The sequence below is a fragment of the Dasypus novemcinctus genome, chromosome 10 (genome assembly GCF_030445035.2).
Source record: "Dasypus novemcinctus isolate mDasNov1 chromosome 10, mDasNov1.1.hap2, whole genome shotgun sequence".
NCBI classification, from domain to species: Eukaryota; Metazoa; Chordata; class Mammalia; order Cingulata; family Dasypodidae; genus Dasypus; species Dasypus novemcinctus.
Window position 1 is genome coordinate 19122053 of NC_080682.1, and position 283716 is coordinate 19405768.

The window sequence follows — 283716 nt, forward strand, 5'->3', positions numbered from 1 at the left end:
TGCTTTGAAGAGACTGTTGATAGACATATGGATGCTAAAGAGACTTTTTATGACGCCTTAGAAGTAAATGATGAAACTATTATTGGAAACTGGAGAAAAGGTGATCTGTGTTTTAAAGTCACAGAGAATTTAGCAAGATTAAATCCTGGTGTTTTATGGAAGGCAGAATTTGAAAATGATTAGCCTGGGCATTTAGTTGAAGAAATTTCCAAAGTAAACCATAGAATGTGACTTGGCTTCTGCTTGCAGGTTATAACAAAATAGTAGATGAGAGAGATATGCTGAAGACAAAACTTTTGGTCACAATGGAAACAGAAACTGCTTCTGGAAATTCCAAGCCTCTGAAAATCAAGCTCCCAGAAAAAAGTCCCCCATTGGAGGAGTTAACTAAATTTGGAACTGGTAAATTAAGATTGAAGATGCAGTTATCTAGGAAATATTTGGGGAAAGTCTTACTGTCTGATGGTTTGGAACCTTGATTCCTGCATGCTAAAGCAACAAGGTTTTTGAGAGAACTGTATGAAGAAAACCACTGCCAGCCTGGAATAAAGAGGACATGGAAATGAGAGTGTGATGGTAAGGCTATTGTGTCAACTCGGCCAGGTAATTATGCTCAGTTATTTGGTCAACCAAATACTGGGCTAACTGTAATACAAGAGCATTTATGGACATTAGTCACCATTGATTTTCTGCAGTGGTAAATCATAGCTAGCTAGTTTTACAATCAAGGAGATTGCCATCAGCAATGAGAGAGGCTTAACACAATGACTTGAATGCCTTAAAAGGTGAAGTGATTCCAGCATTGAGAGAGAATTTCCCAGCTCATCTTTGGACAGACAACATCTCCCAGAGCTCATCAAGAACCTTCCTCGGACTTTCATTGCAGCCCCTGGTTGCAGCCTGCCTGCAGAACCTGGACTTGTGCATCCCCACACCTGTGTGAGAGACTCTTATAGAGTCACATACTGTTGACAGATATCGCTTCTACATTCTGTTTCCCTAGAGAACCCTGAATAAAACAGCTAGGTTCTGAGAGTGGTTCTTGAGGAATAGAAGCATAACCATGGTGAGTCTGAACAGGTTCTGGGAGTTTTGCAATTGTCTCTAACTGGACTCAAGAGTACTGACAACACACCTTCCAATAATGAAGAGGCTGTGAACAGTCCATGGCATGAGTTGGCATTTGAGATATGCAAAATAGCAACACTGGATTCCCCTACTTCTACGCTTATAAGAAACAAGGATCTGGGTGAGAGTGTTTTCAACACCTTAACAGAGATTGTGGAGTCAAACACTATAATGATATTGGCTGGTTCCTACTAGTTACTGTGGGTACTCTTACAAAAAAAAAAAAAAAAGAGATGAGTTAAAAGTTGTAAATTTGAAACTTAAACACTGAATGGATGATGCAAAAGTTTCTATGTGGGCTCTGAAAGAAAATTTTGTTTCTTGTAGCCACATCCTCAAAATGCTGAGAACCAAACTCAGACTCTCATTGTACAAGTAGCAGAGTTACAAAGCAAACTAAAATCTCAACCCTGCAGAGTTTCTGCAGTTCAATGAAGGCATTGATTGGAAAAGAGTGGAATCAGAGAATTGGGATGGAGACATATGGGATGATGATGATATTGATGGAGTTATTGGAACCCTGAATTTGGCTGATATTTACCATATAAGCCTGTGAAGTCTGGCCCTGGCAAGACCACACCTTGTAAACCTTGCATCATCCAGCCTCAAGCCTGCTGTGGAGAGTCTGAAACAATTTCCAGTACTGAGATGGGGACCAACTTAACTGAAGCCTGGCCTGCTCAGCTTCTGGTCCGCCCCAGAGAGTCTGGACCTCATCCCAGCCCTGAGGCATGTAGCACCCAAACTCCAGCATGCCCTGTCGAGTGCCTCCATTCTGCCTTGAAGAAAATGCCTTCCAATTCTGCCTGAAGAGATTAATCCTGTCTCAGCAGAAGAAACTGCAAGGGAATGCTTTGAGGTTAGTCACTTACAAAGCATTTCTAATCCTTCTCCTTACCCAGCCCTATCACCTCTCTTGTCTTCAAGACCTATTACTAGATTAAGTCACAAGACACCAAAGATGAAATATAAAGTGTGATCCATGAGAAAGTAAGGTATACTTAGAAAGAACTGAGTTTTCCATCTTATAAAGACAAAAATCAGGGGAATATGTTTGAAATGTATACTAAGGGTATGGGATAATGGTGAAAGGAAGCTAAAGTGAGATCAGACTGAATTTATTGACCCACTAAGTAGAAATTCTGGATTCAACACTGTAGCTCAAGAGGTTAGTAAAGGCTCTAACAGTTTGCTTGGTGGGCTGATTGAAACATGGGCCAAAAGATGGCCTAGCATGTCTGAGGTTTAGATGCCCAATTTGCCCTGGTACACAGCAGAAAAAGGAATTCAAAGGCTTAGGGAGATTAAAATGCTAGAATGGATTTACTATTTAAGAGCTGCCCACCCACCCCAATAAGGTCCAGAGGACACACCTTTAACCAAGACTGTGAGGAATCAATTTGTAAGACTAACTCCATCTTTCCTGAATAGCTCTGTGGTTGCTCTTCTTTGTAGCTCAAAGTTTAAGAATTAGAATTCTTAAACTTTATGGGGAAGATTGGATGTTGGTCTAGTAAAAGTGAAGTATTGGCAGTTAATTGCCAAAGTCAAGGTGGTTGTGGCTTCCACAATTAAAGGCAGATTCCAAAAAGCACTCAAAATAGTCTGAGTCCTGTAGAGTTATAGTGTTGGCTAATACATCATGGGATACCTAGCTGTGAAATAGAAGGTCAGACTACTAAATTTCTTCTGGATCTGCATAAATAGAATAGTTCTAGGTCAAGTGAAAAAAAACCTAACTCAAATTACAGATGCAGAGAATCACAGCCCCTTAATCAATTCCCAGACTTGAAATAGTTTATAGACCCAGAGCCACATTAAAGAGGAAGACGCCAAGACTCCTTGGGGAAGGATCCTATTAAACTGCCTAAAACTTATACTGTTAGCCTTCCTCCCACCTTTCCCCAAGGAGATTTATGGCCTTTTACCAGAATAACTGTGCATTGAGGAAAAGGAAATGATCTGACATTTTGGGGATTGTTAGACACTGGCTCAGAAGTGACATTAATTTCAGGAGACCAAAAACATCACTGTGGTCCACCAGTCACAGTAGGGGCTTATGAAGGTCAGGTGATGAATGAAGTTTTAGCTCAGGTCCATCTCACAGTTGTTCCTGTGTGTCCCTGGACCCATTCTGTTGTTGTTTCTCCAGTTCCAGAATGCATCGTTGTAAAAGACATACTCAGTAACTGGCAAATCCTCACATTGGATCCCTGACTTGTGGAGTGAGGGCTGTTATGGCTGGAGAGACCAACTAGAAGTCACTAGTACTTCCTAGGAAAATAGTAAACCAAACACAATACCGGATTACTGGAAGGACTGCAGAAATTAGTGCCACCATCAAGGATTTGAAGGATGCAGGGGTGATGATTCCCACCACATTCCCATTCAACTCTCCTATTTGGCCTGTACAGAAAACAGATGGATCTTGGAGTATGACATTAGATCATTGTAAACTTAATCAGGTGGTGACTCAAATTGCAGCTGCTTCCCAGATGTGGTATCATTGCTTGAGCAAATCCACACATCCCCTGGTACCTGGTATGCAGCTGTTGATTTGGCAAATGTTTTTTTCTCAATTGCTATTAGTAGGGACAACTGCAGTTTGCTTTTAGCTGGCAAGGCCAGCAATATACCTTCAGTGTCTTGCCTCAGGGGTATATCAACTATTCATTCCTATGTCATAATATTGTCTGCAGAGATCTTGATCATCTCTCCCTCCCAAAAGACAACACACTGGTTCATTATATTGATGATATCACATTGATAGGACCTAGTGAGCAAGAAGCAGCAAACACTCTAGACTTATTAGTAAGGCATTTGCATGAGAGAGGATGGGAGATAAATCCAACTAAAATACAAGGTCCTTCCACCTCAGCAAAATTTCTAGGTGTACAGTGGTGAGGGGCATGTTGAAATATCCCTACTAAAGTGAAGGATAAGCTGTTGCATCAGGCTGCTGTGCAAGTTTCATTAACACGTGGGCCATATTACCCAGCATTTCCAATGGTGCTAGAAGTTTCACTGGCAAATAGAGATGCTGTCTGGAGCATTTGGCAGACTCCTATAGTAGAATCACAATGCAGACCCTTAGGATTTTGGAGCAAAACCCTGCCATCCTCTGCAGATAACTAGTCCCCTTTTGAGAAACAGCTTTTGGCTTCCTTCTGGTACTTAGTAGAGATTTAATGCTTAACCATAGGGCTTCAAGTTACCATGAGACCTGAATTACCTTTCATGAGCTGGGTATTGTCTGACCCACCAAACCATAAAGTTGGGCATGCACAGTTGCACTCCATAATAAAGTGGTAGTGGTATATATGATAGGACTTGAGTGGGTTCTGAAGGCACAAGTAAGTTACATGAGAAAGTAGCCCAAATGCCCATGGTCACTACCCCTGCCATGCTACCTTCTCTTTCCCAGCCCACAGCTTTGGCCTCTTGGGGAGTCCCTTACAATCAGTTGACTGAGGAAGAGAAAACTCCAGTCTGGTTTACAAATGATTCTGCATGATGTGCAGGTACTACTCAAAAGCGGACAGCTGCAGCACTGCAGCCCCTTTCTGGGACATCCCTGAAGGATGGTGGTGAGGGTAAATCCTCCCAGTGGGCAGAAGTTCAAGCAGTACACCTGGCTGTTCATTTTGCTTGGAAGAAGAAATGGCCAGAGGTGCATTTGTATATTGATTCATGGGTTGCTGGCAATGGTTGTGCTGGGTTGACAGGGAATTGGAAGTATCATGATTGGAAAATTGGTGACAAAGAGTTCTTCGGAAGAGGAATGAGGATAGACCTTTGAGTGGGCAAAAAACATGAAAATGTTTGTGTCCCACGTGAATGTTCACCAGAGGGTGACTTCAGCAGAGGAAGATTTTAATACTCAAGTGGATAAAATGACCCACTCTGTGGCTAATGCTCAGCCTCTTTCCCTAGCCACTCCTGTTATTGCCCAATGGGGTCATGAATAAAATGGCCATGGAAGTAGGGATGAAGGTTATGCATGGGCTGAGCAACAATGGACTTCCTCTTACCAAGGCTGACTTGGCTACAGTCACTTCCGAGTGTCCAATCTGCCAGAGGCAGAGACCCACACTCAGCCGCGTTATTGCACTTTTCCTTGAGGTGACCTGTGTGCTACCTGGTAGCAAGTACACTACATTGGACCACTTCCACCATGGAAGGGGGAGGGATTTGTTTTAAGTGGAATAGACACATACACTGGATATCAGTTTACATTTCCTGCATATCTTGCTTCTTCCAAAACTACCATCCATGGACTCATCAAATGTCTAATCTACCACCATGGCATTCCACACAGCATTGCTCCTGATCAAGAAACCTATATCACAGCAAGTGATGTGCAGGAATGGGCACATGTCCATTGAATTCACTGGCCTTACCATGTTCCCCATTACTTTAAAGCAGCGGGATTGATACAATGGTGGGAGGCATTTTGAACGTTCAACTAGAGTGTTAATTAAGTGGCAATACGTTGAAGAGCTGGGGCAAGGTTATCCAGGAGGCTGTGTATGCTTTAAATCAGCATGAACTCCATGGTGCTGTTTCTCCAATAACCAGGATCCGTGGGTCCAGGAACCAAAGGGTAAAGACCCACTACTCACTATGGCCAATGAGGAAAATTTTTGCTTCCTGTCTCCACAACCTCAAACTCTGCTGGTCTGCAGGTTTTATTCCCAAAAGGAGGAGTGCTATCATCAGGGAACACAACAATGATTCCATTGAACTGGAAGTTAAAACTGACACCTGGCAACTTTTGGCTCCTCTTAACTCTGAATTAAAAGTCAAAGAAGGGACTTACTATACTGACTGAGGTGATTGATCCTAAATATCAAGGGGAAATAAAACTGCATCTACATAATGGGGTAAAGAAGAATTTGCCTGGAATACAGGCGATCCTCTAGGGCATCTCTTAGTACTGACATGTCCTATGATTAAATTCAATGGAAAATTGCAACAACCTAATCCAAACAGGACTAAAAGTATCCCACAATCTTTGGGAATGAAACTTTGGGTCACACCACCCAGCAAAGAACCACAGACGGCTGAATTGCTTGCTGAGTGTAATGAAAACATGAAATGGGTAGTGGAATAAGGTAGTGATAAATATGAACTTTGTCCATGTGACCAGTTACACAAATGAGGAATATAATGGTCATGAATCTTTCTTCCTTATTTCATTATAGTGATGATTGTATATGTACACAAAATGAATGTCATTGTATTTTCCCCATTATTTCACTTATTATATTAAAAGTTGTATGTTTCATGTCATAATATTTGAGGATGTCAAGTTTGAGAGTCAATATTACCCAATAACTTGCACTCCATTGTATATGGGATTAATGCATTTCCAGTTGTATGAAGGAAAGTTGAGCACTGTTAGGCAGAAATATATATACATGCATGTTTGATATTATTTTCACTTAGTGTCTAAACATGGTTTATGGTACTGTGTATGGTTGCCGAGGTGACAAGGGGTTGATTGTGATGGTTAGGCTATTTTGTCAACTCAATCAGGTAATTTTGCCCAGTTGTTTGGTCAAGCAAACACTGGGCTAAGTGTAACACAAGGGCATATATGGACTTTGGTAACCTTTGACTTTACTGCAGGGGTAAATCATAGATAGCTGGTTATAATTACATAAATCAGGGATATTCTCATCAGCAATGAGTGATGCTTAATGCAATCAGTTGAATGCCTTAAAAGGGGAAGTGATTCCAACATTGAGAGAGAATTTCCCAGCTTGTCTTGGACAGCCAATATCTCCCAGAACTCATCAAGAACCTATATTGGACTTTCATTGCAGCCCCTAGTTGCAGCCTGCCTGTGGAACCTTGACTTGTGCATTCCCACAGCTACATTATAGTCTGGTTTTCTGAATATAATGCAATAAATTTAACTTTCAACAATGAAGAAACAATCCAACTCCATCCACAAATGTTTGTTAACTGGTTCAATAAGGTAGAACTAATGGAATGTTTATTTTCAATTTCCCTGGTAATTCTACAAAAAAGACAGTAAAGGAACAAAAATAGGTATACACCTACAAGGATAAAGAGTAAAGAAAGCAGAGAAGTGATGCCAAGCAGATTTTGGAAAATACCAAGCAGATGATTTGTGACTGACTCAGGAGAAGAATGTTAATTCACATCACCCTGTAGAAGATGAAAACAATAAAAATGAATTCTTATTGGAGAATTCTGGTTGAGCACAATAATTACAGACCCAAGGTACGTCCAGGCATTTTGGGAGAGATTAGAAGCAAGAAAATTTGTTTAAACTCTATATTGTTATTTTAAGACTAGTGTATATATTGAGGGAATGTGGTATTTTCTTTCAAGCAGTCATATGTATATCATGTTCTTTCACTTACTGTCAGGGTAGAGGGTCTGGGAACCAAAGGATGGAAATGGCATCTGTCACTACATATTTAGGGCTAAACAAATGTGCAAACAGCACACAAACATTAGGTTATTCTTCCTAGATGAAGAAAATCTCCTCTTGTGACTCAACTCCCTCCTCCAGCTATCATCCTATTTTGTAGCCTTTTTCAGTCACATTTTTCTAAGTAATTACCTCTAATACTTTCCCTACTATTATCTCTCCAGTAACCTTTCACTCCCATGAGTCCACTAAAAGTAGTTCACGATAGCTAATGGCTTCCATGCTACTTATTACAATACTGCTTTCAGTTTTTGTCTTACTTGACTCTTACCCTACTTCAACTTAGTTGTTAGGTTTTACCCAGACAATGTCTTGGCAGTATTTGACACAACTGATCTTAGAATCCCTGAGGCACTTTTTTCACTTGGCACCCACGCAGCTCACTCTCCTGATTTTCTTCTGACAGTTGTCTGCTCTTTCTCTGTCTGTTTTGTAGGCTCCTCATCTCCCCAACCTCCTTAATGTAGAAGTACCCAGTGTGAGTTCTTGGGATACTTACTTTCTCCACCTACCCTAGCTCCCTACATGCTCTCATACACTTTCATTGCTTTAAATATGATCTATAAGTTGATGACTTCCAAATTTATATCACAGTGGTGATCTTGCCTCTGAAATTCAACCTCGCTGATTAAGTTCCCTACAGGTGTGTTTAATAGAAATCTCTCATCTTCAAGATGGTTTCACTGGTGAAATCAGCAAATATTTAAGGAAAAAATAATACCAATTCTAAACAAACTACTTAAGAAACAGAGTACACTGGACTGTCCATGTGACATCCAGACCCTGAGCCTCAGCAAACCTGCAACTCCTACCTTCTTGTTTATTGGACTTACCATGACCAGCTAACAAGGAGGTGAAGATCAACCACGACACCAGGGAGCCAAGAGTTCCTACAACTGCAGGCAGGAGAATTGCATCCATTATTCATGTGGAATTTAAGCCCTCTCTTGATATAGAAGTGGCATAGACACAACCATCCCAGGGTCCACAGGATGGAGGAATAGAGTATAGATTATAGTGTACTTACTAATATTCTACTGTGGAACTATTGTGATTAGTAATGGAAGAAATTGTAGCATTCATGTGGAGAAAGGTGGCCACAGTAACTGCTGAGGCTAGGGAGAGGGAAGGAGAGATATGAGTGGGGGCATTTCAGGACTTGGAGTTGTCCTGGGTGGTACTGCAGGAACAGATGCTGGACATTGTATGTCCTGCCATGGCCCACTGGGTGGACTGGGAGTGTGTAAATTACAATGTAAACCATTATCCATGTGGTGCATCAGTGCTCCAAAATGTATTCTCCAAGTGCAATGAATGTGCCAAAATGATGAAAGAGGTTGTTGATGTGGGAGGAGTGGGATGAGGGATGTGGGGGTATATGGGGACCTCTTATATTTTTAATGTAACATTTTTAAAAACAGAGAGAAAAAATGATAGGAACACAAAGAAGGAGAAATGGAGAACAAGAAATATGTGTATTATCTATGGAAAACAAAATTACAGAAGTCCTAAAAAACAAAATCGTGTAGGAGGACAACTTTCCCAACTCATTTTATGTAGCTATAATTATTATTATATGAAAACTAGATAAATTCTTTTCTACAAAGAAAACTATTGTTCAATATGCCTCATAAACATAAATGTATAATTCCTTTAAAAATAATAGAAAATTGATCAATCAATATATAAAAAGAATATTATCTCAGGATTTAGTGGGGTTTATCCATGCTCATTTAGCACTTAAAAATCAACAAATATATTTGAGCATATCAACAAAGAAAGAAGAAATGTCATATAATTATCTCAGTAAATGTAGGAAAACAATTTGGCAAATCTCAACACTGATTTATGATTAAAAAACAAAATACTTGGCAAATTAGAAATAGAAAAAAACTTCCTCAGCTTGATAAAGGCCTTCTATGGAAAGTCAACAAATATTATCTTGCTTAGATGACAGAATGCATGTTTTTCCCCAAAGATTAAGAACAAAGCAAGGGTGGTCACCTTTTATATAACATTTTACTGCAGTTTCTAAGAAGTGCAAAAAGGCAAGAAAACAAAAATATAGACCACAGACAGGGAGAAAATATTCACAATACATATATCCAACAAAGGAGTTGTATCCAGAATACATGAAGGATTATTTCAACTCAATAATTAGAAGGCAAACAACCCAATTTAAAATGGGCCAAATTTGTTTGAACAGACAACATGCACACACACAACACACACAAAAGACATAGAAATAGTCAATAAACATATGAAAAGTTGTCTGAAATCTTAAATAATCAAGGAAATGCAAATTAAAACCACAATGAGAATAGCTAAAGTTAAAAGGTCAACAGTGCAAATATGGGAAAAAACTGGAACTCTCATAATTTACCATTGGGAATATAAAGTAGAACAAATTGGGAAAACAGTTTAGCAGTTTTTTTTATATAGTTATCTAGTTCAATCCACTATACAATACGTCCATTCCATTCAGAGGTATTCACCCAAGATAAATAAAAACATATATCTACATAGGGCTTCTACATGAATATCCATAGCAGCTTTACTCACCAAGCTAAAAATAACCAAAATGTCAGTAGATGAATGGAAATACAAATTGTGTTATAGTTATACAATAGTATAATGTTCAGCAATCAAAAGGAGTAAACCACTCAAACATGACACAAAATGTTTGAATCATTATGTAGTGGCAGAAAGAAGTTGGGTGTATGTAGTATCGAAAGCCAGGATGTGAGAATTCTGAGAAGGAAGAAGATTTATTTTGACTGGCCAGACTTGGCAGACTCTTGTCCTGATAAAAACTGAGCCCCAAATAGAATTTTTGGGTGATGTTTATACAGACAAATAAGAGTGAGGAGTCAAATGGTGCTTGTATGCAACAGGACTCTTTGTTAGTTTCTTCAAGTATTATCTGAGTATTAGATAGGTTGTTTCCCCCAGATAAACTTGACTTAACATATATTTCCCACATTCCAGGTAAGCTTGACTTATCATATATCCCCTACATTCCAGGTAAGCTTTCAGCATGCACCCCTCACATTCCAGGTAAGCTTGACTCATTTGGCTTGCATTCTCCATGAATATCCAAAGCCTGTAGAGTTTATACTTCTCAGTTGGCTTTCTAGGCATATTTGGATATAAAATAAGTTTGAATTTATGCACAGGCTATATTATTTTCCCCCTTTGATGCCTGCTTAAGGTTATTAAGCTTCAGCATCACTATTGTCAGAATCTCTCTGGACTGACTGACATGTATATAATAACATGAGATGGGCAGCTGTCTGCATTTTTACTATACCATTTATTAGGGTGCACATTATGTTTATGATGAAAGGGAGGAGGCAAGGAAGTATGGTGTATCCTCCTATGAGGAAGGCAATTATTCCCAGTGGAAGCTTGAAATTGTTTACTATTGAGTGCCAGTTTCCAAAGGGATTGCTTAAATTCCAACCATTCCAGGTCTGCACTGGAACATGAGCAATTTTTACCATTTGCTTGTAATTTCATCAATAAACTTTCAAGTTCTGTCTAGTTTAAGGCAGTAGTTAGAGATTGAATTTTCCACAACTCCCCCTTCAGCTGCCAGGAGATAGTCTAGGGCAAGATAGCTTTGATAGCATTTCTGATTTTAGTTTGCTGTTGGGCTAGTAAGTTTAGAGGATGGGAAGTTTCATTGGTTATTGTTCCTACCATGGCTTGTAAGCTGATGATTCAGTTTAGCATGTAGATAGGGGTTTGATAACCCCACATGCCATCCTCTGCCCAAGTTGCTGGTCCATAGTACTGGATTATACATTCAGGGGGCCATACTTCACCTCCCCAGGTAATGACAGCCCTTTCTTCTCTTATGTTTTAATACACTAGCTGGCTTAGCTCTTTCCCTTCTGTTAAGGGAATGAGGAAGAAGGAGGGTTTTGTTGTACTGAGCATAAAAGTACCACACCAGTTTTGGAGAAGTTCTCAGAATGCAACTTTTCCACAAATCCAGTACAGACCATTTGGGGCAGTAAAGGGGCTTTTTGTGGTGGGGTTCCACACTGTGATTAATTTGGGGAAAATGTGGTTTATGAGAATGAGGACAGATTCATTTCATATTCTGCAAGTCTCTGTTGTTATTGGTGGTATAATTTTGGAATTTTCCCCCTGTACATATTAGGTTTCCAACAAATATAGAGTAGTTTAGGCAGGCCCTTGAAGCATAATATTTTCCTATGACAGAAGTTTGCAAGGGCCACATACTCTCCTGGGGGAGCCAGGAGGCCAGTTTCATTATATGGTTGGCTGTAATTGTATTCTCTAGTTTCCCAGAGCCATTGGTCTCCCATAATAGTACCTCCACATGCATAGCATGAAGAGACATTTAAGGCTGTCCCTACTGCTTCAGCTAGGTTTATGAATAGGTTTTTTGCTGCTTGTGGAATGGAAAAGGTCTTTTCCATTTCTTCATAAAAGGAGTAGAACACAGAGTGGGCTTTACTTGTCAGTGGGTGTTCCCAATACCCAATCCAAATGTAAGCTCCTGGGTCTATTCCTCTACCATCAATATGGAGGCCCATTTGGACTCCCTGAGTGTGTCAGGATTCAGGTTTAAGGATGATGAGGTTTAAGGGGTTGCATTGACCACGTGGACAGTTAGCTGGCACCATACTCTTGGTGAGGATGGTTGTTTTAGTTTTGTCTGTGTTCCAGGTAGCCCCAGTGACACAGGACCAGTAAGGGCAGTAGTAAGCACCTATGTATTTGCACCAGAAGCCCCCCATGGTCTGCACTTTTCATTTCTGAAGCACACATATACTTATTGTTATGAGTATATTTTTGCTCACAATTGATCCCTTCACAATTGGTGTTCATGGTATCCTGGAGTCTATAACTTGACATGTGTCAAATAGGAGGAACACTCATTGGTTCCAGCTAGTGACTGGGGTAGAGCTAAGTAGCTCCCCATTTTGATTAAGCACCTTTATTTCCCACTTATGGGAGACTGTTGGGGGTTTGGAGTCATAGCAAGTTATTTGGTCAGATACATTACAGACACTATAGGAGATTCCTTGAAAATGGGAGGTGGTTATATGGTCCTTACAGGTGTAATGGCTATGATTTATTAATGTGGTTTTGACATGGGCCCCTATTTGCACCTTTTGTATACATAGGTCACACTCTGTGATGCCAACCTGGTACCAGGGGAAGGTAAAGGCTACGAGAAGGGAGAATAACCGAAGGGGCATTGTAACTGGGATTAAACTGAATTCCTATTCTTCAGCTGTGTATAGACCAATCAGCTTCCAGAGTGTGATTGTAGCAGAGCTCGGTGTTCCATACTCAACCTTTGGCCTTGCATGGACCAGTCAGCTTCCAGTGTTTGACTAGAGAGGGGCTTGATGTTTTGTTCTTTTACAAGATGAGTTTGGTTGAGTTGTGGGTATCTGGAATACAGGTCCAGGACTCTGGGGCAGCTCACTTGACCTGGCTATGGTGTATCCATGGGGTAATTTCAGCGACTTTAACTGCATTGGGGGTGGATAAAATGATAAGATAGGGTCCTCATCATCAAGGGGTTAGTGGAGCTGATTTCCAGTCTTTGACCCAGACTGCATCTCCCGGCTTGTACCAGTGTATGGAGCTGTTTAAGCTAATGGGGGCCCTTTCTTGGACTCAGTGATGCAGGTTTTGTAGGATTTTTCCTAAGCTGATCATTTGCTGAAATATTGATACGTTTCCTCTTTCTCTGAGATCCCCTTCTATATTTTGGATTAAGGGGGAGGTCTCCCAAAGAGGATTTCATAAGGGATTAGGTTTAGCTTTCTGCTTAGGCTGACCCGAACTTGGAGGAGAGCACTCGGAAGCACTTGCACCCATGTTAGCTCAGTTTCTTGGCAATCTTGGCAATATAAGTCTTTATTGTATGGTTTGTTCACTCCACTTTCCCTGAGCTTTGAGGACGGTAAGCAAAGTGCAGTTTCCATTGGATGCGCAGTGCTTTGGGAATCTTTTGAATGATTTTGGAGATGTAGGCAGGTCCATTGTCAGAACCATTTGAGAGGGGTAGCCCAATCAAGGAATGATTTCTCTGAGGAGAACTTTGGCTGTTTCTTCAGCTTTTTCTGTTTGAGTGGGAAAGGCTTACACCCATCCAGAAAAGGTACAGATGAGGACTAGGAGATATTTATAGCTTCCAGATCATGGCATTTCAGTGAAATCATATATTAGATCTTCGAGAGTCATACTGCCAATTCTTTGGACTCCTGGGGCTCCTGCGGGCCCCTGACAAAGGTTATTTTTTGCATATGTCACACACAATTTAGCATATGGCATAAGTGCTACATGCTAGATTTGGGATGTAGAAGAATCTTTCTAATACTTCTTTAAAATGAGTTTTTCCCAAGTGTATGTTCTTGTGGTAGTCTTGAACTAAAGTTGTGGCTAATATTTGTGACACAACTATTCTGTGATCAGGCAATGTCCCCCATCTGTTTTCTCCTTGTGCCCCACCCTCAGAGAGTATCCAGTTTCTCTTGGCTTGAGTATATTATGGTTCTTGGTGACTCACAGTCTGTGGGACAAGAACAAGCAATGTATACTGGAGTTTCTAATAATTAAGAGGTTGAGGAATGAGAACAGTGGCCAGGTTTTCAGACAGGGATTCCTCCCATACCACTCTTTGCTTCAGCATCTGCTCTCCAATTTCCCTAGGTGATGGGGCTGTGGCTTTTCTGGTGTCTCTTGCAGTGCATCACAGCCACTTTGATAGGTTTCCAAACTTCTAGTAGTTCCAGAATCTGTGTGCCATATTTAATGCTCTTTCCTCCCAAGTTAATGGGCCCTTTTTGTTTGTATAAATCTCCATGCACATTCAGGGTAAGGAAGGTTTATTTGGAGTCTGTGTAGATGTTAACCTTGGCTCCAGCTGCAAGTTGTAGGTCTCAGGTGAGGGCAATGAGTTCAACTTTCTGTACTGATGTGTTATATGGGATGTGCTGAGCTTCCTCTGTGGACTCAGTTGTTACTACAGTATAACCTACCCACTGATTGCTGCCTTTCACAAAGCTACTCCCATCTGTGAAGAACTGCATGTCAGAATTTGCCAGTGGCTGGTCTTGGAAGTCTGACTGACTGGAATATACTTCTTGCAATGTTTCCAGGCAGTTATGGGCTGGAACCCCCAGCTCCACAGGAAGCAAGGTGGCAGGATTCAGGGTTTTTACAAGTTCCAATTGGATGGATGGACTTTCACATAACAGGGTTTGATATTTACCCAGACAGCTGTTGTTAGCCAGTGTGTTCCTTTGGCATCTAAGATTGTGATTACTGCATGCAGCACCCAGACAATTAGATGCTGCCCAAGATTTAATTTTACGGCTTTTAGTGTTAATGTTGCTGCAGCTGCTACAGTTTGCAGGCATAAGGGCCATCCCTGGGGTACAATGTCCAGTTGTTTGGAGAGATAAACTACAGGTCTTTGCCAGGAACCAAGGTATTGTGTGAGTACTCCTACTGCGATGCTTTGGCAGTTATGAACGTAGTGGTACAATGGTTTACTGAAGTCTGGAAGTTCAAGGCTCAGTGCTTCCATTAGAGCTTGTTTGAGAGCAGTGTAAGCATTTTTCTGTGGGCTTTCCCAGAGCAAGGGATCACAATCTTCCCCCTTTGTGGCTTCATATAAAGGGCACATGAGGGCCCCAAAATTGGAGATCAAATTGTGGCAGAATCTTGGTGCTCCAAGAAACAATCACAGTTTCTGGCAGGTGTTGGGCTCAGGGAGAATACAGATTGCTTTCTTTCTTTCAAGTCACAATTCACAGTGCACCTGTGTTATTTTATAACCTAGATATTTGAATTGAGGTAGGCAGATTTAGGCTTTTTTCTTAGACACCTGATAGCCTTTTTGCTGTAGAAACTTTAAAAGGGCATGGGTTCCATCAGTGCAGTCTTGATAGGTGGGACTTTTGAGAATGAAGCCACCTACATATTGGAGGAGGAAAGAGTTATGACTTTCTGGTTTAAAGGATTTGAAACCACTGGCCAGGGCTTGTCCAAAAATAGTGGGTGCAGTTTTAAATCCCTGAGGCAGTGGCATCCATGTTAGCTGCTGCTTTTCACCTGAGTTCAGATTGTTCCATGTAAAGGTGAAAATTTGGCTGGCTCTGGGGTGCTACCCAAATGCAGAAGAAGGCACCCTTAAGACCTAAGCATGAAAAGTAGATTGTTGATGAGGGAAATAAGTTGAGAAGAATATATGGATTAGAAACTGCTGAATGAAGGGTTATTATTGCCAAATTAACTGCTTATAAGTCCTGGACTGGGCAGTAATCCCCATCAGCTTTTTTAACTGGAAAGAGTGGGGTATTCCATGGAGACTGGCATGGCCTTAATATGCCTTCATTCAGTAATTTCTGAATATGTAGTCAGACTTTATCTTGCACTTCACATGAAACTGGATATTGCTTTATGCTTACTGGACTGGCTGTGGGCTTTATTTCAATAATAGTTGGAGGAATGCCATGTGCCATTCCTGCTGGGCTACCCTCTGCCCATACTTCAGGCACATCTTAAAAGGGGAGCTGCATGGCAATGGATTGGCCAGTTTCACTGAGGCAGAACAGTCTCCATTCCTCCTGCAGAGGAAAGGTTAGTGCTATTTTTGGAGGGTCCTGTGTTCCCAGTGTCAGTGTAGATTGCCCTGTAGTGTTAAATGTAACTTGAGCCTTCAGTTTAGACAGAAGGTCTCAATCCAGGAGGGGGACTGGGCATTCTGGAAGATAAAGGAATTCATGAGTGACCTCCTTACCCCCAATGTTACAGGTCCTGGCTTGGAAGAAGGACCATTTGGTACTTTTGCCAGTTGCCCCTACAATAGTGGCTTGTCTTTTTGATAGAGGCCCAACTGGCTTGGTCATTACAGAATGTTGAGTCCCAGGGTCAAGCATCACATGTATAGTGTGTCCCCCAATTTAGACTTTGACCATAGGCTCTGCAGGACTGAGAGAATAGGAGCCTGGTCTGTCCTAATAATCTATCAGAGTCCTCTATTCCTATCAGTCCAATGATTTGATTTGCTGTTTGTTTGGTTTTTTTTCCTGAATTTTTATGAACACAGGGTTTGGTTTGTGATGCTCCACTAGCTTACCTTGCTAATGTTTGGGCTGCTTGCATTGCAGTGACAGGGACAAGTGACAGGCTGAGACACTCTTGCTTCCAATGCCCCTCTTCTCTGCAGTACATGCACTGATTTCACCCTAGGGGTGGACTTTTCCCTATCCTTGAGGCAGGGACTTCCCAGTTTACTCTCCTTGACACAGGATTGGATTTTTCCACTATTGCCACTGCCAAAAGATCTGACTTCTTTTTATCCTTCTATTTTTTTCCCTCCTTGTTTTTATATCACGGTAGACATACACCTTAGTGGCTATTTCCATGAGCTGAGAGATATTCATACCAACAAACCCATCAAACTTTTGCATCTTTCTTCAGATGTCAGCCTGTTATTGGGCAATGAACCCTACATTGACCATTGTTTGGGTCTCGTAGAGTTTGGGTTAAAGTGCAGGTATACACGAAAAGCTTCACATAGTCTCTGATAGAATTGAGCTGGACTCTCATTGAGAGTCTAGGATTTGGGTGGTTTTTGCCACATTTACTGCTTTCCAGCCCCCAGGCCTGAATCCTTCAACTAAGGCCCTATGAAAGGTTTCTAGTCAGTTGAACCTGATCATGTTATTTGAATACCATTGGGGAGCTTCCTCTGGGAACTGAGAGTGGGCATATTGGTCACTGTTCAAAGTTCCCTCAGGTGGGTGTTCTCTGAGCCAGGTTAGAGCCCCCTGCATGACATGCATTCTTTCTTCAAAGTTTAATAATGTCATTATAAGTTGTTTACAATTAGTCCAGGTGGGTTTGTGGATCTGTATGATGGACTGGAAAAGGCCTGTCATGGATTGAGGCTTCTCCACAAATGGTGGGGTGTGGCTTTTCCAGTTAAAGAGGTCTGTTGTAGTAAAGGGCTGATAGATAAATGTTCAGTTTCCCCCCTGAATCTGACCATCTGCAACATAACAAATTAGGGTTCGGGCTTCACAGAGAGTTAACTGGAAGTCCACCTTTTTCTCTGCTCCCTCTGCCCCCGGGGCTCCCTGAGGTTTGAGTTGCCACTTTGCTTTTCACTGTTTCCCTCCTGACTGACCGATGGCACTGCAGTTGTGTTTCCAGGGCAACTGACTGTAAAAGCAGCTGGTCTGCATTTTCTGTTGTGGAAGGTGCCAAATACCGCTGCAGGGACAATGTAGGTGCCCTCTCTGGTGCAGATAGTGATAAAAGCAACTGCAGGGATAGTATAAGTGTCCCCTCTGATGCAGATGGTGATAAAAGCAGCAGCCAGGATGGTGTGGGTGTTGCACATCCCCAAGTGGATTACAAAAATGAGGCTCTGCTTAGAGAGACTTGCTCATTTTCATTCCTTAGCACTGCTGGAGTAGGAGCAATCGCATAAGATAGTGGGAGGTCATTTTTGTTTTGCCCCTCTAAAATGGGTGGGTTGGCACTGCACTTAGGGTGCACTTTATCTGGACTTTTGGTACAGTGTTTGTTTGGTCTGCTCCTGTGGCAGCAGTCCTTGATTTTAGTATTAGGCAAATCCTGGCTTCCTTAGTCATGCACTTCCCTAACCAGCATGGATTTTGCCTCACAGCATTTTACCAGGCATTGATGTAGGGGAACTGAACTGGATGCCCTGGATTTCCAGTTACTGCATCGTGGACTTTACAGATGATCTGGGGATCTGAAGTGCTCTCCAGGGGCCAGTCCATGCCAAAAGTTGGCCATTCTAATTCACAAAGCATTCTAAACTTTCCTGGCTGGAACCTTATTCTGTATACTTCTCCACAGAATGCATGGTGGAAGTTTTTCAGCATACAACCTAATGGGGTCCTACTTTGTGTTTTTCTCATGTTTCCACCCTGTGCCCATGGTGCACAACACTCACTCAAGCCTCACTCTTTGTCCATCTTTGGCCACATCCCTCATGGGAGCTTTCAGTGCTTTTTGACCTTAGTGGGCCAGTATAAACCCCCAACTCAGAAAAGGATCCCTTTTATAGGGAACCCCCAGACCATCCCTGATTGTATGAGGTCACTACAGAACCATGGATTGGGACTCCACACTTGCCCCACAAAAGTGATTTTCTGCACTTCACTCGATCACCACAATCATATGCACATAACCACCCCCTCTTTCCTTTTCTTGGACCTAGAGAGGAAGCAGCTTCCTCATGTACTTTCAGTACTGGGGCCTCCTCTTTTAGAGAGCTGATTGGGGTCCCCTTCTAATTTTAGAATCAGACTTTTCCTGTGCTATGTCCATGGGGGCTTACCCTTCCAATGTGCGGTGCTCCTTGCTTCATTCTCAGGGTCTCTTAAACCTTCTGATGCCCCCAGTTCTTCCAGGAGGGCTCTGGAGAAGTCCACAACCTCTTTCTCAAGCAAAATGGAGTGTCCAGGGGTGCCAAGGGCTGAGTTTCACCCAGGCCCTTCCACCTCCTCAGAGGCATCCAGGAGGGACAAAGAACCATTGCCACCTCTGACCTTCTCAGCATAATCCTGGATGAGCCCCCAGAAATGCAGTGGCAGAGAGAAGGTGGTTGTACACAGTATCGAAGGCCAGAATGCGACAATTCTGAGAAGGAAGATGGTTTATTACAACCAGCAGGACTCTGTGGATTCTTGTCCTTATAAAAACCGAGCTCTGAATAGAAATTTTGGGTCCCTTTTATACAGAGAAAATAAGAGTAAGGAATCAAACGGTGCTTGCATGCAAAAGGACTTTTTGTTAGTTTCTTCAAGTGTTTTATCTGAGTATTCGGTTATTTCCCTCAGGTAAACTTGACTTAACATATATCCCCCTCATTCCAGGTAAGCTTGAGTTAACATATATCTCCTACATTCCAGGTAAGCTTTTAGCATGAATCCCCCACATTCCAGGTAAGCTTGACACATTTGGCTTGCATTCTCCATGAATATCCAAAGCCTGTAGAGTTTATACTTCTCAATTGGCTTTCTAGGCATATTTGGATATAAAATAAGTTTGAATTTATGCATAGGCTATATTTATTATGCTATGTAAAAGCATATGCAGTGTATAATTACATTGATATAATCCAAAAACTAATCTTTAGTGACAGAAAACCTTTCAATTCTCGAGTGGACCAGCAGCAAAGAACAACTGAATGCAAAGGAAAATGAAACATTGGAGATGATGGTCTGTACCTTAAGTGAGATGTTGGCTTTGTGAGCATATATGGGCAACTCATAGAATTTTATACTTTAAATGTGTTCAATTCTGCTCATTTAATTAGGCATCAATAAAAATGATTTCTAAAAAGATACATTCACAACTTTACTTGTTTTTGGGAGAAAATAAAATACATATGTTTTGTTTTGTTTTTGTCTTTGTTTTGGTGGGATAATAGAATTAAAACAACTGGGGGACAGGTAATGTGGGGCAAGGCACATGTGCATAGAATCATCAAGAATATTCACTTTTCCAAGGAGTCTCAAAACTGTAAATGTTGCAAGTTCCAAAGTATAAATGAGATTCTTGAAACAGAGATGATTTTTTTCCACAGAAAGTAACCAACATTGGTTCCATTTCCTCAAGACAATATTTTAGTTCATCCTCCCAAAGAACATGAATATACTGGCCAGAGAGCTGGGAAGTCAAAGTGAGCAAATAACAAACCAGCAGGAGCTGGTGCCTCAACACCAAGGATCTCAGTTCATGATACCAAAAGTAGACCAGGGAGTTATTCAGACATATTATCAGGATAGTAGGAAACAGCTGAGGAGTAATAAGCTCACACAATAGTGACTTTCTCCTGACATTTGCAGCTTTGGAAACAAACTTGGCACCACTTGAGCTTAACAAGAAGACCTTTCTCCTGTGTTTGATAATACAAAAGTTTATCTGGAGTTTGAAAGACAAATGGAAAGATATTGCTTAAGTTTTCAAACATTTACTTTAAGAAGGTACTGGGTTAAACTTAGATATCCTTTGATGTAGGATGAGAAGAATGACAATTCAGAATGAATGAACTTGTTTCCTTTCCTTTCTGTCATTTATGTCCTAGGCACCATTCCCAGAGGCTACAAAGGGAACAAGATCTTTAACCAGTAATTCAACTCATTCAATTTACTTGTTGGGTGACTATTTATGTTTTGTATTATTTCTTTAATCCATTTTGGTAAATTTTATTTTCCTAGGAATTGGTCCATTGTATCTATATATTCAAATATATTGCCAAATAATTTATCATTAAAAAAAGTTTTTCCAGTGCTGGCTAGAGAGTGGCCCCTGGCATCACCTTCATTTCATTGACCAATTATTTGATATCTCCATCATACTGTCACATTTTTTGTATCCCATTTTCATATAACTGAGACATATTTCCTCAGTAGTGTTGATTCAAATTTAATGCAGTGACTCAAAATGCAAATAGCTGTTTTTATATTATCTACTAATTCATACAGTGCATAGGGGGGTGACATAAGGATTGGGAAAAGGATCAAGAATGGGGGAATTTGGGATAGGGTAAAATTATTGGTTTGGAAGATGATGGTATTTTTTGTAACTTAATGTTTATATTTTAGATCACATTAAAAAAAACACTTCAACATGCCTTGTAGTCTGTGGCATTTTAACTGTACTTCTATAATATGACAGCCCTTTTATCAGGTATCATTGTTAAAAATTTACAAGTTTTATTTCCATTATAAACTATGAGTGCCTAGAGAAATAGGGATTACATCTTTTATATTTTATTCTATGCCCAAAGTTTCTAATATTGAGAGTTGTTTAGCCAAAGAACTCAGTAAATAAGTGTTAAATAAATGAATACATGAATGTGGAGGTGAATAGAGAGATGGATGGATAAATAGATGAGTAGATGAAGGTTTGGAGTAGAGATACTCAGTTACCTAGGCTAATCCATAAATATACTTTATTTATAAAGAAGCTATCCTACTATGATCATACATCTTGAAAGCATTACATTTATTGAACCTCATTTTGGCCTTAGACAACATGCCTACCTTGAGAAGCAGAAATAGGAATATCTCTTACCAATTGAAAAGATATGCCTGCCCTCTGCATTAGTAATAAAAGTTCTTAGAGATTGCTGATAATGTATCTGTATTTTCAAAACTTCCTCAGACAGTTCTAATGCAGAGCTGAATTTGGAAAATATTCCATTACATCATATGTATGTTCCACATGTGAGAATCTATAGTATGTACTTTCCTTTGGCCACAATACAGGGAAAAAGATGTGCTTCCTTTATGGCATTATGATGATAATACATAATATGTATTGGGTGCTCCTCTGTGCCATGCACTCTGCTTAGCATGTACTCTTTCATTAACTTGGTGCCAGTTGCATGGACACCTCATTTATTCCTAGCAACATCACTATAATGTATGTACTGGTATTATTCCCTGTACTGTTATCATAATGCAGGCTTTCACAGTGTGATCTAGGTTAAAATTATATCATATTCCTTCAGTTAAGAACTACTCAGTGTATGGATTTGTATAACAATTTGGTTGACTATCACTGAAGATATTAATTAGTTAAAATAAAAAATAGTGATATAATAGTAATATTTTGAGTTATTATTGTAGATTACACAACTTGTAAGTGGTGCTATTAAGACAGTCATTGACAGCCAACTGAATTCCAACAGATGCCCTTAAATATTTAAAGAATATGCTTATTAAATATGATTCTAATGATTGAGTTTAGGACAGTGGAAGAAAGTAATGTGAAAAATTTCAGAAAGAGAACTCTGTGCTTTCTGCTAGTTTTCTCCTTCTTTGGAGCTAGTATAATATTAGTGAGGGCAGTACCAATAAAACACAGTAAAGACTTAGCATAGAATATATTACTCCTGTTTCTTGTTATCTTCTATGAAGTTGGCCCCATCAGAACTTTCATGGTCCCTCCAAATTCCTGTCCTTCACAGCAAGGTTAGAAACCAAAGTCACTGTATTTTGTTCCTTCTCCTAAGGAAGTTATATTAGAATTGAGATGGGTTATTAGTATATAACATAAATTATTATTTTTTGCGACAATATGTTTCAAAGTCACTGGATATATGAATATGCTCCATTATTTTTCATTCCAATATTCAAGGGCTTGATGAAACTGACTTCTTTGCTAAAGCTCCCTTTCCACCTAAACTTAGATGCTAACTTCACACCTGATAGCCCAGCCATCATTGCCACACAGAAACTCAGGGTCAGTAACAATGGCTGTGTAGACACAATGGTAGCAAAAACAAATATTGATTGGCCTTACCTTTCCCAGACACTGCATACTTATGAGTTCATGTAAACATCAGAACACCACTATGAAGATGATGTCACTATATTCCAAATGGTATTGATGGTGGGATTGAGGTGGAGAGGACTTGAACAACCTGCCCAACTAGTTACTTCTGGGTCGAGGGATATAATGTAAGTAGTCTATCTCTACTCTCCTTAGCCCACCTTCATGTTTTGAGCAAAATATACTCTCAAAACCAGGAAGAAGGGAAGAATAATACCTATTGCTTGGATATGTGGTAAAAAAGACTGAGTAGAAACAGCGCAACCACTCATTCTCATCTATTTCATCTCTGATCCCAGCTTAGATGGTCCTGTTGGTCCATGTCTTCCTGTCAGGACCAATGCAGTTGCCACAGAGAGACAATCATGACTCTCTTGCACTGGTGCTTGACTGCGAGAGGTCTCCATATTCAGGTGAATATGTCCTAAGAAGGAATTCCTGAGGAGTAAAGTTGGCTTTCTATGTCTGGGAAGAGAGCTCAACTATTTGTTGCCCCCTATACTGCAAGAAGAGCTTTTCCTGGCCACTCTCCCAAGGCAGGTATATGAGAACTGGGTAGATTTCATTCTCATGTTTTCTTTTAAGGTTTAAGCAAATACATGTGGGTCTATTTCCTATTGGCTCTGCATCTTTATCTGACTTAGATCAGTTTAATAAGAGTTCAAATCAAGACATTTTTCTAACTTGCTCATGCTAATCAATAAGTATCTTTGATCCATGATATTGATCAGAGATTTATAAATACTGTCTGAATTCTGAACATTAGCATGACATACGATTTTATTTTTCATATGGAGGAAATGAGGACAATATACAACAACAGAAAATTGATGATCTGTCACAGATGGCAATGCCTTTCACTAGTGTATTTTAACCTTTCCTCCATAATCCAGGCTTTCTGTGGAAAATGAACAGATTCCCTGGGAGGGATGTCTGAAACTTCCAAGGCTAAAATAAAACATTCAACAAATTGTGAGGTAATTTCTGACAGTAGCATCTCCTCTTATTAGAAAGAAAGCTCTGTGAAAGCAGGAAATGTTCCTTCTGCTCACCGATGTATCCCAAGCACATACCTCACACTTAACAGGGGCTTAATAAATGTTGAATGTTAAATTAATGATGAATTAATATATTCATGAAGTAGCTTTTGTGGGTTTTTTTCCCACACTTCCTTACAAATAACCTTCCCTTAACCAGTCAGACTATTGTATTAGCTAAAGAAGAGTTTATATTATTATTTCAAGAATGACAAGAAAGAATATTTAACATTTGAACTCTAATAAAGGTTTTTGGTCCTATTTCCAAACTTTGTGGTAAAGTAAAACCTTGTGAGTCACAAGAGCCAGGATTTTTCTGTGATTAAGAATATACATTTTGGCGGTGGACTTGGCCCAATGGTTAGGGCATCCATCTACCACATGAGAGGTCCATGGTTCAAACCCCGGGCCTCCCTGACCCATGTGCAGCTGGCCCATGTGCAGTGTGGTTGTGTGCAAGGAGTGCCGTGCCACGCAGGGGTGTCCCCCACATAGGGGAGCCCCATGTGCAAGGAGTGTGCCCCATAAGGAGAGCTGCCTAGCGTGAAAGAAAGTGCAGCCTGCCCAGGAATGGCTCCACACACACAGAGAGCTGACACAACAAGATGACACAACAAAAAGAAACACAGATTCCTGTGTCGCTAACAACAACAGAAGCAGACAAAGAAGACGCAGCAAGTAGACACAAAGAACAGACAACGGGGAGGGGAGGGGAGAGAAAGAAAGAAAGAAATCTTAAAAAAAAAAGAATATACATTTTAAGGTATAATGCGGGGGCATTTTTGGGACTTGAGAATTGTCCCAAATGACATTGCAATGACAGATACAGGCCTTTATATACCTTGCCATAACCTACAGAATTTTGTGGTATAGAGGGTAAACTATGATGTAAACTATAATCCATACTTAGTGGCAGGGCTCCAAAATGTATTCTTCAATTGCAATGAAAAACCACACTAATGGAGGATGCTGTTAATATGGGTAAAGGTGGGCTGTGTGGGGAGTGGGACTTATGGGAAACTCTTATATTTTGTATGTAATATTTATGTAATCTACAATTTTTTTAAAAATTAATAATGAAAAAAAAGGAATACATGTTTTAAAATGATGGTAAATCCTGTACAATTTCTGGTACTTTGCACTGGCACTCCTTTGGCAGACTAATACAGACTGGTCTGGGAATAGAGAATATAGGGATTGAGGCTCTGTGCCTGGTACTCAGGCATGAGGCATCCAAATGCCACTCTCCATTCTGGTCCTTCAAGGTCCAGGACACAGGAGTGCCCTCAGGGCACAGCAGGCATTAGGTGGGGGAATGTCTGGATACAGTGCTCATTGAATCTCTGGCTCCTCTCTTTCCCATCAAAATACCAAAAACTATCCACCAAGGCAACATGGGTGACATTCAGGGATGTTTACTGTTAGGAACAAGAAAATAGAACAGTCTATAATATCATACATACTATGATGTATTATATTTTTTTTCCCTAAATTGTCTCAATAGAGAATGTAACTAAATTACATACTATTTCCAGCACTGATTTTATGACTAACACTGGCTAGAATGAAAAACATTGTCTATGAGGTGCAGAGGTGCCCAAAGATGTACTTACCAAATCCAATGGATGTGTCATGATGATGGGAACGAGTGTTGTTGGGGGGGGAGGGGGGGAGGGGGGGTTGAACGGGACCTCACATATATATTTTTAATGTAATATTATTACAAAGTCAATAAAAAAAAAAAAAAAAAAAACAAAGTCTGTCTGACAGACCTTTATGCCGGGCATAAAAAAACAAAACAAAAAACAAAAAACAAAAACAAAAAAAAAAAAACAAATGGTGGGGATTTGACCTGGAGAAGCTCTGTCTCATGGCCCTCTGAGTGTTATACTCCCAGTAGAGCTTTATTCACATTGCATACTACATTACAACCCAAAAAGCACTCCACATCTATAACCTTATTATAGATAGGGTAGGAGGAATTATCCTCACTTTTCTGAGAGAAAACAGTCTCAAATGATGAAATGGTTTGTTCAAGGCCAAGTGGATGGTTAATGGCATAATTGGGGCTTGAGGCTTTATCTTCCAGATCCAAATTTGGGCTCTTTCCAGGACACTCCCTGAAGCTTATTTATATCATTGAAGAAATCTTCAGACTTCAATGTACTGTAACTCTGGGGATATCCACACTCATGCTCCATGTCATCACCCATCTCTGGACTTCAGTTTTCTTATGCTTTCAACATGGTTGTCAAAGACCCTTCTGACAGCAACATTCTAAGACTCCATGATTCTAAGATCTGCCTTTTCCACTTACTATTGTATAAGTTTTGCACTTTTTAACCCATTTTCTTATCTGTGCTATCTAGCTTGCAAGTGTTAGAGGCCAAATGAAGTGATTATAGCTAATATCCTTAAGGAGCACTTACCTCCTATGAGACACTAGTTCTAAGTGTCTACATCCAACATCTCATTTAACAAAGGTTCTATATGGAACATATGTTTTTTACCCATATTTTATAGATGAGGCTATGGAGGAAGAAAGAGATTGTGATCAACCAAAGATTACATAAGTAGTCAAGATGTGAGCCCAATTGGTCTGGCTTCCAGATATATAACCATACAGACCGAGCCAACAAAATCATACAGAAGATGCATCACACACTGCAGCATGTCCTCCTGCCCTGTGACTGGAAGCAGTGGAACTGTGTACCTCTGTGAAGCCAGCCATGAAATGAAGGCGGTATTGCATGGATCTGGGTGTATGACTGGAGGAACAGATGGGTGGACAGTGAGGAAGAATAAACTTTCACCAGCAGTAAGGGAGTGGGCTCTGTTTGGGCTCTGTGGAAGCAGTGTGAATGATGAACAGGACCACCACCATCCCTGTCTTTAAATTTCCCATGGACTTCCCTTAGGTTCCTCTGAAAGAAGTAAGCCCAGGCATTCCTATCCTCAAGCTGCTGCACCTCCCACATTTCCAGGATCCTTATGTTGCTTTTTAATCTGCTGTATGCTTTTCTATGTTGTTTTTAATGAAATTCCTACCTCATTGACCTTTACTAATTATTCCAGGGGGTAGTAATATTTGTGGATTCTGACTTTTCCCTATGCTTTCTATGACTTCTCTTTTATCGGCCAGTGAGTAGCTTCTCTCTTTGAATCATCATCCTTTCCTAGGTCACTTTCTTAGCTTTGTATTATTATCATGTGAAATAAATTTACACACACACAAATGATCAAACATGTTATCCATAATGTACATGATACAATATAGAGAATTATTAAGAAAAGGACTATTATTAATATTTTCTTTCCTAACTTTATATCAGGAAAGAGATACTAGCATTACTTCTAAGGGCTATTTCCCTAAACTCTCCACTCCACTCCCTGCATTTCATCCCCCTGTAATAAAGAAAGCCTGTGTTTGGTAGTGGAAGCTTAAACTATGTGGTGAATGTATGGAGAGGGGGAAATGAGAAAAGCCAGATCCAGGGAGGTGGATGTTTATTGGTCAGGAACAAGTGTGGTGGGGAGGCTTTGCACAGGGTGAAGACATGGAGTCCCACTTGGTAGCAGCACTCCGTTTCAAGATAACTGAACTCTATGCAGTATGAACAAGGGTCTCATGGAAGACTGGTTGGTGGAGGTGACCACCACAGAAGTCACTCTTGAATCTCCCCAGGAAGACTGTCCCAAAAGTGCTGGAGATATAGCACAGATTTAAGGAGTAAAGAAAGAAGGGGAAAGTTGCCAGGTTGAGGCCTGGGGCCACCAAAGCCCAATTCTTTAGAATATCAGTAGACTTACTTTTTATATATGAAACAATTAAAATCCCACCCTCAGAACTGCCCTGAGGTCAGCAAGTTCTCACTGAAGTAGTAAAGATTAGCCTAGTAGTTCTTCCAGTCCAAATTATAAATCCTGAAATTATTTGTTCCATGGCTCTGTGCTGTCTGTTAAGAATTCCTGAGGTCCTCACTTTCTCTACTTTGAAAGACAGAGAATGTTTACTTTCTCCACCAGGTTAAAGTTGTCAGGGTGGCAAAAACATAGGGTTCCCTTTTACTCTTTTAAATTCACTTTATAAATTTTATTATTCTATTCACAAGTAGTTTATATGTCTACAATTTTTAATTCCTATAAATTGGTAAGAATACATTTATAAACTTGTTGAGTATTTTAAAATATGCCAAACCACATTTATAAATTTTACTTTATTTTAAAAGACTTCAATTCTCTGGCAACAAATAGAATCATCCTAAAATCCAAATCATTCTAAAATCAACAAGAAAAACTTATAAATACAATAAAATCTAAAGTTTACTAGATGTTCCACACTTTAGTAATTGTCTACCTTGAATCATGATTCCAAATCAATTAGCCAATTACACATTTCAAACTAAATCTAAAAGATTTTCATACTAGTAGGCCAAATTCTCTCACATATTACAAGCCCATAAAATACCAACTATGCAGAGCTTCCTTCTTAATAACATTAGTACTCTAAGTTCAATTTTGAAAAATATCTATTTACTTAATTCTCTATGTTATAATGCCTGAAAGATATATGCTTACTAAAGGAAGGTTTTACCATCTTATCAACCTCACTAATGGAAAGTTCTTACCAACTTGGGTTATTAAAGTTATTACCAAATAAAATAGCACATTGACAAGATTTATGTTTGTCATTATGAAGGAATATAATAAATTTGATATATAGATGTCCCATTAATAGTGTTATAGCTTCAAGAGAGGAGTGGTCACTAAACCCAATTCCCAGGATTGGATTTATAAACATTATACAGTTCTGTCTTTTCATAAAATTCTTCAGCTCCAACCAGGCTGATCAATTAATTGGGTATTAGATTACTCAGCTATAAAAATGTCTTTCTCAAATTAAATGAGAACTTGTTGGGTTATTGAGGTGTGCAAACATAAAGACCTATGTAACTAATGAGACCCTTCATTTTTTCATGTCTTTAAGACCAAACAACTACAAATATATTTAAAATGCAAGAAACTGTATTACTGATGTGGAGATAGTGACCATGGAGTTTCTGAGGGCAGGGAGATTGAAGAAGAAGTGTGATATAGGGGAATTTTCAGGACTTAGAGTTGTCCTGAATGATATTGCAGGGACAGATGCAGGAATAATATATCCTGCCATAACCACTGAATGGACTGGAAGAGAGTGTAAGCTACAATGTAAACCATAATCCATGCTGTGTAGCAGTGCTCCAAAATGTATTCATCAAACGTGATGAATGTACCATACTAATGAAAGAAGTTGTTGATGTGGGAGAATGGGGTGGGGAGTAAGGATATATGGGAAAATTTTGTGTGATCTATGTATCTTTTAGTAAAAGATAATAAAATAAATAAATAAATGAAGGAAAGGTCAAAGCCTTCACAGACAAATAAAAACTGATAGAATGTTACCAAAAGACCAGAATTACAAGAGATATTAAAGGGAGTGCTGCAGCCTAAAGGGAATAAAACAAGAATAAGAGACTTGGAGAAGAGTGTAAAAATGAAGATTATTCAAAAGGGTAAATTAAATGCCAAAAATAGACAATAGTACAATATGACAGCAGAAAGTCACAGGTCAAAATGGTTGAAGTCACAGGAGGCTCAGCTACTTCAGCACTACTTTTTCTGTCTTAGAACAGAGATGAAAAAGTGAGTGGTGAGAGGATAAAGGCTGATATTTTTCTGGAAAATTGAGAATATCCATATGGATAAATTTCTATTAAGTTTAGTCCCTATTTATTGTTACTACCAGTCAATGTTTATGTAAACTGCTTAGAATGGTGGCTGGCACAAAATAAGGATGCTAAAATACTGGCTAGTTTAAAAAATTGACATCAATATCCTGTTCCTAGATGATATGTATTGAGAAAACCGCAAGATCTCTCATGTAGTATATTCTATATAACCTGAATCCTTAATCAGGAAACAACCATTTAAAACCAAATAAGGCATAATCTAAAAATCACTTGCCTATACTTTTCAAAGGTATCAATGCCATGAATGAAAAAGAAATCCAAAGAACAATTTTAGATTAAAGACTAAACATATATGACAAATGTGTGATCATGGATTGGAACTGATAAAAAAATTAATTAAAGGTCATTATTGGGAGAAAGAGCAAACTTTGAATATGAATTGCATATTAGCTAATAGTAGAGTATTAATTTCAAATTTTCTGTGTTAGAGAATTATTTTGTGGATATATGAGAGAATAAAATTTTCCTATATGATATATTATACATGCAATATTTAAGGGTAAAGGGTCATGGTCTACAAATTACTCTAAAGGGTGTAGTAAATATATTCTCTCCTATAGAATTTCACACATTCTGGGTTTGGCTTTGACTAATTATATTCCCTAGGTGATGTTTAATCTGGCTTTCTTCAGCCTGTGTTTTATTTAACCTAATTTTCTATAGTCTATATTTTCTGTAAACTTGTAAATAGATATAGAAGCTAGATCAGATTCAGGTTTAATTTTTTGGTAGGAGTCTTTCATAAGTGTGGTTTTGAAATTCCTATTGCATAATTTCTGGAAGCACATAAAGTCTGATTGGCTCTTGTGATGGTTAGTGAGATAGTTTGAGATTATTTTATGAATTCCAATAAGAAAAATATGATGTTTGTAAATTAATCTATTTCTCTGGGTGTAATACACTTGGATTGCATTAAATTCAGTTGAGGGACTTTTCATTAGATTATCTGTTAAGTTGGCTTAAAGGTTTTTTTGATTTGACTATGTCAGTAAGGGGCAACTCAGGTTGAGTCCCTGCTCCCTTACTGGATCTTATAGAAACAGACACAAAGACAAACAGGAAGAGAGGCCTCTGTCTTTTGTGATCCTGCCGTGTAACAGAAAGGAGAAGGCTCAAACAGCTAGGGTTCCTGAGAGAGATGAGCCATTTTATCTGATAGCTTACAGCTGAGATTGGAAAGAGACCAGATAAGCCAAAAGTGTTGTAAGATACCCAGAAAAAAACAAGCCCTATGGCAGGAGAAAAGGTTTACAAGATTACTTAAGATGAAGCCTCAAGAAGCTGGACCCACAGAGCTCAAGAGGAAGAGGAAGGCTGGAAAGACCAGGCAGAGATGGCCTGCCATCTTGCTTCAAAATGTAGCAGCATCCTCTGGGAGAAAGAACCTCTTACAGTGCCCTGAGCCAGACTTTTTATGGCTTGGAACTGTAAGCTTTTACCACAATTATGCCCTGTTTATAAAAGCCAATATATTTATGGTACTTTGCATCAGGACTCATTTGGCAGACTCATAGTTAGACTGATCAGTGGGTTCAGATATTGTCTGGTTTTTTGGAACTGTGTGTAGTCCCAAAATTCATGTTCTTTACAGCTAATCCATTCCTGTGGGTATACACTGATATATGAGTAGGTTTTTGTGAGTTTTTTTCAGTTAAGGAGTGGCTGAGTATGGGTCTTAATCTTCTTACTGGAGTTCTTAATAAATGGGATGAGTACAGGTAGAGAGAAAGCCATGGAAGCAAGAAGCTGAAAGCAATGAAACCTTGAAGAGAAGTGTGAGATGAGCATATGCCATGATGTACTTTTCCATGTGGCAGAGTACCCAAGTATCCCCAAGAGCCATTCAGAAAAAAAGCACCACCTTGATGATGCCTTAATTTGGACATTCTCAAGACCTCAAAACTCTAAGCCTGTAAGCTAATAAATTCCCTTTGTTAAAGCCAACTCATTTAATTGTATCTGCTTTCTGCAGCCTAGAAGACTAAAACATTCTTTATGAACTTGTGTGCCTAAAATTTCAGGTAGGTCTACAGCTGCAGGGTGCCTAAGAGTTACTTCCTTAGAGACTCAATGTTGCTCAATTGGGGCCATTCTCTAAGCCAAACTCAGCATGTAAATGCATTACTTTGACCCCAGCATGGGACATAACTCCAGGGGTTGAGCATCCCTGGCACTGAGGGATTACTACCAATCATTAACTGGTGATGCAAGTAGAAAAAGATCTTGAATAAATGGGGTAAATGGTAAAGATAAATGAGTATATATGGCTAAGAAACTTCAAAAAGTGATCTAGGAAATAGATATTTGTATAGTATTCTTTTTATCCTGAGGCAAAAAATCATGAGTTCATACTGACATTTCCCATTCAAGTTTCTGATTACATGATTTTCCCTTAATTTATTTTGTTTTTCACTTGTATCTTTTCCCTTTTAGAATGAAAATCTTGGTTTGTAATAGCATTACATAATTATTTAAATTATTAACATGATTTTATAAATTATTTAATTATCTCATATATACATATATAATATTTTAGGAATGACAATATTAACAGTATTACTTTTAAGGCTATTATTAAAATAATTTTATTTTTATTTTTCTTAATTTTCTTTTTATCCTTTGGATATATCACATTAAGGATATGTAATAAAATTTCTGTGCTTTGATGTTACTTGCAGCAGTTTATTTATGTATGGGTAAGCCATCAGCTTAAAATAAAGTTTGTTTTCATTTTATTTTGCTTTTGATTTTAAGGGATTAATTTAATTTAATTTAATTTTATGTTTAAGAAGAACATTTACTGCATTTAAAAATCAAATCTACAAGCAAAGTATATTCAAAAAAAGCCTAGCCTACATCACTGTCTACTTTACCCACTACCTCTTACCCTTTGATAACCATTTTTATTACTTTTTGGCTTAGCCTTCCATTTTTTAATATTATACTAACAGGAGGCAAAAATATACACACTGTTCTGTACTCATATATTTTTTTCTGAAACATATGTCCTGGACATGTGCCTCAAGAGTAAATATATTCCTCATTCATTTTCGTTTTCTACTCAATTGTAAGAATGTGCCATGGTTCTTTCAACCAGTCAGGTATTGATAATATTTTGGTTGTTTCCAGGCCTCCAACTCCACTTCACACATTCTATACTTTTGCATCTCCTGGAATTAATGTCACTTTTGAGCCAGTGTCTAATAATACTCAAAATGTCAGATCATTTCCTTTTCCCAATGCACAATTACTCTGGGAAAAGGCCATAAATCTTCTTGGGAAAAGGTGGGAGGAAGATTATGAGTATAAATTTTGGACAGTTTAACAGGATCCTTCCCCAAGGAAACCTGGCCTCCTCCTCATTCAAGGAGCTCTGGGTCTGTAAATTTTCTCAAGTCTGGGAATTGATTAAGGGGCCATGATCCTCTGCATCTGTAATTTGAGTTAGGGTTCCTTCCCTCAACCTAGAACTCTTCTGTTCATACATATCCAGAAGAAATTTAGTAGACTGCCCATCTATTTCACTTCTAGGTACTCTATGATGTATTTGCCAATGCCATAACTCTACATGACTCAGACTATTTTGAGTGCTTTTTGGAATCTGCCTTTCATTGCAGTAGCCATGCCCACCTTGAATTTGGTGATTAAGTGCAGATACTTGACTTTTACCAGACTGATATCCAATCACTCCCAAAATGTTTAAGGATTCTAATTCCATCACAGCCCTCCATACAGTAGTATCTGAACTATAGAGAAGAGCAACCACAGAGCTGTTCAGAGAAGAGTGAGTTAGTCTTTATTCCTCACAGTCCTGATTAAAGGACTCTGGACATTCCTGGGGGTGGGTAGGCAGCTCTTAAATTGTAAATCCATTCTAGCCCTTCAATCTCTCTAAGCCTTTGAATTCCCTCTTCTACTGTGTACCAGGACAAATCAGGCATCTCAACTTCAGATATCCTAGGCCATCTTTTGTTCCCTGTTCTCAATCAGCCACCCAAATAAATGGTTATAGCCCTTTCTAACCCCTTGAGCATTGAATCCAGAATTTCTGCTTAGTGAGATCATATTAGTAAGTTCAGCCTGATCCAACTTTATATTCCTTCCACGATTATCCCATACCCTTAGTATCCATTCCCCACATATTCCTCTGATTATATATATAATTTGGAAAACTCATGCAGTTCTTTCTGAGTCTACCTTATTTCTCATGGGTCACACTTTGTATTTCACCTTTGGGGACTTGTGATTTTAGTCTCATAATAGGTTTCAAAGACAAGAGAGGTGGAGGGAGTGGGTAAGGATTAAGGATTAGATATGTCTTGCAAACTACTACCTCAGGGCATTTCCTTTCATTTTCTTGTGGTGAAACAGGATTCATCTCTTCAGGCAGGCTTTGGAAGACAGTTTCCTCAGGGAAGACTGGATGCTTAGCAGTGCATGCTGGATTTTAGTTGGTGCTTGCCTCAGGAGGTCCAGACTTCCAGTGGCAAGTCAGAGGTTGGGCAGGGTAGGCTTCAGTTTTATTGGTACCCACCTTAGGGAGGGAAGTTGTTTCAGGCTTCCTGGGCAGGCTGGAGGTGGATGATACAAGGTTGACAGGGTTTTGTCTGGTCAGAGCAGGCCCTGGCACTTATCTGGTAAAGTCTCAGCAGAATTTAGGATTCCAATGTCTCATTCAATATCATCATCCTATCATTTGTCTCCATCACAATTCTCTGGATTCCACTCACTTCCAATCAATGCCTTCACTTGAACAGCAGAAACCCTATGGGCTTGAGATTTTAGGTTCCTTTCTAACTTAGCTACTCCTACAATGAGAGTCTGAGTTTGTTTCTCAGATATTTCTAGCCTGTGGCTACAGGAGACAAGATTTTCTTTCAGAGCACACATAGAAGCTTTTTTATCACCCATTCATTAAGTTTCAAATTTGAAGACTTTAACTCATCTCTTTCTTTTGTAACATTACCCAGAGTATCTAGGAGGAGTCAGCCAATATCATTACACAGTTTGACTCCACAAAACTATATTAAGATATTGAAAACACTCTCACCCAGATCCTCATTTTTATAAGTGTGGAAGTAGGAGAATCCAATGATGCTATTTTGCATATCTGGATTGCCAAGTCAAACCATTTGCTTTTAGCAGCCTCTTTGTTATTGGAAGGGGAGTCCTCTGTACCCTTGAGACAAACTAGAGTAGAAAGACAATTGCAAATCCTCCCAGAACCACCTCAGATATCCTGTTTTTAAGACTCTTCTCAAGAAGCAATCAGAGTACTAAGTCAGGGGTCTCTAGGGAAACAGAATCAACCAGAGATAGCTGTCAATAGTATGTGATTCTGTAAGAGTCTCTCACACAGCCATAGGGATGCATTAGTCCAGCTTCCATGGACAGGCTGCAATGAGGGGCGACAGTGAAAGTCCAATGAAGGTTCTCGATGAGTTCTGGGAGATGTTGGCTGTCCAAAGAAGAGCTGGAAAATTCTCAATGCTGAAATCACTTCCCCTTTTAAGGCATTCAACTGATTGGGTTAAGCATCACTCATTGCTTATGACAATCTCCCTGATTAATGTAATTATTATCAGCTATCTATGATTTACCACTGCAGTAAAGTCAATTGTGACTGTAGTCCATAAATGCCCTTATATTACAGTTAGTCCAATGCTTGCTTGACCAAACAAACAAGGACAATTACCTAACTGAGTTGACACAACAGCCAACCATCACAGTGACCTGTTTCTAATTACCTCCATAAGTTTACACAATATATTTAGTTTATAGTAGTGCAATCATACAGTAATTGTCCTTTTGTGTCTGGCTTGCTTCACTCAGCATAATGTCCTCCAGGTTCATCATGCTCTCATATACTTTAAGACATCAGTTCTCCTTACTATTACAAAACATTTTCTTGTGTGTATACACCACAATTTGTTTATTCAATTATCAGTTGATGGGATGTTTCCAACTTTTGGCTATCATGAATAATGTTCCTATAAACATCAGTGTGCAGAAGTCTTTTTGTGTCACTGCTCTCACTTCTTCTGCATGTATACCTAGTAATGGTATTCCCCAGGGAAGCAGTTTGATATGGTTATGAATCCCAAAATAGATATTGGATTATGATTGTAATCTGGCCTGTACCTGGGTGTGATTGAGTTATGATTACTTTGGCTGGGCCATGTCATTAGGGAATTGAGTCCCCACCCTTTGGTGGGTGGGAACTCACAGATAAAAAGCATGGCAAAGGACAGAGTTGAGGGTGCTTAATGTTGGAGTTGGATGCTGAAGTTTTAACCCAGACCCCCTGGGAAAGAGACAGAGCCATTCACCTGATAGTTACAGCTGACCTTGAGGAGAGAGGCCCAAGTCTAGAGGGGCTCATAGTAGGAGTTCATAGTCTACAGTTGGACTTGTGGGGAAAACAGAGGAGCTAAGCCCAGAGGAACCCAGAAATCCTGAACCTTTGCAGATGTCAGCAGCCATCTTTCTCCAACATGTGAAAATAGACTTTGGTGAGATAAGTAACTTATGCTTATGGTCTGGTATCTTTACGTTCCTACCCCAAATAAATACCCCTTATAAAAACCAACTAATTTCTGATATTATGCACCAGCAACCTTTTGTCTGACTAATACACCTAGGATAGCAGTTTGAAATTATTTATGAATTCCAAAAAGAGATATTGGATTATGTTTGTAAACTGGTCCTCTCTTCTGGGCATATTAGAATGTATTGGATTCAGCAGTTTCACTTTTACTTGATTAAATTATGATTAGGGCTTGATTGGGCCACATCAGAAGGATATTGAATCTCTGCCCCTTTGGTGGGCAGGTACTCATAGAGAAAACCACAAAGCAGAGCAGAGGGTGAAGTTTTGAGTTTTGGTGGAGTTTTAATGCTGGAGCCACAGGAAGTAAACACACAGAGAAGAACACAGAGGAATAGAGACAGCTCCATAGACATGGCAGAGACCCCAGGGAGAAAGAGAACCTGAGAGTCTACAACTGATCATGTGGACAGAACAGATCAGCTGAATCTGGAGAAGAACGAACCCTGAGAAAAAGACAAGTATTATCCCAGCCTACAGCAGATATTGGAAGAAGATGGAACCATGGAGCCTTAAGAGGAAGAGGAAGGCTCTTGGCAGCCATCTTGCTCCTACACATGGCAAAAGACTTCAGTGAGGGAAGTAACTTATGCTTTATGGCCTGGTAAATGTAAGATTCTACCCCAAATAAATACCCTTTATAAAAGCCAACATATTTCTGATACTTTCCATCAGCACCCCTTCAGATGGTTAATATACCCAGTCTTATGCAAGTTTATATTTAACTTCCTTAAGAACTGCCAAACTGCCCTCCACAGTGGCTGTACATTCTACATTCCCATAAACAGTGACTAAGCATTCCTATCTTTCCACATCCTCTTCAACACTTACTGTTTTAAACTTTTTAAAAGAGACGAGTATAATAGGTGTGAAATGATATCTTACTATAGTTTGAATTTCCCTAAACACTAATGATGTTGAACATTTTTTCATGTGTTTCTTTGCCATTTGTATTTCTCCTTTGGACAATAGTCTTTTGCCTATTTTAAATTGAGTTCTTTGACATTTTATTGTTGAGTTGTATGATCTCTTTATATATCCTAGATATTTATTGGAGGGAAAGAGGACTTGGCCCAATGGTTAGGGCATCCATCTACCACATGGGTGGCCTGTGGTTCAAATCCCAGGCCTCCTGGACTCATGTGGAGCTGGCCCACGCACAGTGTTGATGCATGCAAGGAGTGCCGTGCCATGCAGGGGTGTCCCCCGTGTAGGGGAGCCCCACGTGCAAGGAGTGTGCCCCATAAGGAAAGCTACTCAGCATGAAAGGAAGTTCAGCCTGCCCTGGAATGGCACCACACACACGGAGAGCTGACACAACAAGATGACACAACAAAAAGAAGCACAGATTTCTATGCTGCTGACAACAACAGAAGTGGACAAAAAAACACGCAGCAAATAGACACAGAGAACAGACAACTGGGATTGGGGGGAGAAGGGAAGAGATGTAAATAAATAAATAAATCTTTAAAAAAATAAAATAAACATATATTGGATATGTGATTGCCAAATATTTTCTCCAATTGAGTTGATTGTCTTTTCACCCATTTGAGAAAGTCCTTAGATGTGCAAAAATGTTGAATTTTGAGGAGGTTCCATTTATCTGTTTTTGTTGTTCTTACTCATATTTTGGGTGCAAGGCTTAAGAAACTACCACTTACCATATCTTGATGACGTTTTCCTACTTTTTCTTCTAGGAGTTTTATGGATATTATTTTATATATAGGTCCTTGATCCATTTTGAGTTAATTTTTGTGTAAGGCTTGAGTTGGGGTCCTCATCATTTTTGGTTATGGTTATCCATTTCTCCCAGCATCATTTGTTGAATAGATCATTCTGGCCCGGCTGGGAGGACTCGACAGTTTTGTCAAAATTTCATTTGACCAAAAATGGGAGGGACTGTTTTTGAGCTCTTCATTCAGTTCCACTGGTCAAACTGCCTTTCATTATTTAGTACCATGCTTTTTTTTTTTTTTTTTTTAAACCACTGAAGCTAAATAATACACTTTAAACTCAAGAAGCTAGAGTCCTCCAACTTCACTATTCTTATTAAAGATATTTTTGGCTATTTGGTACTCTTCATACTCCTAAATATATTTGATAATCAGCTTTTCCATTTCTACAAAAAAGCTATTAGGATTTTTTATGGGATTGTGTTGAATCTGTAGGTAATTTTGGGGAGAATGGACATCTTAATAACATATAGTCTTCCTATCCATGAGAACAGACAGTTCTTCAATTTATTTAAGTATTCTTTGGTCTCTTTTAGCATCTTTTGTAGTCTTCTGAATACAGGTCTTTATGTTCTTCCTTAAGTTTATTCTTAAATGTTTGATTTTTTAGTTGCTACTATAAGTGGAATTATTTTTCTGATTTCTTCCTCAGATTGCATATCAGTAGTATATAGAAATACTATTGATTTTTGTGTATTAATCTTATATCCTGACACTTTGCTGAATTCATCTATTAGTTCTAGTACTTTTTTTATGGATGTTTCAGGATTTTCTAGCAATAGGATATCATCTGCCAATATTGCATATTTTATTTCTTCCCTCCTTTCCTATTTGGTTGCTTTTCTTTTTCTAATCTAACTGTTCTAGGTAGAACTTCTAGTACAACACTGAATAACAGTGGTGACAGTTGGCATCCTTGTCTTGTCCCTGAACTTAGCAGGAAAGCTTTTTGTCTTTCACTGTTGAGTACAATGCTAGCTGTAGTTCTTCATATATGCACTTTACCATACTGAGAAAGCTGACTTCTATTACTATGTTTTGGAGTGTTGTAGCTTTGTTTTGTTTTGTTTTATCAAGAAAGGGTGCTGTATTTTGTAAGAAGCCTTTTCTGCATCAATAGAGAGGATCATGTGATTTTTTTGTCTCCAATTTATCAATGTGGTTTATTATACTAATTGATTTTCTATAAATTTTTTTCACACTTGCATACTTGGGATAAAACCCAATTGATCATGATGTATGATTCTTTTAATGTTCTTTTGGATTCTGTTTGCAAGTATTTTGTTAAGGATTTTTGCATCAATATTCATTGGAGATATTGGTCTATAATTTTCTTTTTTTCATAGTATCTTTATCTGTTTTTGTTATTAGTAATATTGGCTTCATGGAATGAGTTTAGAAGCATTCTTTCCTCTTCAGATTTTTGGGACAGTTTGAGCAAGATTAGTATTAGATTGTCTTTGAAAGATTGGTAGAATTCACCTGTGATGCCATCTGGTTCTGGGCTTGTCAACTTTGGGGAGTTTTTGATGACTCTTTCGATCTCTTTGCTAGTACTCAGTTTGTGGAGGTCTTGTATTTCTACTAGGGTCAGTGTAGGTGGTGCCTACGTTTTGAGGAATTTGTCCATCTCCTCTACATTGTATTGTTTTTTGGCATACAGTTTTTCATAGTATCTTCTTATGATCTCTGTGATTTCTGTGGGTCAATGCTAATGATCTCCTCTAATTTGTGATTTTATTTGTGCCATCTATATTTTTTTCCTTGTCATTTTAGCTAAGGGTTTGTTGATTCTGTTGAGGTTCTCAAAGAACCAACTTTTGGTTTTGTTGATTCTATATATATTCTGTTCTTGATTTATTTTCACACTGATCTTTACTATTTCTTTTCTTGAGCTTAGTTTGGGATAAGTTTGATGCTCTTTTTTCTAATTTCTTCAAGTGTGCAATAGATCTTCAAGTTTAGCTCTTTTAATGTAACCTATATGGGCTATAAATTTACCTCTCAGCACTGCCTTGGTTGTGCCCCATAGATTTTGATACATTGTGGTCTCATTTTCATTCATCTCAAGATATTTGATGAATTACCTTGCAATTTTTTCTTTGACCTCTTGGTTTTTTAATAGTGTTACTTAATCCCCATATATTTATAAATTTTCCCTTTTCTGTCCATTATTGATTTCCAGCTTCATTCCATTATGATCAGAAAAAGTGTTTTGTATACTTTCAATCTTTTAAAATTTATTGAGAGTTGTCTTGGGACCTCACATATGATCTAGCCTATCCTGATGTTTGGGTGTGCCATGTTCTATAGGTGTCTGTTAGATCTAGTTCATTTATCATATTATTCAAGGTTTATGTTTCTTTATTCTCTGTCCAGATGTTCTATCGAATACTGAGTATGCTCTATTGGAAGTCTCTAACTATTATTGTAGAGACATCTAGTTTTCCTTTCAGTTTTGCCAGTTTGTGCCTCATATATCTTGGGGACTCTCAGGTAAGATGCATAATTATTTTAGAATAGTTAAATTTTCTTCATGAATTTCCCCTTTTATTAGTATATAAAGACCTTCTGCATCCCTTATAAGAGTTTTATATTTAAAATCTATTTTTCCATTATTAGTATTACTATTCCAGCTCTATTTTGGTTACTATTTGCATGGGATATCTTTTTCCAAACTTTCACTCTTAACCTAGTTGTGTCCTTATGTCTGAGGTGAGTCTCTTGTAGACAGCATATAGATGGCTCATAGTTTTTCATCTATTTGATCAGTCCATGTCTTTTGATTGGGGAGTTCAAGCCATTAACAGTCAATGTTATTTCTATGAAAATATCACTAACTTCATCCTTTTTGTCCTTTGCATTTCTGTGGTCCTATCATATCATTTTATGTCCTTTTACCCTTTAATTTATCCTCCTTAATAATCTTCATGTCTACACTTTTTTCCCAAGTCTCTTGCTCTTGTTTTTTCCTTTTAGGCTGCAGTACTCCTCTTAGTATTTCTTGTAATTCTGGACTTTTGATAACATATTCTATCAGTTTTTGTTTGTCTGCGAAGACTTCAAAATCACCTCTGAGATGGTTAGGTTAATGTATCAACTTGGCCATGTAATCATGCCTAGTTGTTTGGTCAAGCAAGCACTAGGCTAATTGTACTATAAGGAAATTTCATGGACTTTAATTATAAGTGAATGGATTGCATAGATGGCTGATTATATCTACAATCAACCAAGGAGTGTGCCATTAGCAATGAGTGATGTCTTATCCAATCAGTTGAAGGCCTTAAAAGGGAAAGTGATTGCAACATTCAGTGAGAGAGTTACCACCTCTACTTTGGACAGCCAATGTCCCCTGGCAACTCATCAAGGACCTTCATCAGAGCCCCTGGTTTGCAGCTTGCCTGCAGAATTTGGACTTGTGCTTTCCCATGGTCAGGTGAAAGAATTTTATAAAATCATAAACTATTTACAGAAATCTCCTGTTGATTCTCTCTCCCTAGAGAACTCTGAATAATACAGCTTGAAACCAGGAGTGGTTCTTGAGGAACTGAATCATAAACATGAGATTCCTGAAGTCATTCTGGGAGTTTTACAATTGACTCTCTACTCTAATTGGACTCAAGTGTACTAATAACTCCCGTTCCAATAATCAACTGGCCATTAAAAGTCCATGGCATTCATTGGCAATGGAGATACACAAAATATTATCACTGGATCCCTCTATTGCCATGCTTATAAGAGGCAAGGACTTGGGTGAGAGAGTTTTCAACAACTCAGTAGAGTTTTGTGAAATCAAATGGTATGATGATGTTGACTGGCTCCTCCTGGATACTTTGGATATAATTAGAAAAGAATGCAATGGACTAAAGGCTTCAAATTTGCAATTTAAATGCCACATAAATGACGTGAAAGTTTCTATGTGTGCTTTGAAAGAAAATCTTGTTTCATGCAACAACAGACTTGATATCCCTGAAAACCAGACTCAGAGTCTCATTGTACATGTAGTAGAGTTACAACAGAAAGTAAAAACTCAAACTTTTAGGGTGTCTTCTGTTAAAGTGAGAGCATTGATTGGAAAAGGGTGGAAACCTGAAGATTAGGATGGAGATGCATGGGTTGATGATGATATTTGTGGGGACAGTGCAACCCTAAATTCTGCTGAGACTTTGTCAGAAAAACCTGTAATTATCTGCCCTGTAGAGACCACACAATGTCAAGCTGGTATCAGCCACTCTCCAACCTGCCCCAGGAGTTCACACCTTCTTCCAGTACCAGCCAAACACTGGCCTGCACTGCCCAACCTTCCCCCCCCCCCAACCATGCGGAGTTTGCCATTCAACCACTAACTGAAAAGATCCCATCTGTCTCACCAGAAGAAATGCAAAGAAGTTCCCTGAGGCCAATAGCTTGCAGGGCATTTTTTTTTAAGATTTATTTATTTATTTATTTATTTATTCATTTCTCTCCCCCCCCACGTTGTCTGTTCTCTGTGTCTATTTGCTGCATCTTGTTTCTTTGTCCGCTTCTGTTGTTGTCAGCGGCACAGAAATCTGTGTCTCTTTTTATCGCATCATCTTGTTGTGTCAGCTCTCTGTGTGGGTGGTGCCATTCTTAGGCAGGCTGCACTTTTTCTTTTATGCTGGGTGGCTTTCCTTAGGGGGCACACTCCTTGCACATGGGGCTCCCCTATGCGGGGGACACCCTGCATGGTATGGCACTCTTTGCGTGAATCAGCACTGTGCATGGGCCAGCTCCACATGGGTCAGGGAGGCCCGGGGTTTGAACCTCAGACCTCCCATGTGGTAGACGGATGCCCTAACCACTGGGCCAAGTCCGTTTCCATTGCAGGGCATTTCTAATCCTTTTCCTTATCCACCCCCATCATCCCCTTGTCTTCCAGACCTATTACTAGAATGAAATTACAACTAGCCTCTAAAGGCAAAGAACATTTCAAGGATTATTAAATGCTTGCTTAGAAGTGGCATTAACTCCAGGAGACACAAAATGTCATTATGGTTTCCCAGTCAAAGTAGAGGCTTATAGAGGTCAGGTAATTGATAGAGTTTTAGCTCAGGTCAGTCTCACAATGTGTATAGAGGATCTCAGACCTATTTGTGAGTTATTTTCCCAATTCTAGAATGCATATTTGGAATGGACATACTCATTAATTGGCAGAATCCCCACATTGGATGCCTGACTTGTGGAGTGAGGGCTATGATGGTAGAAAAGACCAAGTGGAAGCCACTAGAACCATCCCTACTATCAAAATAGGAAACCAAAAGCAATATTGGATTCCTGGAAGAATTGCAGAGATTAGTGCCCACCAAGGATTTGAAAGTTGCAGGGGGGGTGATTTCCACCACATCCCCATTCAGCTCTCCTACTTGGCTTGTGCAGAAAACAGATGGATCTTGGATGATGATAGTAGATTCCTATAAACCTAACTAGATGGTCACTCCAATCACAGCCAAATCTCCCAATGTGGTGTCATTGCTTGTGTAACCCAGCACATCCCCTAGTATCTGGTATGCAGTGATTTATCTGTAAAATGCTTTTTTCTCAATTACCATTGATAACAATCACCATGAACAGTTAGCTGTCAGCTGACAAAGCTAGCAATATTCCTTTGCTGTCTTGCCTCAGAGGTATATCAACTCTCCAGCTTTATGTCCTAATATTGTTCACAGGGAACTTGGTCATTTATCCATCCCATAAGAAATTACACTGAACTGTTATATTGATGATATCATGTGATTTGACCTAGTGAGCAAGAAGTAGCAATTACTCTAGACTTATTGATAAGGCATTTGCATGAGGGAGGATGGGAGATAAATCCATTAAAAATACAGGGGCTTTCACCTTGGTGAAATTTTGATTGTCCAGTTATGTGGGCATGTTGAGCTCTCCCTTCTAAAGTCAAGTATAAGCTGTTGCGTCTGGTCCCTTCTATTACCAAAAAAGAGGCACAATGCTTAGTTGGTCTCTTGATTTTGGAGGCAACACATTCCTCATTTGTATATGCTATTCCAGTCCATTTATTGAGTGATCACAAAAATTGCCTGTTTTCAGTGGAGACTGGAACAAGAGGAGGCTCTGTGACAAGTCCAGGTAGCTGTTCAAGCTGCACTGTCACTTGGGTCATATGATCCAGAAGATTGAATGGGGCTGGACATGTCATGAGTAAATAGAGATGGTATCTGGATGTATTTTAAATCTCATCCATCATGACTTTCATTCCCATAAGGTCTGTTACATTTCTTTGTAGGCTTTTAAACTGTTCTTTATGCTTACCCAGTATCTTCTTAATATCCTTTATCTCTTTAGTCATATTTTTCTTTCAATTCTTTGAATTGATTTAGGAGGGTTGTGTGATTATCATTGATTAATTGTCTTAAATTCTGTATCTCTTCAGGATTTTTAGTTTGTCCTTGGCTGGACCATCCCTTCCTGTTTTCTAGTATGGCTTGCATTTTTTGCTGATACCTTTTGTTGTTGTTGTTTTCCATAGCTTTTCTTTGATATTTCATACAACTTATTTTAAGCCTTAAAAATTGCCCAGCACAAGTTATCAAAATCAGGTAAGGTTGATACTAATGACTATGCTTGTGAGCCTGTGCACCTGAAATAAGAACAAGGCCTAGAGCTGCAGGGTGCCAAAGAGTTACCTCCGGAAAGCCTCCATGTTCCTCAAATGTGGCCAGTCTTGAAGCCAAACTCAGCATGTAAATGTGTTGCCTTCTTCCCAGCGTGGGACATGACTCCCATGGATGAGCCTCCCTGGCACTGAGGGATTACTACCAAGTACCAGCTGATGATGTAACTAGAAAATGACCTCGAATAAAAGGGTCAACTCGGACCAGCAGAATATCTCAGTCTACATATAATACCAGGAGTTAAAAATGCCTTCTGACCTGGAGAAAAGGGGGAAATGGAAAGGACAAATGAGTTTATATGGCTATGAGTCTCCAAAAAGAGCCAGGAGGTTATCAGAGGGGTTGTCCTTATGCACACCTCAGCAGAGTCCCAGAGACAGATAAAGTAGATACAACCCCAAGTTCTGGTTCTCCTGAGAGCTAGAGAGACCCACAGGTTCTATGGTCATGGCAGATGGAATTAAGTGCCGTCTCAGTTGGCCCTACTTTGGAGTTTGTGTTTCTGTGCAATGGAGCTGGACTTAGATGTGACCTTTCGCCACAAGTTTCTCTTTTCCTTTTACTGGAACTGTAGTTGGTGCTGGGGTTTAATGTATACCCAGGGGACCTGAATCTCTGGACTGACCATGTGATAGTCAGGCCCTGAGCCTCAACAAACTTGCAACTCCTACACTCTGGTTTATTGGACTTACCCCAGTCATCTAACATGGAGGTGAAGAAGGTCAACCACCACACCAGGGAGTCAAGACCACCTACAACTGAAAGCAGGAGAATTGCATCCAGCATCCATGTGGAATCTAAGCCCCCTCTTGATATAGATGTGGAGTGGACACAACCATTCTAAGGTTCAGAGGATGGAGGAATAGAGTATGGATTAGAGTGGACTTACTGATATTCTACTCATGAACTATTATTATTGGTAATTGAAGAAGGTGTGGCATTGATGTGGAGAGGGTGGCCATGGTGGCTGCTGGGGGTGGAGAATGGGAAGAGGAGGTGAGGTGTGGGGGCATTTTTGGGACTTGGGATTGTCCTGGGTGGTGCTGCAGAGACAGTTGCCAGACGTTGTGTGTCCTCCCATGGCCCACTGGGTGGAATGTGGGAGAGTATGGGCTATGATGTAGACCATCGACCATGAGGTGCAGCAGTGCTCAGAGATGTATTTACCAAATGCAATGAATGTCTCATGATGATGGAGGAGATTGTTGTTGTGTATATGGGGACCTCATATTTTTAATGTAATATTAAAAAATAAATAAAGAAAAAAATGGTATGAAAAAAAATCAGGTAAGAAACTCACTAATGGGGTACAGATTTTCTCCCAGGAGTTTGGGTAAAGAAAGCCTTGGAAATATTTTTTCACCATGCATATTCCAGATTGGCCCATGATGGTGCTCAATGCTGCACCTTTCCACAGAGGCATTTCTTCCAAGCTACACTTTCACGTATTTTGGTCTGGCCAGAGCCAAGATTCAAAGCAAGCTCTGCTGGCAAAATTCATTGGAGATAACCCCCCTAACTCCCTTTTCCTTTTCCCTTGTAACAGCTGACAGGGAGGAAAATATTTGTTCCTCACTCAATCTGCTGCAGTGAGCCAGGGGTTTTTAACAGGCTTTATATATTGGGGCTGGGGTTGGGAGTCTTTTCCAACTTCTTCAGGGTTTTAATAACCCATGATTGTTGTTCTGAGTGCTTTATCTCTCTGTCCTTCACATCCTGGAAGTTATGTAGCACTGTCCTGGTATACTGACCCCTAAAGCATGCCCCCTAAACAGGTTTTGCCATTTCTCCATTGTTTTTGTGAAAGAGATGAGTCCTGCTTGCCTGCAATCTTCCTGAAACCCTCTGTAAGATACTTTTAATCTACTTCTTTGAAATAAATGTCAAAAGAAACCCTTGAGTACTTCTTTTATATAACCAGTCACATGGTCTCTACATGATGTGAGTAGATCTGAAAATGTCATTGCTAACTCTAAGTCAAATTTAGTAAATTTTCCACTTTGATTCTTCCTAATCTTTTGCATTCTTTCCCACCTCCACCCTCTGATGTATTTTCCCATTCTCTTTCCACTGCCCTGCCTTCAAAAGAAAAAAATTTTCAAAGCTGTCTTCCAATGTTCTACCTATAGGTTCTTCCCTGATATAGCTGATTTGAGAATTATTTCTCCTTCTTCTGAACTCCTCTAGCACAACATTATTCACACCTTTATTAGGAATTTAACATGTTCTATTCTGCTGTGATTCAATTTTGTACTCAGTTCCTGGTACAGGCAGGAATTTAAAGGGAGGATTGTTTACTCATGGATGACTGAAAGTCAATGCTATGAAGGAAATGACCAGTAGGGACCTTGAATTGAAGTTATGTGTTTGAGACATGTTCTAAGAAGGACATTTTCCTAATACTGGAAGTCAATAAGCTTATTTCTATTGTCCCACTTTTTAATGATAATATGGTAATGGGAAAAAGGAGTTTGTTAGGAAGAAAAGGTCATAGAGAAGCAGGGTTGAGATTGCAATAGAAGGCAAAAGATTGGTTAAAAAGTTCTTGCAGACAACCGAGCAGAGTCTAAGAGACAGATAAAGTAGATACAACCCCAGGTATTGGTTCTTTTGAGGGATAAAGAGACCCACGGGTTCTATGGTCATGGCAGATGGGGTTCACTGCCATGGCAGATGGCCCTTCTTTGGAGCTGGTGTTTCTGTGTGATGGAATTGGACTCAGAGGGGATCTCTTTTCACAAGACTTGCATGCTACTTTATTGGAATTGTAGTTGGTGCTGGGGTTTAAGATATATTTAGGGGATTTGAATCTCTGGACTGATAATATGACACCCAGGCCCAGAGCCTCAACAGACTTCAGCTCCTACACTTTGATTTATTGGATTTACCCACTCAGCTAACATAGAGTTGAAGAAGGTCAACCACCACACCATGGAGCCTAGAGTGTCTACAAATGAAGCAGGAGGAGTGCATCCAGTATCCATGTGGAATCTAAGCCCCCACATGACATAGGTGTGCAATGAACACAACCAATCCAATGTCCACAGAGAAAATGTGGAATGGGTGTGGGAAGGGTAGCCATGGTGACAGCTGGGTTTGGGGAATGGGAGGAAGAGATGAGATGTGGAGGAGTTTTCGGGACGTGGAGTTGTCCTGGGTGGTGCTTTAGGGACAATTACGGGACATTGTAGATCCCCCCAGGGCCCACTGGATGGAACGTGGGAGAGTGTGGGCTATGATGTGGACCATTGACTATGGGGTGCAGTGATGCTCAGAGATGTACTTACCAGGTGCAATGGATGTGTCACGATGATGGGAGAGAGTGTTGCTGTGGGGGGAGTGGGGGGTGGGGGGGTGGGGTTGAATGGGACCTCATATTTTTTTATGTAATTTTTTAAAAATAAATAAATAATTTTAAAAAAAACAGTTCTTGCAAAGATCTTTGAGGTATCCCAGACATGTAAGAAATAACTTAGGATAGTGATGTCAACAGAAATGGAAGTGGAAGGACCTCTAAAATACTTTCTTCCATACAAGCAACGAGAAGACTGGAAAACGGTAGGCTCATGAAACTTCTGGGAAATAGCAAAGACTTGCAACAATGTAAGAAAAATTGTTAAGAAAAACAAATAAATCTTGGTAACTTGAGAAGTTAAAAAATATGTGGAAATTAAGCAACATGATTCTAAATAACCAATAGGTCAATAAAGAAAACACAAGAACAATTTAAAAAATTTTCAGATGAATTAAAATGTAAATATAACATAGCCAAACTTGCGGAATGAAGCTAAACCATTCCTGTATAGAAATTATAGGCACAAAATATTGTAGAAAAGAAAAATCTTGAATCAGTAGCTTAACCTTCCATCTTCAGAAATTAGAAAACTAAAAGCAAACTAAACCAAAAGCAAACATAAGGGAAGATATAATTAAATTTGGCACAAAAAGAAATTGAATAGAAAATAGAAAAACAATACATTAATCAATGGAACCAAAACCTAGTTCTTTGAAAAAACAATATTGACAAACTTTTAATTAGACCTACAAAGAAAAAAAAAAGAAGGCTCTAAATCCTAAAGCCAAGAATGAAAAAGGGATCATTACTAAGAACCTACAAAAATAAAAAGGTTTATAAGAGAGTACTATTGATAACTGTTTGTAAAACAGATAACTTAGATGAAATGGAAAAATTCCTAAAAAGACACAAACTTCAGAAATTGATGCAAGAAGCAATAGAAAAATTGGAATAGACCTTTTACAAATAAAGAAATTGAATATTTCATCAAAAAACTTCCCACAGAGAAAATCCAAGAATTTCACTGGTGAATTCTACTAAATATATAAAGAATGAATGCTAATCTTTCCCAAACTCTTCCAAACATGGAAGAAAAGGGAATACTTTCAAACTTTTTAATTAAGCCAGTATTACCCTGATCCCAATACCAAATACATTACACACAAAAAAATCTACAGACCAATATCTCTTTTGAAGAGTGACACAAAAGTCTTCAAAATAATACTAGCAAAACAAATCCAGCAACATGCAAATTCAGGACCAAGTGGCATTTGTTACAGGAATGAAAGATTGGTGCAACATACAAAAATCATTAAAGGTAATATATCTTAAAATAAAATAAAGAACAAAAATTGCATGACAACCTCAATTAATGCAGAAAAATCATTTGGAAAAATCCAACACTTTTTCATGATAAAACCACTCATCAAGCTTGAAATAGAAGGGAATATCCTCAACATGATGAAAAGCATCTACAAAAAGAAAAAATCACTGCAAACATCATACTTAATGATGAAAGATTTAAAGCTCTTTCCTAAAATCAGGAACAGGACAAGCATGCCTGCTGTCACCACTTCTTTTCTACATTGTACTTGGTGTTCTAGCCAGAGTAATCAGGCAAGAAAAAGAAATAAAAGGTATTCAGATTGGAAACAAAGAAGTAAAACTATCTCTATTCACAGATAACATGATTTTGTATATAGAATACCTAAAGAATCCAGAGACAAAAAACTATCATAAATATTAAATGAGTTCAGCAAAGTTGAAAAATACAAGATCGATAGGCAAAAAACAATTGTATTTCTATATATTAGCAATGCATATCCTGAAAATGAAATTAAGAAACCCAATTCCCACGCTGGGGGGAATGCGTTGCATTTACATGCTGAGTTTGGCTTCGAGACTGGCCACATTTGACTAACGTGAAGGCTGTCAGGAGGAAACTCCTAGGCACAGTGCTGCTCTAGGCCTTGTTCTTATTTCAGGCGTTTAGGCTCACAAGCATAGTCATTAGTATCAGGGGCTCACTGTTGGACCCTCATTCCTTCCTGGTCCTTACCGTTGCACCTGGGGGACTGCTGCTGCTCCCCTAGGGACCATGAGAGAGCACCCCTGGCCAGGAACCCAGTACCCTTCCAGCTGTTGTTTTTAATTGTTGCCACTATGCGTATATCCAAACATTACCGTGCACCCTGGACATATGCCCTGTATAACTCCCTCTCAACCATATATCACCTATCAATAACATCCTATACCAGTATTCCTCCACTGCCATTGTTGAACCACTCTGTGATCCAAAACTTCCTGAAAAGTGAAGCCCAATATAATGTAAGGATCTCTTACTAGTAAAATGGAATATAGTGATGGGTTTAAAGGTTAGATATAGAATACGTATTGATTTGGAAAAATTCTACATCCTATCTTTTTCTTTTCTTTTTTTCCAATTATTGAGCTTCTCTTCACAAGAGTCTTAGATCACAGTAATTCATATATACAATATACAGTACTCCCACACATCCACCATAAAACCTTTTCCCTTCCACAACGATATTCTTATAACGTATTCATATGATATTTACTTGAACTGATGTACAGACTCTGAGACAATAGCTTTCAAACAAGGTGACATCTGTGCTTACATTGTGGTCCATAATTTTAGGATATACAGTTTTCTAAATTTTTAGTTATCCTATGTTTTACATTATGGTTTACATTATCAGTCTGTCATCCCCTATATGTTTTTGGTGTAATATTACATGTTTTATATCCATCCTTGTGTACTTTCGTGAAACTCCTCTCTTACCCCCACATTTACCTTGCTTCCATCCATTCAACATCCATTTTCCCCTCCCCTCGGGGCCCACAGTGACAGCCAATCTCCATTTCCCGAGGAGCCATGTCCAGAGATACTTGCAACAGTGTTCAGGGCCAGACTTGCTCAACTGCCCTAATGCCCTGGGAGCCATCCTTTCTCTCGAGTGATACAGTTCCCTCTTTTTTTATGGCATTAGTCCTCCCCAGGATGTGGGTCCACCCCCACTCTCACTACTTGGGTCTCTATCCAATGGTACAACCCACCCTGGCAAAATGAGCATTCAGACATTCCCCAGGAGTCTGTCCCGTGTCAGACCATCCCCTCTGAGCATCCTAAACATGTAACCCTCTTAATTATATTTTGATATGGTTTTCTCAGCATTTACTCTCAACCAATACCTGACATTCTCCTATGTTCGTATGTTGCCCCTCCCTCCCCCCCCCCCATTTTTTGGGCACTATTACCCATCCGCCCAGCCCCAGCCCCCCTCAAACCCACAAAGCCCCACCCAAAGGCAATCCCTTGCCCCCATTTTATCTCTTCTTTGTGCTCATACTTACCACCAGCTCATCATAGATTCCACCCCTGCAGACGTCAGCTCACATCCTTCCTCCACCCCCCGATTTCCTGTAAGCCTAGCTTCCAGTCTCTAGCTCTCTGAGGCAGCTTGCTGATTTCATATAATTGAGGTCATGTAGTATTTGTCCTTCAATGTCTGGGTTGCTTCTCTCAGCATAAGGTTCTCAAGATTCATCCATGTTATCACATGTGCTTGTAGTATACTTGTTCTTAAAGCCTAGTAGTATTCCATTGTAAGTATATACCACATTTTATTGATCCATTCCTCTGTTGATGGGCATTTGGGTTGATTCCAACTTTTGGCGATAGTGAACAATGCTGCTATGAGCATTGGTATGCATATATCGGTTTGTGTCCTTGTTTTCAGTTCTGCTGGGTATATACCCAGCAGTGGTATCACTGGGTCATATGGCAAGTCTATGGTTAGTTTTTTGAGAAACTGCCAAACTGTCCTCCAGAATGGTTGGATCCTTCTGCATTCCCACCAGCAGTGGATGAGTGTTCCCATTTCTTCACATCCTCTCCAGCATTTGTATTCTTCTGTTTTTTTTCATAGCTGCCAATCTTATGGGAGTAAGATGGTATCTCATTGTAGTTTTGATTTGCATTTCCCTGATAGCTAGACATGACACCTGGGGATGAGCTTCCCTGACAAGGAGGGATCACTACCAAGTACCAGCTGATGATGCAACTAGAAAATGACCTTGAATTAAAGGTTCAACGTGGACCAGCAGAATATCCCTGTCTACATACAATAACAGGAGTTTAAAATGCTGTTTGACCTAATGTAAGAGGGAAATGGAAAGGAGAAATGAGTTTATATGGCTATGAGGCTCTAAAAAAGAGTCTGGAGGTTGTGAGAGGGATTGCCCTTATGCACACCTGAGCAGAGTCTCAGAGACAGATAAAGTAGATACAACCCCAGGTATTGGTTCTTTTGAGGGCTAAAGAGACCCACGGGTTCTATGGTCATGGCAGATGGGGTTCACTGCCATGTCAGTTGGCCCTTCTTTGGAGCTGGTGTTACTGCATGATGGAGCTGGACACAGATGGGATCTCTTTTCACAAGCCTTTCATGCTTCTTTACTGGAATTGTAGTTGGTGCTGGGGTTTAAGATTTATCTACGGTATTTGAATCTCTGGACTGACAATATGATAGCCAGGCCCTGAGCCTCAACAGACTTCAGCTCCTACACTCTGATTTATTGGACTTACTCCACTCAGCTAACATGGAGTTGAAGAATGTCAACCACCACACCATGGAGCCTAGAGTGCCTACAACTGAAAGCAGGAGGATTGCATCCAGTATCCATGTGGAATCTAAGTCTCCTCTTGATATATATGTGCAATGGAAACAACCAATCCAAGGTCCACAGAGAAAATGTGGCATTGGTGTGGGAAAAGTGGCCATGGTGGCTGCTGGGTGCAGGGAATGGGAGGAAGAGATGAGATGTGGAGGCATTTTTGGGACTTGGAGTTGTCCTGGGTGGTGCTTCAGGGACAATTACCGGACATTGTAGATCCTCCCAGGGCCCACTGGGTGGAATGTGGGAGAGTATGGGTTATGATGTGGACCATTGACCATGAGGTGCAGCGATGCCCAGAGATATACTTACCAAATGCAATGGATGTGTCATCATGATGGGAGAGAGTGTTGCTGTGGGGGGAGTGGTGGGGTGGGGGCGGTGGGGTTGAATGGGACCTCATATTTTTTGAATGTAATATTTTTTAAAAATGAATTTAAAAATTAAAAAAAAACAAGAAAAAAAAAGAAAAGCATGTAGATGGGATTTAAAAATAAAAAAAGAAAAAGAAAAGGAAAGCAATTCCATTTTAAATACCCTAAAAAATGAATAAAGTACTTAGGAATAGATTCCACAAAAGAAATGTAAGACTTGTGTATTGAAAACTATAAAACATTGGAAGAAATGAAAGAACACCTTAATAAATGAAAACACACAACCACATGTTCATGAATAAGAAGACAATATTAAGATGGAAATATTTCCCAAATTGATTTACAGATTCAACAAAATCCCTATAAAAATCTTACCTTCATTTTTTGGTACAAATTGGATATCTGATCCAACAATTTATATGGAAATGAAAGGAACACAAACAGGTCAAAACACTCTTGTATAACAAGAACAAAGTTGGAAGGCACACACTTACACTTCAAAATTTTAAAATACTTTAAAAAGTTAAGGAATCAAGACATTGTGTATTGGCATAATTATTATACCTATAGATTGATGGAATAAAATTGAGTGTCCAGAAATAATCCCTTAGAATTTCAATCAATTGTATTTTGACATGATGCCAAGATCATACAATGGGGAAAGACTAGCCTTTTCAAAACCAAAAGCATAAGTAATTAAAGAAAAAAATGTGGTTTCATAAAAACTTAAACCTCAGTTTGTCTATCAAGAAACTGAGGAAACAACCCACAGAATGAAAGAAAACATTTGCAAATCATATATCTGATAGGAGATTAGCATCCAGAATATATAAATAACTCTAATGAATTAACAATAAAAAGAAAATTCAAGCCAAGTAGAAAATGGGCAAAGGTTCTGAATACACATTTCTCTAAGAAGTAAACAAATGGCCAACAAGCATGTGAAAAGAGGCATACCATCATTAGTTTTTAGCAAAATGCAAATCTAAACCAAATAGATAGCACTTCACATTCAGTCACAAAAGGCCACATTTTTGGACTGTGGGAGAGTGTGGGCTATGGTGTGGATCATTGACCATGAGGTGCAGCAGTGCTCAGAGATGTATTCACCAAATGCAATGAATGTCTCATGATGGTGGAGGAGATTGTTGTTATGGGGGAAGGAGTGGGGTGAGAGGGGTGGGGACCTCATTTTTTTAAATGTAACATTAAAAAAATTAAGACAAAATAAAGCCACATTTTGCATGATTCCATTTGTATTAAATGGCCAGAATAAGCAAATCCATTGACACAAAGTAGATAAGAGACTGAGAGTTGCTATGGAGGGGGGAAATTGAGAGAGGAGGCTGATAGTTATAGGGTTTCTTTTTGGGGTGATGAAAATCATCTGGAATAGAAGTGGTGATTGTTGCAGTATTTTGTGAACATACTTATAACTACTAAATTGTACACTTTAAAATGATAAAGTTTATGGTATGTGAATTATATTGCAGTAAAAATGAGAAAAAAACTCTGTAGAAAAGATAAATATGCCAAAGAATAACTGGGAAAGTCTAATAGAGAATTCATAGGAGGAATATCTAGCTCCTTCATGATTTCTCTTTTCAGTATCACTCTGGAGACATACAGAATCATTCTTCATTTTCACCCTACAGAACTTAAATTGATTGAAGCCTACTGCCTTGGTATAATTACAATTATTTCTTAAGTATTTCTTATATGCCTGGTGCTCTTCTGGGCATTTAACTTGTACTATCTGATTTAATTCTTATAAGCATATACTACTATTTCTGCTTTAGGGCTGATAAAACTGAGATTTAGAGACATTAAGTAACTTGCTTTTGCTTAGGTGACTAGGATGTAATCTTAGATTTATCCAACTCAAGATCCCATATTCTTTCTACTTTGATGCTAACATTTTTCTGATATAACAAAAGTTTGAAGGGGTGTAGGGCAGACAAATTGATAGAAAGAACACATTCTAAGCAAGGTGTCTTATTTGTTGGAAATGTAGTGAGATGAAAAATTGATGCTTTCTTTTTTGAAGACTAGCTTGATTTTCTTCAAATCCAGTTGAGAAGACAATGGATTTGAGAGATGGAGGGGATGGTGAGGTGGTGACATTGCCTTTAATAATCTTGCTCCTAACACTCTTTGGCTCTTAACCATTATGCAAACAACACAGTGGGTATAAGTATAGACTCTGAAGTCTGAATCAAGGCTCTACCATTCACTTATAAGCTGGGAGAATTTAAGTAGTTTACTTAAGTTCTTAGTACTTTAGTTTCTTAATTATAAAATGGATAAGTAAAGGTATCTCCTATGGTAAGCATTAAATATGACAATATACACAAAGTAAACATTGTATCTGTCACGTGGTGCACACCCTGTAAGTATTGCTACTATTACCATTTCCTCCCCAAGTCAGTGGCAGAGTCAATTACAAGGGTTTTAGAACTCAAGTCCAGTGTTTTTATCATCATGCATAGGGTTAGATTTGGGTCAGGGAACAGTAGGAAAAACAATTTAAATTTCAGAAGCCCTTGGTAGGTTATAAACTCTGTGTGACTATATTAAGTTACATAAGCTCAAAAACAAAACAAAACCTTCACTTCATAGAAGTGGTGCAGCCTTCTCCATAAAATGGAGGTTTCTGGAGGGCAAGAGAATTATGCCAATTACCTAGAGGAAAAGTGTCAGGTAAATCAGACTTTGGATTTTTACCTTCTCCAGGACCTGCAGCATCTGGAAGCTGTAGAGAGTAAACATTGTAACTGCACCTTAACCTAGAGGAGACATAGAAAGAGCAAGAACCTTTGTAGTGTCTGGTAGGAGGTGGGCTGACTTATAGCCACAGGCCATAATTGTTCTTAAATATTTATTTACCTTTTGGTGGATTTGGTCCATGATGACCATTCTCCTATAAAAATTTCTAAAAGTTTTGATTCTAAACTACCTTTTCCTATGGCCCCTCCATTAATTAATTTTGAGGAAGCTGATATACCTTCTCTTCCTTCACCCCTTACCCCTGTGCCTGGAAATACCCAGCCTTAATTATCCTATTTACAAAAGGGAATCTTGCAGGCTAGAATGAAAGGGAATCATGTTGATCTACTAGTGCAAGGAAAGGTTAACTCACAAATACAACATCCCACACAATCAAAAGTACTAAATATGGCCCTTGTTAGTGAAGTCATGCTTGTACGAAAACTCTCTGTTAAAGTGTTGACAAAGATAAGGAAAATATTCTGGCAGAAACTGTGCAAACCCCCTACTGCCTACATGATAATGAGGTTGTGGGCTAGTGGGGCTGATAGAATTAAGCTGCTGGAAGAGGATGAAAACATGGCAACACTGGTGTTCTCTGTTTTGTTTCCATGCCAGTTCTGATTGGGTCTATTTGACCAAATTAATAAAATTAGTGCAAAATCTTTATCAAGGTGTTAAAAGGAATTTTTGATTTTGAATCAATATCTAAACTTCAAGTTTCAGTGTAGTCTTAATTAGTAATCCAGAAGATGAGGGTTAAATATCTGTCTAAACAGCTAAATAAGAGCTTAATTGCTTTTATTTGTTTTGAGGTATCAATGAATAGACCTTTATTAACTTTTTTTCCCTAGATTATTTATTTACTTATTTTTACCTCTTTTTAAATTTATTTATTTATTTATTCTCTAGTTTTTTAAATGTTACATTAAAAAAATACGAGATCCCCATATACCCCTCACCCCACTCACCCCACTCCTCCCACATCAACAACCTCTTTCATCATTGTGGCACATTCCTTGCATTTGGTGAATATATTTTTGGAGCACTGCTGCACCACATGGATAATGGTTTACACTGTAGTTTATACTCTCCTCCAGTCCACCCAGTGGGCCATGGCAGGATATACAATGTCCAGCATCTGTCCCTGCAGTACCACCCAAGACAACTCCAAGTCCTGAAATGCCCCCCATCATATCTCTCCTTCCCTCTCCCTAGCTTCAGCAGCTACTGTGGCCACTTTCTCCATATCAATACTGCAAATTCTTCCATTACTAATCATAGTAGTTCCATAGTAGAATATCAGTAAGTCCACTCTAATCCATACTCTATTCCTCCATCCTGTGGACCCTGGGATGGTTATGTCCACTCCACCTCTATATCGAGAGGGGACTTAGATTCCATATGGATGATGGATGCAATTCTCCTCCTTGCAATTGTAGGCACTCTTGGCTGCTCAAGTGATTCTAACTGGTTGCTAATTACTAATAAAAGTGTTTTCAAGAACAAGCTTGCATGTTACAGGCAACGTGGATTCTAGGAGAAATCTTAAAAACAGTAAAATTGGGAGGAGTAAGGTGAGGGGGTGGAGGGTATGTGGGGATTTCTTACATTTTTTGAATGTAACATTTTTAAAAAATAGAGAAAAAAAGAAAAAAAATCTAACATGTAAAATGCTGGAGGGCTTAAAAACAGCTATACCATAAAAGTAAGAATTATGAGTCAAATTGTAAACTTTATGTTTGTGTTGGTGTGTTGTAATTGCTTTTGCATTTGTCTGCTTGTTTAGTGTCAGTGTATATTTTGATACCTCTAGATGGTAATATAAATTGATAAATAAAAATTTCTAACAGAGCTATATTCAAATGGCCAGAAATTAAATAAGAACTTATATTAATACATAAGTTTAAATGTTAATAAGATCTCTACAATGATAAAAATTGTAGGTCTTGATTAATGAAATTATTGTCTCTTCATAAAAAAATAGATCTTGCCTAAATTTAAATGAAAAGGTTATTTTTCTTTTTTTAACTTCTAAAATTGATTTCTCTCCCCTTCACCACCCCCCCCCATTGTCTGCTCTCTCTGTCCATTCAATGTGTGTTCTGTTTCCACTTGTATTCTTGTCAGTGGCACCGGGAATCTGTCTCCTTTTATTGTGTCATCTTGCTGTACCAGCTGTCCATGTGTGTGGCACCATTCCTGGGCAGGCTGCAGTTTTTTTGCACAGGGCAGTTCTCCTTGTGGGGAATCATATAATAGCAGATTTGAGGAGGCAGAAGTGAACGTACAGAAAGTGAACATACAAAAGAACAGATGAAGAAAAAAATGGGAAAAATTGATCAAGGCTCAGGGAACTAAATGACAGCAAAAGGCATGCATGTTATGGGTGTCTCAGAAGGAGAAGAGAAGAGAAAAGGGGCAGAAAGAGTATTGAAGAAATAATGGTAGAAAATTCCCCAACCCAATTGAAGGACATAGCTATCCATGTCCAAGAAGCACAACATAATCCTATCTGAAAAAATCCGAATAGACCAACTCTGAGACAACTTTGGCCTTTGTCAAAGGCCAAAGTTGAAGAGAGTGTTCTGAGAGCAGCAAGAGAAAAGCAATGCATAACATATAAGGGATATCCAATAAGATGATGTGATTTCTGACCAGAAACCATGGAGACAAGAAGACAGTGGTCTGATACATTTTAGATACTACAAGAGAAAAACTACCAGCCAAGAATCTTATATCCAGCAAGACTGTCTTTCAAAAATGAAGGCAAGATTAGAATAATCACAGATAAACAGAAACTGAGACAATTTCTAAGCAAGAGATCAATTTTTCAGGAAATACTAAAGGGTGTGCTAGAGCCTGAAAAGAAAAGACGGGAGAGAGGGGACTGGAAGAGACTCTAGAAATGAAGATTATATCAATAAAAGTAACTAAAAGTATCAAAAGAGTGGGAATAATAAAATATGACAGATAAAATTCAAATAGTCAGGAATAAACTTAACCAATGATGTAAGGCATTTGTATTCAGAAAACCGCAACTCAATTTTAAAACAAATTTAAAAAGCCCTAAATAATTGGAATAATATTCTATGCTCATGGATTGGAAGACTAAATATCATTAAGATGTCAATTCTACTCAAACTGACATACAGATTTAATGTATTCTTGATAAAAATTCCACCAGCATTAAAGAAAATATTGAAAACACAATCATTAAATTTATTTGGAAGGGTAAGGAGTCCTGAACAGTCAGAAACATCATAAAAAGGAAAAGTGAACCTTCATCTCCAGACTTTAAATCATAATACCTACCTATAGTGGTAAAAACAGCATGGTACTGGCCTAAAGACAGACACAATAGACCCATGGAACCAAACTGATGGTTCAGAAACTGATCCTCACAGGTGTGGTCAAGAGAGTTTTGACTAGCCTGTCAAACCCGCACAGCTTGGGCAGAACAATCCATTCAATAAATGGTGCTGAAAGAATTGGACATCCATAGCTGGAAGAAGGAAAAAGGACTGCTATCTCATACCTTATCCAAAAAATAACTCAAAATGGATTTTAAAAACTAAAAATAAAAGCAAGAACCATAAAACTTCTAGAAGAAATTATTGGAAAATATCTTCAAGACCTGGTGGTAGGTGGTGGATTCTTAAAGGAGATAAGAGGACTGAGTGGGCTACTAGTGCTTAATGTATGTGGAAGTTTTAATTAGCTTTACTGTAAAATTGTGGAAATGTACAGAGTGGATGGTAACACATGGTGAGTAACAGCTAGTTTATAAATGGGGATGTGACTAAAAATGGTAGTCTAGTTATGTAATGCCAGTTGACAGAATGTTTGAGAATAAACTAGGAACTGAATAGCACAGTAAACCAAGAGGTGGGTGAGAATTGTACAGATGCAAGAATGTCCTCTGTTAGCTAGAACAAATGTATATCACTACTGCAGGGTGTTGGGAAGTGGAGAAGCATGGGAAAAATACAGTTGGAGTGACCTATGAACTGTGGTTACTAGTAATAGTATAATACTCTTGCTTCTATGCAAAAGATGTACTGTGTTGATACTGAGGCAGTATGGAAAATGTGAGCCAAATGTATACTATGGACATGGTAATAATAAGATTATATTATTTTATCTGTACTAAATGACACACCGCATTGTGGTGTGTTGATGGAGGGGTGTTGTTTGGGAATTCTGCACATGTGCATGATTGTTTCATAACTTTACAACTTCTGTCATAAAAAAATGTATTTAAAAAGTAATAATAGGGTGGGCTGAGGGAAAAACACACCAAATATAAGATAAGGACTATGATTAGTAGTAAGATTTTGACAGTGTTCTTTCATAGTTTGTAATAAATGTCTCATGACAATGCAGGATGTTGGTGGAGGGCTGATGAATGGGACCCCTGTATGATGTTATACATGTTTGCTTTGTAAGTTCACAACTTTTACTATACACTTAATTGTTTATGTATGTTCATATATAAATGATATAAAGATAATGGGGTTGGTTAGGGGGAAAAAACTTTGTTTAGTAGTAATATTTTGCCAATGCTCTTTAATCATTACTTAAAAAGGCTTAAAAACAATGCAAGTTGTTGGTAGTAGGGTGAGATATTTGTATGTTTGTGCTAATGCTATATATGTTTATTTTGTACATTCACAACTATTATACACTTATTGTTTATGTATGTTTATATATGATTGATATATTTCAATAAATTTTTAAAAAATAAAAAAAATACAAGAAAGGAAAAAGCCAATAATTTTTTGGTCATAGTACCATATTGTGAACAAGTAAGGCCTAGAATCAGATTTAAATTGGTCCAAATAAATCTCATCAGTACACTTTTTTGAAAGCCAGCCAATTAGCAAAACCCACACTCCAGTATTCATGCTTTCTGAGCTCATGGTTAACTCATCCCTAAACAAACCTGCTTATTCATGTCTTAAAATTGTTAAAATCTATGATTCCCCAAAACCTATATAGGATCAGTGGTTTGCTTTGTCCAATGTCTAAACCCTAAAAATTCTGCTCTTTGTTGCTCAGAAAACAGTAAATTCAACTATTTTTTTATATATTAAGTAGTGGTCTTTTCCTTCAATAGTTTTATATCCCACTGAGATGATTTTTGAAAAATTTGCTTGCCAAGTATCTATGGGACTCTTGGAAAAGTCGACATATTCCTTAACCCTTATTCCCAATTCCAATGTCCATTTTATTCACTGCTAGATGTCACTCTTAACAATGGTTTGAGTCCTGATGTTTTCTTGAGCTATCATTGCTGAATTTTTTTATTCTATAATTCGTTAGCAAATAGGTGTTTATAGCAGATAATTAGACCTACTGTTTTAAAGACAATTATTTGGCAAATATTCTTGCAATTTATCTCCTTATTTGTTGGCTGCTCTCTTTACTTTTGCCTTTTTGTCTGTTAGTACGAAGCATTAAAAGCTTTTTCCTGTGTGTTTGTTAGTTCATGAATATTTAGTGTCTCTTAAATGTAATAAGAGAAAAAATTAGAATTAAAAAAAATGTTATAGCGGAGTATTCCCCAGGGAATTGATGGAGGCCTAGGCCAAATGAAACTCCACACCAAGTCAGCCCTGAGAACTAATGACTGTAGTTCTGTTAGACTGGTGACTTACTCATGCAGAACAAATTGTTGAAACATTTCCTTGAGCAACTCATCAAAGTTTATAAAATTATGAAGAAATCATTTTGCTAAATTCATAGTCTAGAGTAAAGGACTATGAGATTTTTGATTGTCTGACCATTCTAAACCTCTGCTTAATTGGAAACCCAATACACTATTCAAAATCTTAAACATTTAATAGGTTAAGTCCTTTTATAGTCAATCAAATTCTTGATATGATTGGGTTTTAGTATATCATTTTTGTATTTACTTTCTATTTGTTCTTCTTTTAAAGATTTATTTATTTCTCTCCCTCCCCCCCCAGTTGTCTGCTCTCTGTGTCCATTTGCTGTCTGTTCTTCTGTGTCTGCTTGTATTCTTGTCAGTGGCACCCAAAATCTGTGTCTCTTTGTTGTGTTATCTTGCTGCATCAGCTCTCCATGTGTGTCATGCCATTCCTGGGCAGGGTGCACTTGTTTTGCACTGGGTGACTCTCATGGGGTGCACTCCTTGTGTATGGGGTTTGCATATGCAGGGGACACCCTGTGCACATCAGCACTGCATGTGGGCCAGCTTATCACACCTGTCAAGAGGCCCTGGGTTTGAACCTTTGACCTCCATGTGGTAGGTGGATACCTTATCCGTTGGGGTTCTTTATACTTTGTTCCTACCTCTTTTGGAGTAATTGATACATTCTATCTCCTAAACTGGGTTTTGTTGTGTGTTTTTTTGTCTTTATTTATTTTTTTAATGTGACATTCAAAAAATATGAGGTCCCCATATACCCCCCACCCCCCCACCCCACTCCTCCCCACATAGCAACAATCTCATCCATCATCATGAGACATTCATGGCACTTGCTGAATACATCTCTGAGCACTGCTGCACCTCATGGTCAATGGTCCACATCATAACCCTCACTCTCCCATATTCCACCCCTGAACTGGGTTTTAAACTATATCTCTTCATATCCATTCTTATTAGTTAGTCAAGTACTTACAATGTACATTCTTTTAGATTTTAAAGACTTATTTTTATTATTTATTTATTTAATTTTTAGTTTATTACTCTCCCATTCCCCCTGCCTCTTTGTCTGCTCTCTGGGTCCATTCACTGTGTGTTCTTCTGTGTCCACTTACATTCTTGTCAGGGGCACCAGGAATCTGTGTCTCTTTTTGTGGCATCATCTTGCAGTGTCAGCTCCCTGTGTATGTGGCACCACTCCTGGGCAGGCTGTGCTTTTTTGTGTGGGGTGGTTCTCCTTGAGGGGCACACTCCTTGTCTGTGGGGCTCCCCTATGTGAGGCACACTCCTGCATGTTAAGGCACTCATTCCATGCATCAACACTGTGCATGGGCCAGCTTACCACACAGGTCAGGAGGCCCTGGGTTTGTACCCTGGAACTCCTATATGGTAGGCAGATGCTCTATCAGTTGAGCCACATCCACTTCCCTACAATGTACATTCTTAATTTGTGTCACTATATCTTTTTTGTCTTTATTTTTTAATGTTATATTAAAAAAATATGAGGTCCCCATATACTCCCCACCCCCATCACCCCACTCCTCCCCCCATAACAACAACCTCCTCCATAATCATGAGATATTCATTGCATTTTGGTGAATACATCTCTGAGCACCACTGCACCTCATGGTCAATGGTCCACACCATAGCTCACACTCTCCCACAGTCCACCCAGTGGGCCATGGGAAGACATACAATGTCCAGCAACTGTCCCTGCAGCACCACCCAGGACAACTCCAACTCCCGAAAATGCCCCCACATCACATCTCTTCCTCCCACTCACTACCCCCAGCAGCTGCCATGGCCACTTTCTCCACACAAATGCCACATTTTCTTTGATTACTAATCACAATAGTTCATGAATAGAATAACAGTAAGTCTACTCTAACCCGTACTCTATTATTCCTCCATCCTGTGGACTTTAGAATGGTTCTGTCCACTCCAAATCTATATCAAGAGGGGGCTTAGATTCCACATGGATGAGAGATGCAATTCTCCTGCTGTCAGTTGTAGGCACTCTTGGCTCACTGGTGTGGTGGTTGACCTTCTTCACCTCCATGTTAGCTGAGTGAGGTAAGTCCAATAAACCAGAGACTGTTGAGACTCAAGGCCTGGCTATCACATGGTCAGTCCAGAGATTCAGTCCCCTGGGTATACATTAAACCCAAGCACCAACTACAGTTCTGGTAAAAGTAACAGGAGAGGCTTGTGGGCAAAGATCACAACAGAGTCCAGCCCCACCACACAGAAACACAAACTCCAAAGTAGGGACAACTTACATGGCACTGAACTCCATCTGCCATAACCATAGAACCTGTGGGTCTCTGTATCCATCAGAAGAACTAATACCTGGGGTTGTATCTACTTTATCTGTCTCTGGCATTCTGCTGAGGTGTGCATAAGGGCAACCCCTCTGATAACCTCCCATCTCTCTTTGAAGACTCATAGCCATATAAACTCATTTGACCTTTCCATTTCCCCCTTTTCTTCAGGTCAAAAAGCATTTTTAACTCCTGGTATTATAAGTAGACAAATATTCTGCTGGTAGTTGACCCTTTTATTCAAGGCCATTTTCTAGTTACATCATCAGATGGTACTTGTTAGTAATCCCTCAGCACCAGGAAGGCTCATTTCCAGGAGTCATGTCCCATGCTGGGGGGAAGGGACCACAATTACATGCTGAGTTTGACTTTGAGACTGGCCACATTTGAGCAACACAGAGGCTCTCAGGAGGTAATTCTTCGGCACCCTGCAGCTCTGGGCCTTGTTCTTATTTCAGGCACACAGGCTCACAAGCATACTCATTAGTATCAACGGCTCATTGTTGGACCTTCCTTCTTTTTTGGTCTTTGCCATTGGACTTGGGGGATTGTTGCTGCTCCTTTAGGGACTGTGATAGAGCTCCCCTGGCTAGGAACTCAGCACTCCCTCGGTTTTTGTTTTTAATTGTAACCACTATGAAAATACCCAAACATTTTTATGTACATTAGTTCTATGCCCTGGAGAACTCTCTGCCAACCATGTGTCCCCTGTCAATAACATCCCACACCAGTATTCCTCCCCTGTTGAACCTCTCTGTGATCCAAAACTTCTTTAAAAATGAAGCCCAATATATTGCCAGGTTCCATTAATAGTAAAATGGAATATAGCGATGAGTTTAAAGGTTACATATAGAATACATATTAATTTAGAAAAATTAAGGTAAAAATAAATTGGGGTATCAAAAAATTAATAAATGCAAAAGCTTTGTTTTTGAAGTTTTGCCTTCCATCACTGCAATAAGTGTTGCCCTGTTTGCAAATTGGCAAGGGAACTTCTTCCATCTTTTCCTCAGTGTCTATGTACTTTCTTTTTCTTTTTTTTTCCTAATTATTATGCTTCTCTTCACAAAAGTTTTAGATCACAGTAATTAATATATACAATATACAGTACTCCCTCACATCCAACATAAAACCCTTGTCTCTTCCATAGCAATAATCTTTTTGCATATTCTTACTATATTTACTGAAACTGATGTACAGATATTGAGACAATAGCTTTCAAAGAAGGTAACATTTGGGTTTACATTGTGGTTTATATTTTAGACTATAGAATTTTCTAAATTTTTAATAATCTTTGTTTTACATTAAGATTTATGTTTTAACCTGTCAGCCCCTATATATTTTTGGTGTAATTTAACATGTCTTATATCCAACTTGCATAACCTTGTGGAACACTTCTATTGCTCACACAGTTACATTGATTCCATCTATTCAATACCTCTTTCCCCCTCTCCTTAGGGCCCACAGTGACAGTCAATCTTCATTGCTTGAAGAACCATGTTCAGAGATACTTGCAACAGTGTTGAGGGCTTGACATGCTCAACTGCCCTAATGCATTGGGAGCCACCGTTTCTCTCGAGAGATATAGTTCCCTCTATTTGAGAACATCAGTCCTCCCCAAAATGTGGGTATATCTTCACTTTCATTACATTGGTTTCTACCCAATGATATAACCCACTATGGAAAAATGAGCACTCACACACTGACTCCCTAGGAGCCTGTCATGCATCAGATTATCCACTTCAAGCTTCTTAAACAGGTAACCTTCCTTATTATATTTTTTTAAAAATTTTCTCCGCATTATACTCTCAACCAAATACCTGACAATCTCCTATGTTCATATGTTCCCCCACCTTCTCCCCAATTTCTTGGGCAATATTATCCATCCTCCCATCCCCAGCCCCCCTCAAGCCTGTAAAGCCCCACCCAAAGGTAACCCTATTCCCTCATTTTATCACCTCCTTGTACAAATACTTATCTCCAGCTTATCATAGATTTCTCCCATGTAGGTGTCAGCTTACACCCTTACCCTACCCCCCAATTTCATTTAAGGCTATCATCCAGTCTCTAGCTCACTGAGGCAGCTTGGTTTACTTATTTCATACCATTAAGGTCATGTAGCATTTGTCCTTCAATGCCTGGCTTGCTTCATTCAACATAAGGGTCTCAAGATTCATCCATGTTATGACGTGTATTTGTAATGTATTCGTTCTTAAAACTGAGTAGTATTCCACTGTATGTATATACCACATTTTATTGATCCACTCATCTGTTGATGGGCATTTGGGTTGATTCCAACTTTTGGCAATAGTGAACAATGCTGCTATGAACATTGGTGTGCATATATCAGTTTGTGTCCTTGTTTTCAGTTCTACTGGGTATATACCCAGCAGTATATACTGGATCATATGTCAAATCTATAGCTAGTTTTTTGAGAAACCACCAAACTATCATCCAGAATGGCTGGATCCTTCTGCATTCCCACCAGCAGTGGATGAGTGTTGACATTCCTCCACATACTCTCCAGCATTTGTAGTCTTCTGTTTTTTCATAGCTGCCAATCTCATGGGAGTAAGATGGTATCTCATTGTAGTTTTGATATTCATTTCCCTAATAGCTAGAGACTTGGAGCATTTTCTCATGTGCTTTTTAACCACTTGTATTTCTTCTTTGGAAAAGTGTCTGTTTAAATCTTTTTCCCATTTTTTAAATGGGCTGTTTGTCTTTTTATTTTCAAGATATAGGAGTTCTTTATATATGCAGGTTATAATTCTTCTATCAGATATATGGTTACCAAATATTTTCTCCCATTGTATAGGCTCTCTTTTCACTTTCTTAACAAACTCCTTTGAGGTGCAGAAGGCTTTAATTTTGAGGAAGTCCCATTTATCTATTTGTTCTTTTGCTGCTCGTGCTTTGGGTGTGAAGTTCATGAAGCCATTTCCTATTACAAGGTCCTGTAGATTCTTCCCTATGCTGCTTTCCAAAGTCTTTATGGTCTTAGCTCTTATACTTAGGTCTTTGATCTATCTTGAATGGATTTTTGTATAAGGTGTGAGTTGTAATCCTCTTTCATTCTTTTACATATGGATATTCAGTTCTCCAGGCACCATTTGTTGATTAGGCCATTCTCTCCCAGTTGAGAGGGTTTTGGTGGCTTTATCTAATTTATATGACTATGTATATGAGGATCTATATCAGAACTCTCAGTTCGGTTCCATTGGCCTGTGTGTCTCTCCTTGTGCCAATACCATGCTGTTGTCACTACTGTAGCTTTGTGATATGTTCTGATGTCAGGTAGTGTTATTTCCTCTAATTTTGTTTTTCTTTTTCAATATATCTTTGGCTATTCATGGCTTCTTTCCTCCCCAAATAAATTTCATAGCTAGTTTTTCTAGTTCCTTAAAGAATGCTCTGTGGATTTTTATTGGGATTGCATTGAATGTGTAGATCAGTTTTGGTAGAATAGACATCTTAATAATATTTAGTCTTTCTATCCATGAACAGGGAATATTCTTCCATTTATTTAGTTCTTCTTTGATTTCCTTAAACAGCATTGTGTAGTTCTCTGTGTATAGGGTTTTTTACATCTTTAGTTACATTTATTCCTATGTATTTGATTTTTTATTGACTACTGTAAATGATATTTGTTTCTTGAATTCCTCCTGAACTTGCTCATTATTGGTGTACAGAAATGCTACTGATTTTTTTCACACTGCTCTTATAACCTGTGACTTTGCTAAAATCATTTATGAGTTCTAGAAGCTTTGTTGTAGACCTCTCAGGGTTTTCTATGTATAGGATCATGTCATCTGCAAATAATGAAATTTTGACTTCTTCTTTTCCAATTTAAATGCCTTTTATATCTGGTTCTTGGATCAGTGCTTGAGCAAGTACTTCTAAGACAATGTTAAATAGAAGAGGTGTTATTGGGCATCCTTGTCTTGTTCCTGAACTTAGAGGGAAGGATTTCAGGATTTTCACCATTGTAAATGTTGTTGTTGGTTGTGGGTTTTTCATATATACTCTTTATCATGTTCAGAAAATTTCCTTGTATTCCAATCTTTTGCAGTGTTTTTATCAAGAAAGTGTGCTGCATTATGTCAAATGCTTTTTCTGAATCTATAGATATACTCATGTGATTTTTCCCCTTCAATCTGTTTATATTGTGTATTACATTATTGATTTTCTTATGTTGAATCATCCATGCATATCTGGAATGAATCCCACTTGGTCATGGTGTATAATTCGTTTAATATATTGTTGAATATGGTTAGCAAGTATTTTGTTGAGGATTTTTGCATCTAGGTTCATTAGAGTAATTGGTCTGTAATTTTCCTTTCTTGTGGTATTTTTGTTTGGCTTTGGTGCTAGGGTAATGTTGGCATCATAGAATGAGTTAGGTAATGTTCCTTCTGTTTCAATTTTTTAGAAGAGTTTCAGCAAGACTGGCGTTAGTTCTTTCAGGAATGTTTTGTAGAATTCACCTGTGAAGCCATCTGGCCCTGGGCTATTCTTAGTTGGTAGTTTTTTAATGACTGAATCTATCTCTTTACTTGTGATTGGCTTGTTGAGATCATCAATTTCTTCTTTCATCAATATACACTGCTTATGTGTTTTGAGGAATTTGTCCATTTCCTCTGAATTGTCATTTTTGTTGGAATATAGTTTTTCAGAGTATCCTCTTATGATAGTCTTTATTTCTGTGGTGTCAGAGGTGATATCTCCTTTCTCATTTCTTATTTTGTGTATTTGCATCTTCTCTTTTTTTTTCTTTGTTAGTCTTGCTAAGGGTTTGTCAATTTTATTGATCTTCTCAAAGAACCAGCTCTTAGTTTTATTTATCTTTTCAAGTGCTTTCTTATTTTCTATTTCATTTAGTTCTGCTCTTATCTTTGTTATTTCTTTCTTTCTTCTTCCTGTGGGGTTACTTTGTTGTTTTTTTACTAATTCCTCCAAATGTGCAGTTAGTTCTTCAATTTTTGTTCTTTCTTCTTTTTTGATGTATGAATTTATGGCTATAACTCTCTCTCTCAGTACTGGTTTTGCTGCATCCCATAAGTTTTGGTACGTTGCGTTTTAATTTTCATTTGTTTCACAGTAGTTATTAATTTCTTTTGAGATTTCCCCTTTGACCCACTGTTTTTCTAAGAGTATGCTGTTTAATTTCCATACCTTGGTGTGAAATCTGGGCCTCTGGCCCTTGTAGATTTCCAGCTTCACTCCACTGTGGTCAGAGATATTATTTTGTATGATTTAGATCTTTCTGAATTATCGAGCCTTTCTTTGTGGCCTAGCATATGGTCTATTTTGGAGAATCATCCATTTGCACTCGAGAAAAATGTATATCCTGCTGTATTCAGGTGTAATGATCTGTATATGTCTATTAGATTCAGCTCCCCTAATATACTGTTCAAAGTTTTTCTTTCTTTATTGACTCTCTTTTGAGATGTTCTGTCCAAAGTTGATAGTGGTGTTTTAAAGTCTCCCACTATAAATGTAGAGGCATTTATTCTTTCACTTAGTTTTTCCAGTGTTTTCCTCACGTATTTGGAGGGCCTTGTTAGGACCATAAATATTTATGATAGTTCCTTCTTCTTGTAAGAATATCCCTTACAGTAGTATGTAGTATCCATCTTTGTCTCTCACAACTGTTTCACATTAAAGTCTATGTTTTCTGATACTAATATAGCTACTCCTGCCTTTTTGTGGTTATTGTTTGCTTGTAAGATTGTTTTCCAACCATTCACTTTCAACCTCCTTGGATTCCCAGGTTTAATATGTGTTTCTTGTAGGCAGCATATAGATGGGTCATATTTCCTTATCCAACTTCCAGTCTGCATCTTTTGAAAGGTGAGTTTAATCCATTTACATTAAGTATTATTACTTTCAAGGAATTATTTATGTTAGCCATATTTTGTTTGGACTTGTAGTTGTCATATTTTTTTTTCCTTCTCTTTTTGTCTTTTTTGTTGCTCTTATACTCTCCTCCAACTCTGTCTCTCCTGTTTTTTTCTTTCTTCCTGCAGAACTCCCTTTAGTATTTCTTGAAGGGTAGGATTCTTCTTGGCATACTCTTTTAATATCTTTTTATTTGTGAATATTTTGAACTCTCCATCATTTTTGAATGCTAGCTTAGCTGGGTAGAGTATTCTTGGAATAGAAATTGTTTTCTTTTAGTACCTTGACTATATCATACCACTGCCTTCTTGCCTCCATGGTTGCAGGTGAGAAATCAGCACTTATTCTTATGGAGCCTTCCTTGTATGTGATAGTTCCCTTTTCTCTTCATGCTTTTAGAATTTTCTCTTTCTCTTGAGCATTGGATTACTTGACAAGTATATGTCATGGGGTAGGCCTGTTGGGATTTAAGGTGTTTGTGGTGTGTTTGGCTTCCTGGACATGTACATCCATCTCCCTCAATTTGGGAAGTTTTCAGCCATTATTTCCTCCAACTCCCCTTCTATCCCCTTTCCCTTCTCTTTTCCTTCTGGGATGCCTATAATATGTACGTTTGTGCATTTTGCATTGTCATTCAGGTCCCTAAGACCCAGCTGGATTTTTTCTATCTGTTTATCAATCAGTCCTACTATCTGTTTGATTTCAGATGTACTATCTTCCATGTCGCTAATTCTCTCCTCTGCCTCCTCTAATCTGCTTCCATATGCTGAGAGTGGATTTTTGATTTCTTAACTGTGGTGTTCATCACCAATATATCTGTAATTTTTTTGTGTATGTCTGCAATTTCCTTTCCAAGTGTTTTCTTCATATTGTTAATCTCTTCCTTTACTTCATTAGGTTGGTCTCTAATATATGTTTAGAGATCTTTAATTACTTGTCCAATGTTCTGCTCCTTTTCCTTGTTTTAGTTTGTTCACTGGATTCGGCCATATTTTCCTGATTATTGGTTTGGTTTTTAGTTTTTTGTTGCTGTCTGGTCATCATTTTATCTTGACAGGTTTAATAAGTTCCTTAGTTTCTTTGTCTATTCTTGGGGATTAATTAGTTGTTGTTCATGTGTAAGTGTTATGTCTTCTCTTTGTCACTTTGTTCTTCCTACTCTATTTTCTTGTTGTTGGCTAAGTTCACTTTGAAGGAAATTATTAGGGCCAAGGAAAGCAAAATGAGTAAGAAAAGAAAATGTATAAAGTAGTATTGGTAATAAATGTTAACTGAGAAACAATGTGAGATCTAGGAGAATGGATATTAGACTCATGTAAGTTGTGTAGATTTATAGCGGTAAGTAAAGTACTTATAATGAGACAGACAACTCAATGTGGGGAGGAATATAGTATGAATTAAAAGGCCAGTGTTTTCATGACAGAGGTAAAGAGAAAAGAAAGACAATAATATCAATAGCGGATAAAAGACAGAAAAGAGAACAAAGGTATTAGAAATAAAATGTCAGACAATTTGGGGGACAAAGAAAGGGAGATTGAATGTAAGAGAAACAGTAGATGATTGAGGATAGAAAGATGTACAGGAAAGGGGATAGTGTAGGTGGTGAAAGTCAATACACACAGAGAAGAGGCAATGGAGAATGAGGAAACACAGCAAAAGTGAAGCGCTCCCTGCAGCACCTATTATATAATGAAAATAAAATATAGAAGAAAAAGAGAAAAGAAAAAAAGGGAAGAGAAAAAGGAGGGCAAAGAGGAAGGGGTGAAATCTATAAGAAAAATAAGAGAGAAAAAACCTAAATAAATGAAAAAGGACCTTGGGGGATAAAATGAGAGAAAAGACTGGGGACAATGCAATATTAGCAACCATGACAAAAAATTAAGAAAAAAAAAAAAAAAGAACCAACGTTTTAAGCTAGGAATCCTCTTTGCAGTTAAGTAATATGCTTAGGGATCTTACCTTCCCCCTTTCTCCCTTCCTCACATCTCTCTATTCCAGGGCAGCAGGAAAGCAACCTGAGAGGTCCAGTAGGAGATTCATGTAGGTCCTTGTTGAACCAACTCAACACAGAAGATTATGCCAGTTTATTTCCAGTGTGAGAGCACCTACACCTCACCAGAAACCCCAAATATGCTATTGGAAGCTTGGATAGCACCTCCTACAGTTCCTCTCCCTTAGGTGTGCTAGGGGAGGTCTAATTGATTTTCTAACTCCACCTTCTCCCAGACCAAGTTTCCTATCCCAGGATGTTTAGGCAAATTGGGTTTTCTCAGCAGATTCGCCTCTCCTTCTTCCCAGACGGTCCCCAAGTCAGCTGGTACACTTCTCCAAGCTCAAGGAGAGAGAAAATAACAAAACAAATGAATAAAAACAACAACACAAAACACACAGGGCTAGGATAATCAGGACCTCAGATGAACCTCAGGGTGTGGTGGATTCAGGGATGGGAATTCTGTGATATTGCAGACTCAAGGTGTGTGAGTCTCTGGAGCATGGGCCACCAGGGTTTAAGGGACACAGTCCTGGGAACCATGCAGCCAGTTAATACAGGGTCTGGGAACACCACAGCACAACAAAGCCTTCAGGGATCACTGTGGCTGGGCCGCCAGCCCTAGGGGGAGGAGTCCTGCCCACAACTTCTGACCTCCCTGTCAGAAACCCAAAATTCCACCTCTCACAAGAATCTTCTCTGTCACTGTCTCACCAAATTGACATTCAGACACCTCCTGCCCTGCAAATCCCTGAAACAGCCTGCTCAGGGTTTGGGAACACTGCAGCACAACAAAGATTTCAGGGATCATTTCAGCTGGGCTGCCAACCCTAGGGGGAGGGGTTCCACCTACAACTTCTGACCTCTGTGTCAGAGACCCAAAATTCCACCTCTTGCAAGAATCTCCTCCATCACTGTCTCACCTAATTGACTTCCAGACACCTCTTGTCCTGAAAGCTCAGGGCTTGGGAACACCCCAGCACAACAAAGCCCTCAGGAATCTCTGTAGCTGGGCTTCCACCCACAAACTCTGACCTCCATGCAAGAAACCCAAAACTCTACCTCTTGCAAGAATCTCCTCTGTCACCATCCCACCAAATCGATGTCCAGATATCTCCTGCCCTGCAAACACCTGAAACAGCCCAGTCCAGCAGGACTCTGACCCTACTCAGCTGCTTCTTTGCAGAAGAGAATATAAGGTGCACTGACTCAGACTCCATCTTGCCCCACCTCCTCATTATATCTTAAATTAATGTTATACTTCGCACATATGATGAAAGAACCTTACAAAAGTGTAATTCCCTTTGCCTCCTATTGAAACAAAGCCTGCAGTATATAGCCTTCTGAGTGACTCAGAAGATAAGTTCAAAGTTAACACATCCCTGGAGTGAAAAGAACATACAGACGGTATCAAGCTTCTCAAGGTAATACCCTTTCTTTCTATGATAACATCACCAAAGCCCATTTTTTGCTCTTTGTGACCATAGCAGAAACTGTTCTCATTACCCTGTGGAATGTCTTTGTTCTGAAACCCTTATGTTGTCCCTTATATTTCCACCTTTTTCTAGAGTGCTACCTTCATTCTCTAAACCACCTCCACTGGAGACACTCTCCTGTTCATAAGTCCCAATAAAGCTCATGTCTGGCTCAGTGTCACGTGTGTTCTTTGGGTTCACAGTTGCTCTGACCTATTATCCCCTTCAGGTGTAAGGTTGGACCACATCCCCCCTTGTTCTCTTGATAAATAATTTACACCTATATGGTCTATATTCTATCATCTAAAGTTATTATATTTGAATTAGTCTATTGTGTTTTTGACAGATTTAGAAAATAAAAACTTTCCTAGTTTAAAAATATGTCCAGTTAAATTTGAATTTTAAATAAATAATAGTTTTTTAGTGTCTGTGTAGTCTATTGTTTTTCAGGAATTTAAGTGAAGTAAGAAAAACAGGTATTTACACTTTTTATATTTTCTGACCTCTACCTTCCTAACTTTAGATCCCCAAATTCCATGCAGTGCCATTACTTTTTAGCCAATAGACCATTTTCATTGTAAGGTAAGTCTGCTTCATTTATGGGAAAATGATTATATTTCGCCTTCTTTTCAAAAGGATATTTTGTTCAATATAGAATTTTAAGGTGAATTATTTTTCTTCCTGCATTTGATGATGTGATTATAGTGTCTTCTGAACCTCATTATATGTCTTTTAGAAGTCAGACATTATTTGAATTATTATACACCATATATAATACATCTTTTAATCTCTGACTGTTTTAAAGACATTTTCTTCTTTATATTAGGTCATCAGTAGTTTAACTTTGGTGTGTCTAGTTGTGGTTTTCTTTATCTTTATCTTGCTTAGAGTTCAATGAACTTATTCTAAAGGGAGAAATTCCCAAACACTTTACTCTCCTTATAAAGGTGATTTTCTTTAAAGATGTATAATAAAAAACTCTGATTCTATAGCTAGATCTGAACAACAGCTGACTCTTGCTTCTGCTGCAAGCACCTCTAAAAGGGAGAAGTTGGAAGGGATATTGCTTTTAGAGTTCCACCAACCTCCCTGCTTTTAATTTCACAGCTTAGAGCTGCTGAGTAATGACTTGGCTTTTTAGGGACAGGAAGCAGACCAGCATTGTGGAACAAAGAACCTCAGAGGGCACACTGCCAGTTTCTCAAAGTTACAAAGCCATCTCCTGCAATATGGATCCAGAGGGAGATGCTTCATCCCACCTGGAAATACCAGAAATTTGTGCCAGCTTGGTCAATACATTCAATTAAGAACTTTTATTCCACAGTTTTTGGGGAAATAGGTCAAAGCACATACTTCAAGATCATTATATCCACTAAGCCAGAGGGAAATTTCATTTTCTGGAATAGCGTACTACCTCTTGCCTGTTCCTGGGGACCTCTGCAAAGACTGATAGGAAGACATCTTTGCAGGTGAAATCAAATCTCACAAAGGAGAATCACTGTTTGTGTAAAACTCATCTCCTTTTGCTTCCTCACTGAAGCAGAATGAACAAAATTGCTCCTTTTAAATGTGGATAAGAATTTATTTTAGCTGATTTGTGCTAGGAATTATACCAGAGACAGAGGAGAATCCTCTGTTGGGCAATTTTTGTTAAATCTGTGAGAAATTCTTGACTGCATGAAACCAGGTTTTAATTCTGTAATAATAAATAAATATTGAGATTTTGGGGAGCTCACTATTGGTGGGTGGGAAACAGAAAACCTATCAGCCTTTGGAAAAGAGTATGCAGTTTTGTGTGATTTTTTAGCACTTTACTATGTATATGTACTATGCAAATATTACTGCATTTGATCTCTTCTAATAGCCTAAGGTTGCAAATTTTTCCTTTAAGTAAATGATAATTAGGAAAGCTAAGTCCTCAGCTTAAAGTTACATGGGAATAATATATTCTAATGCAGGGGCTAAAATATGGCCATGATCGTTCATTTAAAACCATATAAAAAGAAATATAATTTAAAATAAATCTCAACTCAATGCTACTATGATGTTATTTAGCATTATTTTCTACATTTTATCTTTATATGTATATTACATTATAAAGGTGTACACAATTAGAACTTGTACATCTAATTAAAATGTATGTACAATTTTAGGCTCTACCTTCTTCACATTGCATTTTGAGTCTCTTCTATAAGTCAACATAGATATGATAGCATTTATGTTAATAGTTTTAAAGTAGTGAAATGATAAATCACTATTTATTGAAATTATCTTTAATGAGGGACACTGAGTTTGCGTCCAGTATTTTCCTATAAGTTAATATTACTTTTTGAAAGAAATTTTTCTTAATTTGAATCATTTCTTTTGAATAAAGTCCAAGTACTAAAATGCTGTGTCAAAGTCTTCAAAGTTCCATATACAAGGACTTTTCCATGGTTAATGCTGTCAGAAGTTTCACCTCCATTGAGTCTTTTCAGTTTATAGTCCACTCCATTTAATTGAACATGGTATTTATGTTTTCAATATGAATGTGTACATTTGGAGAAGATTATAACAAATGTACTGTTTCTTTTCAGTATGTTCAAATTATATCCCCTGTGATCTGGCTTCAAAATCTACCATGCTTCTTATTTTCATGTAACTTCTTTGTGAGCGGTATTTACCTAAAATGTCATGTTAAACCTTCCGAACCCTTATGCTGCCTCTCTCTTGATACACAGCTTTGTGATTGAAATATGTGCATAATCCTGTGGGAGTGCAGAAAAAGAAAGTGATTTTTTTCTGCTTTGATTGAAGGACAACAGAAGGAGTCAATGGAGTGGAGGAAAGTGACATTTGAGCAAGACTTTGACAGATGAGTAAAGGCATGGAAATATGGAATAAATAAAATGAAGAAAGGAAAGATGTACAAAAGCAGATATTGTGTTGGAAAAATATAATGTGGTCTTGTAAGGTTGCTTTAAACTTACATCAACAAGATTTCCTCAAATCCTAAATTTAACACCACTTGAGGGTATCAAGACCTTTCTCCATACTTCCTAAAGCAAAGAGTTAACCAGTGCTGTCCAGGAGAGTGGCAGCTGGCTTCTGACACTGTCTTCTTTTTAATGGCCATTCTAGTGTGGACCCCTTTTAAAAACCTTCTAAATCTCCATTTAGAGTAATGTCTGAGTCATCTGAAATCTCATTGAATTTAGGCAGAAAACTTGATCAGGCCATTTGTCCCAGACTTTTGCCTGCCATTTTAATTCAGCAGGTTATGGTCCAGTTCTATTGACAAACCTCATTTGATGCAGTCAAAATGTAGAAGTGTTGCTCTTTTTTACCTAGTTACATGTACAATATACATCTGACCCTTAGATAAGTTTTAGAAATGAGTCCAACCCAGAGACAGGATGATTTTAAAATATCACTTTTCAATAAAAATGAAAAGTTTAATGACTTACATTTTCATAGCAAATAAAAATTCCCTACATCAAAAAAGCTGCTGCAAACTTTCCTGAAACCTACAGCAGTATAATTGTTTATATATAGGATAATTTTGTCCTTCCTGCATTGCAATTTTCAGTTATCTATGCTTTATTTCCCTCATTAGATTATGAGTTCTTACACAACCAGAGACATAACCCTTACATTTTATTTTAAGGTCATGTTTGCTCAGATTGTAGATTAAAGTGTAGCAGCCAGGGTCCAATTGAATGAATGAATACATTGATTCTCAGGTTTCCATGATACTCACAAAAATTAATTTAACTTTTAATAAAGCTTTACCAAAATACTGTCAAACAACACCAGACTTAGGTAAGGTAATTTCATATGAAAGGGTTATTATAAGAGAGGGAAAGGGACTATAGCAATAAAAGGAGGGGGACTATTACAATAGGGAGAATGCTCAGACCATGAGATTTGCAAGGATCTCAAGGGTTAGGCAAAAAGATTTTCTTTCAAAGGAAAAGTAAACAGGCTAGAAAGAACCGGGTGCTAGGAAGTCGGTAAAAGTGTGGCATGAAAGGATATTAAATCAAAGAACCTTTTGCCCTGAGGACACTATATTCTCAGATAAGGGGTGTTAAGGAGGATCTGTGTCCTGGCTCAGGTTGAGGGTGGGCCAAAGGTCAGGGGGAGAGAGAAAGAAACTTAACCAAAGTTTAGTTAACAAGTATTTTGTTCCAGTTGATCAGCATGGACAAATTGTTCAGCTAATCATTTATGAGGCAAAGAAAGGAAATTTGGAAGGTCGAGGTCTGGTCTTTTCATGGGTTAACAAGGGAAGGACATCCCTGAGTCTTACAAAAGTCAAATGGGGAAGGATGTTCCTTGCATAAGCAATTTATGAAACACAAAGGGGTGACAGGATTTCTTTTTAAAAAATTGCTGTTTTCAAGGATCATAAGGTTTAGATAAACCTCAACACTGTAAATATTAACATTCCCTCATAGAATTACATTTATTGAAATATACTTTGTCTGTAGCCATTCGCTCTGCTTTCAGAAGTAGCTCTATGAATCTCCTTGCCTTATTGATTTAAAAGGTACTTTTACTTATTGCCTGCATATCAATTTAACCAAATATGGCTGCCCAAGAAAATCATCTGGAAAGGTGTTCAAAGGGATGTGCAGCAAATGGAAATCTCATATATTTTTGGTTAATATATGAATGCATAAATAAGTGCAGCTAATTTGGAAAAGATTTTGGCAATTTATTTCTTTTTTTTTTTTTTTAATTTTTTTATTTTTTATTGACTTTGTAATAATATTACATTAAAACTATATATGTGAGGTCCCATTCAACCCCACCCCCCCACCCCCCCTCTCCCCCCCCCCCCAACAACACTCGTTCCCATCATCATGACACATCCATTGGATTTGGTAAGTACATCTTTGGGCACCTCTGCACCTCATATACATTGGTTCACATCATGGCCCATACTCTCCTCTATTCCATCATGTAGGCCCTGTGAGGATTTACAATGTCCGGTGATTACCTCTGAAGCACCATCCAGGGCAGCTCCATGTCCCAAAGACGCCTCCACCTCTCATCTCTTCCTGCCTTTCCCCATACCCTTTGTCCATTATGTCCACTTTTCCCAATCCAATGCCACCTCTTCTATGTGGACACTGGATTGGTTGTGTCCATTGCACCTTTATGTCAAGAGGAGGCTCAGATTCCACCTGGATGCTGGATGCAATCCTCCCATTTTCAGTTGTAATCACTCTAGGCTCCATGGTGTGGTGGTTGTCCTTCACCTCCATCTTAGCTGAGTGTGGTAAGTCCAATAAATCAGATTGTAGGTGCTGGAGTCTGTTGAGGCTCAGGATCTGGCTATCACATTGTCAGTCCAGAGATTCAAATCCCCTAAATATATCTTAAACCCCAACATTAACTGCACCTCCAGCACATTAGCATGAAAGTCTTATGAAGGGAGATCCCATCTGAGTCCAGATTCATCACACATAAACACCATTTCCAAAGAGGGGCCATCTGCCCTGGTAGTTAACCCCATCGGCCATGACCATAACTCCCATGGGTCTCTTTAGCCCTCAAAGGAACCAATATCTGGGGGTTGTATCTGCTTTATCTGTCTCTCTGACTCTGCTCAGTTGTGCATGAGGGCAAACCTTCTGCCAGCCTCCAGACTCTTTTTTAGAAACTCGTAGCCATATAAACTCATTTCTCCTTTCCATTTCCCCCTTACTTTAGGTCAAACAGCATTTTAAAGTCATGGTATTTTATGTAGACATGGATATTCTGCTGATCCGCATTGAACCTTCCGTATAAGGTCATTTTCCAGTTGCATCATCAGTTGGTAGTTGATAGTGGTCCCTCGTTGCCAGGGAGGCTCATCCCCGGGTGTCATGTCCCACGCTGGGGGGAAGGCATTGCATTTACATGCTGAGTTTGGCTTCGAGACTGGCCACATTTGAGTAACATGAAGGCTGACAGAAGGAAATTCCCAGGCACAAAGTTGCTCTAGGCCTTGTTATTATTTTGGGTTTATCAGCTCACAAGCATAGTCATTAGTATCGGGGGCTCACTGTTGAACCCTCACTCCCTCCCGGTCCCCACCACTGTACCTGGGAGACTGTCGCTGCTCCCCTAGGGACCACGACAGAGCACCACTGGCCAGGAACCCAGTACCCCCCCTACTGTGGTTTTTAATTGTTGCCACTATGAGTATATCCAAACATTACCATGCACCCTGGACATATGTTCTGTACAGCTCCCTGTCAGTCATATATCATCTGTCATTGGTATCCCATACCAGTATCCCTCCATTGCCATTGTTGAAACACTCTGTGATCCAGAACTCCCCGAAATTTGAAGCCCAATATAATGTCATGGTCCCTTACTAGGGAATGGCATATAGCGATGAGTTTAAAGGATAGATAAAGAACTTGGATAAAGTTAGATAAAGAACTTAGATAAAGAATGTTGACTTGAAAAAATTCCACATCCTATTTCCCCCCCCCCCCCTAATTATTCAGCTTTTCTTCACAGGAGTCCTAGACCACAGCAATGTATATATATAATATACAGCACTCCCACACATCCACCAGAAAACCTTTTCCCTTCCACAGTGATACTCTTACGCCCTATTCATATCATATTTACTTAAAGTGATGTACAGAGTCTGAGACATTAGCTTTCTAACAAGGTGACATCTGTATTTACATTATGGTGCATACTTTAGGATACACAGTTCTTTACATTTTTAGTTATCCTATGTTTTACATTATGGTTTACATTATCAGTCTGTCATCTCCTATATGTTATGGTGTAATATTACATGTTTTATATCCATCCTTGTGTACTCTCAAGAAACTCCTCTCTTACCCCCCATTTACTTTGGTTCCACACATTTAACGTCCATTTTCCCTTCCACCTTAGTGCCCTCAGTGATAGCCAACCTCCGTTTCCTGAGGAGCCACTTCCAGAGATAGATGGAATAGTGTTCAGGGCCTAACTTGCTCAACTGCCCCAATGCCCTGGGAGCCACCCTTTCTCTCGAGGGATACAGTTCCCTCTATTGGATGGCATTAGTCCTCCCCAGGATGTGGGTCCACCCCCACTCTCACTACTTGGGTTTCTACCCCATGGTGTCACCCACTCTGGCAGAATGAGCATTTAGACATTCCCCAGGAGCCCGTCCTGCATCAGACCCTCCCCTCCGAGCATTCTAAACAGGTAACCCTCTTTATTATATTTTGATATGATTTTCTCGGCATTTTACTCTCCACCAACACCTGACCCTCTCCTGATTCGTATGCTACCCCTCCCTCCCCCCACTTTTGGGCAACGTTACCCACCCGTCCCTCCCCAGCCACCCTCAAACCCGCAAAGCCCCAAGCAAAGGCAACCCCTTGCCCCCCTTTTATCTCTTCTTTGTGTTCATACTTACCACCATCTCGTCTTAAATTCCACCCCTGCAGACATCGGCTCATATCCTTCCTCCACCCTCCGATTTCCTGCAAGCCTATCGTTCAGTCTCTTGCTATCTAGGGCAGCTTGTTTATTTCATATCATTGAGGTCATGTAGTATTTGTCCTTCAATGTCTGGGTTGCTTCACTCAACATAAGGTTCTCAAGATTCATCCATGTTATCACATGTGTTTGTAGTGTGTTTGTTCTTACAGCCGAGTAGTATTCCATTGTGTGTATATACCACATTTTATTGATCCACTCGTCTGTTGATGGGCATTTGGGTTGATTCCAACTTTTGGCAATAGTGAACAATGCTGCTATGAACATTGGTGTACATATATTGGTTTGTGTTCTTGTTTTCAGTTCTGCTGGGTATATTCCCAGCAGTGGTATTGCTGGGTCATATGGCAAATCTATGGCTAGTTTTTTGAGAAACCGCCATACTGTTCTCCAGAATGGTTGGATCCTTCTGCATTCCCACCAGCAGTGGATGAGTGTTCCCCTTCCTTCACATCCTCTCCAGCACTTGTATTCTTCTGTTTTTTTCATAGCTGCCAATCTTATGGGTGTAAGATGGTATCTCATTGTGGTTTTGATTTGCATTTCCCTGATAGCTAGAGATTTGGAACATTTTTTCATGTGCTTTCTTGCCATTTGTATTTCTTCTTCGGAGAAGTGTCTGTTTAAGTCTTTTTCCCATTTTTTAAATGGATTGTTTATCTTTTTATTTTCAAGATGTAGGAGTTCTTTATATATGCAAGTTATAAGTTTCTTATCAGATATATGATTGCCAAATATTTTCTCCCACTGTGTGGGCTCCCTTTTTACTTTCTTGACAAACTCCTTTGAGGTGCAGAAGGCTTTAATTTTGAGGAAGTCCCATTTATCTATTAGTTCTTTTGCTGCTCGTGCTTTTGGTGAGATATTCATAAATCCATTACCTATTACAAGGTCCTGTAGATGTTTCCCTACACTGCTTTCTAAGGTTTTTATGGTCTTGGCTTTTATATTTAGGTCTTTGATCCATCTTGAGTTGATCTTTGTATAAGGTGTGAGATGGTAATCCTCTTTCATTCTTCTACATATGGCTATCCAGTTCTCCAGACACCATTTGTTGAATAGGCCACTCTCTCCCAGTTGAGAGGGTTTGGTGGCTTTATCGAATATTATGTGGTTGTATATGTGAGGTTCTATATCAGAGCTTTCAATTCGATTCCATTGGTCTATATGTCTCTCCTTATGCCAATACCATGCTGTTTTCACCACCGTAGCTTTATAGTATGTTTTGAAGTCAGGTAGTGTGATTCCTCCAATTTCGTTTTTCTTTTTCAGTATGTCTTTGGCTATTCGGGGTCTCTTTCCTTTCCAAATAAATTTCATAGTTAGTTTTTCTAATTCCTTAAAGAAGGCTGCATTGATTTTTATTGGGATTGCATTGAATGTGTAGATCAATTTTGGTAGGATAGACATCTTAATAATGTTCAGTCTTCCTATCCATGAACAAGGAATAGTCTTCCATTTATTTAGGTCTTCTTTGATTTCCTTGAACAATCTTGTATAGTTCTCAGTGTATAAGTTCTTTACCTCTTTAGTTAAATTTATTCCTAAGTATTTGATTTTTTTATTTACTATTGTGAATGGTATTTGTTTCTTGATTTCCTCCTGATCTTGCTCATTATTGGTGTACAGAAATGCTACTGATTTTTGCGCATTGATCTTATAACCTGCGACTTTACTAAACTCATTTATGAGTTCTAGAATCTTCGTTGTAGATCTCTCAGGGTTTTCTATGTATAGGATCATGTCATCTGCAAATAATGAAATTTTGACTTCTTCCTTTCCAATTTGAATGCCTTTTATTTCTGGTTCTTGCCTCAGTGCTCGAGCAAGTACTTCTAAGACAAAGTTAAATAGGAGCGGCGACAGTGGGCATCCTTGTCTTGTTCCTGAGTTTAGAGGGAAGGAGTCTAGGATTTCTCCATTGTAAACAATATTGGCTTTAGGTTTTTCATATATACTCTTTATCATGTTCAAAAAATTTCCTTGTATTCCAATCATTTGGAGTGTTTTTATCAAGAAAGGGTGCTGTATTTTGTCAAATGCTTTTTCTGCATCAATAGATATAATCATGTGATTTTTTTCCTTCAATCTGTTTATATGGTGTATTACGTTGATTGATTTTCTTATGTTGAACCATCCTTGCATACCTGGGATGAATCCCACTTGGTCGTGGTGTATAATTCGTTTAATGTGTTGTTGAATACGATTAGCAAGTATTTTGTTAAGTATTTTTGCGTCTAGGTTCATTAGAGAAATTGGTCTGTAATTTTCCTTTCTTGTGATGTCTTTGTTTGGCTTTGGTACTAGGGTAATGTTGGCATCATAGAAGGAGTTGGGTAATGTTCTTTCTGTTTCGATGGTTTGGAATAGTTTCAGCAGGATTGGTGTCAGTTCTTTCCGGAATGTTTTATAGAATTCACCTGTGAAGCCATCTGGCCCTGGGCTCTTCTTAGTTGGGAGATTTTTAATAACTGATTCTATCTCTCTGCTTGTGATTGGTTTGTTAAGATCATCAATTTCTTCTTTTGTCAATATGGGCTGTTTATGTGTTTCTAGGAATTTGTCCATTTCCTCTAGATTGTCATTTTTGTTGGAATATAGTTTTTCAAAATATCCTCTTATGATAGTCTTTATTTCTGTGGGGTCAGTGGTGATATCGCCTTTCTCATTTCTTATTTTGTGTATTTGCATCTTCTCTCTTTTTTTCTTTGTTAGTGTTGCTAAAGGTTTGTCAATTTTGTTAATCTTCTCAAAAAACCAGCTCTTGGTCTTGTTTATCTGTTCAAGTGCTTTCTTATTTTCTATTTCATTTAGTTCTGCTCTTATCTTTGTTATTTCCTTCCTTCTTCTTCCTGTTGGGTTACTTTGTTGTTGTTTTTCTAATTCCTTCAAATGTGCAGTTAGTTCTTCAATTTTTGCTCTTTCTTCTTTTTTGATATATGAATTTATGGCTATAAACTTCCCTCTCAGTACTGCTTTTGCTGCATCCCATAAATTTTGGTATGTTGTGTTATCATTATCATTTGTTTCAAGGTAGTCATTGATTTCTTTTGAGATTTCCTCTTTGACCCACTGTTTTTCTAAGAGTGTGTTGTTTAATTTCCAAATCGTGGTGTGAAATCTGGGCTTCTTTCCCTTGCAAATCTCCAGCTTGACTCCACTGTGGTCAGAGATAATGTTTTGTATGATTTCAATCTTTCTGAATTCGTTCAGCCTTTCTTTGTGGCCTAGCATATGATCTATCTTGGAGAATGATCCATGTGCACTTGAGAAAAATGTATATCCTGCTGTGTTTGGGTGTAGCGATCTATATATGTCTATTAGATCGAGCTCCTCTAATATACTATTCAGATGTTTTGTGTCTTTGGTGATTCTCTTTTGAGATGTTCTGTCCAGAATTAATAGTGGTGTATTAAAATCCCCCACTATAATTGTAGATGTATCTATTCTTTCACTTAGTTTTTCCAGCGTTTGCCTGACGTATTTAGAGGCACCCTTGTTAGGGGCATAGATATTTATGATTGTTCGATCTTCTTGACAGATTTTCCCTTTGACTAAAATGTAGTATCCTTCTTTGTCTCTCACAATTGTTTCACATTTAAAGTCCATTTTGTCTGATATTAATATAGCTACTCCTGCCTTTTTTTGGTTATTGTTAGCTTGTATGATTGTTTTCCAGCCTTTCACTTTCAATCTCCATGCGTCTCTGGGTCTAAGATGTGTCTCTTGTAGACAGCATATGGATGGGTCATATTTCCTTATCCAGTGTCCCAGTCTGAATCTTTTGATAGGTGAGTTTAATCCATTGACATTCAGTGTTATTACTATCAAGGAATTATTTGTGTTAGCCATATTTTGATTGGATTTGTGTTTGTCATATTTTGTTTGTATATTTTTTTTTTGTCTTTTTTGTTGTTGTTGTTGGTCTTATACTCTCCTCCAACTTTGCCTTTCCTGTTTTTTCCTTTCTTCCTGCAGAACTCCCTTTAGAATTTCTTGAAGGGGAGGTTTCTTGTTGGTATACTCTTTCAGTTTCTGTTTGTCTGCGAATATTTTGAACTCTCCATCATGTTTGAATGCTAGTTTAGCTGGGTAGAGTATTCTTGGTTGGAAATTTTTTTCCTTTAGTACCTTGACTATATCATACCACTGTCTTCTTGCCTCCATGGTTTCAGAAGAGAAATCAGCACTTAATCTAATTGAGCTTCCCTTGTATGTGATGGTTTTCTTTTCTCTTGCTGCTTTTAGGATCTTCTCTTTGTCTTGAGCATTGGATAATTTGACAAGTATATGTCTTGGGGTGGGCCTGTTGGGGTTTATGACTTGTGGAGTGCGCTGTGCTTCTTGGATATGTACATCTGTCTCTTTCAGTAGATTTGGGAAGTTTTCAGTCATTATTTCCTGCAACACTCTTTCTGACCCCTTTCCCTTCTCTTCACCTTCTGGAATGCCTATAATACGTATGTTTGAGCGTTTTGCATTGTCATTCAGGTCCCTAAATCCTAATTGGATTTTTTCTATCTTCTTATTGACCCCTTCTACTATCTGTTTGATTTCTGATGTACTGTCTTCCACATCACTAATTCTCTGCTCTGTCTCTTCTAGTCTGCTGATATTTGCTGCAAGTGTATTTTTGATTTCTTGAACTGTGGTGTTCATTCCCATCATATCTGTTATGTTTTTGCGTATGTCTGCAATTTCCCCTCCAAGTGATGTCTTCATGTTGTTAACCTCTTTCATTACTGCATCAAATTTGTCAGTGATAAATGTTCTGAGATCTTTCATTGCTTGTGCCAAGTTTTGCTCCCCTTCGTGATTATTGGTTTGTTGATTGGATTCAGCCATGTTTTCCTGATTATTGGTTTGGTTCGTAGATTTTTGTTGCTTTCTGGTCATCTCTTTATTTTGACGAATTTAATCAGTTCCTTAGCTTCTTTGTCTGCTCTTGGAGGTTAATTAGTTGTTATTTTTGCACAGGTGTTATATCTTCTCTTTGTCACTTTTTTCTTCTTATTCTAGTTACTTGTTGTTGGTTAAGTTCACTTTAGAGGAAAGTATTAGTGTTGGGGAAAGGCAATTGTGTAAGCAAGGGAAAAGTGTAAAGTTGTATTGGTGATGTATGTTAATAAAGCAGGAATATGAGATCTGGAAGGATGGAGGTTAGATTCATGTAGATTGTATAGAGTTATAGCTGTAGGTAGAGTACCTTTTATGAAGTTGATGACTGAATTTGGGAGGAATATGGTATGAACTACACAGCTATTGTTTTCATGAGAGAGGGAAAAAGAAAAGAAAGGTAATAGTTTCAAGAGTGGATAATAGACAGAAAACAGAACAAAGGTATTAGAAATTAAGAGTTAGACACTTTGTGGATCAAAGAACGGGAGGTGGGGGGTGGAATATAGGAGAGACAGTAGATGATAGTGGATATCAAGATGCAGGGGAAGGGGGATAGTGTAGGTAGCCTAAATCAGTTCACACAGAAATGAGGCAGTGGAGGATGGGAAAACCCAGCAAATGTGAGGTGTTCCCTGTAGCACCTATTGTATACTTGAATTAAAGTAAAAATAAGTGGAAGATGAGGGACAAGAGGGAAAGAGAAAACCGAAAAAAAAACAAAAACAAAAAAAAAAAACAAACTAATTATAATAGAGAAAAAAGAAAGGCAAGAAGAAAGGAAGAAAAAAAAAGAGGATGGGCAAACGGTGGGGAACGGATAGGGAGAAGAGAGATACAGGTACACACGTGTCACAATTGCAACACTATCTAAAACAACAACTTCCCCCCGCTTTGCCCTAAAACCCCCCCGTCTGTCTGCCCAAATGGGTCTGCAAGCACCTCCCTTCCCACAAACCCCCAATAGGCCGCCCAGGGCCCACGAACTCCCCAGTACTGCAGATGCTCAAAAAAAAAAAAAAAAAAAAAAATTTAAGTAAAATTAAAAAAAACAAACAAACAAACAAACAAAAAAAAAAAAAAAAAAACAAAAAAAAACAGAAACCCCTCCGCAGGCCCGGCTCCGCCTGCCGCGGAGGCTTGGACCGGCTCTGCCCGGCTCCTCACGCCGCCTTGGCCTGGCCTGGCTCCGCCCAGCTCCGCTCGCTACAGCGGCCCAGCCGGCTCCGGCATCCACCTCCCGCCACCGCGGCCTGGACCGGCCCTGCCCGGCTCCGTACCCGCCGCGGCCTGACCCGGGCCCGCCCGGCTCCAAACGCTACCGCGGCCCGCAGCCGGGGCCTGAACCGGCCCCGCCCGGCTCCAAGCGCTACCGCGGCCCGCAGCCGGGGCCTGCACCGGCCCCGCCCGGCTCCAAGCGCTACCGCGGCCCGCAGCCGGGGCCTGCACCGGCCCCGCCCGGCTCCAAGCGCTACCGCGGCCCGCAGCCGGGGCCTGCACCGGCCCCGCCCGGCTCCAAGCGCTACCTCGGCCCGCAGCCGGGGCCTGCACCGGCCCCGCCCGGCTCCAAGCGCTACCGCGGCCCGCAGCGGGGGCCTGCACCGGCCCCGCCCGGCTCCAAGCGCTACCGCGGCCCGCAGCGGGGGCCTGCACCGGCCCCGCCCGGCTCCAAGCGCTACCGCGGCCCGCAGCCGGGGCCTGCACCGGCCCCGCCCGGCTCCAAGCGCTACCGCGGCCCGCAGCCGGGGCCTGCACCGGCCCCGCCCGGCTCCAAGCGCTACCGCGGCCCGCAGCGGGGGCCTGCACCGGCCCCGCCCGGCTTGCACCGGCCCCGCCCGGCTGCAATTTATTTCTTATCACATGACTCTTCAGTTGCACTTGTAGATATTTACCTAAGAGAAATAAAAGCTTGTATCCACAAAAAGATTTGCATATGAATGTTCATAGACATTTTATTCATAATTACTCCGAATCAGAAACAAATGAATGCCTTTCAATAGGGGAATGGATATTCAAACTCTGGTACATCCATGTAATGGAATATTCTTCAGCAATAAAAAAGGAATGAACTATTGATATATGCCGCAACTTGATTTGATCTCAAAGGCATTATAGGTGAAAGAAACCAGTCTGAGAAAGTTACATAGAATATAATTCCATTTATATGACATTCTGAAAAGGGAAAACTAGAGAATCACAAAACATATAAATGATTCCTAATGACTTACTATCAAAGAAGGGGATCAATAACAAATGGATGCAAGGGAACTTTTTGGAATGTTGGTCTGTCCATTGGATGACCAAGACATTAACTAGAACTGGCTATTGTATCTGTATATCTTCTAAGTCTTCTCATTCATCAATGATAAACATCAGTGAGAAACATATCCTTCTCATTGATGCTTTTTGGTCCTCTCTTTAGGCTAAGTTATCTGCCAAGATGTCACACTTGAAGGATTCACAAATGCTCCAGATGGTAGAGAAATCCTTGAGGAAGAGGCTCCCTGAATCCTTAAAGGTGAGATTGGGTCGGTCTTAGGGAAACAAGGAATAGCAACCTACTGTGAACGGGATGAGAAACAGAATGAGCATTCACCGAACATATTTCCAGTGCCTGACCCTCACTCATGTTGCAACCCATTTACTTCACTGAACCTCTCTTCAAGGAAGATTCATTATCCCCATGTCACAGAAGAGGAAATGGAAGTCTAGTTACATGACTTGACCAAGACAGCACAAATAGTGAGTGGTAATGATATGATTAGAATCCATTTACAATTTTGCTCTAAAAGGACTCAAAATATTCCCTTGTACACTTCCAAGAAATGTATTATATTAACAATGAAGACGTTGCCAGAATTGCAAGGTTGACTGAAACCAGCTAATTAAAGTTTAATTTATTCTCCCTAACAGTCCTGTGCTTGATGAGTGATTAACCATCATGATTGCTCTTTGAAATTGATAATACATTAAATCTTACTTTGTCAAATCCCAAAACATTTGGCTACATACAGGGTTTAAACAATCCTTTTGCATGTGAGGTAGACATTTTGTTTTAGATATGGGTAAATGATCTTGTGTCATAGCATTTTCTGCTAATAATATATGTTGCAAAAGGACTGGAATATTAACAGGGATAAAGAGTGCCATTGGCATATTATAATGGTATCAATACTAAGAAGATATAAAGAATGCTGAAAGTGAATGAATTTAGCAACAGAAATTCAAGTAAATGTGGCAATAACTGATAGAAATGAAAAGAAAAATAGACCAACCCTTAATTATAATTAATGGCTTCAATACTTTTCTCACACTAATTGATAGAATAAATAGATTGAAAATTGATAGAGGTATAGAAAACGTGAACAGTATTATCAACCACCTTGATCTATTTGATGCTTATAGAACACTCTTCCCAAAACAGCAGAATACACATTCTTTTCAAGTGCACATGGAACATTTTTCAAGATAGAGCATATTTTAGGGATTTTTAAGAATCTAAATCATATCAACTATCTTCTCAAACAACAGTGGAATTAAACTTAAAATCAAAACTGAAAGCTCTCCAGAAAATCACCAAATATTTAGAAACTATACAACACACTTCTGAGCAAGCCATGCTTCAAACTCACAAGAAAAATTGGAAAGTTCTTCTTGAGGGCACAGAAGTCTGAACAGATGCTTGTAGAAAGGAAAAAGTAGCTTTTCTAATGTTTGATAACCTCAAGCTAAGTCTACCAAAGCCCATTCTATTAACACTATGGTTTGTCTACACTTATTCACCAGAGCTTATTAACCTTTCCAGAAGGTAATTTGGAACTATTTGTTTAAAAAAAGTTTTGGTAGTTGAGCTATGACCCAGAAATTACCTTTTTAATATTTATAAGGATAGGTACATTTGCAAAAACTTGTGTAAAAGAATTTCCTTGAAAAATTAATTGTTAAACTAAAGAATTATAAAAAGCTGAATAGGAAATATGATAATTGAATTAGAATCCCTCCATATAATGGATATTATATCCATATAATGGATTTTAAAATGTTTATGTAAATTTGCATTTATTGAAGTGAATATAGGCCCACAGTATAGCATATAAGGAAAAAGTAGATGTTAAAATAAAGCATAAGGCAATTTCACTGTTTAAAAATCATTTATATATAAATAAATGGAAATGGAAATATATTGCTAAATTCTATTATGTGAAAATAGATTACTGTAAATTTATTTATGTAACTGAATGTATAACTGTATTCTTAAAATATTATCATGGTATGATCAATAAGTTGTTTCCATTTGGGGAAGCAAAGTAGAACCTGAACACAGTTTAAATTAGATGCCCCATCAGCTACCTTCCCCAATTTCATAGACATATGTCTTGTTCTCATCAAACACGAGACACTCTTCCACCTTGCTAATATGCCACTCCTCCCACTTTCTTGGATGGTGCAGGTTTATGGAACCATCTTCCATATAAATCAGGGAAACCCACTCAAGCTGAAGGCCCTGGTGGACAAGTGGCCTGATTTTAATACAGTGGTTACCAGATGTGAAATGAGTAAGCTTTTATGTTTTAATTTGCTGTGTGCCTACATGTGTTTGGAAATGCAGTAGACCCTGGGGAAACAGAAATAAATCATAGGTGTGGTAAGTAAATAAGTCCATTTCCTCCAGAAGCTCTCAGCCTGGGAGCAAACAGAGAAGCAAATAAATCACTACATCATGGGAAAATGTGCATATGAACATGCAAAAACAGAAGCAGCCATGGCAGAAAACTGCTTATAATTACAGATATAAAAAGATGCAGGACGAGTGTTAGAAAGTTTTCCTGGTAGATGTTTTGCCAAAACTGGAATTTGAAGATAGGTTTTTGACAGGTCTACAAGGGCAGGAGGTACATTCTATACAGATATAATCACATGTAGCAATATGTGAAGGTGTGAAACAGTACAAAGTTAGGGAAAATATGAAGAACAAATTTTAATGTCTTGGTTTGGGAATATAATTTCAATGCCAAACTTTTAAAAATCATTCAAGGTGTGTAATATATTTCAAACACAAGTATTTCATAAGCACATTGAAAAATGTAAAAATCCATGTATGCAGGTAGCAATTTGATATTATTGATGAATTCCAAAAAGAAATATTGGAGTATGTCTGTAATCAGACTGTACCTGGCATGATTGCATTATATTAGGGCATTAAGTCCCCATCCTTTGGAGTGTGGGGACTCACAGATAAAATCGTGGTAAAGAACAGAGTGGGAGTTTCTGAAGTTGGACTTTTGATGCTGGAGTTTGATGCTGAAGACTTAAGCTGGAGCCCTGGGAAGTAATCTCACAGAGGAAAGAAAAGACAACCCTTGAAGGAAGGAACCTTGAACCCGGAGAAAAGCAAGCCCCAGGAATGTAGGAACCCAGGAAGCCTGAACCCTCGAAACATTGGCAGCCATCTTGCTCCAAATAGACTTTGATGAGGGAAGTAACGTATGCTTTATGGCCTGTTATCTGAAAGCTCCTACCCCAAACAAATGCCCTTTATAAATACCAAACAATTTCTGGTATTTTGCATCAGCACTCCTTTGGGTGACTAATACAGAATTCGGTACTGAGGAGTGGGGAACTGATTCTACAAATACCAAAATGCTGTAATGGTTTTTTCAATCGTTAAGGGGTATTTTTTGGAGGAATTGTGAGATGTTTGGAAGAAAAGGCCCACAATGCTTTAAAGAGACTGTTGCTAGCAATATGGCTGCTAAAGGGACTTTTTATGATACCTTAAAAGTAAATGATGAAACTATTATTGGAAACTGGAGGAAAGGCGATCCATGTTTTAAAGTTGCAGAGAACTTAGCAAGATTAACTCCTGAAGTTTTATGGAAGGTAGAATTTGAAAATGGCAAGCCTGGGCATTTAACCGAAGAATTTTCCAATGTAAACTCAGAAAATGCATCTTGGCTTCTGCTTGCAGCTTATAGCAAAATGCTAGACAAGGGAGATAAGCTGAGAACTTAATTATTGGGCTCAAAGAAAACAGAATCTGATTCTGAAAATTCCAAGCCTCTGGATATCATGCTCCCAGATGAAAGTGCCCCATTGGAGGACTTAACTAAACTTGGAACTGATAAATGAAGATTGAAGATGCAGTTATCTAGGAACGACTTGTGGAATGTCTTACTATCTGATGGCTTGGACCCCTGCTTCCTGCATGCTAAACCAACAGACATTTTAGAGCTGTATGAACAAAACCACTATCAGCCTGGAATAAAATGGACATGGAAAAGAGAGATTGAAGGAGAAACAACCTTAAGAGGAAAAACATAGAAGCTGAGGTCTCGAGTTAAGACTTCACCTTGGGCCAAGAGAGAAAACCCACCCATGTGTGAGTGAGTTTGCCCCCAGCAGTTGGGGTTGATGTTCCCACCCAATGTTCTGGGAGAATTTTACTGTCCTAGGGTACAGAGAGGGTGGAACATATTCCCCAAGTATTAGAGTGGTTAAGGTCAGCACTTCACAGGTCTGAGACCAGTGGACCTGTCCCCCAAAGGTTAGGGAAGGCCAGGTGGTCAACTAGTTCCTCTGAGAGGGTTGAGCCTGTATGCCTACAATTAGGGGGAATGTTGTCTTCACCTCACTGTACTAGGGGTGTTAAGACTCTAACCCCAAGATTGGATGAAGTGTGACAATAACCCCAACACTCTTGGAGGGAGAGGTCTGGAGCTTGGTTGACACCCAGATGCTTGATAAGAGTGAAAGCAAGAAAATGGCCATTGGGAAAGACTGTGGAATGTGTGGGTCCCCATATGGCCCTAAGGCGAAGAAACTACCTTCTTAGGAATGACTCTCAGACTTTAAAATTGAATGGGAGACGGCCTGCAGGTTTACTGAACTGTAGAGGACCATGATTCATGTTTTTCTCTCAATTTCTCCTTATTATAATGAAGATGGTCATCCTATGGCTGTCCATTTTTGTATTGGAAACTGATAAATTGTTTCTGAAGTTTAAGAGGTCTATAGCAGACAGCACTTTGCCCCAAGACAAACTGTGTTTTTTTCAATTAATTGTGATATGATTTATTACTGGCACTGTAATTGATTTAAGGTTTTTTGGTTTTATATTGAATATTGTAATGTCTTTTTGGAATTCAGAGGGTGGGATGTAGCAGTTTGAAATTACTGATGATTTTCAAAAAGAAATATTGGTTTATGTTTGTAATCTGATCTGTACCTGGGCATGATAGAGTTATGCCTAGGGTGTTGAGTCACCACCCCTTGTGGATGGGAGCTCACAGATAAAAGCCATGGCAAGGAACAGATTTGGGGGCTTCTGAAGTTGGAGTTTTGATACTGGAGTTTGATGCTGAAGACTTAAGCTGGAGCCTTGGGAAGTAAGCTTACACAGGAAACAGAAGCCAGCCCCAGGAAAAAGGAACCTTGAAGTCAGAGAAAAGCAAGCCCCAGAAATGCAGGAACCCAGGAAGCCTGAACCTTCACAGACGTTGGCAGCCATCTTGCTCCAAATATTGTCATTCACTGGCTTAAAAGCCACCAGTGTTCCTCTGCTCACGTTGAATAAAATCCAAACACCCTTATTGGTCTTGAAGACCCTTCATTACTCATCAGCTTCTCTTGTTCCTTTTCCTTGCTCCTTCCAGTAGCTTTGACCTTCTTTTTGTTACTTGATTCTCATTTGCTCACTTGTGATTGCAGCCTTTGCAGCTGCTGTTAATCTGCCTGCAATATCCTTCCCTCTGATCTTCACATACTTACCTCTTTCTTGTCATTCAGACTCTCAAATATCATTTACTCCGAAAGCACCTATAAAACCACCCCCTTCCATGATTCTTCATGACATAACCCACTCTTTATTTTCTTTACTGAGATTATCAGTATGTGAAATCAGCTTAATTTTGTATTTATCTACCTATTTGGTGTTTTAATCCTCCTCTGCAATATTGCAAACCCCATGGCAGCAAGGACCTTCTCTGTCTTGGTCACTGATTTATCCTCAGCATCTAGAACAGTGCAGGGCACACAGTCCTTAATAAATGTGCATATAAGGAATGAAATAGCTTCTAAGAAAGGTTTCCAGTAAAGACAATTTAAACAAAATGTGTACACACATATACACATACATATTCTCCCAGCCCATATGAATTTCTAGTCTAACAATGAATAGATTCAAAACTGATGTTGGGGATTTGATTTGCAAATCATCAATCCAATCGCCCTCTGGGTGTTATGCTCCTGGAAGAGCTTTATTCACATTGACTAACAGCTTACACCTTAAACCACTTCATATCTATAATCTCATTTGATCCACTTGTCAACCTTGTGATATAGATGGGGTGGGAAACATTGCCCTCATTTTCAACAGAAAGCAAGCTCAGATGATGAGGTTACTTGTCCAAGGTCAGGTGGTTGGTTAATGACATTACTGGGGCTTGAGTATAGATCTTCTATTTCCATATTCAGGATTCTTTCCCAGAACACTTCCTGAAGCCATTAAAGCCTTCAATTTTCTGTAACTTGGGGGGCATCTGCACTCTGTGTCTCCACCCCTCTCTGGACTTCAGCTTTCTCAGAAGTTCAGCATGGTTGTCAAAGCCCTTCCTGACACCAACATTCTAAGATTCCATGATTCTAAGCTCTGGCTTTACTTGTTACTGCTGTAAGCTTTGGGGCACTCATTTACTCATTTTCTTATCTGTGAAATGGGGGTGCTTATCAGCTGCACTGACCTATGTGGAGGGTAACAGCAATGTTGAGAATAAACTTACTTAATTTTTACAGAGTTCTTATTGTTTCTGAGGCACTGTCTTAGATACTTGTCAGACAATAGCTCTTACACTATTTATATCTGTCTTTTGAGGGACATGCCATCAATATCCACATTTTATAGAAGAAATAGAAACAGGCATAAGTTACCTGCCCAAGGTTATAAAACTAAAATGGTTATGAACTCAGGCAGTCTGGCTATAGGGTTTATGTTCTTACCTACATTCCTATTTTGTTAATCAAGAAAATTGGGGGGGTAAACAAATATAATGTTTCACAGTGTTGTAGAATTTAAGAGAAGTTCAATTATTTGAGTATAGAGAGGCCAGGACTCAGGAATGATTTTGAGAAGGAAAAATGGTTTATTGACGGACGGCCGGACTCGGGAACTTCTGTTTGAATCCCGAGCCTCGAACAAGATTTTGAAACGTCTTTTATACAGAGAGGAAAGGCCAAATGGTCCCTTTGTTTCAGTTCTCAATAGGCTTCAATTAGCATATATCTTCCACATCTTAGGTAAGCTTTTAGCATGGACTCCAGATATTCTAGATAAGCTTTTAGCATATTTACTTTTTGCATTTCCCCTAAATACTTAAAGTTTATAGCCCTTGCATTGTTAAACATTTCCTGGGACTGGAGCCTGTTGCCATTTTCCCTAAGGGCAGGATTGCAGCCTCTTACCGTTCCACACTCACAAGTCAAACAGCTTAGTTATCTCTGAAGAGACAAAGAGCCTTCCACCCATAGCCCACATCATTCCCCCCCTTTTGCCAAAGTTTAACTTGATAAGCTTTGGCATAATTATTGTTGGAGCTATGAGGTGGATGGCTGTCCGTCGTCTTGATTGATTATTTATCACTCTTTAGTACAGCATCCAGGACTGTTTTTAGAAGTTTAGAACTTTTCATTCTGGACAGCAGAATCTTGGGCAGGGGCCTCCTGCAGTTATTCTGCTGCCACTGGCACTCACGTGGATTTCCAGTCAGGTTCCAGATCCATCTATTACTTTTATTTTACTCTTAAAGAGTTTACACCTTTAATTTAAAAGGGGTGCTGAAGGGAGACGATCTCTTTTCTGTAACTGCTTCCTGCTGGCCATGGGCTGTAGTCATTGCCTAATAAGGTGTAAAACTCTTTAATTTATTCTAACTGGAGGAAGATGGATCTGGCATTCTGTACAAAGTTGGATGAAGTTTTCATATGGTTAATAAGATGTTCACTCTGAAAGAAACAAACTTAATTAAAAATTTGGAATACCCGTTTTTAAAAGAGGACACATTGGATTACAGAGGTAGACAAGGTTAGATGCCTATAAAGATGGCACTCCTTAAAAGCTGGTGGGAACAGCATATATATTCTTTTTTAAGTTATCCATCTTTAGAGAGAAATTGCAACAGACACTTAGCTTTGTCTGAAGACACATTCCAAGCTGTTCAATGATTGACACTCATTCGCTCTGTCAGATGCTCCTGGTGAACTGGCACTCCTTGGGCAACTGGCTTCACTCAGGATTAGAACACTAATTTGGTAATACTCTTAATTTTCACCTGTGGGAGTGATCAGAACTACAGAATAAAGATTTTTACACCTTGGTTTTCATTGTACAATTTCTAGCAATTTTGACTTGTTCAATAGGTGACTCACCATCAGCAAGCAAGCCTCACTTTTGCTACACAGCTGAGTACAGCAGAATATAGAAGTTGACTGAGACTGGCTGAGACTGCCACCTTATTCTATAGACATGTTATTAACTGTTTAGAAAATGATTTTACCAGGAATTTAACATGTCTAATATACTTCTGCACTTGATCCAAAATAGAAAAGATAACATTACAATTATTAGGCATATATTTAGTACAGGATAAAAGTACAGCACTTAATATTAACTAATGTATTACTTAATGCATAAGGATTCAGAGTTGCAATTATTAGTTTTGAGTTTCAGGTTTGTAAAACCTTACATGTTATCTCTCCATGAGAGCAGGCCATAATGCCAATTGTGTTTAAGTTTCACTTACAGTATCCTGGTATCATGGCTCCACTTAGCATGTTCTTCAATGCAGTGAGCAAGTCGCAGCACCCTTCATCTTAGAGAGATTTTCCAGTATTCCACTAGCCTGGTGCATAGTGCTCTCTGGCACTATGCAATAGTGCCAGTCTGGAGGCGATATCCATTGTACACTTGGCTGTACCAAGTCATTATTGGCTGCTGCAGGAGCTTGAAACTGCAATATAGTTTCCATCGACTTCAGGAGCAGAACCAGAGACTGATATAGCACATATTTTAATTGAGGGGTCAGTGACCAGCCTAGCCAATAACTCACATGGAGAGGCCACCTGTAATGTATTCAAGGCCTGGTTTGAATGCACAAGAGTTTGACAATGTTAAAGTTTATTCCTTATTTTTATATATATATATTAAACAACTTAATGCAACACATATATCAAATGACTATTTACTTACACAATTTTACTATGAAGATAACAGTAGGTACTTTACTTTAGTAAGAGGAAAAATATTATTTTCATTGTTAGAATGAAAACAGAATATTTCCAATAGAATCAAGACAACTTTTTATTACCATTTACTTAAATGTGTACTTTGCAGTGGCCTTCAGACAGGTTTATTATCATGAAGTTATTTCTGCTACCAATACCAATCTAAGTTTTTTAGTTAACAATGACTTCTACAACTAGAACTATTTAAACATTTTCAGTTGGAAGATGTTTTACAAACTCTTTATAATTGACTATAACCACATTGACTAGCCACCTCATGTTTAAATAAACTTACTAAATTACACTTACCAATGAAAGAAATTTACTCTTTATTTAAGAGAGCATATCTACAATCTTTTTCCTTTAGCCTAATTTCACTAATGTGAACTTACAATTTTCATTACTCTAAAGATTTCGTACATAATGCTAATTTAGTTTATCAATTAACTATGGGAGATTACACTCAAGTGAAATAAAATTGAAACCATAATAGTTTATGCAAGGAATGTTCTCTTTTTCCCTTACAGGAAGCTAAAAACTTCTTTTCTTTAAGTTATGAAAATTATTAATTTAAAACCATACTGACTACCAGGTTCTAAAACACATTACACAATTACTTAATTTTTTAAATCATAACCCAGAAAAGATCTCTCCATAGTTTTTATGGACTTTCCTTTACTTACTGAAATTTGTTAATTGAGCCACTAATTACCTTTATTTTGTTGGAAAGAAATCTTCTGGAAGAAAATAAGGCTCACCAGATTGTGGAGAAGAAAATAATTTATTCTCAATCTTGCAAGAAGGGGTGCAGAGCCAGATATGGCTGGTGCCACGAACAAAGAAAAATGACACAATTTATACCCCTAAGCCTAGCATGCAAGCTCTTCCTCTGTTTTTCCATAGATTGGATACTTCAGAAGTTACAGCTTATCTGAGATTTAACTTTCCCACGCAAAAGTTTGATTTAACTGCTTCTTCTATCACATTCCAACCATTTTAGTTTTTACCTGCTCCCCCCTTTTTCAAATAAGGAATAGAATTTAGTGCTGAAATGGCACCAACTTAGTTAGCTCCTTCTTGGGCATCCTTCCACTGCCCATAGGACTGGCCTAAACTGGTCTCCTCCACTGCTGTCCAACCCGGGAGTGGGAGACTGAGGCAGCAGGCCACCAGGTTACATCAACATTTTTCTTATGTGAAAATTAACCTAATCTTTGTTTGTTTTTTGTTTTTTGTTTTTTTGCATTTTATGGCTGACAAAGGTTTAAACTGGGAAATTACTAGGCAAACTGATTCTTAATTCCCTAGCCTAGTAGATAGGTTTAATCTGCCACACCTAGTCTTGCCTTAAAAGCTCTTGCAAAGAGGAGGCCCTTTCCCAATTGTTTCTATAATCAGATTTCTATGACTTTTTCATCCTGCTTAGTTTAATTTGGGTTTTAAGAATATTTATAAATATAAATGCATATTTAACCTCAACAATTTGAGCAAATAGGCAGATATAAATAGTTTGAGACAAAAACATAACTTTAATTACTTTAAACTTCTAACCTTTACAAAACAAGTGTGACTGCAAACATTTCAAAGACTCTTGAAACTCTTCTTAATTTGCACTATGACCATGCAGTTTACCACAAGAATTTTCCTTCTTACTTAATGGACTGTAATAACCAAAATGTTCTCAATGCCTTAGCACCATTTTGTTTTAGAACTTTATATTTTACTTTGAAATTAGCAGAATTTTGGATAAGCAACAAGATTAATTTTATATATATTTACTGAGGCTATTTGAAGCCTCAGGGAGACAGACTGCTTTCTCTCATGAATTGCCACTCTTAGGAACACTGACCGTCAAGGCAGGAGACTTCTCCCCCTCCACCCCCCTTTTTGGTTTTGGAGATAATAAAACTCCAGTGGTCATTTAACCTTATTCCATCAGGCAGCCATTTATTTAGTTTACACTTGAATTCATGAGAGAAAGGGTTACTAATACCAGGAGAGGAGACAGTGATGTCCCAGCTCTTCTCAATTATGAAATAACCATAGGCAAAGGCAAAGGGTGAGGTTAGGCTTGAAGTAACCATAAACAAAGGAAAGGTTAGTTTAGAATTTACACTTAAATAATAGTTTCAGGCTAAATTCACCCAAGTATAATTTCAGTTATTGTCTTTCCACTGTTTTATAATATAAATGCATTTATAAATGATTTTAACTCTTAGTTACAGTTTTTATTAATTTTTTTAAAAAAACCTATTAATTTTATAACATCTTTAAATACCTTTCATTCGACTTATAACATATTAAATGAACTTAACCATTACTTTAATTTTTCCTTTAAAGTAAAAGAATAAATCTCTTGCAGTTAGTTTGAAATAAAAAGCTACTTTTCAGGATTTGATTTCTAGAACATAAATGTTCTTTTAAAAGAGGTAAGACTCTTCTTCAAACACTGAGGAAATGATGAGGTTAAAGCACAAGAAGCTATTGATAAAAGATTCTTTGTATATTGATCTTACTCAATTTTAATCATAAAAATTTTCCTTCCACAAACCTTCTACACTTTCAGTATTCACTCAGGTTCTGTCCCACACTCTACTCTTTCCAATAATCAATCATTTTATCTTAGGACAAAATCATCTTCTGTTTCCTTAACAATAAAAACACACTCCATATATCCCACATACTAAGTTACCAGGCAAACTTCTTACAACATATAATTGCCATTAATATTAAACAAGCTTGTTAAAATAATGAACTTTTCTTCACTTTAAATACTTAGTAGCATGTAATACCAGAAACAGTTTTTTTGGAAGCAAGTTGGCAGGGGAGATTGGCTGCCGAATAAATTTGTTATAAAATTGCCTTTTATTATTATTATTATCAATTCAGTTTTGTTAAATAATGACTTTCTGCAATTAGCCACTTAAATACCTTAATTTAAACAATGCTTTGTAAAACTTTTATAATTTATACCCTTAAGACAAATTTTACCTTCACAGAACACATTCTCTTACTTAAAGTTACTACAATACCTTCTAAGAACCTGAGCAGAATGCAAACGTATTTTGGCTTTGACACCCTAAGGAGGGAACTTTACTGCATTTACTCTGATTCTGCTTTCCACCCCCTTCACTTCCCCCCCTTCCAGGCAGTCGGGTGCACAACAAACAGGAATGCAGCTTATGAATAGAAGGGTGGACTCACTGGAAAGGGGCAAGCCACTCCCCCCTTTCCAGCTTTCAGCCAAAATGGGCAGACAGAACCTACTCAAATTTGGCAACTCTCCCAGGAACCCAGCCACCCTGACTGGGACATTCCCAACAAACTTGGGTGCTTGGCGCAGACACAGATGGCCTCCAAGCCCCGGCAAAGGGCCAGACCAGAGACAAGACAGCAGAGCATGCACAAACATCTAGACTCTGCAAACATCCAGACTCCTCAGCTTTTGCCCCAGAATCATTTCACCCCCTTGCCAATGGCAAGGGAGGGCTCCAGCTCAGCTGTAATTCTACTTTACATAAGGACACAACTCCAACACTAGCATTGAGCTGACACAGACAGAAGCACAAAGGTCACCAATCTGACCCACAAGTTTATATATTTATTTTCACCATGGCTGCCCCCACAGCCATCACAAACCTCAGAACACTTAACATTTGGTATAAAGTGATTTCATTCACAAATTAGCACCATAACAAAAGATTTCAGCTAGACTTTTCCACTGTTTAAACTTTACACCCAGACCAAGCTCCACCAGAAAAGCCGATCCATTTTCCTGTAACCAAGTTTTGTTTTCCTTAATCTAGACCAATTTCCAGGACATTAGGACTTGAACCTATAAATAGCCCTTCCTATTAAAATCAAGACTCCACTCCTGTAGTGGATATAAGACCAGTACCAGATTCTAACATGCAGTTAGACAAACACAAAACACCAGGGCTTTTCCCCGGTTTTCCTCCTTTTCCCAAGCCTAGAGAGAACGGCTTCCCCCCAGCCTTCTGGGGCTACTAGGGTTCTCTTGGGAGGTGATCAGCCTCCCCTTCCTAGCAATTAAAGCTAGGGCCTTCCAGACTGTGCTCACCCGGGGAGTCTTACCTTCTTCCAAGTTCAGAGTTCTTTTTCGTTCCCAGAATCCTTCTCTTCAGACCTTCCATTGCCCTCGATTTTTGTCGGGAAGATTCTGGTGGAGCCCACATCTTTTCTGGATTAAATTTAATCCAGGGGCGCCCAGATTTGGGGTTCACCTGAGTCCTCCCGGCTTCCTCGGGGATTTGGAAGGGGCAGCAAAATGCTACCATCTCTGGCCTTCCTTTGTTGTCCCTTCGTGGTCGCCAAAAATGTTGTAGAATTTAAGAGAAGTTCAATTATTTGAGTATAGAGAGGCCAGGACTCAGGAATGATTTTGAGAAGGAAAAAATGGTTTATTGACGGCCGGCCAGACTCGGGAACTTCTGTTTGAATCCCGAGCCCTGAACAAGATTTTCAAACATCTTTTATTTAGAGAGGAAAGGCCAAATGGTCCCTTTGTTTCAGTTCTCAATAGGCTTCAATTAGCATATATCTTCCACATCTTAGGTAAGCTTTTAGCATGGACTCCAGATATTCTAGATAAGCTTTTAGCATATTTACTTTTTGCATTTCCCCTAAATACTTAAAGTTTATAGCCCTTGCATTGTTAAACATTTCCTGGGACTGGAGCCTGTTGCCATTTTCCCTAAGGGCAGGACTGCAGCCTCTTACCGTTTCACACTCACAAGTCAAACAGCTTAGTTATCTCTGAAGAGACAAAGAGCCTTCCACCCATAGCCCACATCAACAGTATGACTGATATTTTGGTCTCTTCTTTTCCCTTGATCCCCCACATAGCAACCAAGAAATGTTTAAACTCTCATCTCTTGATGCCACTCACGTGGCCTTAGTGAATGGTTTTTGGCATTTCGGCAAGAATGAGAGGAGCCAGAGATTCATTGAGTGCTGTATCTAGACCTCCCCACTTTCTGGCTGCTGGAAACTGAGGGCACCCCTGTGTCCTGGTCCTTGATGGACAAGTCTGGAAAGGTGAATATGGGAGGTATCATGCCCAAGTACTGGGCACAAGGCCTCATCTGCTATATTCACTCTTAAACCAAATTCAGGTTCTCGATGACCTTGACTTCCCATTATATAACCATATAGATAGAGCCAATAATGTCGCTCAAAAGGTGAGTGACACTTTTCATTGTATCCCCCTGCCCTATGACTGGAACCAGTGGAACTCTGTGCCTCTGAAAAGTCAGCCCTGAAATGAAGACTGTGTGAGATGGGTCTGGGTGTGTGGGAGAATCTGATGTGTATATGGAGAGAAAGAATAACATGTAATCAGTAATGAAGGTGTGAAGTCTACACCGTCCTCAAATCACTCATGGACAGACAAATCTGGCCTGGCGAGATCTTCCTGAGATGACCCTGACCTTGTATACCTCCCTACACATCTGGATCTCAGGGCTTCTTTCTACTCAGCTGCATGCTGCCCTGATTCTTCTCCTAGAACTCCTAGCTCAATGATGGATTGTTGTCAATTGGGACCTTTAGTTTTAAGACTCTGTGTTTTAGGTTAAGTAATACATATTTACATATGTGTGTAGAAAATGTTTAGAAGGCAGTGCATTGAAATATTAATGGTGAATTATGGTAGGCAGTAGAATTTAAAATTTTTAATTATTTTAAAAATTTAACAATTTGTTACTTATAAAATAATAAACCAAAACATGTAGTTTTCATGTAGTTTTTTATTGTGGTAACATATGTAACCGAATTTTCCATTTTAATTATTTTTAAATATATAATTTTGTGGCATTAATTACTTCCACAGTTCTGTGCTAATATCATCATTATCTCTTACCAAAACTTTTTCATCATCCCGAACAGAAACTCTGCACTCATTAAGCAATAACTACGCATTCACCACCCCTCCCCGGGCCCTGAGTAACCTCTAATCAATCCTTTGTCTCTGTGAATTTGTTTATTCTAGATATTTCATATAAGTGGCATCATACAATAAGCCTTTGAATCTGGGTTATTTCACTTAGCATGTTTTCAGGGTTAAACTATATTGTAGCATGGAAAAGAACTTTAATCCTATTTATAGCTGAATAACATTCTATTGTATGTATATAACCCTTTTGCTTTTCCATTCTTCTGTTGATGGGACTTTGCACTTTTTAACCTGTTGACAATTGTGAATAACCCTGTGTAAACATTGGTGGACAAGCACCTGTTTTGAGCCCTTGCTTTCATTTCTTTTGGATATATATCTCAGAGTGTAATTGAAATCAGCAGAGCCTGCCAATTTTGCCAAAACGAGGTACTTACCTTGTGGATAGTATAATTTTCCTTCTCTTTTTCTATGACTTTCTTTTATCTAGTGTCCAAATAGTATCTTATCTCTTCAGTAGGTATTTTGAAGTTAATTCCCTAGTAGTTCTTTCATCTCTCCTTGATGATCAAGTGAATATATTGTCCACATTCATATATGATATTAGGTATTGTCAAATGTATATGATATATGAGAACTTATAAGGAAAAGACTAAATAATGTTAGTGATTTTTCCCACTGCCATCCAAAGAAAGTGAGATTGGCATTTATTTTATAAAAGCTGTGTTGTCCTTAAATTCTACCAACCCTTAAAGAAATTTTGTGTTTGGCAGTTAAGCTAGTGGGTCCATGAGTTGGAAGGTGTGGTAGATAAATTCAAGTGTCAACTTGGCTAAGTTATGGTATCCATTTGTTTGGTCAAGACAGCACCATCTGATTGTTATTATGAATGAATATCATAAATGAATTTTTATTTCTAATCAGATGATTTCATCTATGGTTATTGCATCTGCAATCGATAAAGGAAAATGCCTTCAGCAATGTGCAGAATCTCCTTATCCAATCAGTTGTAGGCCTTAAAAACCAGTAATAAAGAAGAATTTCTGCCTCTACTTCAGCCTGCCAAATTCTCTTAGGAAGTTCAACTTCACCTTCATTGTAGTTCCCTACTTGAGGCATGCCCTGCAAATCCCATGGTTGCATGAACCAATTCCTATAATAAATATCTTAATTATATACATTATATATGTGTTTTATGTATATATATAGTATATACATATATAATAAAAACTGTACATATATATAGAGATTTACATATTTTCTGGAGAACCCTTTGAAGTATAAAGGCAAAATATTCCATTATGCTGATATTACATATTTCTATAATATTTAATCACTGTAGCATAGTAAACTTCCTTTTTTTTTTTCCTTCTCTCCTTTGTCCCTTCTTTCCTTTTTGAAAATTTACTTTCTTGAGGAAAATCCAGGGACTGTAAGTAGTGAGGCTACAGAAGAGCCAAAATTCTCCTGCCTATTGATATTGAAATTCCCATGCCCTTTCTCTATGCTAGCAGCACAAAATGAATGTGTCAAATTTTCTACAATTCTCTAATCTAATAATAGCAATAAATATTAACTGAGCACTAATATGTGCCAGGCACTGTTCTTGACATATGGATGAATACTGAATAAAACAAAGATACCTTGTGGAGCCTATATTCTAGTGATAATTTTTTAATATAAAATTAAAATATCAAGGATACATAACAACACTGAGGGGTGAGAAAGTATAATATGGTGATTATAAGTGCATACTCTTGAGTGGGATGGTCTAGATAAAAAAACTCAGATATTCATTTTATGAGCTCTATAACTTTGGGCTCATTATTTAACTTCTCTGAGCCTCAGCTTCTTCACATATAGAATGGGCAAAATTTAGTTCCCAAATTCTAGATTTATTGAGAGAATCAAATGAGTGAGCAAATATGAGTGAAAAAAGACAAGCATCTGGCACATAGCTCCATAAACATTAGTTATAGTTTCATTAATAAGTATCAGTATAGGCAGGATATGGATTAAAACTTATTACATATTGTGTATGTAAAGGAAGCAGAAAATGGTTTGCAAGTTGGGACCAAGCTATAACTTTCCTAACATGTCCTAAAAATTAGATTTAAAATATTCTGCTATCAATTTAATACCCTAATACTCAGTTACAGAAAATCCCTCATACTCAGTTACAGAAAATCCAGGCAGTGGCATCAAAAGAAAATATACATTTATCTTGGCTGGGGGTCCCAGTGTGGACACACCTGTTAAAACTTCTTCATTGGTTTACCCAGCATGCAGATACCAACTACCCCTTTTCATGTTCCCATGAAACATGATGATCATAGAGAACAGAAGTGGTTTTTAATAAAGTAAAAGAATGCCTTCAGCTATTTTGTGTTGTGACACAGAAAACATACAAACTGCTGAATTCTAAGAAAGATCAGGCAAGGCTATTCACCAGGGTCATATGAAATTCTTCAAAAACTATCATTTATTTAGAATGATATCTTTCTTACTATACTTTGTGGCCCTAAATTTGGGAACAGACACTTCATCTCTACCACTCAGTATTAGCACAGCTATTCAACTTCTTATCTTGAGCCATCTGAAAAATTCACTGAAAGTGTTATCAGAATTTACCAATCCTACAGTCTTGGTTCTGCTATCACATGTTAGGGCTTTCTAGAGAGTAGACTGGAGCAGTGAGCCTCTGAGAGAGGATGAGTATCATAGCATGCCTTTAAATATCAACAGTCTTTGAATACTAAGCTTGTGGGCTGAATTCTAATTCATTCACTCATTCATTCATTTATTTATGATGCCTATGTCAATAATGGAAAAGTTTGTGCTCCTTATTCTTCATTGATATCTACTGTTACACTTTATCGAGGTCTGCAAAGATATGTTTTGGGAAGACCTGGTGAGACACCAGACTCAGAATTTAAAACTTTTTTTTTTTGTTCAGTCTTCTTTTTTTTTTTCTTTTTTTCCCTGTCTTTTTTTGTCTTTATTTTTTTAATAATACATTTAAAAAATGTGAGGTCCCCATATACCCCTCACTCCCCTCACCCACTCCTCCCCCCATAACAACAACCTCCTCCATCATCATGAGACATTCATTGCACTTAGTGAATACATCTCTGAGCACTGCTGTACCTCATGGTCAGTGGTCCACACCATAGTCCACACTCTCCCACAGTCCACCCAGTGGGCCATGGGAGGACATATAATGTCCGGTAACTGTCCCTGCAGCACCACCCAGGACAACTCCAACCCCTAAAAATGCCCCCACATTACATCTCTTCCTCCCACTCCCTACCCCCAGCGGCCACCATGGCCACTTTCTCCATACCAATGCCACTTTTTCTTTGATTACTAATCACAGTTATAACTGAGTTGCAAGAAGGAAGAGGGAAAAAGTTTACCAGATGAGGTCTGAGTTCATTACAGCCTATTTGCTTAACAATCAAATAACAGCCATTCATATCTATATGAGTACAAGCTAAAATCCACCTCCAAGATTTACCTGTGGTCAGAGAGGAAGGAGGATTCAGATGGAGGAAAAGACACTTCTTGGTATTGATTAGGAAGACAAGGTTTCTTGACTTCCATGAAACAGGAGACTACTTCTTGGCATTCAGCAGGGCAAGGAAGGATGGACATAGTACTCATGAGTTACTTAACCTTGAAAGACTGATTGGAAGTGATGTAGATAACATGCATTTGAAAAGAGATAAATTTTACCAGGTCTTTTACTAACTCTAACTATAGACATGCACTGTTTTTATTATGAAGTGGCTGATTTATTTATGGGATTGTCTGGCCTTCAGAAAATGTTTGATCAGAGACGTCTTGTCCACCACATAATTACCCTCTACATCACCCGGAACCTGGTGACTTCATAATGTAGGAAAAATATCAGAGGAAGGCTGTCTCAGAACATTGCTGGAAGGATAATCTTGCCTTTGAGAATAGCTGTTAAAATGCAAATAAATAATCCTTGAATACATATTTCTAAACTAAAATGCCATACTCATCCTTAATTTAAAATAATTGGAAATTAGGTCCATTAGAAATCTTAAAATAAAGTCCTCCAGAGATCCTCCTGTCTCAGTTTGCCAGAGCTGCTGACAAACACCACGCAATGTTTTCTTTTAAATGAAAGTTTATGGGCTCTTTGCCGGTTTGAAATCCAAAATCAAGAAATCAGCAAGGCCATGCTTTTTCCTATAGACTGTAGCATTCTGGTGATGGCAGTCTTCAATCACATGGCAATGTTCTTGGTCTCTTGTGTTTTTCTCTGACTTTTGGCTTCTTTTTTTTTAAGGCCTCCAGTAATAAGGATTAGACTTACCCTTATTCAATTTGCCATACCTAAAAGGGATCTTCAAAAATCCCATTAATAATGAATCCACACCTTGACTCACTTAACTGTATTCAAATATGTTTCTTACAAATTTGTTCACACCCACAGGAACATGGATTAAGATTTGAAAATGTCTTTTGTGGGGTGTATAATTCAATTCCCAAAACCTCTGAAAGAGGATGTATTAGTCAGCTGAAAGGAGTACTGGTGCAAAGTACCAGAAATCTGTTGGCTCATATAAGGGGCATTTATTTGGTTTAGAAGTTTACAGTCACAAGGCTCTAAAATATCTAACTCAAGATTCCATAAAAGGTACTTTCTCACCAAAAGTCATTTGCAACATGTTGAAGCAAGATGGTGGGCAATGTCTGCAAGGGTTCAGCCTTCCTTCTTCCTCTTAAGGCTCCATGGGCCTGCTTCTTCTGATCTCAACTGTGGCTGGTGTAGGGCTCAGGTGCTCTGCTGTCTTCACCTGCAATCTATCAGGTGAATGGCTCAACTTTCTTCTTGGGGCCACAGGATCCTTTTCCTTGTCTCTGAGGTCTTCTCTCTTTTCTAGAATATCTGCTTCTTTGCACTAGACTGAGCATCCATTTATATAGGTCTCAACCTGCATGCCTTAATGATGTGGTCAAATCAAAACCTTAATCTTGACTTAATCAACTAAATGTAAAGCTTTTGAATTTAAATCAATCAAATGGTATCATGCCCAGAGGAACAGGCCAATTTACAAACATAATCAATATCACTTTTTGGAATTCATAAACAATATGAATCTGTCACAGTGGGCAATCCATAGAAATTGATTGCAGACCCAAGACACCTACAACATGCAGATGTCTGCATTGAACTAGAGCGATTCCAATCAGCAGCAGATTATTCCGTATGCCTAGAACCACAGATTGTTGGTTTCCTTCACAAACTTTTGGTTTTTATTCCTTTATTCTTTTTTCCTCCTTAGAATTTAACATTTTACAATTCTGATTTTTGTATAATTTTAACTCTCACTAATATTAATGACCTAGAGAAGGGCAATCTGCAATTTGGATGTCCAAAGCCATTGCTATCAAAGCAAATTTAGAGAATTATAGGATATGTAAAAACCTGTATTAATGGCCAATTCTGTGATTGATGCTTCTAAAATGAATATTGTTCAAGTATATTCTAATCTAAAATTAGAATCAATTCTAATCCAAATTAGATAAAAATGGAAAAAGATTCTGGATTGGGTTGCTACCACATTGTGTATATAAAGACCATGTCTTAACCTAATCATATATGAATCAATCCCACTTGAGAACATATTTCCTTTCCTTTTATCAGTTTTCAATAATGTGGCTTTGTTTTTTTTTTTGGAATACTATACACCAAATAACAAAGAGACTCAAACGTTTGAAGCCATTAGTTACCAGAAAAATAAAAAGAAGCTTAATATTTTAGGCACTGAGAAAATTTAGCATTGGATAATTTGTATTACACTTACCTTATCAACAATGTTACATCTTGTAATTAATATATAAATGAAGCATATGCCCTTGTGCTGAATTGGAAAATGCACATTCTTGGGATATAACTGAAATGGTAATGTCAACACCAAACAAAAGGAAGTATAACTCCACTAAAATCTGTCACATCTCTTGTGGAACTCCTCACTTCCTTTCCCTTGTGGGGATCTGAGTCTTCTGCACCAATCAAGGATAAAGGATGCTTTGCTTTGGGGATCTTAATTAGACCATTTTAAATCTTTGGCTCTCCCATGCCCTTTAATGGACTATTTCTCCTTACAAAGAATTGAAAGTGAAAAACCTTTCTAGGGCTAAACATCTAAACTGGAGGAAGGGGTTCTTTACAATGGGTGATGCTAACCATAGGAGATGGACATGTAAGATGGGCTTGTCATGTTTATCTTTCAATTTACTTGACATAATAAATAACCCAGAACATAACCTAGCCAAAAAATCAGTTTAAATTATTTAATACAAGTGAGTCTGAAATGGAACTGTCTAAAATTTTCTTTTGACTGACCACTGTTAGCATTTCCTAATGTATGTAGGTGAACACCAAAAGTAAGGTGGAAACCTGTATATGTATATTAGGGAAAGGCAACCTTAGTATTTCTTTCCCTATGTTTTAGAAAGCTCAAAAGAGCATTATTCACAGCCTAATAGGGAGGGAAACCTGGATAAATGACAAAATCATACATTTTCTTGAACTCATTAAGGATCTGAGGTTCCTGAGCAACCAGGTAGCCTAATTCCAAGAACAGAATGGCCTTTTCAAGGTAAGAAAGAACTTACCAGTCTTTTTCACCTGTAGCAGAGCACAGAAGGAACAGGGTGGTTTCCATAAAAGCAAGTAAGAAATCTGATTAAATTTGATAGAATTGATAAAGTTTGAGTGTGACTAGCACATATAGAATCCCGGGAAGCCCCAGACGAAAGATGAGTTGCATTCACTCACAAGCTTTTTTCCATGGGCCTCACCGTGGTGCTCACAGTAAAGATGTGTGACAGGGCAGAAGGCCAGAAAGTGTCTTCCTTGGTCATGCAGAGAATGTCACTGCAGGAAAGGCATGAAATGCCACCCTTCCCTGGATTCTCTTTTTGAAACAAAATCCTTAAGCTGCTGGGAGAGGGGCAACAAATCCTGTCACCCTCAAGGCACAAGTAAAGAGACATTGTTGTGGGGAAAGAGTAAAATTTTAAAAGCCCTCTCTTCCTGCAGAAGGGCAGGAAGCTGTCCTGAGTTGAGAATCCTATTCCATATTATTAAATGTAGCAGTCATGTGGGAATGGTAGTTATCACTCTTCTATATGACATCTGCTATAGAGACAAGGCTGGGCTTGACAGCCAAGGCAAGTAGGAGCAGGGATGCTAAGAAACTTCAACCCTAAGGCACCTAGGATCTGCCTAAGAGTGAGGTCACAGCTGCCTGATAGGCACCAAGTAACAAATATGTTTTTATTTCAGATAGTCATCTGTGGCCACTTCCTTAAACAAGTCTTCAAGAAACAAGAATTTTGGAAACTCATTTCTCTCACAAGGTACAGAACTCTTTTCTCTCCAGCATAGAAGGGAAAACATTTTTGAACCTTTTGTTTAAGAAGTAAGCCTCTTCTATTTTTATTCATTTCTATTCATGTCCACTGATATTATCAGCTTGTACTATAGGAATACTTTTCTTCCACCCCAAAATCCGTTCCTGAGAAAATGGAGGTGATTTACCTCAGTTCCTTTTCTCTGTACTCAAGGCATTTGTTGGAATCTTAGCTGCATTTTGATAATGTTTTATCATATATTTATTTCTGGGTAGTAGGAGTCCCAAATTAAGGCAAGCTTCACCTAACACTGTGACATAAGTATGTCCATGTTTATAGGATAAGCTAAAGTCTTAAAACATCCAAATTGAGGTAATATGAGTAAAGGATTTAAGGAGAAGTTGGGGAGAAGATATGCACTGTAGTATCTTCAACTGTTCATGCTGTAGGACACCATGGAATATTTTTTAAAAAATTGTTCTCTCCATCATCTCATAAGTATGAGCCTAATAGGAGAGACTGGACCTAAAATCTCAGAGCAAGAATTATTTCCATCAAATATTTTTACATACACGATGAATGTACAAAATGCCCTATGTAAGATCATTTTTCATTTTTTATTTATAAATTGATTTGTATGTACATTTTATATAAATGGAATCATACATTACATAGTGCTTTGTGTCTGGTCTTTCACTTAGCATATGGATTTTGTCTGATATTAACATCTTATAGTATAAATGCACATTAGTTCATTTTCAAAGAAAAACAGTATTATATATGCAATTTTACCCATATTCATGTTTCACGTTGGTTTTAGTATGCTATACAGTCCCATGTTGTATTTTTTAGTTTTCCTTTAAGCGATATGCATGAACTTAGACTTTCCTTTAAGCCACTGTCATACCCATATAATAGCACTGCTAGTTACAAACATTATGTAGTGCTTTCATCGTTTTCTATTCATTTCTAAAAATTAGCACACATTCATTTCACCATTCTGCACAAGTTAACCCTCAAATTTCCATTCTCTACCTTCATTCTATTTTCTGGTGACCCATACTCAAGTTATTAACTCCATGAGATTACACAACACATTTAGTTCATAGTGGCATAATCATACAGTATTTGTCCTTTTGCATCTGGCTTCCTTCACTCAACATAATGTCCTCCAGGTTCATCCATATTATCGTATGCTTTATGACTTCATTTCTTCTTACAGCATCATAATATTCCATCATGTATAGAGACCACACTTTGTGTATACATGCATCAGTGGTTGGATACCTGGGTTGTTCCCATCTTTTGGCAAATTGTGAATAATTTGGCTATAAAAATGGGTTTGCAGATGTCTGTTTCACTGCTTTCAGTTCTGTGTATATACCCAGTAGTGATAGTGCCAGTTCACATGGCAAATACATATTCAATATCTTTAGAATCCACCAAACAGTCTTCCAACAGTGGCTGTCTCATTCTATATTCCCTCCAACAGTGAATAAGTATTTCTATCTCTCTACATGCTCTTCAAAACTTGTAGTACTCTTTTTTTTTTCATTGTTAAAAAAGTTATTGAATTATATCACACGCATATACATAAACAATAAGTGTATAGAAATAGTTGTGAACTTATAAAACAAACATACTTATACAGTACTCTCATAATTCACTCTACCACAGATACCTTGATTGTTATTGAACATTTTAAACTAATGATTAAAGAGCATTGTTAAAATATTACTACTAAGTGAAATATTTTCCCACAACCCACCCTACAGAATATTCTGCCTTTTTAATATTGGCCATTTTAAAGGCATGAAAAGATAATTTATTGTAGCTTTGATTTACCTTTCCCTAATCACTAGTGATGTTGAGCATTTTTTCATGTTTTATTCACTATTTATAATTCTTTGGACAATTGTCTTTTCAAGTCTCTTGTCCATTTCTTATTGTGTTGTTGGTCTTTTTTTCTTAAGTTGTAGCATCTTTTTCTTTATCATGGATATTAAGTCCTTATCAGTTATGTGATTGACAAATAGTTTCTCCCATGGAGTCAGCTGCCTTTTCAGTCTTTTGACCATCTTTTGACATGCAAAAGTATTTAATTTTGAGGTGGTCCAATTTTTCTATTTTTTTCTTGTTGTTGCTCTAATTTGGGTGTAAGATCCAAGAAACCATCACGTTCCACAAGGTTTTCAAAATGTTTCTTCACCTTTTTTTGTAGTAGTTTTAGGTGCTGGCTTTTATATTTAGGTATTTGATCTGCTTGAGTTGAATCTCATATAGGGAGTGAGGTAGGGGTCTTCTTTTTTTCTTTTGATTGTGGATATCTAGTTCTCCCAGCACCATTTGTTGAAGAGACTGTTTTGTCCTGTTAACATGGCTTTGGTAGGTTTGTCAAAAACCAGTTGGTCACAGAGGTGAGGGTTTAATTCTGGATTCTCAATTCAATTCCACTAATCAATGTGTCTACCTTTATGCCAATCCCATGTTCTTTTGACCACTGCAGCTTTTTAATATGTTTCAAGTGTCACATCACTCCTCATTTTTAGAATGCTTTTGGCTATTCGAGCACACGTTCCCTTCCAAATGAATTTGGAGATTGCCTTTTTAATGTCTATTTAGTAGGCTATTGGAATTGCATTGAATCTATAAATCAGTTTGGGTAAGATTGACATCTTCATGATGTTAAGTCTTCCAATCCATGAACAAGGATTGCATTTCCATTTGTTTAGGTATTCATTGATTTCTTTTAGCATGGTTTTGTAATTTTCTGCATATTGGTCCTATACATCTTTGGTTTACCATTTATACTTAGGTATTTGAGACTTTTTCTTCCATTATGTAAATGGAAGTTTTTCCCTTCCTGAGCTTCCTGAGCTTCCAAGGTGCTAAGTTGGCTCAGCACCTTGCTGAGATGGCTCTCCATTGCACTTCTGGGCCTGGGCAGCGCTCTGAGGTTTCTGCAGGATAGGCAGTGCTCTGTGGTGCTTGCAGGCCAGGCAGTGTTCTGTAGTGTGCAGGGAAACCTATCTTCAGAAGGCCATGGGACATGAACCCAGGGCCTCCCATATAGTAGACTGGAGCCCAACTGATTGAGCCACAGCCTCTTCCCCACTTCCCCTTTTAAGGCATTCAACTGATTGTGTTAAGTGTCACTCATTGCTGATGGCAATCTCCCTGATTGATATATTTATTACCAGCTATCTACGATTTTTCACTGCAGTAAAGTCAATGGTGAATAAAGTCCAGAAATGCCCTTGTATTACATTTAGCCCAGGACTTGCTTGAACAAACAAATGGGCACAGTTACTGACCGAGTTGACACAATAGACTAACCATCACACATAGTCTCTCTTTTTTTTTTTAATTACAATTAGCAACCAATGAAGTTTACTTTATTCATTAAAGAGAGTGCAGATTTACTTTTCCTTTTTTTAAATTAATTCCATTAAACACGAATTTAGAACTTTCATCACATTAAAGATTTAGTAAATATAATATTTTATTTATATTTTTAATTCATTTTTTAAAAAATATTACATTCAAAAATATGAAGTCCCATTCAACCCCCACTGCCCCCACCCCCCACGCCCCCCACAGCAACACTCTCTCCCATCATCATGACACATCCATTGCACCTGGTAAGTACATCTCTGGGCATCGCTGCACCCCATAGTTAATGGTCCACATCAAAGCCCACACTCTCCCACGTTCCATCCAGTGGGCCCTGGGGGGATCTACAATGTCCCGTAGTTGTCCATGAAGCACCACCCAGGACAACTCCAAGTCCCGAAAACGCCTCCCCATCTCATCTCTTCCTCCCATTCCCCACACCCAGCAGTCACCATGGCCACCCTTCCCACACCAATGCCACATTTTCTCTTGGACATTGGATTGGTTGTGTCCATTGCACATCTATGTCATGTGGGGGCTTAGATTCCACATGGATACTGGATGCAATCCTCCTGCTGGCTTTCAGTTGTAGGCACTCTAGGCTCCATGGTGTGGTGGTTGACATTCTTCAACTCCATGTTAGCTGAGTGGAGTAAGTCCAATAAATCGGAGTGTAGGAGCTGAAGTCTGTTGAGGCTCAGGGCCTGGCTATCATATTGTCAGTCCAGAGATTCAAATCCCCTAAATATATCTTAAACCCCAACACCAACTACAGTTCCAGTAAAGTAGCATGAAAGTCTTGTGAAAAGAGATCCCATCTGAGTCCAGTTCCATCACGCAGAAACACCAGCTCCAAAGAAGGGCCAACTGAAATGGCAGTGAACCCCATCTGCCATGACCATAGAACCCGTGGGTCTCTTTATCCCTCAAAAGAACCAATACCTGGGGCTGTATCTACTTTATCTGTCTCTGAGACTCTGCTCAGGTGTGCCTAAGGGCAATCCTTCTGACAACCTCCAGACTCTTTTTTAGAGACTCGTAGCCATATAAACTCATTTCTCCTTTCCATTTTCCCCTTACATTAGGACAAACAGCATTTTAAAGTCCTGATATTATATGTAGACAGGGATATTCTGCTGATCCACATTGAACCTTTAATTCAAGGTCATTTTCTAGTTGCATCTTCAGCTGGTATTTGGTAGTGATCCCTCGATACCAGTGAGGCTCATCCCCGGGTGTCATGTCCCACGCTGGGGTGAATGCACTGCATCTACATGCTGAGTTTGGCTTCGAGACTGGCCACATTTGAGTAACATGAAGGCTGTCAGAAGGAAACTCACAGGCACAATGCTGCTCTAGGCTTTGTTCTTATTGCAGGTGTATAGGCTCACAAGCATAGCCATTAGTATCAGGAGCCCACTATTGGACCCTCATTCCTTCCTGGTTCTTACCGTTGCACCTGGGGGACTGCTGCTGCTCCCCTAGGGATCACGACAGAGCACCCCCGGCCTGGAACCCAGTACCCCCCCAGCTGTTGTTTTTAATTGTTTCCACTATGAGTATATCCAAACATTACCATGCACCCTGGACATATGCCCTGTATAACTCCCTGTCAACCATATATAGCCTGTCAATAACATCCCATACCAGTATTCCTCTGCCGCCATTGTTGAACCACTCTGTGATCCAAAACTTCCTGTAAAGTGAATCCCAATTAATGTCAGGTTCCCTTACTAGTAAAATGGAATATAGCGATGAGTTTAAAAGTTAGATCTAGAATACATATGGATTTGGAAAAATTTCTATATCCTATCTTTTTCTTTTCTTTTTTCCTAATTATTGAGCTTCTCTTCACAAGAGTCTTAGATCACAGTAATTCATATATACAATATACAGTACCCCCACACATCCACCATAAAACCTTTTCCCTTCCACAGCGATAATATTGTAACTTATTCATATCATATTTACTGAAACTGATGTACAGACTCCAAAACAATAGCTTTCAAACAAGGAGACATCTGTGCTTACAATGTAGTCCATACATTAGGATATACAGTTTTCTAAATGTTTTAGTTATCCTATGTTTTACATTATGGTTTGCATTATTAGTCTGTCATCCCATATATGTTTTTGGTGTAATATTACATGTTTTATATTCATCCTCGTGTACTCTCGTGAAACTCCTCTCTTGCCCCCACATTTACCTTGGTTCCCTCCATTCAACATCCATTTTCCCCTCCCCTTGGGGCCCACAGCGACAGCCAATTTCCATTTCCCGAGGAGCCACGTCCAGGGATACTTGCAACAGTGTTCAGGGCCTGACTTGCTCAACTGCCCTAATGCCCTGGGAGCCACCCTTTCTCTTGAGAGATACAGTTCTCTCTATTTGATGGCATTAGTCCTCCCCAGGATGTGGGTTACCCCAACTCTCACTTCTTGAGTTTCTACCCAATGGTACAACCCACCCTGGCAAAATGAGCATTCAGATATTCCCCAGGAGTCCGTCCCGCATCAGCCCATCCCCTCCGAGCATCCTAAACAGGTAACGCTCCTAATTATATTTTGATACGATTTTCTCAGCATTTTACTCTCAACCAACACCTGACACTCCCTATGTTCGTATGTTGTCCCTCCCTCTCCCCAATTTTGTGGGCAATATTACCCATCCGCCCATTCCCAGGCCCCCTCAAACATGCAAAGCCCCACCCAAAGGAAACCCCTTGCCCCCATTTTATCTCTTCTTTGTGCTCATACTTACCGCCAGCTCATCATAGATTCCACCCCTGCAGACATCAGCTCACATCCTTCCTCCATCCCCCGATTTCCTGTAAGCCTATCTTCCAGTCTCTAGCTCTCTGAGGGAGCTCGCTTATTTCATATCATTGAGGTTATGTAGTATTTGTCCTTCAATGCCTGGGTTGCTTCACTCAACATAAGGTTCTCAAGATTCATCCATGTTATCACGTGTGTTCGTAGTCTATTTGTTCTTACAGCCGAGTAGTAATCCATTGTGTGTATATACCACATTTTATTGATCCACTCATCTGTTGATGGGCATTTGCGTTGATTCCAACATTTGGCCATAGTGAACAATGCTGCTGTGAACATTGGTGTACATATATCAGTTTGTGTCCTTGTTTTCAGTTCTGCTGGGTATATACCCAGCAGTGGTATTGCTGGGTCATACGGCAAATCCATGGTTAGTTTTTTGGGAAACTGCCAAGCTGTCCTCCAGAATGGCTGGATCCTTCTGCATTCCCACCAGCAGTGGATGAGTGTTCCCCTTTCTTCACAATCTCTCCAGCATTTGTATTCTTCTGTTTTTTTCAAAGCTGCCAATCTTGTGGGAGTAAGATGGTATCTCATTGTAGTTTTGATTTGCATTTCCCTGATAGCTAGAGATTTGGAGCATTTTTTCATGTGCTTTTTAGCCATTTGTATTTCTTCTTTGGAGAAGTGTCTGTTTAAATCTTTTTCCCATTTTTTAAATGGGTTGTTTATCTTTTTATTTTCAAGATATAGGAGTTCTTTATATATGCAAGTTATAAGTCTCTTATCACATTGCCAAGTATTTTCTCCCATTGTGTGGGTTCCCTTTTTACTTTCTTAACAAACTCCTTTGAGGTGCAGAAGGCTTTAATTTTGAGGAAGCCCCATTTATCTATTAGTTCTTTGCTGCTCGTGCTTTTGGTGTGATATTCATGAAGCCATTTCCTATTACAAGGTCCTGTAGATGTTTCCCTACACTGCTTTCCAAGATCTTTATGGTCTTGGCTCTTATATTTAGGTTTTTGATCCATCTTGAGTTGATCTCTGTATAAGGTGTGAGATGGTAAGCCTCTCATTCTTCTACATATGGCTATCCAGTTCTCCAGGCACCATTTGTTGAATAGGCCATTCTCTCCCAGTTGAGAGGGTTTGGTGGCTTTATCGAATATTATATGGCTATATATATATGAGGTTCTATATCAGAACTTTCAATTCAATTCCATTGGTCTGTGTGTCTCTCCTTATGCCAATACCATGCTGTTTTCACTACTGTAGCTTTGTAGTATGTTTTGAAGTCAGGAAGAGTGATTCCTCCAATTTTGTTTTTCTTTTTCAACATGTCTTTGGTTATTCGTGCCACTTTCCTTTCCAAATAAATTTCATAGTTAGTTTTTCTAGTTCCTTAAGAAGGCTGTGTTGATTTTTATTGGGATTGCATTGAATGTGTAGATCATTTTTGGTAGGATAGACATCTTAATAATATTCAGTCTTTCTGTCCATGAACAAGGAATATTCTTCCATTTATTTAGGTCTTCTTTGATTTCCTTGAACAGTCTTGTATAGTTCTCGGTGTATAAGTTTTTTACCTCTTTAGTTAAATTTATTCCTAAGTATTTGATTTTTTTAATTTACTATTGTGAATGGTATTTGTTTCTTGATTTCCTCCTGATCTTGCTCATTATTGGTGTACAGAAATGCTACTGATTTTTGCGCATTGATCTTATAACCTGTGACTTTACTGAACTCATTTATGAGTTCTAGAAGCTTTGTTGTAGATCTCTCAGGGTTTTCTATGTATAGGATCATGTCATATACAAATAGTGAAATTTTGAATTTTTCCTTTCCAATTTGGATGCCTTTTATATCTGGTTCTTGCCTCAGTTCTCGAGCAAGTACTTCTAAGACAATGTTAAATAGGAGCGGAGACAATGGGCATCCTTATCTTGTTCCTGAGTTTAGAGGGAAGGATTTCAGGATTTCTCCATTGTAAACAATGTTGGCTGTAGGTTTTTCATATGTACTCTTCATCATGTTCAAAAAGTTTCCTTGTATTCTGATCTTTTGGAGTGTTTTTATCAAGAAAGGGTGCTGTATTTTGTCAAATGCTTTTTCTGCATCTATAGATATAATCATGTAATTTTTTTCACTTCAATCTGTTTATATGGTTATTACATTGATTGATTTTCTTATGTTGAACCATCCTTGCGTACCTGGAATAAATCCCACTTGGTCGTGGTGTATAATTCATTTAATGTGTTGTTGAATATGATTAGAAAGTATTTTGTTAAGAATTTTTGCATCTAGGTTCATTAGAGAAATTGGTCTGTAATTTTCCCTTCTGTGGTGTCTTCGTTTGGCTTTGGTACTAGGGTAATGTTGGCATCACAGAAGGAGTTCGGCAATGTTCCTTCTGTTTCGTTTTTTTGGAATAGTTTCGGCAGGATTGGTGTTAGTTCCTTCTGGATTGTTTTGTAAAATTTACCTGTGAAGCCCTGGGCTCTTCTTTGTTGAGAGATTTTTAATGACTGATTCTATCTCTTTGCTTGTGATTGGTTTGTTAAGATCATTAATTTCTTCTTTCGTCAATATAGGCTGCTTATATGTTTCTAGGAATTTGTCCATTTCCTCTAAATTGTCATTTTTGTTGGAATATAGTTTTTCAAAGTATCCTCTTATGATAGTCTTTATTTCTGTGGGGTCAGTGGTGATACCGCCTTTCTCATTCCTTATTTTGTGTATTTGCATCTTCTCTCTTTTTTTCTTTGTTAGTGTCGCTAAAGGTTTGTCAATTTTGTTGATCTTCTCAAAAAACCAGCTCTTGGTCTTGTTTATCTTTTCAAGTGCTTTCTTATTTTCTATTTCATTTAGTTCTGCTCTTATCTTTATTTCCTTCCTTCTTCTTCCTGTTGGGTTACTTTGTTGTTGTTTTTCTAATTCCTTCACATGTGCAGTTAGTTCTTCAATTTTTGCTCTTTCTTCTTTTTTGATATATGAATTTATGACTATAAATTTCCCTCTCAGTACTGCTTTTGCTGCATCCCATAAATTTTGGTATGTTGTGTTATCATTATCATTTGTTTCAAGGTAGTCATTGATTTCTTTTGAGATTTCCTCTTTGACCCACTGTTTTTCTAAGAGTGTGCTGTTTAATTTTCAAATCGTGGTGTGAAATCTGGGCCTCTGTCCCTTGCAAATTTCCAGCTTCACTCCACTGTGGTCAGAGATATTGTTTTGTATGACTTTGATCTTTCTGAATTCATTAAGCCTTTCTTTGTGGCCTAGTATATGGTCTGCCTTGGAGAATGATCCATGTGCGCTTGAGAAAAATGTATATCCTGCTGTGTTTGGGTGTAATGATCTATATATGTCTATTAGATCCAGCTCTTCTAAAATACTGTTCAAATGTTTTGTTTCTTTAGTGATTTTCTTTTGCGATGTTCTGTCCAGAGTTGATAGTTGTGTATTAAAATCCCCCACTATAATTGTAGATGCATCTATTTTTTCACTTAGTTTTTCCAGCGTTTTCCTCACGTATTTAGAGGCACCCTTGTTAGGAGCATAAATATTTATGATTGTTCGATCTTCTTGACAGATTGTCCCTTTCACTAAAATGTAGTATCCTTCTTTGTCTCTCACAATTGTTTCGCATTTAAAGTCTATTTTGTCTGATATTAATATAGCTACTCCTGCCTTTTTTTGGTTATTGTTTGCTTGTAAGATTGTTTTCCAGCCATTCACTCTCAACCTCCATGAGTCTCTGGGTCTAAGATGTGTCTCTTGTAGACAGCATAGAGATGGGTCATATTTCCTTATCCAGTGTCCCAGTCTGAATCTTTTGATAGGTGAGTTTAATCCGTTGACATTCAGTGTATTATTTGTGTTAGCCATATTTTGATTGGATTTGTGTCATATTTTGTTTGTATTATTTTTCCCTTCTATTTTTGTCTTTTTTGTTGCTCTTACATTCTCCTCCAACTCTGCCTGTCCTGTTTTTTCCTTTCTTCCTGCAGAATTCCCTTTAGAATTTCTTGAAGGGGAGGTTTCTTGTTGGTATACTCTTTCAGTTTCTGTTTATCTGCGAATATTTTGAACTCTCCATCATTTTTGAATGCTAGTTTAGCTGGATAGAGTATTCTTGGTTGGAAATTTTTTTCCTTTAGTACCTTGACTATATCATACCACTGCCTTCTTGCTTCCATGGTTTCAGATGAGAAATCAGCACTTAATCTTATGGAGCTTCCCTTGTATGTGATGGTTTTCTTTTCTCTTGCTGCTTCTAGAATTTTCTCTTTGTCTTGAGCATTGGATAATTTGACAAGTATATGTCTTGGGGTGGGCCTGTTGGGGTTTATGACCAGTGGAGTGCGCTGTGCTTCTTGGATATGCACATCTGTCTCTTTCAGTAGATTTGGGAAGTTTTCAGCCATTATTTCCTGCAACACTCCTTCTGACCCCTTTCCCTTCTCTTCTCCTTCTGGGATGCCTATAATACGCATGTTTGAGCGTTTTGCATTATCATTCAGGTCCCTAAGTCCTATCTGGATTTTTTCTATCTTTTTATTGACCACTTCTACTATCTGTTTGATTTCCAATGTACTGTCTTCCACATCACTAATTCTCTGCTCTGCCTCTTCTAGTTTGCTGATATTTGCTGCAAGTGTATTTTTGATTTCTTGAGCTGTGGTGTTCATTTCCATCATATCTGTTATCTTTTTGCATGTGTCTGCAGTTTCCCCTCCAAGTGTTGTCTTCATGTTGTTAACCTCTTCCTTTACTTCATCAAATTTGTCAGTGATAAATGTTCTGAGATCTTTCATTGCTTGTGCCAAGTTCTGCTCCCCTTCCTGATTTTTAGTTTGTTGATTGGATTCAGCCATGTTTTCCTGATTCCTGGTTTGGTTTGTAGATTTTTGTTGCTGTCTGGTCATCATTTTATCTTGACGGGTTTAATCAGTTCCTTAGCTTCTTTGTCTAGTCTTGGAGAGTATTAGCTGTTGTTTTTGCGTAAGTGTTATATCTTCTCTTTGTCGCTTTGTTCTTCTTATTCTAATTTCTTATTGCTGGTGAGTTCACTTTAAAGGAATGTATTAGTGCCGGGGAAAGGCAATTGTGTAAGCAAGGAAAAAGTGTAAAGTAGTATTGGTGATATATGTTAACAAAGCAACAATATGAGATCTGGGAAGATGGAGGTTAGATTCATGTAAATTGTGTAGAGTTATAGCAGTAGGTAGAGTATCTATAATGAGGTAGACGACTGAATATGGGAGGAATATGGTGTGAACTAAAAAGCTATTGTTTTCGTGAGAGAGGGAAAGAGAAAAGAAAGGTAATAATTTCAAGAGTGGATAACAGACAGAAAACAAAACAAAGGTATTAGAAATTAAGAGTTAGACAATTTGTGGTTCAAAGAAAGGGAGGTGGAACATAGGAGAGACAGTAGATGATGGAGGATATCAAGATGTAGGGGAAAGGGGATAGTGTAGATAGCCAAAATCTATTCACACAGAAATGAGGCAGTTGAGGATGAGGAAACCCAGCAAATGTGAGGTGTTCCCTGCAGCACCTGCAAAAATCCTGAAACAGCCTGGTCCCAAAGAGCCTCCAACACTGCCCAACCGCTTCTTTGCAGGAGATATTATTAGGTAAGCTCACTCAGCCACCATCTTGCCCCACCTCCCTTTACCGTGGGGTGGGTACACAGGCAGGGTCCCTGGACGCCAGGCCGAGTGCTCCCATAGTCCCACACCAGCCTACACGTCTCTCCTGACCACAAAACGCCAGCAGGTTCTCACAAGCTCCCCAAACACTGCGAGCTCCCCAAACACCGTGAACTCTTAGAGGAGCCCCCACGACTTGGATGGGCCATATTCTCTCTTTTTCTTTTTTAGTATAGCTAATGGTTTGTCAATTTTATCGATCTTCTCAAAGAACCAGCTTTGGGTCTTGATCATACTATCTAACGTTGTTGTTGTTGTTCTGTTATCAATTTCATTTATATCTGCTCTAATCTTTATTTTTTTATCACCTTCTATTAGCTTTGTAAGTGCTTTGCTGTTCTTTTCCTCTTTCTCAAGTTGTTCAAGTAGATCTTCATTTTAGCTCTTTTTCTTTTTAATATAGGTTTTGAAGGCTAAAAATATCCCTCTTAGCACTTCTTTCACTGTATCCTGTATGTTTTGATAAGTAGTGTTCTCACTTTTATTCATCTCAATATATTTACTAATTTGACTTACAATTTCTTCTTTAACTTACTAATTATTTAGGAGTGTGTTATTCAGCCTCTATACTTTTGTCATTTTTCCTCTTTCCTATCTACTATTATTTCCAGTTTCATTCCATTAAGATCCAAGAAAATCCTTTGTATAATTTCAGTCTTTTTATACTTATTGAGACCTGCATTGTGACCTAAGTTTCTTCCTTATGGGTTATCCCATTTATTAATACATAATGTACTTCAGTATCACTTATCTTTTCTTTTTTTTTTTGCATTTAAATCACTTTGTCCAATATTTGTATAGTTACTGCTGTTCTTTTATGCTTACAATTTACATGTAGTATCATTTTCTAACCTCTCCTCTCACTTTCAGCTGGTTCGTTTCCTTGGGTCTAAGTTGAGTTTATTTTAGGCAGCATATGAATGGCTCATGTTTTTTAATCCACTCTGTCAGCCTATATCTTTTGAATGAGGAGTTTAGGCCATTCACATTCAACAATATTATGTACATGCATTATTTACTTCCACCTTTTTATTCTTTGGTTTTCATATGTCATATCTTATTTTCATGTGTTTTTACTCTTTTAGCTATTTTTCCTGCTGTTTTTGTCTTTACTCTTCTCCAAGCATCTCTCCTGTGTTTTCCTTTAAGGTTTTCAGGCACCATATTATATTTCTTGCAAAGGTAGATTCATTTTTATTAACTCACTTACTTTCTTTTTATTTGTGAATATTTTAAACTCACTTTATTACACAGTTAAAGGGGCACTGATGCAAAATACCAGAAATTAGTTGGTTTTTATAAAGGGTATTTATTTGGGGTAGGAGCTTACAGATACCAAGCCATAAAGCATAAGTTACTTCCCTCACCAAAGTCTATTTGTAGTAAGATGTCTGCTGACATCTGTGAGGGTTCAGGCTTCCTGGGTTCCTACATTCCTGGGGCTTGCTTTTCTCTGGGTTCATGGTTCCTTTCTTCCTGGGGCTGGCTTCACTTTCCACTGTGACCTTATTTCCCAAGGTCCAACTTAGGTCTTCAGCATCAAACTCCAACATCATAAAACCCTGAACTCTGTTCTTTGCTATGCCTTTTATCTGTGAGTCCCCACCCACCAAGGTGTGGGAACTCAACACCCTAATCATAAGTCAATCATGCCCAGGTACAGATCAAATTACAAGAATAATCCAATATCTATTTTTGGAACTCAAACATATGAAACTTCTACATTTGCATATATATTTGACAGGCAATTTTGCTGAGTAAAGAATTCTTGGCCAGCAGTTTTTCTTTCTCAGTATCGTAATTGCATCATACCACTGTCTCTCAACTCCATAGATTCTGATGAGAAATTTTCACTACGCCTTCCTGGCTGTCCCTCATATGTGATGGTTTGCTTCTCTTGCTCCTGTCTGAATTTTTTCTTTATCTTTGACATTTGGCATTCTGAGTAGTATGTGTCTTGGAGTAAGCCTGTTCACATTTATTCTGTTTGTGGTATGCTGTGCTTCTTGCAAATGTAAGTTCATTTAATTCATGAGAATTGGGAAATTTTCAGCCATTATTTCCTCAAATACTGTTTTTGCCCCCTTTCCCTTCTCTTCTCCTTTTGGTACTCCCATGAAACATACAGTGTTGTGTTTTGTGTTTTCGTTCAACTCCCTAAGTCCATGCTCAGTTTTTTGTCATTATTTTCTTTTTCTGTTCTTTTCTCTCTCCAATTTCAGATGTTCTGTCTTCTGCAATACTTATTCTTTCTTCTGTCATTATGAACCTGCTCTTGTGTGCCTCTAATGTGCTTTTGATCCCATTGCCTACTCTGTCTTTCATTCCCATGGGGTCTGTTACTTTTCTATTCACATTCTTCTTTGGGCTCACTCAGGGTCTTCTTGGTGTCCTTTATCTCTTAGTCATATTGTCTTTTAACTCATTAATTTGATTTTGGGAATTTGTATGAATCTCATTGACTGGTTGTCTCAAATCCTGTGTCTTTTAGAGGTTTTGATATTTTCCTTTTCTTTGTATGGCTTGTAATTTTTTCCTGATGTCTAAGTATATCTGATTAAGATGGCGAGTTTGTTCATATACTCAATTTATCTTTCTTTCCTAGGGATTTAGTGCAGAAGGCTGTGTGTTCCTGCTGTTCTTTGATTCTTGGTTGAAACTGTTCTGGGTTTAGGATTTTCCCTGTTAGTTGCTTAAACCTGTATCCTCGATCTTTTAATGTGTTTCAGATGCCTCCAAAGGCCTTGAGGAAGGAGGCTGTAAAGAGGAATAAAATACTCTCTTACTTAATTACTTTTAATTTCCTCTTGTGCCCTTCCTGGTCCACCAGCAGAGAATACTCTTTGGCAGTCCTCTCAGTCCAAAGCCTCCTCAAAGTGTGTTCACTGAAACAAAAAACAAGTAGGGATGGTGGAGGCGGGACAAGATGGTGGCTGAGTGAACTTCCCTGATAGTATCTCCTGCAGGGAGTTGGCTGGACGGCATTGGAGGCTCTTTGGGACTGGGCTGTTTTGGGATTTTTGCTGGTTGGGAGGTGTCTGGACATCAATTTGGAGGGAAGGTAACAGAGAGGATGCGTCTGTGAAATATACACGGAGATCCGAACTGCGCACGGAAGATTCCCTCCTTGGGTGGGCAGAGCCATGGCATCTGGCGCTGCCGCAGCGCGGAGAGCCGCAGCGTGGGGAGCTGCAGCGTGGGGAGCCGCAGCGGCCGGGTTTTTTTCTTTTTCTTTTTCTTTTTCTTTTTTTTGGAGGCTCTGCAGTACTGGGGAGTTCGTGGGCCCTGGGTGGCCTATTGGGGGGTTGGAGGCACTTGCAGACCGATTTGGACAGAAAGACAGGAGTTTTATGGCAAAGCGGGGGGAATTTTTGATTGCGGACACAAACAATAGCATTTCTGCCTAGAGCCACGCCCCCCCCCCAAGCCCAGCTGCTTATCTACAGCAGTCTTAAAGTGATAGCAACAAAGAGATGCTACCAGGGTCTCGTAGGGTGGGAGACATTTGGAAGCTGATTAGGGGAATATTTTGTGAAGCGTGGGAATTTCGGGTTTGGACTCTGTTATTAGCATTTCAGACTGGAGCCCCTCCCCCGGACCTGGATATTGATCTGAGTCATTAAATTGGCTGCAGCCTAGAGGTGCCCCCAGGTGGCCGTTCTGGGGAATCACAGGGTGGGAGGGTTCCTGAAGTCAATTGTTGATATATCCACACAATAGACCCTAGTAAGTGAGTGAATTGTAGGGTACAGAACACAGGATAGAGCTTGTGGATGTGACCTCACCCATAGGGCTGGCATCCAGCTGCTGGGATCCCTGAAGGCTGTGATGCACTGTGGTGTTCCCAGGCTTCCTGTTAACCAGACTTGAGGTTGCCAGGTCTGAGTTCCCTGGACTCTGGTGGCCCACACCACAGAGACTCACACCGCTTGAGTCCTCAATATCTCAGACTTTCCATCCCTGAATCCACCACGCCCTGAGGTCCATCTGAGGTCCTTGAATGCCCTAGTGCTCAATGTTTGCATTTTTTCTTCTTTGTTTTGTTTTGTTTTGTTTTTATTTTTATTCTATTTTTATTTTTTATTCTATATTTTAATGTTCTGATTCCTGGCATTGCATTATCCCCTAGTCTTTTCTCCAGGCTTATCCCCAAAAGACTTTTCTTTTTCCTCTCTTTCTTGTCCCCCATCTCCTTCTTATTCTATTTTATTTTAACAATACAATAGGTTCTGCAGGAAACACCTCACATTTGCTGGGTTTCCTCATCCTCCACTGCCTCATTTCTGTGTGAATAGATTTTGGCTATCTACACTATCCCCTTTCCCCTACATCTTGATATCCTCCATCATCTACTGTCTCTCCTATGTTCCACCTCCCTTTCTTTGAACCACAAATTGTCTAACTCTTAATTTCTAATACCTTTGTTTTGTTTTCTGTCTGTTATCCACTCTTGAAACTATTACCTTTCTTTTCTCTTTCCCTCTCTCATGAAAACAATAGCTTTTTAGTTCACACCATATTCCTCCCATATTCAGTCATCTACCTCATTATAGGTACTCTACCTACTGCTATAACTCTACACAATTTACATGAATCTAACCTCCATCTTCCCAGATCTCATATTGTTGCTTTGTTAACATATATCACCAATACTACTTTACACTTTTTCCTTGCTTACACAATTGCCTTTCCCCGGCACTAATACAGTCCTTTAAAGTGAACTCACCAGCAATAAGAAATTAGAATAAGAAGAACAAAGCGACAAAGAGAAGATATAACACTTACGCAAAAACAACAGCTAATACTCTCCAAGACTAGACAAAGAAGCTAAGGAACTGATTAAACCCGTCAAGATAAAATGATGACCAGACAGCAACAAAAATCTACAAACCAAACCAGGAATCAGGAAAACATGGCTGAATCCAATCAACAAACTAAAAATCAGGAAGGGGAGCAGAACTTGGCACAAGCAATGAAAGATCTCAGAACATTTATCACTGACAAATTTGATGAAGTAAAGGAAGAGGTTAACAACATGAAGACAACACTTGGAGGGGAAATTGCAGACACATGCAAAAAGATAACAGATATGATGGAAATGAACACCAGAGTTCAAGAAATCAAAAATACACTTGCAGCAAATATCAGCAAACTAGAAGAGGCAGAGCAGAGAATTAGTGATGTGGAAGACAGTACATTGGAAATCAAACAGATAGTAGAAGTGGTCAATAAAAAGATAGAAAAAATCCAGATAGGACTTAGGGACCTGAATGATAATGCAAAACGCTCAAACATGCGTATTATAGGCATCCCAGAAGGAGAAGAGAAGGGAAAGGGGTCAGAAGGAGTGTTGCAGGAAATAATGGCTGAAAACTTCCCAAATCTACTGAAAGAGACAGATGTGCATATCCAAGAAGCACAGCGCACTCCACTGGTCATAAACCCCAACAGGCCCACCCCAAGACATATACTTGTCAAATTATCCAATGCTCAAGACAAAGAGAAAATTCTAGAAGCAGCAAGAGAAAAGAAAACCATCACATACAAGGGAAGCTCCATAAGATTAAGTGCTGATTTCTCATCTGAAACCATGGAAGCAAGAAGGCAGTGGTATGATATAGTCAAGGTACTAAAGGAAAAAAATTTCCAACCAAGAATACTCTATCCAGCTAAACTAGCATTCAAAAATGATGGAGAGTTCAAAATATTCGCAGATAAACAGAAACTGAAAGAGTATACCAACAAGAAACCTCCCCTTCAAGAAATTCTAAAGGGAATTCTGCAGGAAGAAAGGAAAAAACAGGACAGGCAGAGTTGGAGGAGAATGTAAGAGCAACAAAAAAGACAAAAATAGAAGGGAAAAATAATACAAACAAAATATGACACAAATCCAATCAAAATATGGCTAACACAAATAATACACTGAATGTCAACGGATTAAACTCACCTATCAAAAGATTCAGACTGGGACACTGGATAAGGAAATATGACCCATCTCTATGCTGTCTACAAGAGACACATCTTAGACCCAGAGACTCATGGAGGTTGAGAGTGAATGGCTGGAAAACAATCTTACAAGCAAACAATAACCAAAAAAAGGCAGGAGTAGCTATATTAATATCAGACAAAATAGACTTTAAATGCGAAACAATTGTGAGAGACAAAGAAGGATACTACATTTTAGTGAAAGGGACAATCTGTCAAGAAGATCGAACAATCATAAATATTTATGCTCCTAACAAGGGTGCCTCTAAATACGTGAGGAAAACGCTGGAAAAACTAAGTGAAAAAATAGATGCATCTACAATTATAGTGGGGGATTTTAATACACAACTATCAACTCTGGACAGAACATCGCAAAAGAAAATCACTAAAGAAACAAAACATTTGAACAGTATTTTAGAAGAGCTGGATCTAATAGACATATATAGATCATTACACCCAAACACAGCAGGATATACATTTTTCTCAAGCGCACATGGATCATTCTCCAAGGCAGACCATATACTAGGCCACAAAGAAAGGCTTAATGAATTCAGAAAGATCAAAGTCATACAAAACAATATCTCTGACCACAGTGGAGTGAAGCTGGAAATTTGCAAGGGACAGAGGCCCAGATTTCACACCACGATTTGGAAATTAAACAGCACACTCTTAGAAAAACAGTGGGTCAAAGAGGAAATCTCAAAAGAAATCAATGACTACCTTGAAACAAATGATAATGATAACACAACATACCAAAATTTATGGGATGCAGCAAAAGCAGTACTGAGAGGGAAATTTATAGTCATAAATTCATATATCAAAAAAGAAGAAAGAGCAAAAATTGAAGAACTAACTGCACATGTGAAGGAATTAGAAAAACAACAACAAAGTAACCCAACAGGAAGAAGAAGGAAGGAAATAACAAAGATAAGAGCAGAACTAAATGAAATAGAAAATAAGAAAGCACTTGAAAAGATAAACAAGACCAAGAGCTGGTTTTTTGAGAAGATCAACAAAATTGACAAACCTTTAGCGACACTAACAAAGAAAAAAAGAGAGAAGATGCAAATACACAAAATAAGGAATGAGAAAGGCGGTATCACCACTGACCCCACAGAAATAAAGACTATCATAAGAGGATACTTTGAAAAACTATATTCCAACAAAAATGACAATTTAGAGGAAATGGACAAATTCCTAGAAACATATAAGCAGCCTATATTGACGAAAGAAGAAATTAATGATCTTAACAAACCAATCACAAGCAAAGAGATAGAATCAGTCATTAAAAATCTCTCAACAAAGAAGAGCCCAGGGCTTCACAGGTGAATGTTACAAAACAACCCAGAAAGAACTAACACCAATCCTGCCGAAACTATTCCAAAAAAACGAAACAGAAGGAACATTGCCAAACTCCTTCTGTGATGCCAACATTACCCTAGTACCAAAGCCAAACGAAGACACCACAGAAGGGAAAATTACAGACCAATTTCTCTAATGAACCTAGACGCAAAAATTCTTAACAAAATACTTTCTAATCGTATTCAACAACACATTAAATGAATTATACACCACAACCAAGTGGGATTTATTCCAGGTATGCAAGGATGGTTCAACATAAGAAAATCAAACAATGTAATACAACATATAAACAGATTGAAGGAAAAAATTCACAAGATTATATCTATAGATGCAGAAAAAGCATTTGACAAAATACAGCACCCTTTCTTGATAAAAACACTCCAAAAGATCAGAATACAAGGAAACTTTTTGAACATGATAAAGAGTATATATGAAAAACCTACAGCCAACATTGTTTACAATGGAGAAATCATGAAATCCTTCCCTCTAAACTCAGGAACAAGACAAGGATGCTCATTGTCTCCGTTCCTATTTTACATTGTCTTAGAAGTACTTGCTCGAGCACTGAGGCAAGAACCAGATATAAAAGGCATTCAAATTGGAAAGGAAGAAGTCAAAATTTCATTATTTCCAGATGACATGATCCTATACATAGAAAACCCTGAGAGATCTACAACAAAGCTTCTAGAACTCATAAATGAGTTAGTTCAGTGAAGTCACAGGTATAAGATCAATGCGCAAAAATCAGTAGCATTTCTGTACACCAATAATGAGCAAGATCAGGAGGAAATCAACAAAAAAATACCATTCACAATAGTAAACAAAAAAATCAAATACTTAGGAATAAATTTAACTAAAGAGGTAAAAAATTTAAACACTGAATACTATAAAAGACTGTTCAAGGAAATCAAAGAAGACCTAAATAAATGGAAGAATATTCCTTGTTCATGGATAGGAAGACTGAATATTATTATGTCTATCCTACCAAAACTGATCTACATATTCAATGCAATCCCAATAAAAATCAACACAGCCTTCTTAAGGAACTAGAAAAACTAACTATGAAATTTATTTGGAAAGGAAAGAGGCCCCGAATAACCAAAGACGTACTGAAAATGAAAAAGGAAATTGGAGGAATCACTCTTCCTGACTTCAAAACATACTACAAAGCTACAGTAGTGAAAACAGCATGGTATTGGCATAAGGAGAGACACACAGACCAATGGAATTGAATTGAAAGTTCTGATATAGAACCTCATATATATAGCCATATAATATTCGATAAAGCCACCAAACCCTCTCAACTGGGAGAGAATGGCCTATTCAACAAATGGTGCCTGGAGAACTGGATAGCCATATGTAGAAGAATGAAAGAGGATTACTAACTCACATCTTATACAAAGATCAAGTCAAGATGGATCATAAACCTAAATATAAGAGCCAAGACCATAAGGATCTTGGAAAGCAGTGTAGGGAAACATCTACAGGACCTTGTAATAGGAAATGGCTTCATGAATATCACACCAAAAGCACGAGCAGCAAAAGAACAAATAGATAAATGGGACTTCCTCAAAATTAAAGCCTTCTGCACCTCAAAGGAGTTTGTCAAGAAAGTAAAAAGGGAATCCACACAATGGGAGAATATACTTGGCAACCATATATCTGATAAGACTTATAACTTGCATATATAAAAAACTCCTATATCTTGAAAATAAAAAGATAAACAACCCATTTAAAAAATGGGAAAAAGATTTAAACAGACAATTCTCCAAAGAAGAAATACAAATGGCTAAAAAGCACATGAAAAAATGCTCCAAATCTCTAGCTATCAGGGAAATGCAAATCAAAACTACAATGAGATACCATCTTACTCCCATAAGATTGGCAGCTATGAAAAAAACAGAAGAATACAAATGCTGGAGAGGATGTGAAGAAAGGGGAACACTCATCCACTGCTGGTGGGAATGCAGAAGGATCCAACCATTCTGGAGGACAGTTTGGCGGTTTCTCAAAAAACTAACCATTGATTTGCCATATGACCCAGCAATACCACTGCTGGGTATATACCCAGCAGAACTGAAAACAAGGACACAAACCGATATATGTACACCAGTGTTCATAGCAGCATTGTTCACTATCGCCAAATGTTGGAATCAACGCAAATGCCCATCAACAGAGGAGTGGATCAATAAAATGTGGTATATATATGCAATGGAATACTACTCGGCTGTAAGAACAAATACACTACAAACACACATGATAACATGGAATGAATCTTAAGAACCTTATGTTGAGTGAAGCAACCCAGGCATTGAAGGACAAATACTACATGACCTCAATGATATGAAATAAGCAACCTTCCTCAGAGAGCTAGAGACTGGAAAAGAGGCTTACAGGAAATCGGGAGGTGGAGGAAGGATGTGAGACGACGTCTGCAGGGGTGGAATCTATGATGAGCTGGCGGTAAGTATGAGCACAAAAAAGGGAGAAAATAGGGGAAAGGGGTTGCCTTCGTGTGGGGCTTTGCATGTTTGAGGGGGGCTGGGGATTGGCGGAGGGGTAATATTGTCCAAAAATTGGGGGGAGGGAGAGGCAACACATGAACATAATAGGAGAGTGTCAGGTGTTCATTGAGAGTAAAATGTTGAGAAAATCGTATCAAAATATAATTAGGAGCGTTACCTGTTTAGGATGCTCAGGGGGGATGGTCTGATGCGGGACGGACTCCGGGTGAATAGCTGAAGGCTCATTTTGCCAGGGTGGGTTGTACCATTGGTTAGAGACCGAAGAAGTGAGAGTTGCGGTGGACCCACATCCTGGGGAGGACTAATGCCATCAAATAGAGAGAACTGTATCTCCTGTTTGAAAGGGTGGCTCACAGGGCATTAGGGCAGTTGAGTAAGTCAGGCCCTGAACACTGCTGCAAGTATCTCTGGACGTGACTTCTCAGGAAATGGAGATTGGCTGGTGCTGTGGGCCCCAAGGCGAGGGGAAAATGGATGTGGAATGCATGGAACCAAGGTAAACGTGGGGGCAAGAGAGGAGTTTCGCGAGAGTACACGAGGATGAATATAAAACATGTAATATTACACCAAAAACATATAGGGGATGACAGACTAATAATGTAAACCATAATGCAAAACATAGGATAACTAAAAAATTTAGAAAACTGTACATCCTAAAGTATGGACTACATTGTAAGCACAGATGTCACCTTGTTTGAAAGCTATTGTTTCGGAATCTGTACATCAGTTTCAGGAAATATGATATGAATAAGTTAAAAGATTATCACTGTGGAAGGGAAAATGTTTTATGGTGGATCTGTGGGAGTACTGTACATTGTATATATGAATTACTGTGATCTAAAACTCTTGTGAAGAGAAGCTCAATAATTAGAAAAAAAGAAAAGAAAAAGATAGGATGTAGAAATTTTTCCAAATCCATATGTATTCTAGATCTAACCTTTAAACTCATCGCTATATTCCATTTTACTAGTAAGGGAACCTGACATTAATTGGGATTCACTCTACAGGAAGTTTTGGATCACAGAGTAGTTCAACAATCGTGGCAGAGGAATACTGATATGGGATGTTATTGACAGGCTATATATGGTTGACAGGGAGTAATACAGGGCATATGTCCAGGGTACATGGTAATGTTTAGATATACTCATAGTGGAAACAATTAAAAACAACAGCTGGGGGGGTACTGGGTTCCTGGCCGGGGGTGCTCTGTCGTGGTCCCTGGGGGAGCAGCAGCAGTCCCCCAGGTGCAACGTTAAGAACCAGGAAGGAATGAGGGCCCAACAGGTGGCTCCTGATACTAATGGCTATGCTTGTGAGCCTATATACCTGCAATAAGAACAAGGCCTAGAGTAGCATTGTACCTGGGAGTTTCCTCCTGACAGCCTTCATGTTACTCAAATGTGGCCACTCTCAAAGCCTAACTCAGCATGTAGATGCAGTGTATTCCCCCCAGTGTGGGACATGACACCTGGGGATGAGCCTCCCTGGCACCAAGGGATCACTACCACATACCAGCTGAAGATGCAACTAGAAAATGACCTTGATTTAAAGGGTCAATGGGGATCAGCAGAATATCCCTGTCTACATATAATAAACATGACTTCAAAATGCTGTTTGACCTAATGTAAGGGGGAAATGGAAAGGAGAAATGAGTTTATATGGCTACGAGTCTCTAAAAAAGAGTCTGGAGGTTGTCAGAAGGAATGCCCTTATGCACAACTGAGCAGAGTCTAAGAGACAGATAAAGTAGATACAACCCCAGGTATTGGTTCTTTTGAGGGATAAAGAGACCCATGGGTCCTATGGTCATGGCAGACGGGGTTCACTGCCATGTCAAATGGCCCTTCTTTGGAGCTGGTGTTTCTGCGTGATGGAACTGAAATCAGAGGGGATCTCTTTTCACAAGACTTGCATGCTACTTTACTGGAATTGTAGTTGGTGCTGGGGTTTAAGATATATTTAGGGGATTTGAATCTCTGGACTGACAATATGATACCCAGGCCCAGAGCCTCAACAGACTTCAGCTCCTACACTCTGATTTATTGGACTTACCCCACTCAGCTAACATGGAGTTGAAGAAGATCAGCCACCACACCATGGAGCCTAGAGTGTCTACAACTGAAAGCAGGATGAGTGTATCCATGTGGAATCTAAGCCCCCACATGACATAGATGTGCAATGGACACAACCAATCCAATGTCCACAGAGAAAATGTGGCATTGGTGTGGGATGGGTGGCCATGGTGGCTGCTGGTTGCGGGGAATGGGAGGAAGAGATGAGATGGGGAGGCGTTTTCGGGACGTGGAGTTGTCCTGGGTGGTGCTTCATGGTCAATTACGGGACATTGTAGATCCCCCCAGGGCCCACTGGGTGGAACGTGGGAGAGTGTGGGCTATGATGTGGACCATTGACTATGGGGTGCAGTGATGCTCAGAGATGTACTTACCAGGTGCAATGGATGTGTCATGATGATGGGAGAGAGTGTTGCTCTGGGGGGAGTGGGGGTGGGGGTGTTGGGGTTGAATGGGACCTCATATTTTTTTAATGTAATATTTAAAATAAAATAAAATTAAATTAAATTTAAAAAAAACAAGTAGGTATGACAGAACATCCTGCCTGGAGGCTATGTCTTGTAATTCAAACTTTCTCAGAGGTAGCTCTCCAACCTTTGCTGGCCACACCTCCCATTGTCACAGGTAGGAAATAACTCCCACTTCCCTCTGTGCCCTCAACAAGTTATGGTCAGTAGAGGGGGAGATTGGGAAGATCAGATCTCTTTTGTCCTTTGCAGCTGCCAAGGCAAACACTAACCTAGAAGGTTAGTGTTCGATTCAAAAACAGAGTCAGCCTTAGGTTATGCCCATCTTTCTTCCTTTTCCTGGGGAGGTAGGACCCAGGGACCCCTTTTTCTGTAGCCACTGGCCCCAAAGCCTGAGAGTTCAGAAGTGTCTATAGAATGAGAGAGGACTCCAGCAGTTGAAGCTGCAGCTTCTAATGCACAGTTTCAACATTATAACTCTTGTCTTTTGCCCCATCTTTTCTGCATCATTGCCAGCCTGCCCATGGTATCCTAAGTCCTAGAAGAATTTTTTTCCAGGTTCTTAGAACCCATCTTCTAGCTATTTTCTTAATGATACATGTCCACTTTCAGTTTTAAGACATTGGATTTGATATTTTTTTCTTCAGTTCAACATCTGTGGAGTCCTTCTCAGGTTTCTACCATCCTCCAGAGTTCTGCAGTCTCACCTTATGTCTACAGAATCTGCTTTGTTTAATAAAGGATTTATATATACTTACCATATACCGAGAACTTAGCTAAGTAATTAAAAAATAATAACTCAATTTCCACTCAAAACAATATAAAGTAAGTAGTATTATCTAGCCCCGTTTATAGACACAGAAACTGAGGCATGGAAAGATGAAATGATTTTCTCAAGATCACACAGAAAGTGTTATCTTCAGGATCCTAAGTAATAGACTGGCCCTATTGTCCACACTCTGGGCCCCTATCCTATGCTGTCTCTGTTTTATCATCATTATCAATACCTCAACCTATACTCTAGAGGGCAACACTTAGAATAAAGATTTATGCCAGTGCTTTTCAACTTTCCTTCTGTATCTGGTCCCAAACTATGCTAGAAGATTTAATTCTATTCTCTCATATAAAACAGCAAGAATAATAACTACAGAGTCAAAGAAGTACAAGAAAAGTCTTAGGTTACCTTGCGTGGTATGCTCTTTTAACCACAGGGAAGACAACCCACCGAGTTTAAGAGACTATTCCAAGATAAAAGGGAGACAGAGCCACTTGAATCCAGGTCTTTTGACTACAGGACCCGAGGCTGGTACACCATTCTGTGGTCCAGTGAGGTGTGGACTGAAGTAAAGAGAGGAGTAGGGGCCAGGTCTCTGGGATCAGGGCAGAGGAGATTTCCTTTTTGTTGCAGTTATCCTCTGTGAGATATGAACCCTTTTGGGGCCAAGGGATCCACTGTGATGATAGTGATGAATAACCTCTGTGGCTTTTCACTTTGGAGAAAGGTTAATGGAGGATCATAACTTTAACCCCAGGAGATAAAATTAAGCATTGACATTCTAGGTGGACCAAAATACCTAGAGAGGATCTAAAAAAATATGTGCAAATTGTTCAGTGTTGTTCCATTGATTGGAGAAGCACACAAGCTTTTTCAACTTTCTATTTAGATGCTAGCTGCCCCTGACTGATTAGGAAGTTTCTCCTTCCTTCCAAAATACTAACCTGGCAAACAAGGAAAAGGACATCTTGGAAACATGAAGGGATTGGGTAGCAGCAGACTTCCTTCCTTTGTTTTTTTACCTGGTAAAGTTGGGATAGAAAATACATTTTCTATTGTTTCTTTTTTTTAAATCTGAGTATGGTACAGCAAATGATAATGTAGGATAATGGGCACTTAGGAATGAAAGGACTCTGGGTTGGAAAATCCAGTCTTTTTCAGCTATATTGAGTCTCAGTTTCCTTGTCTATAAATGTGAGACTAAGAAGTGCTTTCAGTGAATCATATTTGCATTATAAAAATGCAGCCTCAGCATGGGGAAGGGAAAGGATGCAGATTATGCTAATGGAAGAGGGTCCTAACAGTTTCAGTCACACTATGTAAGCAAATTGCATATGTGTGAGGAAAGAGATCAGATTCTCCAAATTGGACCTCATCTGTATCTTTAGCTATTATCTTTCTTCCATTGTAGGAGTTTGAGAATAGTAAGGGGAGGAAGGGAGTATTACCCACATAATCTGACCCTCCTTTCCATTCTCTGCCCTCCTGGTGTCAAATAGCAAACAATTGGCAGGGCCTATGGGGGCAAAGATGACTGGAAATTTGGAAGAGAGGAGTGCAAAAGATATACTGTCACCCTCTCGACATTGCAAAACCAGCTTCCTGAATATGAAACTCTGAGGTGAAAAGCTGAATTTTTGCCAATTTAGTGCAGAGTCCTCATTAGTAACCTGGGGCCAACAATTTCTGGAGAGGAGATATCAAAATGCATTCTGTAAAACCCCACTGAAAAGACTGCATCAGAAAGAGATTATGCTTTCTACAAGACTGCTGTTCTTCATTTGTTTCTAGGGTCTGTGCAGATTGGTTTGAAGACAGCTTTCCAAGTGAGGACTCATCTCAAAAGAGTAATCATTGCTATTTGACACCCACTGCAGAAAAGACAAATCAAAATGGCCTTACTAAGTTATACTAAGAATGTGCTGGCAATTATGCCCAAAGAAAATGAATGACTGCAATTTAAGAAGAATAAATCTAGTATCTATTTTCTGGATGGCTATTTGTTAGGTGTTATAAAAAATTCTTAGAGAATTCTGCCATGAAATAATAAATTAATGTGGATGGATTTAGTCCCATTCTGGAAGCAGTTGGTGAACAGAGAAGAAAAGAGGCTGGTCCAAGTAACATTTATTTAGCATTTACTATGTGAAGACACTATGCAAGCATTATGCTAATATGTCTGGTTGCATTTAAAAGTAGGTGCTTTGTTCCTGAATGACCGATAAGCAATCAAGTCATGCTCAAAGTGAGAAGGAATAAGTGTATGAAAAGTGCAAGAATACAGCCAGATTTATTACTTATTTAAATCATATAAAAACAAATTTACTTTGAAGGGTTCATTTATAATGCTACTACCACAACTTGTGTTTGTTTTTGTTTTTGTTTGTATCTTACTGTTCTCTTCTAAATTTAAGCTTATGTACATGCTATATCTGAATTGTTTTATCCACACCTATTCTGATTTGATTGTAATACTCTCCCACACGTCTATATGTATGGGTATTTATTTTAGTGCCTTAGAGTTGCAGCATCTTCATAGATTATATATTACCTTTCCTTATTGCAAAACATTGGGATATTATTCCATCCTTTTTTATGTTTGTGTGGCTTTATAAAATTTTACTTAGACTCATAGGGTCAGAATCTGGAATGTAGGTTACTGAGGAACAGGGTGAGGATAGGAAATAGGAAATTAAGGTTTAAAAGGTACTGGTTTCCTACTTGGAATGATGGGAATGATTCAGTAATGGATGGTGGTGATGGTAACACTACATTGTGAATGCAATTAACAACACTGAAATGTATTTTAGAATGTAATTAAAAAGGAAAAACTCAGATTGTACTTAAGGTAACAGAAAAAATTTTTAGAAAATCCTTGGAACTACACTACACAAAAAGTGTACCCTAAGTTAAGCCATGGAGTATAGTTATTAGTACACTTATAAAAATGTTCTATTATCAATTGTAACAATTGTTCCACACCAATGCAAGGTGTTATAAATAGGGTGGTAAATGGGAATCCTGTATTTTATGCATGTTTGTTCTGTAATAGCACAAATTCTCTGACAAAGAAAAATTATTCTACTTAGAACCTCTCTCTTCTTTTCAGTTTTTTTTTCCGGATAAATTCCCAATTCTAGAATGACTAGATCAAAGATCACAAATGTTGCCCATTGTCCCATGCAGCCAGCTCAGAATAAATGCATCAGATTTCCCAGAGAATCTCAGTATCACAATTTTCCAGTCTACCCTATTTATCAGGCACCATGCCTGGTTGTCAGTGTATGTGTGTATGCTTGGAGGGTGGTTCCATACTGTATAGTTGGAAAGAAATACAATAATATTATACTCTGTAGACTTAGCAAGAAGTTCTTTGTTCCTCATACTCATATAACTTCCTTGTAAGATGCCTGTAGATTAAAGAAAAGATTAGCCTTCAGGAATGTTAAATTTCTACAGTTTAAAGAGCCTGAGAAATACATGTCACAGGTACCTCTACCCTGGTCTGGGGTTTTCTTCAAGGCATAACAGTCCCAGATGGTGGAAAACTTTTCATATACCCAGCACGTATTAGGCACTCAATACATATGTGTGGACTGAATAAATGAATTCATCTTTGCTTTTGAAAGATGGAAAAACTAGACTGATTAATGCAAGCATTTTATGAATTAAAAATAAGTCCCCCACCATTTATTGAAAGCCTACTATGGTGCCAGATACTGTGATAAATGTTAATGATGGTGTATTAGTTAGCCAAAGTGATATTGATGCAAAATACCAGAAATCTGTTGGCTTTTTAAAAAATTCTTCCCATCTCCCTCCCCCGCCCATTTCCCTACCCTGCTGCCTGTGTCCATTCACTGCATGATCATCTGTATCTATTTCTATTTTTGTCTTCTTTTCTCATTTTTTCTCATCTGGGGTTTGCTGAGATTCGATCCTGGGGACCCCCTGATGTGGAGAGTGTTTCCCTGTGAATTGCACCACCTCAGTTCCTGGTCTTTGCTGTGCTTCGCCTTGACTCTCCTCTTTATCTTTCTTTTGTTGCCTCATCATCTTGCTCTGTGACTCACTTTCACAGGCACTGGCTTGAGGTGTGGTATCTGGCTCACCATTCAGGCACTCACAGGGGCACTCAGCTCACCATACAGGCCCTGGGTGCTGTGTGGGTACTGGCTCACCACACAGATACTCATGCAGGCACTTGTCTTACTGCACGGGCATTAAGCTTGCCACACCAGCACTTGACTTGCCATGCAGGCACTCACATGAGCACTCAACTCACCACGTGAGCCCTCAGCTTCCCAGCAGGCACCCATATGGGCACTGGGCGTGAGTTGTGGGCACTCAACTCACCTCATGTACACTACCTCACCATGCAGGCACACCCTGCCTTCCTCTACTTCACCAGGAGGCCCCAGGGATCAAACCCATGTCCTTCCCACATGACAGGTGGAGGCCTCATCACCTGAGCCACATCTTCCTTTATTTGGGGTAGAAGCTTATAGTTACTTAACTGTAAAGTGTAAGTTACTCCCCTTACCAGTCTACTGTCATGTGTTGAAGCAAGATGGCTGCCAACATCTGCATGGATTCAGGCTTCCTGGGTTCCTCTCTTCCCAGGACTTGCTTCTCTCTATGCTCAGTTGCTCATTCTCTGGTCTCTGCAGCTACAAACTCTCAGCCAAGTGTCCTTTTCTCATGTTATAAGGAAAAGCAACAAAAGTGAACCACCTGTTGCTTTCCTGAAAGGGGGACTTATACAAGGAAAAATTAGTAACATTCACTGGTCTACATTCCCCAACATGTTAAAGAAAAAAGATCCAAATGTGAAATCTTTGGAAACCAGACATGCTTTTTCTTAGAAACAAACTGATATTGCTTTCTAATTCTACAATTACAAATCAATCTTTCTTTACTATCTGAAATAAACAGTGGTCCATAAGTGATAAGCTAAAATGGAGAAGACCTTCGACACAGGCCAAGAGTAATCTAGTGCAATTGAATAAAAATTGGTTTTTTTTCTTGTTGCAATGAGAAAGACAGCATACCATGGGGAACTGTAGTGTATCCTGGTAATAGTGCCTTAGGAAGGACTTGGGTTTGGTGATTTGAAGGAACATTCAAGGAAGTATGGTTTCTTCATGAATTGGATACTGACAGGAGGAAAAGAGTGGTGACAAAGAAACTGCAGCCTTTCCTGTTAGCTGGGGAGAGGAATATTTGGTCATTTCTGTAGATTGGACTTCTTGTTTCTGTCTATGTTCAAATGTGGTTACAGAATGGCCTTGTTTTTGTCTCACTTCTTTATAGTCACAGAGTGACCTTGCCTGATGTTGCTGTTCTATGAAAGTGTTATATTTCAGGGATTATTTTTCATTCCTTCTCAAATGTAGGAAACCCCCAAAATGGACTAAGAGGTATTTAGACAAGTGATGTCAAGAGTCAAAACAGAAGGAGAACAAATAAGCACAGACTTTCTTCTGACATCTACTCTAAGATGTTTAGAGACACTTGAGTCTATCAAGAAACTATCTTGCAAATTTTAAATTAAAATCAGCAACATATGTTGAAAAGATATCCCTATGGAATTGTCTAGACATCTTTGTCCAAGATTAATGATGATAAATACACAATCTATTTTGGAGTTTTCTTTTGTATTCCATTGATCTATTTGTCTACACTTATTCTAATACCCCTTTCTTTGATTATTATAGCTTTCTAGTAAGTCTTCAAATCATGTAAATTTTAGAATCAGGGTAAATCCAAGTCCTGTCACTCCATTTTGTTGGAAGCAGAGTTTTCTTCTTGTTGTTCTAAAGTTACAAAGTTGCCCAGTTCTGTTCAGGAGAGTTGCATCTCATACTGACTTTTCTTCAGTGTCCAGTTTTAATACAGGGACCTCTCAGAATAATTTCTTGGTGTCTCCACTTAGAAGTAATTTTTGTCTCTCCAAATATCACAGTTTCAAAACAGAAGACTGTGACACAACCCTTTTATCTTTATTTTTTATACAGTTGGGAAGTTATAGAAATCCCATTTTGATGCAGTGAGGCAAGTAAGTGCTTTTATACTATCTAATAATTTCTGCAAATAAGTATAAAAGAAGCAGTATTGAGGCTTAGAGATGGAGGAGAATCTCAGCAGTAAGGTAAGGCTCAGCAATAGCATGTAAGTACAAATTTTGAATATGATCTGGTAATAGAAAGAGGTTAATTTTTTATATTTTAGACTATGTCAAAATGGCCTATATTAAAATGGCTGCCTTGAAACATCATGCAATCTATAAGGCATATTTCTCTATTAATGACTTATTCTTTCTACTAGCTATCATAATTACTTATGGTATTATTTTTTTTTTATCCCTTCCTGACAGTGTCCATGTATTTCATCTATGCTCCAAACTCCTAGAATAGGGAGTTTCATAGAGTAAGCTGAAAAAAATTTACTGAATGAATAATAAAATGGATGAATATATGGATGGATGCATAGAAGGATAGATGCTCAGATTCCGACTGTTACAGAAAAGTCTACTTAGTTTGAAATGAAGCAGATTAGGAGGAATGGACATGATCATCATTGCAAATAATACTCTACCAAAAATAATAACATTAGTTATACTAGTTAATGCATATTGAATACCACACCGTGCCAGGCATTATGCTAAGGGCTAATCAATATGGTCTCATTGATTTGGTGCCAGACACATGGATAACCCTTTTAATCCTCACAAAAATCGTTTGATATAGTATTGTTTTCATGCCTAATAAATGAGAAAACTGAAGCACATTGAAACTAAATAACTTGGGGAAGGTCAAGAAGCTATAGCCAGGATTTGAATCCAGTCTTATCATAGTCCCCATACTCTTAACTACCATGTTATACTGTGTGGTAGATTGAATTACATATCCCAACAGACATGCTTTTGATCTTAACCCACATTCCTGTGTGTGTGAACACTTAGTTAGTGGTATCTCTTGTAGATGCAGTTAAGATATGACCCAGATGGAAGAGGGTGGGTCTTAATTTATATAATTGGAAATCTTACAAGGAGAATAAACCAAAGCCAGATGTGAGAGAAGGCTACAGTGGAAACTAAAAGAGCAGATGAAAGGAGAAGACATCACCCAGTGACGGTAGGTAGAGATACAAGCCAAGAAACTCCAAAGGTTGTGGCAAGCTAGCACCAAAATGCCACAGATTTGGTGAAAGTAAGGCTTACTGATATCTTTTTTAAAAATATATGTATTATTTATTTTTAAAAAATACTTAGATTAATAAAATGTTACATTAAAAAAAAAGGGTTTCCCATATGCCCCTCACAACACACTTCCCAATTTTACCCACATTAACAACTTCTCTCATTAGTGTGCTACAATCATTGCAATTGATGAACACATTTTGGAGCATTGCCATGCAGCATGGATTATAGTTTCCTTTGTAGTTTACACTCTCTCCCACTCAATTCTGTAGGTTATGGCAGAATATATTTTGGTCTGTATCTGTCATTGCAATGTCATTCAGGAGACTTCAAAGTCCTGAAAATGTACCCATATTACACATTTTTCCCTCTCCCTGACTATAGCACCTCCAGTGGACAGTCTTCACATCAATGATATAGTTTTCTTCATTGCTAGAATCACAATAAGTCTATAGTAGAATGCCAGTGATTCTACTCTAGTTCATATATTTCCCCAATCATGAGGATTTTAGGGTGGTGATGCCCACTACATCTGTAATTGTGAGGGGGCCAATCCCATATTGCTGATGAAAAGGACTTTTTCACTTGCAGCTGTAGATTCTCTTGGTTCCTTCGTGTGGTAGTAGTCCATCTTTGACTTCTCATTGTCCTGGGTTAGTCCAATGAACTGGAGAGAAGGTGTAGCAACTCTGCTGAGACTCAAAGCTCAACTGGCACAGGGACAGCCCAGAAATTCAAGTCTCTTGGATGTACACCTACCAAATCCAGTACCAACCATAGGGCAAAAAAAAAAAAAAGGCACAGAAGAGGGACGTGTAGAGATATAACATCTGAGTCCAACTCTGTCACATTCAGGAGTTGAAACTCCAAAATAAGACCCACTGACAAGGCACCAAACTTTGGAACTATCTGCCCTGACCACAGGACCTGGTTGTCTCCGGGGACCTCAGGAGCCCACTTTTTTGCAATTATCTACTTTTGCTTTCTATGAGATACTGTTGAGACATGCATAATTGTTATCTTTCTAAAGACCTCCCGACTCACTTTGAAGTCTTTTAGCCATATAAACTCATTTGTCTTTACTGTTTCCCCCTTTTATTCAAGACCTTTTTCCAGTTGCATCACAAGCCACTGCTTGGTGGTAATTCCTCAGTGTCAGCGAGGCTCATCCCCAGGAGTCATGCCCCATGCTGTGAGGAAGATAATGTGTTTATATACTGAGTTTGGCTTAGAGAGAGACCATGTTAGAGCAACATGGAGGCTCTCAGGAGATAACTCTAAGGGAACCTACAACACTAGGCTAAGGTGCAATTTCAAGAGCAAAGGCTCATAAGCATAGTCATCAATTGCAAGGGCCCAATAATGGAACATCCTTCTATTAGTCATTGCCCCTGTACTTGGGGCTTGTTGCTGTTGCATTAGAGAATGTGGCAGAGCTCCCCCATATGAGAATTCAATATTCTTTCTGTAGTTGTATGAATCTCCACCCACTGTGGCAATGCCCCATGAACATTTGGACATATCTATATATAACTTATATGAATGTCCAGGTGAACTTCCTCCCATGTATCTCCATCACTGATACTCCAAACTAATGATCCTCCCCTGCCATAGTTGTAACCGTTCTGTGATCCAAAACTTCTTCAAAAATGAAGACAAAAATATCGCCAAATTCAATTACTAGGAAAATGAAATAATAATAAGTTTAGACATAAGAAAGAAAATAAATAATAACTTTGAAGAACTAAAATTAAAATAAAGTAAAAAAATTGGGGTACTAAAAAATGAAATTTTTTTTTAATTTTAAAAATTATTTTTGATGTTTTACCTTTCATCACTGTAATATCTGTGGTCCTGTATGTAAAATGGCATTTTCTGTTTTTTTTTCCCCAGTGACTTACTTTTTTTCATTTTGTCTTCAAATAAGTTTTAGGTTATAGTTAAGTCACATGTAGGATATAGGGGACTCACATATACCTAACATCCTTCCCCTTTATCCCCTTCCCTATTAATAACATTTTTACATGTGGATGGTACATTGTTACAACTGATGTACAAATATTGAAATATACCTACTAACCATGGTTAATGATTTACATTATGGTTTACATTTCAGACCATACACTTCTATAGATTTTTGATGAAATTTAATATAACCTGTATCCATCATTGCAAGATTATGCAGAACACTTCTGTTGCCCCCTGAACACCCTCTCTTTCATCTATGCTATTCCTCTCTCCCTTTCTGCTCAGGGCCCACAGAGACCACTAGGCTTCTTTCCTTGAAAAATAAGATTCATAGATACTTGTAACAATGCTGAGGGTTTGACACAGTAGTCTGTCCTCCTCTATTAGGAATAGCCCAATCTATGAAGAGACACCGTCCTCTTCACTTAAGAACTTATCAGGTTTCTGCAGGATGAGAGTCCAACTCCTTCACACTCATGTGTGGGTCTCCATCCACTGATACAACACACAATGACAAGATGATCACTCACACAGATGTGTCAATGCTGTTTCCCAGATGCCCTCCTATCCAACACCATAAACCAGTTACCCTTTCTTGTCATAATGCCAAAAGAGCTTTCTGAACATTGTAGTTTCAATCACATACTCCCCCCTCCCATCCCCAGTGTTCATCAGCTCCCTCCCTAAACATTCCCTTCAGTTCCATAGAACGCCCAAATGATCCTCCCCATCCAATATCCCTGTCAGGCTTGTACCATCCAACCCAATAGGATCCCTAAACCCCTGTTACATCCTTTCACTGGACAACTACTCACTTCCAACTTCATAACTTTCACCTGTATGAATGATGACTCACAACCTTCTTCTCTCTTTTAATTTCCTATAAACCTATCTTCCAGACTCTAGTTCTCTGCTTTCCCTCAGTTTCCTTAATTCACATCAGAGAGGTCATGTAATATTTGTCTTTGAATGCCTGGCTTGCTTCACTCAACATAAGGTCGTCAAGATTCATTCATGTTATCCTGTGTGTTAGTACTGTATTTGTTCTTAGAACTAAGTAATACTCCATTGTGTGTATACACCACATTTTGTTTATTCATTCATCTGTTGATGGGCTTTTGGGTTGATTCTATCTTTTGACAATAATGAATAATGCTGCTATGAACGTTGATGTTCATATACCTGTTTGTGCCCTTGCTTTCAATTCTTCTGAGTATATACCCAGCAGTGGAATTACTGGATCATATAGAGATCTATAGTTAGTTTTTTGAGGAACTGCCAAACTATCCTCCAAAAAGGCTGGACCATTCTACATTCCCACCAACAGTGGATGAGGGTTTCCATTCCTCCACATGCTCTCCAACATTTGTAGTCCTCTGTTTTTTCAATGGCCACCAATCTAATGGGTGTAAGATGGTATCTCATTATAGTTTTCATTTGCATTATCCTAATAGCTAGTGATGTTGAGCTTCTTTTCATGACCTTTTTAGCCATTTATATTTCTTCTTTGCAGCAGTGCCTATTCAAATCACTTGCACATTTTTTAAATGGGTTGTCTTTTTATTTTTGAGATATACGTTTTCTTTATATATGCTGGATTTTAGGCTCCTATCAGATATATGGTTGCCAAACATTTTCTCCCATTGGGTAGGCTGTCTTTTTCTTGACAAACTCTTTGAGGTGCAGAAGGTTTTAATTTTTAGGACATCCCATTTATCTATTTTATGTTTTGTTGCTCATGTTTTGGGGTGTTAAGTTCATGAAGCCATTCCCTATTATAAGGTCCTATAGATTCTTCCCTATATTATCTTCCAATATTGGCTCTTGGAAGCTTAATAAGTGCTTCCTACTCCCTCGCTTAGTGGAGTTGAATTTGTGATAGTTTTCAGCAAGGAACTAGTCAATTTCCTGACTCTACACTCTCCCAGGCCAAGATTTTCTATGCCAGGGTGGTGAGGAAAATCAGGTTGCTGCAGCAAATTTGCCTCTTCCCTCTTCTTGGTGCCACCTTGAACAGCTGGTATGCTCTTCAAATCTCCAAGAGGGTCCAAGCAAACTAATCCAAAAAAGGAAACCCATCTCCACCCTTTGCCAGAATTCTTTCACTCTCAGAGAATGCTCCCTCCCACTGGATGGCTGGCAGGGTTGGGACTTATCACAACTTTTTGCCTTGAGGGTGGGGCTTAGCCTTCCCACAGTTTCCAGCCTCTGGGTCAAGAAAGTCAGGGTTTTACATTGTGCAAATTATCTCTTTGTCCAGCTCTCTCCTGATCAACGTCCTGTAGCCTCCTGCTCTGTGAGTTCTCATAACAGCTCACTCAGGCAGGATCTTGTCCGCATTCAGCCATTTTTTGCAAAAGAGATGATGAGTGCACACTTAAACCAATGACATCTTGCTGCCTTCCATCCTACTGATATCTTGAATTTGGAATTCTTTTATCCCCAAAACTGTGTGAAAATAATGCTTGTTGTAAGTTAACTCAATTTTTGATATTTGTCATAGCAGCCTGGAAACTGAAAACATACTACATATAAAGAAAATCTTAAAGAGATTAAGTAAACTTTTCCTATGTTGCACAAGCTAGAGTGGAAGACCTAGGATCTGGCTGTTTCTATGCATGAGGCAGAGTCCACACTCTTCATTACTAGATTCTAGTGTTCTTAGTAGAAATTGGTTTAGTTTTCATCTAATGGCAACTATTATAGTTATCAATTATTCTGATTATATTTCATTCTCTGCTTAGAGTGCCAGGAAAATCAGAGTCAAATTTTAACTGTTTTCTCATCCCCCAAAATATGACTTTATTAGAGTCAATGTAAACTAATTCCTAGTTTCGTATTAATTCCCTACATTCAGTTACATGTTGCCTTGAATTCCTTAAGTGTTTTTGGTATGCTACATTCAGGAATCTCAGAACTTTTTTGAATGAGTTGGAGGACTAATTAACTAACATAGGATTTGTAATATAAGCATAACTTGTGACTCTTGAGACTTGTGTGCTATGGGAAATAGGAGGAATGTGTAGGAAAGGGGGCATATAGGGGAACAAAGAAGAGTGAAGAAGGGTGAGGAGAAGAAAAAGAGAAAAATTTTATGTCCATGCACACATATTCCTTTATCATTTCATAGCAAAATTCCAGAGAGCATTATTCATTGCAGACATAAAAGATACATTCCATTCCATCAATATGGGAGAATAGCACACCAATGGACTGATTTTAATCACAATGTGGTTTGTCTGATCCGGTGGGGGCGAGTCCAGGGACTTGTGGGAAGAAGCGGGGATAAGGTCAGGGGACGAGAAAGAATAGAGGCAAGACAGGATTCTGATCAAGCCTCGTTTATGGGGGTAGAACATGGGAATTTATACTGAGGGAAGGGAGCGTGTCCATAGGTGGTAGGCTGGTTTTGCGGGTGGCAGACATCCAAGGAGGGGATTGGCTGAAAGTTCGTGCCAGGTCTGCAGAGTCTTGCGCCTTGTGCATGCATATCGCTATGGTCACCAGAGTTGTGGCAGAAAGGGGAAAACAAAGAAACAAGGAGGAAGAAGAAGAAGGAAATGGCGGGGCAGGGCTGTAGTAGTTATGAGATCCGCCATGTTGTTGGAGGTTGGAAACAGACCTCACAGCGGGTGGCTCCTCACAGTGGTTGACTGCCAAAAAGAAGGAGGAAGAGAAGGAGGAGAAGAGTGGAAGGAGTGATAAAATAGCATGTGATAGATATCCCTTAAAGTACTTTGCATAAATTAATTTCTTTAATCCTCACAAAAATCCTGTGAGTTAGGCAATGCTATTATCCTATCTACCTATGAGGAAACCAAGGTGCAAAGAAGCTAAGGAACTTGTTCAAGGTTGCACAATTTGCTACTGGTAGAGTCAGGAGAGTTACTGATAACAATTTAACTGCAAAAAATGTTATATATCTTTTTCAAATGTGTTTGTTAAAGTAAAAGAGAAGCTAATGGAAGGAATGTAAGAAAGTTTGAACTGAAAAATTCAGAAAGAGACCCTTGTGCTTTCTGTCAGTCTCATTCCTCCATGGAGTTGGTGAGGAATTTAGTGAAGTGACCCAGTGAAGAAATACTTAAGAAAACTCAGGCCATTAGCACAGATCAGGTTACTCTTGTTTCTCAATACTCTCCATCTCTTCCTAGTCCTGGTTGCTTCTTGGCTATCTCTCAAGGTAGTAAGCCTCCATGATGGTCCTATTGCAAGGTGCCAAGATGCTGCAGGCACTTGAGAAGTCCTTGAGGAGCAGTCTTCCTGAACACTTAAAGGTGATGATGGAAAATTCTGAAGGGAGTAAGGAAGTGCAACATTCTGTGAAAGAGGGGAGAAAGAGTCTAATTTTTATTATCATCTATTCTGTGACCAGTACTATTTCATTTTTTTCTTTTATTTAAGTTGCTTTAACTTGTTTTAAGATACTTGAAGAATATGGAGAAAATGAAGGTTCATTGAATGGTTTCTCCAATATTCCACAAATAGTGTGTTGCAGTGCTCTGATATGAACAGAAGTATGATTGGCTGAACTGCTTTTAGCTCTGTGTTGACTGAAAAACAGTTCTATATTTCTTTATGAGAAACATTTCATAATAAATCTAGATTTTTTCCCAGAGCTCAAAGTTGACTGTGAGTACATTTAATGTTTAAATTATTTTCCTTAAAAGAACACTTTCTAGATGATAGACTAACCGTCTCTTCTAGAAACATGGTAACAGGTCAAATTCTATTTCATCAAACTTTGATGATTGTGCTTTATAAATAAGTCACATGAAGGGATTTAGAAATTATTATAAAGTAAAGATTTTTTCGTTGCAATGATATGAGTTGCAAAGAGGTTGAATTCATGCACAGGTGGTGTGTGGGGAGGTACATGTGCACACACACATATCTGTATGTGTGTGTGTTACCATTACCGGGGGGGGGGGGGTGACTGAAGGTGGTGACCAGCTTCTTTGAAGCTTCTCCTTCAGCTAATGAAAACAGATGACTTTCACAATCAACTACCCAGGTCCAAAACCAACCATCTTCAGGTCCACACAAGTAGCCATGTAGAAGTAGTGGTAGTGTTGGCAAACATTTATTGCATAATACCTTGTTTCATACACTGTGATATGGGCTTTATATTCATTAGCTTATATAATTATCAGGCCCTATGAAGAAAGTACCTCTACATTCCCTATGTAATAGATGATGGATCTGAGGGTTAGAAAAAAAACTTGAAAAGCTGCCCAGCTGCTCATTTCTAGTTCAAGAATATAAACTAGAGAGTTCATTTCAGATCTCTGTCCACCTTCCTGTTGAACAAAATAGGAATTGATATCAGGTACTAGAAATTTTAAAACACTTATTCTTTAAGAGGATTGTCAACAGCAACAAATAGAAATGATACTATCTTCTATTTTAGTGCATCCATGTCCCCAGACTAAGAGGTTCTCTTGGTTTCGACATTCCCTTTCTTATACATGTTACTGGTCCTTTTGCACTAGAGCTTGGCTGTGAGGTGGTCTACCAGTTTTCAAGTTATCTTGTGTTTAGGGAGAATTCCTGAGCGGTTGCATTGTGCTTAAAAGCATATAAATATGGGAACAGGTATAACGCAATGGTTGAGCACCTGCTTTGTATAAACAAGGACCTGGGTTCAACCCCTTGTACCTCCTATAAAATAAGAAAAATTTTTTAAAGCATATAAATATCCCATGCCTGGGACTAAAATTTGTAACTTCCATGGAGACCCCATGGATATCTATGTCTCTCATAGCAAAATAAGCTTCTCAGCCAATACCCCAAAACAATTATTTCAGAAGTGGTAAGATAGTACATCCATACAGTAGATTCTTATGCACTTATCAGAAAATTATAGAAAATAGTTGCATTTATTAACATAGAAAAAGGCCCATATTGTGTTAAGGGGGAATAAATCAGATATCAAAATAATATGTATCAGGTAATTGTATTTTCATAAAATTGTGTGTCTCTAGGTATATGAATAAAAGAAAGGAATGGAAAAGGTAATATGAAATCCTATAACAAATAGTGGTGTTTTTTAAATTATTAATTGTATTTGTTTTGTATTTTACAATATGCATGTATGAGCCCATACTTTGAGTGGAAGTAATTTTTACATATAAAGTAAAAATACTATATAAAGATTGTTTGATCTAGATACTTTTAAAACATAAAACTCCATGATTTCATAGAAATAAGCTTTATCTTGTTCAGACAAAAGGATCTTGGCTATCACTTCCTAATCTGGCAACCCTCCTATTTCTTGGAATGTTGCAGGCTTATGGAACTATCTTCCACATTAAGCAGGGAAACCCATTCAACTAAATGTGCTGGCAGACATATGGCCTGATTTTAATACAGGGGGTTATCATCCTCATGAATAGATAAGATGTCCGTGGTAGAATGAATATGCTTTTATGTTTAAATTTGCTTTGTACCTACCATGTACCTTGTAATGTGGAAGACATTGGGGAATTAGAAATTAATAATGGGGATGACAAACAAGTTCCTGTGTTCAGGAAGCCCACAGCTTGGAGAAGCAGATACATAAACAAGGTATAATATGGTGTGAGATATGCAAAAACAGAAGATCTACAAGATACAGAACTAGCCCAGGCATAAACTCCTAAAAATTAGATGTGGACATCTAGTTGACCAAGATAGCAGCATAGATGTTCCAGGGTTCTATCCTTCACAGAATCTTTGAACACCTAGCAAATACTTGCAGAATCATTATCCTTGGTACTCCAGAAAAGATAGTGTTGCAGTTACAAGGCAAGCATTGAATCACAAAAAATATTCAGGAGATGCTTGTGTTGCTCTTGCTGCCCCTCCCTCAACCTTCTACTGAATTGTGTGCAGCTGGCTTGTGCTCTCATTGTTGGTCCCTGGTCCTGTTCCAGAGGGTGTAGGCATAACCTGTATACACATATTGGGGAGCCTGCATGTTGCTGACAATAAACTGAGTGGAAATCTGAAAATCTGAGCAAGGACACTCATCTCTGGATTGCCTTCCTAGAACTTGTCCTACAGGCAGAAGCAGCTTGTAGACAGCTAAAGCAGTTTAAGAGGCCAACAACTGAAGTGGACTCAGGTAAAAGATTGTTGGTGTCAAGACATATAACAGTGTTCTTGGAAAGGACATTTCGGTACCTATAAAAGTAGGAATTCTTAAGGTCAAAAGTTCATGCCCAGACCAGGAAGCATGCTGATCTTTTGGTAAGAGGGCTAAACTCAAAGGAGAACACAAGCCAATTAGATGACAATGTTTAAGGACAATGAAAGGCACTTATTCTTTGTGTTTTTTAGCTACTAGCACTCAAATAGTATCTGTCACATGACTAGCTGGATAGACAATTAAGGAGCAGGGAGATCAGGGACTAAATTCCAGAGTTAGCCCATTAATATACTAAAATGTATGTTGTGCAACAGAATACTACAAAACAAACAAAGAAACAGAAAATGATGGTCCATGTAAAGGAAGAAGATAAAACTTTGGAACTCATCAATAGAGGAGACCAGACTTTGGACATATCAGACAAGGATTTTTAAAAAAAGGTCTTCAACACGCTCTAGTAGATAAAGGAAAATAAAGAGAAAGAATTAAGATATCAGGAAATTGATGAATGAAAAGTTTGAGATTACTAATTCATAGATACAAATTATAAAAAGGAACCAAACAAAATACTGCAGGTGAAGAACACAATAAATAGAATAGAAAACTCCCCGGAGGGTTTCAACAACAGACTGGAGCTGACAGAAGAATCAGTGAATTCTAAGGCCATTGAAATGATTCAAGCAAAGGAGCAGAAAGGAAAAATAATGAAGAAATGTGAACAAAGTCTGAGACCAGCAGGACACCATTAAGTTTACAATCATATGCATTATGGGAGTTCTAGAAGGAGAAGAATGAGAAAAAGTAGAAAAATGAATATTCAAGTAAGTATTGGTAGAAGAGTTACCAAATTTAATGAAAGACATGAATATACAAATTCAAGAATACCAATCATGATAAGCTCATAGAAAACCATATTCCAATGTATTGTGGAAAAACAGTCAAATGCCTGGGACAAGTAAAGTGCTATGAAAGCTGCAAGAGAAATACCAATATGGCATGAATGTGGGAGCTACAATAGGATTAAGTGGCACTTTCTTATCAGAAACCATGGAGGCAAGAAGGCAGTGGGATGAAATAAAATAATTGTCAGTCTAGTATTCTAGGCTGTCTTTCAAAAATAAGGGAGAGATTAAGATATGCCCAGATAAATAAAAGCTGAGGGTGTCCATCACTACAAACCTGCCCTATAAGCAATGCTAAGGGGAGTTCTTCACAGAAAAGGAAAGAACACAAGACAGTGGATTGAAGTGGCCTAAAGAAATAAAGACCTCTGATAAAGGTAATTATATGAGTACTTGGATTTTGATGTATAATTCACTTTTCTTTTCATTTTACTTCTTGCAGTTTCTAAGATGGATGCATAAAATATAATGATAAATCTATTTTTTGGATATACAATATATTAAGACATTATTTATAACAAGTGCAACAAAAAGGTGGGAGACAGAGGGGAATAGGGATATAGTTTACATATATGAACACAGTTAAGTTAGTTTCAAATCAAACATGATTGTCATAGATTTAGGATATTAAATTTAAGCTCCATGGTAAGCACAAAGATAATATCTAAAAATATTTAAGTGGAAGAAAATGAGAAGAGGCTCAAAATGGTTCACCACAAAAAATTAAGTAAGTATGAAAGTAGGCAGTAATAAAGGAATTGAGGGACAAAAATGGTATAAAACTTACAAACACCAAGTGGCAAGAAGGAAGAAGAAAGTAATGCATTAATGGTAGTTATTTTAAAAGAAAGGATTCAGATCCTTTTGTGGTTCATAAACATGATGAATTCATGAATTCATGTGGTTGTGTGAGATGTACCTCCCTCAAAAATTGCACATTAATCAACACCCATCTTATATGAAAAAAAGAAAAAAGAAAGTAAATGGATTCAAACTGCCAGTCAAAAGGCAGACATGGTAGAACGGATTAAAAGCATGACCTAATATGTTCTGTGTACAGACACTCCCTTAAATTCAAATATACAGTAAGTATAAAGTAAAAGGCTGGAAAAATATTCCATGCATACATTAATCTAAGAAGATCTGGTGAGGAGCCTGCAGACTCAGGGACTGACTCAGAGGAGCACTCAGCACAGGAGCCATGCACCCAAGGGGAACTGCAGTACCTGGGGCAGAGCCAGCACATCCTTCCCTGGGGCTCCAGGAAGAGGACCACGTGGTCCTGCAGGCACATTTCCACCTGAGAGATGAGTTTCTACTGCCAACCAAAATAGTGTATTCTGGAATAATGTTTGGAGGAGTTGCTATGATTTATCAAGGGATCCACAAATACTAAAGAGCATTCTTCCAAAAGAATGGAAACACATCACTCCAGAGGATCCCATGATTTTTTGGACAGCCTGGGATTCTCCACCAGAGAAGAAAACTTGGGCCTAGCTTATGGTTTTCAGTGGAAGCATTTGGGGGCTGAATAAAAGATATGAGTTCAGATTATTCTGGCCAAGGAGTAGACCAGCTGCAGAATATGATTGCCACTATCAAAACCAACCCAAACAAGTGAAGAATCATCATGCATTCTTGGAATTCAAAAGATCTTCCTCTGATGGGGCTGCTACTATGCCACATCCTATGCCAGTTCTATATTGGGAATAGAGAGCTTTCATGTGAGCTATATTAGCAGTGGCATAGCTTTCAACATCACCAGCTTTGCCATGTTCAACTACCTGGCCACACACCTCACAAGCCTGAAGTCAGGTGACTTCGTAAATAGTTTTGGAGATTGACTTGTTTACCAGAATCCTATGGAGTCATTGAAAATTCAGCTTCAGCAAGAACAAGTCCTTTCCACAAGCTCATATATCATTGAAATATTTGTTGAGGTCAAAGCTGAAGACTTTCAGATTGAAGGGTGCAATCCTCATCTAACTATTAAAGTGGAAATGGCTGCCTAAAGTTCTTTTAAATGACTTTGAACTGTTTCTAGGGTTTGTCAGTCTTTAAGTGTTGGATGGCAGTTGAATTTGCTATAAAGGAAAAAGGAATTATATCAAAAACCTGATGATTACTTATTAGATGTTATTCATGGAAAAATGCATTTCTTTCAAGGACGTTGCTACAGTCAAATATAATTGCTGCTTGTTTGAGCTTTCTAACTCACTGAGGATATATGAAAAGGCTAAGATTACAAATATGGTCATATAGTGTATCTTCTTTAATTAAAATGGAATAAGATAGAAATAAAAAGCAGAATAAGAACTAGAAAACTAATATATATATATAGATTTTTTATGATCTTAAAAAAATGGGTAAAAGAAGAAAATACAAGGGAAATTAGGAAATATTTGAGGCAAATGACAAAGTAAACACAACATACTAAAACTTATGGTGGGAAGGGGGCAAGATGGCGGCTGAGTGAACTTCCTGGTTACTAGCTCCTGGGGGGAATCGGCCGGGAGGCGTTGGAGACTCTTTGGGACCGGGCTGTTTCAGGATTTTTCCTGGTCTGGAGGTGTCTGGACATCGATTTGGAGGGAAGGTAACAGAGAGGATCCGTCTGTGAAATATACATGGAGATCCCAGCTAAGTGTGGAGGATTCCCTCCTTGGGTAGGCGGAGCTGAAGCAGCTAGCACCGCGCCGAACCCTAGCGGGCAGGCGGCCACCGGGGGAGCCTAGCCGTGCCTCCGCGGGTGGCGGGTGGGGGAGCCGAGCTCAGCCGAGCCCAACTGAGCCGCGGCGGGCGGCGGGCAGGGGAGCTGAGCATAACCGAGCCCAGCTGAGCCACGGCGGGTGGCAGGCAAGGGAGCTGAGCCCAGCCAAACCGCGGCGGGCGGGGGAGCCGAGACCAGCCGAGCCCAGCCGAGCCCAGCTGAGCCGCAGCGGGCGGCGGCAGGGAGAGCCGAGCTGAGCCTGGCTGCGGGGTTTCTGCTCTTTGTTTTTTGTTTTGTTTTTTTTTTTAATCCTCTCTTTCTTGTCCCCAATATTCTTCTTATTCTATTTTATCTTAACAATACAATAGATCCTGCAGGAAACACCTCACATTTGCTGGGTTTCCTCATCCTCCACTGCCTCATTTCTCTGTGAATAGATTTAGCCTATCTACACTATCCCCTTTCCCCTACAACTTGATATCCTCCACCATCTGCTATCTCTCCTATATTCCACCTACCTTTCTTTGATCCACAAAGTGTCTAACTCTTAATTTCTAATACCTTTGTTTAGTTTTCCATCTGGTATTCATCCCTGAAACTATTACCTTTCTTTTCTCTTTCCCTCTCTCATGAAAACAATAGCTTCTTAGTACGTACCATATTCCTCCCATGTTCAGTCGTCTACCTCATTATAGGTACTTTCCTACTACTATAACTCTACACAATTTACATGATCTAACCTCCATCCTCCCAGAACTCATATTGTTGCTTTGTTAACATATATCACCAATACTACTTCACACTTTTTCCTTCCTTACACAATTGCCTTTCCCCAGCACTAATACTTTCCTTTAAAGTGAGCTTAACCAGCAATAAGAAATTGGAATAAGAAGAAAAACTGACAAAGAGAAGATATAACACTTACGCAAAAACAACAGCTAATTAATCTCCAAGACTAGAAAAAGAAGCTAAGGAACTGATTAAACTCGTCAAGAAAAAATGTTGACAAGACAGCAACAAAAACCTACAAACCAAACAAGTTATCAGGAAAACATGGCCGAATCCAATCAACAAACTAAAAATCAGGAAGTGGAGCAGGACTTCGCACAAGCAATGAAAGATCTCAGAACATTTATCACCGACAAATTTGATGAAGTAATGAAATAGGTTAACAACATGAAGACAACACTCGGAGGGGAAATTGCAGACATGCGCAAAAAAATAACAGATATGATGGAAATGTACACCACAATTCAAGAAATCAAAAATACACTTGCAGCAAATATCAGCAGACTAGAAGAGGCAGAGCAGAGAATTAGTGATGTGGAAGACCGTGCATTGGAAATCAAGCAGATAGTAGAAGTGGTCAATAAAAAGGTAGAAAAAATCCAGATAGGACTTAGGGACCTGAATGATAACGCAAAATGCTCAAACATACATATTATAGGCATTCCAGAAGGAGAAGAGAAGGGAAAGGGGTCAGAAGGAGTGTTGCAGGAAATAATGAATGAAAACTTCCCAAATCTACTGAAAGAGACAGATGTACATATCCAAGAAGCACAGCGCACTCCACTGGTCATAAACCCCAACAGGCCCACCCCAAGATATATACTTGTCAAATTATCCAATGCTCAAGACAAAGAGAAAATTCTAGAAGCAGCAAGAGAAAAGAAAACCATCACATACAAGGGAAGCTCCGTAAGATTAAGTGCTGATTTGTCATCTGAAACCATGGAGGCAAGAAGGCAGTGGTATGATATAGTCAAGGTACTAAAGGAAAAAAATTTCCAACCAAGAATACTCTATCCAGCTAAACTAGCATTCAAAAATGATGGAGAGTTCAAAATATTCACAGATAAACAGAAACTGAAAGAGTATATCAACAAGAAACCTCCCCTTCAAGAAATTCTTAAGGGAGTTCTGCAGGAAGAAAGGAAGAAAAAGGACAGTCAGAGATGGAGGAGAGTGTAAGAGTAACAAGAAAGACAAAAATAGAAGGGGAAAATAAAATAATACAAACAAAATATAACAAACACAAATCCAACCAAAATATGGCTACCATAAATAATTCTCTGAACGTAATAACACTGAATGTCAACGGATTAAACTCACCTATCAAAAGATTCAGACTGGGACACTGGATAAGGAAATATGACCCATCTATATGCTGCCTACAAGAGACACATCTTAGACCCAGACTCATGGAGGTTGAAAGTGAATGGCTGGAAAACAATCATACAAGCAAACAATAACCAAAAAAAGGCAGGAGTAGGTATATTAATATCAGATAAAATAGACTTTAAATGTGAAAAAATTGTGAGAGACAAAAAAGTATACTATATTTTAGTGAAAGGGCCAATCTGTCAAGAAGATTGAACAATCATAAATATTTATGCTCCTAACAAAGGCACCTCTAAATATGTGAGACAAACTAAGTGAAAAAATAGATGCATCTACAATTAGAGTGGGGGATTTTAATACACCACTATCAACTCTGGACAGAACATCTCAAAAGAGAATCGCTAAAGAAAAAAAACATTTGAACAGTATATTAGAAGAGCTGGATCTAATAGACATATATAGATCACTACACCCAAACACAGCAGGATATACATTTTTCTCAAGCACACATGGAACATTCTCCAAGATAGACCATATGCTAGGCCACAAAGAAAGGCTTAATGAATTCAGAAGGATCAAAATCATACAAAACAATATCTCTGACCACAGTGGAGTGAAGCTGGAAATTTGCAAGGGATGGAAGCCCAGACTTCACACCACAATTTGGAAATTAAACAGCACACTCTTAGAAAAACAGTGGGTCAAAGAGGAAATCTCAAAAGAAATCAATGACTACCTTGAAACAAATGATAATGATAACACAACATACCAAAATTTATGGGATGCAGCAAAAGCAGTACTGAGAGGGAAATTTATAGTCATAAATTCATATATCAAAAAAGAAGAAAGAGCAAAAATTGAAGAACTAACTGCACATGTGAAGGAATTAGAAAAACAACAACAAAGTAACCCAACAGGATGAAGAAGGAAGGAAATAACAAATATAAGAGCAGAACTAAATGAAATAGAAAATAAGAAAGCACTTGAAAAAACAAACAAGACCAAGAGCTGGTTCTTTGAGAAGATCAACAAAATTGACAAACCTTTAGCGAGACTAACAAAGAAAAAAAGAGAAAAGATGCAAATACACAAAATAAGAAATGAGAAAGGCGGTATCACCACTGACCCCACAGAAATAAAGACTATCATAAGAGGATACTTTGAAAAACTATATTCCAACAAAAATGACAATTTAGAGGAAATGGACAAATTCCTAGAAACACATAAGCAGCCCATACTGACGAAAGAAGAAATTGATGATCTTAACAAACCAATCACAAGCAAAGATATAGAATCAGTCATTAAAAATCTCCCAACTAAGAAGAGCCCAGGGCAAGACGGCTTCACAGGTGAATTCTACAAAACATTCCGTAAAGAACTAACACCAATCCTGTTGAAACTATTCCAAAAAATTGAAACAGAAGGAACATTGCCAAACTCCTTTTATGATGCCAACATTATCCTAGTACCAAAGCCAAACAAAGACATCGCAAGAAAGGAAAATTACAGACCAATTTCTCTAATGAACCTTGACCCAAAAATACTTAACAAAATACTAGCTAATCATATTCAACAACACATTAAATGAATTATACACCATGACCAAGTGGGATTTATTCCAGGTATGCAAGGATGGTTCAACATAAGAAAATCAATCAATGTGATACACCATATAAACAGATTGAAGGAAAAAAATCACATGATTATATCTATAGATGCAGAAAAGGCATTTGACAAAATACAGCACCCCTTCTTGATAAAAACACTCCAAAAGATTGGAATACAAGGAAACTTTTTGAACATGATAAAGAGTATATATGAAAAACCTACAGCCAACATTGTTTACAATGGCGAAATCCTGAAATCCTTCCCTCTAAACTCAGGAACAAGACAAGGATGCCCACTGTCTCCGCTCCTATTTAACATTGTCTTGGAAGTACGTGCTCGAGCACTGAGGCAAGAACCAGATATAAAAGGCATTCAAATTGGAAGGGAAGAAGTCAAAATTTCATTATTTGCAGATGACATGATCCTATACATAGAAAACCCTGAGAGATCTACAACAAAGCTTCTAGAACTCATAAATGAGTTCAGCAAAGTCGCAGGTTATAAGATCAATGCGCAAAAATCAGTAGCATTTCTGTACACCAATAATGAGCAAGATCAGGAGGAAATCAAGAAACAAATACCATTCACAATAGTAAATAAAAAAATCAAATACTTAGGAATAAATTTAACTAAAGAGGTAAAAAACTTAAACACCAAGAACTATACAAGACTGTTCAAGGAAATCAAAGAAGACCTAAATAAATGGAAGAATATTCCCTGTTCATGGATAGGAAGACTAATTATTAAGATGTCTATCCTACCAAACTGATCTACAGATTCAGTACAATCCCAATAAAAATCAACACAGCCTTCTTTAAGGAACTAGAAAAACTAACTATGAAATTAATTTGGAAAAGAAAGAGACCCTGAATAGCCAAAGACATATTGAAAAAGAAAAACGAAATTGGAGGAATCACACTATCTGACTTCAAAACATACTACAAAGGTACAGTAGTGAAAACAGCATGGTATTGGCATAAGGAGAGACACACAGACCAATGGAATCAAATTGAAAGTTCTGATATAGAACCATATATATATAGCCATATGGTATTTGACAAAGCCACCAAACCCTCTCAACTGGGAGAGAATGGCCTATTCAACAAATTGTGCCTGGAGAACTGGATATCCATATGTAGAAGAATGAAAGAGGATTACCATCTCACACCTTATACAAAGATCAACTCAAGATGGATCAAAGACCTAAATATAAGAGCCAAGACCATAAAGACCTTGGAAAGCAGTGTAGGGAAACATCTACAGGACCTTGTAATAGGAAATGGCTTCATGAATATCACACCAGAAGCACGAGCAGCAAAAGAACAAATAGATAAGTGGGACTTCCTCAAAATTAAAGCCTTCTGCACCTCAAAGGAGTTTGTCAAGGAAGTAAAAAGGGAACCCACACAATGGGAGAAAATATTTGGCAACCATATATCTGATAAGAGACTTATAACTTGCATATATAAAGAACTCATATATCTTGAAAACAAAAAGATAAACAACCCATTTAAAAAATGGGAAAAAGATTTAAACAGACATTTCTCCAAAGAAGAAATACAAATGGCTAAAAAGCACATGAAAAAATGCTCCAAATCTCTAGCTTCAGGGAAATGCAAATCAAAACTACAATGAGATACCATCTTACTCCCATAAGATTGGCAGCTATGAAAAAAACAGAAGAATACAAATGCTGGAGAGGATGTGAAGAAAGGGGAACACTCATCCACTGCTGGTGGGAATGCAGAAGGATCCAACCATTCTGGAGGACAGTTTGGCAGTTTCTCAAAAAACTAACCATAGATTTGCCATATGACCCAGCAATACCACTGCTGGGTATATACCCATCAGAACTGAAAATAAGGACACAAACCGATATATGTACACCAATGTTCATAGCAGCATTGTTCACTATCGCCAAAAATTGGAATCAATCCAAATGCCCATCAACAGATGAGTGGATCAATAAAATGTGGTATATACACACAATGGAATACTACTCAGCTGTAAGAACAAATACACTACAATCACACGTGATAACATGGATGAACCTTGAGAATCTTATGTTGAGTGACGCAACCCAGGCATTGAAGGACAAATACTACATGACCTCAATGATATGAAATAAGCAAACTGCCTCAGAGAGCTAGAGTGTGGAAAAGAGGCTTACAGGAAATCGGGGGGTGGAGGAAGGATGTGAGTTAACGTCTGCAGGGGGGGAATCTGTGATGAGCTGGTGGTAAGTATGAGCACAAAGAAGGGACAAAATGGGGGCAAGGGGTTGCCTTCGCATGGGGCTTTGTGGGTTGGAGGGGGGCTGGGGATGGGCAGAGGGGTAATATCCAAAAAATGGGGGGAGGAGGGTCAACATACGAATATGGGAGAGTGTCAGGTGTTTGTGGAGAACAAAATGTTGAGAAACTCGTATCAAAGTATAAGTAGGAGGGTTACCTGTTTAGGATGCTCAGGGGGTATGGTCTGATGCGGGACAGACTCCAGGGGAATAGCTGAAGGCTCATTATGCCAAGGTGGGTAGTACCATTGGGAAGAGACCCAAGCAGTGAGAGTTGGGGGGGACCCACATCCTGGAGAAGACTAATGCCATCAAATAGAGAGAACTGTATCTCTCGTGAGAAAGGATGGCTTCCAGGGCAACAGGACAGTTGAGAAAGTCAGGCCCTGAATACTGCTGCAAGTATCTCTGGACATGGCTTCTTGGGAAATGGAGATTGGCTGGTGTTGTGGACCCCAAGGGGAGGGGAAAATGGATGTGGAATGGATGGAACCAAGGTAAATATGGGGGCAAGAGAGGAGTTTTGTGAGAGTACACGAGGATGAATATAAAACATGTAATATTACACCAAAAACATATAGGGGATGACAGACTAATAATGTAAACCATAAGGCAAAACATAGGATAACTAAAAAATTTAGAAAACTGTACAACCTAAAGTATGGACCACATAGTAAGTACAGCTGTCACTTTGTTTGAAAGCTATTGTCTCGAAATCTCTACATCAGTTTCAGGAAATATGATATGAATAAGTTAAAAGATTATCACTGCAGAAGGGAAAAGGTTTTATGGTGGATCTGGGGAAGTACTGTATATTGTATATATGAATTTTGGTGATCTAAGACTCTTGTGAAGCTGACAATTTGTTGGGATTCACTTTACAGGAAGTTTTGGATCACAGAGTGGCTCAACAATGGCAGCGGAGGAATACTGATATGGGATGTTATTGACAGGATATATAGGGTTGACAGGGAGTTATACAGGGCATATGCCCAGGGTATATAGTAATGTCTAGATATACTCAGAGTGGAAACAATTTAAAAAAACAGCTGGGGGGGTACTGGGCCCCTGGCCATGGGGTCACTGTCGTGGACCCTGGAGGAGCAGCGGCAGTCCCCCAGATGCAACAGCAAGAACCAGGAAGGAAGGAGGGCCCTACAGTGGGCTCCTGATACTAATGGCTATGCTTTTGAGCCTGTACACCTGCAATAAGAACAAGGCCTAGAGTAGCACTGTGCCTGGGAGTTTCCTCCTGACAGCCTTCATGTTACTCAAATGTGACCACTCTCACAGCCAAATTCATCATGTAGATGCAGTGCATTCCCCCCAGCAAGGGACATGACGCCTGGTGATGAGCCTCCCTGGCACCGAGGGACCACTACCACATACCAGCTGAAGATACAACTAGAAAATGACCTTGAATTAAAGGTTCAATACGGATTAGCAGAATATCCCTGTCTACATATAATAACATGACTTCAAAATGCTGATTGACCTAATGGAAGGGGGAAATGGAAAGGAGAAATGAGATTATAAGGTTATGAGTCTCTAAAAAAGAGTCTGCAGGTTGTCAGAAGGAATGCCCTTATGCACAACTGAGCAGAATCTGAGAGACAGATAAAGTAGATAAAACCCCAGGTATTGGTTCTTTTGAGGGATAAAGAGTCCCACGGGTTCTATGGTCATGGTAGATGGGGTTCACTGCCATGGCAGATGGCCCTTCTTTGGAGCCTGTGTTTCTGCGTGATGGAATTGGACTCAGAGGGGATCTTTTCACAAGACTTCCATGCTACTTTATTGGAATTGTAATAGGTGCTGGGGTTTAAGATATATTTAGGGGATTTGAATCTCTGGACTGATAATATGACACCCAGGCAGGCCCAGAGCCCCAACAGACTTCAGCTCTTACACTTTTTGATTTATTGGACTTACCCCACTCAGCTAACATGGAGTTGAAGAAGGTCAACCACCACACCATGGAGCCTAGAGTGTCTACAACTGAAAGCAGGAGGAGTGCATCCAGTATTCATATGGAATCTAAGCCCCCACTTGTCATAGGTGTGCAACGGACACAACTAATCCAATGTCCACAGAGAAAATGTGGAATGGGTGTGGGAAGGGTAGCCATGGTGGCTGCTGGGTTTGGGGAATGGGAGGAAGAGATGAGATGTGGAGCCGGTTTTGGGACATCGAGTTGTCCTGGGTGGTGTTTCATGGACAATTACGGGACATTTCAGATCCCCCCAGGGCCCACTGGATGGAACGTGGGAGAGTGTGGGCTATGATGTGGATCATTGACTATGGGGTGCAGTGATGCTCAGAGATGTTCTTACCAGGTGCAATGGATGTGTCACGATGATGGGAGCAAGTGTTGCCGTGGGAGGAGTGGGGGGTGGGGGCGGTGGGGTTAAATGGGACCTCATATTTTTTTAATGTAATTTTTAAAAATAAATAAATAATTAAAAAAAACTTATGGTATGCAGCGAAGGTAGAGTTGAGGGGGATATTTATCTGTCTAAATGCTTACTGAAAAAGGGAAAGATCTCAAATCAGAGATGAAAAGTCACAAATGGAGGATCTAGGAAAACAGGTGCAAACCAAACCCAAAACAATTACAAGGATAGAACTAACAATGAATAAAGTGGAGAGAAATGAAATAGAGAATTTAAAAAAAACTCCACAATATTATAGTACTTAAAAATATCACAGCATAACAGAATTCTATGTCCAGCATTACAATCATGAAATATAAGGAATTTTGCTTACTTCCCTTTTCCTAATGCAAATAGGAGAAGATAGATGACCTTGGTCACTACACTAATACTTACCAAACCTACTTCAAGGACCCCATGAACTCTCAGAAATTCTTTGACTCACCAGAAGTCATCAATTGGAAACATTTGCAGATCCAAAGTAAGAGGCATGGGATATGTGCTGAATCTGTTCTGGCAGGCAGTTCTGGCTGTTGGCTGTGGAGATGAGGATGATAGGGCCATGTGCAGCCAGCAGGCTCACCTAGGCTTATTATTCATAAAGAGCTGAAGCAGAAAGAGGGCAAGCACCAATGTGCAAGCACTTTTAAGCTTCTTGCATCAAATTTCCTCTTGTCTCATTGGGCAAACCAAGATACAAGGCTAAGGTTAGATTCATTATAGGAGAGGCTTATACCAGATGTCTTGGTTTGCCAGCACAGCTAAGAAAAATACCAATGAGAATTATTGGCTCACGATTTGAAAGTTAGAAAGCCAAAATCAAGGTTTTGGAAGGCCATGCCTTCTCTCTGAAATGTATCATTCTAGTGATGGCTTGTTGGCAGTCAATCTTGTTCCCCATCCCATGACAATCTATTTCCTTGGTCTCCCTCTGTAGCTACTTCCATGTCCAAATTCCTTTCATTTTAAGGACTTTAGCCATATTGGAGTATGCACTATTTTCTGAGTTTGGACATATCTTAAGTGATAACATCTTAATGGTCTTATCTGTAAAGGGATTAATGCATATTCCTTGACTCACCTTAACTAATAACATATTCAAAGATCCTATTTATAAACAGTTTCACATCCATAGGACTGGAGGTTAGGACTTGAAAATGACTTTGGTGGGAGAGAGGACTTAATCCCCAATACCAGGGAATGGGTATAAGAAGGTTTATTAGTCAGCCAAAGGGGTGCTCCTGCAAATTACCAGAAATTGGTTGGTTTTTATAAAGGGTATTTATTTGGGGTATAAGCTTAAAGATACCAGGCCATAAGTATAAATTACTTCCCTCACCAAAGTCAATTTTCACATGCTAGAGCAAGATGGCTGCTGACAGCTGCCAGGGTTCAGACTTCCTGGATTCCTCTGGGTTCAGCTCCTACATTTTCTCCACACAAGGTCAGCAGTAGACTATGGGATGAATGGCTCTCTGTCTCTCCCTGGGTTTTCTGCCATGTCTAAGCAGCCATCTCTATTCCTCTGTGTTATTCTCCTAGTTCTGTTCCTCTCTTCCCAGGACTTATTTCTCTTTCCTCTGTGTGCTTAATTCCTGGGATCCAGCTTAAGACTTCAGCATCAAACTCAACATCAAAACTCCAACATCAGAAACCCTCAACTCTGTCCCTTGCAGTGCCTTTTATCTGTGAGTCCCCACCCACCAAGAGATGGGGACGCAATGCCCTTATGATGTGGCCCAATCAAAGCCCTAATCATAACTTTTTAAAATTTATTGTAATATATCACTCATACATAAACATACATAAACAATAAGTTTATAATAGTTGTGAACTTACAAAACAAACATATATAACATCAAACATATATAATATCTCACCCTACCACCAATAACTTGCATTGTTTTTAAAACTTTTTAGCTAATAAAGAGCATTGTCAAAATATTACTACTAAACAAAGTATTTTCCCCTATCCAATCCTATTATTATATTTATATCATTTATATATGAACATACATAAACAATTAAGTGTATACTAAAAGTTGTGAACTTACAAAGCAAACATGTGTAACATCATACGGGAGCCCCATACATCAACCCTCCACCAACACCTTGCATTGTCATGAGAGGTTTGTTACAAATTATGGAAGAATATTGTCAAAATCTTACTACTAATCATAGTCCTTATCTTACATTTGGTGTGTTTTTCCCTCAACCTACCATATTACTATTTTTTAAATATATTTTTTTATGACAGAAGTTGTAAACTTATAAAACAATCACACACATGTCCAGAATTCCCAAACAACACCCCTCCATCAACACACCACAATTTGGTGTGTCATTTGCTACAGATAAAATAATATCATCTGATTTTTACCATGTCCATAGTGTGCATTTGCCTCACATTTTCCATACTACATCAGTATCAACACAGTACATCTTTTGCATAGATACAAGAATATTATATTATTACTACTAACCACAGTCCATAGGTCACTCAAACTGTATTTTTCCCATGCTTCTCCACATTACCAACACCCTGCAGTAGTGATTTACATTTGTTCTAGATAACAAAGGACAGTCTTGCATCTGTACCATCAACTAAAATTCTCATCCACCTCTTGGTTTACTGTCCTATCCACTTCTTAGATTATTCTCTAGCATTCTGTCAATTGGCATTTAAATAACAAGACTACCATTTTCAGTCATATCCCCATTTATAAACTAGCTGTTACTTGTGTTACCATCCACTCTATATATTTCCATGCCTCTACAGTAAAGCTAATTAAAACTTCTAGATACATTAAAAATCAGTAGTCCACTCAGTCCTTCTCTTATCTCCTTTAAGAATCCACCATCTACCACCAGTCTTGAAGATACTTTCCTACAATTTCTTCTAGAAGTTTTATGGCTCATGCCTTTATTTTTAGTTTTTTTATCCTAATCACAACTTAATCACACCCAAGTTCAGACCAGATTACAAACATAATTCAGTATTTATTTCTGGAATTCATAAACATATCAAAGTTCTACAGAAGGTCTGGGCCATTACTAGAAAATCTCCCATTCTTGGATCACACTAAGTGTTCCTAAATGCTGACTACTATTTTTTATAACCCACATCCTTGTTTATCATATCTGCTTAGTATGTGGTCTGGAAAATTGGGTCCTCGTGTTGATATTGCCACTAATGATGTGAACATCTGACATGATTTCACTTATGTGGAAAAGGGGAAATTGCATAAGCTCCAACTAAATTACCATGGCCACACAGAAGCAACATCAAGCCTGTATCTAAGATTTTTGGACTCTAAATCCAAGATGCTTCTTATTCTACTGCAGAGCTTTTCCTTAGGAAACACTTAAACAGTTATATCTTTCCTTATAATCCCATTTAGGTTCACAAACCATTCTGATAAGTTGAAACAAAATCTTGCAGTCACTAAATCCTTCAAGTCAAGCATGCACAGTGCTTTCTCCATATGATTGCTGAAACAGCAAAGAAACTAGCCCCTTCCCTGTTGGATGCAAAGAATCTATCATCTAATAATGGGAAACCTAAAGCCATGTGAATCTGATAAAAACCATTCTGTACTATTCATCTCTTCCTAATGAAATAGCCTTCCAACTTGTTCTCCCTACTTTCACTTTGTTCTCCCTACAAGCTATTTTCTGCGAAGCAACCAGAATGATCTTTTTTAGCAATGTAACTTATACTATGTTCATCTCCCTTCTCATTATTAATAAAATCCAAAGCACATCAAAGCTGTAAATCAGGCCTCTTGGCTAGCTCTCCAATCTGTCTTTTCCTTCCTTCTCACTCTCTCCAACAACGCTGATCTTCTTTCTCTTCCTCTATCTTCACAAACTCATCCATACTTAAGAACTTTGCATTTGCTATTTCCTGTGTCTACTCTCTCTCTGAAGACAACAGAGGTAAGGACAAATATAAAACTTCATACTCATGGATTTTTCCTTTTCTCTTGGCTCCCTTATGGCAACCAAGAGATGTTTAAACTCTCATCCTTGGATATGAGCAATACTGCCTTGGTGAATGAATTCTGGCATTTCAGTGGGAAAGAGGGGATCCAGAGATTCCTTGAATATTGTATCCAGACCTTCCCCACCTTCTGCCTGCTGGGGCCTGAGGGGATTCCTGTGTCCTGGTCCATGATGGACCAGACTTGAGAGATTCAAGTAGCAGCAAACCTGCCCAAATACCAGAGACAGGGCATTGTCATTTTATTATCTGTTACCAGATCCAGACTGTGAACAAACCTGGCTTCCCCATGTATTCACATGTAGACAAGAGCAACAAAATTATGCAAAAACTGAGTCACAATCTGAAGTATGACCCCATGCCCTGTGAGTGGAACCAGTGCAACTGTGTGCCTCTGTGAAGTGAGCTTGGAGATCAAGACAGTGTTGATTGGACCTGGATGTGAGGTTGGAGGAGTTGAGAGTTGGATACAAAAAAGAATAAACGTTAATCAATGGCAAAAGAGTGGTAAATCTTTGGGCCCTGGAGAAGCAGTGATGAATGATGAGTAGGAACACAATTCTCCCTACCCTCAAATTGCTATGCACTTTCCTTAGGTTCCACAGTCCAAAGAAGGACAGACAGCACTGTAGGGGTCCCCACCTTGTTTATCTCCCCAAACTTTCAGATTTATGACTTTCTGTCATCAGCTACATGTTGCTCCACATTGCTTCTTCTGGAATTCCCAGTACTTGGATTCTTAGAAACTTTCCAACATTGGCAGGAGATGGTAATATTTTGGGGGCTTAACAGTTTGATATGGTTATGAATTCCAAAAATAAATACTGGATTATGTTTGTAATCTGATCTGTACCTGAGCCTGATTGAGTTATGATTAGGGCTTTAATTGGACCATGTAATTAGGGCATTGAGTCCCCACCCTTGGGGTATTGGGACTTACTGATAACAGATATGGCAAAGGACAGAGCTGTGGGTTTCTGATGTTGGAGTTTTGATGTTGGAGTTTGATGCTGAAGTTTAAACTGAAGCCTCGGGGAAAGAGACAGAGCTGTTTACCTGATATTCTACAGCTGACCTTGTGGATACAGGCAAAGCCTGGAGAACCTCATAGCCTACAGCTGACCTTGTGGAGGAAACAGAAGAGCTGAGCCCAGAGGAACCCAGAAAGCCTAAACCCTCATAGATATCAGTAGCCATCTTGCTCTAACATGTGGAAATAGACTTGGTGAGGGAAGTAACTTAAGCTTGAACGCCTGGTAACTGTAAACTCCTAACCCAGATAAATACCCTTTATAACATCCAGCAGATTTCTAGTGTTTTGTATCAACATCTCTTTGGCTGACTAATACAGGGATGCTATGAGTTATTTCTCTATGGCCTACTTTTTAGTGGTCAGAGTGTAGGTCTTTACAAATTATCCTTTCCTCTTTGATGGCTGTTTTACAGGTATATTAAATATACAATACACAATGTACATGATATATTACATAAACACTGTATGTATGCAGCTGTAGCAGTTTGATATTGTTATGAATTCCAAAAATAGATATTGTATTATGTTTGTAATCTGGTCTATTACTGGGCATGTTTGAGCCCATGATTAGGGCTTTGATTGGGCCATGTCCTTAGGGCATGGATTCCCCACCACTTGATGGGTGGGGGCTCACAGACAAAGGCATGGAAAAGGACAGAGTTGGAATTTTTGATGCAAGGATTGTTGATGTTGGAGTTTTCATGTTGTAGTTAAATGTGGAAGCTTAAGCTGGAGTTTAGGAAGTAAGCTCACAGAAGAAAAAGAAGCCAGTCCCAGGAAGATAGGAAACCTGAGCCCAGGAAGAAGCAAGCCCTGGGAAGGAAGGAAACTTGAACCCAGAGAGAAGCAAGACCCTGAAAAGGAGGAACCCAGGAAACCTTAATACAGCCATTGCCAGCCTTCTTGCTCCAACATGTGGAAATAGACTTTGGTGAGGCACATGACTTATGCCTTATGACCTGGGATCTGTAAGCTCCTACCCCATTTAAATACCCTTTATAAATACCAACCAATTTCTAGTATTTTGCACCAACACCCCTTTGGCTGACTAATACAGCAGCTTTCTCTTTGTCTGAATTTCATTCTTTTATAAGGAGTCCAGTAAGAGAATTAAAAACTGTCCTAAGTGAGATAGATGGGTCACATCTTAGCATAAGACCCTACTCACCCAAAGATCCTAGTTACAGTAAGTCCACACACATGCGAATATATTAACTTTAAGAACATACTTCTTCAAGGTATATACAGCTTCAAACCATCACAACCTCAATTGGATCTTCATAGTAGGAGGACTTAACATATTAAAATATTAAAAAGTATAGTATACAAATTGTATGGGTATTTAATATACTTCAATAAAATTGATAAAAAAATAAAAATATAACAATAAAAAATAAATATAACACCATATTCAAAATAAAAAAAAAGGTCTAGGAAAAATTGGAATGTCCAAATGAACAAGATAAAAATTCATAAATCTTTAATGAGCAGATGTGGCTCAAATGATTGGGCTTCTGCCTACCATATGGAGGGACCCAGGTTTAATCACTGGGGCCACCTAGTAAAAAAAAAAGCATGCCTGCATGATAAGCCAAGTGCCTGTGTGGTGATCCCAGTACCCACTACGTGAGCAAGTGCTCACACATGTGAATCACATAGGAAGATGATGACACAACAAAAGAGAGACCAAGGGGGAAAGCCAAGGAGAAGCACAACAGAAACCAGGAACCGAGGTGGCAAAAGTGACAGGGAACCTCTTTCCACATCAGAGGTACCCAAGATTGGATCCCAGTGAATCCTAGAGGAGAAAAAAATAAGGAAGAGAAGACAAAAATGAGAAATAGATACAGAATGTCACACAGCGAATGACTATGGACAGCAAAAAAAAAAAAAAAAGCAAACAAAAAACCAGCAAGGTGAGGGGAAGGGAGGAGGGGGGAGAAAAATAATAATAAATCTTTAATGAAAAACATCATACATTGAATTTACCAGAAAATGACTGTAAAAATATCTTCAAAATACTGAAGGAGATAAAGGAAAAAACAGAGAAAGAACTAAAAGATAACAGGAAAATGATGAATGATAAGCCTGGCAATCTCAATAAAGAGAACATTTTAAAAGGATAAAAACAGATTCTGGAGGTGAAGACCAATGAAGTGAACAATTCCCTAGAGGGTTTCAACAGTATAATTAATCTCGCAGAAGAATTCATCAGTGAATTTGAAGACAAGCCAATTGAAATGACTTAGGATGAGTAACAGAAAGATAAAAGAATAAAAAAAGTGAACAAATCCTTAGAGACCTGTGGATTGGCATCAAGTCCACCAATATATGCATAATGGGAATCCCAGAAGAAGAAGAAAAAAGAAAGCGACAGAAGGAAGATTCAAAGACATAATGGCAAGAAAACTTCCCAAATTTAATGAAAGACATGAATATACACATACAAACATACAAGCAAACTCCAATAAGATAAGCTCAAAAAGAACCAAGTGCAGACAGATAGTAGTCAAACTGTAGAATGATAAGGACAAAGAAGGGTGGTAAAAAAAAAAAAACTGCAAGAGAGAAACTACATGTTATGCACAAGAGAGCCACAATAACATTAAATGCCACCTTCACTTGAGAAAACTTGAAGGCAAGAAGAAAGTGGAATGAAGTATTTAAAGGATTAAAAGAAAACAGCTGCTAACCGAGAATTTTATATCCAATGAGACTGTCTGTCAAAATTGAGGGAAAGATTAGGACATTCCCAGATATACAGAAACCTAGAAATGCTAAAATGACTTCTTCAGAATGAAAGAGAAGTGAAGTAGACAGTGGGTTAAAGTGGCATAAAAAAAAAAACTTTCCAGTAAAAGTAACCATAGAGCTTATTATAAATACCCACACTATTGTGTTGCTATTTGGTATATAACTTCATTTTTTCCTACTTATAAGTTCTAAAATACAAATACATTTATAATGTGATTAATCTATGGTCCTGGACAACAATGCATAAAGATATAATTTGCAAAATCATCATGCTGGCTGAAGCAAGCCAGGCATAAAGGACAAATATTGTCTGATCTCACTGATATGAAATAATTAGCATAAACAAATTTATAGAGTAAGAAACTAGAATAGAGGTTGTCAGGGGCCAGTTTGGGAATAGAGAATAGAAATTTAATTTTTAATTGGTTCAGTTTCTTTTTTGAAGGAAGAGGAATTTTAGTAATGGATGGTGGTAACAGCAGCACAACATTGTGAATATAAGGCCACTGTGTTGTATATTTGATTGTGGTCAAAAAGTGTCAATTTAATTTGTATAAATGTCACTATATTAAGAATATAAGATGCAGTTATCTAGGAATGATTTATAGGAAGTCTTACTGTCTGTTGGCTTGCAACCCTGCTTTCTGCACACTAAATCAACCATGTTTTTGAGAGAGCTGTATGAACAAAACCACTGTAGCCTGGAATAAAAAGGACATGGAAAGGAGAATGTGATGATTAGGCTACTTTGTCAACTCAGCCAGGAAATTGTGCCTAGCTATTTGGTCAAGCAAACACTGGGCTAACTGTATTACAAGGGCATTTAAGGACTTTAGTCGAGTGACTTTACTGAAGTAGTAAACCACAGATAGCTGGTAATAATTACATCAATCAGGGAGATTACCATCAGCTGTGAGTGATGTTTAACCCATCAGTTGAATGCCTTAAAAGGGGAAGTGATTCCAGTAATGAGAGAGAATTTCCCAGCTTGTCTTTGGACAGCCAACATTTCCAATAATGCATTAAGAACCTTCATTGGACTTTCATTGCAGCCCCTGGTTGCAGGCTGCCTGTGGGACCTGGACTTGTGCATCCTCACATCTGCATGAGTGACTCTTAAAGAACTGCATACTATTGACAGATATCTCTTCTTGACACTGTTTCCATAGAGAGCACTGACTAATACAGCTTGGTACTAGGAGTGGATATTGAGGAACAGAGTCTTAAACATGGGATATCTGAGGTGGATCTGGGAGTTTTGCCATTATCTACTCTCATTGGACTCAAGGGTACTGGCTACTCCCTTTCCAATAATGAAGAGTCTGCTAACAGTCCATGGTGTGAGTTGGCAATTGAGATACTTATAAGAAGCATGGATCTGGGTGAGAGTGTTTTCACCTTAACAGAGTTTTGTGGAGTCAAATGGTATAATGATGTTGGTGGGCTCCTACATTCTCTAGATACTGTTACAAAAGAAATAAATGAGTTAAAGGCTTCAAATTTGAAACTTAAACAATGAATGGATGATGCAAAAGTTTCTATGTGTGCTCTGAAAGAAAATGATATCTCCTGTAGCCACACCCTCAAAATATCTGAGAACCAAACTCAGACTCTCATTGCATGTGTAGCAGAGCTACAAGGGAAACAAAAATCTCAACCTCACAGAGTTTCTGCAGTTCAAGTGAAGACACATATTGAAAATATTAGAATCCAGAGAATTAGGATGGAGACATATGGGATGATGATGATATTGATGGAGATATTGGAACCATGAATTCTGCTGAGACTTTTCCAGATAAGCCTGCCTGGTCCTGCCCTGTCCAGACAACACCTTGTCAACCTTGTATCATGCAGCCACAAGCCTGTGCTATGGAGTCAGAAACAGCTTCCAGTCCTGAGGTGGGTAGCAGTCAAACTGAAACCTGTATTGCCCTGCCTCTGGCCTGATGCAGGGAGTGTGGACTTCCTCCCAGCCCTGAGGCATGTACCAGCCAAACTCCAGCATGTAGCGCTGTGACTCCAGTGTGCCCTGAGGAAACTGCCTTCCAAGCCCTGCCTGCAGAGATTAATCCTGTCTCACCAGAAGAAAATGCAAGTGAATGCCTGAGTCCATAAATTGCAAGACATTTCTAATTCTTCTCCATACCAATCCCCACCATCTCTTTTGTCTTAGAGACCTATTAGTAGATGAAAATCACAACAAATCCTCAAAGATTAAATACAAAATGTGATCCAGGAGGGGGTAAGGTATACACAGAAAGAACTGCATGAGTTTACCAACTTATATAGACAGAAATTAGGGGAATATGTGGGGAATGGATACTAAGAGTATGGGATGATGGTGGAAGCAATATAAATCGAATCAGGTTGAATTTATTGATATGGGCCCACTAAGAAGAAATTCTGAATTCAACACTGTAGCTCAAGGGGTTAAAAAGGGCTCAAATAGTTTATTTGGATGGCTGATTGAAACATGGGCCAAAAAATGGCTTAACATGTTTGAGGTTGATGAGCCCAATTTGCCCTCATATACAGTAGGAGAGGGAATTCAAAGGCTTAGGGAGATTGGAATGCTAGAATGGATTTACCATTTGAGAGCTGCCCACCCACCCCAGGAAAGTCCAGAGGACACACCTTTAACGAGGACTGTGAGGAATAAATTTTTAAGGCTAACTCCAAATTCCCTGAAGAGCTGTGTTTGCTATTCTCTGTAGTCCAGAAATTACTTTAGGGAGGGTTGGGATGGAATTAGAATCTTTAAACATTACAGTCTAGTAAAGCTCAAAAAATCAGCAGCTAATCACCAATCAAGGTAGACTTGGCTACTGCAATGAAAGGCAGATTCAAAAAAGCACTCAAAATAATCTGAGTCATGTAGAGTTATGGTGTTGCTTAATACATCATGAGGTACCTAACAGTGATATAGATGGGAAGTCTACTAAATTTCTTTAGAATTCATATAAATAGAAGAGTTCTAAAACTAGTGAATGAAACCCTAACTCAAATTACAGATGCAGAGAATCACAGCCCCTTAATCAATTCCCAGACTTGAAATAGTTTACAGACCCAGAGCCCCTTGAATGAGGAGGAAGTCAGGTCTCCGTGGGGAAGGATCCAGTCTAACCAACCAAAATTTATACTGATAATCTTCCTCCCACATTTCCCCAAGGACATTTACGACCTTTACCGGAGTAACTGTGCATTGGGGAAAAGGAAATGATCACACATTTGGGGATTATTAAACACTGGTTCAGAAGTGTCATTAATTTCAGGAGACCCCAAACATAACTGTGTTCCAACAGTCAGTGTAGAGCATTGTGAAGTTCAGTTTATTAATGGAATTTTAGCTCAGGTCCAACTCACAGTTGGTCCAGTAGCTCCCTGGACCCATTCTATGGTTATTTTCCCAATTCTAGAATGAATAATTGGAATAGACATATTCAGTACCTAGAAGAATGCGCACATTGGGTCCCTGACTTGTGGAATGAGGGCCATTATGGTTGGAAAGTCCAAGTGATAGCCACTAAAAATGCCTCTACCTAGCAAAATTGCAAACCAAAAGCAATTTTGGATTCCTGGAGGGATTGCAGAAATTAGTGCCACCTTCAAAGATTTGAAGGATGCAGGGGTGGTGATTCCCACCACATCCACATTCAACTCTCCTATTTGGCCTGTACAGAAAACAGGTGGATCTTGAAGGATGACAGTAGATTATCATAAATTTAACCAGCTGGTGACTCCAATTGCAACTGCTCTCTGAGATGTGGTATCATTGCTTGAGCAAATCAACATGTCCCCTGGTACCTGGAATGCACCTGTTGATTTGGCAAATGTATTTTTCTCAATTCCAATTAGTAAGGACAACCAGAAATAATTTTCTTTCAGCTGGCAAAGTCAGAGGCTTAGGGAGATTGGAATGCTACCTTCACTCTCCTGCCTCAGGGATTTATCAACTCTCCAGCCCTATGTCATAATATTGTCCACAGGGCCTTGATCATCTCTCCCTCCCACAAGATATTACACTGGTCCATTATATTGATGATATCATGTTGATAGTACCTCTTGAGCAAGAAGTAGTAAAGACTCTAGACTTATTAGTAAGGCATTTGCATGACAGAGGATGGGAGATAAATCCAACTAAAATACAAGGTCCTTCCACCTCAGTGAAATTTCTAGGTGTCCAGTGGTGTGGGACCTGTCAAGATATCCTTTCTAAAATGAAGTATAAGCTGTTGCATCTGGCCCCTCCTATGACCAAAAAAGACGCACAATGCTTAGTTGGTCTCTTTTGATTTTGGAGACAGCACACTCTTCATTCACATGTGCTACTCTGGCCCATTTACTGGCTCAGAAAAGTTGCTAGTTTTGACTGGACCTGGAACAAGAAGAGGCTCTGAATCAGGTCCAGGCTACTATGCAAGCTGCTCTACCACTTGGGCCATATGATCCAGCAGGTCCAATGGGGCTGGTAGTTTCAGTAGCAAATAGAGATGCTGTCTAGAGCCTTTGACCATCCCTTATAGGAGAACCACAATGCAGACACTTAGGATTTTGGAGCAAAGCCCTGTCATCCTCTGCAAATAACTACTCCCCTTTTGAGAAACTCCTTTTGCCCTGCTACTGGGCATTAGCAGAGACTGAACACTTAACCATGGACTGAGACTTGAGTTGCCTATCATGAGCTGTGTATTGTCTGACCAACCACACTAAAATGCTGGACATGCACAGCAGCACTCCATAATAAAATGGAAGAGGTATATAGGAGATAGTACTCAAGCAGATCCTAAAGGCATGAGTAAATTACATGAGGAAGTAGGCCAAATGCCCATAATTACCACCCCTGCCATATTACCTTCATTTTTCCAGCCCACAGCTTTGGCCTCCTGGTGACTTCCTTACTATCAGTTGATGGAGGAAGTGAAAATTGGGACCTGGTTTACAGATTGTTCTGCACGATATGCCAGTACCACCCAGAAGTGGCCAGCTGCAGCACTGCAGCCCCTTTCTGGGGCATCACTGAAGGAGCATGGTGAAGGCAAATTCTCCTTGGGCAGAACTTCAAACAGTGTACCTGGTTGTTCATTTTGCTTGGAAGAAGAAATGGCCAGGGGTGTGTTTGTACACTGATTCATGAGCTCTTACCAATGATTTGTCTGGATGGTCAGGGACTTAGAAGGAACATGATAGGAAAATCGGTGACAAAGAGGTCTGGGTAAGAGGTATGTGGATTGAAATTTTTGACTGGGCAAAAAACATGAAAATTTTTGTGTTCTACATGAATGCTCACCAGAGGATAACTTCAGCAAAGGAAGATTTTGATAATCAAGTAGATAAGAAGACTCACCCTGTGGCTGATGCTCATCCTCTTTCCCCAGCAATTCCTGTCATTGCCCAGTGGTCTCATGAAAAAAGTGGCCATGAAGGTAGGGATGGAGGTTATGAATGGACTCAGCAACATGGGCATCACCTTACCAAGACTGACTTGGCTACAGCCACTGCTGAATGCCCAATCTGCCAGCAGCAGAGACCCACACTCAGCCCCATTAAGGCACCATTCATCAAAGTGACCAGCCTGCTAGCTGGTGGCAGGCTGTCTATATTGGATCATTTCCACCATGGAAGGGGCAGAGATTTGTTTTAACTGGAATAGACACATACTCTGGATGTGGGTTTGCATTTCCTGCACGCAATGCTTCTTACTAAACTACCATCTGTGGAATTGCCAAAGGTTTTATCTACCGCCAAGTCATTCCACACAGCATTGCTTCTGACCAAGGACACATTTCACAGCAAATGATGTATGAGAATGGCCATACCCCCATGGAATTCAATGGTCTTCCCATGTTCTCCATCACCCTGAAGCACTTGAATTGATAGAACAGTGGAATGGCCATTTGAATACTCAATTATAGTGCCAACTAAATGGCAATACCTTGCAGGGCTAGGGAAATGTTCCCCAGGAGGCTGTGTATGCTTTAAATCAGTGTCCAATCTATGGTGCTGTTTCTCCCATAACCAGGACCCATGGGTCCAGGCATCAAGGGGTGGAAATGGGAGTGGCACCACTCACTATTACCCCTGGCAATCCACTAGGAAAATTTTAGCTTTCTGTCTCTGCAACCTCAAACTCTGCTGGTCTACCGATTTTAGTCCCAAGAGGAGGAGTGCTGTCACCAAGAAATACATCAATGATTCCATTGAACTGGAAGTTAAAACTGTCACCTGGCCACTTTGGGCTCCTCTTACCTCAGAATCTATAAAGAATGGAATTACTGTACTGGCTGAGGTGATTAATTCTACCAAGGGAAATAAGACTGCACCTACATAATAGAGTTGAAGAAGAGTTTGTGTGGAACACAGGATATCCTCTAGGGCATCTCCTAGCACTGCCGTGCCCTATGATTCAAATCAAGGGAAAATTGGAACAACCAAATCAAAGCAGGACTGAAAATGTCTCAGAATCTTCAGAAATGAAACTTTTGGTCACCCCATCAGGCAAAGAACCACGGCCAGGTGAAGTGCTTGCTGAGGGTAATGGAAACATGGAATGGCTAGTGGAAAAAGGTAGTGTTAAATATGAACTTTGACTACATAACAAGTTACAGAAATGAGGACTATAATGGTTGAATTTTTCTTCCTTGTTTCATTATGATGACTGTATATGTACACAAAATGAATTACTTTGTCTTCTTCTCCTAAATTATCCCTTACCGTATAGCAAGTTGTATCCACTTCATGTCATAATATTTGAGGATGTAAAGTTTGAGTGCGAATATTACCCAAGAAATTGCACCTGATTCTGTATGGAATTAATGCATCTCTGGTTGTACACAGGAGATTTGAACATTGTGAGGCAAATGTATATATATATATGTGTGTGTGTGTGTGTGTGTGTGTGTGTGTATGCCTGTGTGTCAGTTTTTACTTAGAGACTAAGTATGGTTTAAAGTAATTTGGGAGAAAATATTTTGTAACCATTTATTGGATAGGAGACTTATAATCTGCATATATAAAGAAATCTTATACCTTGAAAATAAAAAGATAACCCATTTAAAAAATGGGGAAAAGATTTAAACATGACTTCTCCAAAGAAGAAATACAAATAGCTAAAAAGCACATGAAAAAAAATGCTCCAAATCTCTAGCTATCAGGGAAATGCAAATCAAACTACAATGAGATACCATCTTACTCCCATAAGATTGGCAGCTACGAAAAAACAGAAGACTACAAATGCTGGAGAGGACGTGGAGGAATGGGAACACTCAGCCACTGCTGGTGGGAATGCAGAAGGATGCAGCCGTTCTGGAGGACAATTTGGCAGCTTCTCAAAAAACTAACCATAGAATTGCCATATGACCCAGCAATTCCATGGCTGGGTATATACCCAAGAGAACTGAAAGCAAGGACACAAACCGATATATGCACACCAATGTTCATAGCAGCATTGTGCACTATTGCCAAAAGTTGGAATCGACCCAAATGCCCATCAACAGATGAATGGAAAAATAAAATGTGGTATATACATACAATGAAATACTACTCGGCTTTAAGAACAAATACACTACAAACACACGTGATAACGGATGAATCTCGAGAACCTTATGTTGAGTGAAGCAACCCAGGCATTGAAGGACAAATACTACATGACCTCAATGATATGAAATAAGTAAACTAAGCTGCCTCAGAGAGATAGAGACTGGATGATAGGCTTACAGGAAATTGGGTGTTAGAGGAAGGATGTAAGCTGACACCTACATGGGTGAAATCTATGATAAGCTGGAGGTAAGTATTTGTACAAGGAAGGGATAAAATGGGGCATAGGGTTACCTATGGGTGGGGTTTTGTGGGCTAGAGGGGGGCTAGGGGTGGGAGGATGTGAAATATTGCCCAAGAAATTGGGGGGAGGGTGGGGCAACATATGAACATAGGAGATTGTCAGGTATTTGGTTGTTAATGTAATGCTGAGAAAACCTTTTCAAAATATAATAAGGAAAGTTACCTGTTTAAGATGCTTAAAGGGGATAATCTGACGCAGGACAGTCTCCTAGGGAATATGTGAATGCTCATTTTGCCATAGTGCATTATATCATTGGATAGAGACTGCTATAATGAGAGTGAAGGTGTACCCACATCCTGGGAAGGACTGATGCCATCAAATAGAGAGAAATGTATCTCTCAAGAGAAATGATGGCTCCCAGGGCATTAGGGCAGTTCAGCATGTCAAGCCCTCAACACTGTTGCAAGTATCTCTGAACATGGCCCTTCAAGCAATGAAGATTGGCTGTCACTGTGGGCCCTAAGGGGAGGGTGAATGAGGTATTGAATAGATGGAACCAATGTAACTGTGTGGGCAATAGAAGTGTTTCACAAGAGTATGCAAGGATGGATATAAGACCTGTAAAATTACACCAAAAATATATAGGGGCTGATAGGCTAAAATGTAAATCATAATGTAAAACATAAGATAACTAAAAATTTAGAAAATTGTATAGTCTAAAATATAAACCACAATGTAAACACAAATGTTACCTTGTTTGAAAGCTATTGTCTCAATATCTGTACATCAGTTTCAGTAAGTATAGTATGAATATGTAAAAAGATTATTGCTGTGGAAGGGAAAAGGTTTTATGTTGGATATGTGGGAGTACTGTATATTGTGATCTAAAACTCTTGTGAAGATTAGCTTAATAATTAGAAAAAAAGAAAACAAAAAGATAGGACGTAGACAATTTTTTGATACCCCAATTTATTTTTACCGTAATTTTTCCAAATTAATATGTATTCTATATCTAACCTTTTAACTCATCACTATATTCCATTTTACTATTAAGGGAACCTGACAATATATTGGGTTTCACTTTTCAGGAAGTTTTGGATCACAGAAAGGTTCAACAATGGCAGCAGAGGAATACTAGTGTGGGATGTTATTGACAGGGGACACATGGATGGCAGGGAGTTCTACAGGGCATTTATCTAGGGTACATAAAAATGTTTGGATATTTTCATAGTGGATACAATTAAAAACAACTGAGGGAGTGCTGAGTTCCTAGCCAGGGGAGCTCTATCACAGTCCCTAAAGGACCAGCAACAATCCACCAAGTGCAACGGCAAAGACCAAAAAAGAAGGAAGATCCAACAATGAGCCCTTGATACTAATGACTATGCTTGTGAGCCTGTGCACCTGAAATAAGAACAAGGCCTAGAGCTGCAGGGTGCCTGTTACCTCCTGAGAGCTTCTGTGTTACTCAAATGTGGCCAGTCTCAAAGCCAAACTCAGCATGTAAATGCATTGCCTTCCCCCCAGAGTGGGACATGACTCCAGGGGATGAGCCTCCCTGGCACTGAGGGATTACTACCAAGTACCAGCTGATGGTGTAATTAGAAAATGACCTTGAATAAAAGGGTCAACTCGGACCAGCAGAATATCCCTGTCTACATATAATAACAGGAGTTAAAAATGCATTTTGACCTGAATCAAGGGGTAAATGGAAAGGACAAATGAGTTTATATGGCTATGAGTCTCCAAAAAGAGCCAGCAGGTTATCAGAGGAGTTGCCCTTATGCACATCTCAGCAGAGTCCCAGAGACAGATAAAGTAGATACAACCCCAGGTTTTGGTTCTTCTGAGGGCTACAGAGACCCACAGGTTCTATGGTCATGGCAGATGGAGTTCAGTGCATTGTCACTTGGCCCTTCTTTGGAGTTTGTGTTTCTGTGTGATGGAGCTGGACTCAGATGTGATCTTTGTTCACAAGCCTCTCCTGTTACTTTTACCAGAACTGTATTTTAGGTGCTGGGGTTTAATGTATACCCAGGGGACCTGAATCTCTGGACTGACCATATGATAGCCAGGCCCTGAGCCTCAACAAACTTCAGCTCCTACACTCTGGTTTATTGGACTTACCCCACTCAACTAACATGGAGTTGAAGAAGGTCAACCACCACACCATGGAGCCAAGAGTGCCTACAACTGAAAGCAGGAGGATTGCATCCAGTATCCATGTGGAATGTAATCCCCCTCTTGATATAGATGTGGAGTGGACACAACCATTCCAAGGTCCACAGGATGGAGAAATAGAGTATGGATTAGAGAGGACTTACTGACATTCTATTCATGAACTATTGTGGTTAGTAATCAAAGAAAATATGGCACTGGTGTGGGGAAAGTGGCCATGGTGGCTGCTGGGTGTGTGGAATGGGAGGAAGAGATGAGATGTGGAGGCATTTTTGGGACTTGGAGTTGTCCGGGGTGGTGCTGCAGGGACAATTACTGGACATTGTAGGTCCTCCCATGGCTCACTGGATGGAACGTGGGAGAGAGTGGGCTATGATGTGGACCATTGACCATGAGGTGCAGCGGTGCTCAAAGATGTATTCACCAAATGCAATGAATGTGTCATGATGATGGAGGAGAATGTTGCTATGGGTGGAGTAGTGGGGTGAAGGGGGCGGGGGCTACATGGGGACCTCATATTTTTTTAATGTAATATTAAAAAGTATGAATTCAAATAAATAAATTAATAATTTTTTTTAAAGGCAAAATCTGTCCAAGGATTTCCATTGGGGTTCAGCACACCAGGACAGTGAGTGACAGACCAGGAGAATGACTGACAGAGCTATGAAGAAACCAAAACCACAAGCAAATGTAAGTTATCAAACCCACAACAGAGCTAGGAAAGCCTCCCATCCCCCATTCACAAGATATTAAGCTGGAGTAAAACCCCTATCTTACTGTAGCCAACAGAGAGGGGAACAGACACCATTCTTCCCATCAGCTGTTTCAAGGGAAAAGTTAAGGGGAGTTGAGATGCTTTTCTTCAGTAAAGTTGGTCAGCAGAGCCTGCTTCTAATCTCTATTCTGGAGATCCAACACAGGCATTTTGGAAAGCCAAGCCTGAAACACCTCTGTGGAAAGTGGCATTGAAGAGTACCGTCTGATGGCCTGTTTGTACAAACTGTTCTTGGTTCTCTCAGATTCTTTCCTTTAGGCAGAAAAATCTATGCCCCCCCTTCTTGTGAGTCTATGGCCCAATTTTGATAACTTAAGCTACGCAATTTTAAACACTGGGAATAAGTTGAACAAAATATCGAAAAGCAGCTATAGGGGGAAAAAGACAATGGGCCTTGAGAAGCTAGATTTAACAATGTAGTCAAATATTTTTTAAAACTGGCAGAAATATAAGAAGATATTAACAGGTTTAAAATAATAGCAGGAAAGTATAACTCACCTTTTTTCAGAATTTAGGATATCAAATCAAAAATTATTACCGAGGATATAAAAGATTTGAACAACACTAAGACAAAATTGATCTCATATTTATGAAGAATCTTGAATCCAACTACTAGATCTATTAATAGAACTACTCCTTCTTTGCAATTGTGCATGAAACATTACAAAATCTAAGCACATACTAGGCCACAAGTAAAGACACAACAAATTCTAAAGTATATCAGCCAGACCTTTTATATATCCTTTTGTATCTGACTTGCTTCATTCAACATAATGTCCTCCAGGTTCATCCATCTTGTCATATGATTTATAACTTCATTATTAATCTTACAGCTGCATAATATTCCATCATGTGTATACACCATAGTTGGTTTATTCATTCTTCTGTTGATGGACACCTGAGTTGTTTCCAACTTTTCACAATTATGAATAATGCTCCTAAAAACATTGGTGTACAGATGTCTGTTCATGTCACTGCTCTCAGTTCTTCTGGGTATATACCTAGCAGTGGTAAAGCTGGGTCACATGGCAAGTCTATATTCAACTTCCTTATGAACTGCCAGTCTTCCACAGTGACTGTACAATTCAACATTCCCACCCACAGTGAGTAATGTTCCTATCTCTCCACATCCTCTCCAACATTTACAGTTTTCTGACTTCTTAATAACAGCCAGTCTAATGGGTGGGAAGTGATATCTCATTGTAGTTTTGATGTGCCTTTCCCTAATCACTAATAATGTTGAACATTTTTTCATGTGTTTTCATTATTTGTATTTCATCTTTGGACAAATGTCTTTTAAAGTCTTTTGTACCTTTTTTAGTTGGGTACTTTGTCTTTTTATTGATGAGTTGTAATATCTTTTTTATATCATGGATGTTAAACAATTAGTGGTAATATGATTGCCAAAAATTTTCTCCCCTTGAGTGAGCTGCCTCTTCACTCTTTTGACAAAGTCCTTTGAGATACAAAAGTGTTTAATTTTGAGGAGGTCTCATTTATCTAGTTTTTGTTCCTTGTGCTTTGGATGTAAGGCTTATGAAACTACCATTTACCACAAGATCTTGAAGATGTTTTCCTACATTTTCTTCTGGGAGTTTTACTGTTGTCACTTTTACAATAGGTCCCTGATCCATTTTGAATTGACTTTTGTATAAGCTGTGAGAAAGGGGTCTTCCTCCTTTCTTTAAGACATGGTTACCCTGTCCTTCTCGCACCAGTTTTTGAATGGACTGATCTGGCCCAATCGGGAAGGCTTGACAGTCTTGTCAAAATTATCTTGACTGCAGACATGAGGGTCAATTTCTGAGTTCTCAATCCAGTTCCATTGGTCATTGTGTCTTTATTTATGCCAGCACCATGCTGTTTTTAACACTATAGCTAAGTAATATGCTTTAAGTCAGGAAGTGAGAGTCCTCCAACACTGCTCTTCTTTTTAAAGTTTTTTTTTTTTTTTGGTTATTCAGAGCCCCTTACCCTTCCAAATAAATCTGATAATTTGTTTTTCCAGTTCTGTAAAAAATGTTGTTGGGATTTTTATTGCAATTGTGTTGAATCTAAAAATCATGTGGGTTGAATTGACATCGCAATTCCATAAGTCTTCCAATCATGAACATGGAATGTCCTTCCACTTATTTAAGTCTACTTCAGTTTCTTTTACAAATGTTTTGAAGTTTTTTGAATATAGATCCTTTATTTCCTTGGTTAAGTTTATTTCTGAGTATTGGATTTTTTCAGTTGCTATTAAAAGTGGAACTTTTTTCTGATTTCCTCCTCAGATTACACATCAGTAGTATAGAGAAATGTTACTACATTTTGCATATTAATCTTGTATCCTGTCAGTGTGCTGAAATTATCTATTAATTCTATTGGTTTGTTGTGGGTTTTTTGGGAGGTTCTAGTTATAGGATCATATCATGAACATATAGTGAAAGTTTTACCTCTTCCTATCCTATTTGGACGCCTTTTATTTCTTGATCTAGCATAATTGCTCTACTACAACCTCTAGCAAAATATTGAATAACAATAATGACAGTGAGCATCCTTGTCTTGTTCGTTAAGCAGGAAAGCATTCAGTTTTTCACCATTGAGTACAATGCTAACTAATTTTTTTGATATATACACTTTGTCATATTGAGAAAGTTTCTTTCTATTCCTATCTTTTTGGAATGTTTTTATGAAGAAAGGTTGCTCTATGTACTTCTGGTATTTTGCACTCCTTTGGCTAACTAATACATGCCACTTTTCCATTTTTTTCTCCTTCTGGGACACTGTTAACATGAATGTTTGTGTGTTTCACATTGCCATTTGGTTGCCAATGTCTCTGTTCCATCTTTTCCATTCTCTTATTTTTCTGTTCTCCTTTCATTTCCAGTTCAGATGTTCTGTCTTCGAAATCATGAATTCTGTCTTCATGCAATTCAGATCTGCTCTTATGTGTCTCTAATGTATTTTTAAAGATTTACTTTGTTTATTTCTCCCCCACACCTTTATTTGCACTCATTGCCTGCTCTCAGTTTCCATTTATTGTGTGCTCATCTTCTTTTTTTAAAGAAAGCACCAGGAACAGAACTCAGGACTCCCATGTGGGAGGGCAGTTCCTAATTGTTTGTGCCACCTCTGTTCCCTGCTTGCTGGGTCTCTCATTGTTGTTTCATCATTTTATCCCTTTATTGCACCATCTTGTTGCATCATCTCAATGTGCCAGACCATTGCATCAGTTTGTTGTCTTGCTCATCTTTTGGAGGTACCAAAAACAAAACCAGGGACCTCCCGTGTGGTCAGTGTGTGCCCAATTGCTTGAGCAACATCCACTTCCCTCTAATGTATATATTTTTTTGGATTTATTTTTTTAATTTACTTTACTTTTCTTTAATTACCCACACTTCCCCCCAGATGGTTCATTCATCTGTCTGTTCATTGTTTTCTTGTCTTCTCCAGGAGGCAATGGGAACTAAATCTGGGACCTCCCACATGAGAGGTGAGTACCCCGTGGTCTGATCCACATCCTCTCCCTGTGGGCTGTGGTGTCTGCTGGCTTGTGGCCTCTGCTTCTTGTGCCAGTGATGGACTCTAGCTCTGTTGTGGTGGGAGGCTGCCTCCCTCTGTTCTTCTTTTAGGAGGCATTGGACCCCAAACCTTGATCTCCCATGGGATAGGCAGGTGCCCAAGTGGTTGAGCCACATTCACTAATGTATTTTTAATCTCATCTTCCATGTCTTTCATTTCCACAAGTTCTGTAACTATTCTTTGCAGGCTTTCAAATTATTCTTTATGCTTACTTAGTGTCTTCTTTATATCCTTTCTTTCTTTAGCCATATTTTCTTTAAATTCTTTGAAATGATGTAGGAGAGTTCTGTGAATATCACTGGTTAATTTTCTTAAATCAGTATCTCTTCAGGATACTTGGTTAGTTCCTTTGGCTGAGATATCCCTTCTTGTTTCCTGTATGGCTTGTAACATTTTGCTGATATGTAAGCATCTGAATTGGTGAATTTACTCTGATGGCCAATTTATCTCTCTTTCCTATTTTTTTTTTCACAGCTCTTCTTTGATATTTGGTTCAACTTATTCTAAGTCTTTAAAATTGCCTGACCTATGTTACCAAAATTGGACCAGGGACTCACTAGTGGGGCACAGGTTTTCTCCCAGAGGTAAGACTACAGAGAAAACTTAGAACAGTTTTTGTCCATACAATCCAGATGGGCTAGCAGAAGGCACTTGTCAGTACACCTTTGCTTGGATTTATTTCAGTCTCGGGTTTCCTTTGGTCCTGTGTTGAATATCCAGAACAGATATTCAAAGCAGGCTTTGCTGGCTGAATTCATTAATGAAAAGTCCCCAAACTCCCCTGCCCTATTCCCTTTTCCCTTGAAACAGTTGATGGGGAGGAAAATGTCTGCTCCCCTTTTAGTTGGCTGCAGTGAACCAAGGGTTGTATTACAGCTTAATATCTTGGGGGTTGGGAAAGGGAGCACTTCCCACTTGCTTTAGGAGTTTGGTAACTCATGTTTGTTATTTCAGCTTCTTCTTCTCTCTGTCCCTCACCCTCCTGGGATTTGTGTAGCACTGCCTTTGTCTGCTGGACCCCAAAGCAGGTTCCTTGGACAGCTTTTGGCTCTCTCTCCATTGCTTTTGTGAGAGCATTGAGCTTTGCCTGTTAGTTTGATGCCATCTTCCCACAATCCTTCCTCTCTTGAGCTTTGCTTTTACACCATTAGTACATCATGATAAAAAATATTAACATAGTGAAGAAGACAAGTAATTTTTAGTATTATCATGAAAATACTTGTCCCTTTTGTTTAAGCTTTATTGTGATATAATTACAAACAGTAAACCACATATTTTAAGTTTGATAAGTTTTGTCATATGTCTGTACTTATGAAACTGTTCATTTCAACCAATATAGTCAAGGTATCAATCATCCTCAAATATTTCCACCTGTATTTTTGTAACTCCTCCTTCCTACCCTCCATGCACCCAGTCATCTCTACACACTTCTAGCCAACTGTTTTTCTGCTTTATGTCACTTTAGATGCTTGCTTTTTCTAGAAATTTAAATAAATGGAATCATCCAGTATCTGCTTTCTTGAGCTGATTTCTTTCACTTGGCATAATTGCTTTGAGATTTATCTATGTACTTGCATGTTTGAGTAGTTCATTTCTTTTTGTTTGAGTCTTAAATTATGTGGATATACCATAATATATTCATCCATTCATCTCTTAAAGGGCTTTAGGTTGCTTGTTGGTTTTTTTTCAGTTTTAGTGATTCTATGTTTAACATTCAAAGACCAATCAATGTCATTCACAATGTTGACAAACTAAAAATGAAAAATCATATAATCATCCCAAAGACAGATTAAAGTATTTGAAAAAATGCAACAAATTGTTCCTGCTAAAATCTCTCAGCAAACTAAGAATAAAGGGAATTCCTTACATTGATAAATGGCTCTATAAAAATCCTACAGCTAACATCATATGCAATTGAAATAAAAATCTCACCTGGTGTTTTAGTGAAAATAGTTTTGACCTTGCACATTTCTTGAAGAGTCTTGGAGACTTGAGGAATTCATGAACCAATCTTTGATAATTACTGGCTTAGACTAATCACAATTCCCTTTGTGTGCATAAAGAGGGACTAAATTTCTTAGCAACTTTTTTTCTCTTTATTTTCTTATTCTTACCAACATTTTTAATAGGTATCATGAAGGAATTCTGATAAAGGTGATTTGTACACTTACTTTAAAAGATACTGTCTTTCCTCAATTTCAACTCCTGGTGATTGGTCAGGGACCTAAAAGCCAGTATTTCAAGGTGTTGGCTTTTCCTGAAATGTCTGAAAATAAAGATCTTTATACTTAAAATCAAAGAGAAGAAAAAGCCAATTATTCTTTGGTAATAGTACCATATTGTGAACAAGTAAGACCTAGAAGAGTTTTAAATTGGTCCAGTAAATCATTGTAACCTCTCATCAGTACAATTTTTTGAAAGACAGCCAATTAGCAAAACCCACACTCCAGTATTCATACTTCCTGAGCACATGGTTGACTCATCCCTAAACCAACCTGCTTAATAATGTCTTAAAATCCTTAAAATATATGATTCCCCAAACCTTCCATAAAATCATTTGTTTGCTTTGTTCAATATTTAAACCTTAAAAATTCTGTTCTGTTTTGCTTACTAAACAATAAAGTCAACTCTTTTCTTATATATAATAAGTAATGGTCTTTTCCTTCAATAGTTTTATTTCCCACTGAGATAATTTTGAAAAATTTGCTCACCAAAATTCTATGTGAGTTTTGGTCAAATAGACATATTCTTTGACTCTTATTGCCTACTCCAATGTCAACTTGATTCACTCCCAGATGTCACTCTCAATGATGGCTTAAGCCTTGACATTTTCTTGAGCTATCATTGCTGAATTTTTTCATTCTAGAATTTGAAAGCAAATAGGCATTTATAGCAGATAATTAGACCTACCATTTTAAAGATGCTGTATTTGGTAAATAGTCTTGCAATTAATCTGCTTATTTGTTGACTGTTCTCTTTACTTTTGCTTTGTTTGTTTATTAGTTAAAAGTAGTATTTTTTCCCGTGTTTGTTAGTTCTTGATTGTCTAGTAATTGATTTTACTCTATTTTTTCTCTTATACCTTTTAAAAAAATATCCAGTTAAATGTGAATTTTAAATAAATAATAGTTCTTTAATGTCTGTGTTGTCTATTGTTTTTCAGGAATTTAAATGAAGAAAGAAAAACTGGTTTTTATACTTTTGAATATTTCCTTACCTTGACCTTCCTAACTTTAGGTGCCCAAACTCCATGGAGTGGCATTTCCTTTTAGCCTACACACCTCTTCCTTATAATGTAGATCTGCTTCATTTATCAGAAAATGCTTATATTTTGCCTTCTTTTTGAAAGGATATGTTGTTTGATATAGTATTTTAAGGTGAATTATTTTTCTTTCAGCATTTGATGATGTGATTATATTGTCTTCTGGACCTCATTATATATCTTTTAAAAGTCAGACATTATTTGAATTATTATCCCCCCATATATAATAAATCTTTTAATCTCTACTGTTTCATTTTTTTTTTTTTCTATTAGGTTGTCAGTAGTTTAACTGTGGTGTGTCTAGGTGTAGATTTCTTTCTCTTTCTCTTGCGTGGAATTCACTGAACTTATTCTAAAGGGGCATATTTCCAAACTCTTTACTCTTCTTAAAAAGGTGATTTTCTTTAATGATGTATAATAAAAGAACTCTGATGCTATACCTAGATCTGAACCATAGCTGACTCTTGCTTCCGATGCAAGTATCTGTAAAGTGTAGAGGATAGAAGGGGCATTGCTTTTAAAGTTCTGCCTACTGCCTGCCCTTAATTTCACAATTTAGAGCTGCTGAACAATGGCCTGGCTTTTTAGGGACAGAAAGCAGGCTAGTATTCTAGAAAAAGTACCTCAGAGAGCACACTGCCAACTTCTCAAAGTTACAGAGCTACCTCCTGGAACACAGTTCCAGAGGCAGGTTCTTCAATTGAGAAATAAAAAGTATAACTGCAAAAATATCTAAAAAGTCACTCCTGTTCCTGCTTCTGTGGATTGGCCTTTCAGGACATGGCTTTTCAGGAGAATATCAAATGAATAACCCCTGCCCCCTGATTCTATAAATCAGCTTGTGAAAACATGGCCTAGTAGGAATATATCAAGTGAGTGAGTTCCCCGCTCCTGCTTCTGTAAATCTGCCCACAACCTTGCAGCTGCATTCTACTTCTGCAAAATTTTGCCTACCATTGCATTAGCTAATGAGCAAAAGGTATGCTGATCTCAACTGAAATCCTATATAAATCTATGAAAACTGAAAAAGGGGACTCAGACTTTGAAGATTGACTCTTCTCTGGGTCCACCTATAATAAAACTGTTCATCCATCTCTCTGAAGTGCTGGTTTTGGGTCTTTCTGCAGTTCAGTTCTCCTGGCTTTGCAGCAACCTTTGGTACTCTGGTCAGAAGACCCAACCACCCTGGCACTTTGAGCCTCTGGTTTGGGACTGGCAGATATGGCCGGCAGAGATCTACACACAAACAAGGCAGCACCACCTGTCCACTTGATGAGGCTTTCTTCAGGGAAAGGATCCCTGTGGACCATGTCCTCCACCCCAGCCTGACTCAGTGGAGAGGTGGATTGAACAACAGAAGAATCAGAAAGGTAAAGCCCTGGGGCTGAGTCCCAGTCAGGTCCATCTCTGGCTGGAAAGAGAGACTGACCACCTCCCAAAATCTCAAGATTCGAGATTCCAGGATAGGGCAGTCTTTTGGGTTGGATTGTGTAACCTCTGAGTAATTGAGTGAATGAATGGGGACTGTAGAGGTTTGCCTCTGTAGATCCAGTTTGTGGCTACATGGCCTCTGTGTTATGGAGTCTGAGTAGGCCCCAACCTGCACTCTGCAGCTATGTCATACAGCATAACAGCCAATTCAGACTCTACACAGATACCTTTGCTAAGACAAACCTAAGTTCTCATGAGAGATGCAGACAGGCAGGCATCTGAGTGGCCTTGTGAGAGAACCTCCCTCCTTTGTCATGTGACACCAGTTCAGGGATGGGATCATCCAAACTCAAGGGCTTAGGTTGAATGTTTCAAAACATCAAGATTCAAGATTCCAGGATAAAGTAGTCCCTTGGGTAGAAATGTGTAACCTCTGAGTGATTGAGTGAATGAGTGAGGACCACAGAGGTTTACCTGTGCTGATCCAGCTTGTGGTTCAACACCAGTCCAGAGATGGGATCATCATAATCCCAACTCACAGTCTTAGATTGTATGTTAAAAAAACAAACTTCAATAACAGCTTTTCTGGGGATTATAGTGTCCATATGTCCCCCAGATCTCTCCAGACTCTGCACAAAGTAAATTGGCCTATGTTAAATGTTAAATTAACCCTCAGAGAGAACCTTAGGGGTGGCCAAAGCTTGTGCAGTTTGGCAGGCAGTCACTGAAGCCACCAGCCACCCTTATCAGTTTCCTTACATCAATTCCTGGTTAAAAACCACCACACCAGGAGTCTAGAGGGCCTACAACTGAAAGCAAGAGGATTGCATCCAGTATCCATGTGGAATCTGAGACTCCTCATGACATAGAGGTGCAACGGACACAACCAATCCAAGGTCCACAGAGAAAAGGTGGCATTGGAGTGGGAAAAGTGGACATGGTGGCAGATGGGTATGGGGAATGGCAGGAAGAGATGAGAGGTGGAGGCTCCTTTGGGACTTAGAGTTGCCCTGGATGGTGCTTCAGGGACAATTGTAAATCCCCCCAGGGCCCACTGGATGGAATGTGGGAGAGTATGGGCCATGATGTGGACCATTGACCATGGGGTGCAGAGATGCCCAGAGATGTACTTACCAGGTGCAATGGATGTGTCATGATGATGGGAGTGAGGGTTGCTGGGGGGGGGAGTGGTGGGGTGGGGGTGGTAGGGTTGAATGGGACCTCATATTTTTTTAATGTAATATTTTTACAAAATCAATTTAAAAAAATTACCCAAACCCTGCCAACTTAGGTTCAATTCTATATTGAAAGGAAGGGTCAGAGCAGGGTCCTCCTAGCTCAAATGGGAAGGAGCGAGGTGGGCCACAGGCATGTCCAAAATGGCTTCTATCACTCAAAAGCCTGAAGAACCTCTGGGAAATTTTTATAAGCAACTTTGCAAAACCCTCAAGATTTACACCCCCTTCGAGCCAGAGACCCTGGAAAGCCAGAGAATGGTCAACGCAGCTTTCATGACCCAGGCTGCACCAGATATTAGATGAACACTTCAAAAGTAAGATGGGTTCACAGAGACAAACATCTCCCATCTCCTCAAAGTTGCAAACAAACTATTCATCAGTCAGAACAAAATGCTGAAGGGGGAAGCAAAAAAGCAAATAAAACAGCCAAAGATGTACTTACCAAATCCAATGGATGTGTCATGATGATGGGAACGAGTGTTGTTGGGGGGGGAGAGGGGGGGTGGGGGGGTGGGGTTGAATGGGACCTCACATATATATTTTTAATGTAATATTATTACAAAGTCAATAAAAAAAAAATACATGAGGCAAAAAAAAAAATAATAAATTTGTTCTTCCAAAAAAAAAAAAAAAAAAAAAAAAAACAGCATGTCTTCCTATTAGCAGCAGCCTTAAAAATCCAGACCCAAGCAGTCAAGAAAGACCATCCTGAAAAAGGAGGAATACTTTACCCTGACACTCCCCACTGCTGCCAGGACTACTTGAGGCCACCTGATTTGCATGTCTTGATTTAAAGGATGCCTTTTCTGCCTGCCGGTGGCTCCCCAGAGTCAATCACTATTGCTTTTATTTCATTTTATTTTTGTCTTTATTTGATTTTTTAATGTTACATTAAAAAAATATGAAGTCCCCATGTACCCCCCCACCCCCTCACCTCACTCCTCGCCCCATAACAACAACCTCCTCCATCATCATGAGAGATTCATTGCATTTGGTGAATACATCTCTGAGCACCGCTGCACCTCATGGTCAATGGTCCACACCATAGGCCACACTCTCCCACAGTCAACCCATTGGGCCATGGGAGGACATACAATGTCTGGTAACTGTCCCTGCAGCACTACCCAGGACAACACCAATCCCCAAAAATTCCCCCACATCACATCTCTTCACTATTGCTTTTAAATGGGAGAATCCCAAGACTTAGAAAAAAATAAAAAGAACTCAGTTAGCTTGGACTCATCTCCTGCAGAGCTTCAAGGAACTCCCCCACCTCTTTTTCTAGATCTTGCCACTTTCCTGCTAACAGGGGGAGGGGCTCTTGGGCACAACTGTGCAGAACTGACAAGAAGGTGTGTACTGGCTACCCCAGCCTACAGGCCACTTCCGTGCCCAGATCAAACCCTGTTCACAAATGGCAGCAGTTTTGTCAGAAATGAAAAGAGACTTACACAGTTGCTGCAGCTAACTAAGTAGTGAAGGTGGCTCCCGTACCTAGGGGATGGTCTGCTCAGCAAGCAAAACTCTGGGCACTGATTCAAACCCTACAACTGGCCACTGGGCAAAGAGTGAACATTTGCACTAACTCTGAATATACATTTGCTGCTGTACATATCCATGGAGCAATTTATAAGGAGAGGGAATTCCTAACTGCAGGAAGAAAAAAACCTGCTTTAAAGACCCTGCTCAGAAAATATTGGTACATTGCCCAGATGACCTCTGCACCACTCTTGGCAGCCAGTGTCAAACCTGTGCTGAAAGCAAACCCTCCCAGGATCCCCAAGCCCCAGTTGGCATCCAACACACAGAAACTGCCCCTTCTAAAAACTTAACAGTGGACTTTGCAGAATGAAACCAGGTCAAAGATATAGGTGCTTATTAGCAATAATGTGCACCTCCTCAAACTGGGTCAAGGCCTTTCCCACCCATACTAAAAAACAAGAAAAGTAACTAAAGCTTTGCTCCAAGAAATAATTCCTGTATCCATAGCAGCAACAATGGCCCAGCTTTCATGTCAGCCATGTCCAAGAGCCAGCAAAATGTTAGGGATTAAGTAAAAACTCCACACAGCATATAAGCCACAAATCTCAGGGAAAGTAAAATGCATAAATCAAACCCTCAAAACCATCCTAGCCAAGGTCTGTAAAAAAATTAAAAGCTGACCTCCCATGAGTAAATCTATTCCCACTAGCCCTCCTTAAAGTCATACCACACCCCTGGACCCTCAGGCATTTTACCTGTTGAAGTTCTGTTTAAACAACCACCTCTAATTATTCAAACTTTCAAGGGAAATCTCAGGCTCCTAGGAAAACCTGGCCAGGATTCTATCCTCCAGCAGTTAAAAAAATCCTAGCCCAAATACACAGAACTGCCCTGTCTCAGGAGCCCATCCCATTAGGAAACCTATTTTGGGTAAAAAAAAAAAAAATGAAAAGAAGCCCCTCCAACCTACATGGATGGGCCCACCTACTATTATCCTTGTAACCCCCACTGCATTCAAATTTTCAGGTATTAGCCCTTGGATTCATCATACTAGAGTTAGAAGGGTACACTCCAATGAGAAACAAAACAACTGGACAACTCACCCTGTATGTGACTGTCCCTTGAAAATCCAAATTGCCCAGAGCAACCAAGAATCACCATCACCTACTAGGTGGGCTCCTGTTCCCTTTGGTTCCTATTCCTCTTTGGACTGCTTGGCTGCTGTTTGGAACTGTACTGGCAGCTACACTCCCAAAGACTGGAGTGTAGATGAAAGGACACTAATCTTGATAGTGTACTTGTGTCTTGTAGGATGTTTTTCCATTTAGACTAACACCCTATAAAAATAATAATTGCACTAAAGGGGGAAACTGTTGAGAAATAAAAAGCATAACCTTGCAAAAATATCTAACAAATCACTCCTGCCCACCATTTTGTGGATTGGCCTATGAGGGCATGCCATTGCAGGAGAATATCAAATGAATAACTCTTACCCCCCGATTCTGTAAATCAGCCTGTGAAAACATGGCCTAGTAGGAAGATATCAAATGAGTGACTTCCCCCTGCCCCACTTCTGTAAATCAGCCCACAACCTTGCAGCCACATTCTGCTTCTGCAGCCCTGCTTACAAAATTTCACCTAGCAACTTGTTAGCCAATGAGGACAAGTTATGCTGATCCCACCTGAAATCATATATAAATCTATGAAAACTGAAAAACCGGGCTCAGAATTTGGAGATTGACTCTTCCCTGGGACCATGCATAATAAAACGGTCATCCATCTCTTTGGAATGTTGGTTTTAGGTCTTTCTGTGGTTCAGCATTCCTGGCTTTGCAGCAACACTTCTTCTCACATGAAGCTGTCCAAAACTTGTACCAGCTTGGTCAATGGTTTCAGTTAAGACACTTTTTTTTCACAGTTTTTGGGGAAAACAGATCAAAGTACACACTTCAAGGCCATTATATCCACTAAGCCACAGGGAAATTTCATCTTCCAGAAAATGTGCTACCTCTTGCCTGTTCCTGGGGACCTCTGCAAAGACTGATAGGAAGACAGGTTTGCATATAAGAACAGATCTTACAAAGGAGAATCACTGTTTATGGAATCCTTATCTCCTTAGGCTTCCTCACTGAAGCAGAATGAACAAAAATGCTACTTTGAGATGTGGATAAGAATTTATTTTAGCTCATTTGTGCTAGAACTTATACCAGAGAGAAAGGAAGCTCTTCCATTTGATTATCCTCTATTGGGTAATTTCTGTTAAATCTTTGAGAAATTCTTGACTGGATAAAGCCAAGTTTTAATTCTGAATTGAAAAATAAATATGGAGAGTTTTGGGAGCTCACTGGTGGTTGCTGGGTAAAAGAAAACCTACCAGACTTTGGAAAAGATATGCTGGTTTGGGTGACTATTTAGCACTTTACTGTGTATGTGTACTATGCAAATATTACTATATTTAATTCTCTGTTAATAGCCTAAGGTTAGAAACTTCTTCTTTTGGTAAACAATAACCAAGAAAGCTAAGTTCTCAGCTTAAAGTTACTTTATTCTAGTGCAGGGGCTAAAATATGGCTGAGATTATTAATTTAAATCTCAACTGTAATGCTACTACAATGTTATTTAGCATTACTTTCTAAATTTTATCTTTATATGTATATTACATATAAAGGTGTACATAATAAGAATTTGCACATCTAATTAAAATTTCTCTACTATTTTAGGCTCTACCTTTTTCTCAGGTGCATTTTGAGTCTTTTCTATAAATCAATATATATATGATAGTATTTGTGTTAGTGATTTTTAGAGTAGTGAAAAGATAAATCATTATTTATATAAATTATCTTTAATGAGGGACACTGAGTTTGTGTCCAGTACTTTCCTATAAGTTAATATTACTTTATAAAATTTTTCATAGAACATTTTTCTTGATTGTACTTTGGATAAAGTTTGGAAAATTTCCTTTGAATAAAGTCCAAGTATTAAAATGCTGTGTCAAAGGCTTTCTTACAAGAACTTTGCTCTTGTTAATGTTGTCAGCAGATTCAGATCCCATGAGTTTTTGCAGGTTATAGTCCACTCCATTTATTGAACATCTTATTTATGTTTTCAGTGTGAATGTGTACATTTGGAGAAGGTTGCGCCAAAATGTACAGTTTCTTGGCAGTATGTTAATATATCCCCTGTGATCTGGCATCAAACTCTACCATGCTTCTTATTTTCATGTAACTTCTTTGTGAGATGTATTTATGTAAAATGTCAGATTAAACTCAGAACCATTATACTGCCTCTATCTTTTTTCCTTTTTATTTAGTTATTTATTTTTAATAATAAACTGTCCTTTTTAAAGATACATAAATCACAAAAAATGTTACATTAAAAAATATAAGAGGTTCCCACATACCCCACTTCCCACCCCCCACTCCTCCCACACCAACAACCTCTTTCATCATTGTGGCCCATTCATTACATTTGATGAATACATTTTGGAGCACTGCTGCACTGCATGGATTATAGTGTACATTGTAGTTTACACTCTCCCCCAGTACATTCAGTGGGTTACGGCAGGATATATAATGTCCATCATCTGTCCCAGCAATATCATTTAGGACAACTCCAAGTCCCAAAATGCCCCTGTATCTCACCTCTACTTCTTTCTTCTTTTTCTTCTTTATTTTCTTTTAAATGATACGTTAAAAAAATATGAGTTCCCCATATCCCCCAACTCCCTACCCCACTCCTCCCACATCAACAACCTCTTTCTTCATCATGGCACATTCACTGAACCTGGTGAATACACTTTGGAACACTACTACACCACACGGACAGTGGTCCAAATTGTAGTCTACGCTCTCCCCCATCCACCCAGTGGGCCATGGCAAGACTCCCAATGTCCAGCATCTCTCCCTGCAGCACCACCCAGGACAACTCCAAATCAAAGAAATGCCCCCACATCACACCTCTTCTTCCCTCTCCCTACCACCAGCAGCTACCATGGCCACGTTCTCCACATCAATACTAAAATTTCTTCCCTTACTAACCACTATAGTGCCCCAGCAGAACACTAGTAAGTCCACTTTAATCCATACTCCATTCCTCCATCCTGTGGACCCTAGGATGGTTATCTCTAGTCCCCCTCTGTATCAAGAAGGGGCTTAGATTCCACATGGATGATGGAAGCAATTCTCCTGCTTGCACTTGTACACACTCTTGGCTCCCTGGTGTGGTGGTTGACCTTCTTCACCTCCCTGTTAGCTGCCCAGAGTAAGTCCAGTAAACCAGAGGGTAGGAATTGCAAGTCTTCTGAGGCTCAGGGCCTGGCTGTCACATAGTCCAGTGATTCAGGTATCCTGAGTATACACCAACCCAAACGCCAACCACAGGTCTGATAAAAGTAACAGAAGAGGCATGTGTAGAAAGGTCATATCTAATTTGGACTCAAATATGACCCACCTCTGTCTTGATACAGAGCTTTGTGATTGAAATATGTGCATAATCCTGTGGGAGTGCAGAAAAGAGTGCTTTTTTTCTGCTTTGATTGAGGACAACAGAAGGAGTCAATAGGGTGGAGAAAACTGACATTTGAGCAGGACATTGGCAGTGGAGTAAAAAAAAAGGGTATTAAAGGCAGCATGGAAATAAGGAATAAATAAAATGAAGAGAGGCCAGAGGTACAAAAGCAGATACTGTGTTGGAAAAAATATAATGTGTTCTTGTAAGGTGACTTTCACCAGACATCTACAAGGTTTTCTCAAGTCCCAGGTTTAGCACCACTTGAGAGTATCAAGACCTTTCTCCATATTTCCTAATGCAAAGAGTTTAACAGTGCTGCCCAGGAGAGTGGCAGCTGGCTTCAGACATCATCTTCTTTTAATGGTCTTTCTAGTGTGGACTCCTTTTAAAAAACTTCTAAACCTTCATTTAGAAGTAATGTCTGACTCATCTGAAATCTCATCAAATTTAGGCAGAAAACTTGATGTGGCCATTTGCCCTAGACTTTTGCCTGCCATTTTGATTCAGCAGGTTATGGTCCAGTTCTTTTCATAACCTTTATTTGATGTAGAGTCAAGATGAAGAAAGGTTGCTTTGTTTTACCTAGTTATATGTACAATATACATCTGACCCTTGGGGAAGATTAAGAAATGAGTCTAATCCAGAGATAGGATGATTTTAACATATCTCTTTACAATAAAATGAAAAGTTTAATGATTTACATTTTCAAAGCACATAAAAATGTCCCACATCAAAATAGCTGCCTCAAAATATCCTGAAATCTACAGCACTATAAATGCACATACATAAAATAATTTAATTATTCCTATGTGATTATTTTAGTTACATATGTTTTATTTCCCTTATTAGATTATTAGTTCCTACACAACCAGAATATGTAGCCATTACATTTTATTTTAAGGTCAAGCAGCCAGGATCCAAGCAGAGAAGTAGAAGTAAGAGCTGTTTTTTAATGGGAATTTGACCTTATGCAATTGTTTGTGCTAATTAAATAGTTTCTGGTTTCTTTATATTTTATGTTTTAGATCAAAGTACACAGGCAATGATGTTGGGAAGAGAAAATGTGTTTAACATGGGAGAGAAAAGAACAATCTGAAAGCCACAGTATGAGATGGGGCCCATGAGTATAGCCTGACATCGTCTTAGTTCTTGTCTCTGATCTTGACATTATGTGTGTCCTGCAGAAGCAAGATTGGCTTCCTCATGGAACTAAGCATACACATTTGGCACAGATGCCAGAGAATCTGAAGGTGGATTCACGGGATGGTGAATAAACTACAAGACCTGTCTCTGCTTCATGCAGTTAAGTGTTCTGCAAAATGACTGCTACTTCACTTCTATCCTCCAAATCATCCATAAAAATTTCTTGTCCCCAGTCTAACCACAAACATGCAGGAAAGGTAATTCTGGGAAATGTATTTCAGTTTGGATGAATTGACACATGACAATGTCACTGTAATAAATTCTCAATAAATAATTTATTGAATAAATGAATACATTGATACTCAGGTTTCCACACTAGTCACAAAAATTAATTTTTAGTAAAGCTGTACCAAAGCATTTTCACACAACTCCAGAATTAGGTAAGGAAACTTCATTCAAAAGGATTATTACAAGAGGGGTAAAGAGACTATGGCAATAAAATGAGGGGGACTATTACAATAGAGAGAATGCTCAGGCTATGAGATCTGCAAGCATCCCAAGTGTTAGGCAAAAAGATTTTCTTTTGAAGGAAGAATATACAGGCTAGAAAGAACTGGGTACTGGGAAGTGGGATGAAAGGGTGGCATGATATGATATTAGATCAAAGAACCTTCTACCCTGAGGCCAGCATATTCTCAGAGAAGGGCTATCAAGGAGTGTTTGTATGCTGGCTCAGGCTGAGGGTAGGCCAAATATCAGGGGGAGGGAGAAGGAAAGAAATTTAATCAAACTTTAGTTAGCAAATATTTTGTTCCAGTTGATCAGCATGGACAAATTGTTCAGCTAATTATTTATGAGGCAAAGAATGGGAATTTGGAAGGTCTGGGTCTATCCTTGTTATGGGTAAACAAGGGAGGACATCCCTAAGTCTCACAGAATTCAAATGGGGAAGGGTGTTCCTTGCATAAGCAATTTATGAAATACAAAGTGGTGGCAGGATTTCTTTAACAAAATTGCTGTTTTCCATGATCACAAGGTTTAGATAAACCTCAACACTGTAAATATTAACATTGCCTCATCGAATTACATTTATTGAAATACTCTTTGTCTTTAGTCTTTTGGCCTGCTTTCAGAAATAGGTCTATGAATCTCCTTGCCCTATTGACTCAAAAGATATTGTTAAAGATATTGCCTGCCATATCAATGAGATCCAAATAATGGCTGCCTAAGAAAATCATTGGAAAAGTGTTGGAAGGGATATGCAGCAAATGGAACTCTCATATCTTGTTAGTGGAATTTAAAATAGTGCTGCTAATTTGGAAAACACTTTAGCAATTTATTTCTTATGCTTACCACATGACTCTGCAATGACACTTGCAGATATTTACCTAAGAGATATAAAAGCATATATTCACAAAAATATTTGAACATGAATGCTCATGGCAGTTTTATTCATACTTAGAATCAGAAATAGATAAACACTCTTCAATAGGGGAATGGATACTCAAACTCTGGTAACTGCATGTAATGAAATATTCTTCAGCAATAAAAAAGGAACAAGGGAAGCAGACTTGGCCCAGTGGTTAGGGCATCCGTCTACCGCATGGGAGGTCCACGGCTCAAACCCCGGGCCTTCTGGACTTGTGTGGAAACTGGCCCATGCACAGTACTGATGCATGTAAGGAGTGCCCCATGTGCAAGGAGTGTGCCCTGTAAGGAGAGCTGCCCAGTGCAAAAGAAAGTTCAGCCTGCCCAAGAACGGTGCTGCACACATGGAAAGCTGACAGTCACAACAAGATAACGCAACAAAAAGAAACTCAGATTCCCATGCCACTGAAAACAACAGAAGCAGACAAAGAAGAACACGCAGCAAATAGACACAGAGAACAGACAACTGGGACAGGGGGTGGGGGGATAGATAAATAAATAAATAAATAAATAAATAAATAAATAAATAAATCTTTTTTTAAAAAAAGGAATGAAATATTAATATATGCCACAACTTGAATTGTTCTCAAAGGCATTATACTAGTTGAAAGAAGCCAGTCTCAAAAAGATATATACTAAACAATTCCAGGTTTTCCCATTCATCACTGAGAGACATCAATGAGAAACATCTCATTCTCATTGATGCTTCTTGGTTCTCCCTCTAGGCTAAGCTATCTGTGGAGATGTTTCACTTGAAGTGCCCAGATATGCTCCAGATTGTACAGAAATCCTTGAGGAAAAGGCTTCCTGAATCCTTAGAGGTGAGATTGGATCATTCTTAGAGAAACAAGGAATAACAATGTACTGTGAAAGGAGTGAGAAAGAGAATGAGCATTCACTGAACATAATTTTAGAGCCATTTCCTCACTCATGCTACAACCCATTTACTTCACTGAACTTCTCTTCAAGGATGATACATTATCCCCATGTCACAGAAGAGGAAATGGAGGTCTAGTTACATGACTTGTCCAAGACAACAGAATAGCGAGTGGTAATGATATGATTTGAATCCATTTAATTTTTTGCTGTATAAGGACTCAAACATTCTCTTGTACACTTCCAAGAAATGTATTATAATTACAATGAAGACTCTGCCATAATTGTAAGTGTATTAGTCATGCAAAGGGATGCTGATGCAAAATACTAGAAATTGGTTTTTATAAAGGGTATTTATTCGGGTTAGGAGACTACAGATACCAGGTCATAAGGCAGAAGTTACTTCCCTCACCAAAGTCTATTTTCATTTGTTGGAGCAAAATAGCTGCTGATGGCTGCTAGGGTTCAGGCTTCCTGGATCACTTCCTTCCAGGGTCTTGCTTCTCTCTGGGTTCAAGGTTCCTTTCTTCCCAGGGCTTGCTTCATCCTGGGCTCAGGGATCCTCCTTTCCTGAGGCTGGCTCCCGGTTACTTCTTTCTCAGGGCTTCCTTCTTCCTGGACTCAGGGTTCCTCTCTTCCTGGGCTGGCTTTTTTTTCCCCTGTGAACTTACTTCCTGGGGCACCAACATAAAGCTTCAGCATCAAACTCCAATATCAAAATTCCAACATCAAAAAACCCCCAACTCTGTTCTTTGCCATACCTTTTATCTGTGAGTTCCCACCCACAAAGGGGTGGGGACTCAACACTCTAATCACGACTAAATCATGCCCAGGTACATATCAGATTACAAACATAATCCAATATTTATTTTTGGAATTCATAAGCATATCAAACTGCTACAGCAAGGTTAACTGAAACCAGTGAATTAATATTTAATTTATTCTCCCTAACAATAATGTGCTTGACGAGAGGATAACCATCATGATTACTCTTTGAAATTGATAATACACCAAATCTTTGGCTATTTATGGGGTACAAATGATTTTTTTTTTGCATATGAGAAAGAAATTTTCTTTCAGGTATGAGTAAATGATCTTGTACAATAGCGTTTTCTTTGCAATAATATATGCTGCAAAAGAAATGGGCTATTAACAGGATAGAGTGTCTTTGCCATTATATAATTGCATCAATATTAAGAAGATGTAAGAAGATTAAGAAGATGCTGAAAATATATGGATTTAGCAACAAAACTTCAAGTAAATGTGGCAAAAATTGATAGAAACAAAAACAGAAATAGACCATTAAGTATAATTAATGACTTCAATATTTTTCTCACACTAATTGATAGAATAAACGGAAAGAAAATTGATAGAGGTATAGAAAACCTGAACAGCATTATCAACAGATGTGACCTATTTGATCCTTAGAGAATACTCTCCCCAAAACAGCAGACTACACGTTCTTTTCAAGTTCACATGGAACATTTTCCAAGAGAGACCATATTTTAAGGATTTTAAAGAATCTAAATCATATCAACTATCTTCTCAAACAACAGTGGAGTTAAACTTAAAATAAAAACTTAGCGCTATCCAGAAAATCATCAAATATTTAGAAACTATACAGCACACTTCTGAGCAACACATGCTTCAAACTCAAGAAAAATTAGAAAGTTCCTCTTGAGGGCACAGAAGTCTGAACAAATGATTGTAGAAAGGTTAAAATAGCTTTCCTAATGTTTGATATTCTTAGGCTCTGGCCTTGTCTATACTTATTCACCAGAATAAGTAATTTGGAACTATATGTTTTTTTTATTTTGGAAGTTGAGCTATGACCCAGAAATTACCATTCTAATATTTATAATGACAGGTACATTTTCAAAAACTTGTGTAAAAGAAGTTCCATGAAGAATTAATTGTTGGCGGTGGACTTGGCCCAGTGGTTAGGGCGTCCGTCTACCACAGGGAGGTCCGCGGTTCAAACCCCAGGCCTCCTTGACCTGTGTGGAGCTGGCCCATGCGCAGTGCTGATGTGCGCAAGGAGTGCCCTGCCACGCAGGAGTGTCCCCCACGTAGGGGAGCCCCACGCGCAAATAGTGTGCCCCATAAGGAGAGCCACCCAGCGTGAAAGAAAGTGCAGCCTGCCCAGGAATGGTGCTGCACACACGGAGAGCTGACACAACAAGATGATGCAACAAAAAGAAACACGGATTCCCGTGCCGCTGACAACAACAGAAGCAGACAAAGAAGACGCAGCAAATAGATACAGAGAACAGACAACCAGGGTGGGTGGGAAGGGGAGAGAAATAAATAACTCTTTAAAAAAAAAGAATTAATTGTTAAACTAAAGAATTATAAAAATCTGAATAGGAAGTATGATAATTGAATTAGAATCCTTCCATATAATGGATATTAAACCGTTATTAAAATGATTATGTAGATTTGCAATTTTTGCACTGAATATAGGCCCACAGAATACCATGTAAGGAAAAAGTAGATGTTAAAATAATGAATAAGGTAATTTCATTGTTTAAAAACGGTATATATATGTAAATAAATGTTAATGGGAATATATTTCTAAATTCTATTATGTGAAAATATATTACTGTATATTTATTTATTTAATTATTTATTTATCTGAATGTATAAATGTATTCTTATCATATTCGCATGGTTTGATCAATAAGTTGTCACCATTTGAGAAAGTAAAGGAAAACCTGAACTCAGGTTAAATTAGATGCCCCATCAGCTACCTTCTCCAATTTCATAGACATATGTCTGTCCACATCAAACACGAGGCACTTTTCCATCCTTGATAATGTGCCATCCCTCCCACTTTCTTGGATGGTGCAGGTTTATGGAACCATCTTCCACATGAACCAGGGAACCCCGTTCAAGCTGAAGGCCCTGTTATACAAGTGGCCTGATTTTAATACAGTGATCGCTCAGCCTTGCAAGCAGGTAAAGAACCAAATAGGAAATGAGTAAGCCTTTATGTTTTTATTTGTTGTGTCCCTACATGTGTCTGGAAATGTGGTAGATCCTGGGGAAATAGAAATGTATCATAGGTGTGGTAATCAAGTACATGTCCTCAAGAAGCTACAGCCTGAAACAGAGAAGCTTCTATTCTGTCACTTTTCATTCCTAGAACATTCCCTTACAACTTTTATTTCTTTCTGCCAAACCTGGTACTCTAATCCTGATGTCTAGTTCTCATATTAATTTCCACCAACTTTTCAGTGGAGAACTCAAAGACTGCAAGTTATGGGACTGATACAAAGAATTTTGAGTAATATAATTTCTGGGGAATTGAGCATTCACGAACTATTTTGCTGACATATTCAGGATCCCTTAAGGTAATTGAGTGTGAGGACAAGTTTGCCTCAGACCTTCCTTACCTTCCTGGAATACACAATCACAGCAGTTCATTCTTCATAGAGCACCTCAAGTCGCCAAGGACAAGTGTTGTGGTTGTAAGCATGCCCTCTGGAGTCAGACCACATAGGATAGCATCTTGCTCTGTCTTTTACTTAAATGATCTTGAGTAAGTGACTTAATGTATCTGTTACCAAGTTTCCTCATATACAAAAATAAGGGTAATAAAAGAATGGAAATAATTATAAAGATTAAATGAGACCCTTATGGAAAGAGGTTAGACCAGTAGCCAAGGATTGTAAGATGTGCACAATCTAGGTTGGCTACTACTTTTTAAGCACCATGTCCCTGATTTCATAGAGATATAGTTAAGATTTGTAGTGTTATCTCCATTTTGCATAAGAGAAAATATGCTCAGCTGGTTGTAGCAACATCAGAATCAATGTTTTCTGACTGTGTCCCGTATTCCTCCTTTGGCAGCTTCTCATAGCATCTGAATGGAGAATTACATCTTGCCTTATATCCCTGCTCTAGGTTCACAATCAAGACTGGATGAGGTGATACAAAATATTCCAGCAGCAAAATTGGTCAAGGCCAAGAGAACACAATGAATTCTCTATATGATAGCTGAGAGAGTAAAGAAACTGATCCCTTCTTTGCTGGAGGCAAAGAACTTGTCTCCTAAATCTGGCAAACCCAAGGGCATGTGAGTTTGATAAATGATGCTCTGCTGTACTCACTACTGAAATAACTTCCAAACCTCTCTTCATGCTCTCTCTTGTCTTTATTCAATCCATTTTTCTGCATATTAACCAAGATGATCCTTTTAGTATACAATATGAATTTTGCCATTCACCTTCTTAAAAGCCACCAATGTTCCTCGGCTCACCATGAATAAAATCCAAATGTTTTTATTGGTCTTGAAGACCCTACATGACTTATCAGCTTCTCTTGTCCCTTTTCCTTGCTCCTTCCAGTAACTTTGGCCTTCTTTTTGTTGCTTGATTCTCATTTGCTTACTAGTGATTTGGGGCCTTTGCAGCTGCTATTAATCTGCCTACAATATCCTTCCTTCTGATTTTCACATACTTGCTTCTTTCTTGTCATTCAGTCTCTCAAATGTCATTTACTCCGAAAGCACCTATAAAACCACCCCCTTCCATGATTCTTCATGACATCACCTACTTTTTATTTTCTTTGTTGAGATTATCAGGATCTGAAATCAGCTTATTTCTGTATTTATCTACCTGCTTATTGTTTTAATCCTTCTCCACAATATTGCAAATCCCATGAAGCAAGGTCCTTCTCTATCTTGGTCATTTATATATCTTCAGCAGTTACACAATATTGCAAATCCCATGAAGCAAGGTCCTTCTCTGTCTTGGTCATTTATATATCTTCAGCAGTTAGAACAGTGTTGGGCATTGTTTTTAATAAACATGCATATAAGGAATGAATTCACATCACAGAAAGGTTCCCCATAAATAAAATGTGTACACACATATACACATATATGTTCCCCCACTCCACATTGATTTCCAGTCTAACAATGAATAGAATTCAAAACTAATGGTGGGGATTTGATTTGAAAATCCTCAATCCAATGGGCCCCTGGTGTCATATTCCAGGAAAAGCTTTATTCACATTGCCTAACACCTTACACTGTAAAGCACCTCATGTCTATAATCTCATTTGATCCTCTAGGCACCCTTGTGAGATAGACAAGGTAGGAGATATTGCCCTCATTTTCAACAGAAAGCAAGCTCAGATGATAAGGTGGCTTGTCCAATGTCAGGTGGATAGTTAATGACATTACTGGGGCTTGAGTATAGATCTTCCAGTTCCACATTCAGAGCTCTTTCCCAGTACTGCATTAATGGTAGTTATTTTAAAAGAAAATGGATTAAGACCCTTTTGTGGTTCATAAACATGATGAATGGGGATTCATGTGGTTGTGTGAGATGTACCTCCCTCAAACACTGCACATTACATGTTACCCATCTCACACACAAAAAAAGGATTCAACCGACCAGTCAAAAGGCAGAATGGATTAAAAGAATGACATAACATATGCTGTGTACAAGACACTCCCTTAAATTCAAATATACGTAAGTTAAAAGTGAAAGGCTGGAAAAAATATTCCATTCATACAGTATTCAAAGGAGATCTGGTGAGGAGCCTCCAGACTCAGGGTCCAACTCAGAGGCACTCTCAGCACAGGAATGATGGCCCCAACAGGAATTGCAGTACCTGGGGCAGTGCCAACACATCCTTTCCTGGGGCTCCAGGAAGGAGAACCACATGGGCCTGCAGGTGTGGTACAGACTGAGAGATGAGTTTCCACTGCTGACCACAAAAAGTGTATTCAGAAGCAATGTTTGGAGGAGTTGCTATGGTTTATCAAGGGATCCACAAATACTAAAGAACATTCTTCCAAAAGAGTGGACACACTTCACTCCAGAGGATCCCATAACCTTTTGGACAGTCTGGGATTCCCCAACAGAAAAGAAGAAAACTTGGGCCTAGTTTATCATTTTCACTGGAAGCATTTTGGGGATGAATAAAAGATATGAATTCAGATTATTCAGGCCATTGAGTAGACCAGCAGCAGAATGTGACTGACACAATCAAAACCAACTCCAACAAGAGAAGAATCATCATACATTCTTGCAATTCAAAAGATCTTCCTCTGATGCTGTTGCCACCATACCACAACCTTTGCCAGTTCAACATGGGAAAGAGAGTTTTCATGCCAGCAGTATCAGTAGTGGTTTGTCTTTGAACTTCATCAGCTATGTCTTATTCACCTACATGGTCACACACATCACTGACCTGAAGCCAGGTAGCTTTGTATATACTTTTGGAAATAGGCATTTTTACCAGAATCCTATGGAGTCACTGAAAATTCAGATTTAGCAAGAACCAAGTCCTTTCCCCAAGCTCAAAAATCTTCGAAAAGTTGGAACAATTGATGACTTCAAAACTGAAGACGTTCAGATTGAACAGTACAATCCTCATCTGATTATTAAAGTAGCTGTCTAAAGTTCTTTTAAAGGACTTTAAATAATTTCTAGGGTGTTGTCAGTGTTTAAGGGTTGGATGGCAAGTGAATTTGCTATAAAGGAAAAAGGAATTAGGTAAAAAATCTGTTGATTACCTATTAGATGTTATTCATGTAAAAATGTGTTTCTTTCAAGGATGTTGCTATAGACAAAAGTGCTGCTTATTTGAGTTGGCTAACTCACTGAGGATGTATGAAAAGGCTAAGATTACAAGTAAGGTCATATAGTGTATCTTCTTTGATTACAGTGGAATACGCTAGAAATAACGAGAACTGGAAAACTCACAAATATGTGGAAACCCACTCTTAAAAAATCAATGGGTATAAGAGGAAAACACAAGTGACATTAGGAAATATGTGAGGAAAATTACAATGAAAACACAACATTTAATATGTGAGGAAAATTACAATGAAAACACAACATAACAAAATTTATGGAATGCAGTGAAGGTGGTGCTGAGAGGGAAATGTATCTCTCTAAATGCTTACTGAAAAATAGAAAGATCTCAAATCAGAGATGGGACATCATAATAGAGGATCTAGAAAAAGTGAAACAAACCAAACCCAACACAAGTACAAGGAAGGAAATAACAATGATTAAAGTGGAGAGAAATGAAATAGAGAATTTTTTAAAAACCCACAATATTATAGTACTTAAAAATATCATAGCACAATAGAATTCTATGAATCAGCATTGCAATCATGAAATTTAAGGAATTTTAGTTATTTCCCTTTTCCTAATGCAAATAGGAGATGACAGATGACCTTGATCACTACACTAATACTTACCAAATCTACTCCAACAACCCCAAGAACTGTCAGAAATTCTTTGGATCACCAGAAGTCATTAATTCAAAACAACATTTGCAGATCCAAAGTAAGAAGCTTGGGATATGTGCTGACTCTGTTCTGGCAGGCAGTGCTGGCTGTTGGCTGTGGAGATGAGGGTGATAGGGCCATGTGCAACCAGCAGGCTCATTTAGGCTTATTCATATAGAGCTGAAGAAGAAAGAGAGAGCAAGCACCAGTGTGCAAGCACTTTTAAACTTCTTGTCTCAAATTTGTTTTTGTCTCATTGGGAAAAGCAAGATACATGGCTAGGTTAAGATTCATTATAGGAAAGAACTATCCCAGATGTCTTAGTTTTTCAGTATAGCTATGACAAATACCATAAAACTGGTTGGATTAACCAATGGGAATGTATTGGATCACACTTTGGAGGTTAGAAAGCCAAAATCAAGGTATTGGCAGGTCATGCCTTCTCTCTGAAACATAGCACTCTAGTGATGGTTGTTGGCAGTCATTCTGTCCCCCATCACATGTCAATCCTTTTCCTTGGTTGCCCTCTGTACTTATTTCCATGTCCAAATTCCTTTGTTTTTAAGGACTTCAACTATATTGGACTAAGCACTATTCTCTTTGAGTTTGGACATATTAAGTTATAACATCTTAACAGTCCTCTATGTGAGTTTGTTAATGCCTACACCTTGATTCACCTTAACTATAACATATTTAAAGATCCAAGTTCACACCACCAGGACTGGAGATTAGGAATTGAATATGTCTTTTGTGGGAGAGAGGATTTAATTCCCAATACCAGAGAATGGGTATAAGAAGATGTATTAGACAGCCAAAGGGGTGCTGATGCAAAATATCAAAAACAGGTTGGCTTTTATAAAAGGTATTTATTTGGGTAGGAGCTAACAGATACCAGGCCATAAGAATAAGTTACTTCCATCACCAAAGTCTACTCTCAACATGTTGGAGAAAATTGGCTGCTGACATCCGCTAGGGTTCAAGCTTCCTGGGTTCCTCTGGGCTCAGCTCCTCTGTTTCCTCCACAAGGTCAGCTATAGACTATGAGGCTCTTTAGACTTTGCCTCTCTCCACAAATTCAGCTGTAGACTATCAGCTGAATGGTTCTACCTCTCTCTCTGGAGTTTCTGCCATGTCTAAGGAACCATCTCTATTCCTCTGTATTCTCTTAGCTCTGGTCCTCTCTTCCCTGAGCTTGCTTCTCTTTCCTCTGTGTGCTTAATTCCTGCAGCTCCAGCTTAAGACTTCAGCATTAAAATCAACATCAAAACTCTAACATCAGAAACACCCAACTCTGTCCTTTGCCATGCCTTTATCTTTGAGTCACCACACATCTAGGGGTAGGAACTCAATGCCCTAATGATGTGGCCCAATCAAAGAACTAAGCATAACTTAATCACACCCAGCTACAGACCAGATTACAAACATAATCCAATATCTATTTCTAAAACTTATAACCATATCAAATTGCTACAGAAGGCCTGGGCCATTACTGTAAAAATCTCCCATTCTTGGATCATACTAAATGCTCATAAATGTTGTCTACTATTTTTTATATCTCATATCCTTGATTATCAAAACGGCTTGGTATACGGTCTGAAAGTTTTGGTCTTGTTGTTGATATTGCCATTAACGATGTGAGCATCTGGTATGTTTTCACTTATGTAAAAGAGAGGCTATTACACAAACCCAAACTAAATGACCATGGCCACACAGAAGCAACATCAAGCCTGTGTCTAAGATTTTATGACTCTAAATCCCAGATGCTTTGTATTCCACTGCAGAGCTTCTCCTTAGGAAACACATAAACAATTACAGCTTTCCTTATAATCCGTTTTAGGTTCACAAACCATCCTGATAAGTTGATGCAAAATCTTGCAGTCACTAAATCCTTCAAGGTCAAGCATACACAGTGCTTTCTCTATATGATGGCTGTGACAGCAAAGAAACTAGCTTCTTCCATGTTGTATGCAAAGAATTTATTATCTAATAATGGGAAACCTAAAGCCATGTGAGTTTGATAAAAGCCACTCTGTACTATTCATATCTCTTCCTTAAGAAATAGCTTCCCAACTTGTCTCTCTACTTTCACTCTGGTCTCCCTACAAGCCATTTTCTGCAAAACAACCAGAATAATCTTTTTTAACAACGTAACTTATACTATGTTCATCTCCCTTCTCATTACACTTCAAGGCAATAAATAAGGCCTCTTGGCTAGCTCTCCATCTGTCTTTTCCTTCCTTCTCTCTCCCTCCAACAACACTGGTCTTCTTTCTCTTCCTCTATCTTCACAAACTCATCCATACTTATGAACTTTGTATTTGCTATTTCCTATGCCTATACACTCTCTGAAGACAATAGAGGTAAGATCAAATATAAAAATTCATGTTCATGGATTTTTCCTTTTCTTTTGGCTCCCTCATAGCAACCAAGAGATATTTAAACTCTCATCCTTGGATGTGAGCAACACTGCCTTGGCGAACAAATTCTGTCATTTTGGTGGGAATGAGAGGAGCCAGAGGTCCTTGAACATTGTATCCAGACCTTCCCCACCTTCTGTCTGCTGGAGACAGAGGGGATCCCTGTGTCCTGGTCCATGATGGACCAGACTGCAGATTCAAATGGCAACCAGTGCCTAAATACCAGGCACCGGGCCTTGTCACTTACATCACCTATTACCAGATCCAGATTGTGAACAAACTTGTCTCCCACATGCATTCACATGTAGACAAGAGCCACAAAATTATGCAAAAACAAGTCACAATCCGAAGCCTGTCCCCATGCCCTGTGAATGGAACCAGTGGAACTCTGTGCCTCTGTGAAGTGGGCCTGGAGATCAAGACAGTGTTAGTTGGGTCTGGATGTGAAATTGGAAGAGCTGATATTTGGATACAAAAAAAAGAATAAACTGTAATAAATGGTAAAGGAGTAGTCATTGTTTGGGCTCTGGAGAAGCAGGGATGAATGATGACCAGGAGCACAATTTTCCCCACCCTCAAATCACTCGTGCACTTCCCTTAGCTTCCTCAGTACAGAGCAGGTCAGACAGCACTGTAGGGGTCCCCACCTTTTTATCTCCCCAAACTTTCACAGTTATTACTTTCTTTTCTTTTTCTTTCTTTCCTCAGCTACATGTTGCTCCTCATTGCTGCTTCTGGAATTCGCCATATTTGGGTTGGTAGAAATTTGCCAATATTGGCAGGACAAAGTAGTATTTTGGGGGTGCTCTGACTTATTTCTCTCTCTTTCTTTGACCTAGTTTTTGGTGATCAGAGTGTAGGGCTTTAGTGATTATCCTTTCTGCTTTGATTGCTGTTTTACAAGTATATTAAATGTTGATATAAAATACCAGAGATTGGTTGGGTTTTATAAATGGTATTTATTTGGGATAGGAGGTTACTGCTACCAGGTCAGAAAGCATAAGTTACTTCCCTCACCAAAGTCTATTTTCATATGTTAGAGCAAGGTGGCTACCAATGGCTGTGAGGGTTCAGGCTTCCAGTGTCTTGATTCTCTCTGGTTCAAGATTTCTTCCTTCTCAGGCTTGCTTTTGCCTGGGCTCAGCATTCTTGTTAATGGCAATAATGCCATGTGTGAGGGGATATATGGGAACTCTGTATTTTCTGCATGATTATTCATAAACATGTAACTTTTCTAATTAAAAATTATGTTAATTTAAAGTAGAATAATAATCACTACCTATTTTATTTTGCTAAAGTTGGCAATGCAATATACCAGAAATGGCTTGACATTTCCAATAGGAATTTATTAGAGTAAAAGCTTACATTTCCAAGGCCATGAAAATGTCCAAATCAAGGCATCATCAGAGATGTCGTCTCACCAAAAGTTGACTGCTGCCAGGTTTGGGACTCCTGCCAAGTAGCAAAGAAAAATTGCAACTAGACTCTGCCTTCTCCTCCAGGCTCAGTTTCCCCCTGAGCTCAGTTGTGGGCAATCAGGCATTTGGCTTATCTCTCCCCAGTCTCTTCACCTTCAGTGTGCTTCGCTGATTGCAGCCTCTGGCCACTCTCTCAGCCACTTGGAATTTATCCTTCTGTGGTTGTAGGTGATCCTCACATGGTAAGGTAAAAATGAAAACTCTCTTTCTCTGTGTTCCATTTATATAAGATTCCAGTTTAATTAATAGCACCCACCCCGGATCCTGCAATCTAATCAAGTTTCTTAACTGAAGCCATCTAATCAAAAGTGATCTAACCAAAAGATCCAACATACAATAGGGTCACATGTACCAGAATGGGTTAGCTTAAGAACATCATTTTTCTGGAGTCCACAAAATGCTCAAACCAAGACACCACCAACTGAAGTAGTCATGCCAATACAAATAAAAAGAAAGAGAGAAGGAGAGAAAGAGTGAAAACAAGAGGAGGAGGAGCAGGAGAAAGAGGAGAGAGAGACAGTGAGACAGAGAGAGAGAGAGAGAGAAATATATGGCCTGAATCAAGACTCTAGACTTGCTACCAATTTTCAGATACTACAGTGAACTGAGGGGTAAGTTAAAGGACACCATGATGTACCATTTACCAAAATTCAGATTCTGGGGAATTCTATAGGATAAAAGACCTGGTTTCTTCATCTTAATAAAAAAAAATCAAGGAAATTAAAAGATATATAGAAGAGCACACTATAAATTAAAAGAGTTTTACAGACATACTTCCATTTGGAATTATGGACTATATTTGTATCTAAAGTTAAGGAACAAACAGAATAAAGTGTAGGATAATTGGGGAAATATGAACTTTCACTAAAAATGTCATTACTTTAAGAAACTCCTGTTAAATTTTTTTGTGCATGTAAGGGTGGTATTGTAATTATGTTTAAAAAATAATAATAGGAATATCCTTAGAGAAACTTTCTAAAAAAGTTACTGATGAAATTTTATGATATATGCAACATGATTCAATCTAATACGGGTAAAGACAGAAATAAGATGTCAATAAAAATAAAACAAGATTGGCCAAGTATTGAATATTGTTGAAGTTGGGTGATGAGCACATCAAATTCATTCAATTACAAGATTATCTGAGCTATATGGAACCATTGATGCTATCACTCTCTTTACATTAAATTTCAATAGTTTATATTGAAATAGACAAGCCTATTTCAAAATAAACTCTTTAAATTAAAATTTGAGCATATTTTATCATTTGAACATAGAAAAGAACACATTATTTTTAATGAAAAAAAAAAGTCCCACCTAAGAAAAATCCAGGACCACAGGATCATATGGCTTCACTGGCAAATTCTGTCAAAACCTGAAAGGACAATTAACACCATTCTTTCTCAAAAACTTCCAAAGAATTCAAGAGGACAGAAAACTTCCTAACTCATTCTTTGAGGTCTGTATTACACTACTACCCAGCTTGGTAAAGACATTATAAGAAAAGACTATTGCAGACAAATTTATCTTATAAATATAGAATCACAAATCCATTCCTATGGGTGTGAACACTTTTTTGGACTATGTCAGTGAGGCATGACTCAGGTTGAGTCTCTGTCCTTTTACAGGCACTGGTATAAATGGAGACACAGAGAGAAACACACAGATAAAGGAGGTCACCATATTTGATCCTGCAAAATGAGAAAAATGACTCCAGCTTCACCCACAGCTGAGCTGCCAGGAGAAGAAGCCCCAAAGAAGTTCAAAGAGCCTAGGCCAAGGGAGAGATGAGCCATATGCCTGATAGTTTGCAACTCAGCATGGACAGAAAGTGGAGTAGCCAAGACTGATAGAGGAGGCTTGGAAAGGGACAAGCCCTACAAACCTTGAAAACATCAGGTGAGTGAAATAAGCCAAACACAAAAAGACAAATATTGGGTAATCTCACATATCTATTTTACAACTCTATCTAAATATTGGAAAAAGATTAACCAAGTACATGCTGTGCTATCATCAACAGATACAGACTGCTTTTCCTCATCAACAACATGATCAGGCTTTACATGACCTAAAAGCAGGCCAATTCTGGAAAAGACATCAAAGAAAGACAGTCCTAGAACTTTGCTGGAAGAATATATATCAGGTATTCTTAATGGCCCATAAAACCCTATGCTTTCAAGTACTTATAGGCAAATGATAAGAATTTTAAGATTATACCCACTAAAAATCTTTAAAAATAATTTTCCAGACAACCACTGAAAGCAGACAGTTTATAAAAGTTGATTGCCAATGCAAACAAACCAACCAGCCCTCCCAAAAAATACCGGAAATCTGTATCAATATACAGCTTCCACCAAAGACAACTGAAACAAGATTATCTTAGATACCTGGAGCCACTAACAGTACCACTTTCTTTACATACATTTTAAAATATTTATTTATTTACACCCTCCCCCCCATTGTCTGCTTTCTGTGTCCATTCACTGTGTGTTTTTCTCTGTGTGCTAGTATTCTCATTAGGCCCTCCAGGACAGCTCCTGGGTCCTTCTGGAGCAGCAGAGAGATTATCATTCTCCTGGCACCATCTCAACTCTCTGATCTGCTGCATCTCTTATTGTCTTTCCTCTGTGTCTTTTTTTACTGGATCATCTTGCTGCACCAGTCTCCATGCGGGCCAGGACTCCTGTGTGGAGAAGCACTCCTGCATGGGGCAGTACTCTGTGCAAGCAAGCACTCCACACAGGGCAGCACTCTGCACAGGTCAGCACTCCATGTGGGCCGGCTCACCACATGTGCCAGCTTGCCTTTACTAGGACACCCTGGGCATTGAACCCTGGACCTCCTATATGGTGGATGGGTGCCCAATTGCTTGAGCCACATCTGCTTCCCTCTTTATATACATTTCTTCTTTGTTATTTTAATGGTATTATTCCTTTATATCAGTTTAGGGCTATACCACTCTAATTTTCCATAAAATGCTTCCCTTACTTCTACTAATAACTTATTTGGCCATTAGGAACAATTCTGCCTTATTTTCTATAATTTACTTCTTTTAAGCTATTACTAGGGCAGCCAATTGAAATAATTTATGCCCATTCAAGCTCCTGAGAAAAAAACACAATAATGGCTGTAGCAGTTTGTTGTTATTGATGAATTCCATTAAGAAATATTGGATTATGTTTGTAAACTAGTCTTTTCTTCTGGGGATATGAGATTACATTGGATTCAGAGGTTTACTTGGTTATATTGGATTAAGAGGTTTCCTTGATTAACCTTTTTTCAGTAGGGCATTGAGTCCCCAACCGTTGGTGGGTGGGGACTCTCAGATAAAAGCCATGGCAAAAGACAGAGTTGAGGGTTTTTGATGTTGGAGTTTAATGCTGAAGCCTTAAACTGAATCCCCAGGAAGTAAACACTCAGCAGAAATAGAAGCAAGCCCAGGAAGGGAAGAACCCAGGAAGACTGAACCCTCGCAAACACTGGCAGCCATGTTGCTACAACATGTGGAAACAGATTTCAGTGAGTGAAGTAACTTATGCTTTATGGCCTGGTATCTGTAAGCTCCTACCCTAAATAAATACCCTTTATAAAAACCAACCACTTTCTGGTATTTTGCATCAGCACCCATTTGGCTAACTCAGAATTTGGTACTGAGAATTGGGGAAGTGCTTTTGCAATTACCAAAGTGCTGGAAGAGTTTTATAAATGGGTAAGGGATATTTTTTGGAGAAATTATGAGATGCTTGATGAAAAGGCCTAGATTCCTTTGAAGAGACTGTTGATAGATAAATGGATGCTAAAGAGGCTTTTAATGATGCCTTAGAAGTAAATGATGGAACAATTATTGGTACCTTCTCTTTCCCAGCTTATAGCTTTGGACTCTTGGGGAGACCCTTACAATCATTTGACAGTGGAATAGGAAACTCTGGCCTGGTTTATAGCTGTTTCTAAATGATATGCAGGTAGCACCCAAAAGTGGACAGCTGGAACACTGCATTTCCTTTCTGGGATATCCCTGAAGGGCAGTAGAGAGGGCAAATCCTCCCAGTGGGCAGAACTTGGAGTAGTGCACCAGGTTGGTCATTTTACTTGGAAGAAGAAATGGTCAAAAGTTCATTTGTATACTGACTCAAGGGGTGTTGCCAATGGTTTGGTTGGAAGGTCAGGGACTTGAAAGGAACATGATTGAAAAATTGATGACAAAGAGGTCTGGGGAAGATATGTGTGTATTGACATTTTTGAGTGGGCAAATAATATGAAATTTTTTGTGTCCCACATGAATGCACACCAGAGGGTAACTTCAGCAGAGGAAGAGTTCATTATCAAGTGGATAAGATGACCCTTTCTGTGGCAAATGCTTAGCCTCTTTTCCTAGGCACTCCTGCCATTGCCCAGTGGGCTCATGAAAAAAGTGACCATGTAGGTAGATATAGAGGTTATGCATGGGCTCTGCAACACAGACTTCCCCTTACCAAGGCTTACTTGGTACAGCCACTGCTGATTGCCCAATTTGCCAACAGCAGAAACCCACACTCAATACCTGATATGGCACCTTTGCTCCAGGTGACCAGCTTGCTACTTGTAGCAAATTAACTACATTGGACCACTTACACCATAGAAGAGGCAGCAATTTGTTTTAAATGGAATAGACACATACTCTAGATATGGGTTTGCATTTCCTGCACACAGGGCTTCTTTCAAAACTACCATCTGTGAACTTACTAAATGTCTTATCTATGGCATTCCACACAGTATTGCTTCTGATCAAGGAACCCATTTCATAGCAAGTGATGTGCGGGAATAGGCACATGTCCATGGAATTGACTTTGGGAATGAAAGTTTCGGTCACTCCAGGCAAAGAACCATGGCCAGCTGACATGCTTGTTGAGGGTAATGGAAATAGGGAATGGGTAGTGGAAGAAAATAGTGATAAAGATGAATTTTGACCACATGACCAGTTACAGAAATGAGGACTATAATAGCCCTGAATATTTCTTCCTTGAAAATTGTATACATACACAAAACGAATTTCTTTGTCCTCTTCCCCAATCAAATTTTCTCTTATCATATTACAAGTTGCATCCATTTCATGTCACAATATTTGAGGATGTCAGGTTTGAGAGTGAATATTACCCAATAACTTGCACCCTATTCTTATGGGATTAATGCATTTCCAGTTGTATGCAGGAAAGTTGAACATGGTAAGGTGGAAATATATATACATGCATGTGTGTTATTGTTTTCATGTAGAGACTAAGTATGGTTTAAGGTAATGTGTATGGCTGCTGAGTTGACAAAGGGTGGATTGTGATGGTTAGGCTGTTGTGTCAACTCAGCCAGCTTATTGTGCTCAGTTCTTTGTTCAAGAAAGCACTGTGCTAACTGTAATATAAGGGTATTTATGGACTCCATTAAACATTGACTTTACTGCAGTGGTAAATCATAGATAGCTAGTTATAATTACATCAATCAGGGAGATTGCCAACAACAATGAGTGATGCTTAGTGCAATCAGTTGAATGCCTTCAAAGGAAAGTGATTCCAGCATTGAGAGACAATTTCCAGCTTGACTTTGGACAGCAAACATCTCCCAGAACTGTCAAGAACCTTCACTGGACTTTCATTGAAGCCCCTGGTTGCAGCCTGCCTGTGGAACCTGGACTTATGCATCCCCACAGCTGCATGTGAAACTCTTATAGAATCACACAGTATTGACAGATATCTCTTATTGATTCTGTTTCCCTAGAGAACAAAGGCTAATACAGAGAAATTAAAGGAAAAACAGCTTTAATTGGAAAACCATGGAATCTGAGATCTGGAATTAGACCATCACCTTGGGCCAAGAGAGGAACCTCACACATGTGTACAGAGATGGTGAGTTTACCCCAGCAGTTGAGGAAGGTGGATGTTTCTGTCTGAAAGTTCTGGGAAAGTTTTGCTGCCCTAGGGTACAGAGAGGGTGGAGCACATTCCCCAAGATTTAGGGCAGTTAAGGTCAGCAACCCACATGTATGAGAGGGATGTACCTGTCCCCCATGGATTAGGGTAAGCCAGGTAATCAACTCATTGCTCTGAGAAGGTAGAGCCTATATGCCAAAGGTTAGGGAAGACCAGGTGCAAACTCATCGCTCTGAGTGTGTTGAACCTGTATGCCAAAGATTATGGGGAATGTTGCCTTCATATCACTGTACTAGGGAGGTTAGGACTCTAACCCAAAGACTGGGTAAGATGTGGCAATCAGCCTAACACTCTTAGAAGGAGAGGTCTGGAGGTTGGTTGACACCCAATTGCTCGATGAGGATGGAAGCATGAAAATGGCCATTAGGCAAGACTGCAAAGGGTAGGTTTCCTTAAGGCACCAAGGAGAAGAAACCATCATCTAAAGAATGACTCTCAGACTTTGAATCTAAATAGAGAATGGCCTGCAAGTCTTTTGAACTGCAGAGAATTCATGCCTCATGTTTTCCTCCCAATTTCTCCTTATTGTAATGAAAATGTTTATCCTTTTTCTATCCATTTGTGTACTGGAAGCAGATAAATTGTCTTCTAATTTCAGAGATTATAGCAGACATGACTTTGCCCCAGGACAAGCTGTATTACACTAAATTGATTGTAAAATGAATTAATTATTGCATTGTAACTGATTTAAGGTTTTTTTGAATATTGTATTGTCTTTTTGGAATTTAGAGGATGTAGTTAGAAGTTTGTCATTATTGATTGAATTCCAAAGAGAAATATCAGATTATGTCTATAAACTGGACTTTGCCTCTGGGCATATTAGATTACTTATGATTAAGTAATCAAGTAAATCTCTTGTGTCAGTATGGGATTGAGTACTGTTGGAAAAAAACAGTACTCACTGGGACACGGGACTGATGGGACCACAGGCAGAGAAAATATTGAGAAGTTTTCCCAATGGAGGCAGTTTGAAGAACAGATTTCAACCCCACTGCAGCACTATGGGTATCTAAAGAGAGACTTCAGCCCATTCCTGGAAGGGGAGATTTGATTTATACAAAACTTTCCTAGGTGAGGAAATGATAGTTGGTGGGAGGGGGTTGAGGGTCTGAGTGAGGTGCAGGGTCCAATAGGAAACCCTAGAGGTAAAAATTTTCCCTTGAATGGCAAGAGAGTCATTGGTTAGGGAGTTAGGTTTTCTTGGAATGCTGGAGGAGTGGATGTTCCTTTTCTATGCAGGGAGTAAAGGTTTTTATCTCCCTTTGATATGCAGATAGTGAAGATTTCCATCTTCCATTGATATGCAGGTAGTGAAGGTTTTCATCTTCCTTTACTCCTGTCATATGTGTTTTCTTTGCTCAACTTTTGGGGAAGCACCATGCCCTCAGACACATAGGCTTATGGGGAAGGGGGTTTGCCCTCACCCAATGCATATCATGGGAAACTGAGGTGTAGCTTGCTAATTACTACAAACATCTAACAAGTACCAACCCCTTGGTGGGTGTGGAATCTCAGATAAAGGGCATGGCAAAGGACAGAGTTGAGCATTTTTGATGTTGGAGTTTTGATGATGGAGTTGGTTGCTGAAGCCTTAAGCTGGAGCCCCAGGAAGTAGCACACAGAGGAAATAGAAGCAAGCCCCAGGAGGGGAGGAAACCAGGAAGCCTGAACCCTCGCAGACATTGGTAGCCATCTTGCTCCAACACATGAAAATAGACTTTAATGAGGGAAATAACTTATGCTTTATGGCCTGTTATCTGTAAGCTCTTACCCCAAATAAATATCCTTTATAAAAACCAACCAATTTCTGATATCTTGCATTAGCACTCCTTTGGCTGACTAATACAATGGCCTTGCATTAAATTGAGCCTATTAAAGGAACTTGTAATGAACACATTCTGATCAACAAATACCCTTTAGAAAGGCTAAACAAATCTATTGAAAACCATTCATTATAAGCTTCTTATAATAATATTTTTGTAAAGCCTTGTCATAAGAAGTGGACAAATTTTGTAAGAATCATAAATCTTATCACACAACCATCATACAAATCAGTCTAACCCTCACCCATACTAGCCTTTTGCCAGTGTTCAGAGGTTATTTCCTTTGTAGTAATACAGAAATAAAATGCCAGAGACTTAGACATTTGAAACCATAAGTTATTGCTAACTAAAGTATAAAGATTAAAATTTTTTAGATATAGAAGCATCTGAATTTGATATCAAGGTGAGTTGCACTGATCTTACCAATTTTGACATTGGGGTTGATTTGCATCCCCAACAAAAACATGTTCTGGTTCCAACCCTTGGTCCCATGAGTATGAACCCACTTGTAAATATTATCATTGAAGATGTTATCAGTTAAAATGTACCAAAATTGTTTGAGGGTGGGCCTTAATCTAACATAGCTGAAGTACTTATAAATAAAGGAAATTAGACATGAAAGAAGAAGCCATAGGGAGCAGCCAGAAACTGAAAGTCAATGGAACCCAGAAGAGAAAGGAGAAGATACCATCGTTTGCACTGGCATGTGATGGAAAAGCCAAGGAATCCAAAGATTTCTGATCAGCAGAAAGATACTAGCCTTAGGAAGAAGCCAGCCATCTAAACTCTGAGACCATGAGCCAATAAATTCAGTTTTATTAGGTGAATTTTCTGCAGTAAACATGAAGAGGTGAAGTAGACAAAGAGCAAAGGGAAGTAAAGAGACATGCTTAAGAGCAATAGGGTAATATGTTTAGGAACCTGGGGCAGAAAAAGGACATTAGTGGAAATTTTATAGGTTTAATAATAATGTTGCAATGTTAATTCCTAATTCTGGACAAACATAGAATGCTAGCATTATGGAAAGTGAGACAAAAGACATATTGGAACATCTGCACTGTATTTTCCACTTTTCCATAAATCTAAGTTATTCCAAAATGTCAAGTTTTAAATAAAGTAAAAAATAATAAAAGTTGACAAATAATTTAAAACATAAAAAAATAAATACACTGCATGAGCTAACAGGTAGAGCTCAAAACCCTCACAAAAACAATGGAGAAAGAGCCAAAAGCTGTCCATGGGTCCTCCTTTGGGGGTCAGCAGACCAGGACAGAGCTACACAACTCGCAGGAGGGTGACTGACAGAGCTATGAAGAAACCTAAACCGCAAACAAACGTGACTTACCAAACCCCCAGCAAGGCCAGGAAGGGCTCCCCTCCCCCACCCCCAAGATATTAAACTGGAGTAAAACCACTATGTCACTGTAGCTGACTAGAGGGGAACAGACACCTTTCTTCCTGTCAGCTCTTTCAAGGGAAAAGGTAGGGGGAGTTGGGGTGCTTTTCTCCAGTAAATTCGGCCAGCAGAGCCTGCTTCTAAATTCTAATCTGGAGATTTAGCACAGGGATGCTGGAAAGCTAAGACTGAAACCCCTCTGTGGAAAAGGCACTGAAGAGCAGCACCTGCTGACCTGACTGGACAAACTGTTCTTGGTTCTCTCAGTGTCTTTACCTTTGGCAGAAAATTCTGTGTCTTCCCCCAGCACCCAGTTAGTCCCTGGTCCAGTTTGATAACTTTAAGCCAGGCAAATTTAAACTCTTAGAATAAGTTGAACCAAATAACAAAAATGAGTTGTGGGAAAAAAACAATGGGACTAGAGAGCTAGATTTAACAATGTAGTCAAATATTTTTTAAAACTGGGAGAAATATAAGGAGAAGTTAACGGATTTTTAAAAAACAGCAGGAAAGTTTAACTCACCTTTTTCAGAATTTAGGATATCAAACAGAAAATTATTACCAAGGACATAAAAGATTTGAGGAACACGAAGACAAAGTTGATCTCATATGTATGAAGAACCTTGAATCTAATTAATAGATCTATTAATAGAACTACCCCTTCTTTGCAATTGTGCATAGAACATTACAAAAACTAAGCACATACTAGGCCACAAGTAAAGACACAACATATTCTAAGGTATTATACCAACCAGACCTGGTTTTCTGACTATAATACAATAAATTTAGCTTTCAACAATGAAGAAATAATCCAACTCCATCCACAAATGTTCAATAAGGTAGAATAATGGAATGTTTATTCCAATTTCCCTGGTAATACTACTGAAAAAGACAGTAAAGGAACAAAAATAAGTATAAACCTACAAGGATAAAGAGGAAATAAAACAGGAAAGGGATGCCAAGCCGATTTTGGAAAATGGCAAGCAGATGATTTTTGACTGACTCAGTAGAAGAATGTTAATGCAAATCAGCCTGTAGAAGAAGAAACCATTAAAACTGAATTCTTATTAGAAAATTCTGGATAAGCACAATAATTCTGGACCCAAGGTACTTCCAGGGATTTGGGGAGGCTCTAGAAGCAAGAAAATTGGTTTAAACTCTATATTGTTATTTTAAGACTAGTGTTTATATTGAGGAAATGTGGTATTTTCTTTCAAGCAGTCATTTGCATATCATGTTCTTTCGGTTACTGACAGGATAGAAAGTCTGGGAACCAAAGGATGCAAATGGCATCTGTCACTTCACACTTAAGGCTAAACAAATGTGCAAATAGCACACAAACATTAGATTATTCTTCCTAGATTAGAAAAATATCCTCTTTTGACTTCACTGCCTCCTCCAGCTATCATCCTATTTTCTGTATCCTTTTTCAGCCACAGTTTTCTAAGTAATTTTCTCTAATACTTTTCCTACCATTTTCTCTCCAGTAAGCTTTCACTCCCACGATTCCACTAAAAGTAGTTCAAGATTGCTAATGGCTTCCGTGTTACTTAATCGAATACTGCTCTCAGTTTTTGTCTTACTTCACTTTTATATCCTAATTCCCTTATTTATTAGGTTTTACCAAGACAACATCTTGGCAGCATTTGACACAGCTGATATTGGAATCCCTGAGGCACTTTTTTCACTTGGTACCCACGCAGCTCACTCTCCTGATTTTCTTTTTAGAGTTGTCTGCTCTTTCTCTGTCTCTTTTGCGGACTCCTCATCTCCCCAACCTCTTTAATGTAGAAGTACCCAGGGTGAGTCCTTGGACCACTTACTTTCCCCACCTACACTAGCTCGCTAAGTGCTCTCATGCAGTTTTGTTGCGTTAAATATGATCTACAAGCTGATGACTTCCAAGTTTATATCTCAGTTGTAATCTCGCCTTGGAAATTCAACCTCACTGAGATTAAGTACCCTATGAGTGTATCTAGTAGAAAGCTCTCTTTATCTTCAAGATGGTTTCACTGGTAAAATCAACAATTATTTAAGTAAGAAATATTACCAATTCTAAACAAACTTCTTAAGAAATAGAGTAGGGGAACGCTTTCCCAACTCATTTTATGTAGCTATAATTATTACTATATGAAAACCAGATAAATTATTTTTCTTTCTCTCTAGTATATTTATATTTTGTGAAAGTCTTATATATGCAATATCACAAAAATTCTTGTTTTATTAATACATGAGGTTTTACTATCTTATCCAGTCCAATATTACAGTTTTTAGCTTTCCTTCTAATAATATACATGATTTTAGACTTACCCATTCAATCAATCCCTGTAGTACCCATATAATAGCTCTGCTAGTTACAGTTTTTAGCTTTCCTTCTAATAATATACATGATTTTAGACTTACCCATTCAATCAATCCCTGTAGTACCCATATAATAGCTCTGCTAGTTACAAACATTGTGATGTGCTTTCACCATTTCTATTCATTTCCAAAGATGTACAGACAAGTTGTGGGGTTTTTTGTACCAATTCTGCACAGATTAATTCTCAGCTTTCATTCTGTATCCTCATTCTATTTTCTGGTGACCTATTTTCTAAATTATTTACTCCATAAGTTTAGTTCATAACAGCACATTCATACAGTATTTGTCCTTTCATTCAACATAATGTCCTCTAGGTTCATCCATCTTGTCATATGCTTCATGACTTCATTTCTTCTTACAGCTACATAATATTCCATTGTGTACATACACCACAGATTGTTTATTTACTCTTGGTGTTGATGGACACCCAAATTGTTTCCAGCTTTTGACGATACTGAAAAATGCTCCTATGAACATTGGTGTACAGATGTCTGTTCATGTTCATATACAATGGTATAGCTGGGTCACATGGCAAGTCTATATTCAACTTCCTTAGGAATTGCCAAACAGTCTTCTACAGTGGCTATACAATTCTACCTTCCCACCCACAGTGAGTAAGTGTTCCTATCTCTCCACATCCTCTCCATAATTTATAGTTTTCTGACTTTGTAATAGCAGCCAATCTGATGGGTGTGAAATGATATCTCATTGTAGTTTTGATGTGCCTTTTCCTAATCACTAGTGATGTTGAACAATTTTTTCATGTGCATTTGCCGTTTGTATTTATTCTTTAGATAAATATCTTCTCAAGTCTTTTGCCCATTTTAAAATTGGGTACTTTGTCTTTTTATAGATGAGTTGTATGATCTCTTTGTATATCATGGATTTAAACCCTTATTGGGAATGTGATTGCCAAATATTTTCTCTCCTTGAGTGAGCTGCCTCTTCACCCTTTTGACAAAGTCCTTTGAGGTGCAAAAATTTTGAGGAGGTCTCATTTATTTAGTTTTTGTTGCTTGTGCTTTGGGTGTAAGGTTTAAGAAACTATTATCTACCATAAGATCTTGCAGATGTTCTCCCTACATTTTCTTCTGAGAGTTTTATAGTTGCCACTTTTATAATAAGTCCTTGATCCATTTTGAATTAATTTTTATATAAGTTATAAGATAGGGCCTTCCTTCTTTCTTTTCATTATGGATATCCTGTTCTTCCAGCACCACTTGTTGAATAGACTACTCTGGCCCAGTTGGGAGGGCTTGAGAGCCTTGTCAAAAGTCACTTGACTGCAGATATGCAGGTCTATAGCTGAGCTCTCAATCCAGTTCCATTGGTCAATATGTTTGTCTTTATGCCAGCACCATGCTGTTCTTACCACTGTAGTTAAGTAATATGCTTTAAATGAAAGTACTCCAACATTGTTCTTTTTAAAGTTGTTTTTTTTTTGTTTTTTGTTTTGCTGTTCAGAGCCCCTTTCCCTTCCAAATAAATTTGATAATTGGTTTTCCACTTCTGCAAAAAATGTTGTTGTTTTATATTGGAATTTTTTTGAATCTATAAATCATGTGGTTAGAGTTGACATCTTAATTACATTTAGTCTTCCAATCATGAACATAGAATGTCCTTCCATTTATTTAAGACTTCTTCAGTTTCTTTTACCAATGTTTTATAGTTTTTTGAATACAGATCCTTTATGTCCTTGGTTAAGTTTATTTCTAAATATTTGGTTGTTTAAGTTGGTATTACAAATGGAGTTCTTTTCTGATTTCCTCCTCAGATTGCACAACAGTAATGTATAGAAACGTTATCAAGTTTTGCATCTTAATCTTGTATCCTGCCAGTGTACTGAACTATTCTATTAATTCTAGTAGGCTTGTTGTGCATTTTTCAGAAGATTCTAGCTATAGGATCATATCATCAACAAATAGAAAAATCTTACCTCTTCCTATCCTATTTGGATTCTTTTATTTCTTGATCTAGCCTAATTGCTCTAGCTAGAAACTCTAGCAAAATATTGAATAACTATGGTGTTAGCGGGCATTCTTGTCTTGTTTCTGAAGCAGGAAAGCTTTCAGTCTCTCACCATTGAGTACAATGCTAGCTGTAATTTTTTTGATATATGCAGTTTATCATATTGAGAAAGCTTCCTTGTTTTTCTATCTTTTGGGGTGTTTTTATGAAGAAAAGTTGCTGTATGTATTTCTGGTATTTTGTACCCCTTTGGCTGACTAATCCATGTCCCTTTTCCATTTTCTTCTCCTGGGACACTGTGAACATGAATATTTGTGTGTTTCACATTGTCATTCAATTGCCTATGTCTCTGTTCCATCTTTTCCATTCTGTTCCTTTTCTGTTCTCCTATATTTTCCAGTTAAAGTGTTCTCTCCAAAATCACTAATTCTGTCTTCAAGCAATACATATCTGCTCTTATGTGCCTCTAATGTAATTTTTTAAAATTTATTTTATTTTTTTCTCCCCCACACCATTATTTGCACTCATTTTCTGTTCTTGGTGTCCATTTGTTGTGTGCTCATCTTCTTTTATTAAAGGAAGCACCAAGAATAGAACTCAGGACCTCCCATGTGGGAGGGCAGTTCCCAATTGCTTGTGCCACATCTACTCCCTGTTTGCTGGGTCTCTCATTGTTGTTTCATCATTGTGTCCCTTCATTACACTATTTTACGAAAGTTGCATCATCTCATTGCATCATCTCACCATGCCAGCCAATTGTATCAGTTTGCTGTCTTGCTCGTCTGTGTTAGAGTGTGTAGAATTAGCTCATGATTTAATTTGTGTTTCCCAATTGACTAATGATGCTGAGGATTTTTTTCTATGAATATTTTATCTTCCTCTCTTGTTTTGGTGATGGTCTCTGTCAAATATTATGTCCATTTTCAATAATGGAAGTGATTTTTTTCTTTATCATTGAGTTTTGGTAGTTCTGTATATACAATATATACAAGTCCCCTATCATATATTGGCTTTTTAAGCATTTTATTCCCATCGATGACTTGTGTCTAATTTTCTCAATAATGTCATCTGAAAAGCACAAGCTTTTAATTTGGGTGAAGTCCAATTTATCAATGTCTTTTATGCATCATGCTTTCCATTTCCTATCTAAGAAATTTTTGCCTAACTCAATATCACAGATCTGTTTTTTTAAAGATTTATTTTATTTGTTTCTTTCCCCTTCCCACTCCCCTCCCCAGTTGTCTGCTCTCTGTGTCCATTCACCCTGCATTCCTCTGCATCCACTTGCATTATCTGGCAGCACTGGAAACTGCATCTCTTTTTTATTGCATCTTCTTGCTGTGTCAGCACTCCATGTGTGCAGCACCTTTTCTTGGCAGGTTGTGCTTGCTTCAAGTGGGGTGGCTCTCCTTGTGGGGTGTAGTCCTTGCCCATGGGGCACCCCTACACAGGGGGACCCCTGTGTGGTGTGGCACTCCTTGCACATAGCAGCACTGTGTGACGTGGGTCAGGAGGCCCTGGGAATGAACCCCAGACCTTCCGTATGGCAGACAGAAGCCCCATCATTTGAGCCACATCCTCTTCTCACAGATATATTTTTATGTGTTTTTTCTTTAAGTTTCATAGTTTTAGGTTTTACATTTAGATTTATGAGCTATTTGGAGATAATTTTTATATATGAAACAAAGTATGAATGGACTTTCTTTTTTTTTTACTATGTGGATATTCAATTATTCTGGCACTATTTGTTAAAAAGGATAAATTGTTCGGCACTTTTATCAAAATCTGGTTGCCCATAGATGTGTTGTTCTATTTCTGGACTCTCTACTCTGCTCCATTTATTGATTTATCTGTCTTGATGCCAGTATCACACTCTTTGGGTTATTGTAACTTTAGGACAGGTCTTAAGATTGGATAGTATTAGTCTCCCAATTTTGTTCTTTTTCAGTTTTTAAAAATTTCTTTTTAAAAATTTACACAATAATTTTAGAATCAGCTTACAAAAAACTGCTATAATTTTTTGAGATAAAATTGATTTGATTCTGTTTTGCACAGATGCAAAATTTCTAAGCAAAATTATAGGAAATCAAATCTAACAATATATAAAAAAGATAATACATCTCACTAAGTGTGATTTATCCCAGGAATGCAAGTCTTGTTTAACTTCAAAGACCAATCAATGTCATTCACAATATTAACAAACTAAAAATGAAAAATCATATAATCATTCCAAAGACAGAGGAAAGTATTTGAAAAAATGCAACAAATTATTCCTGCTAAAATCTCTCAGCAAACTAAGAATAAAGGGAACTTCCTTACATTGATAAATGACACTATAAAAATCTTACAGCTAACATCATATGCAACTGAAATAAAAATCTCAGTTGGTGTTTTAATGAAAATGGTTTTGACCTTGCACATTTCTTAAAGAGCCTTGGAGAACCTTAGAAATTTGTGAACCAATCTTTGAGAACTACTGGCTTAGACTAATCAGAATTCCCTTTGTGTGGGTAGAAAGGTGCTAAATTTCTTACCAACATTTTTAATAGTTATCACTAAGGAATTCTGATTAAGGTGATTTGGACGTTTACTTTAAAATATACTGTCTCTCTTCAATTTCAACTCCTGGAAAGTGATTGATTGAGGACCCAAAAGCCAGTATTTCAATGTGATGGCTTTTTCTGGAATGTCTGAAAATAAAAAAAATTTCTGGAATGTCTGTACACTTAAAATCCAAGAAAACAGAAAGCCAAATATTCTTCGGTCATAGTAACATATTGTGAACAAGTAAGAACTAGAATCAGTTTTAAATGGGTCCCAATAAATCCCTGTAACCTCACATCAGTACATTTTTTTGAAAACCAGCCAATTAGGAAAACCCACTGTCTAGTATTCACACTCCCTGAGCTCATGGTTAACTCATCCCTAAACCAACCTGCTTATTAATGGCTTAAAATCCTTAAAATCTAAGATTCCCCAAACCCTATATAAAATTAGTAGTTTGCTTTGTTCAATGTCTAAACCTTTAAAAATTCTGCTCTTTGCTGCTTAGTAAACAATAAATTTGACTATTTTTTTACACATTATGTAGTGGTCTTTTCCTTCAATAGTTTTATTTCCCAATGAGATGATTTTGAAAAATTTGCTTGCCAAGATTCTATCAGACTTTGGGACAAATATAAATATTCTGAACACTTATTCCCAACTCTAATGTCCATTTGATTCACTGCCAGATGTCATTCTCAATGACGGTTTGAGCACAGATGTTTTCTTGAGCTGTTATTGCTGAATTTTTTTATTCTAGAATTTGTAAGTAAATAGGTGTTTATAGCAGATAATTAGACCTACTTTTATAAAGATGCCATATTTAGTAAATATTCTTGTAATTAATCTGCTTAATTACTGGCTGTGCTCATTGCTTTTGCTTTTGTTTGTCTATTAGTACAAATATTAAAATTTTTTCCTGTATGTTTATTAGTGTTTGAATGTTTAGTGTATCTTAAATGTTATAAAAGAAAAAAAGCAGAGTAAATAAAGAAATGTTATAACAGAATATTCCCCAGGGAATTGATGGAGGCCTAGGACAAATAAAACTCCATGCCAACCCAGCCCTGAGAACCAATGATTGTAGTTTTGTTAGACTGGTGACTTACTGATGCAGAAGAAATTGTTCAAACATTTCCTTGGGTAGCTCATCAAAGTTTATAAAATTATGAAAGACAATCATATTGCTAAACACATAGTTTAGAGTCAAGGGCTGTGAGATTACTGATTGACCCTTCTTACCCTCTGCTTAATTGGAAATCCAATACACTAATAAAAATCTTGAACATTTAATAGGTTAAGTCCTTTTATATTCAATCAAATTATTGATATGATTGGGTTTTAGTATATCTTCTTTGTAATTACCCTCTATTTGTTCTTTATACTTTGCTCCTACCTCCTTTTGGAGTAGTTAATACTTTCTATCTCCCGAATTGGTTTTTAAACTATATCTCCTCATATCCATTCTTAGTAGTTATTCAAGAACTTACAAATGCACATTCTTTTTTTTAAAAGATTTATTTATTTTTTCATTTCTTTCCCCTTCCCCTCCCCCCCAGTTGACAGCTCTCTGTCTCTCTGTGTCCATTCTGTGTGTGTTCTTCTGTGACGGTGCAGGCTGCACTTTCTTTTGCACTGGGCAGCTTTCTTTACGGGGTGCGCTCCTTGCGCATGACGCTCCCCTACACAGGGACACCCCTGCACGGCAGGGCACTCCTTGCGTGCATCAGCACTGAGCATGGGCCAGCTCCACCATGGGTCAAGGAGGCCCGGGGTTTGAACCGTGGACCTCCCATGCGGTAGGCAGACGCCCTATCCATTGGGCCAAGTCTGTTTCCCACAATGTACATTCTTAATTTGTTTCATTTAATCTTAAATTAGTGTTATACTTCTTCACATATAATGAAAGAACCTAACAAAAGTGTAATTCCCTTTGCCTCCTATTGAAACAAAGCCTGCAGTATACAGCCATCTGCATGACCTTGAAGATAAGTTGAAAGTTAACAATCATCCCTGGAAGGGAAAGAACATACAGATGGTATCAAGCTTCTCAAGGTAATACACTTCCTTTCTACGATAACATCACCAGACTCCTTCTGTGTGCTCCATGTGTCCCTAGCAGAAACTGTTCTCATTACAATGTGGAATATCTTTGTTCTGAAACCCTTATTTTGCCCCTCATTTTTCCACTGTTTCGTGGAGCACTACCTTCATTCTCCAAACCACCATCACTGGAGACTCTCTCCTGTTAGTAATAAAGGTCATGTTTGGCTCAGTGTCAGGTGCATTCTTTGGTCTCGCAGCTGCTCTGACCTGTCCCCATCAGGAGTTGGGTTGGAACACCTCCCCCGTGTGCTCTTGTTAAATAATTTACTACTATATGGTCTATACTTTGCCTAAAGTTATTATATTTGAATTAGTCTATTGTGTTTTTTGCCTAGTTTAAAAAAATATACAGTTAAATTTGAATTTTAAATAATAGTTCTTTAATGTCTGTGTAGTCTATTGTTTTTCAGGAATTTAAGTGAAGAAAGAAAAACAGGTTTTTATACTTTTTCATATTTTCTTACCTCTACATTCCTAAATTTACATCCCCAAATTCCATGGAGTGGCGTTTCCTTTTAGATTATAGACTGTCTTCCTTATAAGGTAATTCGCTTCATTTATCAGAAAATGCTTACATTTTGCCTCCTTTTCAAAAAGATATTTTGTTTGATATTGAATTTTAAGGTGGATTATTTTTCTTTCAGTATTTGGTGATGTGATTATATTGTCTTCTGGACTTCATCATATCTCTTTTAGAAGTCAGACCTTATTTGAATTATTCTCTCCCCATATATAATATATCTTTTAATCTCTGACTGCTTTAAAGAGTTTTTCTTCTTTATACTGTCAGTAGTTTAACTGTGGCATGTCTAGGTGTAGCTTCCTTTATCTTTATCTTGCTTGGAGTTCACTGAACTTATTCTAAAGGGGTAGATACCCAAACTGTTTACTATCCTTAAAAAGGTGATTTTCTTCAAAGATGTATAATAAAAGAACTCTGATTCTATACTTAGCTCTGAACAATAGCTGACTCTTGCTTCTGCTGCAAGTACTTGTAAAGTGGGGAGGATTGAAGGGACATTGCTTTTAGAGTTGTGCCTACCTCCCTCCTTTAAATTTCACAGCTTCAAGCTGCTGAGTAAAGGCTTGACCTTTTAGGGACAGAGAGCAGACCAGCAATCTTGAAAAAGAACCTCAGAGGGCACACTGCTAACTTCTCAAAGTACAGGGCCATCTCCTGGAACATGGATGCAGAGGGATGTGCATTGCCCCACATGAAGCTGCCAGAAATTTGTGCCAGCTTGGTCAATAGGTTCATTCAAGAACTTTTTTTCACAGTTTTTGGGGAAAACATATCAAAGCACACACTTCAAGGCCATTATATTCACTAAGCCACAGGAAAATTTCATTTTCTGGAATAGCGTGCTACCTCTTGCCTGTTCCTGGGGACTTCTGTGAAGACTAATAGGAAGAAGCTTTGCAGGTGAGAACAAATCTTACAAAGGAGAATCACTGTTTGTGGAATCTTTATCTCCTTTTGCTTCCTCACTAAGGCAGAATGAACAAAATGCTCCTTTTAGATGTGGATAAGAATTTTAGATGTGGATAGCTCATTTGTGCTAGGAATTATACCAAAGAGAAAGGAAGCTCTTCCATTTGAGAATCCTCTATTGGGTAATTTCTGTTAAATCCGTGAGAAATTCTTGACTGGGTAAAGCCAAGTTTTAATTCTGAATTGATAAATAAATATGGAGAGTTTTGGGAGCTCACAATTGTTTGGTGGGTAACAGAAAACCCATCAGCCTTTGGAAAAGAGTATGCAGGTTTGTGTGACTATTTATACTTTACTGTGTGTATGTACCAGGCAAATATTACTGTATTTAATTCTCTGCTAAGAGCCTAAGGTTGGAAACTTTTTCTTTTGGTAAATGATAACCAGGAAAGCTAAGTACTCAGCTTAAAGTTACATGAGAATAAGGTAGATTCTAGTGCAGTGGCTAAAATATGGCTGAGATTGTTAATTTAAAACTATATAATAAGAAATGTAATTTAAAACAAAATTCAACTGTAGTGCTAATACAATGTTATTTAGCATTACTTTCTAAATTTTAGCTTTATATGTATATTACATATAAAAGTATACACAATGAGAACTTGCACATCTAATTAAAATTTACATACTATTTTAGGCTCAACCTTTTTCGCGTTGCATTTTGATTCTAATCTACAAGTCAACATGCATATGATAGCATTGTTAATGGTTTTTAGAGTAGTGAAATGATAAATCATTATTTCTGTAAATTATCTTTAATGAGGGACACTGAGTTTGTGTCCATTACTTTTCTATAAGTTAATATTACTTTATAAATTTTTTCATAGAACGTCTTTCTTGATTTTCCTTTGGATAGTTTGGATTGTTTCCTTTGGATAAAGTCCAAGTATTAAAATACTGTGTCAAAGGCTTCAAAGTTCCATTTACAAGGACTTTGCCCTTGTTAATGCTGTCAGCAGATTCAGGTTCCATGAGTCTTCTCAATTTATAGTACATTCCATTTACTCAGCACCATATGTATGTTTCCAATATGACTGTGTATATTTGGAGAAGGTTGCACCAAATTTTACAGTTTCTTGGCAGTATGTTAATATTACGTCCCCTGTGATCTGGCATCAAATTCTACCATACTTCTTATTTTCATGTTACTTCTTTGAGAGATATATTTCTCTAAAATGTCAGATTAAGCCTTTAGAACCTTTATACTTCCTCTGTCTTGAGACAGAGCCTTGTGACTGAAAAATACGCATAATCCTGTGGGAGTGCAGAAAAGAGAGTGATTTTTTTTTTTTTTTTTGCTTTGATTGAATGACAACAGAAGTAGTCAGTGGGGTGGAAGAAACTGACATTTGAGCAGGACTTTGACAGAGGAGTAATAGCTAGATTTTTAAGGCAGCATGGAAATAGGGAATAAATAAAATGAAGAAAGGCCAGAGGTACAAAAGCAGATATTGTGTTGGAAAAATGTAATGTGGTCTTGTAAGGTGACTTTCACCTGATATCTACAAGGTTTTCTCAAATTCCAAGTTTAACACCACTTGAGTGTTTCAAGACCTTTCTCCATAATTCCTAATTCAAAGATTTACCCAGTGCTGCCCAGGAGAGTGGCAGCTGACTTCTGATACAGTCTTCTTTTTAATGGCCATTCTAATGTGTCCTCCTTTTAAAAACCTTACACACATCCGTTTAGAAGTAATGTCTCATCCCCTGAAATCTCATCAAATTTAGGCAGAAAATTGATGTGGTCATTTGTGCCACACTTTTGTCTGCCATTTTAATTCAGCAGGTTATGATCCAGTTCTTTTGACAACCCTCATTTGATACAGAGTCAAAATGTAGAAACGTTACTTTGCTTTACCTAGTTATATGTACAATATACATCTGACCCTCGGGCGAGGTTTAGCAATGAGCCTAATCAAGTGATAGGATGATTTTGAAATATTACTCTTCAATAAAAATGAAAAGTTTAATGATTTACAGTTTTCAAAACACAAAAAAAAGTCCCACATCAAAATAGCTGTTTCAAAATATCTTGAAATCTACAGCAGTATAAATGCATATATATAAAATAATTCAATTCTTCCTACATGTTAATTTTTAGTTATCTATATTTTATTTCCCTTATTAGATTATGAGTTCCTACATAACCAGACTATGTAGCCATTACATTTTATTTTAAGGTCAAGCAGCCAGGATCCAATCAGAGAAGCAGAAATAAGAAAAAATTTTAATAAGAATTTGACCAGGCAAGATGGCGGCTGAGTGAACATCCCGGTTAGGGTCTTCTGCAGGTAATCGGCTGGGCGGCGTTGGAGACTCTTTGGGACTGGATTGTTTCGGGATTTTTGCTGGTCCGGAGGTGTCTGGACACCGATTTGGAGGGAAGTATACAATAGGTGCTACAGGGAACACCTCACATTTGCTGGGTTTTCCGATCCTCCACTGCCTCATTTCTGTGTGAACTGATTTAGGCTACCTACACTATCCCCTTTCCCCTGCATCTTGATATCCACTATCATCTACTGTCTCTCCTATATTCCACCCCCCACCTCCCGTTCTTTGATCCACAAAGTGTCTAACTCTTAATTTCTAATACCTTTGTTCTGTTTTCTGTCTATTATCCACTCTTGAAACTATTACCTCTCCTTTCTTTCTCCCTCTCTCATGAAAACAATAGCTTTGTAGTTCATACCATATTCCTCCCAAATTCAGTCATCTACTTCATAAAAGGTACTCTACCTACAGCTATAACTCTATACAGTCTACATGAATCTAACCTCCATCCTTCCAGATCTCATATTCTTGCTTTCTTAACATACATCACCAATACAACTTTACACTTTTCCCTTGCTTACACAATTGCCTTTCCCCAACACTAATACTTTCCTCTAAAGTGAACTTAACCAACAACAAGTAACTAGAATAAGAAGAAAAATCTGACAAAGAGAAGATATAACACCTATGCAAAAGTAACAACTAATTAACCTCCAAGAGCAGACAAAGAAGCTAAGGAACTGATTAACTTCGTCAAAATAAAGAGATGACCAGAAAGCAACAAAAATCTACAAACCAAACCAATAATCAGGAAAACATGGCTGAATCCAATCAACAAACCAATAATCACAAAGGGGAGCAAAACTTGGCACAAGCAATGAAAGATCTCAGAACATTTATCACCGACAAATTTGATGCAGTAATGAAAGAGGTTAACAACATGAAGACATCACTTGGAGGGGAAATTGCAGACATACGCAAAAACATAACAGATATGATGGGAATGAACACCACAGTTCAAGAAATCAAAAATACACTTGCAGCAAATATCAGCAGACTAGAAGAGACAGAGCAGAGAATTAGTGATGTGGAAGACAGTACATCAGAAATCAAACAGATAGTAGAAGGGGTCAATAAGAAGATAGAAAAAATCCAATTAGGATTTAGGGACCTGAATGACAATGCAAAACGCTCAAACATACGTATTATAGGCATTCCAGAAGGTGAAGAGAAGGGAAAGGGGTCAGAAAGAGTGTTGCAGGAAATAATGGCTGAAAACTTCCCAAATCTACTGAAAGAGACAGATGTACATATCCAAGAAGCACAGCGCACTCCACAAGTCATAAACCCCAACAGGCCCACCCCAAGACATATACTTGTCAAATTATCCAATGCTCAAGACAAAGAGAAAATCCTAAAAGCAGCAAGAGAAAAGAAAACCATCACATACAAGGGAAGCTCAATTAGATTAAGTGCTGATTTCTCTTCTGAAACCATGGAGGCAAGAAGACAGTGGTATGATATAGTCAAGGTACTAAAGGAAATAAATTTCCAACCAAGAATACTTTATCCAGCTAAACTAGCATTCAAATATGATGGAGAGTTCAAAATATTCGCAGACAAACAGAAACTGAAAGAGTATACCAACAAGAAACCTCCCCTTCAAGAAATTCTAAAGGGAGTGCTGCAGGAAGAAAGGAAAAAACAGGAAAGGCAAAGTTGGAGGAGAGTATAAGACCAACAACAACAACAAAAAAGACAAAAAAAAATATACAAACAAAATATGACAAACACAAATCCAATCAAAGTATGGCTAACACAAATAATTCCTTGATAGTAATAACACTGAATGTCAACGGATTAAACTCACCTATCAAAAGATTCAGACTGGGACATTGGATAAGGAAATATGACCCATCCGTATGCTGTCTACAAGAGACACATCTTAGACCCAGAGACGCATGGAGATTGAAAGTGAAAGGCTGGAAAACAATCATACAAGCTAACAATAACCAAAAAAAGGCAGGAGTAGCTATATTAATATCAGACAAAATAGACTTTAAATGTGAAACAATTGTGAGAGACAAAGAAGGATACTACATTTTAGTGAAAGGGAAAATCTGTCAAGAAGATCGAACAATCATAAATATCTATGCCCCGAACAAGGGTGCCTCTAAATATGTCAGGCAAACACTGGAAAAATTAAGTGAAACAATAGATACATCTACAATTATAGTGGGGGATTTTAATACACCACTATCAACTCTGGACAGAACATCTCAAAAGAGAATCACCAAAGAAACAAAACATCTGAATAGTATATTAGAAGAGCTCGATCTAATAGACATATATAGATCGCTACACCCAAACACAGCAGGATATACATTTTTCTCAAGCGCACATGGATCATTCTCCAAGATAGATCATATGATAGGCCACAAAGAAAGGCTGAACGAATTCAGAAAGATTGAAATCATACAAAACATTATCTCTGACCACAGTGGAGTCAAGCTGGAGATTTGCAAGGGACAGAAGCCCAGATCTCACACCACGATTTGGAAATTAAACAGCACAGTCTTAGAAAAACAGTGGGTTAAAGAGGAAATCTCAAAAGAAATCAATGACTACCTTGAAACAAATGATAATGATAACACAACATACCAAAATTTATGGGATGCAGCAAAAGCAGTACTGAGAGGGAAGTTTATAGCCATAAATTCATATATCAAAAAAGAAGAAAGAGCAAAAATTGAAGAACTAACTGCACATTTGAAGGAATTAGAAAAACAACAACAAAGCAACCCAACAGGAAGAAGAAGGAAGGAAATAACAAAGATAAGAGCAGAACTAAATGAAATAGAAAATAAGAAAGCACTTGAACAGATAAACAAGACCAAGAGCTGATTTTTTGAGAAGATTAACAAAATTGACAAACCTTTAGCAACACTAACAAAGAAAAAAAGAGAGAAGATGCAAATACACAAAATAAGAAATGAGAAAGGCGATATCACCACTGACCCCACAGAAATAAAGACTATCATAAGAGGATATTTTGAAAAACTATATTCCAACAAAAATGACAATCTAGAGGAAATGGACAAATTCCTAGAAACACATAAACAGCCCATATTGACAAAAGAAGAAATTGATGATCTTAACAAACCAATCACAAGCAGAGAGATAGAATCAGTTATTAAAAATCTCCCAACTAAGAAGAGCCGAGGGCCAAATGGCTTCACAGGTGAATTCTACAAAACATTCTGGAAAGAACTGACACCAATCCTGCTGAAACTATTCCAAAACATTGAAACAGAAAGAATGTTACCCAACTCCTTCTATGATGCCAACATTACCCTAGTACCAAAGCCAAACAAAGACATCACAAGAAAGGAAAATTACAGACCAATTTCTCTAATGAACCTAGACGCAAAAATACTTAACAAAATACTTGCTAATCGTATTCAACAACACATTAAACGTATTATACACCACGACCAAGTGGGATTCATCCCAGGTATGCAAGGATGGTTCAACATAAGAAAATCAATCAACGTAATACACCATATAAACAGATTGAAGGAAAAAAATCACATGATTATATCTATTGATGCAGAAAAAGCATTTGACAAAATACAGAACCCTTTCTTGATAAAAACACTCCAAAAGATTGGAATACAAGGGAATTTTTTGAACATGATAAAGAGTATATATGAAAAACCCAAAGCCAATATTGTTTACAATGGAGAAATCCTAGACTCCTTCCCTCTAAACTCAGGAACAAGAGAAGGATGCCCACTGTCTCCGCTCCTATTTAACATTGTCTTAGAAGTACTTGCTCGAGCACTGAGGCAAGAACCAGAAATAAAAGGCATTCAAATTGGAAAGGAAGAAGTCAAAATTTCATTATTTGCAGATGACATGATCCTATACATAGAAAACCCTGAGAGATCTACAACGAAGTTTCTAGAACTCATAAATGAGTTTAGTAAAGTCGTAGGTTATAAGATCAATGCGCAAAAATCAGTAGCATTTCTGTACACCAATAATGAGCAAGATCAGGAGGAAATCAAGAAACAAATACCATTCACAATAGTAAATAAAAAAATCAAATACTTAGGAATAAATTTAACTAAAGAGGTAAAGAACTTATACACCGAGAACTATACAAGATTGTTCAAGGAAATCAAAGAAGACCTAAATAAATGGAAGACTATTCCTTGTTCATGGATAGGAAGACTGAACATTATTAAGATGTCTATCCTACCAAAACTGATCTACACATTCAATGCAATCCCAATAAAAATCAATGCAGCCTTCTTTAAGGAACTAGAAAAACTAACTATGAAATTTATTTGGAAAGGAAAGAGACCCCGAATAGCCAAAGACATACTAAAAAAGAAAAACGAAATTGGAGGAATCACACTACCTGACTTCAAAACATACTACAAAGCCACGGTGGTGAAAACAGCATGGTATTGGCATAAGGAGAGACACATAGACCAATGGAATCGAATTGAAAGCTCTGATATAGAACCTCACATATACAACCACATAATATTCGATAAAGCCACCAAACCATCTCAACTGGGAGAGAGTGGCCTATTCAACAAATGGTGTCTGGAGAACTGGATAGCCATATGTAGAAGAATGAAAGAGGATTACCATCTCACACCTTATACAAAGATCAACTCAAGATGGATCAAAGACCTAAATATAAGAGCCAAGACCATAAAAACCTTAGAAAGCAGTGTAGGGAAACATCTACAGGACCTTGTAATAGGAAATGGATTTATGAATATCTCACCAAAAGCACGAGCAGCAAAAGAACTAATAGATAAATGGGACTTCCTCAAAATTAAAGCCTTCTGCACCTCAAAGGAGTTTGTCAAGAAAGTAAAAAGGGAGCCCACACAGTGGGAGAAAATATTTGGCAATCATATATCTGATAAGAAACTTATAACTTGCATATATAAAGAACTCCTATATCTTGAAAATAAAAAGATAAACAACCCATTTAAAAAATGGGAAAAAGACTTAAACAGACACTTCTCCGAAGAAGAAATACAAATGGCAAGAAAGCACATGAAAAAATGTTCCAAATCTCTAGCTATCAGGGAAATGCAAATCAAAACTACAATGAGATACCATCTTACACCCATAAGATTGGCAGCTATGAAAAAAACAGAAGAATACAAGTGCTGGAGAGGATGTGAAGGAAGGGGAACACTCATCCACTGCTGGTGGGAATGCAGAAGGATCCAAACATTCTGGAGGACAGTATGGCGGTTTCTCAAAAAACTAGCCATAGATTTGCCATATGACCCAGCAATACCACTGCTGGGTATATACCCAGCAGAACTGAAAACAAGAACACAAACCGATATATGTACACCAATGTTCATAGCAGCATTATTCACTATTGCCAAAAGTTGGAATCAACCCAAATGCCCATCAACAGATGAGTGGATCAATAAAATGTGGTATATACACACAATGGAATACTACTTGGCTGTAAGAACAAACACACTACAAACACATGTGATAACATGGATGAATCTTGAGAACCTTATGTTGAGTGAAGCAACCCAGACATTGAAGGACAAATACTACATGACCTCAATGATATGAAATAAACAAGCTGCCCTACATAGCAAGAGACTGAACGATAGGCTTACAGGAAATCGGAGGGTGGAGGAAGGATATGAGCCGATGTCTGCAGGGGTGGAATTTAAGATGAGATGGTGGTAAGTATGAACACAAAGAAGAGATAAAAGGGGGGCAGGGGTTGCCTTTGGTTGGGGCTTTGCGGGTTTGAGGGAGGCTGGGGATGGGCGGATGAGTAACATTGCCCAAAAGTGGGGGGAGGGAGGGGTAGCATACGAACACAGGAGAGGGTCAGGTGATGGTGGAGAGTAAAATGCCGAGAAAATCATATCAAAATATAATAAAGAGGGTTACCTGTTTAGAATGCTCGGAGGGGAGGGTCTGATGCAGGACGGGCTCCTGGGGAATGTCTAAATGCTCATTCTGCCAGAGTGGGTGACACCATGGGGTAGAAACCCAAGTAGTGAGAGTGGGGGTGGACCCACATCCTGGGGAGGACTAATGCCATCAAATAGAGGGAACTGTATCCCTCGAGAGAAAGGGTGGCTCCCAGGGCATTGGGGCAGTTGAGTAAGTTAGGACCTGAACACTATTCCATCTATCTCTGGAAGTGGCTCCTCAGGAAACGGAGGTTGGCTATCACTGAGGGCACCAAGGTGGAAGGGAAAATGGACGTTAAATGTGTGGAACCAAAGTAAATGGGGGGTAAGAGAGGAGTTTCTTGAGAGTACACAAGGATGGATATAAAACATGTAATTTTACACTATAACATATAGGAGATGACAGACTGATAATGTAAACCATAATGTAAAACATAGGATAACTAAAAATGTAAAGAACTGTGTATCCTAAAGTATGCACCACAATGTAAGCACATATGTCACCTTGTTAGAAAGCTAATGTCTCAGACTCTGTACATCACTTTAAGTAAATATGATATGAATAGGGCGTAAGAGTATCACTGTGGAAGGGAAAAGGTTTTCTGGTGGATGTGTGGGAGTGCTGTATATTATATATATACAGTGCTGTGGTCTAGGACTCCTGTGAAGAAAAGCTGAATAATTAGGGGGGGGGGGGGGAAAGAAAAAAAAAAAAAGAAAAAGATAGGATGTGGAATTTTTTCAAGTCAACATTCTTTATCTAAGTTCTTTATCTAACTTTATCCAAGTTCTTTATCTATTCTTTAAACTCATCGCTATATGCCATTCCCTAGTAAGGGACCATGAAATTATATTGGGCTTCAAATTTCGGGGAGTTCTGGATCACAGAGTGTTTCAACAATGGCAATGGAGGGATACTGGTATGGGGTACCAATGACAGGTGATATATGGCTGACAGGGAGCTGTACAGAACATATGTCCAGGGTGCATGGTAATGTTTGGATATACTCATAGTGGCAACAATTAAAAACCACAGTAGGGGGGGTACTGGGTTCCTGGCCAGTGGTGCTCTGTCGTGGTCCCTAGGGGAGCAGCGACAGTCTCCCAGGTATAGAGGCGGGGACCAGGAGGGAGTGAGGGTTCAACAGTGAGCCCCTGATGCTAATGACTATGCTTGTGAGCTGATAAACCCAAAATAAGAACAAGGCCTAGAGCAACTTTGTGCCTGGGAATTTCCTCCTGTCAGCCTTCATGTTACTCAAATGTGGCCAGTCTCGAAGCCAAACTCAGCATGTAAATGCAATGCCTTCCCCCCAGCGTGGGACATGACACCGGGGGATGAGCCTCCCTGGCAACGAGGGACCACTATCAACTACCAACTGATGATGCAACTGGAAAATGACCTTATACGGAAGGTTCAATGCGGATCAGCAGAATATCCATGTCTACATAAAATACCATGACTTTAAAATGCTGTTTGACCTAAAGTAAGGGGGAAATGGAAAGGAGAAATGAGTTTATATGGCTACGAGTTTCTAAAAAAGAGTCTGGAGGCTGGCAGAAGGTTTGCCCTCATGCACAACTGAGCAGAGTCAGAGAGACAGATAAAGCAGATACAACCCCCAGATATTGGTTCCTTTGAGGGCTAAAGAGACCCACGGGAGTTATGGTCATGGCCGATGGGGTTAACTACCAGGGCAGATGGCCCCTCTTTGGAAATGGTGTTTATGTGTGATGAATCTGGACTCAGATGGGATCTCCCTTCATAAGACTTTCATGCCAATGTGCTGGAGGTGCAGTTAATGTTGGGGTTTAAGATATATTTAGGGGATTTGAATCTCTGGACTGATAATGTGATAGCCAGGTCCTGAGCCTCAACAGACTCCAGCACCTACAATCTGATTTATTGGACTTACCACACTCAGCTAAGATGGAGTTGAAGAAGGACAACCACCACACCATGGAGCCTAGAGTGATTACAACTGAAAATGGGAGGATTGCATCCAGCATCCAGGTGGAATCTGACCCTCCTCTTGACATAGAGGTGCAATGGACACAACCAATCCAATGTCCACATAGAAGAGGTGGCATTGGAATGGGAAAAGTGGACATAGTGGACGAAGGGTATGGGGAAAGGCAGGAAGAGATGAGAGGTGGAGGCGTCTTTGGGACATGGAGCTGCCCTGGATGGTACTTCAGAGGCAATCACCGGACATTGTAAATCCTCACAGGGCCCACTGGATGGAATGGAGGAGAGTATGGGCTATGATGTGAACCAATGTATATGAGGTGCAGAGGTGCCCAAAGATGTACTTACCAAATCCAATGGATGTGTCATGATGATGGGAACGAGTGTTGTTGGGGGGGGGAGAGGGGGGGTGAGGGGATGGGGTTGAATGGGACCTCACATATATATTTTTAATGTAATATTATTACAAAGTCAATAAAAAATAAAAAAAATAAAAAAAAAAAAGAATTTGACCTTATGCAATTGTTTGAGCTAACTGAACAGTTTCTGATTTCTTTATGTTTGATGTTTTAGATCAAAGTACACAGGGAATGCTATTGGAAGAGGAAATGTGTTTAACATGGGAGAGAAAAAGAATAATCTGAATGCCACAAGTATGAGATGGGGTCCGTGAGTGTAGGCTGAAACCTTGTCGTTCTTGTCTCTGACCTTGATATTATGTGTGTCCTGCAGAAGAAAGGTAGGCTTCTTCATGGCACAATTGGCACATACACACTTGGCACAGAAGCCAGAGAATCTGAAGGTGAATTCAGGGAATGGTGAATAAACTATAAGTCCTGTTACTGCTTCATACCATCAAGTGTGCTGCAAAATGGCTGCTATTTCACTTCTACCCTCCAAATCTTCCATAAAAATTTCCCTTGTGCCCAGTCTAAACAGAAACATGCAGGAAAGGGAATTCTGGGAAATGTAGTTCAGTTTAGATGAATTGACATATGACAAAGACACTATAATAAGTTCTCAATAAATAATTTATTGAATGATTGAATATATCGATACTCAGGTTTCCACACTAGTTACAACAATTAATTTAAATTTAATAAGGCTATACCAAAGTATTGTCAAACAACTTCAGACTTAGGTAAGAAAACTTTACTTGAAAGGATTATACAAGAGCTGGGGGCGGGGGGGACTATGGCAATAAAAGGAGGGGGACTATTACGTAGAGAGAATGCTCAGGCTATGAGATCTGCAAGCATCTCAAGGGTTAGGCAAAAAGATTTTCTTTTGAAGGAAGAGTAAACAAGGCTAGAAAGAACTGGGTGCTGAGAAGTGGGATGAAAGGGTGGCATGATAGGATATTAGATCAAAGAACCTTTTACCCTGAGGCCAGTATATTCTCAGAGAAGGGCTGTTAAGTAGGGTCTGTATGCTAGCTCAGGCTGAGGGTGGGCCAAAGTTCAGGGGAAGGGAGAAGGAAAGAAACTTAACTATAGTTTATTTAACAAGTATTTTGTTCCAGTTGATCAGCATGGACAAGTTGTTCGGCTAATCATTTATGATGCAAAGAATGGGAATTTGCAAGGTCTGAGTCTGGTCTTCTCATGGGAAAACAAGGGGAGGACATCCTTTAGTCTTAAATAAGTCCAATGGGGAAGGATGTTCCTTGCATAAGCAATTTATGAAAACAAAGTGATGTCAGGATTTCTTTAACCAAATTACTGTTTTCCAGGGTCACAAGGTTTAGGTAAAGTTCAACACTGTAAATATTAACATTCCCTCATAGAATTACATTTATTGAAATACATTTTCTCTTTAGCCTTTTGCCCTCCTTTCAGAAATAGCTCTATGAATCTCCCTGCCTTATTGATTTCAAAGGTATTATTAAAGATATTGCCTGCCATATCAAGGATAGCCAAATATGGCTGCCTAAGAATATCATCTGGAAAAGTGTTGGAAGGGATATGCAGTAAATGGAACTCTCATATATTGGTGGTGGAAATATAAAATAGTGCAGCTAATTTGGAAAACATTTTGACAATTTATTTCTCATGCTTACCACATGACTGCAATTCTACTTGCACATATTTACCTAAGAGAAATACCTAAGAGAAATAAAAGCATATATCCATGGAAAGCAGATGTGGCTTGACTGATAAAGCATCTGTCAATGATATGGAGAGTCCAGGGTTATATCCCCAGGGCCTCATGACCACTGTGGTAAGCTGGCCCACATGCAGTGCTGCCATGCAAGGAGTTCTATAGCATGCAGGGGCGCCCCCGTGTAGGGGTGCCCCACACGCAAGGAGAGCCACCCCACATGAAAAAGAGCACAGCCTGCCAAGAAGAGCTGCCTCACACACAGAGCTGACACAGCAAGATGATGCAACAAAAAAGAGATGCTGCTGGATAATGCAAGCAGATACAAAGAACTCTCAGTGAATGAATGCAGCAGACAAGGGGGGAAGAGGAGAGAAATGAATGAATTAAATCTTTAAAAAAAAAAGCATATATCCACAAAATGATTTGAACATGAATGTTCCTGGTAGTTTATTCATAATTACTCAGAATCAGAAACAAACAAATGACCTTCAACTGGAGAATGAATTTAAAACTCTAGTTCATCCATGTAATGGAATATTCTTCAGCAATAAAAAAGGAATGAACTATTGTTATGTACAAGAACTTGAATTGATCTCTAAGGCATTATAGTAGGTGAAAGAAGTCAGTCTCAAAAAGATATATACAAAATAATTCCATTACATGACATTCTGAAAAGGGAAAACTATTGAATCAAAAAACACATAAGTGAGTTCTAACAACTTGGTATCTGAGAAGAGGATCAATCACGAATGAACACAAGTGAAATTTTTGGGATGTTGGAATGTCCATTGAATGACCAAGCCATTAACTAGAAGAGGCTACTGTGTCTGTATGTATGTCTTTCAGGTCTTCTCATTCATCAGTGAGAAATATCTCATTCTCATGATGCTTTTTGTTCTCTCTCTAGGCTAAAGTTATCTGCCAGGATATTTCACTTCAGGGGTCCACAGATGCTCCAGATGGTAGAGAAATCCTTGGGGAAGAGGCTCCCTGAATCCTTAACGGTGAGATTGTGTCAGTCTTAGGGAAACAAGGAAGAACAACATACTGTGAAAGGAGTGAGAAAGAGAATGAGCATTCACTGAACATATTTCCAGTGCCTGACCCTCATTCATGTTGCAACCCATTTACTTCACTGAACCTCTCTTTAAGGAAGATCTATTATCCCCATGTCACAGAAGAGGAAATAGAGGCCTAGTTACATGACTTGACCAAGACAACAGAATAGTGAGTGGTAATGATAAGATTTGAATCCGTTTATATTTTTTGCTCTATAAAAACTCAAAACATTACCTTGTACCCTTCCAAGAAATGTATTGTGATAAAAACAAAGACTTTGCCAGAATTGCAAGTGTATTAGTCAGTCAATGGAGTACAAATGCAAAATACTAGAAATTGGTTGGTTTATATAAAGGGTGTTTATTTAGGGTAAGTGCTTACAGAATCCAGGCCATAAGGCAGAATTTACTTTCCTCACCAAAATCTATCTTCACGTGTTGGAGCAAAATAGTTGCCGATGGCTGTGATGGGTAGGACTTCCTGGGTTCCTCCCTTCCAGGGTCTTGTTTCTCTCTGAGGTTCAAGGTTAATTTCTTCCCAGGGCTTGCTTCTTCCTGGGCTCAGGGTTCCTCTATTCCTGGAGCTGGCTTCTCTTTCCTCTATGAGCTTACTTTTTGGGGCTCCAGCTTAAGGCTTCAGCATGAAACTCCAATATAAAAACTCCAGCATCAAAAACTCACCAACACTGTTCTTTGCTGTGCCTTTTATCTGTGAGTCTCCACCCACCAATGGAACTCAACACCCTAATCATAGCTCAATCATGCCCAGGTACATATCAGATTACAAACATAATCCAATATTGATTTTTGGAATTCATAATCATATCAAACTGCTACAGCAAGGTTAACTGAAATCAGTGAATTAATGTTTAATTTATTCTCCCTAACAGTCATGTACTTGATGAGAGGATAACCATCATGATTACCCTTTGAAATTGGTAAAACACCAAATCTTTGGCTATTTATGGGGTATAAACGATTTTTTTTTGCGTGTGAGCAAGAAATTTTGTTTTAGATATGGGTAAATGAAATTGTATAATAGAGTTTTCTTCGTAATAATATTTGTTGCAAAAGGACTGGAATATTAACAGGGATAAAGAGTGCCATTGCCATATTATAATGGTATCAATACTAAGAAGATGTAAAGAATGCTGAAAGTATATGGATTTAGCAACAGAACTTCAAGTAAATGTGGTAAAAACTGATAGAAACAATAAGAGAAATAGACCACCCTTAAGTATAATTAAAGACTTCAATACTTTTCTCACTCTAATTGATAGAATAAATAGATTGAAAATTGATAGAGATATAGAAAACCTGAACAGTACTATGAACCAACTTAACCTAACTAACGCTTATAGAATACTCTCCCCAGAACAGCAGAATACATGTTCTTTTCAAGAGCACAAGGAATTTTTCAAACAGAGACCTTATTTTAAAGATAAAGAATCCAAATCATATCAACTATTTCTCAAACAATAGTGGAGTTAGACTTAAAATAAAAACTTAAAGCTATCCAGAAAATCACCAGATATTTAGAAACTCTACAGCATGCTTCTAAACAACCCATGCTTCAAACTCACAAGAAAAATGAAAGTTCCCCTTGAGGGCACAGAAGTCTGAACAGATGCTTGTAGAAAGGTTAAAATAACTTTCCTAATGCTTGATATTCTCAGACTCTGGGCACAAAATCCCATTCTATTTATACTATGCTTTGTCTTACTTATTCTCCAGAGCTTATTACCCTTTCTAGAAGGTAATTTGGAACTCTTTGTTTAAAAAAATTTTAGTAGTTATGACACAGAAATTACCATTCTAATATTTATAATGACAGGTACAAGTGCAAAATCTTGTGTAAGAGTTCCTTAAAGAATTAACTTTAAATTAAAGAATTATAAAAATCTGAATAGGAAATATGATGATTGAATTAGAATTCCTCCATCTAATGGATATTATACCATTATTAAAATGATTATGTAGATTTGCACTTATTGAACTGAATTTATGCCCACATTATAGCATGTAAGGAAAAAGCAGATGTTAAAATAAGGTATAAGGTAATTTTACAGTTTAAAAATTGTTTATATATGGAAATAAATGGAAATGGAAGTATATTGCTAAATTCTATTATGTGAAAATAGATTATTGTACATTTATTTATTTATCTGAATGTATAATTGTATTCTTATCATATTCTCATGGTTTGATCAATAAGTTGTCACCATTTGGGGAAGTAAAGTAGTACCTGAACACAGGTTAAATTAGATGCCCCAACAGCTACCTTCCCCGATTTCATAGACATACGTCTTGTCCTCATCAAACACGAGGCAATTTTCCATCCTTGCTAATGTGCCAACCCTCCCTACTTTCTGGATAGTGCAGGTTTATGGAACCATCTTCCACATGAACCAGGGAAACCCATTCAAGCTGAAGGCCCTGGTGGACAAGTAGCCTGATTTTAATACAGTGGTTGTTGTACCTTGCGAGTAAGTAAAGTTGCCAGATGTGAAAAGAGTAAACGTTTATGTTTTTATTTGCTGTGTCCCTATATGTGTCTGGAAATGTGGTAGACCCTGGGGAAACAGAAATGAATCGTAAATTTGGTAAACAAGTCCATGTCCTCTAGAAGCTCACAGCCTGGAGGAAAACGGAGAAGCAAATAAATCACAACATGTAGTGAAAATGTTCGTATGAACATACAAAAACAGAAGCAGCCCTGGTAGAAAATCATTTAAAATTACAGATGTAAGAAGATGCAGGAAGAAGATCAGAGAGTCTTCTTGGTAGATGTTTTGCCAAATCTGGAATTTGAAGATAAGTTTTTGACAGGTTTACAAGGGCATGAGGTACATTCTACACAGAGATAATCACATGTACCTATACAAGAAGGTGTGAATCAGTACAAGTGTTAGGGAAAATATAAAGAACAAATTTCAATGTCTTAGGGTAGGAATATAATTTCAGTGCCAAGCTTTTAAAAATCATTCAAAGTGCTTAATACATTTCTAATACAAATATTTCATAAGCACATTGAAAAATGTAAAAATCCATATATGCAATAACATAAATGGCAACCAAGTAGTATAAATTTGATTTATGTTATTTACTAATAAAATCAAAATACACAGTGCTCTTTTAAAAAAAAACACCAAACTAAACAGAATACAAAAATGGAGAAATTTCAGTTACTGATTAAAAGCTAAATTTGAATTATATATTTCCTTATATAAATAATGTGACTTTTGAAATCAGAGATTGCCAGTGGTGTCATTGTTGATGCACTTCTCGACAAAATTTTCCTGCCATTTCACTCTAGTTGGGTAGGTGTCCTCTGGCTCCTTCCTTCATCTCCAAAATCTCTTCTCTTTTATGATAACTTTGAGAAGATCTTTTTCATCAAATTTTGTTTACTGATTTTGCCAAAAATGTAAACTTAAAAAAAAGTACAAAAGTGCATTATGGCTTTTATTTAAAGCAACATGTATCTTCACTTTGTTCTGTTTCTTCATAGGTAAGTGATGATATTAGTACAAATTTACCTGTATTAATTTCAATATTATCCTGTTCATAATCAATATATCTGAGACTCTGAAACAGAGCAATATTTATTCTTGCAACAGAAGCTTACCTTTATCAATAAATTTTATCTTTCTGTTGATTATAATACAATTATAGGAAAAGGGTTTGCCTTTAGTTGATTTTTGAAAATTGTAATGTAATATATAAGTAACTTGTTTAGCAGTTTTTTAATCCTAAATTGAATAATGGAGTCCCTAACATTATCATAATGTAAATGATTCAGGAATAATGATAGAACATCAAGAAGAATATCAATATTTAAGCTTATAAATATATCACAGTATAATGGAATACTAAACATTAATATTGCAATCACTGGGTATAAACCATTTGATTTATTCTCCTTTACCCAACTGAACAGGTGATGACTGATGACTTTGATCACTATACCAACACCTACCAAATTTATTCTAAGGATCCCAAAATCTCTCGAGAATTCTTTGACACAGAAGTCATCAACTGGAAACAGCATTTACAGATCCAGAGTAAGAGGACTGGAATATGTGCTGGCTTCTGGGACTGCCCTTTTATGCTGTCACTTTTCATTCCAAGTACATTCCCCTACAAATTCTACTTCCTTCTGCCAAACCCCAGGCTCATCTTCTGCTGTCTAATTCTTATATTAACTTCCACCATCTTTTCAGGGGATAAGAACTCAAAGACTGCAAGTTCTGGGATTGATATAAAGAACTTTGAGTAATATAATTTCTTGGGAGTTAAGCATTCATGATATATTTCGCTGACATATTCAGGATCCCTTAGGGTAATTGAATGTGGGAACAGAGCTTCCCTTTGGCCTTACCTTCCTGGAATAAAAAATCACAGCTCATTCTTTATAGAGCATCTCAGGTCACCAAGGACAACACTTGTGGTCGTAAGCTCACCCTCTGGAGTCAGACCATATAGGATGGCATCCTTGCTCTGCCTTTTATTTAAATGATTTCGATCTTAGTATATCTGTTACTGAGTTTCCTCATGTATAAAAATGAGGTTAATAAAAGTACGTAAATGATTGTAAAGATTAAATGAGACCCTGAATGAAAGAGGTTAGAAAAATAGCCGGGCATGTAATATGTGCACAATCAAGGTTAGCTACTTTTTTTAAACACCATATCTCCTTTGATTTCATAGAGATATAGTTAAAATTTCTAGTGTTATCTCCATGTTGCATAAGAGAAAATATGCTCTGAAAGGGACTAAGTGGGACACATGATTAGTGGCAGCAGCAACACCAGAAGCAAGGTTATCTGATCTGTGTTCTGTTCTCTTCCTTTGGGCAGTTTCTCGTAGCATCTGAATGGACAATACATCTTCCCTTATGTGCCCTGCTCTGGGTTCACAATCAAGACTGAATGAGGTGACACAAAATATTGCAGCCACAAAATTGGTCAAGGCCAAGCAAAAACAATGCATTCTCTACAGGATGGCTGAGAGAGCAAAGAAACTGAGCCCTTCTTTGCTGGAGGCAAAGAACTTGTCTCCTAAATCTGTCAAACCCAAGGACATATGAGTCTGATAAATGATGCTCTTCACTACTCGCTACTGAAATAATTTCCAGACTTCTCTTCCTGCTCTCACTCTTGCCTCTATTTAATCCATTTTTCTGCACATTAACCAGAATGATCATTTTAGTACATAATGTGGATTTTGTCATTCACCTACTTAAAAGTCACAAATGTTCCTCTGGTCACCTTGAATAAAATCCAATTGTCTTTATTGGCTTTGAAGATCCTTCATGACACATCAGTTTTTCTTATCCCTTTTGCTTATTCCTTCCAGTAGCTTTGGCCTTCTTTTTGTTGCTTGGTTCTCATTTGCTCACTCATGATTTGGGACCTTTGCTGCTGCTGTTAATCTGCCTACAAGATCCTTTCCTCTGATCTTCACATACTTGCCTCTTTCTAGCCATTCAGACTCTCAAATGTCATTTACTCAGAAAGCACCTCTAAAACCACCCCCTTCCATCATTCTTCATGACATCACCCACTTTTTATTTTTGTTGAGATGCTCATGATCTGAAATCAGCTTATTTCTATATTTATCTACCTAATTGTTCTTTTACTCCTCCTCTGCAATACTGCAAATCCCATGGGAGCAAAGACCTTCCCTAGCTTGGGCATGGACATACCCTCTGCATCTAGAACAGTGCCAGATATACATTAGGTCTTAATAAATACGCATATAAGGAATGAATTCACTTCACAGAAAGGTTCCCAATAAAGAAAATTTAAACAAAATGTGTACACACCTTTACACATACATATTCCCCCACCCAACATTGATTTCCAGTTTAACAATGAATAGAATTAAAAAGGTGGTGAGGATTTGATTTGGAAATCCTCAACCCAATGGCCTTCTGGGTGTTATGCTCCTGGAAGAGTTTTTTTCACATTGTCTAGCGCCTTACATGGTAAAGCACCTCATGTCTATAGTCTCATTTGACCCTCTAGTCATCTTTGTGGTATAGATGAGGTAGGAGACATTGCCCTCATTTTCAGCAGAAAGCAAGCTCAGATGATGAGATGGTTATCCAATGTCAGGTGGATGGTTAATGACATTACTGGGGCTTGAGTATAGATCTTCCAGTTTCACATTCAGGGCTCTTTCCCAGGACACTTCCTGAAGCCACTGAAGCCTTCAGTGTTCTGTAAGTTGGGAGGCATCTGCACTCTGTGTCATCACCCCTCTCTGAACTTCAGCTTTCTCATACATTCAGCATGGTTGTCAAAGGTCTTTCTGACACCAACCTTCTAAGATTCCATGATTCTTAGCTCTGGCTTTACTAATTACTTCTGTAAACTTTGGGGCACTCATTTACTCATTTTCTTATCTGTGAAATGGGGATGCTTATCAACAGCACTGCCCTGTGTGGAGGGTAACAGCAATGTTGAGAACAACCTTACTTAAGTTTTAGAGTTCTTATTGTTTGTTAGGCACTGTCCTAGATACTTGTCAGACAATAGCTCTTGTTCTATTCATGTCTGTCTTTTGAGGGATGTGCCATCAATATCCCCATTTCATAGAAGAAGAAATAGAAGCAGGCATTAAGTTACCTGCCCTAGGTCACACAACTAAAATCGCTATGAACTAAGGTAGTCTAGCTATTGGGTCTATGTTCTTACTTACATTCCTTTTTTGTTGATCAAGAAAATTGGGAAGTAAACAAATATAATACTTCACAATATGACTGGTATTTTGGGCTTTTCTTTTCCCTTGATCCCCCACACAGCAACAAAGAAATATTTAAACTCTCATCTCTTGATGTCACCCACGCTGCCCTGGTGAGTGGACTTTGGCATTTTGGCAAGAATGAAGAGAGCCAGAGATTCATTGAGTGCTGTATCCAAATCTTCCCCATCTTCTGCCTACTGAGACCTGAGGGCACCCCTGTGTCCTGGTCCTTGATGGACCAGTCTGGAGAGGTGAGTATGGCAGTCACCATGCCCAAGTACCAGGCACAGGGCCTTGTCTCCTGTATCCTTTATTCCCAAAATCATGTTATCGATGAACTTGACGTCCTATAATATGACCATACAGATAGACCCAACAAAATCATTCAGAAGATTAGTCACACTTTGCAGTAGGTCCCCCTCTCCTGTGACTGGAACCAGTGGAACTGTGTGCCTCTACGAAACCAACCCTGAAATGAAGACTGTGTCAGATGGGCCTGAGTGTGTGGGAGAAACTGATGGGTATATGGAGAGAAAGAATAACATGTAATCAGTGGTGAAATAGTGGGGTCTACACTGTCCTTGAATCACTCGTGGACGGGCAAATCTGGCCTGGCCAGATCTTCCTGTGGTAACTCCTGGCCTTGTTCAGCTCCATAAAGATCTGCATCTTGGGGCCACTTTTTACTCAGCTGTATGCTGCCCTGATTCTTCTTCTAGAAGTCAAGTTCAATGATGGAATGTTGTCAGTGGGCTCCTTTTATTTGATGACCCTGTGTTTTATGTTAAGAAATATATATTTACATATGTGTTCAGAAAAGTTTAGAAGGCAATGCATTGAAATATTATGGTGAAATATGGTGGGCAGTAGATTTTAAAATTTTTAATTATTTTTAAAATTTAAAAATTTAACAATTTGTTACTTATAAAATAATAAAACAATACATGTAGTTTTCATGTTGTAGTTTTTTATTGTGGTAACATATATGTAACAGAATTTTCCATTTTAACCATTTTTAAATATATAATTTAGTGACATTAATTACATTTACAGTTCTGTTCTAAATCACCACTATCTCTTACCAAAACTTTCTCATCATCCCGAACCGAAACTCTGCACTATTAAGCAATAACCCCAGCCCCTAATATTCTCTATCCATCCTTTGTCTCTGTGAATTTGCATGTTCTAGATATTTCATATAAGTAACATCAGACATTTAGCCTTTGAATCTGACTTATTTCACTTAGCGTGTTTTCAGGATTCAACTATAATGTAGCATGAAAAAATATTTTAATCCTTTTTATATCTGAATAACATTCCATTGTATGTATGTAACACTTTTTGCTTATCCATTCTTCTGTTGATGGGCCTTTGGACTCTTTAACCTTTTGACTATTGTAATAACCCTGCTGTAAATATATGTGTACAAGTACCTATTTGAGTCCTTGCTTTCAATTCTTTTGGGTGTATACATCAGAGTATAATGGAAATGAGCAAAGCTTGACAGTTTTGCCAAATGAAGTGCTATCTTTGGCATAGTATAATTTTCCTTCTCTCATTCTATGACTTCTTTTTATCTAGTGTCCAAATGGTAGCTTATCTCTTCAGTAGGGATTTTGAAGTTATTTCCCTAGTAGTCCTTCGAACTCTTCTTAATAATCATGTTAACATATTGTGCACATTAATATATGATACTAAGTATCACTAAATGTATATGATATAGGAGAGTTTGTAAGGAAGAGACTAAATCATATTAGCAATTTTCCCTAGTGCCATCCGAAGAAAGTGAGACTGGCACTGTTTTTATAAAATCTGGGTTGTCCATAAACTCCACTTCCCTTAAAGAATTTTGTATTTGGCATTTAAACTAGAGGGTCCTTGTGTTGGAGGGTGTGGTGGATAGATTCAAGTGTCAACTTGGCTAAGTTATGGTATCCATTTGTTTGGTCAAGAAAGCACTGCCTGATTGTTACTGTGAGGGGATAACATAAATGAATTTGTACCTCTAATTAGTTGATTTCATCTATATTTATTGCATATACAACCAATAAAGAAAAATGCCTTCAGTAATGTGCAGCGTCCCATTATCCAATCAGTTGGAGGTCTTAAAAGCCAGAACTGAGGACTTCAGAAGTCATAAAGAATTTGGCATACTTCAACCTGCCAAATTCTCTTAGGAAGTTCAACTTTACTTTCATTGTAATTTCCAAATGTGGCATGCCCTGCAAATCCCATGGTTGCATGGACCATTTCCTATAATAAATATCTTAATTATGTATATTATATATGTGTATTATATATATATATAGTTATAGTTATAGTTATAGTTATACATATACTCTCTGGAGAACCCTTTGTATTGCAAAGACAAAATGGCCCATTATGCTGATATGACACATTTCTGTAACTTTTAATCTTTGTTGCATAGTAAACAGTCTTTTCTTTCTTTCTTTCCTTTATACCTTTTTTCCTTTTTGAAAATTTAATTTCTTGAGGAAAATTCCAGGGAATGTAAATAGTGAGGCCAAGAAGAGCCAAAATTCTCCTGCCTATTGATATGAAATTCCCATGCCCTTCCTCTATGCTGGCAGCATAAAATGAATTTGTCACATTTCTACAATTCTTTCATCTAACAATAACAATACATATTAACTGAGCACTATGATGTCAGGCACTGTTCTTGATATTTGGATGAATACTGAACAAAACAAAGATACCTTGTGGAGCTTACATTCTAGTGATCACTTCTTGACATAAAATTAAAATATCAATAATATTATATCAAAACTGACTGGTGGGAATATATAATATAGTGATTATAAGTGCATACTCTTGAGCGGACTGCCAAGATAAATACCTCAGATTTTCCTTTTATCAGCTTTATAATTTGGACTAATTATTTAACTTATTGAACCTCAGCTTCTTCATATATAGAATGGGAAAAATTTAGTTCCCAAATTCTAGACTTATTGAGAGAATCAAATGAATAAGCAAATATGAGTGAAAAAAGACCAATGTCTGGCACATAGTTGGCACTCCATAAACATTAGTTACAGTTTTAATATTAAGTACCAGTATAGGTATGATATGGATTAAAATCTATTACATATTGTGTATGTAAAGGAAGCAGAAAATGATTTACAGATTGGGACTAAGGTATAAAATTTCCATATTATGTCCTACAAATTAGATTTAATATAATCTGATATCAATTTAACATCTACCACCCATACTCAGCTACAGAAAACCCAAGCAGTGGCATCAAAATATAGATAGATAGATAGATAGATAGATAGATAGATAGATAGATAGATAGATAGATAGATAGATAGATAGATCTTGGCTGGGGGGTCCCAGTTTGGACACACCTGTTAAAACCTTTTCATTGGTTTATCCAGCATGCAGATACCAACTACCACTTTCCATGTTCCCATGAAACATGATTATCATAGAGAACAGAAGTGGTTTTTAATAAAGTAAAAGAATACCTTCAGCTATTTTGTGCAGTAACACAGAAAACACACAAACCTCTGAATTCTAAGAAAGAGCAGGCAAGGCTATTCACCCGGGTCATATAAAATTCTCCATGAAGTATCATTTACTTAGAATGATACTTCTCTTACTGTCCTTTGCTGCCCCAAATTCAGGAACATACACTTCATCTCTACCACTCACCAGTAGCACAGCTTTTCAACTTCTTATCTTGAGCCATCTCAAAAGGCCACTGAAACTAATATCAAAATTCAACAATCCTTCAATCTTGGTTCTACTATCACATGTTAGAGCATTCTAGACTCTTGACTGCCACATTGGGCCACTGAGAGGATGAGCATCATACCCTGCTTTAAATATCACAGTCTTTGAATACTAAGCTTGTGGGCTGAATTCTCATTCATTCACTCATTCATTCATTTATATATGATGGTCATGTCAATAACGGAAAATTTTGTGTTCCTTATCTTCATCTATATCTACTATTCAATTAGACCCAGGCCCCCAAAGATATTGTTTCAGGAAGGCCTGGTGAGACACCAGGCTCAGATTTTAAAACTTTTTATTATAATTGAGTTGCAAGAAGGAAGAGGGAAAAAGTTCACCAGGTAAGGTCTGAATTTCATTACAACCTATTTGTTTAACAATCAAATATCTGATTTTCATATCTATATGAGTATAAGCTAAGATCCACCTCCAAGATTTTCCTGTGGCCAAAGAGGGAGGAGGACTCATATGGAGGGAAAGACACTTTGTGGTACTGATTAGGAAGACAAGTTTTCTTGACTTTCATGAAACAAATGACTACCTCATGGCATTCAGCTGGGCAAGGAAAGATGGACGTAGTACTCCTAAATCACTTAACCTTGAAAGTCTGTTTGAAAGTGCTGCACATAACATGCATTTGAAAAGTGATCAATTTTAATGGTCTTTTATTTTCTCTAACTTTGGACATGCACTGTTTATTATGAAGCAGTTGATTTCTTTATGAGATTGTCTAGCCTTCAGGAAGCCTTTGCCCTGAGATACCTTGTTCACCAAATAATTATCCCTTACATCACCTGAAACCTGGTGACTTCATATTGTGGAAAAAATATCAGAGAAATGCTGTCATCGAACATTGCTGGATGGGACCTTTCCAATATAATCTTGCGTTTGAGAATAGCTGCTAAAAAGCAAATAAATAATCCTTGGAGACATATTTTTAAACTAAAATGTCATGCTCATTCTTAATTTAAAATAATGTGAAATTATATCCATTAGAAATCTTAAAATAAAGCTGTCCGGAGATACTCTGGTCTTAGTTTGACAGAGCTGCTGACAAACACCACACAATGTTTATGTTTAAACAACAAGAATTTGTTGGCTAACTCCTTGGGGGATTGAAATCCAAAATCAAGGTGTCAGCAAGGCCATGCTTTCTCCTAGAGTCCATGGCAATCTGGTGATGGCAGTCTTCCATCACATGGCAATGTCCCTAATCCCCTCTGTTTTTCTCTAACTTTTGGCTTCTTTATTTAAAGCCTCCAGTAATAAGGATTAAGACTTACCCTTATTCAGTTTGCCATACCTAAAAAGGGTCTTCAGAGATTCCATTAATAAATGAGTCCACACCTTGACTCACTTGAACATATTCAAATATGTTTCTTACAAATGGGTTCACACCCACAGGAACATGTCTTTTGTGCAGTATATGATTCAATTCCCAACACCTCTGGAAGTGGATATATTAGTTAACTAAAAGGAGTACTGGTGTAATGTACCAGAAATCTGTTGGCTTTTATAATGGACATTTATTTGGGGTAGAAGGTTACAGTCACAAGGCCCTCAAGGAACCATAAAAGGTATTTTCTCAAGCAAAGTCATTTGCAACATGTTGAAGCAAGATGGTGGGCAATTTATCTATTTTTTAGTGTTTCTCTTGATTTGGATGTAAGATCCATGAAACCACCACATACCACAAGATTTTTAAAATGTTTCTTGAGGGGCGGGGCAAGATGGTGGTTGAGTGAGTGCACCTGATAGTTTCTCCTGCAAAGAAGTGGCTGGGCAGCGTTAGAAATTCCTCAGGACCAGGCTGTTTCAGGATTTTGCCGGGCAGGAGGTGTCTGGACATTGATTTTGTGGGAAGGTAACAGAGAAAACTCATGTTAAAGATAAAATTGAGGCTCTCTTACACAGAGATAGGGGCTGCGCGCAGGACGCTCCCACCTAGGGTGGGCGGAATCACGGCACCGGCACCACGGCAGAGATTCCTGGAGGCTCTGCGGTACTGGGGAATTTATAAGCCCTGAGCAGGCTATTAAGGGGCTAATAGGGCAGGAGGCCTTCACAAACCGATTTGGTGAGAAAGACGGGAGTTATTTGTGAGGTGGGGAAATTTTGATTTCTGACACGAATAATAGCACTTCTGTCTAGAACCCTGCCCCCAAGGCCGGCTGCTGATCTGCAGCAGCCTTAAATTGCTCGCAGCAAAGAGACGTCACCAGGGGGTTATTTCGGGGGATGGCAGGGTGGGAGGTGGCTGGAAGCTGATTAGGGAATCTTTTGCGAGGCGTGGGATTTTTGGTTTCAGACATTGATAAGCACTTCTGGCTAGAGCCCCGCCCCCTAAGCCTCGCTGTGGATCTGCAGTGTCCTTAAATTGGCTGCAATATAGAGGCGCCCCTAACTGGCTGTTTCAGGGGCCTGCAGGGCGGGAGGTGTCCTAAAGTCGAATTGGTGATACAGACACAGAAGAGACCCTAGTGAAAGGGGGAATTGCAGGTTTTGAACACATAGGTCAGAGTTTGCGGATGTGACCTCTCCCATAGGGATGGCACCCAGCTGCAGGGATTCCTGAAGGCTGTGTTGCTCTGCAGTGCTCCCAGGCTCCCTGTTAACCAGATTTGATGTTGCCAGGTCTGTGTCCCTTAAACCTTGGTGGCCCATACCCCAGAGACTCACACCTCTTGAGTCTGCAATATCACAGACTTTCCATCCCTGAATCCACCAGGCCCTGGGCCCATCTGAGGTCCTTGATTGTCCTAGCCCTCAGCGTTTGCATTTTTTTTTCTTTAATTTTAATTTTAATTTTTAATTTTTTATTTTTTATTTTATTGTCCTGGTTGCAAATATTGCCTTATTTCGTACTCTTTTCTCCCATTGTATCCCCCAAGGTCTTTTTTTTTCCATTTATTTAGGGGTTTTTTGTTGTTGCTGTTGTTGGTGTTCTGTATCTTCTTTTCTTTTCCTTACTTGTTCCCCTCCCTTTTCTTTACCCACCCCCCCCTTTTTATATCTTTCTTTCTTCTCTCTTTTTTTCTCTCTTTTCTCTTGTCCCTCATTTTCTTCTTATTTTATTTTATCTTAATTATACAATAGGTGCTGCAGGGAACACCTCACATTTGCTGGGTTTCCTCATCCTCCGTTGCCTCATTTCTGTGTGAATTGATTTTGGCTACCTACACTATCATCTTTCCCCCACATATTGATATCCTCCATCATCTACTATCTCTCCTATATTCCACCTTCCTTTCTTTGATTCTCAAAGTGTCCAACTCTTAATTTCTAATACCTTTATTTTGTTTTCTGTCTTTTATCCACTCTTGAAACTATTGCCTTTCTTTTCTCTTTCCCTCTCTCACGAAAACACTAGCTTATTAATTCATATCATATTCCTCCATTTTCAGTCAACTACCTCATTATAGGTACTCTACTTTCTGCTATAACTCTACACAACTTACATGAATCTAATAGCCACCCTCCCAGATCTCATATTGTTGCTCTGTTAACATTTATTACCAATACTACTTTACACATTTTCCTTGCTTACACAATTGCCTTTCCCTGGCCCTAATACTTTCCTTCTACATGAACTCAGCCAGCAATAAGAAATTAGAATAAGAAGAACACAGTGATAAAGAGAAGATATAACACACAAAAACAACAGCTAATTAATCCCCAAGACTAGACAAAGAAGCTAAGGAACTGATTAAACCCATCAAGAAAAAATGATGACCAGACAGCAACAAAAAACTACAAACCAAACCAGTAATCAGGAAAACATGGCTGAATCCAATGAACAAACTAAAAACCAGGAAGGGGAGCAGAACATTGCACAAGCAATGAAAGATCTCAGAACATATATCACAGACAAATTTAATGAAGTAAAGGAAGAGGTTAACAACATGAAGACAACACTTGGAGGGGAAATTGCAGACATACGCAAAAAGATAACAGATATGATGGGAATGAACATCACAGTCCAAGAAATCAAAAATACACTCACAGCAAATAGCAGCAGATTAGAAGAGGCAGAGCAGAGAATTAGCAATGTCGAAGACAGTACATTGGAAATCAAACAGATAGTAGAACTGGCCGATAAAAAGATAGAAAAAATCCAGCTAGGACTTAGGGACCCAAATGAAAATGCAAAACACACAAACATATGTATTATAGGCATCCCAGAAGGAAAAGAGAAGGGAAAGGAATCAGAAGGGGTGTTGCAGGAAATAATGGCTGAAAACTTCCCAAATCTACTGAGAGAGACAGACATACATATCCAAGAAGTACAATGCACCCCAAATATCATAAACCCCAACAGACCCACCCCAAGACATATATTTGTCAAATTATCCAACACTCAAGACAAAGAGAAAATTCTAAAAGCAGCAAGAGAAAAGAAAACCATCACATACAAGGGAAGCTCCATAAGATTAAGTGCTGATTTCTCATCTGAAACCATGGAGGCAAGAAGGCAGTGGTATGATATAGTCAAGGTACTAAAAGAAAACAATTTTCAAACAAGAATACTCTATCCAGCTAAACTAGCATTCAAAAATGATGGAGAGTTCAAAATATTCACAGATAAACCAAAATTGAAAGAGTATGCCAACAAGAAACCTCCCCTTCAAGAAATTCTAAAGGGAGTTCTGCAGGAAGAAAGGAAAAAACAGGACAGACAGAGTTGGAGGAGAGTGTAAGAGCAACAAAAATGGCAAAAAGAGAAGAAAAAAAAATATGACAAACACAAGTCCAATCAAAATATGGCTAACATAAATAATTCCTTGAAGTAATAACACTAAATGTCAACGGAATAAACTCACCTATAAAAAATTCAGACTGGGACATTGGATAAGGAAATATGACCCATCTATATGCTGTCTACAAGAGACACATTTTAGACCCAGGGACTCATGGAGGCTGAAAGTGAATGGTTGGAAAACAATCTTACAAGCAAACAATAACCAAAAAAAGGCAGGAGTAGCTATATTAATATCAGACAAAATAGACTTTAAATGTGAAACAATAGTGAGAGACAAAGAAGGATACTACATATTAGTGAAAGGGACAATCTCTCAAGAAGAATGAACAATCATAAATATTTATGCTCCAAACAAGGGTGCCTCTAAACACCTGAGGCAAACGCTGGAAAAACTAAGTGAAAGAATAGATGCATCTACAGTTATAGTGGGGGATTTTAATACACCACTATCAACTCTGAACAGAACATCTCAAAAGAGAATCACTAAAGAAACAAAATATTTGAACGGTATATTAGAGGAGCTGGATCTAATAGACATATACAGATCATTACACCCAAACACAGCAGGATATATATTTTTCTCAAGTGTACATGGCTCATTCTCCAAGATAGACCATATGCTAGGCCACAAAGAAAGGCTTAATGAATTCAGAAAGATCAAAATCATACAAAATAATATCTCTGACCACAGTGGAGTGAAGCTGGAAATCTGCAAGGGCCAGAGGCCCAGATTTCACACCAAGATATGGAAATTAAACAGCACACTCTTAGAAAAACAGTGGGTCAAAGAGGAAATCTCAAAAGAAATCAATGACTACCTTGAAACAAATGATAATGATAACACAACATACCAAAATTTATGGGATGCAGCAAAAGCAGTACTCAGAGGGAAATTTATAGTAATAAATTCAAACATCAAAAAAGAAGAAAGAGCAAAAATTGAAGAATGAACTGCATATTTGGAGGAATTAGAAAAAACAACAACAAAGTAATCCAACAGGAAGAAGAAGGAAGGAAATAACAAAGATAAGAGCAGAACTAAATGAAATAGAAAATAAGAAAGCACTTGAAAAGATAAACAAGACCAAGAGCTGGTTTTTTGAGAAGATCAATAAAATTGACAAACCTTTACCAAGACTAACAAAGAAAAAAAGAGAGAAGATGCATATACACAAAATAAGAAATGAGAAAGGAGATATCACCACTGACCCCACAGAAATAAAGACTATCATAAGAGGATACTTTGAAAAACTATATTCTAACAAAAATGACAATTCAGAGGATGGACAGATTCCTAGAAACACATAAGCAGCCTATATTGACAAAAGAAGAAATTGAAGACCTCAACAAACCAATCACAAGTAAAGAGATAGAATCAGTCATTAAAAACCTCCCAACTAAGAAGAGCCCAGGGCCAGACGGCTTCACAGGTGAATTCTATAAAACATTCCAGAAAGAACTAACACCAATCCTGCTGAAACTATTCCAAAACATTGAAACAGAAGGAACATTGCCTAACTCATTCTATGATGCCAACATTACCCTAGTACCAAAGCCAAACAAAGACACTACAAGAAAGGAAAACTACAGACCAATTTCTCTAATTAACCTAGATGCAAAAATACTTAACAAAATACTTGCTAATCATATTCAACAATACATTCAATGAATTATACAACACAACCAAGTGGGATTCATTCCAAGTATGAACCATCCAAGATGGTTCAACAGAAGAAAATCAATCAATGTAATACACCATATAAACAGACTGAAGGAAAAAAAATTGCATGATTCTATCTACAGATGCAGAAAAAGCATTTGACAAAATACAGCACCCTTTCTTGATAAAAACACTCAAAAAGATCAGAATACAAGGAAATTTTTTGAACATGATAAAGAGTATATATGAAAAAGCCACAGCCAACATTGTTTACAATGGAGAAATCCTAAAATCTTTCCCTCTAAAGTCAGGAACAAGACAAGGATGCCCATTCTCTCCCCTTCTTTTTAACATTGTCTTAGAAGTACTTGCTCAAGCACTGAGGCAAGAACCAGATATAAAAGGCATTCAAATTGGAAAGGAAGAAGTCAAAATTTCATTATTTGCAGATGACATGATGCTATACATAGAAAACCCTGAGAGGTCTACAACAAAGCTTCTAGAACTCATAAATGAATTTAGTAAAGTCACAGGTTATCAGATCAATGCGCAAAAATCAGTAGCATTTCTGTACACCAATAATGAGCAAGATCAGGAGGAAATCAAGAAACAAATACCATTCATAATAGTAAATAAAAAAATCAAATATTTAGGAATAAATTTAACTAAAGATGTAAACAACTTATACACCGAGAACTACACAAGACTGTTCAAGAAAATCAAAGAAGACCTAAATAAATGGAAGAATATTCCCTGTTCATGGATAGGAAGACTAATTATTAAGATGTCTATCCTACCAAAACTGATCTACACATTCAATGCAATCCCAATAAAAATCAACACAGCCTTCTTTAAGGAACTAGAAAAACTAACTATGAAATTAATTTGGAAAAGAAAGAGACCCCGAATAGCCAAAGACATATTGAAAAAGAAAAACGAGATTGGAGGAATCACACTATCTGACTTCAAAACATACTACAAAGCTACAGTAGTGAAAACAGCATGGTATTGGCATAAGGAGAGACACACAGACCGATGGAATCGAATTGAAAGTTCTGATATATAACCTCATATATATAGCCATATAATATTCAATAAAGCCACCAAACCCTCACAACTGGGAGAGAATGACCTCTTCAACAAATGGTACCTGGAGAACTGGATATCCATATGTAGAAGAATGAAAGAGGATTACCATCTCACACCTTATACAAAGATCAACTCAAGATGGATCAAAGACCTAACTATAAGAGCCAAGACCATAAAGACCTTGGATAGCAGTGTAGGGAAACATGTACAAGACCTTGTAACAGGAAATGGTTTCATGAACATCACACCAAAAGCACGAGCAGCAAAAGAACAAATAGATAAATGGGACTTCCTCAAAATTAAAGCCTTCTGCACATCATAGGAGTTTGTCAAGAAGTAAAAAGGGAACCTACACAATGGGAGAAAATATTTGGCAACCATATATCCGATAAGAGACTTATAATTTGCATATATAAAGAACTCCTATATCTTGAGAATAAAAAGATAAACAACCCATTTATAAAATGGGAAAAAGAATTAAACAGACAGTTCTCCAAAGAAGAAATACAAAGGCTAAAAAACACATGAAAAAAATGCTCCAAATCTTTAGCTATCAGGGAAATGCAAATCAAAACTACAATGAGATACCATCTTACTCCCATAAGATTGGCAGCTATGAGAAAAAGAGAAGAATATAAATGCTGGAGATGATGTGAAGAAATGGGAACACTCATCCACTGCTGGTGGGAATGCAGAAGGATCCAACCATCCTGGAGGACAGTTTGGCGGTTTCTCAAAAAAGTAATCATAAATTTGCCATATGACCCAGCAGTACCACTGCTGGGTATATACCCAGCAGAACTGAAAACAAGGACACAAACAGATATATGCACACCAATGTTCATAGTAGCATTGTTCACTATCGCCAAAAGTTGGAATCAATCCAAATGCCCATCAACAGATGAGTGGATCAATAAAATGTGGTATATACTTACAATGGAATACTACTCGGCTTTAAGAACAAATACACTACAAACACACATGATAACATGGATGAATCTTGAGAACCTTATGCTGAGTGAAGCAACCCAGGCATTGAAGAACAAATACTACATGACCTCAATGATATGAAATAAGTAAATCAAGCTGCCTCAGAGAGATAGAGACTGGAAGATAGGTTTACAGGAAATGGGAGGTAGAGGAAGGATGTAAGCTGACATCTACATGGGTAAAATCTATGATAAACTGGAGGTAAGTATGTGTACAAGAAAGAGATAAAATGGAGGCATAGGGTTACCTTTGGATGGGGCTTTGGGGGTTTGAGGAGGGCTAGGGATGGGCAGATGGGTAATATTGCCCAAGAAATTGTGGGGAGAATGGGGCAACATACAAACATAGGAGATTATCAGGTGTTGGTTGAGAGTATAATGCTGAGAAAACCTTTTCAAAATATAATTAGGAAAGTTACCTGTTTAAGATACTCAAAGGGGATAATCTGATGCAGGACAGACTCCTAGGAAATATCAGAATGCTCATTTTGCCAGAGTGGGTTACACAATTGGGCAGAGACCCATATAATGAGAGTGAAGGTAGACCCACATCCTTGGGAGGACTAATACCATCAAATAGAGGGAACTGTATCTCTCAAGAGAAATGGTGGCTCCCAGGGCATTAGGGCAGATGAGCAAGTCAAGCCCTCAATACTGTTGCAAGTATCTCTGAACATGACTCCTCAAGAAATGAAGATTGACTGTCACTGTGGGCCCCAAGGGGAGGGGGAAGTAGATATTGAATAGATGGAACCAAAGTAAATGTGAGGGCAAAAGATGTGTTTCACAAGAGTATACAAGGATGGATATAAAACATGTAATATTACACCAAAAACATATAGGGGACGACAGACTAATAATGTAAACCATAATGTAAAACATAGGATAACTAAAAAATTTAGAAAACTGTATAGCCTAAAGTATAAACCACAATGTAAACACAAATGTTACCTTGTTTTAAAGCTATTGTCTCAATATCTGTACATCAGTTTCAGTAAATATGATATGAATAAGTTAAAAGATTATCGCTGTGGAAGGGAAAAGGTTTCATAATGGATATGTGGGGGTACTGTATACTGTATATATGAATTACTGTGATCTAAGGCTCTTGTGAAGAGAGGCTCAATAATTAGGGAAAAAAGAAAAGAAAAAGATAGGATGTAGAATTTTTCCAAATCAATATGTATTCTATATCTAACCTTTAAACTCATTGCTATATTCCATTTTACTAGTAAGGGAACCTGACATTATATTGGGCTTCACTTTTCAGGAAGTTTTGGATCACAGAGTGGTTCAACAATGGCAGCAGAGGAATACTGGTATGGGATGTTATTGACAGGGGACATATGGTTGACAGGGAGTTATACAGGGCATGTGTCTAGGGTGCATGGAAATGTTTGGATATACTCCTAGTGGAAACAATTAAAAACAACAGCTGGGGGGGTAACTGGATTCCTGGCCAGGGGGCAGGGTCTCTGTCGTGGTCCCTAAGGGAGCAGCAGCAGTCCCCCAAGTGCAACAGCAAAGACCAGGAAGGAATGAGGGTCCAATAGTGACCCCCTGATACTAATGACTATGCTTGTGAGCCTATACACCTGAAATAAGAACAAGGCCTAGTGCCTAAGAGTTCCCTCCTGACAGCCTCCATGTTATTCAAATGTGGCCAGTCTCAAAGCCAAACTCAGCATGTAAATGCAATGCCGTCCCCCCAGCATGGGATAAGCCTCCCTGGCACTGAGGGATCACTACCAATTACCAGCTGATGACGTAACTAGAAAATGACCTTGAATTAAAGGTTCAACATGGACCAGCAGAATATCCCAGTCTGCATATAATAACAGGAGTTAAAAATGCTTTTTGACCTAAAGTAAGGGGGAAATGGAAAGGACAAATGAGTTTATATGGCTATGAGTCTCTAAAAAAGAGTCTGGGGGTTGTCAGAAGGATTGCCCTTATGCACACCTGAGCAGTCTCAGAGACAGATAAAGTAGATACAACACCAGGTATTGGTTCTTTTGAGGGCTAAAGAGACCCACAGGTTCTATGGTTATGGCAGATGGAGTTCACTGCCATGTCAGTTGGCCCTTCTTTGGAGCTGGTGTTTCTGTGTGATGGAGCTAGACTCAGATGGGATCTCTTTTCACAAGCCTTTCATGCTACTTTACTGGAATTGTAGTTGGTGCTGGGGTTTAAGATATATCTAGGGTATTTGAATCTCTGGACTGACAATATGATAGCCAGGCCCTGAGCCTCAACAGACTTCAGCTCCTACACTCTGATTTATTGGACTTACTCCACTCAGCTAACATGGAGTTGAAGAATGTCAACCACCACACCATGGAGCCTAGAGTGTCTACAACTGAAAGCAGGAGGATTGCAACCAGAAACCATGTGAAATCTAAGCCCCCTATTGACATAGATGTGGAATGGACACAACCAAGCCAATGTCCACAGGAAGGAGGAACACAGTAAGGATTAGAGTGGACTTAATGATATTCTATTCATGAACTATTATGGTTAATAATCGAGAAAATGTGGCATTGGTGTGGAAAAAGTGGCCATGGTGGCTGCTAGGTGCCAGGAATGGGAGGAGGAGATGAGATGTGGAGGCATTTTTGGGACTTAGAGATGTCTTGAATGGTGCTGCAGGGACAATTGCCAGACATTGTATGTCCTCCCATGGCCCACTGGATGGAACGTGGGAGAGTGTGGGCTATGGTGTGGACCACAGGCCATGGGGTGCAGCGATGCCCAGAGATGTACTCACCAGATGCAATGGATGTGTCATGATGATAGGGGAGAGTGTTACTGGGAGGGGAGTGGTGGGGTGGGGGTGGTGGGGGTGAATGGAGACCTCATATTTTTTGAATGTAATATTTTTTAAAAAATGAATAAATAAGATAAAATTAAAAAAAAAAAGACTAGGATTAGAGATCATGAAGCCCCATCTATGGTTGTTTTAGATACTATGGCAGCCCACAGTCTCACAAACTCTAAAAAATTCCAGAAGTGGGAAAAGGAGAATATTTATTTTAAAAATAAAATTAATTTAAAAAAAGAAAAGAAAGAAAGAGAGTACTGCAGATAACATGCATTTGAAAAGTGATCAATTTTAATGGGTCTTTTACTTTCTCTAACTGTGGACATGCACTGTTTGATTATGAAGCAGCTGATTCTTTATGAGATTGTCTGGCCTTCAGGAAGCCCTTGACCTGAGATACCTTGACTAACACATATTTATCCCCTACATCACCTGAAACCTGGTGACTTAACATTGTGGGAAAAATATCAGAGAAATGCTGTCATGAAACATTGCTGGAAGGGAACTTTCCAGAATAATCTTGCCTTTGAGAAGAGCTGTTAAAATGCAAATAAATAATTCTTGGGTACATATTTCTAAACTAAAATGGCATACGCATTCTTAATTTAAAATAATGTGAAATTATATCCATTAGAAATCTTAAAATGAAGTTGTGCAGAGATACTCTGGTCTTAGTTTGCCAGAGCTGCTGACAAACACCACACAATGTTTTCATGTAAACAAGGAGAATTTATTGGCTAACTCTTTGGAGGCTTGAAATCCAAAATCATGATGTCAGTAAGGCCATGCTTTCTCCTAGAGTCTGTAGCATTCTGGTGATGACAGTCTTCCATCACATGACAATGTCCTTAGTATCTTGTGTTTTCCTCTGATTTTTGGATTATTTATTTAAAGCCTCCAGTAATAAGGATTAAGACTTAGTCTTATTCAGTTTGCCATACCTAAAAATGGTCTTCAAAGGTCCCGTTAATAAATGAGGTCACACCTTGTCTCATTTGAATATATTCAAAAATGTTTCTTACAAATTGGTTCACACCCACAGGAACATGGATTTGGAGTTGAACATGTCTTTGTGGGGTGTATGATTCAATTCCCAACACCTCTGAAAGTGGATTTATTAGTCAGCTAAAAGTAGTACTGATGCAAAGTACCAGAAATTTGTTGGCTTTATAAGGTACATTTATTTGGGGTAGAAGTTTACAGTCACAAGTCCCTAAAGAGTCTAACTCAAGGAACCATAAAAAGTACTTTTTCACCCAAAGTCTTTTGCAACATGTTGGAGCCAGATGGCGGGCAATGTCTTTGAGGGTTCAGCCTTCCTTTTTTCTCTTAAGGCTCCTTGGGCTGACTTCTTCTGATCTCAGCTATAGGCTGGTGTAGGGCTCAGCTGCTCTGCTGTCTTCAGCTGCAAACTATCAGGCGAATGGCTCAACTTTCTTCCCTGGGCCAAAGGATGCTCTTCCATGTCTCTGAAACCTTCTCTCTTTTCTAGCATATCTGCTTCTTTGCGCTTGATTGAGCATCCATTTATATAGCCCACCAAGGGGGTCAGGACTCAACCCTGCAGGTCTTAATGATGTGGTCAAAAATCAAAGCCCTAATCTTGATTTAATTAAGTAAATGTAAAGCTTTTGAATTTAAATCAATCAAAATGTATCATGCCTAGAGGAACAGATCAATTTACAAACATAATCAATATCTCATTTTGGAATTCATAAACAATATGAATCTGCCACAGTGGACAATCCATAGAAATTGATAGCAGATCCAAGACACCTACAACATGCAGATGTCTTCATTGAACTACAGAATTCCATCCATAAGATTATCGCACATTATCAGAACCACATTGTCAGTTTCCTTCACAAACATTTGGTTTTTATTCTTTTAGTCTTTTTCCTCTCTATGGGTTTAACATTATACAATTCTGATTTTTCCTATAATGTTACTTTCACTAATATTAAAGACCTAGAGAGAGGCAATCTGCAATTTAGATATGCAAAGCCATTGCCATCAAAGCAAATTTAGAGAATTATAGGATATGTAAAAACCTGTATTAATGGCCAATTCTGTCATCGATGCTTCTGAAATGAATATTGATCAAGTATATTCTAATCTAAAATTAGAATCAATTCTAATTCAAATTGGATAATTATGGAAAAAGATTCCGGATGGGGTGCTGCTACTTTGAGTATGTAAAGACCAAGACTTAACCTAATCATATATGAATTAATCCCACTTGAGAACATATTTCCCATATATCAGTTTTCAATAATGCTTTCTTTCTAGTAATACTATACACCAAACAACAAAGAGACTCAAACGTTTGAAGCCATAAGTTACTAACAAAATAAAAAGCTTAACATTTTAGGCACAGAGAAAATTTAGGTTTCGATAATGATGTATCACACTAACATTATCAACAATGTTATGTCTTGTAATTAATATATAAATGAAGTAAATGCCCTTGTGCTGGATTGGGAAATGTACATATTCTTGGGATGTATCTGAGATGGTCATGTCAAAACCAAACAAAAGAAAGTACAACTCCACTAAAATCTATCACATCTCTTCTGGAGCTCCTGGCTTCCTTTCCTTTGTGGGAATCTGAGTCTTCTCCACCAGTCAACAATAAAGGGTACTTGTCCTTTGGGGATCTTGGTTAGACCATTCTAAATCTTTGGCTCTCTCATGCCCTTTAATGGAATATGTCTCCTTGCAAAGAACTGAAAGTGAAAAACCTTTCTAGGTTTAAACATTAAAACTGGTGGAATGGGTTCTTTACAATGGGTGATGCTAACCATAGGAGATGGACATGTAAGATGGTCATGTCATGCTTATCTTTCAATTTACTTGACATAATAAATAACTCAGACCATAACCTAGGGTCAAAAAATCAGTTTAAATTATTTAATACAAGTTGTTATGGAATAGAACTGTCCTGAATTTTCTTTTGACCTACTATTACCAGGACTTCTAATGTATCTAGGTGAACACCAAAATTGAGATGGAAAAATGTGTATCTATATTAGGAAAAGGCAACCATAGTATTTCTTTGCTGATGGTTTAGAGAGCTCAAAAGAGCATTAGGGAGGGAAAGCTGGATAAATGGCAAAATCATACATTTTCTTGAACTCATTAAGAATCTGAGGTTACTGAGCAACCAAGTAGCCTAAATTCCAAGAACAGACAGACCTTTTCAAGGTAAGAAAGTACCTACCAGTACTTTTTACCTGTAGCAGAGCACAGAAGGAACAGGGTGGCTTCCAGACAAGTGAGTAAGAAATCGAATTAAATTTGATAGAATTGATAAAGGTTGAGTGTGACGTAGCACATATAGAATCCCTGGGAGCCCCAGACGCAAGATGAGTTGAATTCACTTACAGGATTTTTTCCATGGGTCTCTCACCGATGCTTATGGTAAAGGTCAGGGAGAGGGCAGAAGACCAGAAAGTGCCATCCTTGGTCATGCAGAGAATGTCACTGAGGAAAGGCATAACACCCCTCCCTGGACTATCTTCTTGAAGCAAAACCCTTCAGCTGCTAGGTTAGAGGCAACAAATCCTGCTGCTCTCAAGGCACAAGTAAAGAGACATTGTTGTGGGGAAAGGGTAAAATTTTAAAAGCCCTCTATTCCTGCAGAAGGGCAGGAAGTTGTCCTGAGTTGAGGATCCTATTCCATTATTATCAAATGTGCAATCACTGTGGGAGTGGTAGTTTTCACTCTTCCATACAACATCTGCTATAGAGACAAGAAGGACCAGTGATGCTAAGACTCCTTATCCCTAAGGCACATAGGACCTGTCTAAGAGCGAGGTCACAGCAGCCTGATAGTCACCAAGTAACAAATAAGTTTTTATTTCATATACTCATCTGTGGCCACTTCCTTCAACAAGTCTTCCAGAAATAAGAATTTTGGGAACTCATTTTTCTCACAAGGTTCAAAACTCTTTTCTCTCCAGCATAGAAGGGAAAACATTTTTGAACCTTTTGAAGAAGTAAGCTTGCCATATTTTTCCATTTCTACTCATTTCCACTGATATTATTGACTTGTACAATAGGAAAACCTTTCTTCCACTCCAAAATCCAGTACTAAGAAGATGGAGGTGATTTCTCTCAATTCCTTTTCTCTGTACCCAAGGCATTTATTGTAAAATGACTCCATTTTTTTGTCTTTTTTTAAATGTTACATTAAAAAAAATATGAGGTCCCCATATAACCCCCACCCCCTTTCCCCATTCCTCCAGTAACAACAACCTTCTCCATCATCATTGGACATTCATTGCACTTGTTGAATACATCTCTGAGCACTGCTGCACCACATGGTCAATGGTCCACATTATAGTTTACACCGTCTCCCAGTCCACCCAGTGGGCCATGGAAGGACATACAATGTCTATTAACTGTCCCTGCAGTACCATCCAGGACAACTCCAAGTCTTGAAAATGCCCCCACATCATATCTCTTCTTCTCACTCCCTACCCTTAGCAGCTACTGTGGCAATTTTCTCCTCATCAATGCTACATTTACTTCCATTACTAATCATGATAGTTCCAGAATAGAATATCAGTAAGCCCACTCTAATCCACACTCTATTCCTCCAGCCTGTGGACCCTGGGATGGTTATGTCCACTCCACCTCTATATCGAGAGGGTACTTTGATTCCACTTGGGTGATGGATGCAATTCTCCTGCTTGCAGTTGTAGGCACCCTTGGCTCCCTGGTATGGTGGTTGACCTTCTTCACCTACCTGTTAGCTGCCTGGGGTAATTCCGATAAATCAGAGGTAGGAGTTGCAAATCTGTTGAGGCTCGGGGCCTGGTTATCCCATGTTTAATCCAGAGGTTCAGGTCCCCTGAGTATACACTAAACCCCAGTGCCAGCCACAGGTGTGGTAAAAGTAATAGGAGAGGCTTGTGAACAAAGATCATGTCTGAGCTCAACTCCATCACACTCATTTTGATAATGCTTTATCATATATTTATTTCCTGGTAGTAGGAGTCCCAAATTAAGGCAAGCTGCACCTAACACTGAAACATAAGTATGTACAGGATTATAGGATAAGCTAAAGTCAGAAAAACACCAAACTGAGGTAATATGAGTAACGGATTTAAAGAGAAGTTTGGGGAAAAGATATACACTATAGTATCTCCAACTGTTCATGCAATAGGACAACATGGAATATTTTTAAAGAAATTGTTCTCTCTATCATCTCATAAGTGTGAGTGTAATTGAAGGAGACTGTACCTAAAACCTCAGGGCAAGAATTATTTCCATTAAATATTTTTATAGACACATATGAATGCACAAAATGCCCTATGTAAGATCATTCTTGATTTTTTCTTTATAAATTGATTTTATATATATTTTATATAAACAAATCATACATTACATAATGCTTTGTGTCTGGTTTCTTTCACTTAGCATAATGACTTTTGTCTGATATTAACATCTTATAGTATTAATGCACATTAGTTCATTTTCAAAGAAAAACAATATTATATATGCAATTTTATCCATATTCATATTTCACATGGGTTTTAATATGCTATACAGTCCCATGTTGCATTTTTTAGCTTTTCTTTTAGTAATTTGCATAACTTTAGACTGTCCTTTAAGCCACTGTCATACCCATATAATAGCACTGCTAGTTACAAATATTATGTAGTGCTTTCACCTTTTCTATTCATTTCTAAAAATTAACACAGATCCTTTTAACCAATTCTGCACAAGGTAACCCTCAAATTTCCATGATCTACCTTCTTTCTATTTTCTGGTGACCCATATTCAAGCTATTAACTCCATTAGATTGCACAATATATTTAGTTCATAGTAGCACAATCACACAGTATTTGTCCTTTTGTGTCTGGTTTGCTTCACTAAACATAATGGCCTCCAGGTTCATCCATATTGTCATATGCTTTTTGACTTCATTTCTTCTTACAGCATTGTAATATTCCATCATGTATCGAGACCACACTTTGTGCATCCATTCATCAGTTGATGGATTCCTGGGTTGCTCCCATCTTTTGGCAATTGTTAATATGAGGTTATAAACACTGATTTGCAGATATCTGTTTGTGTCACTGCTTTCAGTTCTTCTGCATATATACTCAATAGTGGTGGTGCCGGGTGACATGGCAAATACATATTCAACATCTTTAGGATCCACCAAACAGTCCTCCAGGTGGCTGTCCCATTCTATATTCCCAAAAACAGTGAATAATTATTCCTATCTCTCCACATCCTCTCCAAAACTTGTAGTTCTCTATTTTGTTTTGCTTTTTTTCATTTTTAAAAAAATTTATGGAAGTATATACTCACACATAAACATACATAAACAATAAGTGTATAGTAGTAGTTGTGAACTTACAGAAAAAACATACATAGCATCATACAGGACTCTCACAACTCGCCCTAACATCAATACCTTGCATTTTTATTAAATATTTTCAAATAATGGTTAAATTGCATTGTCAAAATATTGTTGCTAACCAAAGTATTTTCCCCCAAACCATCCTATAGAATATTCTCTGTCTTTTTAATAGTGGCCATTCTAAAGGCATGAAAAGATAGTTCACTGTAGCTTTGATTTCCCTTTCCCTAATCACTAATGATGTTGAACATTTTTTCATGTTTTTTTTTCACCATTTGTAATTCTTTGGACAATTGCCTTTTCAAGCTTCTTGCCCATTTTTTAAGGGTCGTTTTTTTTTTATGGTTGAGTTGTAGCATCTTTTTATATATCATGTGTATTAAACCCTTATCGGATATGTAATTGACAAATAGTTTCTCCCATGGAATCAGCTGCCTTTTCAGTCTTTTGACAGTGTTTTGAGGTGCAAAAATGTTCAATTATGAGGTGGTCCCATTTATCTATTTTTTGTTTTTTCTCTTCTTTAGATGTATGGTTCATGAAACCACCATGTACCACAAAGTCTTTCAAATGTTTCTTTACCTTTTCTTCTAGTAGTTTTAAGGTCCTGGCTTTTATATTTAGGTCTTTGATCCATTTTGAGTTGATTCTCATATAGGGAGTGAGATAGGTGTCCTCTTTTGTTCTTTTGGTTAGGGGTATATAGTTCTTCCAGCACCATTTGTTGAAGAGACTGTTTTGTCCTGTTAACATGGCTTTGGTAGGTTTGTTGAAAACCAGTTGGCCATAAAGGTGATGGTTTAATTCTGGCTACTCAATTCAATTCCACTAATCAATGTATCTATCTTAAAACCAATACCATGCTCTTTTGTCAACTGTAGCTTTGTAACACGTTTCAAGTCCCATATTGCTCCTTTTTTTTAGAATGCTTTTGGCTATTCGAGGGCACTCTCCCTTCCAAATGAATCTGGTAATTGCCTTTACAGTTTCCATATAGTAGACTGTTGGAATTTTGATTGGTGTTGCATTGAATTTATAAATCAGATTGAGTAAGATTGACATCTTCATGAAGTCTTCCAACCCATGAACAGGGATTGCATTTCCATTTTTTTTAGGTCTTCATTGATTTCTTTTAGCATGGTTTTGCATTTTTCTGCATATTGGTCCTGTACATCTTTGTTTCAAAATTCCTAGGTATTTGAGATTTTTGTTGCTTTTTGTAAATGGAAGTTTTCCCCTGATTTCCTCCTCAGATTGTTCAGCACTAGTGTACAGAAACATTACTGATTTTTGCATGTTGGTCTTGCACTCTGCCACTTTGCTGAACTCCCTTATTGGCTCAAATAGTTTTGTCATAAACTTTTCAGAATTTTCTAATTATAGGATCATGTCATCTATGAATGGTGACAGTTTACTTCGTGTTTTCCTATTTGGATGCCTTTTTTTTTCCTTGTCTAATTGCTCTAGCTAGAACTTCTATCACAATACTGAATAACAGTGGTGACAGTGGACATACTTATTTGTTCCAATAGTAGAGGGAAAATTTCAAACACTTCCTAATGAGTATAATGTTGATTGTGAGGTTTTCATATATGCCCTTTTCCTAGAGAGGAATTTTCCTTTTATTTCTCTCTTTTGAAGTGTGTTTATCAAGAAAGGATACTGGATTTTGTAGTATGTCTTTCAGCATCGATTAAAATAATTGTGTTTTTTCCTTTAATTTGTTAGTGTTGTGTGTTACACTCATTGATTTTCTTATGTTGTCTTGCATACTAGGAATAAATCCCCTTGATTGTGGTACATAATTCTATTGAAATGCTGTTGGATTCTACTTACAAGTATTTTATTGAGAATTTGTGCACTTTTGTTCATTAAAGAGATTGGTCTGTAATTTTCTTGTAGTGTTTTTATCTGACTTTGGAATTAGGATGATGTTAGCTTTATAAAATGTTTGGGTAATTTTCCTTCCTCTTCAATTTTTTGGAAGAATTTAAACAAGATTGTTTTGAATCCCTGTTGAAATTTTTGTTAGAATTCACCTGTGAAGCAATCTGGTCCTGAAATTTTCTTTTTTGGGAGATTTTTGATGAGGAACTCAATCCCTTTATCTTATTTTATTTTAAAATATATTTTTTCTTTAATTTTAAATGATTCTTAGATTACATAAAATATTCCATTAAAAAATACAAAAGATTTCCATATGCCCCACCCCCCACATCTCCCATTTTTCCCCACATTAACAACTTCTTTCATTAGTGTGGTACATTGTTTGCAGTTGATGAACACTTTTTGGAGCATTGCTACATAGCACAGGCTATAGTTTACATTGCAGTTTACTCTCTCCCACTCAATACTGTAGGTTATGGCAGGATATATAACGGCCTGTATCTATCATTGCAATGCCATACAGGAGAATTCCAAATCCTGAAAATGTCCCCATATTACACCTTTTCCTCTCTCCCTGACTTCAGAACCTCCACTGGTCACTGTCTCCACATCAATGATATAATTTCTTCCATTGCTAGACTCACAATAAGCCTATAATAGAATGCCAGTAAGTTCTCTCTACTGCATATTATATTCCTGAATCCTGACGATTCTTGGATGTTGAGGCCCACACCACCTCTAGTTGAGAGGGGGCTTTGATACCATAAGGCTGATGGATAGGATTTTCCTGCTGGCTGTTGTAGACTTTCTTGGTTTCTTGGTGTGGTGGTGTCCATCATTGCCTCTTTGTTAGTTGTCCTGCGTATATCCAATGAACTGGAGGGTAGGAGTTACATCTCTGCTGAGGCTCAAGGCCCAACCGGCACATGGACAGTCCAGAGTTTCAAGTCTCTTGGACATACAACTACCAACTCCAGCACCAACTATATGTTCAAATAAAAGAGACAGGAAAGATATGTGTGGAGAAATCACATCTCAGTCCAACTTTGTCACACTCAGGAGCACAAACTCGAAAGTGGGCCCACTGACAAGGAACCAAACTCTGGAGCAATCTTCCATGACTGTAGGACCTGGCTTTCTCCAGAGCCCTCAGGAGTCCCACTATGTGGGAGTAGTGTCTACTTTGGCTGTCTATGAGATCCTGCTGAGACATGTATAAGTGTTACTTCTCTGATGACCTCCCTACTTTGAAGTTTCTTAGCCATATAAACTCATCTGTCTTTACCTTTTCCCCCTTTTATTCAAGATCTTTTTCCAGTTGCATCACCAGCCCATGCTTGGTCATAATCCCTCAATGCCAGGGAAGCTCATCCCCAGTAGTTATGTACAATGCTTGGAGGAAGGTAATGCATATATGCTGAATTTGGCTTGGAGAAAGCCCACATTTGAGCAACATGGAGGCTCTCAGGATATAACTTTAGGCACCCTGCAACACTAGGCTAAGTTGCAATTTCAAGAGCAAAGGCTCATAAGCATAGTCATCAATATCAAGGCCCCATCAATGGACCATCCTTCTTCACTTCTTCATTGCCCCTGTACTTGGGGCTTGTTGCCGTTCCATTAGAGAATACAGCAGAGCACACCAACAATGGGAATTCAATATTCTTTCTGTTGCCGTGTGAATCTGCACACACTGTTGCAATGCCCCTTGAACATTTGAACATATTCATATTCCTTATATGTATGCCCAGGTGAACTTCCCCCCCGTATCCCCCATCACTGACACCCCACACCAATAAGCTTTCCCTGCCATAATTGTAACCATTCTGTGACCCAAAACTCTTCTAAAATGAAGCCAAGAATATCATCAAATTCAATTAACAGGACAATGGAATAATAATGATGGGTTTAAACATAAATAAAATTCATAATAATTTAGGAAAACTGAAAGCAAAATAAAGTAAAGAATATTGGGTTCTTAAAAATAAAAATTTTGAAAAATAAAATAAATTATTTTTTGACATTTGCCTTTCATCAGTATAATATCTGTTGTCCAATATATACAGTGGCATTTTCTTCCATTTCTTCACCAGTGTCTTACTTTTTTTCATTTTGTCTTAAAAGAAGTTTTAGGTCACAGTAAAGACACGTACAGAATATAGGGGACTCACATATATTCAACATCCTCCCCCTTTCCCTCTTCTGAAATGATAACCTTTTTACATGTGGATGGTACATTTGTTACAATTTGATGTACAAATGATGAAACATAGCTAATAACCATAGTCAATGGCTTACATTATGATTTTCATTTTGGGCCATACACTTTTATAAATTTTTGATGGAATTTTACATGGCTTATATCCATCATCGCAAGTTCACACAGAACACTGCCATTGCTCCCTTAATGCCTCCTCTCCTATCTATCCTATTCTTCCATCCCTCTCCCCTGTGGCCCACTGCCACCACCAGGCTTCACTCCTTGAATGACAAGATTCATAGATACTTGCAAAAATGCTAAGGCTTTGACACACTAGTCTGTCCTCTTCTATTAAGAATTGCTCATGCTCTTGAGAGACACCCTCCCCTCTGAGAACATATCGGGCCTCCACAGGATGGGGGTCCAACTCCTTCCCACTCACTATGTGGGTCTCCCCCCACTGATACAACACACTATGACAAAATGATCCCTTACACATTCTCTAGAAGGCTGACCCAGGTCCCCCCTGTCCTAAAACCTTCCCCATACAACACCCTAAACTAGTAACCCTTCCTTGTCATATTGCCAAAATAGCTTTCTGAACATTGTAGTTTCAACCATGTACCCATAAATCCCCAGTGTTCACTTGCTCCCTCCCCCAAGCCTTCCTTCAGTTCCATGGAGCATTTAACCCATACTACCCACCCTACTCCCCCATTCAAGCTTGCACTGCCCAACCCAATAGTATCCCTAACCCCCTGTCATATCCCTTCACTACACAACTGCTCACTTCCACCTTATCACATATTTTGCCGGTATGGGTGTTGGCTCACAACGTTCTTCTTAATCTCTTTAAATGTGATTGGTTTCTTAAGTTCTTGTATTTCTTGTAGCATCAGTGTATTTCTAGGAATTTGTCCACTTCATCTAGGTTGTCTAGTTTGTTAGCATACTGTTTCTTTTAATATTCTCTTATGATCATTTTTATTTCTCTAGGGTCAGTTGTAACTTAATCTCCTTTCATTGCTGAATTTATTTATTGCATATTGTATTAGTCAGGGATCTCTAGGGAAACAGAATCAACAAGAGATACCTGTCAATAGTATGTGATTCTATAAAAGACTTACGCAGCCGTGGGGATGCACAAGTCCAGATTCCACAGGTGGGCTGTAACTAGGGGCTGCAATGAATGTCCAGTGAAGGTTCTTCATGAGTTCTGGGAAATGTTGGCTGTTCAAAGACAAGCTGGGAAATACTACCACAATGATGGAATCACTTTCCCTTTTAAGGCATTTGACTGATTGTGTTAAGCGTCACTCATTGCTGATGGCAATCTCCCTGAATGATGTAATTATTACCAGCTATCTATGATTTATCAGTGCAGTAAAGTCAATGGTGACTAATGTCCAGATATGCCCTTGTTTTACATTTAGCCCTGTGCTTGCTTAACCAAACAAATGGGCACAATGACCTGGCCAAGTTGACACAATATCCTAACCATCGCATATATTCTCTCTTTTTTTCTTTGTTACTCTAATGCATTGTCAATTTTATTGATCTTCTCAAAGAACAAGCTTTTGGTCTTGATGATATTATCTATTTTTTTTTTTGTTATCAATTTCATTTATATCTGCTCTAATCTTTATTTTTTATTTCCTTCTAGGTTTGGGAATAGTTAGCAGTTCTTTTTCAAGTTTCTCAAGTTGTTCATGTAGATCTTCAATTTAACTCTTTCTTCTTTTTTAATACAGGTGTTTAAAGTTATAAATTTCCCTATCAGCACTGCCTTCACTATATCCTGTAAATTTGGAAAAGTATTGATCTCGCTTTCATTCATTTCAGTGTATTTACTAATTTCACTTAAAATTTCTTCTTTGACTTGCTGATTATTTAGGAGTGTGTTGTTCAGCCTCCACACTTTTGTCATTTTCCTCTTTCCTGTCTACTATTATTTCCAGTTTCATTCCATTATGATCCAAGACGGTACTTTGTGTGATTTTAATTTTTTTATACTTACTGAGACCTGCATTGTGACCCATGGATTGTCCCTTTTATTAATACATAATGTATTTCTCTATCTCTTTTTCAGTTTTGCTTTTAAATTGTTTTGTCCAATATTTGTATATCATTACTACTGTTCTTCTATAGTTACAATTTGTGTGTAGTATCTTTTTCCAACCTTTCACTTTCAGCTGGTTTCTATCCTTGTGTCTAATATGAGTTGACTGTTGGCAGTGTATGAATGGCTCATGTTTTTTTATCCATTCTGTCAGCCTATATCTTTTGATTGAGGAGTTTAGTCTATTCACATTTAATGATATTAGTATACATGCATTGTTTATTTCCACCATTTTATTCTTTGGTTTTCATATGTCATTTCTTATTTTCATGACTTTTTACTATTTTGGTTATTCTTTCTGCTGTTCTTCTCTTCTATCTATACTCTCCTCCAAACATCTCTCTCCTGTCTTTTTCTTTCAGGTCATAAGGCTCCGTTTAATATTTCCTGCAAAGGTGGATTCTTTTTTATGACCCTCTTGCATTCTTTTTACTTGTGAATATTTAAACTCAACTTCATATATACTTGAAGGGCCATTTTGGGGGGTAAAGAATTCTTGGCTAGCAGTTTTTCTTTTTCAGTATCCTAATTACATCATACCACTGTCTCATGTCCATTGTTTCTGAAGAGAAATCTTCACAAAGTCTCACTGGATGGTTTGCTTCTCTTGCTGCTCTCAGAATTTTCTCTTTATCTTTGACATTTTAAATTCTGAGTAGTATGTGTCTTGGAGTAGGTCTACTCACATTTATTCTGATTGTGGTACTTTGTGCTTCTTGGACATGTAACTTCATTTCTTTCATGAGAATTGGGAAATTTTCAGCCATTATTTCCTCAAATACTCTCTCTGCCTCCTTTCCCTTCTCTTTTTCTTGTACTCCCATGACACATATGGTGTTGTGTTTTTTGCTTTCATTCATCTCTCTGTGGCCCTGCTCAATTTTTTGTCATTCTTTTCTTTCTTTGATTTCAGATTTTCTGTCTTCTGCAATACTCATTCTTTATTCTATCATTTTGAGCCTGCCCTTTTATACCTCTAATGTGGCTTTGGTCCCATTACCTATATTGTCTTTTATTCCCATGTGATGTTACTCTTCTATTCACATTTTTCTTTGTGCTCACTCAGGGTCTTCTTGGTGTCATTTACCTCTTAGTCCTATTGTCTTTTAACTCATTAATTTGATTTTGGAAGTTTGTATGAATCTCATTGAATGGTTGTCTCCAATCCTGTGTCTCTTTAGTGGCTTTGATATATTCCTTTTTTTTTTTTTAAGATTTAATTTTATTTATTTAATCCCCCCCCCCCCCGGGTTGTCTGTTCTCTGTGTCTATTTGCTGCATCTTGTTTCTTTGTCTGCTTCTGTCATCATCAGCAGCATGGGAAGTATGGGTGGTGCCATTCCTGGGCAGGCTGCACTTTCTTTCGCGCTGGGCAGCTCTCCTTATGAGCGCACTCCTGGCGCGTGGGGCTCCCCTACGTGGGGGACACCTCTGCATGGCATGGCACTCCTTGCACGCATCAGCACTGCACATGGGCCAGCTCCACACGGGTCAAGGAGGCCCAGGGTTTGAACCGTGGACTTCCCATGTGGTAGACGGATGCCCTAACCACTGGGCCAAGTCTGTTTCCCGATATATTCCTTTTTGTATGCCATTATTTTATTTTCTTAGTATGGCTTGTAATTTTTTTCCTGATATGTAGGTATATGTGATTAAGACGGTGAGTTTACTCAGATACTCAATTTATCTTTCTTTCTTAGGTTCATAGGGATTTAGTGCAGGAGGCAGTGAGATACTGCTGTTCTTTGATTCTTGGTAAAACCTGTTCTGGGTTTAGGATTTTTCCTGTTAGTTGCTCAAACCTGGGCCCTGGACCTTGTAACGTGTTTAAGATTTGCTTCCCAAGGCCTTGGGGAAGGAAGTTGTAAAGAGCAAGAAAATCCTCTCTTACTTATTTACTTTTAATTTCCTAATGTGCCCCTCCTGGTCCTCCAGCAGAATGCACTCTTTGGAGACCCCTCATGCCAAAGTCTCATCAGAGTGTGTTCACTGCAACAAAGACTAGATCGATGTGACAGAGCATCCTGCCTGGAAGCTAAGTCTTATAATTCAAACTTTCTCAGAGGCAGTTCTCCAACCTTTGCTGGCCACCTTGTCCCTTTTCCCAGGTAGAAAATAATTTCACTTCCCTCTGCATCCTCAACAAGTCCTGGTCAGTAGAGAGCGAGATTGGGATGGTCAGATCTCTTTAGTCCCTTGCAGCTGCCAAGGCAAACACTGGCCTGGAAGGGGACATAGGACACAGCAGGCCAAATCTGTACTTCAAAAGCAGAGTCAGCCTTAGGCTGTGCCTCTCTCTCTTCCCTTTCCTGGGGTGTTAGGTCCCTGGGGCCCTTATGCCTGTAGCCACTGGTCCCAAAGCCTGAGAATTCAGAAGTGTTTTAGGATGGGACAGGATGCCAGCAGTTACAGCTGCAGCTTTTAATTCACAGTTTTGACATTACACTTTCTTTCCTTTGCTCCACTCTTTTCTGGATGGTGACCAGCCTGCCCCTGGTAACATAAGTCCTAGAAGATTTTTTTTCCAGGGTGGTTCAGCCCATCTTCTAGCTATTTTCCTAATGATGCATGTCCAATTTCAGGTTTAAGACATCGGATTTGATATTTTTCTCTTCAGTTCAGCATTTGTTGAGTATGTCTCCAGTTTCTTTCATCCTCTGAAGTTCTGGAATCTTGCCTTATATCCACAGAATCTGCTTTGTTTAATAAGATATTTGCATACACTTAGCATATATGAAGAACTTAGCTAAGCAATTCAAAAATAATAAATCATTTTTCCCCTCAAAACAATACAAAGTAAGTAATATTATCTAGCCCCCTTTACAGACACAGAAACTGAGGTATGGAAAGATGAAATGTTTTGATTAAGATCACACATTAAGTGATACCTTCAGGATCCTAACTATTAGTTTGGCCCTACTGTCCAAACTCTGAGCAATTATGCTATGCTGTCTCTCTCTTATCATCATTATCAATACCTCAACCCATGCTCAAGAGGGCAGCCGTTAGAATAAAGAGTTATGCCAGTGCTTTCGGACTTTTTCTTTTGTATCCAATCTGAAAGTGTGCTAGAAAATTTAATTCTACACACTCATATAAAACAGCAAGTATTAAAACTTTGCATGGTGCACTCTTTAACCCCTGGAGAGTCAACCCAGAGTGGTTAAGGGACTATTCTAAGAAAAAGGGGAGGCAGAGACACTTGAATCCAGATCTTTTGACTACAGGACTGGAGGCCGGTACACCATTTTGTGGCAAAGTGAGTGTGTGGACTGAAGGAAAGAGAGGAGTAGAGACCTGGTCTCTGGGTTCAGAGCATGGGAGACTTCTTTTTTGTTGCAGCAGCCCTTTGGGAGGTATGAACCCTTTTGGGGCAAAGGGATCCACTTGGATGATAATGATGAATAACCTCTATGGCTTTTGACTTTGGAGAAAGGTTAATGGAGGATCATAACTTTAATTCCAGGAGATAAAATTGAGCATTGACATTCAAGGTGGACTGAGACACTAGAGGATGTGCAAAAATATGTGCAAACTGATCTGTGTTGATCCTTCAATTGGAGAAGCATATAAGCTTTTTCAACTTTCTATCTAGAAGCTAGCTGCAACTGGCTGATTAGAAACTTCCTTCTTCCCTCCACAATGACTAAACTGGAAAACAAGGAGAAAGGAAATGATGGAAACACCATGGATTTGGATAGCAACAGACTTCCTTCCTTTGTTTTTTTACACGATGAAGTTGTGATTCAAAATACATTTTCTATCAATCATCCTTTTTTATCTGAGTATGGTACAGCAAGTGTTAATGTAGAATAGTGGGAACTTAGGAGTGAAAGGACTCTGGGTTAAAAATCCAGTCTTATTCAGCTATATTGAATCTCAGTTTACTTGTCTATAAATGTGAGAATAAGAAGTGCTTTCAGTGAATTATATTTGCATTATATAAATGCAGCCTCAGTATGGGGAAAGGATGCAGGTTATCCTAATGGA

At 38.5% G+C, this 283716-nt stretch overlaps 1 protein-coding gene, 2 non-coding genes and 4 pseudogenes across 4 annotated transcripts; all 7 read left to right on the forward strand.

The window, feature by feature from the left end:
* The first annotated feature begins 88103 nt into the window (after positions 1-88103).
* LOC131280008 (glycine N-acyltransferase-like) lies at positions 88104-168081 on the forward strand (annotated as a pseudogene).
* LOC139439741 (thymidylate synthase pseudogene) lies at positions 147980-154526 on the forward strand (annotated as a pseudogene).
* Positions 153373-153473, forward strand: LOC111760772 (small nucleolar RNA U13). The gene has a single exon (XR_002794373.1). It is a non-coding gene; the product is annotated as a small nucleolar RNA U13 (small nucleolar RNA).
* An 8608-nt stretch (positions 168082-176689) lies between the features above and the next one.
* Positions 176690-211205, forward strand: LOC101410644 (glycine N-acyltransferase-like; annotated as a pseudogene).
* On the forward strand, positions 205127-207548 carry LOC139439742 (thymidylate synthase pseudogene; annotated as a pseudogene).
* LOC111766156 (small nucleolar RNA U13) lies at positions 206415-206513 on the forward strand. The gene has a single exon (XR_002798273.1). It is a non-coding gene; the product is annotated as a small nucleolar RNA U13 (small nucleolar RNA).
* Positions 211206-249260: 38055 nt separating the features above from the next.
* On the forward strand, positions 249261-252924 carry LOC101415033 (glycine N-phenylacetyltransferase-like). 2 transcript variants are annotated; one of them, XM_058306379.2, is made up of 3 exons: positions 249261-249381; positions 250231-250400; positions 252124-252924. In XM_058306379.2, exons 1-3 carry the CDS (start codon positions 249261-249263, stop codon positions 252418-252420), a joined length of 588 nt encoding a protein of 195 aa, XP_058162362.1. In that variant the 3' UTR covers positions 252421-252924. The 2 variants fall into 2 exon arrangements, 1 of the variants encoding a protein (XP_058162362.1); XR_009187791.1 differs by lacking the exon at positions 250231-250400 and having other exon boundaries at positions 249294-249381; positions 252126-252236.
* Positions 252925-283716: the final 30792 nt, after the last annotated feature.

Coding starts and splice junctions, on each gene's coding strand:
- LOC101415033 (XM_058306379.2), top strand. CDS start 249,261: ATGACTGATGACTTTGATCACTATACCAACACCTACCAAATTTATTCT. Junction 249,382..250,230: donor ACAGCATTTACAGATCCAGA/GTAAGAGGACTG, acceptor GCCCTGCTCTGG/GTTCACAATCAAGACTGAAT. Junction 250,401..252,123: donor AATCTGTCAAACCCAAGGAC/ATATGAGTCTGA, acceptor GATCCCCCACAC/AGCAACAAAGAAATATTTAA.